This window comes from Melozone crissalis, unplaced genomic scaffold, assembly GCF_028551555.1.
Source record: "Melozone crissalis strain CALT ecotype California unplaced genomic scaffold, PUWL_Pcris_2 ptg000063l_1, whole genome shotgun sequence".
NCBI lineage: Eukaryota > Metazoa > Chordata > Aves > Passeriformes > Passerellidae > Melozone > Melozone crissalis.
The window spans coordinates 7,560,020-7,767,307 of NW_026535841.1; the positions used below are offsets into that span (position 1 = coordinate 7,560,020).

The 207,288-nt window shown below is 42.2% G+C and overlaps 8 protein-coding genes across 14 annotated transcripts; 3 read left to right on the forward strand and 5 right to left on the reverse strand.

The window, feature by feature from the left end:
* The first annotated feature begins 20,783 nt into the window (after window positions 1-20,783).
* YPEL1 (yippee like 1) lies at window positions 20,784-40,126 on the forward strand. Of its 3 annotated transcripts, none has more exons than XM_054288989.1 (5): window positions 20,784-21,155; window positions 24,793-25,075; window positions 36,064-36,107; window positions 37,518-37,626; window positions 38,626-40,126. In XM_054288989.1, exons 2-5 carry the CDS (start codon window positions 24,959-24,961, stop codon window positions 38,713-38,715), a joined length of 360 nt encoding a protein of 119 aa, XP_054144964.1. In that variant the 5' UTR covers window positions 20,784-21,155; window positions 24,793-24,958; the 3' UTR covers window positions 38,716-40,126. The 3 variants fall into 3 exon arrangements, with proteins under 3 accessions (XP_054144964.1, XP_054144966.1, XP_054144965.1); XM_054288991.1 differs by lacking the exon at window positions 20,784-21,155 and adding an exon at window positions 21,793-21,811; XM_054288990.1 differs by lacking the exon at window positions 20,784-21,155 and adding an exon at window positions 22,309-22,371.
* Window positions 40,127-59,129: 19,003 nt separating this feature from the next.
* On the reverse strand, window positions 59,130-127,431 carry PPIL2 (peptidylprolyl isomerase like 2). 2 transcript variants are annotated; one of them, XM_054288975.1, is made up of 20 exons: window positions 127,349-127,431; window positions 127,211-127,260; window positions 126,753-126,798; window positions 126,063-126,125; window positions 125,862-125,913; window positions 112,786-112,837; window positions 110,518-110,609; window positions 108,964-109,053; window positions 100,420-100,495; window positions 99,471-99,631; window positions 97,874-97,949; window positions 96,586-96,692; window positions 84,803-84,892; window positions 83,371-83,404; window positions 75,231-75,348; window positions 72,597-72,653; window positions 62,952-63,024; window positions 62,751-62,813; window positions 62,131-62,270; window positions 59,130-60,012 (listed from the first exon to the last, which is right to left on the reverse strand). In XM_054288975.1, the coding sequence occupies exons 1-20, from the start codon at window positions 127,378-127,380 to the stop codon at window positions 60,009-60,011; spliced, it is 1,476 nt and encodes a 491-aa protein (XP_054144950.1). In that variant the 5' UTR covers window positions 127,381-127,431; the 3' UTR covers window positions 59,130-60,008. The 2 variants fall into 2 exon arrangements, with proteins under 2 accessions (XP_054144950.1, XP_054144949.1); XM_054288974.1 differs by having other exon boundaries at window positions 59,130-60,475.
* A 1,430-nt stretch (window positions 127,432-128,861) lies between these two features.
* On the reverse strand, window positions 128,862-160,997 carry LOC128945262 (protein HIRA). Of its 3 annotated transcripts, none has more exons than XM_054288973.1 (25): window positions 160,929-160,997; window positions 154,222-154,284; window positions 153,291-153,401; window positions 152,370-152,460; window positions 151,793-151,887; window positions 150,864-150,959; window positions 149,894-150,054; window positions 148,823-148,990; window positions 148,187-148,300; window positions 146,603-146,673; window positions 144,577-144,682; window positions 143,808-144,026; window positions 143,121-143,206; window positions 142,479-142,673; window positions 141,084-141,254; window positions 138,902-139,106; window positions 138,040-138,144; window positions 137,095-137,243; window positions 136,206-136,367; window positions 135,485-135,543; window positions 134,382-134,487; window positions 133,106-133,228; window positions 132,020-132,183; window positions 130,250-130,338; window positions 128,862-129,745 (listed from the first exon to the last, which is right to left on the reverse strand). In XM_054288973.1, the coding sequence occupies exons 1-25, from the start codon at window positions 160,963-160,965 to the stop codon at window positions 129,629-129,631; spliced, it is 3,063 nt and encodes a 1,020-aa protein (XP_054144948.1). In that variant the 5' UTR covers window positions 160,966-160,997; the 3' UTR covers window positions 128,862-129,628. The 3 variants fall into 3 exon arrangements, with proteins under 3 accessions (XP_054144948.1, XP_054144946.1, XP_054144947.1); XM_054288971.1 differs by having other exon boundaries at window positions 160,860-160,965; XM_054288972.1 differs by lacking the exon at window positions 160,929-160,997 and having other exon boundaries at window positions 154,222-157,259.
* Window positions 160,998-161,456: 459 nt separating this feature from the next.
* Window positions 161,457-164,128, forward strand: MRPL40 (mitochondrial ribosomal protein L40). Its single transcript, XM_054288988.1, has 4 exons — window positions 161,457-161,506; window positions 162,059-162,142; window positions 163,124-163,279; window positions 163,635-164,128. Exons 1-4 carry the CDS (start codon window positions 161,457-161,459, stop codon window positions 163,942-163,944), a joined length of 600 nt encoding a protein of 199 aa, XP_054144963.1. The 3' UTR covers window positions 163,945-164,128.
* Window positions 164,129-164,607: 479 nt separating this feature from the next.
* CUNH22orf39 (chromosome unknown C22orf39 homolog) lies at window positions 164,608-165,823 on the reverse strand. Its single transcript, XM_054288993.1, has 3 exons — window positions 165,766-165,823; window positions 165,498-165,665; window positions 164,608-164,903 (listed from the first exon to the last, which is right to left on the reverse strand). Exons 1-3 carry the CDS (start codon window positions 165,790-165,792, stop codon window positions 164,778-164,780), a joined length of 321 nt encoding a protein of 106 aa, XP_054144968.1. The 5' UTR covers window positions 165,793-165,823; the 3' UTR covers window positions 164,608-164,777.
* Window positions 165,824-166,110: 287 nt separating this feature from the next.
* Window positions 166,111-172,152, reverse strand: UFD1 (ubiquitin recognition factor in ER associated degradation 1). 2 transcript variants are annotated; one of them, XM_054288985.1, is made up of 12 exons: window positions 172,101-172,152; window positions 171,843-171,975; window positions 171,103-171,135; window positions 170,585-170,706; window positions 170,152-170,282; window positions 169,677-169,749; window positions 169,114-169,182; window positions 168,517-168,582; window positions 168,188-168,235; window positions 167,739-167,827; window positions 167,305-167,386; window positions 166,111-166,895 (listed from the first exon to the last, which is right to left on the reverse strand). In XM_054288985.1, the coding sequence occupies exons 1-12, from the start codon at window positions 172,101-172,103 to the stop codon at window positions 166,821-166,823; spliced, it is 924 nt and encodes a 307-aa protein (XP_054144960.1). In that variant the 5' UTR covers window positions 172,104-172,152; the 3' UTR covers window positions 166,111-166,820. The 2 variants fall into 2 exon arrangements, with proteins under 2 accessions (XP_054144960.1, XP_054144961.1); XM_054288986.1 differs by lacking the exon at window positions 172,101-172,152 and having other exon boundaries at window positions 171,869-171,948.
* Window positions 172,153-172,704: 552 nt separating this feature from the next.
* CDC45 (cell division cycle 45) lies at window positions 172,705-184,681 on the forward strand. Its single transcript, XM_054288976.1, has 19 exons — window positions 172,705-172,755; window positions 174,001-174,060; window positions 174,364-174,456; window positions 174,924-175,061; window positions 175,633-175,785; window positions 176,720-176,775; window positions 177,383-177,431; window positions 178,049-178,110; window positions 178,503-178,553; window positions 179,557-179,676; window positions 180,009-180,140; window positions 180,526-180,624; window positions 180,873-181,034; window positions 181,239-181,377; window positions 181,743-181,826; window positions 182,286-182,404; window positions 182,834-182,910; window positions 183,917-183,983; window positions 184,632-184,681. Exons 1-18 carry the CDS (start codon window positions 172,705-172,707, stop codon window positions 183,979-183,981), a joined length of 1,710 nt encoding a protein of 569 aa, XP_054144951.1. The 3' UTR covers window positions 183,982-183,983; window positions 184,632-184,681.
* A 16,699-nt stretch (window positions 184,682-201,380) lies between these two features.
* On the reverse strand, window positions 201,381-202,455 carry CLDN5 (claudin 5). Its single transcript, XM_054288987.1, has one exon. It carries the CDS (start codon window positions 202,381-202,383, stop codon window positions 201,733-201,735), a length of 651 nt encoding a protein of 216 aa, XP_054144962.1. The 5' UTR covers window positions 202,384-202,455; the 3' UTR covers window positions 201,381-201,732.
* Between the last annotated feature and the right edge of the window lie 4,833 nt (window positions 202,456-207,288).

Consider the following 207,288-nt stretch of genomic DNA (forward strand, 5'->3'; position numbering starts at 1 on the left):
TTCTCATTTTATTTTGGCAGCAGTGAAGAATGGATTGTATAAAGACTGCTTGCTAATATGAACAAAATGCACTTGTAATTCCTGGAAATAAATTTAAATCTTATATCTTCACATTAACATTAAGAATTAGTTTTTGGTTTCCTCTTGGGTAATGTCTTTGAATGGAAATCAGGTTCCATTGCTACTGTAGTACATAAGGATGCTGGCTGGTTAATAACTCCAGGCTTCCTCATACCATTTAGTCTGCTCTTCAGAGAAATCTAGAAAGCCATTAACTTAGACTCCACTAGATAAGGGTGCTTACAAGATTCCATTTCAATTTTTTTTTTCCTATAGTTTAAGTGTTAATCTGCCAAAACTAATTTTTAGTAAGCAAGGGTTCATCATTAAAGGGCATTTTCTATTAGGAAGTTCCTGTGGTACATAAATCTCTGACGTGGGGAACAAATTCGGAGCATTGTCAGGACACTGCACAAGTGATCATGGAATCGTGGTATGGAACCTATGCTAAAAACATTTCTGTAGAAGAAATATGCACTTGACTGTTGATACCAGTGTAGAAATTTCTCTTGACCTTTCTACACATCTTTACCAAAATGCTTTTCTCACTCAGTTTCGAAAAGTTGAAATAGTTCTAGAATCTCTGCTACTTGCATGATCATCATTACAACAGGAATCATTTTTGGCACGGTTGGAAAGATGACTGTTACTGAAATTAGTTTGTAACACCTCGGTTTTAATTTATTAAGGAAGAACTTTGGCAGCTTAATTCACCCTTCTCTTTCCCAATTTTTTTTTTAATACTGTCTTTAATTTGGGATGTTTGGGGAGGTGTAGACTTACCCTTGCATCCTCTCTGAGTGAGAAGCCGAGGATTTGCTTCACCTGATGTCTGGTGCTTTTGGGCTTTCTTCCTTAGCTACTTTTGCTGAATCCAATTGGCATCCATCAGGATCCATAACCACATTCATCAATCTTTTACTGAATTCAGTAAACATTGTTGGGTTGAATTTGTTGATGCATCAAATGCTGAAGCACGAGGTTTTTTTTGGTCAGATTTTAAAAATAGTTTAAAGAAGGTGCCTCTAACAACACTGTGTTAGGTCAGTTATTTCATCATTTTACATTGGGTTCTTTTCTTTATGCAGTTTTTATATTTTAGAGCGGAGAACAGCAACTCTTAATCGAAGTAGCATGCATATTTCATGGTAAAGATGCTTTGGGAATAAGGAATGTAACAGTTCACTGTCAAAAACATTCCAACCTTACAGCTGAAGAAAAATATGCAAACACAAAATTCTCATGGATACTTTGGCAAACAAGCCTCTGACTCTGCTGTCCTGCCTGTGGCCAGACTCTTCCTCACCCCTGTGACACCAGAGCTGGGCCGGGAGCTTCCGGGAGTGGCAGTGGGGACAGACAAAACCTGAGGAGCTGAGCAGGGCTTTCCTTGCAGAATGAGAGAATGAAAAACCTGTTGTTGCTGCCCACTGTAATATGCTACAGTATATTTATACCATGTCAAAGTTGTTTGCTGAGCAACTGTACTATAGATTTAAACTTTATTAATATATATTTGCTTATGTTAGTGTAGTTTATATAGTCCTTGGTTATTGATAAATTTATTGTGTTGTTACAGCACAGTGATATGGTATAAATATAGGTCTATACATACACACCATATACTTATGAATTTGGTCCCTTGCATAGTACTTTTATATTTGTACAGCAATGTCTTCAAGCAATCCCAGATTTTAGGGGAAATATTTTTGTAAATGCAGTGGTTTAAACAAAAAAGTCCAAACAATCCTTTTACTAAGTTTTAAATACATTTGTGGTTCAAAATGGTTTAGTTAACAATTGAAATCAAGACACTAAATTAGTGAAAAGTGCACATTAGTAAAGTGAAGCTTACAGTGGTTTTTGTAGCATGTGCTGTGATCAAACCAAGTGACACATCGGCAGAAATGTAAAAGTTGGACTACATGTGTGAATCTAGAACAAATTTCTAAAGGTTGCAGCTGGTTTACTTACTATTGTTGCCTTTTCTCGTGTTGTATCAGTGTAGAGCACTCTTAAAATACTCAAACTGCTTTGTCTTTGCTTTGTACTGTTGGTGCCTTCTTAGTCATGTACCCCACAAGTCCTGCATAGCTAATTTAGTTAATGGTAAGTTTAAAATAAAAAAGCAAAGGAAGATTTTATAAAAAATAAATAAATCATTTTCTGTATGTTCTTATTCATTGTAACAATTAAACATTTATATTGTGACAGATTTGTGATTTGGTTAATCTGTATAGATCAATTGTAAGTAGCAAAGGTTTATATTTCGTCTTATTCTTTTGATGTTGTAAACGTTTGTGATTTTCTTTTTTAAATCAGGTAACTTAATGTTCTGTTTTGTTTTTGGCATCTGAATCTTGTAAAAACAAATGCAAAGAAAATCATTAAATTGTGTCCCTGTATTACCAAACCAGCATAGTTCCGTGCATATCTAGAATGACTGGGACTTTGCTTTGGCCTGAGCTGGTCCATTGGCTGACCCAAAACTGCCCCTCCTTGGCCTGCAGGCAGGAGCTGTAACTGCTCAAGGTGTGTCCCCCTGTGTAACTGTACCAGCTTGGAATTCAATTAGGGAAGCCATCCCAAAAAAAAACCCCCACAGATGAGCTTTCTCTATAGACAGGCAGAATGTTTTATCTCTGGTGTGAGAAAATGATGAAATCTTGACCTGCTGAATGATGCAAATCAGTGTCAGTGTTACCTGGTGGTTCATGGGCTTTCCTGACACTCCTTCTATGAACATTGCACTGTTCCCATGAAATCTTGAACGTTCTTACTTGCATAATCCTTAAAAACCAAATGTTTTCATTTCAGTACAAAAAGGTTTTTCTCCGAGCAGGGATTTGAAATGTGGGACTTCTGGGAGCAGTGCAAGTACGTTCATATCACTGTCATGGACTTTTAACTCTTCTTCAAAGAACTGAACTCTTAAAAGGTGTAGCTGGATAATGGCAGCTAAAAACTTCTCTAGTTAATATGAAAAGGCAAAAAATGTGAGCTGAAACTAAAGAAAGCTTAACCATATCTGGCAGGTGTATAATAACTCTGAGATTGGCTTGTAAAAATTCATCTCTCATCCCCCTCCTTGGCTTTCACTGCAGAGTATAGATTTTTTTCCCCCAAGAATAATACAGAATTTTATTTTTGCCGTGTTTCTGTGTGTTCTTAGCATTTTTGTTGGCTGTGGCTGTTGCCCTGGCAGAAGGTGTGTTCACTGTAGCATGCACTTCAGGAAGGGACTTCAAGGTACAACTGCACAGCTGCTGGGCTCCAGGAAAGTTTTGACAAATAACTGATTTGACTTAGTGTTGTTGTGATCCTTGTTTCAGTGGGATTAGTTTGAAATACCACACAAATTTCCTGTGTTTGAGCAGAAGTGCCTGTAAGCTCTCCATCTGTAAGCTTCAGTAGTGGGCACTCCTGAGCTGTTGGGATGTGGGTTGGGGTGGTGGTTCCAGTGAGCACCCCCAGGTGTTGGGGAGATGCTGCACTCAGTACCAGGGAGGCTGCCAAGGAGCTGCTTTTGAGGAGAAGCTGTGTTTATTGGAAGAGATTAATGTAGGTCTGATGGCATCAAGCTGTGTAGAACTCTGACCCAGGACTCTGCAGACCAAAGATGATAATTCTGTGTTGTGCATGTTTCATCTTTAGTTATTCTTTCTATTAAATTGCATATATGTAACACGGAAAAGTTTAAAAAATAAAAACCACTTGAGGAATGTAGAAGAGTCACAACAGTCATCGCATCAGCGCATGCTGGGTCTGTTGGTGGTTACCTTGCTCTTCTCAGCACACAAGTCCAGGTAGCTTCAAAGGAGTTCCAGAGCCTCAACTCTGCTTCCAAAGGCAACTTTAGTGTCTGCTGAACTCCACCCTGGTGTCAGGGGTGTTCACATCCCTGTCAGGAAGGCAGCCCTGCTCACCTGCTGTTTGTGTGAAGCCTGATCTTGGGAGTTGGGTGTGAGAACTGTTCTGTAACCCCTCTGTCTTGTAATTTATAAATTACACTGACAACTTTCCTTCAAATGTTTTCTAAAACTCTGCCCTGTTTTCAGTACATCTTGCTATTGGCAATTTACTTTTCTCCGTGTAACTGAGTCTAAACAAGTTCTACTTGTTAAAAAAAAATCTTTATTCTATAGGATTTGTAAGTGTTCTGATGATAAACAGCAGATTATTGATCCTGTTAAAGTGATGTACCTTGTGAATACTGAAAACTTGCTGCAAGTTCCCTAAAGCTGCCTCTTGTTTTTCTCTCAACATGCACACACACAGAGCCCATTTTTCCTGAAGTTCCTTCTCTTTCCAGCTGATTAATTGGTGTGGTAGAGAAATGTGTGCTCCTTCTAGCTTAGTACAGAGGTAGCTTGTGTTGTATGTGAAGGCTGAAGAGACTTGAAGTCCTCCATTCCTCATTTCCCTGAAAAGAGCAAGAAATGCCTTGCCAGGGTCTTGGGTTTGCAGTGTTTCTCACCTAAAAAGACAGTAATAAAAATACTTTCATGTCTCTTGCCAGTCTGTTTGTGTGCACTCAGCTGCTGCCTGCAGCACTGCTCCTCTCTCTCCTTGCCTTGCTGCTAGCACTGGGCTGACCTTTGATCTGAGCTTCTCTTCAGTGACACTGCTCTTCCCCAGGGGTTTGCACTTTCCATGTTGGGATCTTTCTCCAAAGTCCCTTGTGTGCTCTGGCTTGATGACTTCACTCCTTTGTTCTTGCTTTTCCTTACCTCGCACGCTTGTAGATTCCTGCAGTCTCACAGCTCTGCTTTTATTTGCTCCTTTTATTTTTTGCCTCTGTAGAGCTGAGCTGAGGATACAGTTGTGCCTCACGGGGCTGGGCCTGGGCACAGCAGCTGGCCTGGAGCCCTGGCTCAGCCCTGGCTCTGGGGAGAAAGCCGAGGTGGGGCAGGGCAGCTCCAGTCCTGGGCCAGCCCTGCCATGGCAGCGGTGCAGGGATCTCTTATTCCACCTTGCGAGTTTCGTTCTGGCCTTGAATGCACAACTTAGAAATCATGGAAGATGTTAATCTCTATCTGTGGTGTGTGATCTGTGTCTGAAAATTCAGGCTTTTCTAGAAAAATAAAACCAACAAAAAAACCCAAAGCTGTAAGAGAATGCCATAGAATTTTTAAAATTTTGCTATCACTAAAAGACTTGAGATGCACCTTTTAGGAGGGTAGTTTGTTTATTTGTTTGTTTTTGTTGGTTTGTTGTTTGTGGGGTTTTTTTGTAACATCCAAGACTAAATGGCTTGCTGTGAACATCTTTTTCTGCCTTAAAATTGCAAATGCAAAAATGCTGAATATTCAAAATTTTGGCTTGAGACTCACTGAACTGATACTGCAAGAGAGCTGGAAGGTTTTATAGTTGAGCTTTTTTCTCCTAGGTCACCTTTAATTTTGATAGCTAGTACTGAAAAAGGAAATATGGACTAAAAATCCTTTGTTCCTGGAAGTGTTAAAACTCACAGATATTCTAACTTATAGTTGAGGCACCACAGACTCAAGAGTTCAAACTTTAGACTTTCTAATGCATTCTGTGTTTTAAAAACCTTTTTGTTGGTGTTGTACACATACATACCTTTGCAGGCTTTCTGAGTAGGTTTGCACAGGTGTGGAGGGGACACAAACTTGCAGGCCAGTTTTCCCACTCAGAAATATTTCAGTGGGTGTTGTGGCTGTCACTGTAGCTCCGTGTTTTGGTTCTGTTTGCCTCCATGCAGTATAAGCACAGCACTCCAGACAAAAGTGGGGATTGAAAACAAAACCATTTCTTAATCATTCTGTTGTAGCTGAGTGTAATATAAACTTGGATTTGAGGATATGCTTGGTATTTTGGAGGAACTGTGTTAAGCTGTTTTTACAGCTGACTTGGTGACATTTCTGTAAGTAAAATATGCTGTTGTTCCAGCATGGCAAAGGTCTGCATAATTCATGTGCTCAACTTAATCACTGGTTTTCTTCTTGTGACAATAAATGGCATTGTACCAAAAGCAATATATCCTGTGTGTAACTAGTGGAAATCATTATTACTGTGCAGCTTGTATTTTCATTGTCTTTGCAGCCCCTAGCATGGATTGTGTGCACTGACAGTCGCTCCAGGCTATTAAAGATGTCTGGGGCAGAAGCAGGTCCTGGATAACACTTGTTTGCTTTCTGGAAGCTGTTGCTGTACTTTGAAGCAGAAAAGGGTTGCACCTGATGCTGCATTAAGCTTATTTTCTTCTGAGTCTTGTCATCAGAATACATCTAAGTCTAGAGTGTTTCTCCAGATTTGCTCCTCCACATTGTTTCTCTTGAGAAAGGCCCAGGCTCAACACCAGCATCATTAGAGCCAATGATGATAAGAGAGCAGAAGGGCTTTTTTCTCCGGGATTCTGCTCAACTGTCCTCAGCTTTAGAGCACAGCACTGTAAAAAGACTTGTGGAATGCTGCAACTGGCTTTGCTCACCAACTGCTTAAGACCAGATAAGACCTCACAGGCAATATGCAATGCTTGGGAACTCTCTAGTCATGAGTTCTGTTCCCTCCTGCCCCCCAGTAGTAATTCTGCACTACTGGCTCTGCAAGGAAACTCCATCCAAAGGGAAGCTTTGGGTTTAATTTCTGGATGCTCAAAAGGGCAAGATATTAAGACAGTTTTCTCCCTGTCACTTGCATTTGACTGCTAGTGTAGTACTCATTATACTAAATTGTCACTGTACAAAAAATGTCATACTGTAGAAATAAGAGGGCTGAAGAGCTTGTTCTTCTCAACATATATTCCTTCTTACTTTCTAAGTCTGTAGAAAAATACTTTCAGTTCCAGCTAAATATAACTTCTGCATTCTCTTGTGCACATTTTTCTCTGCTGCCTCCTTCTTAGATGTGACTTACTTTACTGCTAATGGTGTTATACAAACTGTAGTACTACAGGTGTCATGGTAACTTGTAAATAAAATTACTGTAAACCCACAGTCAAGTGATTTGTGGTGCTGCTCTGTACACGTGTGACACTGCCTTAGCTGTCAGTCCTCACTGCACTTCTGGAGGATCACCTGGGGATTAGAAAGGCTGTGCCTGTGCTTTTATGAGGAACCTTTTGCTGACCAGCCTCCACAGCAATCTGGTCCTGTTAACAAGTTCCAGGTAACTCTAGCATTGACAGCAATTATTCCTAGGCAGGAACATTGCCCCATTATTTGCCAGCTGACAGCAAATCAGCCCTTCTGTCAGACTGATTGTCTGTGCAGCAATAATGCCATTTTATGTAAATACCTCCAACCATTTGAATAACAAGTAGAGAGCACAGGATTATTTGCAGTGGGAGCTGATGAGGAAGCTGTTGCTGTTTCCCATCCAAGGAGAGAGGGTCAGAAGAGAGAAGAGGTCAGACCTGTGTGGAGAACACCAAGCGCTGCCCTTCAGTTCACAATGCAGCTGTGCTGCTCTCTGCAGGTGTGGAGCAGCACAGGGACAGCAGGAATGCTGGGAGATGTGCTCAGGGCTCCCCCTCCTAGAAATCGGTCCCGGGGGGGTGGAATGAAGGCCAGGTGTGTGTGAAGCCCTTCAGAACAATCTGCCCTCATGAATGCCCATGTGCTGTGGAAGGCACGTCATGGGGCAGTGCAGCAGCAGGTAACGTTTAAGGGGTTTCATGTCTTTGGGGGATGAATATGAAATACTTTTAGGAAATATTCAAATGGCTGGATTTTCTGCAGTGCTGAAGAGAGAAGCAGCTTGTAATTCCCAACTACCTGAGGCTCCAGTCAGCTGTCTTTTGTGTATGCAGGGAAAAATTCACTTTTTGGAGATGACAATATTCCTGCTTCCCAACTTTTAGCTGCTTCTGTAATTCTTCACTGTTTTCCTCCCTTTAAACCTCCTTCCCTGCAACTGTTACATAAGGTCCTTGGGAGCCTGAGTCTTTCAGAGGTATTTAAGTGAATGAAGAGGCAAATACCACATGGAAACATTTATCTGGAAACAGTTTCACTTAACAGTTTCTCAAGGCAGGAACTTGTGGCCTTTTACCATAAGGGGTAATATTAAACAAAACACTTGCTTGAAGAATAAATTCAAAGACAATCCTTCTCAGAATAAAATGCCATGTCTGTAATACTGAATTAAATCTTGGGGGGAAAAAAGGAACTAGGAAGCAAAAATATCTCCAAGTCAATGCACTTGAATGAATGAAATCTGTGTGTGCAACAGTGGTTGTCTGAAGGTGCTGATTATAATCCAGGTGGCTTTGGTGGGTAGAGAGGTGGGCAGCAACAATGAAGCCCGTGGCATTTCTTGTATAAATATTGCTGTCTGCAAATTGCCACACTCCTCACCAAACAAAGGTAGCAATTAATTAAGCAGGTGAGTCTATTTCAGCTCTTAAGGTGCTCATTTCAGGATATTCAGGAATTGTCTTGGCATTCAGTGGCACTGAGAATGGATTCATGATGACATGTTTGTGTTCAATTACTGAAATTTTGCATGTGCATATTTTGGTTTTATTTGAATGTATGAATCATTGGAATATTTGGTAATTTCCACCGTGAAAAGAAGTGTGATTGCCTTTCAGTGATCTGTCTTACTCCTGCTTGCTAACTGTGCTAGATTTTGGAGCAGGGGGCGTGAAGCCTTTCATGCCTGGGAATAAAATAATCTTCAGGTAAACGAGTAAAAATTAAAAACTCTTTGTATGGCCTGTTTAGGGATAATAAATACATCTGTACACCCTTTGCACCTACTGAGGCAGTGAAGAGCTAACTAATTTCTGACAAGCTTGAGGGAAACAGCTCTTCCTATGAGCACAATTCCTGCACCCTGCTGGAAATGACACCACGGGCTGCCACCTTCCAGGGCCTGCTAATCAGCAGCTGCTGCAATGCTGCTGGGTGGGTTTTCCAGTGCCATGTTGATTTTCTTAAACCAGCCCCAAAACTGGATCCACCCAGTACCCAGTACTCCCTCAGGAAGTGATGGGCACTGCCAGAGGTGTCCTGCCTGGTACCTTCTTGCAATGATTTTGTTTCCATTTGTGGTCTCGTGCAATAATTTATTTTCTTGTTGTTTTACTCTTCTCTTTAGTCCTCTTACACTTTAAAGGCTGTGCTGAGGTGAGATGAATGCCTGGCCCTCCTGGATAACAGGCAATCCATCTCAAGAGCTTTCTGTCATTCAGTGCCATGAGATGTAGCTGCTGTCAAGTGTAGCCAAGCTCCTGAAGGCAGCCATGGAAAAATCCTGCTGGAAGGAACCTGAGAAGGTCACCCAGCCCAACACCCATGACAGTGCAGATGTGGTGACCTGGACACTCTGGGCTGCATGGAGCTGAAGAGGACCCTCAAGGGAGGGGAGAAGTGAATCTTTGGTTCATACTTGCTAATACCTTATACAGCTAAACTTTGCTGTTTTTAATACAGTGGTCAAGACAGATTTAGGCATGGAATTTATCCTTTAATCTCTTCCACCCCTACTTCAGTCACGTTGGTGTAGGGTATAAAGGGGGATACCCCTCACATCCTTTTTTCTGTTTTGCCTGGAGGACATGGGCAGCGAAGGATGATCCCCGTTTGTCCAGGGCAGATGCAAAGGCTGAGCCCCTCTCTGCTGCACAGGCTGCCCTTCCTGGCACCGCCACAGTTTGTGCTGTTCCTGCTCCAGGCTGAGCCTTCGATCTTGTACCGCCTTGCACGTTTTGGATTTTACACATACCTTCTACAAATCAAACCCCATTTTGTGTAATGTTTGCTATTCATTCTGTCTGTGGGTCAAATTTTTCAGCAATGGTGATGTAGTGTCCAGAAAGCAAAAATAACAGAGACAAACCCGGCCCTAGAAATGACGTAATGACACTTTCATTCAGCCTCGCAGTAGAAACCTTGCCTCCGTTAAAAGCAGTGAAGGAAATGAGAAAGCGCAGCCGTAGCTCGGAGCTCTGCAAAGCTCCTGCCCAGCCGGGTCCTGCAGAGCTGGGCCAGGGCTGTGCTCGTGCCATCTGCTGGGGGAAAGCTGCCATGGACGGCGTTACACACACAAAAACCCCGCTGACAGCAGTCAACTGCCATCGTTCAACAGCAGAATGTATAATGATACCCAGACTGTCTAGAAAAATATCTCCAAGTCTTCTAGATTTAGAGCTTCAGTGTGTCAAAGGCTAACTTATGACAGGGTACAACACAAACATAGCTCTGAAACTGGAAATGAATAATTTCTATTTTTATGTGGTAGGTTTGGGGGTTCTTTTTGTTTTGGGTGTGGTTGTTTAGTTGTATTATTTTAAAGCAGTCTGAGTCTCACAGTGGGTGTACAGTGTGACTGGTCAAGGCAGTAGAAAGGAGGAATTAAAGACAATTTTTTTGTGTGGGACCGATTTGATCATTCTTCCCTTTTTCTCCCAGTTTCTGGTGTGGGTCCAAGCAATTCCAACCACCTACAAAAAAAGCACACCACCGTGCTAGGGAATGAAGCACAGAAGCAAGGTGAAGCATTGGGAACTTAATATGAATATTAATGCTTATGATTATGCTAGTTATGATTGTCAAACTTTGTACAATCTGTTCTTCTCATCTCTGTTCCCATCCACCCATTCCATACATACTAGCAGAAGTATCAAAAGAACAATTCAAGATAGAGGACTGAGACAACAGTATTACAGCTTGTAACATAAAAAGTAACTTCACCAGCCTGTGGGTGTGCTCTATACCCCCAGCTGACACATTTCTCTCTTGTAACAATATCCAAGGGGTTACAGAATCTTGTTTGTAGCAGCAGCCAAGTGTCTTACAGGAAGTTTCTGGATGCTCAGGGGATTTTACTGGTTCCAATAGCTTTTCTGGCAGTTTCCATGCCCTGTTTTGCACCCTGCTCACACAGTTAATGCTCTCTGCTCTGCTCTATCATTCTTTAGCTCACACAAGAGCAAGTATCAGTTTCCTGATCAAATGTGAGTTATGTTGGCTTGTGCTTGTGCACTCCTGCCGAAGCAGCTGGTTTGGTTGTGTCCTGTGCCCCCTGAGCCATCCAGAGGTCTCAGGTGACTTTGTTTTACAACCTAAAAGTTTAAGATACCCCAGAAAGGCACTGCAATGTGGATATCTCTGGCAGAGCAGGGTCTTCTCAAGGATACCGGGGAATACAAAACCAAAACCTAGGATGCAAAGTGGGTTTCAGAAAAGCACAGGACAAAGGCACCTGTGACAGTTCCTTTGCATGGCACAACAACATCAGCACTACTTCTCTGGAACAGCTGGATGCAGAGAAGGATGTTGAAGATGTAACCCCCAGCTGGTGTGGGTAAGATCCACCTGAGCCCTGCCCTCTCTAGAGCTGAGATACCAGCTGAGATGGCATTGCAGTACTTGCATTTCACCCCTCTGTCACAGACAACAACCTCCTAACCTGGCACACTGCAGGACATGGAGCAGCAGCGTTACCTCTGCCTTTATTTGAAGTAACTGTTGTTACATTCTGTGACACACACCTGGTAACTTTCATGTGCAGTGCTGGATGCTGCTGTCCCAAGCAGATGTAAGAGAGCCTTTTATGGCTTCCTCCCACCCTTGTGCAGTCATTTCAAACACTGATTGTGCTGTGGCTGCAGCAGCCTGGCCACCCCATTCCTGTGCTGCCTCCCTGGGCCACAAGCTCAGCAGTGCCTGTGCCAGGCTCAGCAAACACCCTGCCAGACATGTGAGTACAGGGCACAACAGAGAGAGCATTCAGCAGCTGTGTGGCACAGCAGAGCACAGCAGCTCTGTCCTGTGTGCAAAGGCCATCCTCACCAAGTGACACACTTAATGCAAAGATTTTTTTCTTGGTACAAAATCTAGCAAGGAATCCTTCACATAAAACTGTGGTGCAGCTCTGAGTGGATTTGCTTTATGCAACGGGGATGATGTGCAGCAGAGAGAGTGAGACTTTGACACTATTAACTCACTGTGGCAGTCTTGCAGATCTGTACTTATTTTCAGATTTCTGAGCATGTCTGCAGAGGATACAAAATGGAATTTTAGATACAGAATGTTTTCCAGATTGGCAGCTACATTATGTGCCAGCAGCTCTCTGGCCACAGAAAGCAATGCACAACTTTCCCAGGCATTGTCCTGGGAAAGGCTGTGAGAAGCTCAGAGAAAAGAATGATAAACAATTCTTATCTTCACTTGCTGCACCTGTTGTTGTGAACATGTGGAATGTGTTATGGATATTTGTTTACCAAAGAGTTTCCTTAATTGGCCAGTGGTGATGGTGTTTAGATTGAAGGACCAATTGGGTCCACCTGTATTGTGACTGTAAGGGGGATGGGTTTCTTTATAAGTACAGTGTAACAAAGAGATGGATCAGCCTTCAGAATCATGGGGTCAATGCTAGCTATTACCTGGCTGGGGGCCTGCAGTGACAGCATTACAAGGTAAAGCTGCTTTGTCACTCAAGCTTGGATATGGTGGAGGCTCTGGATGATACAGCAAGAGAGACTTTTCTTGCCATGCATGTTTTGCTGGGGCTTGTGACTCCTTGGAAAGAGGGATTTCCTTTGTTTTCACATCGTGTGGATCAGGGGATGTGTCTTTCCTGTTAACACTGCCAAAATATGGGTGCAGCCAGTCTTATCCTGCCTTGTACCCAGTAACCAGCCCTCCACCAGGCTCTGCAATTGTAATTTGTATTCTCTTGATCTCTGCAATCTTGCAGCTGTGGCAATATCTTTAGAGATGAATGCCATTTCTAGTGTGCCTGTTAGAAGCTCTGTCCTGTAACACACAAGCTGATACACAACAGAACATCCAGCATGCCCTGGCAGCTCACTGCCCTCCTGCTGCCAGCACTGAAGCTGCTAAAAGTGAACTATTTACTTTTCTGCAGTCTGAAGAAAACACCTAGTTGTGCTGTACACCAAAACATGAACTTACAGAACTGGGACATGAAGCAGGCACTGGCTGAGCCATGGGGTCAGTGAGCCAGGCTGTTGGCAGCCTCCTGTAATTCCTGCTGGGAGTTTTGTCCTTCAATAAAAACTGCTCAGCTCATGGTTTGGGTGGCTGAGCAGTCAAACTGAGGCATCTACTGAACACAGTTCAGGGATGGCAGGAAAAGGTTAATTGAAAGGTATCTGCTTTTTTCTTCCATTCAAATGCTAACATTTTGTTTAATGACAACCTCTTGAAAAAATATTTGTTTTAGAAAAAAAGAATGCTGCCAAAATAAACTACACTGATGTGTGTTTATGTTTTGGTAGAAACTCGAGGCCACTCTTGAAGGTAAATGGCAAATTGCTTACTGGCCACAGCAAGCTAATCATGAACAACAACAACATTAGTGCAGGTTGGAATCAAAAAGTGAAGCTGGAATTTGTTCTCCCTCTGCCTGGCTGAGGCTCCTGGCAGTAAGCAGAGACTGTAACCAAACTCTGTGACTGACATTGCCACACAGGGAACTCGGCAATGCCTGCTTGGGCCAATCTTGTCTTCAACCTGTCTCCCCAGTTCTCTATTACCAGAAAACTTTGAGCCATTTGTCCTAAAAGTTATAAAGGAAGTTCGCACACTTATTTATCAATATTTGTATAAGAATGATGACAAGAAGGGTCAGCCTGGTATAAAGAATCAGAGCAGGTTCAGCCACAAGATGGAGCCACTACAGTACCAGGCACACCTTGCCAGTGGGACAAAGTGTGAGGCTGTTTTTTCTCTAAATCCTTCAGCAGTTTTAATAGGATTGTTCACTTCTCAGTTACTGAGATAGCCTTGGAGAAAATAAAAATCCATTGGAGAAAACAAAAATCAGAAATATCTATTTATGTACAGAAATCACATAGCTTGTTCCACCCTACAAATGAAATGTACAGGTAATCTGATCACAAAACATAAAAATCAGTGATGCTTTTTCTTGAGTCTAAATAAAACCAGTCTTTAGACTCGGTTGCATTCTCCAGAGGCTTATGGAATTAAATGACCTAAGGGGGAAAAAGAAGGGAAGATTAAGAGGAGGGAAAAATTACAGGGTGGCAAATAAGGCCTTTGAGTTAATCTTACAGAATGTGGTGTATCAATACAAGTAATAAATCAGCAGAGGCAGCTCTAGCAATTGCCACAGTGAATTAAAAAACCCCAGTGTGGAGAGCAGGAAGACAGGGATTGCTTTGTATGTTCTCTTTCCAGCAATCTTTGTAGACACTGTTTAGATAAGTTTCTAAAAAGAATATGAGTCATGTCAAGTTACAGTGTATAATCCTGTGCTCTGATAGTCACAGAACATCTATTTTTTTCTTGTTTTTACTGTTCTTCTCTTCAGTCTCCTTCTCATTCAGTTTCAAAGTTGCACTAGACATATTAATTACAATAAAACCTTTTCTTTTTGTCCTTCTCACAAAACTTCCATGGCCAAGCTTACTCTTTACTTTGTATATTTATCTCAACATTGCAAAAAGAATCAGCTCTTTATTATCTGTCTTCATATAATTCCAGAGAATAATTTGATGTCCTGTTGCATTTTGCCTGTAAACAATAGGCTGGCTACCACAGGAAGTCAATCCTAATCAAAATTGGTTCCAATTTAATTTTTCCCAGAGTATTGCTTTGCTATGGAAATCTGTAATTCACCTCTGAAATGAAATGAAATTCACCTTCTGTGACAAACTCCAGGTGACCTGCTGGTCATTCCTGATAGCAGATGCCTTCTGAATGTGGCCAAGCTTTTAATTTGCATTGTATGTCTAGTCAGACTCATGAGAAAACACAAGTTGAAAAGATTTTTACCATCAATTATGGTAAAAACTTTGGGTTTGCTTGTCCTTACAATAAGATATTCCTGTTTTTGAAGTGGAAAGAGCAATTCTGAAATGCCTTTGGCATTTCCCAAAAGAATCAGTTGAATTAATTGCACAGATAGATATGATCATCTGTCTGAACAGGAAAAGGACAGTCCCATGCTTGAATCCACAATTGGAATCCACAGCTCAAGAAATCATTTGATACCTTGGAAAAGGATCTGATAAGAGATACAGAAACAACTTAGAAATTGAAAAATGTGTTTTATCAAATGCTATTACTTTAAAGGATGCTCTCATGTCTATAGTGAGTCCTAAGTCTCCATCTTACAGAGACAGAGGAAACAGCAGCTGAAAGGTGAAATTAAATACATTCAAGGGAGAAATAAGATATATATATCTGTCAATGAGAGTAATTAATGACTGGAACAAGGAATTAACAATTTGTGGAGACAGGATGTTCTAAGGCATGTTTTCCTCAGGGATGTTCTGCTTTAAATGACAAGTAATAACCAGTCACATGGCTTCTGTCCCACAGTGAGTTGTAGCACATGATTACAATAATCCTCTGGCTCTATTTATCTGTGAAATGACAGAATATGCTTGTGCTGGATGCCCTAATCTGGGCAGGATAGAAAATGAGGATGGAAATATAAATCTGGGTTTTAAGATGAGAAATACATCTCTTAGAAGAAAGGGGAAAAAAAGGAAACTGAACAATCCCAACACAGAAAAAGCTTGAATCCCTGCCTCGAGCCAACTGTTTTGCATATATAGGCAAGCATATGCAGAATGTGTTTCTACAAAACACATATCAACAGAAATTTAATCTCTGCTTTTCTATGGCTCACAAAACACAAATTTAACATCCCAGATAAGCAACAGCTGGCCAGGGAGCTGAGAGCTGCATGGAATATATGACAATCCTACATTAGAGTGGAGTTTTTAACATGTATGTATACATTGAAAGCTTACATAGTTCTCTTCATTCTACTACCTTTTCCTTTTCACTCACAAAAACACATCTGCTTTCTCTCCTGCTAAATACAGACAATCCCTGCTAGCATCTGATTTTGTAATTAAATGCTATGGTACTCATCAAGTGCAATTAGTTTCTATGTGTTGTTTTGCTGGTTACTGTGCTGCCACTCCTGTTTGCATGCTAAATATTCCACTGTGCTGTGTAATTTACTTACCAGGAGTGAACAGCTGCACAGCTGATGATGCTGTTTCCAGTCTCCTGGTTAAATGCAGTCTGCTCCTTGTCTACAGTCTCAATGTTTCATGCTGGAGGCACAGCCTGCAGCCCTTTCTGCATTCACAATCACACAGACACTGTCAGGGAGGGGTTGGAACACTTCTGTCTTTTCAGGCTCTGGAGGTGATCTAGACATCTCCCCTTGCAAAGGAGCCTGAGATAGCTTAAAAGAACTTCTGCTTCTTTTCCAGAGATGAGGGGAAGTTACAGAACTAACAGACATGGTCTGTGAATCCTGCTGTTCCACAGGTTGTAATTGATTGGGACAGATATAAACACAAATGGAACAGTTACAAATTCTCCCATTAGAAAGACAGTGTTGTAAGTTTTAGAGACACACACAGGTATTCACACACTGCAATTGTCTGTTCTGCTCTTGAGACTCCTGACAGACTTTCACAAAGCCAACAAGCAAAGCCATAAGGAAAAGGAGATACAACCAGGTTTCCTCACTTACACAGCCTGGTCACAGTCTCTGAAGTTGCCTCTGCTTTTGAGGACAGACAAAACTTCATCTCTCCACAGCTTGGTTAGTACAAAAAACATTTCAACAATAAATACAGCTGTCACTTGTTCTTATGATCACCCTTTTCATTACTGTGCTCATAGCATGATGATTCTTTTGTGGGCCTAATATTTTTGTTTAAAGACTAAAAGAAGTATAAAACAGAACTTACTGTTATTGTGTAGAGAAAGGTCAAGATATTCTACTGAAACTTGATGTTAAATAATTTAAAAACAAATTCAGGGGGAAAGGATCATAAAATTTAACCTAGCTACTAAAGCATGCTGGTGCTTGAAGGGCATGTGGCTGGCTAATTCCCTGATGAACCTCTCTACTCCAGGTAGGACACTTGTATATCTGCCAGTCTGAATATTACAGAAGTTTAATTAACATCTGGTTTTGCTATTTCAAAAGTCACACAAGAGATAAAGTAGACCTTCCACAGTGATGGTGGGCATTAACAGGGCAATGCAGATTTTGCAGATGACAAATTGCCCTCCAGTGGTGGTGTGTATTTCAGCCCTCTGACAGAGAGAACATATATTCTCCTAAATTAGGGATCTGGAGCTCTGGGTGATTCTGACTTTTTTACACACCACATCCATTTATATGGATATGAGCAGATGTCTACATCACATAAAAATCATGACACAGATTTGTTTGATTCATAGCCCCCAAACAGATTCCTTTGCCTGTTCTCCACTTGATGAAAGCTTGAGACATCAAAGTGTTTCAGGACAGCTGATCCCACTGCTTTGGATTCCCTGATCCACTGGAGATGCAGCTTCTCTGCCTCTTTTTGGGACTTGCAGATTTTGTGTTGGCCTAAGTGGTACAATTTAATAGTTGTACTGATTTCAGAAAGCATCCCAAATGAGAGGAATGTATTTGTTCACCTAAAATACCTCTCCACACAGGCAGTTCCAGACAAGTAACTAAAATACACTGTGACAAATGCCAGTGTAACTCATGTCCTAGCAACAAGCTGGTTTACAATTCATGCATAATGTTGTAATTTCATATTATATAATAAGAAGTTTGATATGAATTTTGTCAGTTATTTCTACATTACACTACTTAGACCAGCTGCTGCCATGTCCCAAGAAAAATTATGCATTTTTCTTTTCCTTGGAGAACTTTGGAGAACACAATGTTACAAACCTGAGTAACTGAGAACACAAGATCAGATTTTTTGGTTTTCATTACTAAGCTTGCATTTATGGCAAACATATAGGAAAGTAGTTAAATTACCTTTTTAAAAAAAGTCCTTAATTCTTTCAGTGGTTTTCTTTCAGCCTAACACAGAGAGTCTAGTGTTTGAAATTGTAAGACCAATTGATTTTTAAATTTGGTTAAAGTCTCCAAACTTTTGAAACTTAACATATCCTAAAGAAGCAAAGGAAGTAATGATGCAACCATTGAGATGCATCACTACTTCCATCATTTCCTCCATGTCTTTCAAGTTATTTCACTGTCTCAGCCACTGACTACACGCAGTGACCTCAAGTGCATTGTGCTGCATTGGAGGATCATTCATACAAGCAACCTTAACCTGCTACCACTGACTACATCCTTGACATGTCTTTATCTTCAAAAAAAAAAAAAAAGAAAGAGAAAAGGATGAAAGGACGGTATCTAACAGTGCAGCTTGTGTATTTGTTACTAGGGAAACAAACAGCGAAGAGAAAGAAACCCTCAGTGTCCTTGTCATTTGGATCTTTCAGCAGAGAAGCGGAGCTTGTGTTAAAACAATGGAAACACTGTTCAGCTTTCAGGATCCTTTGCTGTCCTTGCTGAATGACAGACACTTCTTTCTCCCCCTTGTCCATCTTGTCATCTCTGAAAAGGAGAGTCATTTCTACATTCTGCACTGGATTGCTGCTTGTTTTTATTCATCATGTAAACTTTAATCCTCAATTCTGTATAACCTGGTCAGTTCCTATCACCTAAACCAAGATTGCAGCAGGTCTCTTGAGGGAAGTGGAAGTGAGAACCCTGATGTTGTGTTCATGGCTGTAGAAAAGCAGAGACAGCAGCACCACCAGTGCCAGGTTTGTGCTACTTTGAGTTTGTAGTGAATCAGAGTTCAAACTCACTCAGGACTCCAGAGAGCGTGCGGGGCACGGCAGCATTTGCTGCACTCCAGCACGAGGAGCTGTGCGGCCATGAAGGTCAGTGCAGGTGTGACATTGTGACATCCCTGTCCCTAGGCCCGAGGCTGAGAGCTGTGACATTGTGACATCACTGTCCCTAGGCTGTGGGCTGTGCAGGTGTGACATTGTGACATCACTGTCCCTAGGCTGTGGGCTGTGTGGAGCTTTGCCAGCAGCCCAGGGAAGCAGGGAGATGCCAGGCCATGTAAGTCATGACTGCCACTGCTGGTTTCAGCCAGTCCAGACATGTCAGTCACAGCTCAGCTGGAGTGACACCTCCCTGTGTGGGTTGGCAGGACGATTCAGAGATCAGCACTGCCTGTACCGTGACTTTCTGCTCACTGTTAAATGGGCACTGTATCAGATTCCATGTAGTTTCTCTATCAAACTATGCTGCATTCTGGCTTCTTTTTCTGTTCCAATTATTATCTTGTTCATCTTTAGCTTTTGCCTCATATAACTCATCTTGTGGGAAACTGGATTAGGAAACCGGATTTGGTGTACTCTGAAGTGTAGCTAAGTAAATCCAAAGGATTATCACCTTTCTCCTGTTTTTACAAGACTACAGCTACCAGCACCAGAGCTAGAAAGACGATGGGAAAATTGCAATAAAAGCCCTACTGGAAATACTCTCATAGATTTTTGTGCCCTGCTGTTTCAACAAAGCATATTTCTTCTTTACTCTGTAAGTGTGGCTTTTTTGTTCCAGACTGGCTGTTAATTCGCCATTAAGAAGGAAATGACAAAACACCTGAATTACATTATAATAAAATATCGACATTTGAATTACATTTAAAAATAGATAGGCAGAATAAAATCAACTAGCACATGGTTTATTTATCATAGCCATGCCACTAACTGAACTGTAATGGATTCCCTCTCTCTAGTATTCCACAAAGTACCAAAGGCTCTTGGGTAAAGAAAACAAATCACTTGGTAAAGATTATGGAAAAAAGAAAAATATGTCAGGACTGACAGGAAAAGGAAGTGGCAAACATGTTATTAATGATGTGTGCTCATAGCAGGACAGCAGAGCCCTGCCTGTGGGTACGGTGTAAATGACAACTTGGTCACAGGCTCCAGCAGTTTGTGTCCCCACACTCTTTGTCCGTGGAATTAAGAAGGGTACAGCCAAAATAAACCAGGGGGTGGCTTTTATTGACTTTTTAAAGAAAAACACGATCATTGCCAACAGAACTCAAATACTTGGGAAACTACTTGTATGTGAGTTGTTTTGGCTCCCTAGTGTTGAAAATTGTTGTTTTACACCATAAAACCTATGTATTTTTTCTCTATAAGCAATGAGCTTTCTCCAAACTCTCTGTCTGGAAACAAGTGCTCCAACCGATCCTCTTTGTCTTTCAGCCTCTAAGTGGCCTTTATTTCCTTAATGTTTTCTCTATAGCCCTTTAGTTTTACCAGACCAGTGCCACCTCCCAGGGTTTTATTAACTCCTGCAGAGACGCGGAGGACAAATGCTTTTTGGTGTGAAAACGCACACTGAGCAATCCGACAGAGCCGACTGCAGTGCTTTCACGAGGAAACCGCACCCGGCGATGGAACCGTAAACCGAGGCGGCTGCTCCGTCAGGGGCTTTGTTACCTGGCCTTCGCTCCGTTCCCGCTCCCGTTCCTGTCCCGCCGCTGCTCCCCTCAGGGCCGGGCCCGCCTCAGCCCTCAGCGAGCGCGCGCCGCCCGTTTCCCGCGGCGCGCGGGGCTGAAGGGGAGGGGGGCGCTCGCGGCACGCGCCCAGGGGCACGCGCGCTCCCTCACAGCCCCCCCCGCCCCGCCCCGCCGCGCCAACAACGGCCGGTGGGGGCGGGGCCAACGCCCCAAACACGCCCCCTCGCCCGCGCTCGGGCCCCGCCCCCCGCCCCGAGGAGGTTCCCTCCTCCACAAAGCCCGGGGCAAAGGAGGGGAGGGGCGCGCGCCACTTCTGCCCGCCCCCCCCTCGAGAGGGGCGGGGCCGGGCGCGGGGGGCGCGCGCGCGCGGGCGCGAGGGCGCGCGGCGATTGGCTGGCGGCAGGGGGGGGAGCGCGTTTAACGGCCGCTGCGCCCCCGGGCCGGGGCAAAGCAAAACAAAGGCGGCGGCGGCGGGAGCGGGAGCCCGGGCGGAGCGCACGGCGCGGGCACGGCACGATGCCTCGGCCGCCCCTCGGCCCTCAGCGCGGCACACGCGCGCCCGGCCCCCGTCTATGACCCCCTCCGGTGGCCGTCGCCGAGACGGTACCTTCGAGGCGAGGGAAGCCGTCGTGTCCCAACCCCCTCCCTTGATCCCCGCTCTTTGTTTTTCGGTGAAGGCCCGGCGCGGAGCTCTCGCTGCCCGCCGCGCAAGGACCGGGGGTCCCGCCTTCCCTCCTACCCGTGGCCCCTAAGGGAGAGGGGCCCGGGGGCTGCTCGGAACCCGAGCTGGGAGCGGAGTCGGCGCGGCGCAGCGGTGAGTACCGAGCGGGTGAGAAGCGGCCCCTCTTCCCTGTACTAGGATTTATTTTTTTGGAGCGGGGGAGGAAGAGGGTGGGGGGGTATGGGCGGAAGGCGGCTGCGAGAGGAGCCCCGTGCTGCGCCCCGGCCGGGGGGGCCGCCGTCTCCCGTGTGCGCGGGGCCGCCGAGGCAACTTTGCTGGCGGGAGGAGGCTCGGGCGCTATTTATAGCGCCTGGAAATGACGGCAGCGCTGTCTGCCCGCAGCCTTCTCGGTGCGGGGAGGGTAAGGGCGGTTTACATAATTGAGGGGGGGCGAAGCTGAGCTCGGCGCGCCGGGAGCCGGTGGGGTCCCCCCGCGCTGTCGCCCGCGCCGCGCGGGGCCGGGAGCCGCGGGGTTCTGCACGGAGCTGGCGGCCGGAGCAGCGCGGGGCCGCGCTCGAGTGGCCGCGCGGCCGTGCCGGTGGCCAGAGGAGCGAACGAGCCGCTGTCCTGCTGGAATCGCTGCAGGGGGGGACAGAAAAGGCGACGGCGTCACCCGCAGCGGCGGCTTCGTGCTCCGGCGTGAGAGAGCAAACGGCTTTAAAGGCGCACGGCCAGCGGCTCCCTCCCGCCGGGGAGAGAGCTGTCAGCCGGTAACTTTCTCCGCGCTTATTTTCTCCTGTTATTTCCTGGTATGTAAAGGTGCAAGTGAGGCTCCTGTGGCTCAGTCTTTAACTTGGAGGTTTTTCCGTGCTGGAGTAAGCTCACCGCAGGTTACTGACACTGCGTGCACAGGCTGTGTCCGGCTTGTGCAGCCGCTCAAAGACTCTTTGAGCGTACTTCACGTCGCTCGTTCCTTAAAACCCCGCAGGAGCGACGGAGAGGCCGGTTCCTGACCCAGCTCCTCCCGTGCCAGGCGCGGGGTCCCCGCGCGCGGCAGCAGCCGCTGTTTCCCCGGCGGCGCGGGGCCCGCGCGGGGCCGCCCCCCCCGCCACGCTCATCGGGGTGTTTGTTTACACATCCGGGACCTGCGGGGGCGGGGCCGCCCCGCCCCATTGGCCGCCCCGCTCCCCGCCCCGGTGACGTCACGGGCAGCGGGACGGGGCCGCTCTTCGCCCCCAGCCCGGGGATTGCGGGGTTTGGGGCGGCCCCGGGAGGAGGGCGGAGATCGTCGTGCCGGGCCTACCCCGGGAGGGGGGCGGAGATCGCCGGGCCAACTCCTGCGGCCGGGACAGCCCCTGGCGCTGCGCTGGTAGGTGCGAACACAAGCAGAGCTTGAGGAGCGGCACCTGCCCATACGCAGGACCAAAGCACGGAGCGTGTCGCGGCCAAAGAACGAGAGGGGAATGGTTGGTTTGGGGTTTTGCTCTGTTTGTGCGGAATAATGAGCAGCAGCCCGAGGAACTGCTCGGAGCCGTGAGAGGGAAGTGATACTGTGTTTATTCACCATTGTTAGAGCGAGCTAGGAAATGGTTTGTTTTGAATTGTGCCCCTAAAGGCACAACAAATCTGTGGTTCCTATGGTGCGTATCAGAGTCGTCTTTTTGAAGAGAGCAATATCAAATACAGTTTTGTTAAATCAGCCTTGGAATTATTTTAATTTCTGTAGTTGAAGAACCTGGTACATGGAATCTGGAAGAGTCCAGATTTCCTTTAGAAGTGTTTAAAAACACTTCTAGGAATGCATTGAAGAAATTTTTTTTTCCTTTTACATTCTGCCTCACAGAATTGCTAAGGTTAGAAAAGATCTCTGAGATCATTGAGTTCAACTATTAACCCAGGACTGCCAAGGGCACCCCTAAGCCACATCCCCCAATGCCACATTGACACCTACTGAACTTCTGCAAGGATTGAACTCGTGTTCCAATTACCGATGGAAAGGGTTTGATTTAAACATCTTAGCATGTGGTACCTTTCATTCTGAAACCCTGTTTTGTTCTGGTTTGCCTATTTGTGTTAACCTAAATAGGATCTGTATCTAACGTTGAGTTCAAACAAGGAATTTAACAGGAACCTCATGTTCTTAGATCACTTTTTTCATATATCTTCTAAATAAGTGTGGTTTCATATCAAACTGTTTTCTGCAAATAATGTAATTATTCTTCCCTGTGCAGTTGTAATAAGTTGTCTTGGGACACAAAGCATATAATACTTGTTTAAATTGCTATTAATATTTGAGTCCTGCTCTTCATGCCAAGGAGTTAATATTTTGAATGTATAAATGTCAGATGTTTTCCGAATCATTCTCATGTGTAGATCCATGCTTTGGATGGCACCTTGTTCCCATTGCTGCTTTATTTTTTTGATTGCATGTGGTGTGTTACATGTCTTGTTTGTGGCTTATATCTGCCTTTGCAATTCTTTGTGTAAGAAATTTTCTTCTACCAAGTCCTTCAGTAGTTTGAGTTTTGTCCTGCTTAGGATTTAAAAAAATCTAAACTGAAACTCCTTTAAGTGTTGCTGTGGTTGTGTCATGTGCTAGGCCTGCTGTACAGATTACTTTCCCAAGGCTTCTTTTGAAGCAGTGACTGCTTCCTATAAACACACTTTAATTTATGTGGCTTTCACTATCTGCTCTAGCTGTGTTACCAGTATCCTGCTGCTAGAAGAGTGGTTAGTGCTGCCTGCACACAGTTTACAACTGTGATAAGTCATTTGCGTGCTCTTAGCTGGATCAGCAGACTGTAAACTCTGTATATTGTCTCTCGTTTCTGTTTGTGTTATTGACCTACTCAGGCAGTCACCTGACAGCTGACAGAAGTTGCCCGTGCAGTGTTTTGGGCACTCATTAGCGTGGTGCATGCACAGCCTGGGAGCTGCTGGCCTCTCACAGACCAGGAGATGTTATCAGTGTTCAGCATCTGTTTCGTTTTCAGGCAAACTACAAAGGTTTGCTCTCCAGCACAGCAGAAGGCTGTGGCGTGCTCTGACATGTAACAGCTCTGAAGTGCACTCTGAGGATGTTGGGTGTTCTCTGTGCAGGATTTAGCTTCAGTATCAGATTGTGGGTTTGGTAGTTTCCATTAAGGCTATTCTGGTACAGTGAGGAAGTACCTAATTAGCTTTGATCAGGACACCAGTCAAGAAGGCCTTTGCCTTAAGGCATAATTCTGCAGGGCTTGAAAGAGCAGACAGGGATCTCTGAACAGGGTGGCAGCACAGGGTGGTATTTGACTTAGAGCCAGATGTGATCCTGCAAGATCTTTGCTGAAAACCAAAGTGCAAATATATGAAATACATTGACTATTGGACAGAACAAGTGTTTTCCAAGATTGCTTTCCTTGTTGCTTGCTGTATTGGAACTGACCACTAGAACCTCAAAGACAATTAGCTTCCTCTCATTCCCTACCTTTTTAGTGTGACTTTCTGCATGGATGTCTAGAAGAGTACACCTGGTACAGCGTAGAAAGTGCTTGTGATTCATGGAGAACTGTTTCAATCTCGTCCCTCATTAGAAGTGTGATGGAGTAGAAGCCATTAGTGGAACAGAACTGCTTTTTGCTGTGTTGAATGGAACTTGAACTGTGCAGTTCCTTAGAAAAAGGGGCCTGTAGTGCAGCCAGGCTCCAGTTATTTGCTCCAAATAATGCTTTGCTTTATGGCTGGACTTGTTGAATAACAAGTTAACTCTGGTCTTGTAAGCTGCTAATTGTTCTGCTCTTTTCACCTACAGGTTGTGACTGTTTCTCTTCTGTCATTTGTGTGGAAAGTGCCACACACACTCCAGAACAACAACGGCTTTTGCTTGCATATTCCAGTGTTTCTTTTGTCAGCGAGTTCAGCAAAGTTGTAATTCTTCAAGTGCCAGCCCTGAGCTGAGTGAGGAGCCACCAGCAGAGATGGTAAAAATGACAAAATCAAAAACGTTCCAGGCTTACCTGCCAAACTGTCACCGAACCTACAGCTGCATCCACTGCAGAGCCCATCTCGCCAATCACGATGAATTGATCTCCAAGGCAAGTGGTTTCTTTAGAGACCTCGTGAATTATTTGTTAACCAAAATGGTTGTCACTGTGACACCACTGCCAGTAGATAAGGGATGCAAATTGATGCATACTTCAAAGTATCTTCCCTGGGTTCACTCTTGGGTCATACATGTTGTGTGCTAAGAACTGGATATGTTCTGGAAACTTCTGAATGTGACATAAAGGTTGATCTGATATATTGCCCGTGTTAATAACCTGTGTCTGCTGTCAGGTGGGTACTGTGTGTGAGCTGTTGTAGCTGAAAAGTCTGCTAAGGAAAACTGTCAGAAGAAAGCATGGATCTCTGGGTAGGGAAGTTATTCAGGTTATGGTTATTCCAGATAGCGATTTCTTTTGACTCTGTTGGACTGAAGGTCACCAAACAGTCTGTGTCCAGGGTGTCCCACTTGTGTTATGGAATCTGTAAACACACTTTTGCTGTCTACCAGCTCCTAAGGAACATGATTATCCAGAGATGTTCAAAATAGTTGGACTGTCTGAGCTTAGAGAATAGGTGGAACCTTGAAACAGGCTAGGCCTGCCCTTTTTCCCTGTTATTAGAAGAAACCAAGACTTGTAATGTATGAAGTATGTAGGAAAGCTTGAAGTTTGGGATAAATACTTGACACACTGGTTCATTCTTTGCTTCAAACAAACTCCTGATTAAATTATTTTTTATGCTGTCATGGAGAAAACACTTCAGTTGCTTTTCAAACTTTTTAATACAAAATGTTCTCTATATGACTGTTTTGTCAAATAAAGTTAGTTATAAAGGGTTTGACACTAAAAGTTCTTTCTGTTGCTCCTGCCTGTTTGTGTGTTCAGCAGCACTCAGGTGATGCTGCTCTTCAGTGCTGAGGGCTTGAAAATGCTGCTACTTCTGAATTTAGGTTTTCTTTGGGTGAGGAGAAAGCATACCTGCTTGCTTATCCCAGAGCTGTCAGGCAATAAGGGGTTTTCCACATACAATTTTTTCCTTTTACTTTTTTTTTTTTTTTCTATGTTGATTTCAGAATTTGAGTATGAGGCCTTTTTGGCACCACTGGATTCTAAATTACAGGCACTCAGAGTTTCATTATTCACTTCATGTTCTGGGCCAGAAAATACTGGGAGGGGTTAATCTTTCCTGAACTTCAGGTTGTAGATACTTACAAGAAAAAAGAAACTTTTTTGTTTTGTCTCTTAACATGTATTAATTCATTGAGAAAATGCAGTCCAAGCACATACTTAATAGGAAGCTCTTTTTGTGGACTTAGATTTTTGTATGCCAGCTAAGCTGCCACAGTTGCTACATGAACCAGTTTTCTCTAAGGGCTTGGGAATTTTGAGCAGCAGAATACTTCAAATATGTTAAGCAAATCTGTGTTCATTTTACAGCTTCATAAAATAATTTCAAATGTTAAGAATCAGATTTTCAATTCAAAGAAAACACAGGACTCTTCAAAAATCTGTAGTAAATACAAAGACTTACTTTTAAGTTGTTTCTAATGGTGTTGGGAAGGGTGTTAGAGGTGGTTTCTACTTTCTGCCTTCCTTAATTTTTGATACAGACACTTCACAAAAATATTTGTACTTGCAGGTTGACCATATGCTTATTTGACAGCTGATTCATATTTTGTCAATTTAAGATTTCTTAACCATATTTTATTGTCTAAATCTGTATGGTAAAAGAGAAATGCATTTAAATGTGTGGTATATTTTTGTATGCTTTTAAAATAAAAAGAACATTTGTCATCTATTTTACTTGTATTTGGGACATAGCTTTGGAAAACCTATCTTTCTTAGTCTGAAGCTTTACATAATCCAACATGGGAGGAGTTCTTCTGAGGGGAACAACTGCAAAGCAATAGATAGCCTTGGATCATTAAAAACAAGTACAGCTGGCCCTGAAGAGGGTGGGGAGTGCAAATAAAATTTGATTTTTTTTTTTTTCTGAACTTCTCTTGAAGTGCCTTCATTGAGGCACATTATATGCAATGAACTTAGGTTAGTGAGAGCAATGGTTTTTTGACATATCTAGAATCCTAGTTAATGTAACTTTTCAGATGCAGGAAAAAAATCCCAAACAAACTTAAACCAACCTGAAGTGTAGGAAGTTGATTCTACATCATCTGAAGTTAACAAAGAACAGTGTGATTCCTGGGCTGGTTTGGATTTATTGATGGAGTAGAGACAGACTGTTCAACCTGACTTCCCTCCCTTTGCCTTTCCTTGAAGCCCTAGTTCAAAGCCAAAGCTCTGTTTTACGTCCTCTAAATACAATTTTTGGTTGTAGATTCTCACTTTGTTCCAAATGCTTCCAGTACCATCTCGTGTCAGAACTCTCAGGTTCTGTAACAGTATTTACTCAAGGCCTGGCTGGAGCTGCTTCTCTGGGGGCTGTCCCTCACCCCATCTTTTCTGGGGCCATGGTGGTTGTTTCTTCCTCATGTGTGGTCAGGGAAAATGAACAAAATGCACGGTGCACTTCTAATTTAAAGCAGCTCCAGCTGGCTTTCTAATGTGCTTTGAGGTATAAGAATTTATTGTACCTGGCACTGTAGTGGTTTTTGACTTGAAGATGAAAAGATAAAGCTATGCTGTGAACCGAGTGGTGTTTCTCTTAAACGTTGGTCTGTCATGGAAGAGCAAAAAGTGCTGCATATTTCTGTCAATCATCCCTTTGATTCTGAACCTAAGAGTCCCTGACTTCAATACAGATTTGCAATTCTTCTGCTTTTGAGAACTATTGATGCCAATTGTCTGACAAGGATGGCAGCATACACGAATCACCTTTTCATTTTATTTCTGTTCTGTTTGAGCAGCAGGATCTCTTTCTTGCCCTGGAATGAATCACAAAGCTCTTTTTCTTGTGTCCTTACTGGTGATAAAATGGCAACCAAGAGTCTTGGCAATGGCTTAGGAATAAGAACACAGATTAATGAGACAGGACAAAAATGTGTTACCTGCTCATGTGAATTCAGTTGTGGTTTTAATTTTCTCTGCAGCTGTGAAAGGACTCTGTGTGCTGCCCAGTATTGAAATCAACATGATGTTAGTGGTTAGGACATACATTTCTAGAGATTTTTGCTCTGTAATAACCTTGTTTTCTGCAGCTGGGGAGGAGCTTGGGGAAGGGGAAGGCATGGGAAGAGGACTGGTTGAGATGAGGAGCCCCAAACTGGGAGATCACTGCCAGTAGAGATAATGACAAACATTTTCCTGTACAGCTGGACATGTGCACACGTGTATGAACAGTTACCATAATAGTTTTAACTCCCAGGTTATCTTAGGGTAACCATTGATTTGAAGGATACCCAGTAAGAGAACTAATAAACTGTAGGTGACTTTTAACTGAAGTAAGTGTAAGTTTGAGGTGGTGTCAGGTGCACCTCAGAGGTGACTGGTTTGTGTTGCTCACAGGGCTGTGAGTGCTGGATGTTCTCTTTCTTTGGTGAAGACTTCAGAGACTGTCAGGATATTAAAGTATTTTTTAAATGCTATGAGAAGGAATAAACCAATCAGCACTACACTGGAGTATATTCACAAGATGGGGAAGAACTTATGGCTTTTAAAATTTTCTTTAAAGAGGCAAATATTTTTAGAATCATATCCTACCATGATTGTAGGCACAGAAGAGAAGTAAAGTATGAGGAGACAACCCACAGGTCTTATTGAAGAGTAAGGCAAGGAGCTGATGTCAATAGGAAGCACTTAGTGGATATAAAATTGATGCTTCATGGATTTAAGATGTTCAAACAGTATGTAAAAAGTGACCAAACAATATATGTTAGTAATAATAATTTTTTAAATCCAAACATAATTTTGAGAGAACTTCTACAAGACTTCTTGAAGTCTCCCTACAGGGGGAGGTTGCCACTTGTGTGGCCTAAATAAAATGTTAATATATTTGCTGCTCTTGGAACAATTCTAGAATAAGTTTTGTGGAAGGCCTGACTGAAGGAGCTTTCTTTTTTTGGGATAAATACTTGACACACTAGTTCATTCTTTGCTTCAAACAAACTCTTTTAATTTGTTATGTAATAGTAGGAACTGTGCAGTTATTATTAAGAGTAGTTAATTTTATAGGAGACAAATGTTACTTGAAGAGCATAAGTTCCAAAGCACTTGAGAGTGGCTTGTTCCTGCTAAGTTCCAGTAATTATTTAGAAATTCAGATCATCATTCAGGTATGATCCAACAAATTACGAAAAAATACAAATACTTAATAGAATCTTGGAATCTGTTGGATATGCTGCAAAGGATAATGTTTTGTTACTCAAGGTTGACCTGCTTGAAAGACTGTTAAAGCATCTTACAGTGTGCCTGAATTCTGGGAATGGAGAGAATTTGGATTACTTTGTATAGATATCTGTATAAATGCTGTCATGTCACTTTCTTCTGTCTCATTCATTGCTAAGCATATCTGACCAGAGGGGAAAAAAGTCATGTGAAGTCACAGACAAGACTAGATGTGTCAATATTTTCAAGAATGAGTTCTTCATAAAGGTATATACATATATATATATATATATGTAACTGTCATTGATTGCATTGGGAAATCCTTGCACCTTGTGAGTGAAAGAATTATCTTGGTGGTTGACTTTAGTTCTCCAAGGCATTCAGTATGAATGCTCTTCTATTATTGATGAGAAGGAAGAGTCTTAGGCCTAAATAGATACTAAAACATTTTTAGCCTTGTTTAGCAATCTGTGGTTTTGTCCTCCACTGTGTAACTGATGAGATCAGGAGGAATTTTTTTAAGGGTTTATTGTCTTGAAGTAAATATGCTGTGCTTAACTTGGTTCAATTTGTAATCCTCCTTTGCTTATGATATATTGAGTATTTAGAAAGATAAATGGGCCTGTTTTATGTATGTTTGAGGGCTCTTTTTGTTCCCTCACTAGTTTTATAAATATTCTGGTGATAATTTTTTTCTCCAAGAGGCTTCTAGTTTTTTGGGTTCATTTTTTTTCTTCTGGGGGAAGAACCTAGTTTTTGAAAGAAGAAATCTTTGGAAGACATCCAAGAAGAGATTTGAAGGCTTAAAGGAGCTGGAAAGTGCAAGGGAACTGTTCTACTCTGTGTATTTTGACATAATTATTTCTGAAATTCATTCAAGAAGCTGCATAGGTCAAGATAACTTGTCCTGCATGACAAAGTCTTCACTTTGGGGAAATATAATTTGCCAAGTTTGCAGGCATGCAGTTTTTTGGGTAGAATTTTTTAAGGCTATTCTCTACATATTGAACTTTGTAACTTGCTTTATCAAATTCAGTAAATACTTGAATGGAAATGAACTTAAAAAAAATTAGTATTTATCATGGAGTCTTCTAGAAGCTGCCTGGGCAGCAGCACCTTTGGTGGTCTGCATTATCAGGGAGTTGGATCTGAGGGAAACACCAGCTGGAAGAAATGTGGGGGTTTTCCCCTGATAATTTTTTTTCTCTGTACCTTATGTTGAATTCAGTTTTCTGAATTTATGTTGCAAGTGTTGAAGTGAGAGGATATCCTTACACTCTCTGATGCATCTTGCTGAGGAGATAATTTCACAGATCAGGGCACTTGTGTTTCTGGTTTACTTTAAGAATGCTGCCCCTAACAAGTACAGTTTTCTGTATTTCCCAAATTTGTTTATTTTGTCAGAGAACTGATTCAGTTTAATCTATCTTAGCTTGTAAAGGGAACTCCAGCAAATGAAAGGAAATGAAACCAGATGAAAACCTATGGACTTCTTTCATTTTCCTTCTTTAATATTTGATTTCTGTGTTTGAAGTAGCTTGCAGACACTGGTGATGCCCCTGTGGAACAATGCCTGCCTTGCCCCCAGTCCATGCTAAGAGGGAGTTTCCCTGGGTATTTGCTGCAGAGCATGAGCTCTAGCCATGCAATCTAATCCCATCTCTGGGGAATAATTGATGGCATAAGCTTTTCAGCAGCATCCCTTCCCCCACCCCTGCCTTCAGCTGTGCCTCAGGGCAGTAAATACATGTTCTGCTTGACTGGTATTTCCTTTCCTCCTGGGTAAAACAGCTACTCCTGGTGTTAGAGGTGAGGGTGGGTTTCACTTACAAGCATAGATCATACCTCATTCTGCATGTGTGCACAAGTGGAACATGTATAAAGCTGCTTTCCTACATCATGTATCAGTGGCATAGGTCTGTCAGATGACTTGAAAAGATCCTAGTTCCAAACAGGTGACTTCACTGTAGTTTGTAAGCACAGCTGGACATTATTGCTGATACTATTGGATGTTCTGGATACTTTCAGCTGTGCTGAAACAAGGAAACATGATGGATCTTACACATCCTTCTGTATAAATAGCTAGCTGGTCAAAGATACGGGTTTTCTGAGGAATAATTTAACTCATAAATCAATACAGCATTATTAATTGAGGACCATGAAAAAGCAGCCTTATAGCAAGTGTAAAGTTCAACTGCAGTTATTAGTGGAACTGATAAATTGCCCAGCTTCTAAGTGAAAATCCTTGTTGCTGTGAGTCATTATTGATGAGAGTTGGTCACACTTGCCACTCTCTTCTAATTTCTCCCTACTGGGTAAGACATATTTAGGACTCGGTTTGAATAGAATGTTCTGCTTTGGTTTTGATTCATGTACAGTGCTCGTGATCTTGGGAGTGCTGAACAAATGTTGCCCAGTTAAAGTTTGTGTTTGCATAGGTGATGTTTATTCTATTGAAAAGTGGTTTGTCTGCAGACTGGTTTGAACAGTTGTGCCTGTTAGTCCTTGACACTGCCATTTAAAGTACTTTCTTTCATTTTCTTGGAGGAGTTGACACACAAGGTGTTCAGCCTGTCAGTCCCTTAAAATTCATATCAGTATAACTGAATTATACAGTGCAGAGTGTGAGAAACCTAGTGCTGGTAAAAGCAAATATTCAGTATTAATTTTTTTCTGATTGTGCAGAATATTCTGTTTATAGCCAAGTTACAAGCTTAGCAAGCAGCTCAGGCACCAAACTGAGTTGTCTTCTTCTCATTTCCAGTAGTAGGATGCATCCAAAAGTAGAACTCTGATAATAAATCTTTCTTACACCATTTAGAGAATGCATCTGTGACAGATGTATACCTTTCTGTGGGGTTTAAATACAATTTTGGGAAAAAATCTCAGCTGCTCATGTAAATAAGAAACTGACTGCCAAGTGCTGACAAGAGATTGATAACAATAATTAAAAGGCACAGGAATTTAAAGATGGATGTCCTTGCAGTGGTTTTATTGCAGTCAGTGTATGGGAGTTCTGCCTGGCTGGACTGCACACCCTGCAGTGCTCAGTGAAACACAGATGATGTGGTTGGGCACTGGTTTTTAAGGGAAGTCTGAGCTGCCTGGACCCACGTTCTGTGTTCCAGAATGCAGTTCCACAAGTTGCTGCAGGTTCCTGTTGAGTTACCTGAGTGATGTAAACATGGAGGAACTTGCTCTTTGCAGCTGGGCAAGGAAAGAAGTGTTCTGTGGCATGTAAATACAATCCTTAGCCTCTAAACACGAGTGGAGGTAAGAAAAGATGGAATCAAAGGCATCAGTCATTCTCTGGGAACAGGAAGCAAGGCTGGAATGGAGGAGCTTTTCACAGTGAGATGTTTGTGAACACACTTTCTTTCTAAAATCACTGTCACAGGAAAAGATTCTGTGTTGCTTCTCCCTCCACTCTACCTTGATAATCCTGAAAATTAAAAGGTAATGGCCATTTCTGAGGGAAAATAAGCCTAGAAGAGTACAGTATTATCTAGGGCAACAAAGCAAAGGGTGCAGGAAAAGTCAAGTCATCTTTAAAAATATATTAGGAAAAGAAAAACAACTAAAGCAGTGCTTTCCAACCAGTGGTTTATATTTCATTTGGCTTGAATTTTTTTTTCAGCTTATGAAACAAGAGAGGGGAATAGCTGCTTTTTGTGCTATTCCTGGCGTCCTGTTACTGCCCTCTGCTTAATTTTGAAAAACGCAGGGTCAAAGGAGAGCTTTTAGTAGGTGATACTAAGTCAAGACTAAACATAAACTTGGCAGAAATATTTGCATAAGATTGCTCAGAAGATCTCCTGACACTTGTTTTTTTCTGGAGTCTTTTTTTTCTTCCCCAGCCTGCTGGGGAACCTCAGGTATGGCATATAAGTAGTTTAAAAATGATTGTATGGAACCAGACAAAAAAAACACCCAACCCACCACATTAATTTATATGTGATTGATGTGTGTAATTACATATAAATAGAGACACTAGCACATGATAATAGAGAGTATTTCTTGGTGCTGTTTGAAAAAGGATTTGTTAATTCTAATTTACAACATGGAATTTTTAAAGCAAGGGGAAATGCCTGCAACTTTTTTAATTTAAAGAGTTTTTACAGTAGTTTAACCAAATATCATGGCCATCATGGCTTTGGAAGTTCTTTTTAATAGTTTCAGGTGTGAAACGTGGAAGTTCTAGTTTTACATTTACTTCTTACTGAATAAGAGGATTTTGGGAAGTATTTCCTTTACCTTTTCTTAAATTTTGCAGTTGCACATGTGTCATTTTCTCTAAATTAATGTGTTGTTTACCCAGGCCAGTTACTCATTTGTTAATGGGCATTTTTTAAGAGTCTGTATCTGAAGAGATTTTGTTTTCACCTGCAGTAAGCATTCTCTGTTACTGGCTGGAGTCTGGAGAGTCCTGGTTATTCTGTAGGAACTGCAGAGTGCAGGTCTGCACTGCTCTGCCAGTTTGTGATGTGTGGTTAGGTATCTCAGGAGAACTGAACTAGTGTGGGGTTTTTGTTTGTTTGTCTTAAGTCAGCTGTAAGGATAAATTACTTTCTGACAGAACTGTGCAGACTCTGTTCTCAACTAAGTCTCCCCTTTTCAGGGTCAGTCCTGCCTGAAGTTTCAGCTTTCACTGTCCTGCACAGCCTATCTGGTTTTCCTTGCCTGGTGAAAAATAAGACTTGTACTTCTGGCTGGTGGAGACAGTGCTTTTTCTTTTGTCTTTGCTGAGGGTGGAACCTCCTTAGAATCACTGAGGTTGGAAAGACCTCAGTGTCTGTAAGGTCATCAAGTCCAACCACAAACCCAACATGACAAGCCTGCCACTAAGCCGTGTCCCCAAGTGCCACATCTGTGTCTGTGGTGACTTCACCTCTGTCCTGGGGAGCCTGTTCAATGCTTGCCAACCCTTCTGGTAAAGAAATGTTTCCTGGTACCCAACCCAAACCTCTCCTGGTGTGACCTGAGGCCATTTCCTCTGGTCTTGTCACTTGTTAGGTGGGAGAGGAGACTGACCCCACCTTGCTACAACCTCCCTTCAAGTATTTGTGGAGAAAATTAATATGTTCTCTCAATACTTCTTCTAAATGATTGCTAAAATAATAAAATATTAGTGCTCTTAGCTGTTAGGTAGAATTTTTCATGTTAAAGATTTTACAAGTATGTAAAGGCTGTATCTAACTACTCTGGCATTATTGTACCTGGAGTAGTCCAGAGTCAGGGATTTCTTTAAACATTTTTATTGCAGTATATAATCTGGTTAGTGTTGATCAAAAAGGGTTAATTTAGATGCATTTTCCTTTTACAAGGTGAGGGGATTTTTTTTGCACACTATTCTGAGTAATTAAAAGACAACAATTACTGCTGTTGTGTTGCTAGTTGGTAGAGTGGCAAAATACCTATTTTAGTGTCAAATGACTTGTAATGTTATAACTAAATATGTGTCAGGAGAAGAATCCATTGCAGAAAGGAGCTTCTGCCTTTGATTTCATGCCTGATGTTACTAAAACCATACACAAGTATTCAGGTTGAGATTTTCCTTCCAAAAACCTTCCATGCTGATCTATTGCAGGCTTCTGAAAAGTTGGTCGGTGATGTTCAACACTAGAACCACAGGGATTCTTAAAAACAATTGTACTTTCTCTGCATCATGGATAAAGTAGTTCATTTTCTTTGAAAGTAGGTTAGAGAATGGAAAGGCTCAAAGAAAAAAGAAATTAAGACAGTTTACAGATTTTTTTTTTAATGGAATTCAGTATGGGAGAGAGAAGAAAGGAAAACTCAGTTCCAGTGTGATCCTGTTTGGATGGGAAAGAATGGCTGTGTCTAAATTACCAAGTAGTTCAATGCAGAAGGAGTCAGATGAAAGCAGTGCTGTGTCTGACACAGGTTTGGAATGTTTTACCTGTGGCTGTGTCTGCATTGCATGGCTGAGTGCAGGAAGAACTGCTGGGTTGGTTGGTTCAGAAGGATCAAGGGTGCAGATCAAGGCACTGAAACTGCTCCACAAGCCAAACCAGCCCTCAGTGAGTGTGGCTGATGAGGAGTTTTAATTCAAAACTCTGCTACTGCTCTGAACTAAAACATTATTTAGATCCTGGCAAGAAAGCCCAAGTGCCATTGTTTGTCCATCATTTATCAGGAATGGGAGAGATTGGAAAGCAAATGCCTGTGGTCAGGCTTTTGATGACAACAGTTGTCTTACTAAAATGAAGCTGAGCTTATCTGTGAATTTTAAACTGATGAGATGCATTTCATGAGTACAGTATGCTGGTTTTGTGCTTGGTTCAGAATTTAACTGCTTTTATATCAAATGATGCAATGAAATTGAAATAAATAATCTTTTGGCTGCAGCAGGGGATGACAGAGGACATGGGAGTAATTCCCTTTGAGTTAAAAGAAGATTATTTCAATTAGCATGAAGAATGTCTAGGAAAATGAGAATTGATATCTTGCAGAGGGGCAGGAAAAAACTATGTTTTGCTTGCATTATGGATGTTGAATTTTGAGCAATAGCACTTGACAAAGTAAAAAAAAAATCATTATTAAAAATCTAATGTAGATGAAAACTTGTCTGACAAGACTTTCCTATAAAGAACTAGTATAAAGTAATTAATCTGAAATAGTTTATATCTGTTTTATCATTATATGTTTATTTACATACCCTTCTGGAACTATTTTCTTGTTTGGTTGGGCTTGTGTTTTTTAACATGTGCAATATTTTTTTTTTTTTTCTAATGCAGTCCTTCCAGGGAAGCCAGGGACGAGCCTACCTCTTCAATTCTGTGTAAGTATGTGGTTATGGTTCTGCACACCCTGCAGAGTGTAACTCTGTGCTGCCCAAAGGGAAAGCAGTAGGAATTAACATAGCTGTACTTTGCCCTGTTCTTTTTAATGCTGGCTTTACTCACCAGCAGTAGTTATTAAAGAGCCACTGGGCTGATTCTGAAGCATTCCTTTGCACATACACGAGTTTATCTTCTATTTTAAGGAATTCTGCTAAGAGCTGAAAGATTAGGGGAGTGTGTTAATGTGAAATTGCTTTTGTCTATGTAATGGTAGCTGTCTCGAGAGGAGCTGCCATTCTGAGATACTCCAGAAGTCACAAGATATTGAGTGACTGTAAATTTTCTTTAGACAACTCTACTGTGGTCTAAAGAATTTCCCAGCCTGACAGTTGGATACATTTACAGGTTAATGTTTCAGTAAACTTGGTACATCTTTAATGACCTTGAATATTGCAAATGTGCTAGAGGCAAAAGGTCTCTGTGATCTTATCAAGCCTAATATTTGCAATCTTAGTCATGTCCTTCCCTTGATAGGCTCTTTGCATTTGTTAATGGGTGTATTTTAAGTTTTTTACATGCAGGATTGAATTTTTGTCTTTATTTTTCAGCAGTTTTTTGTGTTGCAGCATTTTGAAAAAGTTGCAGTTGAGTGTCCTGGTCTATTTTTGACCAGGATAATGGAACTGTAACTGCAAAGGATTTGATTGCAGATCCTTGAGATTCTTTTAGTATGTAGTCCTTCACTGATAACTTAGGATTTCTGCTATAATTCTAATAGGAAGAATCTGGTACTACAGCAGCAAAACTGGCAAAATTTTGCTCATATCTAAAACTGTCTAAAAACTTGGTTTAGTCTTGCTTCATGTTTTCTGCATAGACTCATTTGTGGAAAAACTGGCTTGATGCAGTACTTAAAGGGATGTTTTGTTTTGAAATTGCTGTTTGTTCATCAGAGCTTAGTCTGCTGATCTGTAGCAAAGAAATATTTATGAGGCTTTTCTCTTGCTGCTATTTTGGAGCTGGTTCTAAATTCAGCTGTTAGTGCTGATTCACTGGTACAGCCTTCCATTAGAGAGGTCTCAAATAGTTTTTGAAGTAAAGCCTGAAACTGTAGAAGTGTCCAGTTACTGTGCAGTGTTCTGTTCTCTGGAAGTTTAACTATTTAGCTTATCTTTGTTGCTGGCAGTAAGTGACTGTCACCAACAGTGACACCACAGCCACTTAAAAACAAAAAACAAACCCCTTTTTTCTTCCTGTTCTTCTGCTCAGTGTAACAGAGGAAGTTACTTCTGCAGCATTGAATAACTTAGGCTTTTTTTTAACTACTTTTCATCTGCAGGAGAAAAGCTGGGGAACAGTAAGAAAAGAAACACACTCATCTGTTAACATAATTTCTCCCCTTTTTTCAGGGTAAATGTGGGCTGTGGTCCAGCAGAGGAGAGAGTTCTTCTGACAGGTTTACATGCTGTAGCAGATATCTATTGTGAAAACTGTAAAACCACTCTTGGATGGAAATATGTAAGTAATATACTTAAATCTTCAATAAAGGTTTGCATGTTGAAGCACAGATGTTTGAGTAGCCACTGAGTAACATCTTTGCTGATAGTTTATGTGAGTTAGCTCTGGTGCTTTTGTGTACATCAGGCTCTAATGTAGTCTTGCTTCCTTGCATCTGCAGAAATGTTTTAGCAGATAATAATTTTATTCTGAGCTGCAAATCAAGCATAAGGCATGAGCTATAGGTGTTATTACAGCTGTCTAATATTTCTGTATTTGATAATCTTTTTGCAAGACTCTCAAGCACATGTGCACTAAACCAGGTGGGAGAAGTTGTCAAAGTGAGTCTGTAGTGTCATGGACTGCAAAAGTTGGTGATACAGCAAAAATATTAATTCCAATAAACAGTACTGAGCATATTACTCTGTTTACAAATAATGTGGAATTGATTCTGTTGTTTGAAAATAAACCTATGCACTTGCAGCTGTGTTGCAAGTTTGTGGCTTTGAAAATCTGAGATTCTGGGTAGGATTTTCAATTTTCAATGATTCAGTGTAGTTTCAGATCTTAGGAATTTTCCTAATGCCTTTCCTGTGATGATGAATATAATGGAGAGCTTTTGAAGAGGTTTGCATTCCCTATTTTCATTACTTCTGGGAATAAATAAATAACATGTATAACATGCCATTTCATAACTTTCACTTTAAAAAGCATTAAAATTCCCTAAGCAGAGAGAGAACATAATCAGTTCTACAGCAAGATATATGCAGTAGATCTGCTGATTCCACTTAGGAATCTGCTGATTCCACTCAGGAGAAGTTTGCTTCTGTTTCCTTCTCAGGGCTTTTCAACCTTTCTTTTTTCCCCTCCCTCCCCTTACTTGGTATAACCAATATGGGTTGTTAACTGTAATGGCTCCTCATTTGTATTTTTACTGAAAGTTTGATGTTTAAAACACTTAATTTCCTGAACTTAATTCCGTGTTGTTTTGATTTTTTTCAATTTTTTTTTCCTTTCCAGGAACATGCTTTTGAGAGCAGTCAGAAATACAAAGAAGGAAAATTTATCATTGAACTTGCCCACATGATAAAAGACAATGGCTGGGAGTGAACCACAACCTTTTTCCTTCTGTTTGGACTATATTCTGTGGGACAGGCTTTACAAAGACTAATGCAAAGTAAAGGAAGAGCTTGGCTAGAGTGGCCCTGAGAATATCACTGAACTCTGAAACCTCACAAATGAGTAGTGTAGTGTAAGTGGCTATTTCAGGCCATGTTTGCCTTTTCTCCTTGTGTAAGTTCCCTCTTTTTGTACGTGTATTATTGTGTGAACAGTTGTTTTGGAACATTTTGGATGACCTTTTTCTAAACTCTCTCAGACTAGAGAAACAGTTCACTAATTGAAAACAGATTTTACTGGTTAGCATCTCTCTCTGACCTATGCCTTTAATGCTACTTCTGCTGTGCATGCTTCTTGCCTAAACACCTACACTCCAGTCCTGTAGAAGTGCTGTCCCTGAGCAGTCTGAAAGAATGTATGGGATGGGGTGCTTTTTTATATGTAGCAATTTCTGATGTGTTTGGCAGTGAAGAGGATGCAGTATTGTAGTTATTAATTTCTTTTTTCAAATTGAGTGTACCACAACCTACGTACATCTTGTAGGTGAATTGGTTAAAGGTACAGTGCTCACTTCAAAAAAAGATTTCAATTGCACTGACTGAAGTTAGCAGGTCTCAAGTTGTTAGGAAAGGTTATGCCAGAGACTTGGTATCTTAATGAAAAACATAGAAAGATTTTAAATCAATAATGCTATAGAATATGTTCTTTTAAGACCAACATATTCCCTAAGGAGTTTGCTGGATAAAAAATTTATAAAACTATAGCTTGCAAGATTAAAAAGACAGAAAAATATATGCATTTTCTATTTTGAAAAAAAAAATTAGTTGGTATATTAGGAAAAAAACAAAGTTTTGGTACTGTACCTTTGCCAGTAACAGGGACTTGTGCATCAGTGAAGTTTTATGGCTGGTTCCATGTAACTGTATAGTCCTAATGCACTGGACAAAGAGGTTGATGTCAAGGAAACTTGTTGAAGTCTTCTGCTTCTGCTACATTTGAACAAAAATATTTATTTTTGTGAGAAATGGCCAGAGCCTATGACATGAAAATTAATATAGTACCTGTAGGAAAAGGAGTAATAAGAGGGAAGGGAAGTTGGACTTGTTTTTTCATAAAATAAAATAGTAAGATAGTTTTTAAAATTTGGGGGTGGGGAAAGGGTTTCCCGGTTTGCTGGCTAAATCATCCCCAGGTATCTTTTTATAATAAAAGTTTATATGAAACTCACCTTCTCTTTTGTTCTCATGCTGTTTCTTTAATAGAATCAGTTAATGAGAGAAACTTCTGGAAAGTATATGCACAATATGAGCTGTTGGTATCTGTGTATGCAAACTGAGCAACTGTGAAAGAAACGCTCTACATAAATTTGCTAACTTAATTTTCAAATTAAACAGTCTCTACAGACTTTTTGTATGTTAATCCTTTTACTGTTTGAGGACAAACTGTTTGATAAAACCCCTTTAACACTACATAAGTCCTATAACTGAACAATACAGAAGCCTTGCAATATGAAATCCCTTTCTCTCAATAACAATTCTAATATGGCACCTGTGAAATGAATCACAGGGGCTGCTGCTGCTGTTCTGTTTTTGGGAATCTCTCATAGGCTTTCTGAACTCTGCTGCACTTTAGAAATTGTCAGACATGAAAAATTATGCCAATGGGTAGGGGCAATACGAATCTTTACAACCAGCTTTCCAGTGTTTTTGTGGGGAGGAGTGAGAGGAGCATTCTCCCAGGTGTACACATTCTCTGTGATGCAGGCTGGCTAAACTGCCTGCCACATGTTGTCGTGATTGATACCCATGAACTAAAACTGTAAGAATTAGAGAAGTAGTTGAAGCTGTTGGGTTTCAGTCCAGAGGCCTGAGGTGGTACAGTTACATTCAACCTGGACTTTGTGGCTCACACATTGCTACTTTGTGTTCACATCAGGTCTCATTTTAACAATGCCATTGATGCAAGATGGGCTTGGCTGTTGCCTGTCTCGTGCTCTTTTTGACCTGGAGTTCTTTGGGATTTTGTTTTCCACTTTGTTGCCAACAAGGAAGGCATTAAAACTTCTATCAGCAAAAAGTTTGTGTTGGCTTCTAAGTCCTGTTGCAATGTTGATACTTGTGAACAGCTTGTGTGAGGTTTGTGTATCTTTGGGCTTTTCTTATTTCCTGGCTGCAGACTTGCTGAGGCAGTGCACTGGACTGAAGGCAAAAGTAATGGCTGCTTTTCCAGAGAGAGTTGAAATTACAGAAAATATATAAAGTATTAAAGATTTTTCTCTCCAAAATTGGGGGTTTGGCTAGCTCTTGTTAGTAAGCTAATGCTGTCTCTAACACAATCTTATTCTTAGAAATTCAACCTCTTTCTTCAGTGCATTATTTATATTTCAAACTGGACATTTTCACCAAAACCTTAATTAACTTTGATGCCAAAGGTTGAGACTTCAAGTGCTTAGCACATAGAGCTTCAGACTGCTGGCATAAAGAGTTAATGACCTATATGTGATGTTTATGGCTTTTAAGAGAACCAAACAAAGCAATATTCGTTTTGGTCTTTTATTAAGAGTGGATACTTAGAAGGAATAAAGAGTAGAACTAGTACAGAATCACTATTTTATGCTGCCATGTAACAATTCTTGAGGCTTATTCTTTTGAGGGAATATGTGAATTTTCTTCCCACGTTGTTTGGCAGCATCAGTAATTATTTTCTCCCCTCATAAAGATATAAAGAATTCTTGTTATTGGTTTTGGTGAAAGTTGAATCCAGATAGCAATGACTGCTGGCTGATGTGAAGAGGTCAGTCTGGTCACTGAACCCTCCAGCAGTCATTTGAAAGAAAAATAAACTTACTTGAAAAAAAAAATTTTACTAAAGCATTTTCCCTCTAACCAATTTTTGTAATATATTAAAGATTATATTTAAAGTTTGTATGTGTTTGCTCTGGGCAAGTTTACTTCCCCTCCAACTTGAGAGCACTTTTGTTACTTGTACTGGTTATTTTTGGTCTTAACATTTATTTTATATTTTGTTTTTTATAAATTGTAACAAAAAGCTTTTGTGAACCTTTGTTTCTTGCTGGCTCTTTCTTGGACCAAATGAACTGACTATGAGCTGGCTTAGAAGAAATGTTCATTGGGATGCATAGGAATTTGCTAGCAAAAATGTACATGTATTGAAAGTTTTTTCCACTGAACCTCTAAAGCGCCATGCCTGTCCCAAAGTAATTAATCATAATTTGGTGTGACTTTAGTCATCTGACCACACATTCTCTGTCTAGGTCCAAAATAATGGTTGTAACAATGGTTTTCCAGGACTGAGTCTGCCTCCAAACCCTAGAGTTTTTCTTTGGCTGGTTGCTTTAAGTACCTTTTTGATTACTAAAAGGCAATGCTGCCATGTATAAAAATCCTGTCACGTTGCAAACTTGCTGTGAAAAATCAGCTGCAAAATTTGGTGAGGGATGGCTCAGCCTAACCACTCCTGCTGTATGCTTTTAGCAGCCTGGTAATCTTAATTTTAACTGCCAGTTAAAAGGGCCAGGATCTGAGTTTCCCTTGTTGGCTGTAAGCTGTACAATGGCAAACTGTGTGAAGGAAGATTGTTATGGCTCCATCTTAACGGCCCAGCAGAGTGACCAGTGTGGGTGGTGTGCCTTTGTGCTTGCAGTCCTTGGCAGAGGAGAGACATTTCTTTGAGTTAAAAACTGGCCTCAGAGGTTCTGACCAGGTCCTCACTGCACCCATAACCAAAGGTTATCTGTATTTCCCACTGGTGGATCAGTGAAGGGTTCCCCAGGCTGGGTGCCAGGGTTGGTGGCCATGCACTTCCCTCCAAGGGCTCCTCCTGCCCGCTCATCTCAGCAGCCAGGTTGCAGCAGCAGTGACCTCCAGACTCACAGACCAAACTTCACTCATCTCCAGCCTTGGATATTGGCCATGAGAGGAAGAAGCTGTCAAATTATTGTTAAACTTCTTGGACACTTTATTGGACTTCACTGAGACTCATGTTAAGCCAACCGGCAGTATAAACACTTACTGGAAAAGGAACAGATGCTTCAGAGGTTTCTTTTAAAAGGACTGTTACAAGTGGTTTAAGGTCTAAAGCATGAGTCATAAATGGCAGTTGAGTTGTGCCTCATTGTTTCTTAAACTCTTTAAAATGCTTTCTTTTACAGGTGACATGGCTGTGTTGCTGTTTTGTCCTTGCAATACTGTACATCATTTGTTGTTTCACTATACTGTATCTATTCAAGGTATCACAATAAAAGCTTTCAATTGTTTTGTTGGGTTACATGTTGGTTTTGTGCTATCTTTTCTTGCTAATTGAGTTCTCAGGCTTTATCCTCTGGTAGGGCCAGAGAGAGAAGGCAATGTTCTTAGCTGCTCTTAAAAACTCATAATTGGGTTGAATCTGATTTTTATGTGGTTTTAGGACTGCCACAAAAAATTTGGGGTTTTTCCTTTCAGAAATCTTTCCAAAATACAGAAATTTGTGTTGCTACTCTTAGTGCTTTTGCTTATTTTGAGCCAATTGTGGAACCTCTGCATAATGAGGGTTAGTCTAGACAACCCCCAGAATGAATCCTGAGAGGAACTGAAGTGTGGGTGAGCTTTTTGTTGTGTCAGCTTCATCAGCTGTAGACCTGAGGAGCACCCTGAGCACAGCACTTCCTCTGTTCATTCTGCTTTGGCTGGGAGGAACTCCTGCAGCTTCTCCTGCAGATCAGATTATTGGTCTTGTCAGTGATATGATCCCTCTGGACTGCCTGAGGCTCAGAGTGAAGTCATTCAATAATCCATCACTGCATCTCACAAAGAGACAGGGATGCTCTTCATGCAAATCACACACAGTATTTCCATCTTGAGAAAATGGAAGATAGCCAGCCACCCTTTTTCTTATTCAAGTGCTGTCTTAGGGGCATGAAATAAGGATCCTTCCAGATCTGAAAAAACCCCAAATCCTAGGGATAAAATGGCATTTTATGTGAGAGGTATGGTCTTCCTTGTACAAAAACTTATGTTTTGACAGGATATAATTGTAGTAATAAAGATCCAAATAGCAAGTATCTTTGGGATATGAGATGTTCATAGTAACATCCCACTATATTTTAGTGTATCAGAGGGACTATAAGAACACCAAATGTCAGCAGCTGGGTTACCAGAACAATTTTGGTAATGTGAACTCCAGTGTTCTGTCTTACCAGCTGGAAAACACCAGGATATCTGACTTCCAGATAGACAAGGATGGGCAGATGCCTCATCCAAAGCTTGAGAAGCTTCTATGAGATGTCTTTTATACCTGTAAAATTTCAGTAATTGGGCAGTGGTGTAGTTTGGGGTTCTCCCCCATGCCCCAAGTGCTGCAGCTGTGCCTGGGGACAGCAGTAGGTCTGTACTGCCGGAGTCCAGGTAGCCTGAACTGGAAAACAGCCACAACTGGAGCTGAGCTTATCCTCTGCACAGGACTCCAGCTGGGTCACTGCCCATGTGAGATTCTTTCCACTTTTGTCTCTTCCTCTGCTCCCTGCCCTTGGCTCTGCCCCAGATGGGTCCAAGCAGGGAGTGAGCACCTGTGCTGCTGCTGGCACTCACCTCCAGCAGGCACAGCAGCTGTGCATTAACTGAGGCTGGACAAAGTAGTTCCTGGCTGTGAAGCAGCTCTGCTGAGCCATGATGAGCATTAACTGTTTCTCCTCTAGCAGAGGCTGAGCTGTTCTCAGGGTTTGGCTCAGTCATTTCTACAGTATTGCTGAGTAAGATTTGAGCTGAGGTGCTCTGTGATCCTGGTAGCAGTTTAATCTATGCTAACCTGATTGCCTGAAGATTTTACCAAGTAAAGATCACTCTAGAAAGCAGACAATACAGGTTTTTCAGTGTTTAATGAATTAATGAGTAGATTTTTCATGGTCTTGATTTCTGTATTTTAATAATAAGCATAGCTTAACTTACTTTATTGCCCAAATAGACTTTAGTGATTTCTTGTTAAGGCAAAAACAATGGCAGAGCCAAACTAGCTCTTTATTCAAAATGGAGTTTGCATTCTGACATTAAAACCATGTACATGTATGCAAAGTCCACTCTGGCATGGAATATCATGGCTTGCCCTGTACCTGTAGGAAGGGTTGTGAAGGTTATTTAATCTTCAGAACATCTTTTTGACATGATTAGCTATGATCATCTGCTTTCTTTTACACCTGATAGAAGTTAAATTAGTTTTACAACCTGAGCAAAACCTTCCAGTTTGGGACCCAGCACTGATGACAGAGCAGCAAGGCTGTATTGGGTGTCTGAAATGTTTTTCTTATGTTTCAAATGTTGTTGAGTTAAAACTCCAGTAGATTAAACTGCCTGATTAGGGTAAAGGTTTTGAGATGTTTTTAGCTGTTGGTTGAGTGGCACTAATAGCTGTGTTTGAATTGTGAGTTACTTGTCCATTTAAAGGTGAAATTATAGGCTTTATTCTGCAGAAAAGATTACTCTAAATGTTTCAGTATGGGATAATATAAAATCACTCCCACAGAGGTGTAACACTAAAAGGAAAAACCCCAACTGCAGGAACTCTGTGCAATGCCTGTACAAACAAACTTTTTTTCCAAAACTTTCTTTAAAAGTCCACTAGAAGTCCAGAATCTTGTGACAGGGAGCAGGGCTGCCAAGGGCCAGAGCAGCTTGTTTTGCAATTGGGCCCTGGGGAAATTGCTACATCTGGGGGCTGGGTTGGAGCTGTAAAGCACGTGCTTCTGAGGACTGGGGGGGCTTTCCTAAACAAACATATTTCCTAAACAAATATTAATAGATTCTCTGCCATGCACAGGGGAAACCTGCTGATGTTATCACAGTAAACCTTTATTCTATTAAACTGGAACTGCTGAACACTGTGCAACCACTTAGAGGGGCACGTGCTGAGTGCCATAACGCCCTTGTGTGAAAGGTATGTGGGGCACTGGGACAGGAGGGTGAGGACCAACTGCTGAGTGCTGTGAGGGTGGCTCTGCCCAGGAAAGAGCTGGGGCAGTACAGCTCTGACCGCCTGCAGAACAAGAACAAGTGCAAATCCATGGGAAAATGTGACATTTTGTGACACTTCAGGCCTCTCCCAAAACTATCCCTCTCCATGCCTTGTGTGAAATGGCCAATGTCACTGCTTTTTGTGTGCCCTGCAGGAAGGATGTGCCCCTGCCTGAACAGCCTGTGCTGGGCACTCAGCAGAGCCTCCTGTGCACTGCCCGAGGCCAGCCTGGGCTGGCAACCCACAGCTCCCAGCAGCTGCTCCTTGGGGAAGAGGCTGTTCCTGGCCATAAGCTCCTTACAGATGAATTCATCATCTGTTTCCCACTGGTGCTCAAACAAGCACTATTGACTGGCTGGCATGCTCCACTTTCTTACCAACTATAACTGATAAGATTGAAAATCTGCTTCTGCTTGTCCACTTAAATTATCTTCCCTTTCTTTCTTCCTCTTTTATCTCCTGTTTCCTCAATTCCCTACTTTTTTATGATACCCATAACAGTCCAAAGTCTGCAGAATTTTGCTTTTTTGTTGTTCCTCTTCTTTCCCCCCACAGAATGTGTTACCCAAGGGGCAGCAATAACGATTTGTGGTCAGGCATGAGACAGATATTTCAGGGTGTTTGATCTGGTGCCGAACCAACCCGAGGGAGCCACTGTGCTCCCACCCTGCCTGGCTGGGTGTGCAGCCCTGAGCTGGGAGCCAGCAGGGCCCTGAACCTCAAGGGCAGAGGACAAGCTGCTGCTCTTTGCTCCTAAACTATCGCTGCTTTACTGATTAAGCTCCTGCAGCAAGTTTTAGGTTTAAATACAATTTCTTTGGCATGATAATCAACAGCAAATGAGCATGTATGACCTGCAGACTCACAGCCTCCCTGCAATGCTGTGCTTTACTGCCCCTGCTCCTCCCTGCTCCCAAGCTGATGAAGCCAATGGATTTTTTTTAAAACAGTGCTTGTTTGCCCCCTTTATCCCTCTCTTCTGCAATGAAAAGTTTCTCACAGCATCGAACCTGGAGACACAAATTAATGCCCTTTAATTACCTACTCATAATACACAAAAACAAAAGCTTTCTCACATCATTCTTTCAATGTTTACTAAAATAGAGACCTTGCTCTGGCAGATCTCTCCTTCACTGGCCAAAACCCACGCTGAAGGTTAACAGTTCCCGAAGTTAATGATTATCTTGCCCTGTTTGCTCAGTGTTTCAGAGTTAAAACATGTAAATATGCCTCCCCCGTGTAATTGCTGTGGTCAGCCAGCGATGAGCTCTGCAGCAAACATAAACACAGCTATTAGCAGAGACAAATGCTTCTCCCTGGCCTGGCCTCCCAGGGCTCCCAGCAGTGTCAGCTCCCCCAGAAAACAGCCAGGATAAGGCTGTCCCGCTGGCGCTGGCGATTACACAGAGGCTGCTATGAAAACCCCCTCTCAAAATAGCAATTTCTAATCTCCCCTGAGGCCATTAATCAGGTTTCTAATCCAGCAAAGCTGTCCATACTGTACAGGCTGTGATCCCCAGGCCTTTATTAGAAACCCCTCTTGGTCACAGCATTTACTGGGTCAGGGGACTGATTTGTCTGGCAGGAATAGCTGCCTGTGTATTCTGTGAGACAGATCTGTGATAGTGGTCAATGCCAAGACCTGGCTGCACTTACCTGTGAGTGCTCCCCTTACCAAAGGCTCATCTGCATAGAAACACATCCCAACGTCAACTCAAATTCGGTAATTCCTGACGGCTTAGAGTAATCTCTGCTTTTCTGGAGACAAATGCAATACCAGTTCTATCTGATTCGTTTCAGATCAGAAAGGAATGTCCTGAAAATGTGTGACAGTCAAAACTTTCTGGGCAGCTTCACAAAAGCAGAGGAGGTTTTACCCAGGTCTTGCCTAAATCCCGGCTGGGTAATTGCAACTGCCTCTTCTCCACCATTCCCCGGGTGATTCCATCTCGGAGGACCTGATGTGTTGTGGAGGTGGGGGCATGTGACTGATGCGTGTAGCCTCCACACAAAAATGTGACATTTGCAGCATTAACGGAGATCCCCCTGGCAAAAGGCACTGTATAAATGCAAACCCATTGCTCACGAAGTGCTGCAGCACCCTCGGGCAGGGGGTGTTACCGAGGCAATGGGCTGCTAAATCTCCTCCTGCCACGGGAGCTCCTAAGGATCCCTGCAACCCACAATGATATTTAGACACTGAGGCGGTGCTGCAGAGACCCAGCTCCCACAGGGGCTCGGCTGGAGGATGCTCTGGGGTGGGTGGGGGCCTGTCCTGGTGCTCAGCAGTGTCGTGACTGCCCATGGAGGGGATGCTGCAGCTGAGCTCCACCTGACGATTTGCTTTGGTGGTTCCTGGTCCATAGGGCTGTGCCATGCCGCTCAGTGTCCCTGCCAAGGTGAAGAGGATGCCAAGGGGCAGGCAGGCAATGGGGAGCTCAGGCTGGTGGGCAGTGCTTTCTGTGCCCAGGGCTTGTTATCCAAAGGCTAATGCAAGTGAGCAGGGCAGACATGGGACTGGCATCATAATTCACCCCACAGCATGGGTCCTGCTGGCTGAAATCCTGAGCACTGTGGCCAAGAGAAGAGTCCCCACCTTGCTCAGCCGCCCATCCTGTCCTGAGCAGACCCACGGGGGTGTGGAGCCAGCGTGCCCTGGGCTCGGTGCTGTCAGCACAGGGCAGTGACTCATTCTGCCACTGGGGACTCTGGGTGTGGATGTCTCACTCACGTCTCCTCTTGGCAGCAGCAGCTTCTCCTGCTCAAGGGCTTTTGCTGCTGCCCAGCATGGCACAGGGTGGTGGCCAAGCACTCATGGTCCTGGTCTGCTGCTCTGCATCTGATCACATCAGGCCACAAACCTGCACTAAAGGTACCTGCCTCATCCCTTGGTTTCCTAGGAGTGCAGCAGCTGGCCTGGCAAGCCCACAGGGCCAGTTAAATCAGCAAGCAGTGACCATTACACAGAGGTTTGCATGACGAAGCATTTGCAGCTATGCCAGAGGGTGGGGGGAGTGTTTTCAATCTTTGCTTTTCCCATTTGCACTGTGGATGCAAAAGAACAGCGAGGTGGGACACGGCCTGCACACACAGGTGGGGTGTTGGAGCTGTGTCCAGCTGCTGGAGCCCAGGGGCTGCCTTGCCTGTGACCAGTAGTGCCTGGGCACAGCTCCCCGGCTGCAGGGCACTACCCAGAGCAGCAGGTGATGGTGTTGGGAGCTCCTCCTGGAAACCAGCCCCAACGCAGGGACAGGCACTGCTGAGCACTGCGCTGGGCCTGTTCAATGCTCAGGCTCCTGGTGTTGAAAGGAAAACTTATTTCAGTGCAATGAACATAATGTGAGATGCAGCTGCAGCAATGGGACATGGGCAGCATGCCCAGCTGTCATTCTCAGGGGATGGGAGCCCCCCAAGACTTTTTCCAACCTTTCCTTTGCATCTTTTGGCTTTTCTCTTTGTCATTTTTTCCTTCCTCTTCTCTCTCTTTTCTTTTTCTCTTTTTTCCTCCTTTACTCTATTCTCCTTGTCTCTTCATTTCTGCTGTGCCACAATCAGACAAAGCCTGACAGCCAGGAGCAGTTACTGGCTTTGTGAGCTGCTCATGTCCAGCAATGCCATGGCCTGACTATGCTGGCTGGGACAGAATTCCTTCCTGAGGGCAGGATTGGTGCTGGTGCCCAGGAGGGAGCCGAGCTGGTTCCAGATGGAACATCCAATCCCTGTGCCCACACGAGCTGCTGTTCTGGCGCCTGTTTGTGAGCATTAACACACCATGGTTTTGCCACTCCAAAGCCCCAGGAGTTGTAACAAGAGCCAGGGCTTCACCCAACACTGGCAGTGTGAAGGGCTTCATGGAAACTTCTCTGGTTTCTGCACGTCAGCTCTGAAAACCAAGCTCATCTCCTCCAAGCCAGGCAGCAGGTCCCACACTTGAATTCTGTCCAAGAGGCAAGGGCAGCAGCCAGGCTGTGCAAGGATCTCCAGCCTCACATCATGGGTCACTGAGATCTGCCCTGGGCAGCAGCAGCAGCAATATCAGTAACAAGATCTCCTCCCCACTTCTTTCTCCATTTTCCTCTCTTTTTTCCACGTTTGCATGAAGCTAAGCTACACAAATACACAAATACCAATACAGTGACCCTTCAGACACTGGATAGAGAAGTGAAGATTGTTGCCACTCTTCCAGGGAAGTTTCCCCGTGGTCAGCACCGTATGCTGGACTTACCAGATGGGCACAGACAGAGACCTCAGGACCGTCCCCCTGCTCCCCATTCCTCAGCACTCTGCCACCACCTCCAACTGTGTCCCTTTGGTACAAGCTCTGAGTGGCTCTGGTTTGGCTCTGCTGTTGCTCCCAGTGGCCTTGTTGCTCTGTGGGATGGATTTTAAGGGAAGGTGAAAGTGTGGGAGGGGTGTGGAGGTGACAGAGCTGGGCCCTGGGCTGAACAAAGCTGAGGCTGGCACCGATTCCTTGACAGAGCAGCTGTGCTCTGTGAGCAGGGTGTGTGCCAGCCCCCTCCCTTGGAAAAACACATGGATGCTAAAAAAACCCAACAGGCCAAGCTCTAGCAACACGCAACTTGTTTTGTTAGAGATTAATTGCTCCAACAGACTCCAGGCACTGTGCTGAGCTGGATATTTAACCTACTCAATATTAAGTTATTTTAGTTATTTTTTTAAGACAGGAACATTACAAATTTCATCTGTGCTTTGACAGGGAGGTCACAAATCTGCCAAGATGTTCACCTTGCCTCTGTGCAGCTCCAGGAAGGGGGTCAGGAGCAGAGGGTTCCACTTCCAAGAGTCCAACCCCAGAGTTGTGGGATGCAGCCTGGTGTGGGTCTGGGGAGCACCCTACCCCCAAGACATGGGTGATGGCAGAATGTGAGACCCTTTATCTCAATGCTGGGCAGAAATGCCACGTATTGACTGATTAATTCACCCCTGAGCATCTGCCACCTCCTGGCAGGGCTGCTGAGGGCCCCCTGCCCCCCACCAAAGGCCCTTTGCCAGGCCCAGCAGTGCTCCGGGTGGTTTCCTTTCTGGAAAGGGTTCAGGTGCCGCCCAGAGCACGGGAGGGTTTTGCTGACCCCGCAGCCTGTAATCTTACTCCTGGACTTGAGACACCTCTTGGCCCCGTTCCCTGCTCCTCTGTCCCCAGGACGGGCTGTAATCATCTCTTGGCAGGACAGCCCTGACCTGAGCAGTCCAGCTCCCAGCAGATTTCCCCAGCCTCGCCAAGTGTTTGCAAAAATACCCGGTGATTTATTCTCGACAGCTCAGCCGAACGAAGAAAAAAGCACATTGCTCTTTACATCTATTCTTAATTTTGTTGTTTTTCCTTATAACGGAGGTTGCCAATAATAATACAGCAGGAACAGCTCCTGGCCCCAATCCTGACAGCTCTCTACCCTTTTTTGTGGCAAGTGCCAGCCTGGTTTCTTGCCAGCCCAGTGTCTGCTGACAGTGTCCGGCAGCGATGTGGGCGTGACAGTGAGGGCAACCCGTGCTCCCTCAGCCCTGGCCTGCCATGGGAATGGCAGGTGACACCCAGCCCTTTGCTGCCACTTACAGTCACTGCGAGGTGACAGCTGAGACCCCTCCCCTCACCCCCACCCTCCCCAAACGGCTGGTTATGGAAATAGGGTCGGATGAAATGGAAAACCAACAGAGACAGACAAGGCAGGGAGCACTGACTACGCCCTTGCAAGACCGGACCTGGGAAAAGCCTCACCGTGACTGGCAAAAGAGAAACCACGAACATCAGCCCTGGCAAGGTGGGGTGGGTGGTGTTACTGAACATCAGCCCTGGCAAGGTGGGGTGGGTGGTGTCACTGTTTCCTTGTCTGCACTGGGAGTGGGGCTGGCAAGGGAACCGAGCTCTGCGTCCCACCCCACAGAGCCGGTGGGGATAAGCACGCTGTTTGCCTGGGAGGGGGAAATACATCAATGTCTTAAAATGTGACCCTCCAGGTTATTCACTATGTAAATACATGCTCTTAACTAATCAAAGCTGTAAAACTCAGTTGACGTCTTCCTTGTGTCCCTGCCTGCCTCCTCCCAGAGCTCCACAAGGTCTGCAGCCACAAAAAGAGTGAAAAATGTGCTTATTCAGCTGAGACCCTGGGAGTACTGAGGACATGGAGGCAGCCCACAACTGACAGATATGGAGCAGGATGGAGAAAGCAGGACTATTGCCTGGGATGAGGCTGGCATTGGCAAATAGGACAGGGAAGGTCCAGCCATGCTCCCACTAGCTGGGATGCTGCAGGACCTGGACACAATGCCTCCATTGCTGGACAAAGAAAAGCTGCTTCCCCGTGACTGTTGAAGACTGGGAATCCTGTTCACAATCAGCCCCTTTCCCAAGCATTCCCACCTCCCACCCACCTTTCCCAGGGGTAGCCATGGGGCTTGACCCCCATTTCCATGTATCCTGGGGAGAGGCAAGAGGGCTGGGCCCTGCATCCCATCTCTGGGACGGCCGAGCCCTCCTCCCCCCGCCAGGCCTGGGCTCCCCTCCCTGCCGCCTCCTGCCGCGGCCTGGCACACAAACCCAGCTGCAGAGCCGGGCTGAGCAACAGCTCGATACTGGGAATCTGGGCAGCTGCCAGGGACTTTGATCCCCAGCCACAAAACCTCCTCCACGAACTGCCTTCTCTTGCGAAATAACCTCCTGGGGGGGCTGAGCTGGCGTGTGCTGCCCCTGAGACCTCTGCAGCCCCAAAAAGGGAGCTTGTCTGGTCAGCAGCCTCACCCTGCAGTGATGCAGTTCCATTCCAGTGCCAGTGCCTGTGCCAGTGATGGAACTGGGCAGACGCGTGTGGCACCAAATGCATTTACCTTGGACTGCTCCCAAGCACTGCTGTGCTTCTCCCTGGTACATCTGCACATTCCAGCCCCAGCAAGGCCAGCTGAAAACCCTCCCAGCTGGGAAACCCCAGGCAGAGGGTATGTGCCTACTTCGGCGCTCAGCCTCTTCTTCCAGAGGTGCCCAGTGGGGCAGGACAGGCAGCACCGTGGGGCACTGGAATCCTGATCCTGCACTGCAGGCTGGGTGGCTGGTACAGAATTATCAGAGGTGGATGATAGTGACTGCCTTAAAACATTCTTAAAAGTTGTTTAAAATATTTTTCCCATTTTTTTTTTCTTCCCAGGGGTGGCCAGCAGCCACAAGCCCACCCTGGCTCATGGTGGACAATGCTGAGCATCTGGGCTGTGCAACATCAGCCTGGCCAGGTGTGACAGAGCCACAGGTGCCCTCTGCTAAAGGGCTGACTGAGCCACTGATAAACAACTTGTTTTTCCCATTTTTGCTGTCTTTCTTCCAATGCCAGCATCATCCACCTTTTACATTATTTAAAGGCAAGGATGAGAAATTGGGAGATTTTTAGTGAATGACAGACTGCAGCTTGATCAAATCAAGGCGAAACAGGGTCTGCACAAATAGGGATGTTGAAAAAGATGGCAGAAGAACATCTGGGGCTTCTCATAGCAGAAAGCCCCCTATGCAGCAGATAAATCCTATCCCATGGTCCAAAATGCTGCCAGATGGACACTGGCATTGCAGTCACACCCAGCCCTGCTGTGAGCTGCTTTTATTTCACTGTTCTGAAGTTAAACCCAGATTTTCCCCATCCTTGTTTGTCACTTTTATGAGCATTTGTGCTCCTTTACTTCTAGTTAGCCACAGTCTTATCTTTCACACCCATGGACACAATGTGTGAGTGAGACACTTCTGCTTTTTGTCCTGGGACTGCCTCAACCTGCCCCCACATCCTGACCATCCTGTGGGCCTCAGAAGGGCAGGGTATCTGCATTTAACAGCACTCCAGTGTCACCAGCTGTGGCTCCCCAAGCCCACCAATAACTTGGAGTGTTTTCCTGCTCTGCCAAGAAACCTGAGGGACTCCCAGTGCCCTCCTCCTGGTCTCCCTGCAGCTGGACTCCAGCACACACACTCTTGGTCACGCCTGGATTTATGATTTTGCAGGCCTGGGCTGACACCCTCCAGGTCCAGCGCTTCACCTGCAGCACCCTCCTGGCTCTCTGATTTCCAGGAACTGCTGCAGCTCCTGGAGCTGGCTGGGACCAAGGGCAGCTCAGTGTGCTGGTCCTGAGCAGTGCAGATCACTGCTGGGGCTGCTGCTGCTCAGCAGCGTGGGAGAATTTCCTTTCTTTATGAGCCAGAGTGCTGTACTTTCCTGCCCCCCACAAGGTTCCCATGGACTGGGGTGAAATCAGGGATTGGCTCCATGTCAGCCCCCACACAGGGAGTGAGACAAGCCTAGTTCTGGTCCCAGTGGAGGGATGGAGGCAGCAGCAGCAGTTCACCCTCCTGCCAGACCAACCTGGGCCATGGCATGCAACAGCTCCACAGAGCTGGGCATGGACATGGCACCCAACACTTTCTCCAGAGAACAGAACTTTTTTTGACCTCTCAAAATTAAAAAAAGAAAAAAAAAAAAAGAAAGTCCTAACCCCAAACAGTTTTTTTAAGGAAAACCAAAGATTAGAAACACTGTAAGCAGTGGAGACAAAGCACCAAAAATAGCATCCGAAGTTTCCTCGGCGCACTCTCCCTGCAGGCAGCCTGCACTATATTTGTCTTCACTTGCCATTTCTGCTGCAATCAATTTGCAATGGCCGCTGGCGAGGAACCCATCTATTAAAAGCCCGGCTGAGATCTGTGGTGAAGATGTCTCCAATAAAAAAATGTGGCCATTCACTAAGAAAAACAAACAAAACAGTGTCCCTCTCTGCAGACCTTCCTGCTCCCAACAAAATCCACTAAAACCATCCCTGGCCATGCTGTCCAGGCTTGGGAGCAGCTGTGGGAGCCCGGTGCGGGTTTCCTTCCACCAGGGAGGGATTTGCTCTGCAGCTGCTCCGAGGCTTGGAAGCACTCTGTGTTTGCTGCCTGTTGTGCTTTATCTCCCCGATTTGCTGCAGGCCACCCTGGGGAGGCAGATTCCCCCCGGGTCAATTGCTTTTATCACAAAACAAATGTTTTCTATCATCCCTTTCATCCCGGGATGAAAGTGCAGCAAGGAATCACACGCTGTCTGCTTTCTGCGCTGCCTTGGTGGGCTGTGCTGCCGGGCTCCTCTCCCCCCACAGAAATGAGGAAGGAGGGACAGGGAAGGCGAACAGGAGCCTGGAGTCATTCCTGCCTTTGCCTAAAAAATAACCCCATGGGGCTGCCTAAAAAAATAACCCCACAGGACTCCCTAGGGACACACAGCTCTGCCCCCAGGTTCCTGTCCCAAAAGCATCGTGGCCAGTGCTGACACCAAACTGGTTTCTCCCAGAGCCAGGCACTGGCTGGGGCCTGTCTGACCCCTCCACTCATGAACAGGACACTGAGAGAGGCAGGAGAGCTGTTTGAGGAGGCCAGAGCCCATGCAGCCAAACACAACAGTGGCTGCAGGGGGATACAATTGCTGCCTATAAATAGTGCTGGGAAGCAAACATTAGGGAGGCAAAAAAGCTATTCAAGCTAGAGGACAATGTTGGCACTAAAGCAAATAGATATAATTAGCCATTAATAAATGAAGGCCAAAGATTAGGGAAAGTATCTAATATCAGAAAAGTGAGAGCTGGAAAGGCTTTCCAGAGGGAAGGGCAGAGGAGACCTTGACCAGCTTTTATAACAGGCTGTGGCTATTTTTTAAAAGCCATTAAGTTATGAGTTGTCAAACCCAGCTGTGATTGCTGATGAGCCTTTTTTTCTGTATAAAAGGGAAAATTTGGCATCTTTGTGATGTCAGGAATGGTAGAGAGGCCTAGGAAGCTGCCCTGATCCCCACTCTGCTTCCTCTTCCCTCAGTCAGATCAATCAATCCCAGCCTCTTCTGGAGCCCTCTGTGCCTTCTCTGCCCCTCACAATGCAGTGAAGTCCAGCCCCTCTCCAAACCTGCCTGGAGAGATGCTTTAACCTCTGAAAGCTCCACAACAATGCTGGAGTGGGCAGGTGCTGGCCCTGTGCCATGGGCTTGCCCCAGCTTGGGGATGTGGGGCTGGGGAGGGTTTTTCTCACCACAGTTGAGGCATTGTGCTGGCAGCAGCTCCTGCCAGCCTGTCCTGCAGTAGCCAGCAAAGGGCTGCCATGGCTGCAAGGCAGGTGGATGTAGGGGCTGGTGCCTGTGGGACACCTGCCTTGTGCCCACACCAGCCCTTCACACTGGCCCCAGTGCCACTGTCCCTGCACTGTTCCCCTGGAAAAACCAGACTGGACACCCCTGGGGTGCCTTCACAGGAACTCCAACACCCCTGGCCGTTGTGGCAGGGCCATAGTTTGGATGATCAGGGGTTGCTCTGTGCTGCCTCAGCAGAAAACTGAGGAAGACTCAACTCACGGGTGATAAGAGGGCCCCTGTTACCTGAGACAGGCAGCTGCTGCCATGGCTTTGCTTTACTTTGCAACCAGGGGAACTGCAGAAGTAATTTTCCCTTGAAGCTCTCGCAGGGAATCAGGTGCCTTTTCTGGAACATACATTTTAGCCAAGGAGCCATTATTGGCTGAGTGTCTGTACGGGTACGGTAGTGACAGAGATGGTTCCTCCTCGGTTGCTATTTCCAGAGAATGAAGTCACCAGGCTGCAGCGCCTGAGCTCCCTGGAGGCTGAGTCAGTGCCGGCCCTGCCGAGGCTCCGTGCGCGGCCCCCTCTCCTCAGCAGCCCCGCAGGGTCGCTGCCCCGGGGCTGAGGGCTTCAGGCACTGAATCAAAATGGCGTCAAGCGAGCCCCACACGGCTTCACCGCGGGGGTCCGCTGGCCTCAGCTCTCCCGCCATCGTCCCGCCACCACCAGCTCTGTCCCGAACAGCTGCGTGCCCCTTCTCTGGGAATGTCCCTCGCGGGCCACGGCTCTGGCCCCTTCCTCACAGTCCCAGCACAGGCTGGTTAAATCCTCCACAGGGCTGTGGTAACAAATGCACTCCCCAAAGAAAGAGAGGAAGTGAAGCTGCCCGGCCGCGCCGCCAGGCTGTAACCCGGCCGGGCCCGGCGCTGCCGCCTCTTCCTGTGCCGTCTGAGGGGATTGTTTGCCTCCTCCAAAGCAAACAGTGTGGAAACTCGGGGGGTGTTTTGGCAAATTCCCTCCTCTTGCTTATAAAAGATGCTTCCTGTGCCAGCTTTCCGACATCCTGTTCCTTCCAAACGTTGCTGGCCATCGGTGGCAGGGGGATCCCAGAAGTATTTGACACTTAGAACCCAGGTTTATCCGCCAGCTGCTCCCTCCACCTGCAGGGCGGCCATGGCCATGCCTGGGACCCTGCCAACAGCTGAGGGGACTCAGCCTGTGCTGGGCTCAGCTGTGTCTTAAAAGGGATAGAGGGAAAAGCAGGATTTCCTTGGAGACCTTCAAACACAGTTTGACTTCTCACAGTTTGTGGCCCCACATGAGATGGGAACCACCATGATCAACCATGTAAAGCTGAAGCAGAGCAACTGGTAGTCTGAACTCCTGGGCTGCAGCCATTCAAACCAGCAGGGAACAGGCAAAATTAAACCAAACAATAATATTTTTGGCTTTTTCTCTTGGTAAATACGGAACCAGAATTGCAGCTACTTGGCTTGAAAAACTGTTCAATCTGTGCTGTTTCCCACGCAGACAATACTTTGCTCCTTGAGGGGCCAGGTTGAATTCATGCCAGAAAAAGCAGAGGTGAAGAGCTGAGTCCCCCGTGAGCCCCCTTTGTGTATGGAAACAATCAGCCCCAGCTGCCAGCCCCACCACACACCACAGCCCTCTCAAGAGTGGTTTGATCTCTGCCATGGTGCCAGATCTCAGGAAACAATGAATTCACTGGTCACCCAGTGCCTTTCAGCAGAACAACTCAGGTATGGAGCAGTGCAAAGTACGAGAGGGCTGGTGTTATTCTAGTCAAGGCCAGACAAAAGCTTCTTCAGCCCCTGGTTAAAATCCTACTTTTTCTCTCTAAGCACATTTACTGGAAAAGTGTCAAAGAATGTAAAAATGTGCTTACAAACAGCACAGTGGTTCCCAGGAGTGAGTTCCTATAGTCAGGCTGCACAATTCTTGCTGATCCCTCTGGCCATAGCAGGAGCTGGCTGGGTATTCCCTTAACGCACCATTTTTGCTGGAGAACCAAGTGATGAAAGGGAAAAAAAGGTTTCAGTACAGTCTCCTTCCTCCCCCTTTCCTGGCTCAGGTAGTGGAAATTGCAGATCACCCTGCAAAGAGCCAGGTTTTGGAAAAATGAGGGATACAGCCCACTGCCTTGCTCTCTGTGCCCTTGCCATCTTTCAGAGAAGAGCTTGTGTCACACTGGCCCTGTGGATTCCAACAACTGGAAGGGAAGTTGAAATTAAAAAGAAATTTACTTGAATACACAAAATTAGGCGTGTGGGAGGGATCAGAGGTAGGGCTCTGCAGTTCAAAACTTCACTGCAGGGTCTGGCTGTGGTGGAACTGTGCTGGCCCCACAGAGCTCTGATGAGTGTCTGGCTGCTGACTCAACACTGGGCACTGGCCAAACCCTTGGGCCACAGCAGCACCCTGGGGATGGGCCAGAGCCGGTGTCCCCCAACCAGCTGCAGCTGGGAGTACCAGCAGACCAGAGAGCTGGATCCAGGTCCAGAGGTGAACCACGGCTGGAAACCTTCACCCCTGCTTGGAGCAAAACTGAAAGGGTCACGCTCAGCTCTTCCTAGAAGCCAGGAAATTGTTCTTTCATGTCCGATGTTATGGTGGGAAATGGTGAGCACAGGGGCAGTGCCTGGAAGGGCAGCAGTCCCTCTGCCCTGTGAACAGCAGTGCTCCTTCAGGGACTGCAGTGAGCTCTGCCAAAAAGCTGGAACAGAGCAGGAAAGTGGGCAGTTATCTCTACAGCCTGCTGCCCCTTGGATCAATCTGAAATGGGAGCCCTTGCCACACCTCTGCTGCCTTCCTTGTAATCAAAATCTCCTTCCTTTCATAATAATCTCCATTTTAATCTAGTACAAAACCGGCATTTTATCCTCATGGATTAATAAAATTGCCTATCCCAGCTCTAGCAATGCTGTGAACTTGACTACTCAAAAGTGTGTTGAAGTATGCTAAGTTAGGTAAAGGGGATCAATAACAGTTTGTCATGAAAGGGCTCCAATAAGAAGAAACTCAGCTTTAGGAAAGTACCATCAAATCCCCTGTTGCAGTAATCAAACATGTTTTTCAAATTTAGACTTTTGCAAAACAAACTCCCCCTATTATTCTTTCAAATTAGTTTGAACTTCCTATAATTTAACAAAGATGTGATCATATCCGCAGAGATCCCAGAATTCCTTATGAGCCTCTTAAAAAGCAGGAATTAATCATTTCCTTGTAAAACAATCAAGTTTGCAATGCTGTGATCTTGGAAATAACAGTTAAACAGTCAAAGTCAATCACTCAAAAGAAAATAAAAGTATTTAATGCAAAATATTTCCAAAAGTTTTTACAGCAATTTCCTATAAATGGAGTCTTTTCTTAAAGAATGAAACCACTGATACAAATGTATTGTTCCAAAGGGGATTACAAAACTTTCTCCTCAGCCACACAGAGGTAGAGAGGGCATTTCTCTTATCTGAAAACACCTAAGATGAACTGAAAAGTTTCAGAATCTAGCCTGCTATGTCTAAGTTATGGTAACACATAGATTCTTTGGGATTAAAACTTCACAGGCTGATATATCTTTACCCCATAAGGCCTTTATTAAGATTCCTAATAATTTGTGGTTATGTAATGCAAATATCTGAGATGCCTGTCAGCTATATTATGTGTTTTTTCCTAATGATGGGAAGCCTGACATTGGAGCAGACTATGGGGTGTTCTACCCTGCAAGGACCAGGCTTTAGGGATGGGTGTTAAACAAAACAAACAAAAGAGTTGTTTCCATTCCTGCTCAGTTGCTCAAGGCTGTAGTTTCTGGCACCTGAGGGCAGGTGTGAACTGGTGCATCCTGGCACCTCTGGCTGTCCAGTGGCTCAGAGGAGGGCAGCCACTGGGAGGATTAAGTGGTGCAGCTGCCCCGGGCTCCCCATGTAGATTTTCAGCTTCCCAGGCTGCTGTTGGAGGCTTTAATGGGTACAGAGAGAGCTCACTTGGAGTGAGCAAGGCCCTTCAGATGACAGCAGTCAGTCCAGACAAAATTGGTCCTTGTTGAGAAGCAGCAGGAGGCAGCTGGAAGGTAAGGGCAGGACAGGCTGGAGCCCTTCCACAGAGCTCTCCAGCAGCACAGGAGCTTCCCAGCACATTAATTCATTCCTTTGCTTGGCACACTTGGCTGTCTGGGAACGATTACCTGTAAAAGGAGCTCTTTCACCACTGTAGCTGTTCACTGCAGTAGTGCCCTGCAAGGCTGGGCTCTGCCTGGGCTGCTGCCAGCCAAGCAGAGAAAGGCTCCAGCTGATCCCTGGGGAGCTGGGCTGCCTGCTCCCTGCTTTGCAAAACAACAACAAAACAGCCTTCGAGGAAGATGCAGTGGGGGAATGTGCTCTCTAGAAAACAAAGCCACATTAACCAGCCTCAACAAAGCAGCAGTTTTCTCTGCCAGTGGAAGGGCAGGCTGGTGCCTTCCCTCCCCAGGACAGCCTGGCCTTTGGGCTCTCTGGGGCCACGTGGGAGGCTCCTGTTTGCTCTGTGCTGCCCCGGTGCTGGGCTCCCCACGCTGCTACCAGGAGCTGAAGTCCCCGAAGCCTGTGCTCTTCTTCTCTTTCTTCACAGCTGTGCTGGTTGAAGGTCCATCATCCTCCACACTGCGCTTCCTGCAGCCAGAACGAAAACAACTCTGAGGGAGCCTTTACTGCCAGTGGGACCAGGGCAGCCTGGATGCCTGTTCTGCCTGTTCTCTCCCAGCACCAGCTATACTGCAGCCAGCCCATCCCTTGTCAACTAGACAGGAGTGCAAGCTCCATGCCAGCATGGCTCGGGGGTCTTTGGCAGGCCCAAAAAGAGGGAGCGTGAGTCCATTGGGATGGTTTGGATCAGCCGTTGAACACTCCCAGGAATGTGTTCAAAGCACAGAAAGTTCTCCAGGACAAAGCTGAAGATTTAACAGCTGTACCTTTTTAGCATGGTCAGGAGAACATGAGCCATGAGTTTTCCCACACCTTCTCACCTGCACTTGTGGCAGCAAAAGGATTTATGGGGAATTAGGCATAAAGCAGCTGGGAGAACTCTTCCAATCTTTCCTGTTTCTTGAGCCCAGCCTGTTGCAGTTGCTGCTGTTATCATCAGCCTCTCTTGAGCAGAGCTTGCAACCACAGGGAACGCTGTGCCACCAGCTCATGTGCTGTAGTTTTATTGTCAGATATCAGTAGCTGATAGGGAGAACACCAAACCCTAAATCTGCCAGAGCAGGCTGCAATGACTGAAGGTCCTTTCTATACTACCTAGTCCTTTCCATAGAGCCACAACTGCTGGATTTCCTCTGTAAATAAGAGTGCAGTGTGTCAGCAGTTTTAAGCTGGACACAGTATTTTAGTGGACACACAATATTCTGCAACTGAAAAATTTCACTGACACACTAAACTGACCTACCTGAGCTAACATATCTCTGTTCTCACAGTTATGCAAATGCCTGTAAGTCACAGAGGCACACACAGGCTGATGAAATGGCTGCCCAGATCTGTGTATGCATAAATACAGGCCTTCATGTACCAGACAGACAACAGCATTTTTGCAAATGCTTTTAGAGAAGTCTGCTAAAAATCAAGTGGAAGGCATTTATTTTAATTTTTCCAAAACACATGCTAAGCTGCTGCTCAGCCAGGATTCTGTGCTGTCCTTATGAAAGAAAGCAGTGCTGCCAATCCTGACAGGGGTACAAAGGGTGCCTGGGAGAGGATACTTTAGGATAAGCCTGTCCAACCAGCCAGGTACCCTGGAGCTGCTCAGCTGCCCTGTGCTCCCACAGCAAGCCTGGGAGCCTGCTCTCCTTTGCAGCCATTTCAGCTGGTACAGCTGCTTGTGTGGCTGAACAGAGAACCAGAGCAGCAAACTGACAGGGGCCTGGGGCAGCTACTTTGTGCAGGGCAGAAGTTGCTAAAAGAGAAACATCTGTGGGACCATGGCCTTCAGAAATAGTTTCAGAAAAGGAAGAGGATAAAAGATGGTGTAGAAGTGACACAGTACAGTTCCTCAAAGACTTCTGAGTTCTGGAAATGTTTCTACAGTTCTGAAGTCAGCAAATGCTTTTAAAGACCAGCTTGGTCATGTTCAAGGGCTAAAAGAGAAGCTCAGCTAATGTGTGACCTTGAAAAACAACAGAAGTGAAGTAAACTCTTGACTGTTAGGACTATGTGAGGGTGTCTTTGCTGGCCTAAAACAAACATCTGAACAATGGCACAGGACAGGGCCAGCATCCAGCAGGAAAGGCAGCTAAAATATTCAGCAAAAATCAGAAGGACAGGGAACTCACGCTGCAGCCATGTTGATGTATTTTCCAATCCCCTGCCGGTAAGTTTTAGGAGTCTGAACCTCTTTCTTTGGTGGGACCACTTCAGCTTTTATTTTGGCTGCTTCTTCTTCCTGCTGGAACTTCTCTCTTTCAGCAGTGACCTGTGGGAAGCAAAGGGTGCAATCTGTTGCAAGAGATAGTGCAGAATAAGGAGAAAATGTCTACAATTCTTTGAAGCTTTAAAGCACTCAAAACCAGCAATCAGCACCGCTGAGATTACAGGGCAGGCTTTAGGAGACAGCCCTCAAGGGCCACTACAAACAGGCTCTCTGCAGCCATTCTAGCAAAACTCTTTCTCACCTGCAGGCACCCACGGCTACTGGGGGCATTTGAAAGGAACCCATCTGAAGCCTGATGGACTGGGAGCTGTGCCAGACTCAGTTACCAGAGTAACTCTCCACTGAAGGAGCAACTGGGATCCTGGCAAAAAGGCAATGTTGAATGGCAGCTGCTTAATCTTAGCTGGCAACCAGATGGACCAGGGAGCTGCCCATGTGCAAAGAAAAGGCATTAAGTTGTAAAATCCTCTCCAGAAAAGCTTTGGCCTTTCAAAAAAACCTCAACCAACCAAGCAACCTCACCTGTGCATCTGCCTCTTCATAGGGATCAACAAAAACAGTTGTTGTCTCAATTCTTATTTCTTCCTGGAAGCAGAAGAGAAGAGCAATTATTCCATCTGCTGATTAAGTTGTGCCATCTCCCCCTATTTTGGTTTCAAGAAGTGTCAGCAGAGTGATCAGCACTGCCATGTGAGGCCACTGCCCCCAGTGGCTCACACACACCTTGGGACGGTCTGTTTTTGGGTCACTTTCCACATTCTCCATAGCAGTCAGAGTTTCAAAGCCACCAACCACCCTAAAAGAGGAAAGACATGTTATTCAATTGTCACAACATACTCAAAACATTCCTACACCCTTACCTTTAATATATCTCATTTATGTCCATTACTCTAGCAGGTTTTTAAATCATCATGTTTGAGGGGAGAGCAGTCAGCAACTGTGTTTGGAAGACCTAAGATAATGTCATTCAGTGTGGAAGATAAGAATTTTTTCCTCAAATATGGGATTTGAATTTAAAATTTAACAGAACATGGAACAGCCCAACACTCAGAGGCAAAGCAAAGCCCAAAACCTGTAAGCCACTTAAACCAGCCAGATGAAGAACAAGTCTTTTCTTCTTCTTTGTTTTCAAATATGAAGACCTAGGAGTGTTATATGAGACCTAGGAGTGTTATCAGGAAGAGACTGGTAACTACAGCACAGGAGAGCAGTGGCAGAGCTGTCTGCACTAATGCCACCAACACTGAGAGAACAGGATTCTTCCAGAAGAAAGCAGAAGAAACTCTGCTTTCATATCAAAGAAATAAGCAATGCCTTAACGAAAAACATGACTGTGAGCTCATGAGGGCTCTGGGAAGGCAGCAGAGCATCAAGTCACTGCCATAGGGTAAGGCCAGGGCACTTCTCAAAGCAGTTTTCACCTAGCAGGGCCTTAGATCCCTGGCTTCTCACTTTTCAAGTCAACATATCCAAACACTTGCTTGAAAATGTTTAAGGCTGAAGGCTTTCTGGACTGTTACATGTTTATTTTCAAAAAAAAGTGTGGAACAATGGGAACATTCTAGAAAAGCATATTTAGAAAGGATAAATGGGGAAACCCAGATAATTATAATCCTGTCATCCTGTCATTTATCCCAGCAAAATAATGGAATAGCGGAGACAGGACATGATTAAGAAAGAAAGGAAATAAGTAACAGCAATCAACAAGGTTTTGTGGAAAACAGTGTCTGTCAAACAACCTTCTATCTTTGAGACAACAGATGTGGCTAACAGGGATAACAGTGTCCACAGAACAGACTTCTGGAAGGCGGCTGATATTTTGACTGAGGAACCAGAATGCCATGAAGTGAATACAGTACACATGAAATAAAAAATTGGCTGACAGGTGTCAAAATCTAATTTTAAACAGGAACCACTGAGTCAGTATGTTTTCAGAGGGGTCCTGCTGGGATCAGCTCTTGGTCCCAGGGTATTTAACACTTTTATCCACCTCATCATCCACAATTAAATTTGAAAACAGCTATTCTTAGAAGAGCAGTAAATAAAGAGGAAGACAGGCTGTTGATGCTGAGTGATCCAGATCCATTAGCAAAGCAGGCTGTAGCTGGACAACATCTGTTTTAATAGAGCCAAGCCACATGGCCAAGAACCAAAAATACAGCCCATACTAACAGCTGTGGGACAATGAGAAGCAGCTGTAATTCTCAAAAACACTGCTCCAGGAGCCAGGGGAGTCTGGGGCCAGGAGATCAGCAGCAGGGGCAGGAATTGGCCACTGAGGAGTCCAGGGCTGCCCATGGGCCAGGGCAAGCCAAGAGCCAGCAATCCCCCAGCTTCCACAGGGGGTAACTGTTTTGAAGCCTGATTGTTGCTGGGACTACAGCAGCAGCACAGGTAGGCTGGCAAGGGATGGGCAGATGAGATGGGGGAAAACCAAATTAAATGAAGCTGGTGGGGAAAAAGGATACCAAAGTGGTGGAATATACAGAGCATTTTATCACCTGTTTTCATATCAAAGAAATAAGTAATTCCTTGACCAAAACCCACGTGAAATTCACAATTGCCTTTATACACTTTATACACTCATACCAGGGTATTTCCCTCTCAAAGACACCTGTCCAGTCCCAGCATGGCAGAGTCTGCCCAACCAGCACCAGGAGAGGCCTCTGACTCTCACCTGCCCTGGTCTCAGCTGATCCAATGGAGAAATCACTTCCTACAGCACTCCTGGGTGCCCTCAGTGCCACCCTGTGGGCTGGGCCTGGCTGTAACCCCAACCAACGGGACAGACCCAGCACAGAGAGGGAACTGAGACAGAGAGGGTGTGCTCACCCTGCCCCAGCACAGCTGTGCTTGCTCATGGTTTGCTGCTCCAAACTCCATTCCCCAGGGGCCTGCTGATATTCTGTAATGAGGCTGTGACTTTTAGGTGCAATTAAAAGCCAAGGATGCAGCCTAGAACAGCCTCAGTCATTTGTGACTGCAGGGAGCAACTGAGGGAGGCTGCACAGGGCTTGAGGACCCCGTGTGAACTTTGGAAAGTTCATAGCAAAAACTCAATTTTAAAATCTCTCTCCAGGCCAATATCAGATTGACTTATAATACTGGTGATTAACACCCAGCCCAAGATATATCCACTGTATTTTAACTGCCCCAAAGGAAACTTCTGATTTAATATCGGAGGATTTTCTAGCCACAAGCTCAATCATTATCTGCTTGTATGTTTTCATTTAATTAGGTTTCTGATAATTTGAAATGGCCAGATCAGCTGTGCACTGGCAATCTCAGCTGAGTAATCCCTTAGCCTGTAGCTAGACCTCCCACAATATTAGCCCTAATGCATTTTACTGATGCTTCCAGATCTTCAGTTGCTCTGCTAATTAAACTTTATGGGTAATATTTTGTCACTTGTACATTTTGAAAGGCTGCCATAGACATGGCATTCACAGGTCATCAGTAAATGACCTAAATAGTCTATTTTGACATGACTGTTAAGGGCTAAGGGGGAAGAAGACAAAGTTGTTATGCCTGCAGAGCATGTCATTCTCTTTTCTCCTTCACTTCTTGTCTCTCAAATGGAAAATTGCTTCCTTTTCTCTCCCTTGCATTCTCCAGCATTTTGCACAGAGAATCTCTGTGTACTACACTGTCAGCACAGTCAGCTTTCAATATATGTTTTTGTCTTTATAAAGACACTGCTGTAATACTGATAAAAAATAAAAACTAATTTGAATACAAACCACCTGCTCAGAGGAGAGAGCTCTGAGCAGAGGGACAGGAAATAATCTACAAGTCACTTTTGTTCAGGGAGCACTTGGGAGCTTTGTCAGGGTCAGGCCCAGCTGAGGCTGGTATCTGACCACTAAAAATGAACATACAAAAGGACAAGGTCTGATTGCAAAATTACCCATCCAGTAAAAACTGAACTACACACTAACGTGGCACTCAGAGCTGGATGCAAAAGAAATTGAATATTCCAAACTGTGAAGGCTTTTGCAAGCTTTCCTCTGATCTAAGAGACAAGGTATACACAGGCCCTTGAAATATTACATGTTGTTATTGTCAAATCTCAGGATGTTATTGCAGCACTAAAATCAGTTTGATGAGATATAATGTGTCAAAGCCCATGCACTGGCATCCCTCACAGCAACTGCTCCTCAGTGAATGAGGAAACCAACACACCAGAGAAGTTTTTGGGATTCTTTGCCTGCCCAACAACACATATTTTGGGCCAAGAAAAAAGCCCATACAAATTATAAGAGAAAAGACAATCAGATCAGTACATAAAAACATTTTTAAAATCCTCTAAAGAGTGAGTCACTACTTAATATTATTCTAATATTCAAGGAAATCTGTACATAATTTTCAGTAAAAGAAAATGCAGATTCCAGAAATTCAGGCTCACATCCCTTTATAGTCTTTACACTGGCTAAATGTGGGGCACAGCCAGTGACTGCTCACACTGTGGTGTCTGGTCTCGTGCAATGGCACTTCTGCCAAGATGGGAGCCAGCATGGCAGGGAAGGGAGAAGGGCATAAACAAGTTTAACCTTTTCCACTGCTTCTGGCTCTACTCCTTTTATAAGGTGTCATACATGCTTTGTCCTAAACTGGCTGAGGTTTAAGAAGGTGTTCAGATGACACCCTGCAGTGAAAAGGGTGACACTTTCAAGACACCATTCACATCAGAACACCCAGTGGAACTGAGAGTTTGCTGTGTGCTTCCAGTAGATGTTGAACAGAGAAATCATGATCTCAGCTATATATTTAGCTCAGCAACCCTGAGACAGCTTGTATTTTTAGAGGAGCTTGATAAATGTTGCATTACATTTAAGCATGAACGACAAGGCAGGTACATTTATGGTATTTTTTTTCTGTTAGCATAGGAATGAAAACAAAAATGTGCCCTCACTCATGCAATTCTGTTTTCTTGAAAGCTGGCTAAGTTAGCACTGGAAATCTTTGCATTTCACATTTAGATGTGTTATTAAAATCTTACTTCCTGTTAAGGCTCCTTTATGTAAAGGAGTAACCTTGCTTCAAAACCACTGCCGATGCCTTTGCACGATGAAGTGAAATATCCAGAGCAGGCTCTATCCATTTGCAAAATGCCAATGAAGGTCTCACTGCACTTTAGTGAGTGCTGCCCAAAGAAAAAATGCATCTCCCCTGCAGGCCTAGAGACATTCACATGTGAATCTATTTCTCATACTTTTGTTTGGAAGAATTATTGGAATTAAGCCTTCTGCAATGCTGGGGATGGCAGTGAGCCAACATAATAAGAGCTTCCTGGTCAGAAGACGATACAAGAACAATGTCTGGACTTTTTTTTAAAACAAGCTTTAAACTACAAACAGAAAACAGAAAGAAAAATTGCTCTTTTGTAAACACATTCTGCCCCAAAGGTTATTTTTATAAAAAGGAGAACACACATTTATATACACACACAGAGGGAACAACACATATGTGCACAAACACGTACACTCAGGACAAAATGTTTTCTATGCATACACCCAATCTGCAGTGGAGTGAGCAATTCAAATGTGCAACAAGAATGCAGCCAAAACATCTCCATCTCTCTGCTAGATAAGGGCTTCATCTAGCAGGCGAGACACGGTAATAAAGGGTGATGAAAATAAAACAACTTGGAAAAAAGCTTATTGAAACTAGACTCAACAGATGAACCTGGCACGAAAGGACTTCCCTGCCTTGGCACAGGTCCCTGTTCAGAGATCATACAACTGTTTTGGAAACGACAGCAGCCCTCATGCAGCTCCAACAGCCCACTGCTCATGTGCAGCCATGGCTTCCACAGGAGGCCTGGCTCATTTCCCCACCTTGCTCTTTGCTCCTGTCCTGGTGTCTGGGGATAGCAGACTCTGCAGTGCAAAATTAGGTCAGTCTCCCTACACACAATCAGCTCTTCTGCTGTCACACAGTTTCTCCAATCTTCAGATGTACTAAAGCAGAAGAGCCAAAAGAACATGAGTTTTCCAGCTTAGAAGCAACTGGGATTCACTGATTCAAATCATAGAGGGAATGTTGCAAGTGGAAAAAGACAATGTGTTATGTAACAGCACCTGGGTAACTGAATAATGCCTGCTAGTTGCTTTATGTAGCTAATTACTTTAGAGGACAAGAGTTACCTTCATTGCCCCAGTCTACAGAATTGCACTAGAAAGCAATTAACAGGTTAAGGAATACTCAATACAGAGTGATACTGATCCAAGGGAAAAACTCTCTTCCACAAAAGCATCTGGCAAGGAGAGAAGGGAAGGAAAGAGAAGAATAAGCTGAATGCATGTCAGCTATTGACTCATGTCTTCAGTCTGACCAAGCCTGAGGTTTCCCAAACCACCTTGTTCATTATTTCTGGGAGCAAGAGAGCTGAAGAATGAGCAGCAGAAACCTCGAGAGACAGTGCAAGTTATGCACAGAGGCAGATATGTACAGCCTCACAGCAAAGAGAAAACTGTCCTCCACATACTCATCTCCTGTCTCAGTTGCCACTTTCTTTTCTCAGCTCTTGTCAAACACAAGTGATGCTCTAATAAACACAAACACACAGAACTGCTGTACGGATAATTTCCAGCTTTGCCACAACACTTTTCTCTCTGCTCCCTTTATTGCCCTTTGTTTTATCCCATTACATCACATATCTGCAACATGTCCTCATTTTCAAGCCCACCATGCTCTGCTTGTCCTAAATCTCACCCAAAATTCTGAAAGAATTTTTCTTCTGTTGATCACTTTCCACTACTATTTTAAATATGCACATTTTTATGTGTGCCTTTAGCTTTGGAACAGGCTCCCAAAAAACAACCATGGGCCAATTTTGTTTTTTCCTGAGGCTTTCTTTTTCCAAAGGTGGTGGAAGGTAGGTTGAAATGGGTCACTGTCACAACTTCCCTGTATCTATATGCAATCTCTTTCCTACTTACACAGCTCTCAGGGACAGAGATTATATTTCTATTTCTGCTAATAAAAGGCAAATGTACCAGGTCTCTGATCCATGAGAGCTGTGAACCATTGCAACAGGAAACATAACAACATGGATGGGATATGCTTGCACCTAAATTTCATAAAGAACACCTAACAGGGGCCTGATCTTATCTGCTGGTTTGGCTGTAGTGTTCCTGTAGCCCCTGCAGGTCACAGCACAGCCAAGGCCCAGCTTGGAGCACAGGTAGGAAGGAGACTCAGGCACAGAGCCCAGGGCAGCAGCAGGCAGGACCCTCCCCAGGCAGCAGCCCCCTGCAAATGCTTCTCATGCCCTCTGTGCAGAGCAAAGGCATGTCAGTTGGTTGATATTAGCTCAGTTTCTAAATTAAACCTCTTACCAGCAAGCTAAAAGCCCACAAAAACCACCAGTTGGTTTTCATGTTAATTACATCATTCTCTAAGTCAGAAGAAATAGTAATTACTAGAAATGGTAATTACTAATTTAATCTAGGCAGCTCTGTTGAAGCAGGAAATCCATGCAGCCTGCAATACACCTCCAAGGGAAGGCATTCTGCTCTCTCACTCTGTTTTGGCTCCCCAGCCATGCCAGATTATCTCCTTTCTTTTCAGAACCAGCATCCTCATCACTGCCACCATGAGCAGCATGATCATGACGAGCCCTTCCCTGTCCCCCAGCCACACCTTTCTCCTGAGGCAGGAAAATTCCAGAGCACCAAGGCAGACACACGTCTCCTCTTCACTGTCCCACTGCCCAGGTGTGGGCATTTACAGTCTCTCCTACATAAAAATTGTGTTTCAGACCAGTGGGGACATGATTATTCATTTCCAGAAAAGGCACTTTTCAATGCTGCATCCACAAAGGACCAAAGAAACAAAGAAAGGAGTAGGGAATGGTTGCCCTTTTACTCTTTTTTGTTCTCCTAAGTATGGGAAGCCTGCTGAAAAGCTGTATACAAATTACAAACATGTCAAACTCTGCTCTCCAAGATACCTGTGTGACACTAACATGGACCAGAGTCACACAGGAGTAGCTGAGAGTACAGGTCAGAGTATTTAGGTTTTTATATTAACTGAAATAAGTAATCCTCAAATCTATATGAAAGTCACAACAGGCCAGTAAGCATCCAGTTAACAATACAATAAACACTGATGGAAACAAAGAATCCTGTTATCATGGGTTCATTCTGCTCTTAAACCTAGATATTATTCCTAGATATGCTTCCCAGACATTATTGTGCTACAATCAGCTCAGATATAGTCACCAAATCCTGGAATCACCCAGGATCTATAATATCAAACTGAAGTTGGAGTTTTACTAAGGTACAGTCCCTGGCCTCTTCTGGCTTTTATGACTTTTAAAAACAATGCAGGTAAAAACAACTGATGGATTTTGATGAAAAAATACAGATCTTAAGAGCTACACACAACCTTTTATTATTAAATTTGTATGTAAATTAAATTTCAATAATTCAACTTATAGATTAATACAAAGTGACTGGGATACATATATCCCAGCATCTTAATTTTACCTTATTTGAATTGATCTTCATTTACATGCAAGACAGATCAGAGTAAAATATCCCTGCTCTGTGTTCATATGAAGACGTTGCTCAGTTTTCATGCAGGAAACCAAATAAGACCCTAAACCAACACTTTTTATAAACTTTTTCCATTGTATTTCAGCTAAAAATATAAGCAGCACCACTTCTTCACTGTGGGACCTAAACTCGGATTTTTGTTACAGCAAAGACAATTCACAAATGAAGACAGTCTTTGCTAAAACTGCAAAAATCTCTGCTATATATGCTTAAGCAGATTTACCTGGACTAAGTAATTCCTCTCTAAAGGGCAACATCCAGTGTGAAACAGCATCTGAGCTATTTTGCTCACTTGAGACATTCAGCACAGTGTGAAGGCTTTGGGGAGCACACTCCCTGCACCACAGAAAGCTCAGCTTCTCTCCAATCCTGTCCTGGTGAATTCTGGTAAAACTGGAGCACACTGAGGAAACTCAGCAAAGGCACTGGAGGACTACACAGTGCTCACTGAGGCCAGGCTGCACCCAGAACTGCAGACCAGGCACATTTTCAGCTGAGCTGTCCTAACACAGACATTACTTGATGAGGTGGCCAGCTCAGGTTAACAGCATTACTGGAGGGGATTTGAAGGGGTTTTTGCAAGGTGGACTCAAATTGTTGCTGAAGTGAAGTAGTCCTAAGATCTGGATAAGGTAACTCCTCCAAGAATTACTGACTCTCAGCTTTTAGTATTAGAATTTGCTTTATTTGTCTGCTTTCACACAAGGACAAGGGAACTTTGAATTTTTCTAGGACAAACCCGAGAAAGAAAAAAGAAATACATTTCCAAGAGTGTAATTATTGAAGACTCACTATTGGAACTAACAGCACTGAAATAAAGTGCCATTAAAATGAAGCCTCAAAAGTTGCAGGGAAGATGGATTAAATATATGACTTTCACTGTACAGCACAATTGTATGACATTCAATCAAAGTAAACAGCACATGGTTCTGTTTTCCATTACTGACTTCCAAATGAATAGAACCATGAAAGGAATAAAACCCCAAATCTACAAGTAAAAAAGATTGTAAGATTCTCAGGAGCTCCCAGTGCAGCAGGCTAGCAACATTCCCACTCCTGCCATGTGTGAGAGATGGCTGAGAACAGCTCTGCTTTACTTGTAAATACCAAGTTCCTGCAGCAGAGGAAGCAAAGAGCAAACCATAAGAAAGAGTTTGTATCTTCTTCAATAAATATCTTAATCTTTATCACGTGAAAACTTCACTGGAAAAGACTTTCAGAAGAGATTTCTTTATAAGGAATGAAGTTCTCTCACTGTCTGGGCATTACTAGTATCTTTATATATGCGTGCATAAATATACAGATTTATACCAGTGATAATTGTCAGGAATAAAAGAAAATAAGAATAAAAAAAAAAGAATAAGAAGGGCCAAAAGACCTCATCTCTGCAGAAGCTCTATTCCATGATGAAGAACAGTCCTGTCATGACTAATTTTTCAGTTGATGGCTCATAAGAGGATGAAAGCAGTATTGAAGAGCTAATCTCTTGTGTCCCAGCAATTAACATGCACAAATATTAACATGGTTCATTACATGACTAGGATTACTTTCCTCCTGACTCCTGGAGGGCCACCCACAGAAGGGAAGTGAGGCAACTTACACAGATGAAAGGAGGGAAAAAAGGCAGGGTCTGCTGACTGGCATTGGTGCAATGTTGCCCTTCTCCTCATGACCAGGAGAACTGGATTGTGAGCTGGAATTTTGCTCCAGTTCAATTACAAGAGTCACTAGATTCTGCTTTTTAGGCTTCAGACACACAAGGGAGAATGTCTGCTCTATGTTGCTGCCCAAAATAGCCTTCACTTACCTTCCAAAAACTGTGTGCTTCCTGTCCAGATACGCACAGGAGCGGAATGTGATGAAGCTAGAAGGAAAAAAGATATAACAGTTACCACATTGTCCCACTGACCCTCAGCAACAGCCAGTAATGCTTAAAAATGCTTAAAAATACAAAGTGTCTGCAAAAGCTTTCACAGAGAATCCAAGCCCCTCTCCCTCTCTGGCTCCTCTCTGGAAGGCCTGTGGACCAAACATCCTTTCATGCCTCAGTATTGTGGGTTCCACCTGGATTTCTGGAGTTTTGGCTTCTCACTTTTCATCACACTAACATGTTTAAACAGTACTCCAAGAGTAGGGCCTTGCAGCAAGTCCAAAATTAATCTGAGCATCTGCCTCCTTGGCCATGCAGGCCCTGGGAGGCTCAGGCAGGGCAGGCAGACGTGCATGGGAGGAATGCTTCCTGCTTGGGAAGAACATTTCTGGTGCATGCTGGGCAGCTTGTATCCAGCAAATCAAGTTACATGACACAACAGCCTCTGCCAGTGTAAACTTCTATTTTCTGGATATTTACTTTTTGCATTTCTCTTCCCTTAAACTGGTCTGTTGGTGATCTATTTCTCCTCTGGACAGAGCACACTCGTGCTCCAGATACAAACATCCCAGAAGAATACTTTGAAGTGTCAAAAGTAATTAATTGGACTTTTAATTTTGGGGGCTGTACTTTTAAACTTAAACATGGGAACTAAAACACTAATCCAAAGCAACCTTTACTACTAAAGCATTACTCTAAAGCTTGATGCTTCTTTGGAAGTCCTGGACTACAAATGTATGAGACAAAGGTTTCCACAGTGTGGTCTGCAGACCACGATGGCCTGTCTTGGCTGGACATGCAGTGCTGGCTCTCCTCCCTGTCTCCATCTGTTACACTACATAGGAGACAGCTAAAAATATATAAGCATTCCAAAAGCACTTTTCCATATAAGCAACTGCCTCAGGAAGTTATATGATTGGAAATAGGAGCAGCTGTAATGTTCCAGACAGTCTATTAAGATGTAGCTTGCCCTAGGAAAGCAATGGCATGCTGTGCAGAATGCAAACTCCTACATGGGATACACTTTACTGCTGGATATCCAATACTTAAAATCATCACATTGTCAGTTATGTAGCATTGTAATAAAAACCCCTGAAAAATAGCAAATATACAGGGAAAGCTTCTCATCTGTCACTACAGACAAAATAAATTAGAGACAACAGAATTAACATAACTCAGGATGGTCCCAGAGAAGTCCTGAGCATTATTCAAGCACCACCTTGCAGGGGGACCCAGCTCTCTCTGCCCTGTAGTGCCTGTCACCAATGGGGAGAGCAATTCACAGAGTCTCCAAGGCTACAGGAGATGTATTTAAGTGCTGCCTAGGAACCTTTATAAATATGGACAGCTGGACTCTCTTAAGGACTTTCATATAAAGGAATTTTTTATTTCATTTGCAAATTTTAGGAGAACATACAATCACATTTACAGCAGCAGATGACGTGACTCAAAATGGCACATCACTTATGGTCTCTGTAACCTCTGTTATTAGAACCCTCTTTAAAAAAAAAAAAAAAAAGAAGAAGAAAGAAGCCTCCACTCTCCCCTAGTTTAGCACGTGAGAGCTGGCAGTAACATCCAAATCCAAAATAAGCTGTACAGCAACTTGATCCAGCAAACTGCCCCACAAGTGCTTAGGCTTAAGAATCCAAGTAAGCCTAAGAATGTGAGGCCCTGAGACAAGGCCTTGTGTTTAATTAAAGCAAAGCACACTGCTGCAGAGTTTACAAGCCATCCTAACACTCAGCATCACGAACACCAAGACCCACTCCCTCTCTCCCTCCCTCCTCAGTGCCAAGTGACAGTTCTACACACACACACACACACACACACTCCCTCTCTCTCTCTCTCTCTCTCTCTCTCTTTCCTGGGGCTCCCAATAAAAGGCCAATTTTTTATACCACAGTACTTACAGAGCAACCAATAAATAGTTGGCTCAAAGTGACACAGAACATTTTTAAAGGACTGCAGGCAAACACCCATATTAATGTTACACATGAACAAGGCCACTACAACTTCAGTATCTTTAAGTTTTCCCTCATTTTAGTCCTGATTCTGCTTTTGTACATTGGAAACCAAGTTATTCTCAATGCCAGATTGTACACTCTATGTCTGGGTCTACACATTTCAACAGAACATTTATTTAAAATCGGGTGACTAAAAAGAAGTTATATTCCCATAGAGTTTATGTTTCATCCAATTCCTTCAAGAAGTTCAATATGGAGCTGAATTTAAACAGAATGAAGAGGTGTGATGAATGATGATAACTATAGAGGAAATAATGGGGAGGGACACTGACAAAAACAAAAACTTCAAATCATTACAACAAAAAAGACGAGTTATTGCTGATATAATGAACCCACAGGTCTTCTTGCCATGCTTCACTTTTCTTTTAGATGGGCTAAGAGCAGCTCTAGCCCTGATTGCAACATGCACCACTCAACAGAATATTTCCCTTTACTAAACTTTACATTCAGAGTAGCTCATAAAATGTCATTTTTCTTCTTAACAGAGTGAGACACAATGTCCAGAGACAACCAATAAAGCACAAAAAAGCAAATGACTACTTACAACTGTGATTTGTTTGTGTTGGGTCCTGAATTTGCCATACTAAGAACACCACGTCCCGTGTGGGACAAATTGGGCTTGAATTCATCTTTGAAAGGTTTTCCCCAGTAAGATTCTCCTCCTTAAAAATAAAAAAAAAAAAAAAAAGAAGAAGAATGTTTGTTTTCATTAATTTCCCACTGTATGTTGCAACAGGCACTGGCATTAAATTCAAGGTTCCCAGCACTTGCAGTCACCATGTGTTAATACATTGTTACCTCACCCCTATCTCTAGGCCAGTATTTGAGCACGACCTTGAAATCTGGTGTTTGCAACTGGCAACATATTTCTGTGCCCTCACACTATCAGCTGCAACAGACCACACTTTATCAACAGCTTTATGTATCCTGTGCTGAAGAACAGTCAAGGATTTAATTTTTTCCTCCTGGTCCACCATAAATTTTCTCTTTTGAGACATTAAATCTCTAAAATTGGCTTCATGACAAAACACAGAGCAAAGAGTTACCAGTTTAATTGCACTCTGGATGTAGCACTGCTTCTGGAAATAAAATATCAGGGAGATGAAACACATTCATAGAATCAACTAAGAATAGGAGCTATAAGCTCAAATGCTTAATCCCAGACTAAACAATGAAGAATGACGATATATGGTGCTCCAAATTAAAAGGCAAAAATTAGATACTTGGAGTAGATAACTGGATGATATGAACACTTATGTGCAGTGAAGGTAAAAGAATGATAAAACAGCACGAACTCCAGCCCCAGCCCTCCAAAACCTGATTTCTTTTCTGTGACTGTGGACAGAGAGAGGGTCCGTGAGAGGTCTTCTCCTGACTGTCAATTTTACATTATTTATGACAGATCTGACATTTTCATTTGCACTTTCCTCCAGGATCATTCTTAATAAGAAAATGAAGGCTGAGATGAGTCACAGTTTTACAGTCAAATCCATAATCTTGTTTGACAAACCATGAAAAAATATTTCACCTTAGGACAGTATTAAAAATAAAACAAACAAAACTATCCAAACAGGCAGCAAGGCTGCAGAACTGGCTCAAGAGCCCTCCAGAGTAAATGTATCACTGGAGAAGCAGCAGGTCAGGGAGGGATCTGTAGTGCTCCACAGCCATGTAAACACATAGCACAGAAAGTAATTTGGTGATATGGCTGCACACAGAAACAGTAAATAAAAACAAGGAATGAATCAGGCTCCCACTGAAAACCTTACCCAAAAAATCATAAGAGTGCATTAAATGAGGAAAGAGTTTCAGATGATACCATGAAAACAAAGCATCTCATATGGACAGCTGCAAGTGGAACTAAGTGAGAAATTCTGGAAAAAGTTGACCCATTAAAAAACCCAATTAATCATATTCAAAAGACCTATTAATAGAGTTGAGTGTTGCCTGCTCTGCAGTCTGACAAGAGGTGACAAAAGGGACAAAGCCTGTGGGGATTTTCTGTAATCAGGAGTACAGCAGTGGTTCAGCAATCTCTGGCTATTGAATATTTTAAGATCAGCTAAATTACATCAGCTTGATCCCATATGCCAATATTTTCCAGAGGTGGGTGACAGGGATATGGTACAGTTGCAGGCAGCTCTAGAGGAGTTTGTGCTGTCTGAAGTTTTCAGAGGATATAAAACATGAGCACAGTCTGTTGAGATGGGACACAGCAGCAAGTGGCCAAACCTGTGAGCCTGCTACAGCCTTCATGTGCTTCCAGCTGATGCTGGAATTACAGCCAAGCTGCTGAAAGACAGTGGAATCAAGCCTGAAGCCTTCACTGGTCAGAAAAATAATTCAAAAGGAAAGAGAAAAATTGTGAATGACAGAGAGACTCTCGCTTTCTGGCACTGCAAACAACCAGACCCAAGAGCTTGCAGACAGGAGCAATGAGCCATGATCTTTAGGCTTTGGAATATTTATTTTTGTATGATTTCATTTCGGATCATGCACTGCAGGTCAGAATTCATCTCATATGTATGAAAGCTAAGTTTGGTTCATTCTGCCTCCCTGGAAATAAGCACTAATATTTCAGCAGATAGCTACAGCCCCTGCTCTGTCTGCCATACAGCTGTTTCCAAGGCTAATTCTGTCTGCCTGGGAGCTGCAGCAGGAGCAGGGAATGGCCTGTGCAGCATTTGCCTCAAAGGCCAGACGTCCTGTGAAGGACAGAACTGAAGAGTCTGTGGAGACCTGGCAGCACAGACTGGCAAAGGGCAGAGGAGACACTGCAAAGGCACTCTGCAGACCAGGCACAGCTTGGGGGTTTTGTTGTTGATTTGGTGTTTAAAAATAATTTAAAGGGAATACTTTTTTTCTTTTTCAAGGAAAACCCCAGAGTATTCTCCTTAAATTAAAAATAGCCTGAATGTGCTTTTCATCAAACTCCAGCTAACCTCTGGAATTGTTCCAGGCTTCAAGTATCTGCTTGAAGCAGGACTAGACAGAACAAGTCAGAAGATGGCAAGTTACATCTATACATTTTTTTAATTACTGAAACCCAGCAGGACTTTCTCTGTGAAGATTAAGTACAGACCCCTCAACAGTCTAGGGCCATGGCAGCATAGTGCCTAATGCTCAGCTGGAACAGGGATTTTACATTCTTACCTTTTACTCTCCATGTTAGAACTCAAGATAAACTTGGGAAGACCACTCAGGATCCAAACCTGCTAATAATTATGAGGTGTTTGTAAGTATCTAGCAGATTTTACTGCGTTTATTCTCAACACAGTTGGGAGGTGTGGTTGTATATTTTCTGAAAGCAGAATGGATGCAGACAGAGGAGGTGGGAGCACGGCAGTGTCTGGCTTCAGTCTTTTTATGTTACCCTTCCAGCAAATCTATGTGCCACAAAGAGAAGAGGCTCCTCCTGACACTCCCCAAATCTTCCTCAGGGTGCACACAGATCTCTGCTGGCCATGTTTGGAGCCACAATGATGCAAAGCTCTCACCCCAGTGCTGATGTACCAGCCTACAAGCAAAGCCCACGGAAAACAAGAACTGACTCTGGGTGTTGCATTCACAGCTGGCAGCACTGCCTGTCACTTCACCTCCCTCTCAGCTTATCTTCTGTCCAAGTGGAGCTGTGCGCCTACTGGACTTGTAAATGTTCCTGAGATCCTATTACAAAAGTGCTAGAAAAGAATTCTGTGGGCTTCTGTGCTAAAAATCAGTTCACATGGCAGCAGCCATGGCCCCAGCACGTACTGCCACTGGCTGGATTGGTGCTGGGAATAATTACAGCCTGCACATGGGAATGTCCTGCTTGCACAAAGATGGGAATGTATTTGGGATCAGCCACAGAAATACAGTGCCATTAAACAGCATTTTACCTGCACAGTGTCTAATGCCTTCAGAGTTTTTGTACAATTCTGTAAAATAAAAATCACATGCCTACTCGGATGCACATGATTCAAAGCTGCAGGAAGCTGGGAGACAATTCCATGCATTCTCCTTTTTAAAATAAATTTTCTTAAATTAAAGATGTGTTTAACTCATTCTCGCACAGAGATGAAATGAAACAGACCACACAGCTCTTAGAAAAGAACATTAATAATTTCTGTGGCTATCCAGAGTGGCAAGATATATTTAGCTTGTACTGAAGCATGGTTAGTTATTCAGTCTTGTATCTGCATTCTGTGCTGATAGTAAACAGGTGAACAGATTTAAACTGACATCTGAAGCAGTCACACATCAGCAACTACACAGAAAAAAAGCCACATTTTCAGATTGCCTTTTGATCTCAACCAGGTTACTCTTTGGTAGTCTTTGTTCCTACTAAAAGCATGTAAGTTTTCTTGAGGTACAATCACAGATTTTGTGCAACTTTCTTGCAAAGAGCTGAGAGATGCATCTAAAGCTTCAGAAATGTAGCATTCCAAAAGCCAGGTGTGGGCTGGGAATCATCATTCATGGCAGTTGTGATTTTAAATAAATCCTTCCTTTTTCTGGCTTAAAAATTGCTAAGCAGTGGTAAGGAAGTAGGAGGGTTCTGATTCACAAAAATGATGGCTTACTTTCTGTAATTTTCTTCTTGTCATTTGGAACAACGAGGCACATAATAACATCTGACACTTCTGTAGAGCTTTCCAAGTGAGATTCTGGAATCATTTTGCAAATATGAAAGCCTTAGCTCAGGCAGTAAGTGCTTCTCTCCTCTCAGATAAGAGGACATGGAACTCAACCCCACAAACCTGAGAGTGGATGTGCACAGGGACTGCAGATTAAAAGGAGAATATTTGAGATAAAAAGGTCTTGCTCCTGCTTTTGCTGCACTTCAATCATGCAAGAAAAGGGGCTCTAAAACTGGCACAGTTAAGGAACTTGCCATCTTAGGAAATCACATTGCATTGATCAAGTTTGTCCAGAGTCCTTTGCTATTGACATTTCAGAGGAGCTCTTCTTGCTGCCAAACAAAATGCAATTCCCATCTACCAGTAGTATTTCACCCTGGACTTTTACAGCTATAATGTGCCTCCTTTGTGCCCTCCTGGATTCATAAATCACAGGCTGATTCATGAGACCTTCCAACAGGTTGCAAGAAAGAGTAGCTGAAAAAAGCCTGTGCTGCTTTGAAAATGTGATGCTTTGCATATATTTTCCCTTTTTCATACAAAAGGGTTAGGATATTAAACCTATTTTTTCTACATGCAAATTTTCTTCTATTATTTGGAACACTGAAAATACAGAGCAGCTGCTCCACTTGCACGACCGTGAGTTAGAATTACTCACAGTGTTCAACCACTTACTTGTTATGAACAGCAGGAAAAGAGATACATCACAAATCTAAAATTCATTTTCAAATAATTAATCATTACAAAGAATGACCATGACTCAGCTTATTGCTCTGAATACTGCCTCTATGGGGGGTTATTTTGTTCGAGAAGAAATAAGCTGCTGTACCACAATAAAATTTCTCCCAGTAGTCTTATGAAACAGAAAGGTGAAGGCTCTAGGAAAATGAGTCTGGTCCTCCAAATCAGTGTCATCCTTGCAGCACTGTGTATCTGACTGCTCTGGCAGTGCAGGTCTGACAGCTGAGCTAAGGTAAAACTCTGTTCCCCACTCTTTTCTCAGGGTGGTATCTCAGCTCCCAGATGCCACAATGCTAATTTCCACCCTTCTCCATTCCAAGCTAACTGCTGAGTACCAGAATTAGCTGTCCTTCACGTGTCTGCTGGGTCACATTTGCTTTTATGACAGTCCAGAAGAGACTCAAGAAGGACATACAGGGGGGCTGAATAACAAACAACAAAGCAAGGCTCAGGGTGCTTCCAGAGAGAACAGTTCAGCTGGAGCAGCCTTGGGAGAGGATGGTCAGTGACAACCAGCCTGGCATTTACCTCTGTGAGCTGTTTCCAAAACACAAGCTGAGTTAATCCGGGTGAGCCAAAGCACAGCTACAGTCTGTGTATGTATGACAAGTCACCTTCTGGCATGTTGTACTAATTGTGCCCAAATCCACCCAGAAGATGAACAGTCCTGGACTTAGTTAGCAATGGAGTGGGTGATCATCTCAGCATCTGGGGGCTGCAACCATAAACCTGACACCCTGACACATGGCATGAATGTCAGATGACAGAAACCAAATGGTGGGAAGATATTTGAACAAGTCTGTTCAAGTTCCTGATTAACAGGAATAATTAAATAAATAGAGGAAGAATATATAGAGGCTCAATGCATGTTCCATGTATCAGTTTAGAAAAGGGGTTTTTTTTCCAAAAAAAAAAAAGAAAAAGAAAAAGGCCAAATCTCTTAGCTATAAATCATCAGTTCAAGCAGAAGGTTCTGTGTAAATGAGGAAACAAAGCATGTTCTTTTTGCTCTGAAGTATTCCTACAAAAAGCTCTAATAGAAACAGTTTATAATATTGACATTTAAAGGGTAACCTCCAAATAGTCCTCCCTATTGCCAATTGAAATATCTGGGAAGAAAGCCCTGTTCTGTTCTCATATGGTTCTCTGATATTACAGAAGTCAAGTTATTTATTCTAAAGCTCATTTAATCTTACAGACTTTTTTTAGCTTTCAAAGGTGCATCTTTTTTTTCCCCTTCTAAGAAGCAGTGAGTCAAAAAAATATTGAAATCCTTTCCAGCAGAAGACATAAATAAAGGGAATTTATCCTGCAAATAACAAACAAGCCACAGGCAAAAATGGTACAAAGTACTGAATCCCAGTGCTTTGCTCCAAAGCTTTCCTAAAGTGAATGCCTGTGATCACATGAATAATGCACAAATGAATGGACCAACATTTTTACAGCATGGGAGCCCAGGAGAGCATCAGTCCATTTGCCCTGCCAGAGCAGTGCTGCTGAGCTGAACCCTCCTCTGGCTGCCCTGCTGCCAAGGGAACATCCAGCCTCAGGTCTGGCCACCTTCTTACAGCTCCAGACACACAACTGGAATTTCTGCCTCACAGTCAAGTGCCCTGGATCTATTCAGTAGTCAGGAACAAATCCTGACAGACTACTTGCACTCTGTGAACTGTCTAAGCAGCTTCACTGAAGTATTAAACACAAAGGCATGACAGTTCAAGAGCAATCTACAGCCCACCAGCTCCCCATTTAGATTTCCTTGTGATATTATAATATTCAATAAGCAATTAGGTAAAGACATATAAAATTCAACTGTCTTAAAAATATAAAAGCCATTCAGGTGCAAAGAAGACATTTGCACCATTTGGACTCCACAATAATTGCAGCCAGTCTCTAAAAATCTGCAAGACTCATGTCTATTTGAGTGCACACTGTTCATTTCATTAGAACTTTAATAGTCCTGACAGATGTTTGCAAGACATCTCGCCTGCAATATCCTCATCTTTAATTAAGAATGACAAGGAGGAAAACAAGATGGAAAATACCAGAGGTCATTAGACTCCTTTTTTTAAGTGAAAGAATATATGTAGGAGGATTTTCATCCTATGTGCTTGTTAGCATTTCACTTCCTACTGGCAGAGGCAGTGGAGCTGAGCCTTGCCCTTCAGTGCAGCAGTGATGCCAGTCCTCTGCCTCTCTTAACTCTCCTGTCTTACAGCACTTCTGCATTTGCACAAATAGAAGCAGGGATGACACCAGCAAGTTAATTTTCATTCCACAGCAGGATCTGAACTCCACCCTGCAAGGGTGAGAGGTGTTTGAGTCAACCTATTAAATCTCTCCCGTCTCCTGACACCTCTTTAATTTCTCATTTCAAAAGATGTTCCTAATTATGTCTTTTGGGATTTGAACCAAAACTTTCCGTATAAAAAAATAAAATCACATCTGACAGTCCAAGCATAGATGGTAACAGTTCTTGTTAATGGGTTTTTGCCATCAAAACACTGAACCTTTAACTAGTCTCAAATCCTGCAATTGTTGATTATCACATACACTTCAAGAAAAGTAGGCAACTTCCAGTAACATAATTAACACAGTAAATAGAGCTAAAGTATTTAAGCAGGGGAGGAGCTGGGGATGCTGGTGACAGACACAAGTGGGCAAATAGAAGGTGCATGAGGAAAATGAGCAAATTTACAGCAGTGACCAGAGGTATTTCATGACCTATCTCCTGTGGTGGGCAATGCTGTGACACCCTTCAGCTGCTCTGCCCCCTGACCATTCCTGCTATGACTGTTCCCAGATCTTCAACCAAGGGAGAAAGAAGAGGAGGAAGAATTTGTAGCCGTGATCCCCAAAAGTAAGAAAAAGAGCAGCTTGGGCATTACAAGGCAACTAGCTGGGAGAACAGATGGTGTCTGGCCAATCACCAATTTTAAGGCAGGTCTCAAGTATATCATTAACACTGAATTTGAAAGCAACTTTGCATGAATGTGTTTCTTCCTTTATTCTTTGCCCTGGAAGACCAGCTGTAAAATCATTATAATTTTCATTTATTTATTTTCTGAAGGAAAAAGGAAGCAAAACCCACAAGAATTCTGCATGGAAGAGTGCCCAAGCTTTAGACTGAGAATATATCAGATGAAATTTTGAACAGAGTCAACATGGTCATAAAAATATATCAAGAAAACCTCTGTTTTAAAGTAAACACAATGTCCCACTTACCATCATTTAGAGAATTTTAATTTTAAATTGTCTGGAAGTAAATGTAACAACACAGCCCATGAAGTGAGAACAACTTACTTGATTCAAACTCAATCTTACCCGTTCCTGTTCCAGTCGGATCACCTCCCTGGATCTGCAGAATTAAAATTAAATCAGTGTTACATATGCATCTATGTGAAAGACATTAAATACTAACCATAAAAGCCAATGGTGCTCAATTTTCTGCCTTCTATATTGTGTCATGTTGACAAGTCAGCAACAAGGAAACCATTACTTCTTATTTGGAGCTTACTATCAGGTGGCTGTCATCCCTGACATTGCTTATCCATAAGCAGAATGACAGTTTAATAAAAATAATAGGTCTTTTATAGGTAAATAGGGAAAATAACTAATCTCAAATGGGTTAACCAGATCATCCTTTTTATTATGTGCTGAATCAGAACCTGCTTTTTAACTGATGATGCACTGCTTTTGGAACTGGAAAGGCTTTACATTTTGCTACCAACCCTCCACATGATGGGAAGGCAAGAAAAGGGGGAATATGGAATATTTTTTGTATCTGAATCTGTATCCACTCACTACCTCCAGCAGGAAAAATCCTCATGTGAAACCAATCTTTCAGTAACAAAACAGTGTACTAATTACTGTACATGCAGGATCTACAGAAATAATATTCAATGCCTTAATGCCAGTGGAGGGAGCGTGACATGATCAGTTTCAAAGTAACAGCACACAAGCACAATTGTAGTTGTGAGCTTAACTATGAACTGAGATACACAGTGTTGTCAAAAGAAAAAAAGCTTTTTGTAGGATGACAGGACAGAATGTAACATCCAGTAATGTTCCCTGTGAGATGTGCTCTGCCTTCAGGATCAGGTTGTTCATTCTTCTGAAAGGAAGTTACAGGGCAGCTACAATATCCTAAGCTGCCTGGACTGTAACTCTGTAAATAAAGATCTTTGACTACCAAAGACACAGTTCAGGAACACAAGGTGCTCTTTAACTCCTTTACAAGAAACCTGGGCACCCAGTGCTGGAGCACACTAGGAAAGGATAACCTGATAATATCCAAGTACCACAACCTGAAACAGAAATTCAGATGCTTGCTAAAGTTTCATCTGAATGGGATTTCAACAGGCCCCAGTATTACTTATCCAAATTAGCATTTCCCTCTCTCTCCTTCTGTTCATTAACGACCCACCCACATCTTTACAGCAGTAAAGAAGATAAAGAAGAAGATAACAAGAAGCCAAGGCAATGACTCTTCAAGGCTTTGTCTGGAATGGCAGCAAATGCAGTGCTGAATGCAGTGATGTTCTGAGTGACAATGTCAGTCAGAGACAATGGTCAGTAACACCCATAAATACATAAGGCATTGGTAAGGACAACCCTCATTCTGATGGTGTATTTAATACACTTCTATTGCAAGTTGTCATGTATGGAACCACCTAAACCTGAGGTAAGTTAAATATATGGGATATTCTGAGTACATCATATATTGTGCATTACACAGGAGTTTTTTAATACTCACCACAAAATTCCGAATTGATCGGTGAAAAATTGTTCCATCGTAATAGTTCTTCTTGCACAGCTTGATGAAGTTTTCACATGTTCGGGGTGTCTGAAAGACAACAGCAAGTTTTAATTAAGCACAACCTTTAAACAATCATTACAGTGGTTACAAGAATCACTTCTCACTTGTGCCTCACAAAGGAACAAACATGCAGGACTCGAAGAGGACGGAGGCTCTGTCTACAGGAAAAAGTCTGTAATAAAGCTTCTTTTAAGGTACACTGGAGAGACACACACTGTGTTAAATAAATTAAACCCAGACCTTCCAATTAGCACTAAGAAGTGCTGAACATTAGCTCAGATAACAGGAGTTCCCAGTTGACATCTAGATGGTGAACACAGGTAAGCTCAGAGACTTGCAAGTCACTGAGTTCCAGCAGTGCATCACAACCCTGCTCCAAAGAGGGTTTCTAGCACGGAAAAATGGTAATTTACCAGAGTCAGAATGAACCTGACCTCTCTGCTCCACTATTTCAAAGTGAGCACATTGAAACTAACTGGGAGAGAAGCATTTGGTCCTCTTTACCACTTGGAAGTAACAATGGGACTGACCCAAGTCACTGGAACACAGGAAAAATAAAAAAAACCCAAACTGTTTTCAAAGCTCTAAATAAAAATTAAAGATGCTAAATATATTCCCAACTTCTAATTCACTTTTACAGTGCAAATTAAAGTCATTTAGTGTATTTATGAGTCATGATATTCAAACAGTACCTTCTGAAAAACTTTACTTTCCACCTCATCATCCTTCCACTGTAATTACATGGATTCTCTTCTCTGCAATACTATAATACCTTCAGACATACAAACACAAGTACAGAAACAGCTGTTTTCTATACTTGGACAAGTTTTCCAACTCCACTGTGGATTATGTGCATAAATCTATTTCAGTTTTACAAAAGAATACATCTAACTGAGTTCTTAAAGGCCTTAAAAACATCCTTATTGCTGGATGTGGTGGCAAGTAAAGCCCAGCATGAGCTGCAGGGGCTGTAGGTGAGGACACCCAAGACCTGTCTTTGTGAAAGGCACCAATTCACTTTGCACTGCTGTGACTTCACTCCTGGTCTAGGAGCTGCTGAGGGACAGAGACTGAGCCATGCAACCTGAACTGACTTAAAAGCAAAAAAAAAAAAAAAAAAAAACCCACAAAAAAACCCCCAAACAAACAAACAAACAAACACACACCAACAAAAAACCCCAAAAATCAACAAAACAACCAACAAAAAAATCCACCAAAAAACCAAGGCCAGCCTGATTACAATAATTTAAGGATTAAATAATCTGTATCTCTTGAAAAGCCAGTCCATACAAGTATTCATCCACAACCCTACAGAGCTTCAGTTTTCTGTATTTTCTCATCTGAAACACAATCCCTCTCACTCCTCCTTATTTACACTGAAATGTCTCTTAATTTTCCAAACAAACTTTACTTGTCATTGTAAATTCTCTGTATTGATTCCTCCTTAATTACTCTACTCAGATGACAGTTGTCAGCTGGGCCACAAGTGAAAAACTTAGCAAATTCTAATCTTACACCAGCCACTATTTCAGATTTCCTACAGAATTCATGACTGAGTTAAATGGTAATGGTACCATAATGGCTTTATGGTAGAATGCCACCAAGACATGTACTTTGGTGGCATCTTGAGGGTAACTCATAAGTATATAACTATATTCCATAAAATTACACCAAGCAACAGGAGGTTCTCCTACAGTTTCAATGTTTATAGTAAATGTGATTTTTTTCCCTTCGAATTCAATGTGTATGCTATAAAATAATCTTTGTACCTAATCTTTCTAGTAAAATTCAACCCCTGAGGAATCACTTGTGAAGCAGAAGTGTCCTTTATAAGACAATATCATAACAGCATTGATCCTAGCATTTTGCTATTAGTTATTACTTGTGGCAAATGTCAGTAAGGATAAAAATAAATTTAAAATTTCTTTATGAATCAGAAATGGAATCAGCAGCTTTTAGCCCAAGGCACTTTATGTCATGAGAGCCAAGCATTCTTTGGAGAGAGAGACATAGTTAATAAGTTCTCAAGGGGGAATACAGCAACCTGTAATTAATTTTTCACAAAAAATGAAACCAGGCAAAAGCCTGAGTCCCCTAGGAATGGACACCAAATAATCTTAAATTTGCACAAAGCTGATAACCCAAACCAGATTTCCTATTTATTTTCAAAACACGATTTGTAAAATATACATCAAAAAAACTGTCTCTAGTAATGTATTTTTTATGCAGGACCTGTGCTGACCCTTCTCTCTAAATGGATTTTTAGCTATTATACCCTTTCCCAGAAATAAGCTTTGTAAATGCAACTTCAGAAATATTTAGTATACATGCAATAGTCATTTCACCGCATGGTTTTCTTTAAATAATTGCCACCAAATTGGTTCCCATGGTCACCTCATGCATCACAGAGATACATTTGGCAGGTAAACAGTTCCTTAGCAACATTACCACTACCTTTTATAGTGCTTTTTAGCAGACACAAATAAGGAGGTTTGCATTCAATCAGTAATAAACCCCAGTTTCAGTCATGCAGTAAATCTAGAATATCTGGCTCAGATTATCTGATTTATTCAAAGCAGTTAAAGTTCTTGCCAAATCTCACACTGCCAAGCATATTTCAGGGATTTTTTAAAGCAGCATCCTGTCCAAAGCAGGAGAAAAAGGCTCGAGGTTGATGGGGAAGGTGCAGATCCTCAGTAATGAAGTTGTGTCCTGCACTGACCACACAAACAAGGCCAGTCTTTGAAGTCTTTGTTCCAACTACAAAGACTGATGACTTTTAAATACACATAAACAAACCTGACTTAGTTATTTGATATAAGATCTTGTGGCAGATGTCAGACTCCCATTCCCTGAATGCAAAGCTGTCTCCTTCTTCAGGAATTTCCTGCACAGCACTTTTCTCACACCATTTCTGAAGGAGGAGGGGATGGTCAAGGCACCTGGAAATGCAGGAGGTGACCCTGGTGTCTTGTTCTCTCATCCCTGACTGTGTGCTCCAGGCTCTCTTTTTAGTTCTGGCTGGTTTTGTTTTAAACTGGCCACAACAGCAACAGCTAATTTTTCCCTCTTTATCCCTTTTACATTATGCAGGAAATGACTTAAATTATTTTATTCTACTGACTATGACTTAGACCTATATGCAAGGAAGTCTAGGGAAAAATGCAACCATGTTGACCTGATCTGAAATCCACTGACAGAAAACATGGTTTCAAATCTACTGCAATATCTTCTCAGAATGATGCAGTGACAATCCTAAAGAGGAAAATTTAAAAATTGTGAAAGGCTTTTCTGACCAAAGAGTGTGGTAGGAGAGCCTGAGAAATCCTCCTTTTCTTAGGTCAAGTTGGGACCACGTAAGTGACTGCAGTGTCTCTATGATGTCCTTCAGCTAAAGACACTTCTCTTTCCAAATGACAAATAGTAAGAAGAAAAATTTTATTTATACCAAAAATGAGTCACCTGCTCCAACTGTGCTCCCTATTTATTTTGTAGATGCCAGATAACTGTCTTTCAACTGCTGAAAATTCACACCCAAGACAAGCAGTAAAAATTTAATAAATGCTTTGAGACAGGAATCCAGAAGAGTACTTATCTCAGAAGATGCCACAAATGCTTTGCTTGGCTCACAGATATACATATTTAATGAGGCTACAGCCCAATGGTTTTCTAAGTAGGTTTAAGTCTCCATGTAGCTAACACACTTAGTAGTGTGGAAACACCAGCACCCTACCAGTTACTATGCCCAGACAAATTTCAGAGTTAATGAGAGATTGCTACAAAGAATGACCCTGCAAAAATAGCAGTGACAGGAGACTGTAAAATAATTATACTCAGAAAACACTGAAGAAAGGAATATACAATTTAGAAAACCAAAGCAAAACAGAAAAAAACCCTGAGTGCTTACTACAAAGTCCTAGGATAAATGCAGATTTTATTCGAGCCAATTTCAGTTTCCATTTTGCAAGCAAGGGTGGCTCCATGCCAGGTAAAATTCATCTCTCCTGCTGCATCCCGAGACCTGAAGGGTGGGACCAACCAAGCCAGGTCCCTATCTGATTTCCCAGTCTGCAGCTGTCCTTTCTCATTAGTCACAATGGTTCATTACATTTGTAAAAGTTACCTTAACTCAGAATCTCTACTGGGCAGCGAAGAGCCAAACAGGAGGAGATGAAAACCTGCAGCACTCCTGTTGCCAAGGTGCGGGAGATGGGAAAAGAGGGAAGAGCTCCTGAGTTGTTGCCATGACTGCAAGGAAAAAGGCTTTACTATGTGAAGAGCTAATCATTTCAAAATGCTCCATCCCTTGAGGATGTGCATGAACCTTGAAGGGAAATTTCACACTAAGCATTCAGAAGCTGTCATTCGCACATCTGTATAATTTTCTTGTGCTAATTTCACTTCCCTTTTATTTCTTTTTTTCTCTCTAAATTGGATGAACTGTAGTAGTGGCACTAAACTACAGAGCCTTGCTATATGCTCATTAACCCTATGTTTCAAAGGAAAAAATAATGAAAAGCTCACTCCTCTCAAATTAAAATTGCATTCTACAGCCTTCATCTTATCACACAAATGCCAGAACTCTGCTACTAAGAGGCATGAACTAGTGACAGAAATTTCTAAAGCTTCAAACGAAGCTTTCCATTTTTTTAACATAGATCTCCTTTAAAATGCAAGGTGGATTTTGTTTTGCTTTAATCCATTTATGTACTTTTACACAGAGCATTTTTTATCTTGTAATTGTTCATTCAGCAACTCTTCTAATGCATGAGCCCATAACAAGGTGATTTGGTAAGGTTTAAACTCAGTTTCCCCCCTACCTTTCAATCTGTAGTACTCAGCCTACCAGAAGAGAATTCAGCAATAAAAGCTTGGCTTTATTTGGGGCTTAGTCAGAGCTAAATGTAATAGTACAATTTCAGGAATCACCACCTGGTGATTCGGGTGCAAATGTCTGTTCCCTCCTCCAAGCCATGGAAAGAAATATGTAAACGTTTCAGTGTCCAATACTGTTCTGGAAGGCCATTTAAACCACCACGTTTCACTTTGCACCAATGAACTATGAGCACATTCCCTTTGTTTAACAGGAACAGGGACAAGAAAACCCAAAACTCCACAAAGCCTGGTGCAAGAGCATGGGAAGAATTTCACAGTGGGAAGCCCATGACATTTCCCACAGGAGAAACATTTACTCCAGACCTAAACACCACTCCCTGCCAGCTCCACTTTCCTGCTAACAGTTCCCCAGTGTGAGAGAGGGACTGAGCCAGTGACAGGTGATGGCGGCAAACAACAGCTGCCTGTGGTGGTTCAGTTCAAGAAAGCCACAGTTCATCTAAGGGACACAATTCTCAACTGGTTATACCACAAGCAAACGTGTTCAGGCAATTTGTGATCCGTGATCAGAAGAGCACAGTTCCAGAGAGTGAGCACTGGGAGACATGAAAGCACTGGGGCACTGTGGGGTAAAACACTCAGCCAGACTCCTACTGATAATAAAAAAGAATCAGAACAAGTTAACTATGCCTTGGGAAATAGATTGCTGACTTGATAGCAAACATTTGCCTATTTTGCTACCTCAAAGCCTCCAAGTTTGCTTAGAACAAAGAGCAGAATTAATGCAGTCTCATTATGCAGAAACTCACTGTAATTTAATCAGCTATTTAGTAAAGACTTCAGCAGATAGCTAAATCTCACTTTTAAAAGGCATTTCTTCCACAACACTGACGTTCACGATGTTACTGAAAACTTTTCTGAAGTCTAAGCAAGATGCTCAGCTTAGACAAGACGCCAGTAAAAAGATGACACACTTCAGTTTTAGTTCTCACATTCTTGCAAACACAGGGACAATCAATCAGTTTAGCTGAGCACAACTCAAATTAAACAAGGCATCTAATTCACTCATCTAATTTGTCAATGTTAACTACTAGTTCTCCAGAGGCAGAGTCAGCCACAGCTACTACTTTTCCTCCAACTTACATTTACTGCAGTGGTAGAAAAGAAAACAATCCTCTCCCCACCTCACTGCCCCCTCCAAATTTATCATCACACAAGGGTTAAGGAGCTTGTCAGAGAGCACAGTGCAGGGCTTGGTGCTGATGAGGATGGACTGTAAACAGGACAGCACAAGTGGGTACAGTCTAAATGAGGATGCAACTTTAATTGCTCAAGCAACCTCCAGCAGCTTAAAACTTGGAGTAAAACAGTTCCCACAGTGGCTCCCTGGCATTTCATCCATCTGCAGCTGCCTGCACATAAATTCCACTTTTTCAGAAGATGCAACCTGTAACAATTTCCAAACTAGACAGAGAAGCTCTGGTGGCTGTCAACCTCCCAAGGTCATCCTGCTCTCATCAGAGCAGCCAAGGTACAAACAAGAAACATGTCAGAGAAAGATGAAGAGCAGCAGCTGTGTAACTCCAGAACACCTACCTCATCCTCGGGTTTGGGATCACTCATGGCAGGCACAGCTGCCATGGGATGGCTGCACCTCATGTGTGCAAATGTCAGAAATAAGGGGCACGATCCAATAACACCAATTTCCTTCCCAGATCCACCTTGCCAGGGCAGCTGGGAAGGCAGAAAGGGTCCAAATGTGCAAAATGCCCTCCCACCAATTACTCAGTGCCAAAGGCTGCCAGGAAAACACACAGACAGCCCAGGGCAGCAGGGACAGCTTCAGGGAGAGGTGGCTCAGCATATAAAGCTGTGGGAATAAGGAGGAAGGGGGGACACTCAAAAGGATGATGTTTGTCTTCCCAAGTAAACATTATGGTGATGGAGCTCAGCTTTCCTGGGGATGGCTGAACACCTGCTTGCCCTTGGGAAGTGCTGAATTAATTCCTTATTTTGCTCTGCTCGTGTGTGCAGCTCTTGCTTTACCTGTTAAACTGCCTTTACCTCAGCCCACAAGTTTTCCCCTTTTCTGATCCTCTCCCCCACCCCAGGGGTCAGGGAGTGAGTGAGTGGCTGTGTGGGGATTAGTCACTGACTGGAGTTAAACCAGGACAGGGTGTTATGCCCCCAAAGTTAAAACTATTACAATATCAGCTTCCAATCACTCAGAACAACCTAGAAGTGACCAGTTCATCAAGATGGCTGTGCAGAGCCATCCTCCTCTCAGCCCCAAAGAGCAATAGATCTGTCTGCTATTGTACCACTTGGAGGAAAAAACACACCAAGCAGTAACAACATCCTCTCTAACAAACATATTTTAAAAACACATCCAGCTCTTCTACTGGAAAAACACAGCTTTGTTTGTTCTTAGTTTCTGTTGACAAGAACTCTCAAAGTTGAGAGTTGCAGCTCTTCCTATAATGGCCTATTTTGAAGAAAAAATAATAAATAAGCCATTACAACCATGCCAAGACCACTGTATTTCATACCTCCAATCCTATTACCAAATGAACAGATACTGGTAAAACATCAGCCAGTTATTTCCCAGACAGTACCATGTTGACAGAAAGCAAATAGAATGAAGGTTTAAATCAGAAAGAAAATGAGAGATTCAGGAAGACTGGAAAACCTCATCATGCCAGGAGGTCAAAGGATTTTTTCAGCAACTCACTTCTTTGCCAGTGGAAATGGATAAGAAGTTTACAGGCTTCTGATCTTCAGAACAGTCCCTCACACAAAAGGAGAGGTGATTTCAAAGAACAGGGGCTGGATTACACATTTATGGATCATAGGCATATTTAACAGGTCAGAGGGCCTAAAAAGATTAAAACATCAATGTTTGTAGAGTAACAGCCTCTTGGGAAAGCTATGCCAAGGCATCATCATTAAGCAGAGTTTGCCAGGCCCTAAAACCTCAAACAGCATTTGTGGAGTGTCAGATGGGGCTTTGAAATCCATCTCACATTCTTCTTTGTTTTGTCATCTTGCCCTTAAACCTTAAAGTACTAAACCTGAGAGAGAGAGGTGAATTTATAAAACCTGCCATGGCAGCTACAGATTAGTATTTGATTACAGCTCTTTGCATGTGCTGAACCACCAGATCATCATCCCAGTGACCACTTGTAGGCAGAAGACACACCCAGCAGAGAAGGGAGATAGAACATCAAACCATGTGTTCATCATTTTGACAGGGTCTTCTGGAGCATTGCATTTACATATTTATTTATGTGCATATATATATGTATTTAAAATGGCTGTTCCACCACCTACAAGGTAAAACTCCATCACTATAGTGACTAATGCAGCAGAATTCACATGGATAATATGCAGTTGTTCCCAGCAGCAACTTGATTAAAGCAACTGAAAGAACTTGAGGAGACCAGAAAAATCACAGTAAATAAAATACAAGAAATTCAGTGATATTCATTGCCTTTCATCAGTTATTTCTTTAAAATTTATGTGTTTGACATGCATGGGACTAGAACTGAAAGAATAACACTTGTTGGATGTCGTTAAATCTTCTGTACTTGCCAGAATTACTTCTGGCAAGTAGAATTTTTGTAAATTTTTATCCAATTAATGTATACAACAAATGTTTGTTATGTGCAGCTGAACTCAACTTCCTGGAAAGCATCCCTACAAATGGCCACCTGATTAGTCCCCATCAGGAGGAACATACTGTATCTGAATAGGAGGATTGGGAGAAAAACAAATGACCAAAAAATGCAGTAGGCACACTGCTTTTATCCCAAGAAAGAACAGCACCTTTGCTCGTCTGAGGCACAAATTCAAAAAGGTGGGAAAAAATCCAGCTTATCTTCCAAAGTCTTTTTATTGCCTTTTTTCAGGTCAATGATTGAAACCACACACCATCCTTCTGGAACCTGAGTGAAGTTTTCTGGTGCTCTGAACAAGTGATTTCAAACACTGAAATTATCTGGATTCTAGTCCTATTTCATGCTCTTTCTGAATCTTGTCACAAAGTAACTGATGACTTCAATCACATTGCAACACTGATTTCCTGCCCTGGATCAATACAAAACATTTCTTGATTAGGTTTTTGGTGCTAGGAAGAATTTCATCACTATCAATCTTATTGACTGGCACCTTAAAGTACCAGTATATGAAGAACCCTATATTTATTTTTAAACAAAGGTTTACACATTCACATATAGACTGAGCTACAAACAACCCATGCTGGAAAATAGATCAAAAAAAAGAGAAAGAAAGAGCTGTGAAGGGGCAGGGAGTGAGCACCCAAGGAAAGTGTTGAAGGCAATAGATACTGGGCAGATTTCAGAAGCAGTGCAGAGTGCTGACAGCAAAACTGCAAGAACATTTTGCTTAAATACAGACAAGAGGCATGAAAATCCAATTGAAGACCCAGTACACATATCATCTAAGGGAGCAAGTATGTCACTTGCTGCTCTCTATTTTAGTGAGGACATTTCACCTCAAAGTATGTATTGAAACCTAAACCACAAGGCTATTTTAAAATGTAATTTAAATGTTGCAAATCCTACCTCTGGACACAGGTATTTATCTGTCATATTTATATAGCAACTTTATCCTCAAGCTTCCTTAAACATTTCACAATCATATATTTGCACTACTGTGAAATTATGATCACTGTCAGGGTGGCTTCCATAATGGCATGCACAGGATATCCCTCAGCAATTAAAAAACCCTATGAGGTTTAATTTGAGAGAGCATTATGGTACAATCCTGTTCCCCCTTACTGCATTCAAGGACCTTACCCACACTATACACTTTGACAGGAAAACCAAATTCTGTATATAAACCAGCTCTAAATAGCTTCCAGGAATGGTCCAACCTATGTGCACTGGATAAGGCAGAAAAGCTGATAAAAACTTGGCATATGATTAATTGAGACTATTACCATGCCTATTCACAAGCATGGTGAACTGGAAGTGTTTAAAAATACTTAGATTTTTTTGATCTTTGCAGTCTCAATAGACTCATTGTAGCTGATTTGTGTATATGTTTGTGACCTATGTATGTGTTATAAGTTTGCAAGGTGTTTGCTCTGTCTGCACTGAGCTGACCTCAGTGTGATTCAGGAAAACCAAAGTTAGAAGCACAAACTCCTTATTTAGTAAAGGGAGAAAAACAAGAGCCTCCAGGAAAGCTGATTTCACAGACCTAGGATGATGACCTAAGGTGGATGTTGTGAAAACTTCCCTACAGCAGCAAGCTTTTCTTATTTATTCTAAATATCTATCTTTTTCCTCACTGCAGTGCCAAAGGTTTGCTAAATTCACACAGATTCAATCGACACAAGGAACAGATGGCTGGAGGCCAGCACTGGAGCATGTCTGCTTGTGTAAAACTGCACACACTTGCAGGGTGTACATAAAGAAGCTTTTGTGTCTGAAAGGTGGATGAATAGGAATTCATCTGGGAAAAAAGGAAACATAATGGATATCATCCAGGAAGTTTATAACGAGCAATTGAGCCTGGGTCCTCAGGACTGAGTGACACTGGTCACACATGTGGCCAAAAAGCCCACGCTGATAAGAATAGCTGCAGTCAGCCTGCTTTAGCCAGGAGCCAGTTTGAGAACATATGGCAAAACAAATGATTCAATGCAATCTGCTTGTTCTGCTTCCCCTAAATATTGCTGTACTCACATCCTCTGCTTTTTGCCTTATTACAGTGTTACTATTTCGTAGCATGAAAAACACCTGTAGGGATAACAGAGACCTACAGAGTTACTAACAGGATACACTGCTGTGGAGATTCTCATGCTGTTTGCATAGATCAGCTTGAGATGTTTACACATATCTTGCTTCTTACTCATGTGAGAGAAAGGAAGAGAAGGGAAAGCCAGAAGACTTATGCTGTTTGCTCCTTTTTCTTCCTTGCACATAAAAATGGATGCATTCTCCCAGTACATTTGGATTTCACACCAGGCACCCCAGCTCCTACCCAGCACCACTGCCTTTATGCTTTGTGAGGCTCAGAAGAAACACAAGTTTTACCATTTAAATCCCTATTCACATCCTTCAACTTTTTAAAATACCAATTTTCAGGCCTATAATATCCTGAGACAAAAATCTCAGTAAACCATCAAAGCTTTGAAAACCTTTTTCCTTTTATAGCAGTGGCTGTACAAATAAATAAGCAAACACACTACCCAAGCAGTGACGTCTGAGACATCACTGTAGCCACGACTCATTTATCTATCAGAAGTCTTGCCATGTTTATTATTTTAAGAGCCACTGATTTCCCCCAGAATCTGACTGTACAGACTATATAAAACTCCAGTCTGTTGTTTTTTAAAATCAACTTCTCTTAATGGGAAAAGGAAGGTGCTTGAAAACTTGAACTTTAAGAATTGGGACAACAGGAAGCAAAAATATATTCTAAGGTTTTCATTTAAGTTTGATCTATAAAGCTTAGGCTTTAGAAACAAATCTAACCATTTCTGGGAATCATGGGCTCAGACTGACAGACTGTTCCTGGTTTCAGTGAGGTTCTTTTCCTGGTTCTGTCAGTAAGCTGCTGTGTAACCTTGGATTATTCCCTTTTCACTGTGCTCTGCCTTCTCTTTGCTGTCTTCCTTCCTGATCATTTTTGGGTCATTAATCCTGACCCTTTGCAGTTCTAAACAGGCATCTTGGCATATTGTAAGTAGTCCACTAAAATGATGGGACTACTCACAGAGAACATTACACATACAGGGTAAATATATATAGTTAATTAATTTTTATATGTATATATATATAGATATATACACATTTCCACTGCCAGCTCCAATTCTGGTTGTTATCTACAGAAATTCATCTTATGAGGCACAGTACCATGTCACAGTGCAGCTCCAAGTTGAGGTCTCCTTTATTAGTGTGAAGTCGCACATATCCCTTCTTCTTCACATACTGGTATCTCACAACATCTTCTTCAATAGCAGCTACATCAGAGCAAAAGACAGTAATTAGCTCTCTGGAAGCTTGCTCATTGATCCTTAGAAATCATCAGTAAACAATTCATAGAACCAACTGTCTGACCTCTTCTCCTATGGCACTGGGTCCAGAGGGATCCTACTCTGCAATTCATCTATGATAACCTTGCATTAATCTCTGTGCAAAACACTTTCCATTATAGTAAACCACCAACTCTTTGAGAACCAACCAAATAATGTATATTTTAAATCCCAGAAGCATTCAGTATTACAAACTATAATTTTTAAGCAATGCCTACCAACCACAAACATTACTTTGAACCCAGATTGCTTCTTGTCAATCCTGGAAGCCAAGCAGGTAGTCATCAGTCAACCACAAAGTGCTGACATACAGAGACCTACCCAGCTCTGAAAACAACTGAGGCTGTTACTGGGGACATTACTGGTAAGTCAAACCAAAGGATCAATCTATGATGTTTCATTCCCATTTTGTCAAAATGTCCAGTTAGTCAGATATTTTCTGCACTCAGTCACCTTCAAATCACTGTAACTTACCAAGTGAAGGAACTGAATTTAGTAAGCATAGTTTTAGCAATGTGTTCAATCTTTGCCTAAGTATTTGCCATCTAAATTTTAGTGCTCAACTTTCTCAACTGGAAATACTAATGACTCAGTTATTTAATCAATATCCAAACTAAATAAATCTTATACATTTGTGTTTAGGCTGGAGAATAAAATAAAACTTTATTGTATTAAAATGTGTTTTTGTGCGAAAAGCAGTAAACTAAAAGTTACCATCACAAAATTTGCTGTTCTAACTAATACTGGGGTAGGCCAAAAAGGTGGGCAAGGTTTTGCATGGTATCTGAGGAGAGATTATATTTCATTCCTAACTTAGAAAAGGGGATTTTCAATTTATCATCCCTGGCCATAGAAAATATCTCATTAATTTTGGTTCAAAAGAAGTAACTGTCATTGAAATCTAAAGCTTGGTCATAATTGCTCCAGTATTTTCAGAACAACCTCACTGGAAAGTAAGGATATATCTGGTCAGGGAATACATTTCCATGGCATCAGCACTGACCAGTTACCAATGCATTCTTTCAGTCCTCATAAATGTGCATGTGCTAAGAAGCACACTTGGAAACTCAGAAATAAATCAATGGTTTGCAGGTAGGTAGTTCTGGTACCTGCTTCGTGGGTAGTTTCAGGCACCATTGCAGTGGAGGTGAAGGAAGCACTTACAGCTCCAGTGGAATAGTGAGCCTGTTTGCAGAGGAAAAAGCAAAAGAAAATGATATTAGATTTTAGAATTTATCTACCAAAGATACTATATAAGCATTAGAAACACACAAATGCCATCCTTCTGAAGCAGACTTTCTGCTCTAGCTCCTACTGAAGGAAACAAATCCCCAGTGCAGTGATAATTCTCCATCTGTTGCCCACATTTGCACTGATGAAACTGTAGTTAAGGCTGCTCATGCACTGAGCCAAAGGGGCTTAATGCTTCCAGTGCAGTTTAATTCATCACTCTGCAGAAATTCTATTATCACCATTTATTTGTACATCCATGGGTACAGACAGGCAAGGAGTACTGTTGCCAAGACATCTGTAGAAATCTCCAGTGCTGCTGAGAGGAAGGAAAATCCAGTGAACCACAGAGATACTGCAGGGGAGAGCAAACCAGCCCCTCCCACAGCTGGCCCTGCTGTGTGCAGAGGCACCATCCCATGGTTCCCAAGGTCTATTCTGAGCTCTGTAATTCTGCAGAAGGGAAATGTTAACGTCACACACGGATTTTGTAGTAAATTACAAAGATCTAATAAACCCAGAGACATGCTTAGCAGTTCCAGGGAAATGTCTGTAAAGAGTCCAGCCAGGTCACTGCTCATTCCCTAAGGTTTCACTGCATTCTAAGCAAGTTTGCAGCTATGTCCACCCACGTCATAAGCTGACAATCCAACTCCCCAACATGTGTAGAGCTCATCCTTATCTCTGCCCTCTTTTTTTTTCTCCTTACTTTTTAAAAAAAATTATTTGTTTTAACACTGTCCCAAAAAAGAGGCCATTTGTGATCTATTCCTTGGTCTAATCTGTCTCTAAGCCCTCTCATTAAAAGCACTGCTGTTTTCATGTAAGTGTAATCGAAGCAAATAGGCACACAAATCCCAGAATTATTAAAGCACAGAAGAATACTCTCTCTTGCCCATTTGAAAAAGCCTTTGATGTAGGAAATCTAGATGCAGATGAATTGTTTCTCTTGACAACCGTGAACATGCACCTGGAAGAACATCCTCTAAAATATTCCACTGAACCCTGCATTCCAGTGGAAAAAGAAAATGGAGGAGCAGCTGTGGATGATTTATGTATTTGTCCACACCAGAAATTATTCACTGGCACTCCCCTTAAGGTGTGCTCTCTCTGCCAATAATGCAGGAAACAATGATAAACAAACTCAAAGTGAGACATTATAACCTGGGAAAAAGTTTCTGCCAACACATACATAACCACATCATAAGGATTCTTCCTTCTCATTGTGATTCAGGTCTCAAATCTTTAGGTTCATTTGCAATGATTTAACAAATAGAAACTCACTGACACATACTATGCATGTCTAAGGAATCCTGATATGATTCTCATTTTCTCATCTATGACAAATTTCTGTGTGAGAGGAAACAGAAGGAGCAGTGTTTGTTTACACTGCAATACAGCCTCTAAGAAGAAAAACAACTATTACCATTCTTGAAGAAGTCAATCAGTACCAAACTAAAAATTAAGTCAACTTACTGCATTCAGCTTATCCACTTTCTTCTTTTCAGGAGCCTTCATAGTAGCTGCTAAAATATCATCACCTTTGAATTCCTTATAAAGCTCCAGTAAAGTCTCTCGGGTCTCTGTGTTTGTATTTTTCAAATAGTAAGATGGATCTAATTTTGCTTTTTCTTCATCTAGGTAAGAAAAGTTAAATCACTTAGAATTAAAAGAAACATTGTATTTTGTTCTCCCTCAGTTTATTACATAACTAATTACACAAAAATTTTCCAGCTATTAATGGTACTTTTTTAAAAATAAAAATGTCTAGCAATTATATATATTCCTCCAGACACAGTGACAAATAGCAATGCATAACACTATTGACAGTGTAACCCAAATTATAGCACAATAAATACCAATTTGATGTACAAGAAAAAAAAATCAAGCCAACTATCATGAAAATTTATTTGAAACCACTAGAGATCATCTAAGTCCATTTCAAGTCTTGTAAAATTTTTATAGAACAATAAAGACAAAATACAGTTGGGTACAATATAAACTTCTGTTCTTCATCTCCTCACTGAATGGCCAGGCCTGTGATATAAAAATCCCAGGATCAGGTATTTAATGTGCCAGTAGGGGAAGAAGGTTGCTGGACTGGACTGTGGAATTTGATTTAGTTAATATTTTAATTTAATATTTAATTTTTACAAGTTTCACTTGTCCTCTGTCTTGGTATGCTTATTATTTGCTGGATATTAGATGTTCCATATGTGAGATAATACTCACTTATTCTGACTGGGTAAATAGAAAAGGAAGCTTGATTGCACAACAACAGATTAAAAAAACCCAAAACCCAGATATGAGCATAATAAGCTAACCACTGAGAGATGTCCTTCCAGAAAACTGAGACAATTCCACAGAATCATCTTCAGATTTTCCATGTTTGTATTTTCTCAGCCTACCTTCAATTCATCCTTACCTGGATCAATTACTTTTATGTTGTTCTTAACATGAAAGAAGTTTGAGACATTGAACTTATCCAGGTTTGTTGGATCCTGAAAATAAAAATAATTTTAAAAACTAATATCAGAGACCTTGGTAAGCACATATTCCAAGCAACAGACTAGAACAAAGGGCAGACACCATAATAAATAAACAGGGAGACAGAATAACTTCCATACTCCCCAAACCACAGAAAGATGAAAAAAATATAAAGCAATCAACCCCAACCAACATCAGCAAAGAGTCAGTTCACAGCAGACTCCTTAGGGAGCTGGAATTCAGTTCCAAACATAATATTACACATATATCACCTACAGAAGTTACTACCAGAACTCAGCTGAGTCTCCCCTATCCTAGAGAAGCAGAACAATGCAATCCCCTGGTTCTTTCCTTTGTTCTGAGCTTTGGTCTAAGATCTGTGCAAAAGCACATCAGCTATCTCCTGCTATTTATAATCCTAGGCCTGATTTGCACATGCTCTGTGAACTTTTGCAATGCATCCCAAAATACAAATAAAGCCTCAGAGCAAGTCTCTGCAGTAGGAACTGTGCTGACTGTTGGTTTTTTTACTAGAGCTTACAGAACTATGTTTAAAAATGATGAAAAAAAAGAAAAAAACTGTTATGAAAATTCAATTTAGTGACCACTGGAGGAAAATTGCAAAAACACACAGTCCATTAACTGTGATCCTTTATGCTATCTCCAGGCAACTTTCTGCAGAACTCTGACCTTTTGTTAGAGAGAGTGGGACAAGGAATGCCTACTGGTGATCTAGGTTACTTCAAACTATTATTAAACAGTCTTTAATCCTCTCCTTACAATGACTTCAAAGCTTTCTCCTCAAGCTCCTCTGCAGCACAGAAAGGTCAAAACATCAGCCCAGGACACTCAGTACCTAATGGAAAGTCTATCTTACAGAAAACAATTCAAACTTCAAAATACCAAACTAACAAAATAATATGCAGTAGTTTCTAGTTCAGGATAAAAATAATGCAACATATTATGCAAAAAACTATGACCTAACATGAATACTATTAAATATATTATCCTAAAAATGTAACAAAGCTTCTCATACCACCATAGTTTATAAAAAGTTTGACAATTTCATCTCTGCCAGAAGTAATGTTTAATACAAGCAGAGCTGCCAGCTCCATAATTTATAAAACTATCTAATTATGCCTTTCATTCATCCCTGAAATGGTATGCTTCCACCAGAAAGTGCATTTTTAGTTTTATTGCTGGTAGTGAAACCAAAACACATTTATGAAATCAAGCTGTGTGATTCTGCACTTTAATGGGACCTCCTGGCTTTCTGCTGTCCCCCTTCCTAATCACCAGACAACAATTTTCTAATATTTCCTGTCCCACTATACCCCTCCAATAGATCTTCACTGAGACAAAAGAACTGCCCCAAAATATTACCTCTTTAGGATTTTGCTTTAGAAACAGAAACAGAAACTAAACTTTGAATAAAACTACTAAAAACCAGGAATTTGGGATCTGATTTTTAGCCACTTTTATCTCCTCTGACCCCAGCACTCAGCTGTATTTACTATTTACTGCCTTACATACATATTTATATATGTGAATAGAGATGATTTTGAGCCCTGCTTTCTGACAGTCAACAATATACACAGAGAAAGTCTGGAGAAAGAGCTTTGTGTGTTTTCACAAGATGTTTTCACTCTGAAATACTCTGCAGCAATCATGAGCTGCAGCTTTCCAAGACTGCAATCACTGCTCTGCACATAAATGTACTACCTCAAAAGGTGAAGGGAGGAAGGACTGCTTACCCTTTCAGGAAAGGGAAAAAATATCTGTGTATAAATATTAATAGAGATAACAGATTTATAGAAACCCATGTCTGCAGTTCATGGCAAAGCTGAAGGGCAAGACTGACTCCTGAAAACAATTTTTCACGGACAGGAGGGAAGGCAGCAGTAAAAATGAAACAGAAAACACCTTCATGATTTCCTCTAAATAAAGTCTTCATTTACTGACTTATTGATTGTTTAAAAATAAATAAAGGACATCACCACTGCCAGTGCCTTAGAAAACCCAGGGCCTTGTGCTCAGGGTACCACAAATCAGATTAGTTCACACTGTTTAACAGCCACAGTCCATTCAAACATCTGTGTGGCTTAACCAGCCTCACCACAGGCATTGAGCAACTCCAGCAAAATGTTTACAAGGAAACTTGCAGGCGATTCCTCAGGGCTCTCCAAACCACCAGCAGCCCCCTCTGTGGCAGTGCATCTATTATCATGTGCAGGACAGCAGAGGGCACAGGGCAGCTCCCTCTCCTTGCTGTCCACCTGCCCTCTGGGAGAGCTGAACTCCAAACCCCAGAAGTGTGACCCAGCTCCTCCTTCCATCACAGCCACATGGGCCATCTGTCCCAATGGAAACCTTGACAAAGGTTTGGTTCACAGTGCTGTCCCTTGTATTCCTGATTCTGCAAAGCAAGAGTCTCACCACACTTTGAGAAGGGGGACAACCAACACTCCTACCCCAAAAGAGATTTCCCTCTGTCAGTGGAATAGCCCCTCAAAAATAGCTCCTCAAATTGAAATTTGAGTGTCATCTTGTACAGGATACCTAGGACATGTTTATTCCTCCCTCTAAAATACAGCATCTTGATATACTAAGAGAAGTTCAATTAGAATTAATTTTATTAGAATTAGTGTGAATCAGAATTAGCATACTGTGGAAGTACTGCAGTGAATACTAAGTCAAACACAAGGTACCAGTTGCTTTCACCTGTCCCCAAGAGGAGAAACACAACTGACTTGTTCAACCTGTGCTGCAGAAGACACAAACCATTTCCTTACTGGTGGTACTGAGCCCTACAACATGAGATATACATTTTCTAAAGGTAAGGCTATGAAAATTTTGTAAGTTTCTAAGTTTTTAGACATATCACTTCAGGAAGAAAGCTGTCTAAACATTAATAATTAGCCTGCCAAGCTCCTCTCATTGCATCCATGACAGTTACTGGGCACAGAATCAGAGCAGTCCAAACAAGATGCCACAGAGATGGGCAGACAGACACACTCACATTGTCAAAGCCTCAAGCTCTAATGAGTTAATTGCCTCTCCTGGTCACAGAGAAAGTCTGGACTCATGGGCATGTTCCCAATCCTGTTAAGATTAAGGCCTGAAGCCCAAAGACCTAAGAAATAAGTTCTGTGTAAGTGCACAGAAACCAGAAAGGAAGATGAACAATGGCCTACTTTTGTTTGTCTTAGCATGCTTAAAAACACCTACACAAAACACCATGGCTGGCAGTCTCAGGGTTTTTCTTATTAAGGTTACAAACATAAGCTTAAGTTTAGAAAATTACTAGCACAGATACAGACTTCAAAGGGTTGCTAACTATCATTACTATTAAAAATCTCATATTTAGTGTTTTCCTGAAAGCTGAGCACTGAAAACAGGTAATCTCAAGTTTTATTCCACTTGGCTTTTTCCAGTCATTTTCTGATTTTACCTACTCAGGGAAACAGCTTGAACTCTGTTATCTTATGCACCACACAGAAGCCCCCAAAAAGCAGGTTAAAACCAGCAGGTTTAGACTGTGTGATTTCTTTGAGTCCTGATTTCTCTCACCATTTGGTTGGCCATGCTGCATCCTAATTATGCTCAGGACTGTCAGCCTCATATGCTGACCATGTCCCACTTCTTTACCCTCTACTCTGCACCTCCATTGGTGCAGGATTCTCCTTCAGAGACCTCACCCACAGTCATGAGGAAATCTGCTCTGACCTTCTGGCACACAAAGAGCAAATGAGGAATAGCTGAGGAGTGAAATATCAATTAACAGTGTGCAGCTCAGCTACCTCCAGCTCTGCTCATTAGCTGTGCTTCCTGCCACAAATGTCAGTGGTGTTGAACAGCTTGTAGGGAGCCATGTCTTGTCCACAGCTGATTAAGTTCTATAGGAACAAGAAAACTGACAGAAGGAAGCACACAACACTATGAGGCTTTTTTCCCTTTAACAGCAGCAAATCTGTTAGCATTTACACAGACTTGGTGTTTTCTTCTCTTCCCCTCTCCATTTCTGCAGTGCAAAGATGCATTTGTTAGCCTGCATCTGCCAAGGCAGGCTCTCTGCAGGCTGCCAGCAGAGCACTGTGCTTGCTACCCCTGGCACAGCAGGGCAGGGGTTTCACTGCAATTCCTCAGGCAAGGAGGAACCCCCACGTGTGCCTCTGCATCACCTGCAGCACTGCCACTGAGCACAGGCACATTTTCATTAAATCCCCTGCCAGCACACAGCTCAGACACAGCTTTGAAGAGTTTCCAGAGCAGGAGTAATTTCTGCTGTATCCTCACAAACTGAAGTTTGTCTCTTGTTTGTGAACAGAGCCACAGTGGAGGATGACAAGTTGACAGGGTGCTATCAAATGGGATGTGAAAGCTGGGTATTTCAGCACTCTTACTTTGCTCTCCTCAGGACTTCTGACACTTGCTGGGATGGGAAGTCCATCACTGTGTCCAGCAAAGCACTACCTGACCCTGCTCCTCTCTCCAGCTTGAGCTGGGGCAGACATTTGCTTCAGCCTGCCTGGTCTCATAAGGGGGAATTCAGATGACAGGTATTTATGTGCTTGCCATTGAATTCCACATCATTACACAAAGAATAATTTGCATAATACAGGATTGAAACACACATGGAATTTACATTCACACTAATTAATAATAATTTCCACCAGATTTTGTCATAAAGATTTGACAGTAGACATTGAGCTGCAAATCCCCCAAAATTTTACCTGGAAGATAAATCTCAAATTAGGTTAAACATTTAGACTGAATACTAGATGAAAATCTGCAAAACATAGGACTGGAAGAATTACCTAGATCTGAATTGAGGTCTAATGCACTATTATTTAAAAGCTGTGCTCAATTCTACCTTGAAACCAACTGCAAAATGGTGAAACCAATTGAAATGGTGAAACCAATTGAAATGGTGAGCAGCAATGTAGCAGAATGGCAAGCAGAAGAGGGATGTAAGAACACTGCCAACAAGTGTTAACAACATCAGCTTTTCCACAACAGACACCCTGTCCCCCAGATCTCCAAGTGCTTTACATCCTGCCTTACTCATTAAGAGTAACTAATTAATCTTACAGTATTTGAGTTGTCTGTCAGCTGGGAACACACTCATGACATTTTCAAGGGATGCTGAGTTAGGCTGAGCTGATCATCATCAAGAAAAAGAATATAAGTGAGTTTGAAGTTGAGAAACATAGACAACATACAACAGCAAATCCCATTTAAAGAGACATGAACCAGTACAGCTGGGAGAAAAATTATCTGAAATAATGATAAGGAGAGAGAAACTTGGAAAAATATAAGACCTGCACTGCAGAAGATGGAAAACTTGAGTTTGTAGCAAGATCACAAAGCTAAGACAAGAAAATTTAAACTTTAGTGTAAAGAGCTACAGTCTAAAAACCCAGTCATACCAGGAGTGCTAATCTAGGAAGGGTATCATATGGAACAATGTCATGTGCATTTCTGTCATCATCAGCAAAATCCTAAACTAGAATCCATGACATCTGCCACCTGAACAGCTCCATTCCAGTACTGCTAATGTATCTTGCTCACCAGGATATGTATTACTCTTTCCCTCCTGCCCGGACTGGCTGGATAATATGGCCATATGCTGATGAAAAACTGCCACGCTCCACCCCAGGACATTTGCACTTCAACAGGGGAAAAAGTAATTTCTGTGTATGGACTACATGTAGGAAACACTGCAGATTCCTTTACAAAGAGAAGCACATCATAGACCTTAACCCAGTATTATTAACAACTGAAGTTGTGATTCTGCTTTTTTTAGTTTTAAATTTAAAAAAAGAGTCCTTTTTAACAAGTAAATAGCACATAAATAACTGCTACTAAATTCAAAGCAACCAGATGAGATGGTGCTTAGCAGAAAAGATAACAGGGTGGATTATGACTTGCATTTGAATAATGTTTAGCACCAAGAACAGGAAAAGCATATTATGCAATTCTACCTCCTCTGAAAAGAGCAAATCTTTCTTGTTGTGTTTTTACTTATATATGTCAGGAGAGAGAAGCCAAGTTTGATGCCAATTACTATTCTGGTAAAATCCAAGCAGACGTAGGATGGTCCTTTATGTATCAATAAGGAAAAATGTGATCATACATAATCTGTAAACATACATCATTCATATTTTCCACTTAGTATGTTGTATTTCACTACCAAACACGGGTACCCCCTCTGTTTCCTAGGACATTCAGAGTCAGCCTCTGGAAATGCTATTTTCTATTGCTAAACACAGCTATTAGACAGCCCTATTCAGCTGTTATTTGCAAAGCAAAGAATGTTTTTTATAGCAACTTCCTTTATATCTACTTTTTTTGCCAAACAGCAGGGTCACTGATACCAACTCAGTCTCAATTTCAGCTCTCTTGGATACCACAGCACTCAATTTACATGGGGGAATGAGAAAACAACAAAGTGATAAATTTCAACACAGAAATTTAAGAGAAGGAGGAATTGGGGTAGAGCTCTGAAACACAACAGATTGCAGTCATGAACTCTGGCTAAGAAACAGAGCCACAGGTGGTGGAGCTTGGCAGTGTGAAGCCTGGAGCCACCACGCTGCCTGCAGTGTTGTCAACAAGAGAGCTTGGAGAGGAGACATCGGTCTGGCTTTCAATAATTTATATGAAGAAAACACTGTGAGAAAATAACAACTCATTTCTCTACCACATCTACTTAAGCAATTCTAAAACCCAGGCTAGTCATGCCACTTCAGGTTGAATCCTGGCCTCAACAAAGCATGTCAGGGTAGGGCAGAATTTGAATAGGAAAAATCAAGCTCTACGTGCAAGTTTGCAGTGGGTGTTGTGCAGTCAATGGCTCTGACTTCTCCTTCAACAGCCTGAAGCCATTTTAGACTGTTAAAAATAATTCTGCAAAAAAATATTTATAGACTCATCTGGTAAAAGGTCAAACCTTATCTGGTCAACAGCATTTAGATGGTCAAATCTCTTGCAGTCCAATCCCAAGATGGGGGTGTCTTTGTTATTTCTAAACTTATTTAAGAAGGGTATAGCACAGGACTGTACACTGCAGAAGATAGCACCAATCCACAATGAACTGTTTACTTAAGAGGATCAAATCTACTCACAGATTATGAATACCACCCTAAATGGAGGTGGGAGAGGTGCAGAGCATGTGTGGCTGTGACCTTGGACTGCACAACTATCAGAATCTACTTAGTTTCATATTAGACATATTCCTCCAAGCAAGACAGAAACCCGACATGTCAACAATGAAGATGAAAAATACTGATAAAAACTCACATAGGGAATGACAAAATTTTTAGATGTTGCACTTTGAGATTTAGAGGACTAGAGCAGCTGTGAAAAATCAAAGCTAGGCAAGAAACAAGAACACACTCTTTATATATACATCCATTTCCAACCCTACAAAACATACCAAAATATTTTTTAGTGACTGCACATTTCAATTGTTTGTTCAAAATAACTTGGTTTTCCATACGGGTGCACAGACACATTTTTAGACACTTGTCTTTTTTTACTTTTCCAAATCCATTAGCAACCATGCAGTTACACAGAAATAACATTCTGTTAGGAGCTTTCAATCAGAAAAAAAGCTGTATTTTTGCATCCATTGGAATAAAAACATTTTGCTTTGTTGCATTAGCTTGAACACCAACAAGCCCAAAGGAACAGAGGAAAATTATTTAAAAACATGCTGTTAAGCACTGAGGAGTAGGGAAGAAGGGTTACATTTTATTTAAATTTAGACATAAATGAAAAATATTCTTCTATTTGAATTAGACTGTATTGGTCTTGGCTAGTGGCAATTAAGTGTTCATGAGATGCATACTAACTCATGATTTCAATAATAATGATCCAGGAATCTTTTTTCCCCTCTTTTGAAATTATGCAAGCTTCAAAGCACCTACTTTTAAACTAAAGTTTTAGATCCTTTGATACTAAATTTCATCTGTCAATAGCTATCATTTACACTGTAAAATTCACAATGCTCTTTTAATTTAGGTTTTGATTTTCTTCAAATCAGCAAAGAACCAACATTGGTATCTACTAAGAAGCAAAACATTCCAAACAAGCAATTAGAGAAAGTCCTCCTGCTGCCTCACTCTACATTTAGAGAAACATTCTTTGGAAAATACTTTTGGAAATACTTTTCTGGACCTTTGACTCTTGTATACATCTTTGGAAGAGTAAGATGCACAATCCACTTCAGTCTTAATGTAACATGTCCAAAAGTTTAAATACTTTACATTCTAAACATTGTTTCTTTTGACACCACAGACCATGTTACTACTCATCCAGATTGTGTCACATGGAAACTTTGTGGTTCATCTGATAAAGAAAATACAACGAAGTTTCTCTGTTCAGCTGCTCTAGGTTCCTGCTAGAAGAGTGTACACAGCAGCATTTCTGCAAAATAAAACCCTGTATGGGACAAGGTGTGACAGAGAGAGAAGTTCACCTGCAGCGTGACGATGTCCTGCCGAGTGAAGGGCTCATCTGTCAGGAGATCCCTGTAGCTCTTTGGTTTGATGTTCAGCTGCTCAACTGCCTAACAGCCAGGCAAAAGACACAGATAGCAAAAATCTGATTCTTGTGTGTAAATATTACAAGTAAATAGGTGATATCAATAAAATGTTGAAGATCAAATAATAAAGAAAACAATTTCACCCTCATTCTCAACTGGCAGCTGCAATATTTTTAATGTGGGCTTTAACAAATTAGAAGCTTTTGTCTTTCATCTCTACAAAACTTGACAGTTTTGTGTGATTTGCTGGGTTGTTTTTTAAAGAAGAACCTTGCAGTCTCCATTCCATAGTTACGTCTATCATTCAAACCAAATTAATCACAAAAGTACTGCCAAAATTTTTAAAAATATCTTGCTTCATTTTCTAAGCTCTTACCTGCAGAAGACCCCTGAATCTATCTTATTTACCCAAATGTCCTCTGTGGTCCTCAGATGGAAGTGATCATGTCCCAGTACCTCCAGAAGTTCATAAATTAATTCCATGCTTATAAAACACCAGTAACTGCTATTACTTCACGTGGCACCACATGGGGCACAAACCCACTGGCACAGCCCATTCAGGAAGCCCAGTATTGCAAACTGCAGCAAAGAGAGCAAGAGCTCTGCACTACTGCCCAGGGTTTAACAAAGACCACTCTTAAACCCCTCCTTGCCTGTAAACCCCAGCAGCCAAAGAATCCTGCTTGCAGAGAGAACAGAAAATATTTTCTGTTTTAACCTGATCTAGACTGCTGTCACAGGTGAGGACACTTCTACTACTTCAGAGCAAGTTTTCAAAACCATGATGAATCCAGCCTTTTCCTTGATTGCAATGGTTCCAGCCTGTTCCTCCCTCAGTATCTGAATGTCCCACAGGAATTAAAAAAGATGTTCCAGTGTTCAGACATTTTACAACACTGGATATGGATTCATTAATTGAAGGATTTATTTGCTACTGAAAAATAAATAAATCTTGCTTTTACAGTAAGGACTATGCAAAGAAATCACGATTAAAATTCCACTTGGGTTTACATAGATGTTCACAAAACATGAATAAAAATGCAGTTTAAGTGTCCATTAAGGCATTCTTTCTCCTATTCCCCCAGCTCCAGCTAAAATGCTCTTTTTTATTCACTGATTCAAATAGAAATGAGGCAATTTGTGTTTTTGTGATGACACTGTATCAGAAAGAAGACAACAGAAAATTTGTCCATTAATTCAACTGAGAAGAATATAAAAGCTACTCATTTTGAAACACAAGATTCAGTACATGCAGATTAACTTAAGAAAAGGTTTTAGAAATACTATTTAACTAATATTCTAAAATTTTTCCTATTTTGAAGGCTAAAGTTGGACAACAATTTATGAAGTCAGTCTATCCCCTGTTCTTTAATTTCCCTGGCTGTAAAACAAGAACAAAATTTACTTGTTTTTCTAAAACATTTTGTGATTTTGACTGAAATGCATCAAGTACAAAATATTAATCATGAAATGCAACAGAGAACCTACCTCATAGGCAAACACATTTCCAGTAGTCTTGATGGCCACAATATGGGAGTTATTGGTAAATACAGTAAACAGCACTGGACAGTGGTACTTGCCTGATAGAGGGAAAAACCATACATTTCACATGAATACCTGCAACTGCTCTGAAATAGCTAATTTTTCTGATCTCTGTGGATGATATTTACATTAATTTTTAATATAAAGTGCAACTTCAGTGGGTATTCAATGGTGTTTTAATAACATTTTGATTCTCCAGTGACAGAAAAAGTGCTTGAAAAAGTAACAGTTAGGAGAGCTATAAAACAAGCAAGGAAAATGCAATTTTGAAATCTATTGCCTTTAATTTCCTAACACAGAACTTTGTCCAACTTGCTTGATATTTATGAAATACCACAATATAATTGTTACTATTGTAATCAAAGATCTATTGATAACATGAACCTTGTATCATGTCCATTGCTCTGTATCACTCTTGTTCACAGGAATAAAACTTTAGCTTAGAGCCCATAGAAAAGTACACAACAGCTGTTGTGCTTGAAGCAGAGGAGAGCATTTTGTATTCAAATGTGGCAGGCAGAATGCCATTAAATCTGAACACGTTACTCAGTAAGGAACCCAACTTCTGCTCTAATCAAGCTGTGAATTTTCCCAGGAGGGTCAGCATAAATATTAAGCAAGTCACAGCAAGCAAACTGATGGGAGGCAATGTAGGAGGAAAACGAAAAATGTCTGAATAATCTCAGCAGAAAGCAGTTAGAAGAAGATTATTAATACTTGATCGGTTTGCTAGACCTGGAGGTTTGGGTGATATTTGTGAAATAAATTGGGCCTATTTAGTTATTTTCTTCCTAATTACCATTTGAAAATCAAAACCAGCAGGGAGGCCAGAACAGGCTGCTCTCAGCACCTGAGGGGACAGAGGAGGCAAACACCTGCAGAGACTGAGCCCTCACTGTGCCACCAGAGGCAGCTCTGCCCCCTGCACAGCAAAGCTGAGGACACTTCTGTTAATGCCACTAGGGCTGAAGGAAAGCCACTGCCACAAGGGACTGAAACTCGAGAACTTTAGAAAGGAATTTTTGCAAGTGTCCAACTGATGGATACAGAAACAGACTGGTAAAATGTGAGGCCTCATTCCAGCTTTGTACGGAAGAACAAGTCACCCTATTCTCATTCCCAGGAAAAGCCAAACTGGCGAGGGCACACACATGTTGATCTGGATAGAAAGTACTCAACTCATAAGTGATCACTAAACGTGAGAAAGTGCAAGGCCCAAAGATCTTTTATATCACATTTATGTGTGAACAGAGAATTCTGATCCTACAACCATTTCAAGTTATGACTTGAGAAAAGTTTGCTGACAGACAGAAATGCAACATTTAATTTTTATTTTTTGTTGCATTTTCCCTTGACTGATTAATGTCACAGAATGAACCTTTTTAAGGAAAAGGCTTCTGAAACTCTATGGCTGTTGTCATTCCACCCCAGCAGTGTGAGCTGGACTTCTTTAGAGAAAGCACAATCTCATGGTATCTTTCAAAAGCCTTGGCCACTATTGATCAATTTTTAACACCCTGCTCTTGAGACAGATGGAACACACGGCATAGAAGAAATCCATCAGCTACAGTAAAGAACTTGTAATCTACAGATTTTGGTAAGATAAGGAGACAGACACTCCAGAATTTTATTCCCACCTAATCTTAGCCATTTTTATTTCAAAGAAATCATTATCTGCTTTGCAGAAGATGAATTCATCTCCACTCTTCTCTTTTGTTCCTACCATGCTCTCTTAGGAGGCTGATTTTATATCTTGCAAAAATAAGACTCGAGGCAGCTGTCTTGTGTGCTTCTATTCATAAAATCCCACGTGTTTATTTAAGTCTAATCCCTTTTATAAACAAAAAGCTGTTCAAAACCAAGTGAACAGCAAATATTGCCATAGGCAAGTTGGAAATAAGATAACATTACAGAAATTTTACTTTTTCTGATTCTTTCCTTAAAGTAAACAGTACCTTAGTGCAGTAGCAGATATAGTAAAGTGAAATTGCTGAATAATTTACAGCTCCCCAGTGTAAAGAAAAACAGAAATGGAACTTTGAAGGTAAACATATCACTCATAAGAAGCAATTATTCTACTCAAAAAAAAAAAACCATGATAGAGAACACAAACTATTTAAGTTCACCATGAGTAAGACAAACCAGAATTTATTAAAGCACTCATTAAGGAAAAAAACCCAACAAAACACCACCACAGAAAATGACTGCACTTACCTTCACTGTTTTTAGCAAAATTCAGCTTTATAAGTGATTTGGCATCTAGCTTCTAAAGAAAATAAAGCATTAAAAAGATTAATCACAACAGAAGGTAACCATGGAAATAAAAGGAAACTCTAACATAACTGTTATGACTTCAAGAGTATATAATTTATTGATAATCTATTGCAGGTTGTCTGAATTATCAGAACCCTGGCAATTCAAGTCACAGACCACAAAAACAAGGCTCAGGGAGCCTGAGAACTGGGATACATTTGTTTACAGGGCTCTATTTGACACAGGACAGTGCTAACCATGGGGAATCAGTTCAAGGAGTTGCACAACTCAGCACAGACTGAAAGGGGAGTTGGCATGAAAGGCTAAGAGGCAAAGATCATTGCTACTGATCAGAAGGGACAATTCAGCAGGGACCTCTGATGAAAGTCATAAAGCCAGCAAACCATTCTGGCAATCAAGCTCGGTGCCTTTTCTGAAATAACTGTAATTCTCCTTTTACTCAGGAAACGTGCAGCAGAGCTCACATGACAGCCAGAAACAATAAACAGAAACACAGGCACAAGTTCTCTGGAGAGGCACTTGGGGTAACAAAGGGAGTTCCAGGAGGGATTTTCAGCCACTTAACCCCCAGGTAACAATTCCACTGAGCAGGGAACTGAGGTGACAGCCAAGGCTGGGATAATGTTCTCCAGCTCTAGAGAGGACACTCCAAACTAAGCTACTCCTCTTCCACACTTCATCAGAAGCATCTATGGCATTTCTGCTGCCCTCTCTCTGGAAGGGTTTTCTGACATGGGAAGAGCAGAGCTGTGGGGCTGGCAAACATTTCTGGACAATCAGGCTGCTCCTGTCCCGCAGCCTTCCCTAGGACATGGAGGCTGCACACACACCCAAAATAACAGTGAGCCAGACCCCCAGTCATTCCATGGCACCAGTGTGTGATTTGGGTACATCACTGGCAAGACAGGACACATCACCACCTCGGTGACCTCACCAGCACAGCCCACCAGGACGGTCAGGTGGTGCTTGACTGTGGCACCCAGCTGGAGATGAAACAAGCTGCAAGGCTGAGTCAGGATTGGGACTTCTAAAAAACAGAGCCTTTGATTGTATCAGCTGTCAGAGACAGTTTCACAGCCAAATGGATCCTTAAAAGCACACACAGCACAGGCCTTTTAAAAGAAACAATCGGTTCTCTTCTCAAAACACGCACCTGAAGAGATTAGGGAGGTTTTTATAACCCAGACAGCTCCTTATAAACAGCTACAAGTGGAGATCTGCCAGCCCTGGTGCCAACACTGCTACTTCAATCATTATGGAAAAAAAAACCAACAAAGAAAAGTGTGAAACTAAGTTAGTGGGCTTTCTGTGCCTAATCAAAATTCATATTCTTGGTTTACAGAGTACATGTTATGACAGCTGGACTCATTCGTTTATAGGAAGGCGCTTCTCAAATTGCTCTCAACCAACTGGCAGGCTCATTTGCTGCCAGAAAGGTAACCAGCTCTCTAATTTATTAGCAGGAAGAGCAATGAGAGCTAGTAGGAGAAAAAAGAGGCCAGGTTTGGTTATATTTAGTTATGTGATAGAAGACCAGTACCGCTGCTTTTCCTTAAGTGGATTTCAAAAAAAAACCCAAACCACTCCAATATCTGCCCACTGCTGGGGTACAAAGAAGGACAGCAAAGGCAATGGCTGCAAAGGCAATGGCAGTCTGAAATGCCTAAGTGAATGCAAAGCTTTATTTATTTATCTTTTTACAAGAATAAATTTATCAAAGAAGTAGTAGGGGAACTGCAGCGTTGCCAAAATGAACATCTGATCCTGGACAGATCTGTTCAACCTAAACAACTATTAACACAAAGCAGCATCCATCTGTGCACATGTTGTGCAACAGTGCAAAAATTATGTTTCAGAAAAAGCTTCTTCACAAATACAGCCACTGGAAGCATTGATAATTTCAAGGTCCTTATATTATCCTCCTGGCAGATCTGAGCTATGCCCAAAACACATAAGCATCTTTAAAGAAAAATGGAAACAGTTCTGTTAGAAACAGTTTAGCATGATTGAAGATTCAGATTTATACCCTGACAGAAATTTCACAGAAAAGACAGACTAACTGCTGTGCAGACTTTAAAGGTAGCAAAAGCTGCAGTGCACTTTTCATCTGTCACCTTATGATGTATTGTTAGAAGTGCTGTCAAGTCCTTGGACTCTCACTCTGTGCCCAGGGAAACAGTATGGTATTTCAGGTCATATCTTTCCATAATATGGAAAAACGTTATTTTTTAGCCTCAGTTACTCATGGTGCATCAGCTCCTCGCGCTGGATCTGCTCCCCACAGAGAGCAGCAATTACACAGTCTTATGTCAACAGTAAATAAAAAACCAGTAATTGTCATACAGGAGTTGAAATACAGCCTGGAGTGAGAACTCTGTAGTGAAGTGCTGTATGAATATTACAAACTTTTATTGCCACAGGCTGGCCTTCTATCAGGCCCCTCTTGAAGAAGTGACCTGGGCTTGTCAACTCACACCCTTTGGAGCAGCTCCTTCAGCTTGCATGGCAAGGTAAGAGGGGGATTTAGTGTTTGTCAAAGGAAATTTTTGGAGCCTCAGAACAGCAAAACCAGATGATGATGTGCTACAAAGGATTGTTCAGAGCCCAAGACCAGGCTACAGGACCTGGCCACTGCACAAAGAGCAGTCACAAAGGAGGGAGTCCACAACCAGGACTGCCAGGAGGTTCAGTTTTGAAACACCTACACATTACCCAGGAAAGTGTAAAAGGACAGGATATAAGCAAACTGTGTAATATAATTTTTTTCTTCTCAAGTTCTCCATTTCACATGAAAACAGGATTATCTTGCATGTGGGTGAATCTCCTTTCATTTATTCTCCATCAAAAGTCAAAGCTTTCCAAGCACCATCACACAGTTTGTTGCCATGGCAATGACCGTTTTGCCACAAATGGGCACCGATCTTCACAGGAAGAGACAGCAGGAGTGAATGAATCCTAAAATGAGTTAAAGTACTTGTTTTCATGTATTTTTTATTATTAATAATCCTTAAGAGAGAACAAATACTGCATACATAGCTCAAGTTCATAGCTCAAAAACTATTTTCAACCTCAGTTTCCCTGACACACACCCACCATCCAGTTTCAGCCACGCTCCAGTTAAAAAAGCAAGAGGAAAAAAAGTGTTTATTAAAAACACTTGATCTAATTAAATTCTAAATTCCTAATAACAATGAAAAGGCCACAAGCATCTGCCACTTCCCTTAAGCAGAAATAAGAGCCGCATATTCCCTTCTAAAAATATTTTATGCAGAAATACTGGAAAGCAGACGCATTTCATGGCACGTAGTGCCAGCTGCTCCACAGCAAGGAAGGGCTAAAAAAAAAACAAACGCAAACCCGTGCAAGCTCTTTTCTCAGCTGACTCCTCTCTCACAGGCACACTTCCACAGAGGCAGCCAAGGCTACTTTTGGCCATGACCTACTTTCCTGCGGCAGCGAGCGGCCCCAGCGCCCGCGCGCTCCGGTGTCAGCTGACGGCGCTGGCTCTGCGGGATCCCAAAGGGCAGCAGCCTCTATTGCCAGCCAGGCTGGGTGATGGACGAGCCACGGGGGTCAGTGGGGCACTGTGGCAGCTCCGGATGGAACACGCCCATTGTTCCCAATTAAATCATTCTCTGCCATGGCCGCCTGTCTCATGCAGATATGACCTACAATCCCCACGCAGCAATTAGTTACACTCGCTGAATCCCTTTGGTCTGGGGCTGCACGTTCTTCTTGCTAGTAAGGTTCTGACCATGCTGGATATGCACCAGCCCAAAAAGCAATCAGAAAGGGCTCAACTGATTCTCTATCCACACATGGGCAGGGTTGGTGACACGAGCACAGGCTGTGTTTAGCAAAGACACACCTTCCCACCCTACCAACAGCAACTGAGTAAGTGTTCAAATGTTCAGCACTTGGGGATTGGACCCCCTGAGCAGACACACTGAACAGCCTCTCTCAGGAACACACAAAAATCCAGGGAAGCTGGTATTGGGGTTCTGTGGTCAGGTTTTGGTAGTGGGGGGCTACAGGGGTGGCTTCTGTGAGAAGCTGCTGGAAGGTTCCACTGTGTTCAGCCAGCTGTAGGATGGACAATCAGAAATGGTGCTAAGGCAGCTGGGATAACCTATCCAGGAAGAACATCTCTCCTGGCCCTTATCTCAACCCATGAACCCCCAGTGACATTTTCTCTCCTCTGTCCAGTTGTGGAGGGCAGTGAGAGAGGGGCTCTGATAGTGCCTGGGGTCCAGCCAAGACCAACACACTACACAGGGAAAAATTAATGTGCCACATCTGAACTGGCTGATAACATGAGGTCAAAAATCATTCAGAGCTGGCATGGCCATTTGATGGTTTTTCATCCCACCAAAACAAGAAACACAGAGTTACCTCAAGCAGAAGAGAAAGCCAGAACAAATACTAATATTGAAATGCAGTGCTGCCTACCAAGTACCAAACTTAGCTTAGCAACAGCAAATGAATTTTGTATTACATTCCTTGTTCCTTTAAAAATGAGACCTGTTACATATAACTTTATATACAGCTTCCCATTTTAAGAAGCCCCCTTACAATTTTCCTTGCTATAAAATCTCCCAAAAAAAGTGGGGCATGAGTTCAATGAATAGTACTGGAATAACTCCATGTATAATGTTACTTATTTCAGATTTTGTAAATGGATTTAACATGATAAACGGCATTAGAAATCCTCAAGCCTACACATTAGGGTTTGCAACTGGAAACAGCAGCACTGTTTTAACAAAATAAGCCATCTATATGTATTTTAACAATCCATGAAAAATTTGGGGTCAGCAGCCAAGAGGCCAGAACAGTCTCACAATTCCAGGTATCATTTCTATGTTTAATTCAACAACAAAAATGCTCAATATTTATCACAGCTGCCTACCTAATGCTAAAAAGATACCCTCAATTCACATTCTTGGATGAAGGTGCTCTTTAACTGCAGTCTTCATGTACTGCTGAGCTAGATTGGAAATGGACACAGAAGATCCTTCATTACACACTTCTAGACCACTGTATTTACATATTTAAAAGTTAATTAAACTGACACCATATGGTCACCAAAGCCTTGTCCAGAGAACCATAAAGATATGCTTGATAACACACATGGTTCACAGATACCAGCAATAATGCTGCTCTATCAAAGAGCACATTAACAGAAATTACCATGAGAAAAAGACATGTAGCTGCACTGCAAGTTCAAGCCTGCAGTCCTAATGCAGTCAAAAGTCTACCAATCCAGAGATCCACAGCCAAATACAGCACAGTTCAAGGAAAATAAAGCTTTGCAGAAGCACCAAAAATCTAGTCTCCAATTTTAGTGAAAAACAGGCAAGTAAAGATCTGTGGGAAACCTCATGCTGCATCTCATTTAAGGCTAGAGCGCTTCACAGCTGCTAGTTTTTCAAGTGTCACAGTCACAAAATCCCATCCAATGTGCACACTTACACCAAAACACAGAGAAGGAAAAGGAGAGACCATCTGTTTAGTCTGTAAAACCTAGATGTAAATACTTTTTTGCTGTAAGGGACATAATGCATTAGAAATAATGGTAGACACGTTTATCTGCCTGTGCCCAGAGGTGAGTTACTGGATCAAGCACTGCCCATCACCACCAGAGTCAGCAAGGTGTGAAGGAGGAACAGCAGCTTGGCCAGTGACTCATGACACTGGAGGGATTTAAATGTCTTTTTTTGATAAAGCACTTGAACAGTAAGTAGAAGCAAATCTCATCTTCTTTGCCCTCACTGTTTCCCAAAGATACAGGGAATTGAAAAATAAATCCCCTTTTTAGGACAGATAAAGGCTAACTCTTAGTAGCGCTGGGTGCACTACTGTAAAACACACAAACAACTCTGGAAAAGAAAGAACCAGCTATCCATGTTTGTCAGCCACAAAGGAGAGAGGGAAAGTTTCAGAAAACCCAACAAAAGAAGGAGTCATCTGTCAGAACATAACTCAGGGGGATTTTCATCCCCTTGATCACCCCTGTGTTTTATGACCATTTCATTATGCCACGTGACTCTGCGGTCATTCCTCAGGGCAGAAACCATGTCCTCATATGTTTCTATCCAGGGGCCTTGAAAATTTATGGTCACTAGTTAAATATTAACTCAGTTAGACTGTTGACTAAAAGCTAATAATTTCTGAGGCCAATGAGGTAAGACGACACGGCTCAGTTGCTGCATATTGAAGAGTTCAGCTCGTTCAAAGTGGATTCTGGGCATTTGAGCAGCAGCCTGTGTCTGCTGCCCCAGACAAAAATGCACCTGGAGAGAGATGCTTAATGACAACAGTAACCACCCGTGTCTGAAAGGAGTCTGCTGCTGCCCACAGAAATACAGGCAGCAACATTTAACTGGAAACAACAAAACAAAGAAAAAAGGAAGAGTTACTGCTCATCCTGGCTAACTCTAACTTGTACCTGCTTTTGAAATGACCCAGGCTACCAAAAGAAAATGCAACAAATTCTCATTTTCTCAAAGCACCCTTCCTGTCTCAACACATACACACTGAAATGTTTTTTGGTTTTACACTATCATGTGTAATATATCAGATATTATCAAAGTACTTCAGGAAGAGATTAGAAAATATTCCCACCACTGTACCAGACATTCACACAGCATTTACTGTGTATGATTAAGATTAACTCTGTTCAAAGAAGATATATTAAAATTTAACAGATGTGGAGAAGAACCATGACCATGTAGGGTATGGAGAACTTAAAGGCATGAAGAACATCTGAGAGGAAAATACAAGTCTCAACAACAGAATGTCAAGAAAGCATTAAATTCTGCCGTGCGAAACACACAGCTGTAAACACTAACAGACAGAAGCACAATTCTGGCACCAACACAAACGAGACTAAGCTGATCAAACCCAAAATTTACAGAAGATATGTATCAGATGAAAAACCATCAGCAAAAACTCTCAGCAGCCATAGCAGGCAAAAAGCAAACACGGGTTCAAGACAGAGCACGCAGTCTGCAGAGCAGACTGAGAGAGGCAAAGACCTCAGACAGTCTCCCAGTTTTCTGTTCCTGGTCATTTCACTCCTCTTTCTGCAGCACATGAAAACCAAGATGGATTTGTCTGAATCATTTTTCAACAACAAAGCTTCCCTTGGCTTTATTTCTGTGAGCTTTGTTCTCTGTTCTGTAATAAGCTATTACTCACCCAGAACAAAACTGTATTTCCACCCCACACTGAAACTTTTCTTACAAATAAACAAGGAAAAAAACCTCATTTCAAATATATAGGGAAAACATGCTAAGTTAAATAAAAGGCAAAAAAAGGGGGCAATTGACATTTAAACTTCTGCAATATCTGAAGACCTGAGTTGCATCAGACACATTAAGAAATATACTTTGAATTTCAAAGCTGAAGATGTGTCGACTTCTTCTGACATGTATATGAAAAGAGTTCTCTAGAGAAAAATTAAAATTCTCATTTATACATCACTCACTTACATCCAAATGAGACCTGAAGTTACCAATCCACCTAAATGATCACTCATTTCCAAAGCCCCAAGGAGAAAACACAGCAGACTACTTGGATTTCAGGTGCTGTGCTCTGCTGTTGAGGAAAAAACAATGTGAGAGGGATATGACTCACTCCTGAGCTCTACATAATGAAAATTACCTCAACTGGTCAAACTATTTAGCTCTTAATTAGACAGTCCCAGACTCTAGATATGGAAAACTGATGTGGACACAGCCTGCCTGTGGAAGTCTCCACAGCATTTTCCTGCTGGTATTTTGTACCCAGACAAAAGATGAAAACGCTCAAATAAGCACAATCTCTTTGGAAACAGTAAATGAAGAAAACTTCTCAAGACAAAAAGATGAGAAAGAACAAGGATAATCTGATTCCTGCCTCAATGTGCCATTTTTAGATGATCATCAGAATCATGGGGTAACATTACCAGCAGGTTACAGAAAGGTCTCAACAAACACTCTGAAAATGCATCCCACTGCACATTATCTATGGCTATTGCATTCTCCTGACAGTGTACACTGCTACACTGCCCTGAAAGAGGGCACCTTCAAACCACAGGGTTTTGGCTAATGACATCCATTATTTGCTGCTCATTATCTAGAAACACACCTGGAACAACACAATTAAAGCAGCAATCTGCAGTAAATTACCTCACAGACCATATGAACTGAGTTAAAAGCCACTGTCACTGTTGATTTAGCCATTAGGGTCACGTGAAATTGGAACTTCTCCTCCCAGTTGAGGCCTGAGATTGGTTCCACTTGACTCAGGGTTGGATGAGTTTTGTCTGTGACTGTGATCTCCACACCTCTGACTCAGTCATGTGTGAAGCTCATCCAACCCACTTTCAGGAATCCATTCCTAAAACACAGGGACCCTGCACTGGTTATGTGACAGAGTTGGAAACCAATTTGTAGTGAAACAAAGTCCTGGCTAGAACTTAAACTGTAGTTTAGTACCTGTTCCTGCTTGGTATTTCCCACATTGCTCACACATTACAGTTTCTTTATTCAGAATATTGCAAAAGTAGAAAAAAATACCTAAGCCCTGTTTCTCATTATGTTCACTCCCCAGGTGAGGAAACAATTATCAATGTTTTCTATTTCTATCTCTATGCTTTCAAAATACAAACATGGTAAAAACACTTCTATGTTTAAGGAATTTCATCTTTGCTCCAATTTCTGCATCCTTTTAGACAGGATTTCCCTTACTTAGATAGCCAAAGACTTTTTAGTGCATTTAAAAAAAAACATTGCAAGGTTGTTTGTTCATTTTTAAAGTTTACTGTTTTTAACAAATCAAGTTTACTGTTTTTAACAAAGCAACAGTAAAAGAAGTAATTTTTTCATATCCTCTTCATTAAACCAGGTCAGCAACCTTCACTGCAAAACTGATTTCTATGGGATCTATGAAACTCACTGAAATCTACTTGATCAAATCGAAAAGAAATAATGATTTCAACAACAAAATGAAGTAACAATAGCCATCAGCATTTGGAAGATAAATTTACTTAAGGAATGTATTTGAGAATGCTTTTCCAAGTTTTGAAATAACAGATGTAGTTGCAATTTTTTTCTTTTGTGAGTAAGAAGTAATAGGTTTTGAAAGTGCCTGTAATTATCATGGCAAGCATCATCTTACCGACCTTACTTCAAACAAATGATTAAAAAAGGGCACTGTTTACATTCCTAGTGAGCAGGGCTGGAGGGAGGAGGTGCCCACTGCAGGCTGTCACTGCTGCAGGGCATTGCAGGTACAAGCTCTCTGGTGCTCCCAAAGCCTGGATCAGACAGGCTTGCTGCAGGAGCCAGGCACCTGTACTGCCACTATTTGATCATGTTAGTCATAATTTCACCCCAAGTCAGCTTTATTTGGTAAATACAGGATTAAAGGGTGTGGGAGAAAAATAGCAAATATTTATATTGTACACAGAGCAAAGCTCTGTGTCCAGCTCTCTCTTTTTAAAAGGCAGATGCCTCACTGGGAAAAGTCAGGGATTTTTAGCCTTCTGACTCCAAAGCTGGTTCTCATTTTCCATGTCAGTGGCTCTGCCTTCTATTACTTCATCATATGCACCAGACTCCTCTTTATGGTTATCTTCAGAGGCAGACCAAGAAAAAGGCTTTTCTAACATGTAGAAAACACTAATAAAAAATTTCCTTCTTAGCATAGTGAGAAGCTAAAACCTTGTGATGCTTAAGAAAATGCCCTCTCTGGCCTGCAGGTCTGGATCCCAACCTTGCACAAGACAGGGCACAACACAAATTCTGCTCTGCCTCATTCAGACCACAAAAGGGACTCTCAGTTTCATAAATCCACCACACAGCATCTTCAGGTCTCCCTAGGCCAGGCTAAATTAACTGGACTGAATCAAATTAACTGGCTTTCCAGTGTCCAAAAGAGTTAAATTCCCAGAGAAAAGGAGGAACCAGGGACAAAGACAGTAACTACTTCTGAGCCAAGGGAACAGAGATATTTGCCCAAGGTTACAGGGGCTGAAAGTACAGCCACAACAATCTGGCCTGCCCACGCACAGTCAAAATGTCACTGAACCAGAGTGGAAAAAATAGGTATTGACATCAGACACATTACAATGAACAGGAGGAAAAATAGCTCAGCCCACATAGAACATATCCATGCAACAAAGAAAACCAATTTTCCTTGATATTCTTGTCAAAAGGCATGCTGATCTGTCATCTGTTCATGCTTGAGATTCCAAGCAAGCAGACATGCTCTGGCCAATCTCACTCCTTGAAACAGGTACCCTGAGCCCAGCTGGCTGCCTCGTGTGGCCATGCTGGTCAGGCTGTCAGAACGTCACTACATGAAACCTCCTGGCAAGCCTGCAACTCTCTGCAAGCCCAAGAAGCCAAAGTGCTGCTGTCAGTAAAAAGGAATGAGCTAACTATCACTTTCCACTTTCTTTTATGCAATTTTAGTGTAAGGATAAGCCAGGGCAGTGTCCTGACAAAGCTGACAGAAAAAGTAAGTGAGACAATGCCAACTGACGGACTCTAGTTCAGCTGTGAGAAATGCACTGCCTCTTCCAAAATTATTGGTGTAGCAGTAAAACAAGCATTTTTTACCACAATGCATTGTTAAAAAGGGAGGAGGGGAATAAATCTAAAGTTATTTTCTAGAATAGCTCATGGTAAATTCTAGACAAAGGTCAACAGTGATTTGCATTGCAGCATTTCTTGAAAAACAAAGGCTGGTCCAATAGCTTAGGATTCAGAAGAGTCCTTGTAGATCAGTTCACAGACATCCAATTAATAAAAGACTAGCACAGTCCTACCCCCTGGAGCACAGCAGAGATAAATATCTTAATGACTGCAGGGCTCTCCAGTTCTCCACTGAGGGCTCCACTTCAGAAACAAGGCAGCTAGACAGAGCTAGTGAGTGCCAGGAGTGCACCATTAACCCCCATTTCCAAGCATCTATTGACTTCTCTAAAGCATCTGTCCTACAGCAAACCACAATTAGAGAAGTACAAGCCACAAAGGGTTTCATGACTATTTTTTACTTCAAGAAAAATAAAATGCAAAATTTCTCCAGAGCCTCATCACCAACCTGTGCAAAGTAACTCCATAAGTTAGTGTACACAACATGGCATTGCAGCTCATCTGGCTCAATTCCTTTCTAAATAAACCCAGAGTCCTGAGTTTCTCCCAGTCACCAATTCATTACAGAAGATACTTTCTGGTTTCCATGAACAAGCTGCACAGGGAACAGAGGGTGCATACACAGTGACAGATTCAACAAAGGACAGAACAGTCCAGAGCTGCACAAGCTCAATTCACTGACTTCCTCTGCTCCTACCCAGCACTCCTATCCCACTTCTGCCCAATGCCATCCTACTCTTCCAAAAAACTGAGATACCCCTCTGGGAAACAAAGTCTAAATCACAATCCTTCTTTCAACCCCACTCTTCAGCTTAGAGCTCCACAGAGATGAATTCAGCAGGGCTAAGTGCTGTTCTGTAGAAGAAGTGTCCCCTTTTTCTTCCATCTCATCTGGAACACGTTGGTCCTGTGGAGGAGAGAGCTGTACAGCACCAGCCCACCACAGAACAAGAGGGGGGAAGAAAGGGCGCCCCAGACAGTGACACAGAGCAAAAGGAAGAAGCACAAGTCTGGTAAACTAACAGGCCTCAAGGCCTGACTTCATTTAAGTATTTATGGTTCACCAAGTTTATTGTGCACAGTCTCCCTCTCTCCCCATCACACAACACAGTCAGGCACATTACACTTATTGCTTAGCATCTACTTGAACAATTTTAAACCACATCATGGTTCACAGTCTGCAATGAGCTGCTCTGAGTGAAAGAAACTGATCTGGCAACACCCCAAAACTCCCAACCAATGCAGAGAGCAGCAAGATGGTGAGAGGCTGGCAAAAATAAATGAAATAGCTGTAATTTCATTCCTTCTCAACACACACTGGCCTCTACATGTGTGAAGAAAGACCTTTAATCACCTCACCATTGCACAAACACACCTGAAGGAAGATAATCAGGCTGTTCATGTTTAGAGTTTGGAATGTTACACCTGTATTTGGCTTTTCCTCGTATCTGTGTGACGGGAAAATCTTTAATCAAGCACAAGATCTCTCAGAAGGAATCTCAGCCCAGAGACAGCGGCAAACCTCCCCAACCCCGGGCAAGGGCTGCCACCCAGTGCCTACAAAGGTAACTGCACGCACTGAAAGAGAGGAAACTTCAGTTGCTCAAGCAACAGATCCTGCTTAAAATTTTCCTCTGTGGCCTCATAAACAATGTACTTTACACATCAGAAAAAAGATAATTCGAACAGGGAAATATTTCCTGTACTTCATGTTTATTCAGTGTTTTACAATTTCATGCTGCTACAGACAGTAATCCCTTCATAATTATCATTTATGCAGAAAAAGGGGGGAGGAACCCACAAAGTGGGTGAACCATCCTGACAGAAGCTTTCTGAAATACACTGTCAGGACAACTCAGAAGATTTTGTAGTGCAGGCTTACCATTCATAATATCATCTATTAATCTACTTAAACTGCATGATGCCAAATATCCTTTGGGTTAGGAAACATTGCTGTAAATCTAATCCCAGAGGGAGAGGTGTGAGCCCCTTTCCCTGCAGGAACCAGAATTGTGCTTATATGAGACAGCAGGAGAGTTTTCCATCATGATCAGTCAGGCTTTCTGGGCAGCACCAGCATTAACAACAGTTTGTATTTCCCTCTGTACAGATGTTCATTATGCCACAGCTGGAAGGCAGGCAAGACACCCTGAGAGTTCACACAAATGAACCACTCACCTCTGCCCCATTTACAATCAGATCACAAAAAATAAAGAGAGGTAATGCTCTCCTTTCTTCCACACATCTTCAAAACTGCACTCCCATTCAACTTCATTTTGCTTTCACTGAGGCATTTTTGTTTCTCTAACACAATAAATAAAAAACTGAGCATAAAGAAAGCAAAGGCATGATGTGAATCCACCCATCATTACTTACTTCTCCTGTGATTGGATTGGTTCCATATTTCTTTATCCAAGGTACAATGCTCCTGAAAAGAGAAGGGATAAAGTAACTCATGACAAGCACCATCAGAAACCTCTACTGATGGTCATGACTGTTTTTGCCAACTTGCTAAGTCTAAATGATGATTACACAGCTGTAACACAAAAATAAAGCTAAGTACAGACAGGAACTTACAGGATGTCAAAGACTGTCCCATCTGGTGTGCAAACTGGGTACTCAAATGGCTGCAGAGACAAACTAGAAAAAAGAGAACACAGCCTTGTTAGCAAAACCAGGTGGAAATCATGATGTAACTGGCAATCACAAACAGCATCCCTAACAGGATCCCTAACCTCTCCTCCCATAGTCCTGGCAGCTCTGAGCTTACAGGTGTGGAAGGCAACGGCCTGAACTACCCAATCTACAGGGATTTCCAACTCACTTCTACCAACTCTCCTCCTGCACTCCTGCACTTCAAGCAGTAAACTCTAAATGGAAAAAACCAGCAGAAATATTTTTCAATCTACCTTAATCTCTATCTTAGCAAGATGAGTGACTGACCAAACATATTCTGAGCAGGGACAAGCAGATTTGAGCCCTGAGGACACAGATTTGGAAGGCTGGGACATACACAGTAATTGTTCTGCATTATTTCATCACTTGTGCATCCTTTCAGCCATCAGCTCCAACCTCTGCAAACACTGATCACAGGTCATGCAGACTCTGTTTCAGTTCTTATTCAACTTTTTCTTGCCACACTACTGCCACAGCAGGCACAAGGCAATGAAAGTAACTGCCTCAGAAGAACATGGCTTTAGTTCAGAGTCAATAGACTGATAAACAGGTGTGTCATTAAATAATGATAATGTAAATTTGTTGTCTTACCTGCAGTGATCAAATGATAAACGTCTAAAATTGGTTCGTGGAAGGTCTGTTTATGGAAAAAGAAAACCCACTCAACAAATTTTAATAAATACATGGTTTTATAGGTAATCAAGAAACATTTGAAAGTTACGTATTGCTACGTAGCCGGCGGTAAGTTACTGATGACAAGGATAAATACCCTAAAGCTTGCGAAACTGTAACTAACATTTCCGAACTGACACTACACTGCCGGAAAACCTTCAAAACAGAGCTGTGACAGTCGGACAGGGCTGAGTTTAAATGTGGTAATTAAAGCTCAGGCCCTGCCCCAGCAGCGGGCACAGTCCCGGTGAGGGCTGGGACGCTGATCCGGCACAGACGCGGCCGTTCCGAGCACCAGAGGGCTGAGGGCTCGGGGCCCGGGCTCTGAGGGAGCGGCTCGGGGCTCTGAGGGAGCGGCCCGCCCCCCTTACCCTTACCCGCTTTCTTGCCGCCGTAGAACTGCGTGTACTCGGCGCACGTGATGTACCTGCGAGACAGGAGGGTCACTGAGCACAGCACAGCCACGGCCCCGCACAGCCCGGCCCCCCGCGCTCTCCCCCGCACCCCCCACTCACATTTTGTCCTTCTGGTGCTGTCGCTTCCCCATGGCGGCGGCTCGGCCTGCCCGGCCCGCGCTGCGCCTCAGACCCGGCCGCGCCTTCCGCCGGGTGCGCCGGGGAACGGCCGCGGTGCGGAAACAGCGGCGGCGGCAGGCGCGTTCCGGGCCGTGGGAACAGGCCGGGATGGCCGGGGATGCTCAGCCTGAGACCTCAGGGCAGCTTTCCAGGGCTGCCGCTTCACTAAAACATGTTTTCTGGCCTGGAATTTAAAATCTTTGTGTTCCTGGTCTGTTGGGCAGCGACAGAAACTCCCAAGAAAAAATGGGTAAAAAAACCTACTTGGTGTCTTAATATGGATACAGCTTTTCACAAAAAAAGTATTTCAGTGTCTCTTCAAAGACTTAATGACAAAGAATTTACTGTCCCTTACGAATGGCATGACCAAGGCTGAACAGAGGATGAGCACAGCCCTGATCCCTTGCCTTTAGCAGGAGGACACCACCAGTTGTCCTGGAGCTTTCACTTATCAAACAAATCCATTCATGCTCCTTTTTTTCTTTCCTTGTTAAACCATCATCCTGGCACTGCCCACACGGAGCCACTGGAATGACATCCATGGAAGTGCACAGCCAGACTCCACTGACTGCACCAGGCTCCCAGAAAATGGTGTTCAACTCCTGTTTCAATGCCATCAGCTGGTTCTTGGCTGCATCCCTGAGCACATCCTGCTCAGCTTGCAGGGGGTTATACTAAATGATTTCTGAGAGTCCAAGATTCCATGTTGTTATGGTTCTGTTCTGAGGAACAGAATACTTGCTCCCACCACTGTAGTCTAATTGGCAACAGCACACAAATGATTTACAACATTACAACTGGTTCCCTTTGGCCACGGCAGCACAACTATGCTTTGTCCTGGCTGAGGGGAAGGTTATTGCTTGTTAGATGTTTAGGGAAGAAACTGCCCTTTTACAAGGGTTTAAATACACTTAATCATTATGATTCTCTTACTCAAAAACATTTCAAAGCAAGGCACTGAGGCGCATCTAAACAGCAGGGCCTGCAAAGAACCAACACCTTCACTTGCTCCTGTCCCAGCACCAAGTACACTCTGGGAAAAGAAAACAACCTGATTTGTTTCCAGTGGAATTCCAAAAGCACTCCACAAGGAACATACAGCCATAACTGCAGAAAGCTCCCTCCTTGCTGCAGCGCAGGCACTCTGCTCAGTGTGAGGGAGCCTGCTGGCTCTGCCTGACAGGATGAGCACTCCCTGAGAGGATGAGCACTCCCACAGCTCCTGCTCCCTCAGTTGAGATGGGCTCCAGGGGCAAACACTGGAGCTGTCCACAGACATCATCAGCACTTGTCTGATCGTGCTTTCTGAGGAAAGATCATCCAGACAAAATTATTTATTTCCAGACACATTACTGTGATTCAGACTGTGTTGACATTTCTGGACATGCCTGTGCTCTTTGCAATAATTCAAGACCATGTTTTTGCTTTTTGTTTTTTTTTTAAACCAATGCAATGTTCTTTTATTTTGTACTTACAAAAAGAGCCACCCCATTGTATCCCTCCCCCTCCCCCCAAATGCCTTTTACAAACATTGAAAAATTAAAAACCTGATGATGACATGTTAATTTGGTAGAATTACTTTGAAACATAGCCTTTGTAATTAAACTCCTACAAGATGACTTTGTAGTGATAGCCTGATTATTGGCCAAATAAAATTCCATATTACAAGTTAGCAAATTCTAGTACAAAAATAGTCCATGTGTTAGAACAGCCTCTTATTATTATTATATTCACAGGAAAGAGTCTATTGGCTGCATAATACCTTAATATTTATGAAATTTCTTTTTACGTGGCTCATTCATCTAATTTAATATAGTGTTGAGCCTCAATAAATCCTCAGGCAAAAAACCCCAAACAGGGTTAAATATGCTGTTCAGTGTACTCTGAAGTACTGTGCTTTTCACAGGACATCCAAGAAACCGCACAAACAGTTCTCAGCTAGTTTTAATATTAAATGAGATCCAGATCCAAAAGGATCCCCCTGAAGTACATATCCATGACTTTCCATAGAAACAGAGGTCACAGCTTCAATGGTCAAGTTTCACTGGGGAAACTGTCGAGCTCCTGCACTCATCATTTCCAGGAATCCAGGGACCTCTGTGGCACAGCCCTTCTTCAGGACTGTCCCCGCTGGCCGGGCTCTCGCTCCTCTCTCGTCTCTGTAACGCTGTTCAGCAGTTTCACTGGGACCAGGCCCCGCAGGGAAAATCTGGGGACATACTACTTGTCTCTCAAGATGTCCAGCTGCTCTTGATACTCTGTGAAAAGCCTCTGGAAGCGGAGGTTCTGTCCAATAACAGGAAGAAGCTCTTTCAATAGTTCTCTCTTCCGTAAACCCTGCACAGAAAACACAAAAGCATCCTCAGAATCCATTATTTGTTATTATTAACATGTTCCATGGAGTTCTCTAAGATTCATGCCCTTTTTCCTGCCTAGAGAGAGCTGTGCATTTTATGTTCTCACTCTGCTTCCATGACTCCCAGAATAAAAATTGTCTTTACATTTACACACTCATGAAGCTGGAGGAGCCTCTGCAGCTCCAGACTCCAGGCTGTATTCTGAGAGGGAAGATGTCTTCAGCATGTGCCTGTTTCAAAGCTGCTGTCTCAACATGTGGAGAGTTGAACATGCAACTCTCCTTCATCTGTGTGACAGTGAAGACAGCACCAGAGCTGGCACTGGGGCAACAAGCATTTGCCTATGGTTTCACATGGAATAAATCTCAGTGCCATGGGAGAAAGCCTGCTTATGTGATCAGAGCAGAGTGTGGAAAGGATAATACTCTGTAATTTTTATGGGAAACTCTTCCTTGTTCTTCATTAAACTATTATCAGGACTTACCATAACTGTTGATTCCCACTGACTTCCAGCTGAGTAATGGACTGGACCCAGTAAATCCTTGCATAATTCTCGCAAACGATATTCAAACCCTGGAGATAGTCAGAAATAAAATGATATTTGACAGTGTTTCACTACATATAACCACTCCACAATGTAGCAGACAACATTCAGAAAAGAATTACAAGTATCTGGAATAAAATAAAGCTCAAAACATTGATTTCAGAAAGTTACACGATTATTCTTATAGCAACTCTTTGGACATATAATTTTTAGAGCTCTGAAGGGTCTTATTTAAGGTTCTCAAAACCAAACCCACTACTAAAGATGAATCTACAACAGGGAGAAAAACTGAAGTCTGAAGTAATTACTCCAGCTTGTTTTAAGAGCTGCCCTGATCTGAACCTCACTCTCCCCTCCCACACAAACATACCAGCTTTTTAAAAACCAAAACACCTTTAATAAAACCACACACAGTTTCTGGGCCTCCTTTATTTACCCAAAAATCAGAGGGGGGAATTCCCTTGCAGGAAACAAAGTCTATTCAAGTCTAGCTTGCCAATCAACATACACTAGATCAAGTATTTTACTGGATTAGAATTCGGTAGATGTTGAAATAATCATAAGAATAAAGGGTCAATAATAGGATGTGCAATTTTCAAAGTTCAGCAGCTCTAGAAAATTAGTGAAGCAGCAATACACTTCTGGCAAAGCACAGTTTTTGTGACATCCATCCATCCATCCATGGCAGCAACATCTGGAGGTGCCAGAGGAACCCAGTGCATGCAGCAGAGGTTCTCAGTGAAGGCTTTTAAAAGTACAACCATCTCTTTATTGTAGGACCCAAGAATAATATTTTAATTTCAACTGGGGAAGGACAGAGAGAACCACATGCAGTTCAACAAGCTCTCTTGTTAAATAAGGTAAAGGTGAAAAGGCAAGAATTAATGAGTTTGATTTTAATTCTGCCAACACCTATTAGGTGGTGTAACGTGAACCATTTCATTTCCCTCTGTGCAGAATGATTATGCAAGGTGAGGAGTAAGGCTGAATTAATACAAGGGGAACTACTAAATTATGAATGTAGACAGGCAGAGATACAACAGAGATCTTTAGAATCCAAAAAGTATAAAGTCAGTTAGTTAGCCTTATTTAACATAACAGCATAGAGATAAAGTATATTTAAATATAAAACAGACACAAGGAACTTTTCTTGTGTATTTCTTCTCTCAGAGAATTTAACACGTGGAACTCACCAGTACAGGCAGTTGAAATTTTAGATTGTGAAAAAAAAAATGAAGTGCAAACAACACAAGCAAATTCTCTGCAATTTTATGTGCTCAGGTACAAAGTCTCAGAGACTGAGCAACCCCTCCACCTCACATCAGGCAGCAATTGTTAGCTGGCTGAGGAGGGTTCTGCATTTTACAAAGTACTCCTCGTGGTTTCCCTGAAACATCTGTAGGTGCTGCCAGATAATACCTAGGATGTGCCTGCCAGACCACTGGGCTGTTTCACAATGCAACTGCCATTCCTGCAGTCTGCAGATGGCACTGCTTCCCCAGACAGTCTGTCCCCAGTCACTGTGTCCAAACAGGACTCCCGAGGACTCAGCACTGCAGCAGGAAATGCAATTTGTTTTGGTTTTAAGCAAACCCAAGTCCAGAAGCCAAGTGCTAAAAGGAGGATGTTAAGGGCAATCACACACATACATGACATGAACAGAGTGTTTCTCAGAGCTGCAGAGAAGCACCAGAGCCTGGCAGGTCTCACCTTCATTAACTAGGTACCGTGCATAGATAAGGAGCCAGTGGTGATATTCGTGACTGGATTGTAAAATAAGTGCTGCTGCTATCTGGTTCTCCAGGTATGCAAGTGTTGTTTCTTGTTGCACTAAATGAGGCATGGAGAACAATCTTGCAGCTTGCCTTCCTGAACTGCAAAAGCAAAAAGATTAATGTGCCATAAAATCAGATACAAGTTTAAGGATTATGTCTTTTTGCAGCACTAGCTATACTGCACCAATCTTCCAGAGGCACACAAGACATAAAAAATTTCTTGCATACAAACACGTTGTCATTAGAAATCTAATTTGAAATTCTAATTCTAGTTATTAGATATATAATTCTAGTTATTAGAATTTTTTTTCAAAAAGGGAATTTTTCATTCTGTTATTCTCTCTCTCTCTCTCAAAAACAGTATTGATTGTTTATATTTCAAATGCTTTTCACAATGAACTCCCCTTCCCTTCATGAGAACAGTAATAAAATCATACAACACTACACAGTTTCTCTCCAGAAAAAAATTAAACTTGAATGTGAAGGGCAGAAATAGCAAAGAAATCTGCCAGGGAAATTGAATTCAAATCCAAGGGAGGATGGGCTATAAAGCTACCTACAGGAATCTGCTCTGGCTCACACAATTCCTTGGTGATATTTTCACATGTTAAAAATACTCACTAGATGACTAATATCTCAACTTTCTCAAAGACTTCATTAAATAGATTCTTTGAGGCCAACTGAACTAACTCAAAAATTGCAGGCCTACTCCAGAAAGCTGGTAAACTAAAAATTAAAATGTAAAATGCAAAAAAGTGCAGCTTAGCTAATAAAAGTATAACAGAATTGTCCAATACCTTACTCATCCAATAAAGAGGAAACTTAAAATGATTATATTCAGAGCATGTTTTCCTGCCCCCCAAACAATCTCATAAGATTAAGATACAGACTATAAACACGCAAAGGATCACTGTGTGAATGACTGATCATTTCAGAGCCACTGGCATTTCAGAAATAACCCAGTGACCCAGGCAGATGAGTGAAGACCATGACAAAACCCAACCACGCTGGCACGACATACTTGGATGTGCGTCCCTGTATCACAGCCAAGGGCCCAGAACACTGCATGGCTTCTTGAGATGGCAAACTAGTCCTGAAGTCTGCACATTGTGCTAGAGAGTCCTGTTTGTCAGAAACAAGATTCCTGGAAAACAGCAAAAAACCAAAAAACAAGTCTGAGGAGTGCAAACAGCAAGGTCAGCAGACCCAGCTCTCTTATGCCTCAAAACTGGATTTGCGTTTTCACAGATAACCAAAAAAACATCACTGAAGTGGCTCAGGAATTCCAGGGACCCTGATTATTCCCACTACATCTCCAAATTCTGCTTGAAGTGTGTCCCTCCTACTCCCAAAGTAAAAAATACTAATTACATAATATAATTTACCATTAGTTTGGAAGGAATTTTCTCCTTGCCATTTTACAATCTAATAAGAAGTCATGACCCAGATTGATGGGTGGAATGAACACAGGTAATGACTTTCTCATTAAGAAATCGATTTTACCTTAGGTCAGGTCTCCCCCCCACCAGACACACAAACATTGACAATCTTTTCCATAATTACAGCTATCCCTTCATATGGAGGGAGCTGACATTACAGCTGCCATTTCCACACCTAATTAAGGATATCATCTTCACTGGCTTGAGATGCCAGGAGAAAGAGTGGCTCAAACCAATGCTAAGTTTAGATTTCATACAGCACAAGGGTAAAATGGTACAAATATTTAAAATACCCTTTGCTGTTTTATCATGTTTAAATTTTTAGGATGACTAAACACATTGCTCTTTTATATATTTTCCAAGCTGTGGTACAAACTAAGAAATAGCAGCAAATTCACAATTATGGCTGAGAGTCTGTCCCCTGCTTCTTACTCCCTTAATAAACAAATAGGGTATTTTTCCTTTTCCAGAGGATTCGCTTCAAGTAGTTGAATAACAACAATTATTCTAAGGAGGAGTTAAAACAATAAGCCCTTTCATCCAGCAGGCTCATTACACTAATTACAACAATTATATTAGGATTACAACATGGTTTTTTTTTTCTTCTTAGGAAACAACAAAGAACCTGTTTTGGAAAGTTCCTGTAAAAAATTTACCCAGGAAATTTTTCACAGGAACTTTTGCCTTTCCATGGGGAAAGCCCATCTGATCCCCAACAAGACACAGACTCTTGTGTAGCCTTTCCTTGAGTTTAGCAATGACTCTTCCATGACTCTGAGGTGGAATGATTTCTTCCCAGTAAACCAGAACACGTCAGCTCCTGTGAGTTGCAAAATGAGGAAGTAATCCCTGACTTACCATGTAGAAAGAGAAGGATTAAAGCAGTATGCCTTCCCATCAGACATGCTCATGACAGGAATTCCATGCTGAGTCAGCAAGATCTGAGAGACAGTTGCATCACTTCCTGCAAGTCAAAACAGACCAAAGTGTTTCTTTTAGAGCCTTGCCTAAGACTCATAATGGTAAAAAAAAGGGTATCTACCATTTCTTATCAATTACAGCAACTAACAGAAAAAGGTTCAATGTTGTTCTCAAGCACTGACAGGAAAGTCAAGACACAAGCTAATGATGGCAAGCACCAGGCTCAGTGCAGTAGCATTAACATCAATTTTGCAAAATACATTATCAATCTTGATGCTGCAATTTATAGAGAAAATGGGCTAAATTAGGAACATTCTCCTCATCTAGGGAAAATCTTCAGCAATTCTGCCATGTCTTTTGTAACCCAAAAAGCCTTTAGCTTTCTTTTCCCCATTAAATTAAAATTATAATCCCCAGCATATTTAGAAAAGTGTGCTCTCTAAGAGCACAGTGTAAGTGGGATAGCTGGAGTCTCATTTCCCAGCATACTCCAAGCTCAGGGCTTGTGCATGTAACTTCTAATGATGACATTTGCAAACTGCTAATACAACGGCTTTCTAGCTAGTTTGGATTAGTACTGGATGGATTAAAGCTAAAGCAGGAGCTAATGTACTCTGAGACACTGCTTTTCTGATGATTTGTGTTGTGCCAGATATTGCAGTGATTGAAACTGAAGATTTTTAAGTAATGAATCAGAAGATAATCAGTTGTTGTTCAGCACTGAGACAATAAACATGCAAATTACAGAGAAATTGCTGTAATAGTAGATTTACATTAAGTATTTATTTTGTGATCTTCACAACACTGAATTTCTACATTCAGAAGCGAGGCAGACTATAAGCTACAGAATCTCACACAAGTTTGCTACTCACTGATATTGTCATCACTGTTATTTCAAGAACTTCCCTTTACTACACAATAATGAAGGGAAATTATTTGTTTAGGTTTTTTAGGTTTCATAGAATTTCAGCATATTCATAAATGGCACTAAATAGTACAGGTGGGCTCAAAGGTTGGTAATTAAAGGACTTTTTTATTACCTGAAAAAATTGTTTGCAAAGACTCATCTCTGACAATGGCTGTCTGCTTGTGAACATCCCTGAAAAAGACAAAAGGACAAGTCTGCAGTCAACAAACAACTGAAAACTCCAAAATCTTTTAATAAATGCACTTTTTTTGTTTTGACATTTTCTTCATTGCTTTGACAAAATTATTTTGGCAAACTTAAACCCCTTGTGGCAAGACAGAAGTTAATAGCAGAGAACAATTTTTATGGCTCTTTATCAGGAAACCTCATTACAACAAAGCAAACAGGATCTAAATAACTCCTTTAGGAGCTCTGACTTGCTGAGACATTAGATTGAATCCAACAACTGCAAATGAGTTACCAGTGTTTTTATCTTGGCATCTTGAAAATGGCTGGAGAACTTTAACTCTGAAACTCATGTGCTTCATTGGTAAAGTGTGATGGAAGATGGAAGTATCCACACTTCTCTTCCCCACCCCCCTATTCCATTCCACATGCATCACAAGCATTTAAACTGATTAAATCCAGCTGATTCTTTATCTTCATTCTAGAATGAAGTTCAATATTTTGCACTGTCAGAACAGAACCAGGATTTTGCTGGAACAGAACCAGTCCTGCCCAGTTAACTCTGCAGATTCTATTCAAAAGTGGACTTGTGCTCAGAGCTGATGTGGTTTAAGCTCCTGTCTCAACAACTGAAGGTACCCATGAACATGAGGCACCGTGGCCCTTACCAAACAGAGAGCGTAGCAGCAGTGGTGAGAGCCATGATGCAGGAGCCTGTGCAGTGCAGGGTGGAAATGGGTGTGTTCAATATTATAGGAGGAAGAAGGCGACGACCACAAGCTGAGAATACTGACAGCGTTCGTTTTTCACAGGCCACAGTTACAATCTCACTGGGGGAAAAAAAAAACCCAAAACAAATAAACAAGAAACATTTGTGTGTTGTCAAATGCAAGTAGCATAAAAACAGGCTGAACTCTTAAGCTATCACACAACTCGGGTAAATTCCCTAAAAAATAACTATGGCAGCTTTAAGACAAAATTTTCAATACCAAGAGGAGAAGTCATAAACTAAACAGACCAAGGGGCATAGCTGGAAATATCAGTAAAGCTTTTGGTTATACACAAGCTCTCCCTCAAGGCTGTACTTGTATTTAGCTTTAAAATCTCCTGCTTCTTTTTCAGACCTAGATAGGGCTCAGAAATACACTTTCAGTTGAAACTCTGAAGTTGGAACTAGGCAAAATTGAGAAAAATTAAGAGAAAAAACAGCAAAAGACTCAGGAAAATACTTCGACATGTATTTCCATATGCCATTTCAAATTTTTCATTCTTTAGTAGTTAGCACTTGAAAACCTGTCACTTACTATTTAGTCAACTTTAATGAAGAAATTTAAAGGAGAAATGTAAAAACACAGGAAAATAGTTGTAACTGGCTAATGCAAATTGTGATGTTTTAGGACTGCATAGAGTTAATTCTTGAAGCAAAACCTGAGACTAAGAGCGGTGCACACGTTTACCCACAAATATTATGAAAAATAACTGTAAACTGTACTTTTGTACACCTAAAAATGTCTTCTGGCCTTCAGGACCTCCTTCCTCCAAAAGATACTCTCTTACCAGCTTCCTGCTGCAGCAAGGATTCGACTGGTGAGGACTGTCTCCCATTCCTTCCCTTCCCTATTACACTTTAACCTGCTCAGCTTTGAGCCCCCCACTGCGGTCATTTCATTCTCCACTTCAAGGTACATTGATGGATCTGAACATATCTGAAATACAAAAAATAAAATAATTTTTGGAAGAGGAAAAAATTACTCAAAAAAGCAGCAACTACTATTAGAACCAAAACAATGCTGTCTTTCAGAACACTTTTAAGTATGGCATTCTCTGTTTAATGTGGGTTCAAAATATACCATGGCACTTCAAAAGAAGCAGACCTCTGAAAATCAGCCTTGCCTTAAACACAAGTAATTTCTTTGTATTTGAAGCACAAACATAAGGAAAGGCTGTGCTAGTCTGTCTCTGCTTCCTAATTATGGGCACCAGATCAAGTCTGTATGTGCCCAGTCTCCCCACAGTCTTGCAATTGGAACCAGACTACCACAGCCTGAACACACCTAAAAACTGCTTCATAAATACCTAAAACATTACTATTTGCCAGCCTGTTCAGATGCAGAGCACCTCCAGAGAGCTCTCAGAAGAGCCCTGGTTTTATTCCTCAGTGGTGTACTACCAACCCCACAGCAGTAACAGTGCAGCAGCCACTCCTCCCAGACTCTTATCTCCACCTCACACTTTGGCTAACCAGGGGGAGGGACTGATGAACCAGAGGTACTCACTCCTCTCTGGAGTTTAGCTGGGTGACCCATTTTTAGCTGATTTGCCATTTTCTTTGCTCACACAGACATATTCTTAGAAGCTAAAGCATTATCATCTTGCTTGCTTGAACAAATACATGCATTCAAACGTTAACTCATCAAAGGATGTGAATAACCTGAGGATATTTAAAAGAAAGCAGGATTTTTTTGTTTGTTTTTAAAGTATTTTTCCTTATAGTCCACTTACTTGCAAAGTAAACGATTTCTGTGGGATTGGGGTTGGCAGTTTAAGTGCTAATGCTGGTGCAGAGATGCAAGCAGCATCCTTCTCAGAGGCCAGTGTAGCTGGGGACTGGAAAAAAATTGCAGAAATAGTTACATTTTTTTGTTTAAAAATTGAAAACCAAATATATTCTACCAAATAGACTGATTTGAAAAAGAATTTTCTTAAAATTCCAAATAATGCCAACTGCAAATGTTAGTCTTGTTCCGATCAGTTGTATGAATACAAGTTTTTAAATATAGCTTCTAAGAATCAAAGAAAAACAAAAAAACTTGAAGTGGTCTCTTTTTGTTTTTTGAAAACACCCCTATTTTCAGCTGCAACTAATTCTTGAAAATTCTGCTGTATTACATGGGAAATCTAAGCTCTGGATACAGAAAACACTGGTATCTATATGCCTGAAAATGAAGAAAGCTCTAATGCAACTACTTTAGAGTTCTGAGGAGATTTATAATCATTTAAATCACCATATCCAAGTCACTTTCTTGTTCTTGGACCACTCTCCATCATACACCACCAAAAACTGTTGGCATTTCATTTTATTCTAGACAGTCTTTGGCAGGCTAGCATTACTTAGCATGCTGGGACCTTTAGTAAGTAGCTACATAGTTATATAAAAGATAAACACATTTGCCACACTATGTGCACCTGCTTTTTCTAAGCTTAAATTCTAAAACCAGTAAATTTAAAGGCATGGAAGAGGGATGGCTAAAAATTCTGAGGGACTGATACTACTAGTGTTTCCCTGAGTCAATGGAACAAGTCAACAGGGGACTGACTTTATTAAATGAACTTTGAAAGCTACAATGAATTTTATATATTTCACCTGAACAGTTAAAGTTACTGGTACAAGTCTGGAGTCTTTCCTAGGCCTTCCTTTTTTCTTCTTTTCTACTGTTTCTCCCTCAAGTTCCAGTTTCCGTTTGGGTACACTGAGTGGTTTGACAGCTGGAATCTTCTCTTCACTGTCACTGCTGCTCTCCAGAATGTCCTTGGGCTTATTGTCTTTAATTAAATTCTGATCCTTCAGTCTGTAAAAAAAAAGTCTGTAAAAAAAAACTGATTCCAAAAGTTGCCATATATCCCACACATTGCCTTCTTGCAGATAAGATGACATTTCTGAGCCCTCTTTGAGTGTATTTCAAAGCACACAAAGGCAGGAGGAGGAAGCTGTAGAGGTATGGCAAACCCTTTCCAAAAGGACAATGTGCAATATAGATGTAAACCAAGCAGACATATTCTCCCCTTTAAAAAAAATTAATCAAACCAGCAGTTAGCCATGGGATAAAGCTGAAAATAGCAACTTTACTTAAGCATTCAGTTCCAATTACCATCAGATCTCTTTCCCTGAGCTGATACAAATAAATCAACACTCTAAGATGCAAGAGTAGTTCAACTTTTCCCCTTCAGTGGACATTTGACTTTCTGCTTATTCATGTAGAACTTTTGTCATTCTGTTGTCTACCCCCAGAAGTTGTTCTGTTCAGTTCTGACTGCTGCAAAATGTGTCTCTGCAAACCACACACATGACTTCACTGCCCCAGCTTCCATTCTAGGAAATATAACTATGGAATCACAGAATGGCTGGAGTGGAAGGGACCCTGAAGACCATCTGATTATAACAACATGCCATTGGCAGGGACACCTTCCACCAGGCCAGGTTGCTCCAAGCTCCATCCCACCTGGCCTTGAACACTTCCAGGGATGAGACATCAACATTTTCTCTGGGTAACCTGTTCCAGTGTATATCACCCTCCCAGTAAGGGATTTTTTACTAATATCTTATCCAAACCTGCCCTCTTTCAGTCTGAAGCCATTCTCCCTTGCCCTGTCACTATGTGTTTCACAACCTGTGAAAAGTCCCTGTCCAGGTCTGTTGCAGCCCCTTCAGGCACTGCAATAAGGTCACCCTGGAGCCTTCTCTTCCCCAGGTTATGCAGCCCCAGCTCTCTCAGTCTGTCTTCACAGCAGAGCTGCTCCATCCCTCTTATTACCTTTGTGGCCTCCTCTGGACTTGCTCCAACAGGTCCATGTCCCTAAATAACTGAATATAATACAACCAATACAAAGTACAATCCTTATGAACTCTCTTGTTAACCATTATATCCTAAAATAGGTCATTTAATCATACTCTTCCCTTTCCCTCCAATAGCTGGTTATTAACTCACACTGTTTTGCCATTTATTCCTTAACTACTTGGCTTCAGAGAAATACCTTGCATAATCCAAACCTTTTTTCTCTGGCACCTGAATTATGCCAAACAATACACTTTAATCCATTTTTCAATGACACATTAGAAGCATTTATGAGAGTATATTAATACATCTTGCTTATGCATCACATGGTTAAGCTCTTTAACATAAAAATATTGTTGTATAAAACCAAGTTTCACTGATAATTGGGGAACTACATTCTTTTTTCTTAAGATAGTTATTTTTTTATCATTTGTTTTGGTGAAACAGGAATATTTATGCCGTAACACTATGTCACAAACCAAAATGCTTTCCTTTTTTTTTTTTTAATCACATGGATTCAAAGCCAAAACCCTTTAAGCTCAGAGAATCTTCTATGCATGCCTTCAAGGCATAAAACTGAAACATAACTGCAGCTGTGGTGATGAGAGGTCATCTGCTGACATGTATGGTAATTTACCTTGAAGTAAATCTCTTTTGTACAGAGATGCAGGCTGGCTATTTTTGGCTGGGTTTGTCTTCTAAGGAGTCCACCTGCACTCAGTGACACAGGCCTGTGCACACACAGCCTCTTACAATAATAGTTTTAACTTGGACTATCTTGAAGATTCTGTGTGATATCAAAATGGCAGGGACAAATGTACAAAGGGTAACAGCAGGACAGAACTCACCTATTTGTAGCTGCCCCCTTCCTTCCAATAGTGAAAGAAACCCAAGACAACTTCTAGAGTGTCAGCAGTGTGACATCTACACCACACAGAATTCGTGTTTCAACTCTACCTGATTCCCTTCCTCCCTCCCCAGGCTATGTCCTACCTGTCCACAACAGTCTGGTTTGTGTTTGTTACAACAGCAGTCCCTGAGGTGGCTTTGGATCGTTCTGTGAATCGAGAATCAAATGCTTTCATGGGCTCAATCTTGGATGGAGTTGTCAACACAGAGGAAGACGATGCAGAAGGAGCAGCTGAGGCAGAGGTAGCATTTACACTGTCAAGAAAAGAGACAGCAAAATAAGGATTGAAAAATTTACTACTGGTAAGCTGCATTGTTCATAACAACCAGCACTCGTGATAGTGGCTAGAAACCATGTTGAAAATCTTGCACTCAAGTATATAATCAATTATAATATTCGTTTTCCACTCTTTCATGAAAGCTTTGCTTACTCTCAAAAGCTGTCTGTGGTACACCTCAGAGCTTTTACCCCTTGTTCAGGTTACCAAATATTTCCATTACAATATTATATTTCACTGTTTATCAAGCAAACAATTGGGGATGAAACAATTCATGCCAGGTTTAGATTTTGTTGTTGAAAAATCCAACCTGATTATTAGGCCTTTCCAAGCATAACTCTAGGGTAAAGGAATGTGTTTTCCCCACACTAAAGCATTCCAGGGATCTACTATTTCAATAGCTGTTTACTTTAGAGATTTTTCAATTCATTCAGAGAATTAATTCAGAGAATGAATGGCTCTAAAATAACTGATGCTTGTACTAAAAAGCTGCTAGAAGTACAATTTACAAAGAAAAGGATACTTAATAGTTTCATCTGTCAATCATTTCTCATAGTCCACCCGCTCATTTTTTAATCTGTGGCCAATTTCAACCAAATTTGGTGGAGAAGTAGAGGTTTCAATGACACTATGCTGCTACAAAAACTATAAAAACACACTGAGAAGTCAGGTCAGTGCTACCACTGAGGGAAAAGCAAGTAAAATTCAGTTGTTCTGTAATTAATTTGAAAGACACACTGGCCCATCAGCACATGTGCACTGACAAGCCAACGTCACTGTGCTCTGATGGGGCTGTTGGACAGGAAAAAAGGATCACCATGTCAAAAGAGAGGACTCAGGTCAGAATTTGATGTAAAGTAGGTTTCATTACTTACACTACTGCAACACCTTCTATTGTTTACTAATAGCAACTGACCAACCCATAAGCAAATCATTTTGCTAAAGCATTAGCAATCAGCTGTGCACTTCATTGCACTGAAGTTCACTGCCAGAACCATGCACATGGATTTATTCATTCCCAATTTATCAACATTTAAAGTAACCAAACACTAATAAAATCTCAATGTTTTCAGGAAGATTAGATTCTTGGGGTTTTGCAATAAGGAAACTACTTTAATAATTTCTTCATTATAAAACTATAAATAAGAATTAAAAACTAAACAGATTCATGTGAGTGCAAAACAAAACAGCAAATACTGACCCATCTTTATTGGCTGCATCATCTGTTGGTTTTATACTGGCTGCTGTTGGCTCTACAGAAGGCTTTGAAGTGTTAAGGGAATTTGCTGCGTTCGAATCTAGTGACATGAGCTGCTGGTTACTTTGAGAAGACATCATTGAGCCAGACAGAGTTCCAGATATTGGGATGCTATTGAAAAATGCTGTAGAAAAATCCCTAAACAAAAAGACAAACAACAAATACATTTCTCAAAATCACTTAAAGATAATTCAAAAATAGTAATTTTAGCTAAAATACTTATTCCATTCTTCCTTTTTCCACATGTGGACACTCATATACAACCTAAATAAATCCCCAGTACCTTTCCAGAATAATTTCTCATATCCAAAGGATATTAAAACTGGTACTAATACAGATATGAATCAACAATACATTAGAGCATTGTTCACCTATAACAGTAAATAATGAGAACTAGCCTGATCTATTAGAAGTGAGATCTTATGGCCAAAGAACACTGGTTGAAACTGTATTTTCTTAAGAATACACACTGATTTCCAGTAAGTGCTTTATGATGCCCTAAGATGGAATGCCAAGCCTGGAACAGGGAGAAAAACAAACAAAAAGAAGGCAAAGAAGGATTTTATGGATTACTTCCAAACATACCCAGTGTCCAGTTGAGCTATGCAGAGAGGTGTGATCCTTCTCCGGCCATCTGCCGTTCGTGTTTCCACTTGTTTTTTTAAGAGATTCTGTTGGGAAATACATTTTATCATAATTTCTGATAAACGGGAAATGCTATTTTAATTTTTTTTCAAACTGACAAAAATAGATATATTAGAAGAGGTGCCTCATTTAAAAATCTGTTAGCAAACACTTTCCCATAAACACAAACAATTTTCCAATTTTCAAGCTATCCATCTGTAGAAAGGGCATTTGTGGAGAATGCAATCTGCTCTCCACTTTAGAATCAAGTCTAAAACATTATGCATATCAAATCTTTAATTAAAAGTTGTGTTCTGTGTTTAGGACAGAACTAAATAATGTTTTCAACCTCTGTAATTAAGAAACTGAAACACAGTTCAACAGCTTCTCTGTCATTACTTACTCCTGGTTTCCTTTCTGTACACTAAGAATTTTGCACCCATCACAGAAATATCTACATTGCCTGCCTTCTGCTTAAAAGCATTTAACTTTTCAACAAGTCCCAGTAAACAACCCACTAAGTTGATCAGCTGGGCCATACCCAGGCTGAAAGGTGCCATTAACACAAATAAGGGCACAGAAACTGGTTCTCTCCTAACAGTTTGGTAATTAGTGACTCAGTATTTGCCAGTGCCCAAGAGCACCTACCTTTCTGATGTCCTCCAGACTCTCCCCATTAACCATGCTTGCCACTTTGGGAGCTGTGGAATTCCCAGAGCCTTCCCGAATTGAGGAATTCTTCTGATCCCCCTGCTGCTGCCTCTGCTGGTACTTGAGCATCTCTGGATTCTCAATAATGGTGGTGGACAACTGAGCTTCAGTCATGATAGCCAGGCTTTTGCCATAGGTGGACTGGTGAATGTTGCTCTGGGGGCATTAAAGATGTGAGTGACCATGACATCACTGTTTGTAACACAAGGGAATCACACAAATCTAATAGAATCTATAAAATGTCCCCTGTAGCATTTATACACCAGATTTTTTTTCTTTGTGTTTTCAACTAACACTAAATCAATATGTAAAATAAATGAAATTCAAAGCTCTAGTTGCTAATAGCAATGAGAGGAAAAACAGCCAAGAGCAATCAGTTTAAAAAGACTTGCATATATGCAAGTGAAAGAGTAATTTTATAGTGCTTTGAAGCACTCACTTCTTGCTTTCTTGGCCAAATAATTACTTCAGATGTATAATGATGTGTAAGCAAGTGGATGCTTTCCAAATTCTTTTTTCCAGAAGAGAAACTAATACCACACATTCTCGACTACTCTTTTTTAATGATTTGTAAAGTAGACAAGAGCAACATATTTTCTATAATATGGGAATCAGTTACTACATACTTCTATAAACAGGCCAGTATTTTAATTGAATCAATACATCCCTGAAATATGATCAAAGGTTCTCTGAGTGCTTGCTGTACCTTTTCCTCCTCGCTGAGTGGATCCCCAAGTTCATCCTGGGAAAAGTCCAAAAATGCCACTGATCCATCCATGGAACACACCAGGATACCAAGTCCATTAAGGGTCCTAAGGGAAATAAAGGTCCAACTTTGTTTTTAATCTGTTTCATTCAAGCAAAGATGATGGACTGCTCAATAAAATCAGATGGACTGTTCAATAAAAATCTCAGCTTAAGATTTATTATCACAGCAATAACTCATGGAACCAGAGAAGTGGGACAGTGAGGACACAGGATGACAGGCAGAAGAGTCCCTGTGCCAATGCTCCCTTGCAGACTGCACAAGGATGGTGGCACTGGGACAATAACCTGCTCATGGCAGAAGCAGCACCATGGAAACTTTCCTGAAGGGGTAAACCTGAAGAGTGTTCACAATGAACAGGGAGAGAAAATTATAAATGCATGTCCTTCAATAGATTAGCAACATTTTTGTGCTAATGGAAGTGGGTGAAGAAATGGGCCCTCAGCTGACAGGCAGGCCAAAAAATCTTGGTACTAGGCAAGAACACAGGTTTGATTTTGCTACTGTTCAGTTATTTGGATTTTTAAGCAAACTGCACATGTGTTTATTTGTGGGGACACATAGTAACTCTTTTCTGGAGGTCAGGTTTTCTTAGCAAAAAGAGAGAGGAGAAACTATCTATCATGACAGAATGATAACCTTGCATGTGTAACCTATTATTGCACATTTGAAAAAATACTTGGATTTTGACTTCTCCCTCAGACACTTTCAAGTACAGGGCTCACAGAGACAGTGACACAGTGGCTTACAGATGAATTGTTACACAGAAGGGAAGAGGAAAGGAAAGCTGGACCAACTCCAAAGTCCTAACCAAGTTACTAAAAATCCATTACAAGTACCACAGCTACAGGCATTTGGAAACCCCTGTTTTTGTGGCATGGGTGCCCTGATAGCATCACAGTCAGAGAAATCAGCCTCAGCACCATGAAACAAGGTACACCACCAGTACTCCAAATTAGAAAACAGTAAACTCATGTTGAAAGTTTTCTGTTTGCTTTGCAAAGAAAATTGCTGAGCTCCTATTGACCTCTGGATCCAAGCAATTGTTCTGTGAAAACATAATCCCTCACAGATATTATATTGATGGATCCAAGTCTAAAATTCTAAACCACAAATTATATAGCTATAACAATATAATAGTACCAGCTTTCTCAGAATTTACTATGTCTGTTTTCAGAATGGAGCACATTTCTGGGAACACTCCATATTATTGACATTTTATCCATCTGTTTCAATTTGTAAACAGGATATAAAATACCAAGCTGCCTGATGATCCTTTGTCTCTCAAATACCCCACAAAACCATTTCCTCACAAAACTACAAAATGTTAACCAGTTATTACTCCCAACGACTTCATGCCATGAAAAATGTGCAAATTGCAGATGGAGAAATAAAAAACACTACAGGAAAACCAAACTATTCAAAGCTATTGTACTATAACAATAGCAGCACTTCTCATGAAATATTCCACTTTCTGGCTTTCTAGCCTTAATCTCCTAAGGAAAGAAAAATGTTTTGGTTTTAAAGCTTGTTTTTTGTGGTTCATTGAACTTCAAGGCAAAATCCACATGGCATATAGAAACGAGGAAGCTTTAAAATTCCCAGTATAAACTCACCAAGAGATTGTAGTAACTATTAAGGGAGAATTTCAGAAGTGAGGAAGTGATAGAATTAAGACAACCTATGTCAGAGAATTGTAACAAGTAGAAACTCTTTACACAGATATTTTACTGTGTCTTGCTCTAAATACATTACTGTTTGTTCAGTTAATAATCTCAAGTGACCATGTGCTATTTGCTCATATTACTACCAAGATGCTGCAGCAGAAACAAAACCTACAGGAACCAATTACTTGTGTCCCAACAACCACAATCTGTACTGTTCTAAGGCATTTCCACCTAATAAGTACACCTAAAATTGATAACAATTGTTTGGCTTCCATAATGAACAGGAGAAATCAACTTACCATGAGATGTCCATGATTGACTTGTCAAACAGCTCATGGATGACAACTAAAGGTCGCTTCAGACACGTGAGCTTAAGAAAACGAGAAACAACACTCAGAAATGTAGAAGTTCCACACAACCACAGATAGTACCACATTCACATTCTCCCAGAGCCTCACAATATGCACCAAACAAGGTCTGCCCAGAAAACAGCTGCATGCCCGGTGCTGCATCTGAAGCACCAAGTCACCTGTTCCACTGCTGGGGCAGAAAATCCCTGCAGAAGAACAGTTGACATTCAATTCTCCTTTCTGAAACACAGACTGAATTTCTTAATCAACTTTACCTTCACACCACAGTCTTAAAAGACTCTCTGCCACCCCAAAAGCAATTCCACAGATGCAAAAGACAGCTTCTATTCTAAGCTGTACTGAGATAAGGATGCTGCAAACTGCCAGCACAAGAAGACAGAAAACAGATTAGGTTTCCATGTCCTCACTCAGACTACTTGTCTGAGAAAGTGAAACCTATCAAGAGCAAAGGGAATTTGACTCACAATAACTCTTAAAGAGGATTCCTATGCACTTAAGAATCAGCTTAGTAATAAAGGACTGAATATGAAAACTCCAATAACCTGCTCTAAATTAGACATTCTAAGCTCTTTAATGTCAAATCAATGGACTTATTATCTCTAAGTGTATAGTACAACTGAAATGAAGTAGAGGTTGATAAGGTCAAGGAAGTTTTATGCTCACAGGTTCACAGATGCAGTGTCACTGTCATCTTCAGTAGTTATTTATGCTTCCATAGGTCTGCACTCTATATATGTTTATTAAGCTCCTCAGGGCAAAGACAACCTATAACTGCATCTCTGTGCTACCTTCTGTAATTTCAACAGCCACTCCAAATGAAATCTTCATAATATAAATAGAAAGTAAAATATACCAAGTGATACTTTGATATGGGTACGCACTGGTAGCATTACCAGAAACAGATTTAGTTATGCATCTAGAGATTGATGGATAAATATCACACTGGAAGCTAAAAATAGTAGATTGCAGTTAGCAATTGGTGGGTTCTGGCACAAGTTCTCATCAGAAAGCTTTACAAATCAGTTAAATTGATTCCCTGCATTTTCCAGTTGCATTTAAAAATGTGAAAATAGCTACTCTTCTCCCAGCCAGAATAAAAATTTTAGTGTAGATTTTAAAGCAAAACCCAAACTAGATATCAAAAACTTGAAAGAATACTTAAAAAGCTCATTCACTTTCACATCCCTTTCCTTTACAAGAACAGAAGATAAGTAAAAGGATGAAAATAAGGTTGCATTTATTAACTGCAGTACAATGTTTTATCCATTAACAGCTTCTTCCCCTGACCAGGGCACACTCTGCCACTGGCTTCTAACTGCTCTTGCCTTTACAGAAATGAACTAACACAAATCCACCTCCTTACCACCCAGCTAAACCTGCAACAACAGAGACAAAAAAACCCTAAACATGACACTAAATATAAGACCTAATGCTGTACATGTGACCTTTGTGCTAAACCCCCAAGTTATCCAATGACCACGTTAGTTCAAAGGCAGCAAAGAAATCACTTACCCAGACAGACAGAGATCGATCTTTGCTACCAACAGCACAACAGCAGTAGGGACAACTTGACTTGGTGGAGCTCCCATTCTTTTGTTTCTTTTTGAAGATTTTTGGATTGAATTTCTGAACAAATGAGATGCCCAAATTTTATCACAGTAATTACATTTCAACAGAAGATCTGCTTTCTAAGCAAATTTTCCACTTAAGAGTGAAAAAACATTTCATAGAAATAAAGTCCTGAACCAGACTCTGTAAGAGCACTGACAAAAGCTGCAGAGGCTTTCTTAAGGGGTTTTCTGAATGCCTTCACAGAAAAGGCAAACAATATTAATTTTACTAGGGATCAGAAACCCACTGGAAACCTAAATCATTTTAATCAAGTCACTGAACAGCCAACAAAGCTGAAGTTTGACATTCCTAACATGCTCCTGTATTCCCCTTTGTCTCGTTCATCTACATCCAGTTGTCCTATCACAACAGCCACCTGATTGCTTCCAACATGTAAAGCTGACATTTTTTAATCACTACCATGCATTTGCTTTACTAATCTTGACACCCATCTTCACTTCTTGTCCCATTTATACCTAAAATTATCAAAAAGCAACGAGTTTTAACTTCAGGGATAAACTTCTACCACTCACTCACCACTACTGTAACTGCCTTCCGGTGCCCTACAAAATCCATGTTGGTTTTCCATCCATCCCTCTCAATGATCTGAGCAGTGGGTCCAGAATTATTCATGGCATGAGCAGAAACAAGATAGTGACCATCAGGTGACCAGCTAAGGCGCAGCACATGAGTTGTCCCTCCACACTGACAAAAAAAAACCAACATACCAGAGCTTTAAAAGTGTTTGGCAAACAAAGGGGTTGTAATATAAACTATTTAAATTTCAGATTTAGGGAATACAATTACAAAGTAAGTATCCTGAGAGTATAAAAGAGTGACCTCACATATAATTCTCAGCATTTGGCCATGTTTACACAGGTGATGTGGTATAACTTAAGAAACCCTATCAAAAGAGGGGGAAAGGAACTCGGAGAACTTTTCTAAAGGAAAGACAAATGTTACATCTTTTTGGATACTGTTTCCTCAGTATTTATCGCAGTCTTGGTTAGTAACAGGGCTGCAACACAGCAACCACTAATGATGAGACTTCAGGTTGCCACAGCAGCTCCCATGCGAGTGGAAGCAGACAAGGTCTACTACAAAGAGCAACTGCACTAATCACAATACCCTCAGATCACTGCAGAACACCAAGCAGCAGCTTCTGTCCCCAGGAACTTGATCTCTTCGTAAAAGTCACCATGTAAGAGCTCTATGATGCCAGGTCAAAGATCCCTCCAAGTACCTACCTCATTTCTGATAGTGGCCAACAGAAGATGCACAGGGAAGAATGTCAGACAATTGTGATCAGTGGGCAAACACTTCCCCAGAATAACCACTGTATTTTCAGAAGTTTACTTAATTGTTTACATAACCCATGTAAACTTTTGATATCCACAATAACAAATGACAATGACAGTCTCTAGTCAATCCTATTTTTATGAGAAAGTAATTCTTTTTTTGCCCTCTGTAGCTGTTATCTGAGAGTTTTATTTGATTCAGCACTGTTCAATTAATTCATGTTTGTGCAAAATCCGAGTTATTTTTATTTTGATTCATTCTTTTTGGATACTGGGAATTCACTTGGAACAATCACACATTGTGAAGTACCTCATCAAAGGGTTTTGTGATGCTGGTTTCCAGCTGCCAGTCCAGGGTCCGCCACACCTTCAAACTTCGATCATCAGCCTGAGAGGCAATGTATTTTCCAACAGGATCCCAGGTCAGCCCTTTCACCAAGCCAGAATGTCCCTTCAAAGTGGCAAGAATTTCTGTGCACACAAAAATTGAGAATAGAGAGTAGTTACTGCTAACTCCTTCCAGGCAGAGTGTTGAGAAAATTTACATATTTTTGAACAGCGTATTAAGTATAACCTCCTTTAGTGTAGAAACAACATATCAACCAAATTGGAGCCTGTACTTATTAAAAAAATGATATAAAAGAAGTGGTAAGAAGAGTTCTGGCCAGAGTAAGTGGTGCAAAACTCTTTAGAAGACAGGTCAGAGAGCAGAGTCCCCGTGCTTCAGAGTAGCACTTTGAAGCTGTGGAAAGCAGCACTTGAACTGGAATTTCAGTTAAACATTCACCCTTTCCTCCACACCCAAAGATTATCACAACTAATCCAGCTTTGTGCAGCAAGTGTGAACCAAGTCAAAGTTGTGACTCAACAGACACCCAAGGCTGGCAGACCTGGTAACCTACTTTCAGTCACACTCTTGCTTATCAGCCTATTGGGAGGAGAGGCTGAGAGGGTGCACAACTAGCTTCAAAGTCTAAAAACTCTGGTATCAGTATTAGAAGCCAGCTTGAAATAAATGGCATGTAAATAAACACAGGCAATCATGACTTTCATGTAAAATCAGCAGCACACCTGAATGCAGCTGTTGCCTGCAGCAGGGTGGAATCCCCTGCTCACTGCCATCCAAACCTGGAAGGACTGACCTGCCAGACTGCAGGTGTGTCACCCCAAAAGACAGACAACCAATCCCTCCTAGAGATCTGAAGAGTCAGAGAAATACACCGAGGAGGGAAGATTTAGTCACAAAGCTTTACATGCTGGCACCTCTTTAGAGCTCTCACCTGGGAATTTGACAGCGTTCCAGATGACAACAGTGTTATCAACACTACAGGATGCCAGCCAGGCATCGTGTGGAGACCATGCTACATCCATCACATCTGTTTGGGAAAAGGAAGTTTCCATTTAAGAGATTGATGGTAATCAGAAAATCAAAAAGTCTCTGTACAAAGAACTTGTGTTGTCTGTAGCAATATTTTGCTATCACTGAGAAAAGATTATGACCTCACTAAAATGGAAGGTAAGAAAGCAAAACTCACTGGGAGTGAATCTCCCCAACTTCCAATGTTCAGTAGGGGTCAAGAAAAAAAAAAGCAAAAGGGAAAGAATGCAATGTTTAGTGATTGTAGGAAGTATTAATGCCTGCATAAAGAACTTAGTCTTGTTTTGAATGAAGAAGTAACAGAAACTATTACAATGCACTCACTTTGCTCCATGTGGAGTGATCAAAGTGATTGCCATCTTGATTTTAATCACAGCTCATGTCAGCAGATGCAAAATGCATTTGAAATTATTTATTTATTCAAATTTTGCATTGCTTTTTAGAGATTTTTCTTCTAAATAAACACTGTTATTCTTTGGTTTACAAAAACATGGTCTTTTGCCAATCAGATTATTCACTGCTAGTGTGAACATTTAATTAAAGACACAATTTAGCTTCCTTTATTCAGATTCCCTTTTAAGTTAGAAAATAGCAAAATGTAAGTTTCTTAGTTGTTAATTTTTCTCCTGCATACCATACTTGCCAGAAGCTACTTGTATGAAAATTGCATTTCATTAAAATTTTTATATTTTAAATTTTCATTGTTGCTCTTGAAATTAATTACTGACTTGCCACCAAATATATATATTTCAAACAAGGAAATGTGATGCTGAAAAGCAATTTTTTTCCAAATACATGCAAATTATGTTCATGCAACACCTTGAAACTTACCCCCTGAATGGCTTCTGAGAATTGACACACACCTCCATTGCTCAACATTAGTAAGTTTGCTACTAGAACCAAACACAGTGCTAGGTCCAATGTACCTAAATAAAATAGAAACAGTTATAAGAAAAAAACACTTTTTAAAAAGAAAATCAGCTGCACAGTACACTTGTATTTTAGAGTCAGTTATTCCTACAATACAGAAGGGGAAAAAACCACATTTTTTTAGAGAGAGTAATTCCAGTTATTAAAAAATTAGCTTCAATAAAATGTAGAATTTCTATGGATAGCATAAAATGGTAACATTTAAGGTGACTCTTCAAATCTCACCAGGAAGTTGTCTTCAAGGAGAGAAGAAAATGTCTCAGCTCCTCCAGAGGAGAGAGACTGCCCAGGCAGACACCCTCCAGCCCAAAGGAAATCAGGTCACATCCCAACACCACTGTGGTGCCCCAGCTTTCAGCTCCTTCCACACCAGGTGGAGCACCGAGCTTAGCAAAGGGCAGGACAGGAAGGGAGCACCGAGGTGTCACAGAGAAACCTCCTTGAAATGAAATAGAGCTGCAGGAAGAAGGATGCTTACGCTGCTCGTTTCCACACCATAATCAGCTTGTCATCTCCCCCCGAGGCCAAGTAAACGCCATTGTTTGACCATCGCACACAGTTCACACAAGCTGGAAGGCACAAAAGAAAGTTTGCAAGATGAAATATGAGAATAAGTGGTTCTGGACTGCAGACAGGGTTTATATTACAAATAAGCAAAAGTTGTCAGGAGACATTTAGGATTTAAGTGGGTTTTCCCCACTCAAAGCAGCTACTCTGTCTGCTTTAGATAAATGAATTGGTACTTATCTTTCAGTAGCAGTGAGGAATTTCTTACTTAGAAAACTCTACTCCTTATCTAAAAAAGCTTCACCAAAAGAGGCTTGAAGGAAGGAAGATTAATATTCCTCTAATGAAGGAAACTTATTCTAGTAAATACAGTGGGATTAAGAGGGCAAAGAAGGAGAGGTATATTTTGAAGAAAAGAAAGGACAACTTGTCAAGTGACCCTACTAATTCCAAATGCAATGATATATAATGTAATAAATGTTATAATTTATAACTACAACCAAAATATTTCATATGATGTATCTTTTACACTTACTTCTTCTCCTGTCCTTTCCTTCAGAGCTCTACAGTTTCCCAGAATGTGCATAACCAAATACTTTATGGCCACAGCTGATAAAACCTTATAGGGAGGAGATTTCCAAAGGTATCTATAGTGTCCTGCACATTCCCTCACATTTTAACAGCATTTTCTGCTGAATATCTTGAAAAGTATACAGCCAAAGTATGAGACCACTGTGCTGTGTTTTATTGACTCTTCACCACTGGACAGGCACTATTTTTGCAAAGATTTTTATTTTTACACTATTTTTGCAATTGCGGACATGTAAGTCTTAAGCTTTGGCAAATTATCAATAGTCAGCAATGAAAAAACCCAACCAACCAACTTTGTTACCTAAGTGATTGTCCATCTGACAAAGCATCTTGGGGATATTTTCATTCTTTTCATCTTCCTCTTTCAGGACAGGAGCCATATTCCAGATCACAACTTTGCCAGAATCCTGACCTGTAAGAGACCAAAAAGCTCCCCCTTCTAAATACACCCAAAAAAGCTTTTCAAAATCAATCTCAGTTCCAGAACAGATGTGAAAATGTAGGCATTGCTGCAGTGGGGACTTTGGAAACATCTGAATACAGATGTCACTTTGATATAATTAGACCAAATCAGAAGTGCTTTATTTTTCTTGGAGCTATTTAAAATAAATTTATACAGCCTCATACAAAAGTCATACTGTACATAACTGGTACCAACTGTAAGGACAACTACTTGTAAAAAAATTGTATTTTAAAAGAGAAAATATACATATTCAAATACTAAATTGCAATTATTGTAGCCAACATAAAATTACTCACTATTGTGAACCAAATAATATTTTTGCATATATTTCTTAAGCTATTCTATTTATATAATTGGATTTTTCTGTTCCAATAGCTCTACTATTCAGCAACTGAAAAAGCTCAACAGCACATCCAGTTCCTCTCCAAATTAAAAGGAAATTTGGCCCATATGGCCACGACTCAATCACTGATAGCAGCCACTATCTCAATGACATCCAAGGGGATGAGGACATCAGAACATGCAACCCAGCCTTCTGCAGGAGCAGCAGTCCTTCCCAATACATTTTCATAGCTTACATAATTATCTGTTTCTTAGAGATAAAAGTGATGCCTTTTTAAAAGAGTGAAACCAATTCAAATGCTGTGAAGGCACAAGATTACTATTATTATTATTATTATTATTATTATTATTACTACGACTACTACTACTATGACTACTACTACTACAACTACCCAAAATTCTGCCTTCTACCAGTACACAGACTTACCTTGTCCTCCTGTTGCAAACTTGGTCCCATCTGGGTGAATGTCCACTGAAAATATTGGCTTTCCTGGAATTAGAGAACAGACAGCAACATAGTGAATTGTTTTACACTTAAGGGAATGCAGTAACACCAGAACCACCATAACTCTTCTGGTTGGCAAGTGACTTTCTTCTTCTAAAGGCTTGAGTTGTAAGAATTCCAGCTGACCACAGGAGCTGAGAGCAGCTTGCTGACAGAAATGGCAGCCTATTAAAAGCCTGTTTGGAAGTTATCATGCCACAAAAACCAGAGAAAACCAGGGACACTTAATCCAGCAGGATATGCCAAATACCTCAAAGCAAAGTAATACCACAAAGCAAGCGCCAACAAAGCAAAACTGTATTTGAGAATGGAATTTCTTCCAGGTTTCTACAGTTCATTAGCTGATGACCTGAAGCAAGTCTTCTTTTGGTTTCTGTTTTTTAAAAATCCTTCCCAATCTCAGGCTGCATCTGTTGGTCACACAATTACCTGTCTCAAATTTCAACTCTCTTAATGAAACTCTTCTACCCAAAGACCAGTTTTGATTTTATGGCTTCCATATAGAAAGAGGAGGACTAACCAACAATAGTATTACTCTTAAATCCTTCAATTCTCCAAATGCTACATCTTCCAGAAGAAAGCTAATAATTTTACTAGAATGTAAACTCTGTAACAGCATAGCTGGGGAACAGCTTTGGAAACCAGAAAGGCCTCACTTCCAACCTGCTCTGCTCCAACCATGGCTCATATTCACCCTCTGTATGTTCACATTTGTTTCAACCTTTGCAGAGGAAAAGGAAGAGGGGAGCAGCAGCTTCCTGCCTTCCAATGATGCTCAAAGAGCCACCACTAAGGGTTATGTGAAAGAACACACAGGCAATTTCCACGTCCAAAGAATTTCTGGCAGCACTTCCAACCCGTTCAAACTGGAAAGCCTCTGCAAGCAAGATCACAGACATGCCATTGCAAAATAAGGCAATTTATCAAACAGCCAAAAGTACCAGTACCCACACACCAAGATTACTTGATAAATTTCCCATGAGTGTCAATCTTGTGCTGTATCTTCATGAGCTGTTCAGACATAAATGATAAAACCTGGAGATCTTACCCAACAGCAACGGTAGCAACTGAAACCTTGACACTAAACTCCTAATAAAATCCAAATACCCACTATTTCTTACTTTTTGGGGGATACCTATTTGGCTTCATTTTGACTTTTGTGTCCTTTATGTTGACTTGTTTTAAGGTTTGTTTTATTTGGATTTATTATTTGGATACATTGCAACTCAGACATGTGACTTCCCTTAAAATTTTCACAGGCAGCCAAGCAAAGACCTTAAGCACAGAAAGATGGCACTCAACTTACATTCCTTCCAAGTCCTCCAGACCACATAGCACACATGAGCTGAGACACACATGAGCTGTGGTTTTTCTTTAGCTTGATTCTTGCTTTTATTCTATTAACTCAAATGCAGCATTCAGGGCTAAGATGAATACTTAGAGGAGCACAAACTAGAAGCAAACATTTATTTTACCTTTTCCAAAATGTGCAATTTCCTTTCTATTAAATCAGTGCATCATTTGAAATAGTTGAGCCCACCGAAAAGGCCACTCTGGAGACCTTAGCGGGGGAAGAGGTGACATTTTCAATTTGCATCAAATCTTGGGCAAGAAGAGCTCATCTACTCTGGTATTTGCCATTAGATGTATAGGGGAGAGTAGGAAACCAGCCATCAAAGACCTTTGAATTCTAATAACCTGGCTCATTTTGCCTCTGTATCATTAGCACCAAGAGAAAACTTTCCCAGCAAATCAGAACAGCAACCTAGGCACCTCCACCACTACTGTTCAGGCATATTCAGATATGCTACACATTCCAAAAAATTGCCATTGCACCCATTGCTTTGCAAAAATTACTGACATGATAGAATTTTCCTTTCCTTTTCTACATGTCTAAAACTACCACAGCCTCTCCAACTTCTGCCTTAAGAGCTCAACTCTACAGGAGCAGTAACATCAGCTCTCTCCCCTCTCTTGGGCAAAGATTTTTCACAGATCCACAAATGGGGTCGAAGAAACCCAGCAAATTACTTTGCTTAGAGAGCCAGAGGTAACTTAGCTACAAATTCTCCATAAATGCTTAAAATTAGCCACACCAGGGAAAATGTCCACCAAGCCCAGCACTCTGTGTTCAGAAGCCAGCATTGGATAAGTCCCTAAGGATCTGTGCAATGGTGAGCACACAATGCTTCTTCCTAAGATAATCTTCCAACTCCAAAGAAATTACAGTTCTGACTTCTTGAATCAGGGGCCCTCAATAGACTTTCTTCTATAAATCCAATGAGCCATTTCTGAAATTCATAATTCAACAACCCCTACACAGAGATCCACTGCTCAGCCATGCACTCTGTGAGGAACCTCCTACTCCATGGATCTGTACCAGTTATTTGTTCCTTTAACACAATTAATTCTTGTACAGAAGGGCAGTGAACAAAAATCACTCAACACTGATCCCTTTTCTGCCACTCACAACTGTGTTCATCAAGTCCCCAGCCCAATGACCCCACTCCTTGCCCAAAGAGTCCTGCTCTAGTCATCTGCTCCTTGTACAAAGGGTGTCACACTTCTGATCATTCTGGTCACTCCAAGCCACTTTCAGCTCTCCTCTATTTTATTACATGAATGAGAATTGACATTGACGACCACATGTTCAAACACAAACTATCCATGTATTTACATAGCAGGATAACATTTCATTTTTAGGTTTCTCCTAGCATAAATTTGAGGTTCAACCAAATAAACATGAAGTAGCTTTTCATAAATGGTTATAATCCTAAAAATACAGACCTCAGTGAAAGCTGTCAGTCACAGGGCATTATTTTATACATGAAGTTTAAAGAGGGTATGGACTTTGCACCCAGGAAAGGCAGCAGTAATAAATGGAGCCCTGGACAACAAAGTTTCCTACACAGATCAACTGTGATCCAGGAAGGGATCTTATTCCACAGGTAACTAATGATACACAATGATCTGCCCAGTACCTAAAGTTCAATTACCAATTTAAAAAAAATAAAATAAAAAAGTAAAGAACAGATGAAGTGGTCACAGGACAGAGAGCATTGCCAGGGTGCTCCTTTCCCCAGGGTAACACTGCCAAGAGAATGCCATCTACAGGGCTGGATAACTGTAACAGGTTAAAGCTGTAAGAATTGTTCCATACTCCTTGTGGTTTACAAATTGAGCACAGATACTGGGTTTTTCTTCCCTTCCTTCAATTTCTCAAAATAATGCAGAAGAAGCCATTATTTGATAGCAATCACCTTCTTCCCTGGGTCCATGTCTTTATCAGATTATGTTGTTAGTTCCTGCTGAAACAAGCCAAAAGGCACAAGGGCCCTGCTTCAAAGTGACTGAAGCTTTCCCATGCTCCTAATTGGAGATGTGCTGAGTTTCCCAACAGGAATGATGCACCAAAACAAAATGTGATATTTAAGCAGCAACACTAAAATCTAACACAGTGTGTTTTAAGACATTCTGACCTCTTGCAATAATTTCTAAAAAAAGATAAGCTTAAAATTATTGAAGCTCCCAATATCACATTGCAGGAGGAGGCAAATCAGGTTCATTAAAAACAGAACACCTTATGATATACCAGATGTCCTGTGGGCTTATTTGTTTAAAGAACCCAAATATGCATTATGTACTTAAAGAAATACTGATAATGAAACAAGCCTGGAACAAAAAGATCTAAGTAAGATAATTGAAACCCAAGGAGCAGGTCCCATAAAAAAAATACACCAGTGAAGAATAAAAGCAATTTTAAACATTGCATCATTTTTGTTTGTTGCTTAACTTTATACAATAATCAATTAAATATAAGAAGAGTCTTAGGTGAATTTCTACCTCAAAATGAATGAATTTCTATTCAATTTGCTTCCAGCCCATGTAATATAGAACATTCAACGTGACTCACAAATCAATTCAAATATTTACATTCCACCATTACAGCTTGGAGAGATAAACTCCATGCCTATATTTAAACAACAGCAGGCTCCAGTTTCCACAAGCTGTTATACATGAGCAGCACCTCGGGGCTTGCAAGGGTTTCTTGGAACAGCAAGGGACTTCCTTTCCCACAGGGATCAATGTTTGTGTGCCTGAGTTGTCTTTAAGCACCTGGGCTCTCAAACCCTGAGTGCTGAGTATGTTCAGGCAGCTGCTGGATGCATGATGCATCTCTACAGAGATACTGAATGCAACACTGGGAAAGAGAAGCCAATCCCAGCACTTGTACCTTACAGTCATCTGCCCTCACCCCCACCATTAGACTGCACTTCTGAATATTCCTCCTTGCTCTAAGTCAAAGACACATGGAAGAGAAGAACACAACAATAATGAGAATTTCATACAAAATCTAATAAATCTACATTAAGGGCGTGAAAAGCTTATGGAAAATGCATCTGAGCAAGAAATAATTCCAATAAGCACTCAGAAAAAGTGACATGAAGAACTCCAAGGCAAAAACCTGTAGAGCCAAAATGTGCTGAAGTGCTTTTACTGTAAGCATGCAGCATCTGGGCTGTGCAGCACACAATTCCCAGGTGTGCTGCATTTCCTGGCTACAACACTCACTTCTAGAGTCTATTATCTCCTGGAGAATGTATGCCTGGAAGCATCATTCTAGTCCATTCAGTAAAACAAAACTCCCAAAACTGAGTGGGAAGAGGCTGAACTACAGCAGCTGGAGCTGGAGTGTGGAAGAGGCAGCTCTGCTGTCAGGACTCACAAACAAGAACAGTGAGGCAGCCCCTGTGTCTGTGCAGAAATCAAAGGAACAGGAATCATCACAGAGTCTCCAGCACAGAGTGTGACTTCTGGAGAGGTTTCAGAGCCCAGAGGAAGGCCCAGGAGGGGTGATGGAGACTCCTGGCAGGCAGTGATGCCTGCAGGACCCGGAACCCGGGCTCGTCACAAGAGGCTGACTGAACTCACCGGTTTTTATCCTGCCCTCCCTGCCCCAAGGACAGAAATGCGTGACTGTCACACAGCCCTGCACACCTCTGCAGCCCTCAGAGCACCTCACAAATGGAGCTGGTGGCAAATGTCTGTTTTGTAGGTGGTGAAATGATGATGGAGTGCCTTGGCCAAACTCATCCCAAAAGGTCGGTGGCAGAAATGGGAGTAAAATTCAGGACCATCAAGGCCCTGTGTAGTGCATTATCCATCATCACAGGGCTCTGTAAATGAAGCCCTGCTTGGCTGAAGCCAGTGCTCTGCAATGGTTGGATGTTTTCTAAACTGCTACAGATTTCAAATACCCATAGCAAAAGCTGCACCCATTAAAAAGCTAAGGAAAGAAGTTACAGAGATGAAGATGTAAATGCCACATTTGTTTAGAGTAACCAAGCAGAAATGTAAAAAACATCTCAAATAAAGCACTTCCACATTTTTTTTCAGTTCTGTACAACCTTTGGTTACAAGGTTGAGTCCATCTGCTGCCTATAGAGTCCCTGGAGAGCAGGCCAAGTAAAGATGCACATGAATGACAACTCGAGGCTTAAACTGTTATCAACATTTGCAGCATGAACACAAAGCATGCAGAAAGGCAGCTGTAAAGTTCTACCTGGGGTTTTAACTCAAAGCACACTTTTCCAGCTTAAATAACCAGGTCTTAGTTTTACTCTAGATACCAATCAGCTACATGAGCCCACGTAATGACATTTATACACTGAGTATAAAATTTGCAGTTGAAATAATAGTTGCACCCATGAATCTGAGGGCAAAACTTGCATAAACAGAAGTGAGCTCTTTGTGTCAGGTTTCTTGTCACTGGAGGCTCATCCTAAGCAGTGTAAACATGACATAAACTCTGGTGCTGTCCTGCATTAGCCACACAAGGAAAGTACAAAGCCTTCTGTCAATATCAACACCTCACTCTGAGCTGTTTTAGCTCACATATCACTTCAACATCACCAGAGGACTGGCAGACAGGACACTACATAAATTCAGGGAGTTGTTTTGAAAGAACTGCTGGGAGAAACTTTTCCCTCCATGGAGAACGATAGCACAGCTCAGTGCATTGGAGGATTTTTAATGCTGTACTTGTGTCAGCAATGTGAGAGCCGGGCGGTCAGTGCAGGGCATGGATACCGACTCATCCTGCCGGGACACTCATCCCGAGGGGACTGCACGGGCTGTTCTCCATTCAAACTCTCCCCGCACTTCCACCAACACGGAGCGGCCCCGAATCAGCTCAGCGTTCCCTCAGAGCCCCGGAGCGGCGGTGCCGGGCTGTCCCCATCGCACACTCCGTGCCGGGCTGTCCCCAGCGCACACCGGGAGCCGTGCCGGGCGGGCCGGGTCCCCTCCAGCCCCCTCCCGGGGACCGAGCTGTCCCCACGCCGCCCTCGGGAACCTGCCCGGCTCCAGAGCCCGGGCTCCGCTCCCGCTCCCGTCCGCCGGCACGGACTTGTTGCTGCCGCTGCCCCCGCCTGCAGCGGCCGCTCCCGGGCCGGCGGAGCTCCGGCACCCGCGGCCGCCCCGGGAGCGCCGGCAGCGGCCCGAGGCTCCGCCCGCCCCGCGCCCCCCGCGTGTGCCGCCCGCCCGTTCCCCCGCCGCACCTGCCCGGCCGGCCCGCGGCACCTGCTGCCCCGCCGGCCCGCGGCACCTGCTGCCCGGCCGGCCCTCACCATTGTGGTTGACCCAGGTCGGCTTCAGCAGCTTCATTGTTCCCCGCCCGGGGCCCCCGCCGGCCTCCGCCCTCGGGACCCCAGGGCGGCTCCGCCCGGGCTGCCTCCGCGGCCGCGGCGCTCAGCGGCGGCCGGCCACCATGGGCCCGCGCCCGGCGCCGCAGTGCCCGCGCCCCCGGCCGGCCCGAGCCGCCTCAGCGCCGCTCCATGTCCCGGTGCCGCCGCCGCCCCGCCGCATCCCCCGCCCGGCGCCGCCGGCGATCCGGCACCGCCGGAACTCGGCGCCTGGCAACCGCCTAACCGGCCCGGCGGGAAACAGCGCCCCCGACCCCGCCGTTCCCCCGCCAGGCGCCGCCCGCCCTGCAGCGCGCGCGGGCGCCCCCTGCCGGGCGGAGCGGGGCGGAGCGGGGCGGGGCGGGGCGGGTGGGCCGGGCGCTCCGCCTAGGGCGCCCCTCGGAACGTTTGTGCTCCGGAACGGGGAACGCGGGCTCGGAGCGCGGCCGGCGGGGGCGCGGCGCACGCGGGGCCATGTGGGCGGTGGCGGCGGCGGCGCGGGGACTCCGCGGGGCCGGGCTCAGGTAGGGCTGGGACCGCGCTCCGGGACCGCGCTCCGGGACCTGCCCCTGCCCCGGGACCGCGGGGAGGGAGCCGGGGAAGCGGCCCTTAGCGGCAGGGCCTGCCCAGCCCATTCCTGGGGCTGGGCCCCCCCCCGCGCCTGGAGAAGTCGGTGCCTTGGTGCCTGGGCCGGTTCATCCTCCCGTGACAGCCGCAGAGATGCGACAGTCGGCATCGCCCTCCTGGTCTGAACGGCGATGGTCTGACCTCTCCCATACCAGCTCCTCTGAGGGGTCATTGTCAGGGCTTAAAACTGCTCTAACCTATGCAAAAACTGCATCTCTGTCACCCCTCGGTACCCTGGCGGGCTCACACCGACCTGTCCGTATGTGGGATCGGTTACCCAGCTCAAGAGTTTGAGGTCACCTCTAGGCAAACGCTGTGTCCTGCCATTTGAACCAAAGATGGTTCAAATCTTATCACTGTAAAATGTGAATAACAAGCAGCTCTTGTGCAGAATCAAGGACACCCGAGTCAGTTCCTCCTCATGCCTTATGTTGCTTTTCCTCCTGCAGCTCCTGGCTGCCCCAGAGCGTCCCGCTCCGAGGGAGTCACTGGCAGAGCTCATTGCTGGGGTTCAGGACATCCCTCCCTGTGAGGTGAGTGCAGCTTTCTTGGAGTCACACAGAAGTGTTCTCATCAACACAAATTTTCCCAAGTCCACATTTAACCTTTAACTGTACATATTTAAGTCTCTATATGCCAAAGCAGTTGGGAACTGTTGGCCTCTTGTGGAGAGTTCAGAGGTGATACAGTTACCACTTTGTGCTTGTAGGTAGCACAGCCACAGCTGGAAATGTTGGGATTTATGCAGTGCTCCAGAATTCCCTGCTGGGCAACACCAGGGAAAGCCTGGCTGAACCAGAAATGCTTGGCTGTGAAGGCAGAGGCAGCCCATGTGTCTTTCTGTGCCACATTTCAGTGCCTGTGTTTTGTTTTGATGCAGCTTGATTTAAAATACCCAGGTAACTCTTAGGAGAGGGACTGTTTCACACCATAAATGTTTGTTCAGTCTGCCAAGCAGGAATGAGAGTCAGTTTGTGTTTGTGGAGTGTGCAATGTCTTGGATCTGCATGGAGATGTAATATCTACAGCCTGAACTTGGCTCCAAATGCAGAAATTTCAGAAGCATGTATAAAACCACTTGAAGTCTTCTTTAATGTGAAATAAGAGGAATATTTGTTCAAGGCCAGGTGGGGCTTGGAGCAACCTGGTCTAGTGAAAGGTTTCCCTGCCCGTGGCAGGGGTTAGAACCACATGAGGTTTAAGGTCCTTTCTGGCATAAGCCATTTGTATGATAAACCTGCAATGCTGCACTCTGAGCCAGTTAAAACAACTCTAATTCAATTTTTTGTGGAACTTCCTCAGTTCATTCTGATGTTCAGCACAAAATTGCTTTCCCCAGGCAGTTACAGTTCTCTGCAGAAAATCTCAGCAGAAATGTCACTGGAAATTACATTACTTGAATAAAGCTAATGGCTGGAACTTGTGTCAGGGACAAAACAGTGGAAAAGAAAGTGAATGTTGCTGGTGTTGAATGAAAGGACAAAATCTCTTTTCATTTACTGTTTCCCTTGCAGAGCACAACCAAAGAAGAAAAAGAAAGTGGATGTGAAGAAAGAGCAAGCACAGAAGGAGCGTATGAAGAAAAAGCTTAAAAAGTTGGAAAAAGCTGCCCCAGAACTGATTCCAATTGAGGATTTTATAACCCCACTGAAGTACACAGAGAACAACAGGTCAGTGGGTCTGCCTTTCACCTGCACTCACAGTGAATTTCTCCTTCTGCACAACTGCAACACAGTGCCAGCCTTGGTACAAAACCTTACCCACCTCTATCAGGACAAAAATGTGCAAAGGAAATATTTGTTCTTGCTAAGAATAATGAAAAACAGTGCATTTCCTGTTAGAGTGACTGGAAGACCTCACAGACTGACTAAATTATTTGTGAATTCAGTGTATTCTCTGGGTTTGGTGAGGGTTTGTTGCCTGGTGGTGGGATTTTGGGATTTTTGGTTTTGGCATTTTGTTTTTCTTAGTCTGGTCTTTGGAGTCAAGCTATTTCTGTATTAGTGTTATCCTTCTCTTCATCAGGGTGCGAAGTCTTCCCGCTCTGTCTCCTGAAGAGTCTGAAAGAAGAGTTTTACTTCTGAAGAAGTGGTGTTTGTTTAAGCAGAAACAAGATGAGGCAGAAAAGAAAGCAATTCAAGCCCTGGTAGAATCTCAGCAGGAGGCTCTGAGGGAGCTGCAGCTGGAATCCGAGGAGCTGTACCAGGCAGCGATCCTGAGGGATGAGGGGCTCTTCCCCTTCGAGAGGGAGGGACCCAGTTACACCCCGCCCCTTCCTGGCTACGATCCCCCCGAGGGGAAGTGCGTGGACATCACCAAGGTGTACACACAGTGACAGGGGAGCTCCTGCTTCAGTGCCAGGAGGTGCTCAGTGACTGGAGGAAGAATGGAGTAATAAACAATTTTTCCTGCAGGTTACAACACTGCAGGATGTGACTGTAAAATAATAAATGAAGTATCTCTGTGTTTTAATGATGATCCACCTAGCAAAGCTACTCGACCTTACATAGTAATAAAACCAATTTATTTTCTCATATTGCATGTAACTGTTGTAACTAAGTTTCTGTGAGTTTGCCCCAATACAAACCAGATCTCTCTCTGCGTTCGTTTAAACCTTTATTTTTGAGTAGTTCTGAGTAGTCCCACAACACACAGCACCACTGGAGAGCAGTTCCAGGGTGTGCAGCCCACAGGTGAGAAGCTCTTCAACCACCACAACCCTGATTCTGGGAAATGTCCTTTAAATGCCAGTATTTGGGATTGTCCTGAGCCAGCAAGGAAGAGTGGAAGAGTCCTAGCTTGTTTTTTTCCCCCCCATTTGGCAGGCCTGCGGGGTGGGTGGGTACCTTGTTCCAGAAGTGCTCGGTGCCAGCTGGTAGGGCAAGAGGCCCTCAGAGCTAGAGCATGTATGCATTAATTTGAAAGGTGCCTGCTGAAATGAAATCCTGCTATGTAAATCAACAGTAAAAGACCACAACCAAATTAAGCACCTCAAATCTCATTTTAAAAATACCCAGTGTCTAAATAAAATTTCAGAAATTTTGAGTGAGTGCTAAAATATTGTAGGGCAGAGGTACAGCTGAATAACTTCAAGATGATGCAGAAGAAAAAAAAAAACCATAATTCTGAATTGTGTATTATGTTGCTGACCAAATGCAGAAAACAGTCTTAATTTGATTTGTCATGGTCAAGTGGTAGATACCAGTCAGATGGTGGGCTCTTCCTGAGCTTCCACACTGGAGCATATTTCTGTTTTTCCATAACTCGAGCTCTTTCACTCTTGCACAAAGATTCCTGAAATACAGGAAAAAAAAATATTTCAGTAATAGTGTTGCATGCTCCGGTCATACAGAGCTGATTTCCTGCCGTGAACATCTGAGATAACAGAATAAAAATTTATCATGCTTAAGCAGAAGTGCTAAATGTTATCTAAGTAAGCCAGAACACAAGTTTTGAACTAAATAATATTTATATTTTGCCTCTGGCTCCTAAGTTACAAAGGAAACTCGCCAGAAGCTGTCCTGGCTGGCGGGAGGGAGGAGCTGGGCTGGAGCCTGCGCTGCAGGGCTGGGGGTGTCCCGTGCCCGCGGGGCTGGAGCCGGGGGCATTCCCAGACACCCCAGCGATGCCTTTGCTCTGTAAGGTGGCTGATTTCCCTCTTAGGAAGGAAATGGCACAGTAACAAAAACCAAGAGCGTTTACAGCTGAAAACTGAAAATTCTCCCTGGGTCCTTCACTGGATTTTAAGACAACCCGACCCACCTCCGGCATTTCCAAACCCTCCCCAACCGCCGCGGCTGCGGGGCTTCAGTGCCAGCAGCCCCGGCCTAGAGAGCCCCGGGAGGCCGGGACCGGGACCAGGACCAGGAGCGGGGCCGGGGCCGGTACCTGCGCGGCGGGGGAGCGGTCCCTCTCCCAGGCTCGGCAGGCCTCGTAGTCCTCCCGCCAGCGGCCGCACTCCGGCAGCTCCCCGTGCGCGTAGTAGTGGTGGAAGGCGTGGCGCAGCCGGCGGCAATGCTTCCACTCCCCCCAGTAATCCTCGCACGAGCGCGGCGGCTGCGGACGGACATGGCCGGGCTGAACCGAGTCCCGCCGGGCTGAACCGAGTCCCGCCACCCGCCCGATCCCGGTGCTCCCCGGCCCCGCTCCCGCTCACCCTCCAGGAGCTGCCCGTGCCCTCCATGCTACCGCCTCCGCCAGTGGCCACCGCGCCTACGGCGGCACCCGCGGCCAATGGGGAGAAGCGGCATAGAACGGCCCCGGCCCGGCAGCCAATGGCATGGGGCGGCTCTGTCCCGGCAGCCAATGGCGAGGGGCGGCACAGAGCGGCCCCGGCCCGACAGCCAATGGCTGCGCGGCTCCCGCACGGGACCAGCGCAGGCCGCAAGCTCGGGCGCTGCCCGGGGAGGCGCTGGGGGTCGCCCCGCAGCCCCCGGCCCTCGGCCAGTCCGAAAATCCCCCGGTCCTCGGTCGGTCCCAAATCACCACACGGGCACGCAGCTGGGAACGAGGAACTTTACTCGGGCTCGCAGGAGAGCGCAGGGTTGCAACCCGGTACTCTCGCCGGCAGACGAGAGAGCGCACAGGACACGCTCGCACCATTCCAAAGCGGCACCGGGCAGTGCAGATGGGTCCCTCCTCTCCCTACATGTGCCAAGAGATTGCTACGCTACGTTATAGTATCTGAACTATTAAAAGGCATGTTATTAATTATAAATATAAAAAGCAGTTACAGGGGGTTTGCTTAGAATGATTAATAACCCAACACCTGAAGCTAAGCTCAAAGAGACTCCCTGCACTAAAATCCTAAACACCAAAGTCACCCTTCATTTGCACCACACCAAAAAGCTGATCTGAAATTGTGGCAAAATACATATAAAGGGAGGAAAATACCAAGCACAGAGCAACATGAGATCATCATCACTCAGGAGATGAAGGGAAGATGTAGTCTAAGAACCAGACCCTTAGTAGGGTAGAGCTTGTTAGCTTTGCTTCTTAGGTTTACCACAGATCTGCGTTCTCCTCTCTACAACACATACAAAAAGCTTCTTCCAAATTCCCAGAACTGACAGCTCCAGCTTTAAACATGAAGCCAAAACACCTATCAAGTGCTCCTGTGTTGCAAAATGATCTCTCAACGGCAATTATTAAGATCCAAGATGCTGCAACTGTTATTTTATTTTCCCCCTAACTAGCTGAAGGTACCACAGCTTAGGGCTTTCTTCCTTTCTTGCGCAGGGACTGCCCCTCTCCTGAAAAGGCAATAAAGCGGCTTCCAGACTCATCCTGGGAAAAGAAAGGGAAAAAAGGTTTTACCTCTTGGCTCACTGCTTGTGTGTGATGAAAGCTGAACAACTGTTAGCAAGAATACTCCATCAGAGCAGCCACTGACTGTAGACATTTCACATCCCTAATCTAGATAAAAATCACTTTCCTCCTGAAAATAAAGTAGCAGCATTTTGGTGACCTTTCAGCCAGCTGGCTGAATAAACTAACACCAGGCCAATCTCCTTCCATCAGTAACAAGGACATCAGAGGCTGCTTCATGTGACTCAAACCATTCTAAACAGCTACTTTTCAAAGGAAGCATGGTGTAAAAAAAACAAGGGGAAAGAGAGAAGGGCCACAAACTTGGATCTTAGTTCTAATGTTCTAATTCTGTGCAAAACTGGGGGGAGGATTCAACTTTATTTACCTCTTCCACCTTCTTAACCAGCGGACGTGAATTCCTAATGAACGTGATTCTACCGATCTTGAAGTCATAGTTGGGAATTCCTCTGCAAAAGAAGCACAAAAATATTATGTTTATAAACTGTTGAATCTGACACAGAGAGACCTCTTCTGTGTCTGTCAGTGTAATACCAACACTGACTGCACACTTTCATTTCTAAATAATTCCAGAGTTAAACCACTGAATTGTTTTCTGAAGAAGCAAATAATCAAATACTGGAGTTGTTGTGGATGGTTGGCCACAGGCATGTTTCCATTAGCCTGTGGCTAAGAAAGTCTATTTTCTAAGGCAAACTCATGACAAAATGAGTTTGTTTATATTGCAGGAGCAGAGAAAAAACCAAACTCTGCCCAAACACTGACCCTGCACTGGTTTACAAGTGAATGATGCAGACATACCTTCGGATGTCCCCTGGTTTAATTGGTGAGGGACTGGGCTCCACACCTTTCTTCTTGCCATCCAATCTGTTCCCAGATCCAGAGAATGCCTGTGGATACATAACCACTTTTAACTGAACTCCTGGCATTTGAAAGCCCACTGCACAAGGATGTTTTATCTGTAAAATGTTACAGCAATTTTGATTTAGTTTTTCAATTCAGCATGGTTCTTTTTGTTACATATAAGCTGATGAATCGTGGGTGTAGGGGTCTGTCTCAGTCTCCCATCTGCCCTTTGCAGAGAGCAAGTCATCCTGCTCCTGGCTGTGATCACACAGAACAGTCTCAGGCACTTGCCAGTTAAATAACAAGCATCTCTAAGAACAGGTACCAGTATTTTGCAGTTGTTCAGCAGAGCTTTCTCTCACCATTTTACAGCATTCAGAAACCAGCAGAAACAGGGCACTTACACGAAATCCTATATCGCTCACGTATCCACTGTGGTCTGTCTCCACATCCTGACAGAGAAAAAACAAATTCATTTTGTTTCTGCTCTGACATGCACATGACATGAAAACAGTTCCAAGTATTTCTGACCAAACAAAACTTCAGAACAATCACTCTCCCAAAACATCAGTTGGCAAACAGCAGTCCCCTAAATAACACATGCAAAAGCTTCTGGTAAGTAAAATTTCCCCCTAAGAACTTGTTTAAATAAAAATATGTATGTTGGTACTCCTCCCACAAACAATAGTGACTTCTAGGGAATGCATTTTGGAAGAACAAAAGTTTAACATACTGCAGACTCTTCATGTTGTGCACTTCTTTCTGGTTCTTTGTATCCCAAAGGAGCATCAAAATCCACCTATTTACACAAGAAGCATGAAAAAAACCTATGATTAATATTTTTCTTTAAATCATAAGCTTTATACTACTACTCTTCAAAACTCCATGAACAATTATCACTACATTTGATCTAAAAAGAACTAAGGTTTGGTTGTTAAAGATTTTAACTCAGAACTAAAAGAAGACCAAGCGTCCTAGGAATGAACCTTAGCATGTAATGGAAACAGAGCAGTAAAACAGCTCCACGTTATCACTGAAATATGAGTCAAGACAAGGCTATTAAATAAAACTCAGATGAAACATGCCAAAGCTAAACATTAAATTCTGGGCTCTGCAGTCACCTGATGTACATGAAGTGCCAATCAGGATCACAGATGGGGTTACAAAGGCACCTGAGCACTCCCAAGTGAGTCATTGTCCCTACCCCAGGGACTGCACCTTTCTTGCAGCACCAGCTGGGCTGGGTGTGCAGAGCTATCACTGCTCAGGTGCCCTCTCCTCTTGGGGGGAACACAGCTAGGGCAGATTTTCCCCATCAGCTTTGACTTACGTTCATGTCACACTCTATGATGGACACAGCCTTATCTGGTTTGGTCTCCATCACCCGAAGCTCATAGATCTGAAACAGACAGAGGCATTTGAAGATTGCATTGTGTGTAAGGAAAGCACATTTAAACCTTTCCCTCCAGACCTGAAGGAAGTGTTCTTTAGGTGGAGAACTAGATACTGCAGGGTCTCTAGAGAATTTAAAAGCAAAAGTTTTTAACTTAGAAGTCTCTCTGGCTTCTGTACACATTACTGAACCTTGCTGCACTCTTACTGTACTTTAATCTGCATTTTTGAAAACAAATTCTGAATTTAGGATAAATTCTTTCCTTTGACTTGTAAAACTTTCAACAGCACAAACATTTTTTTTCTTATGGGTCCAAAGAAACTTAAACAGCAGCTCATAAAAATACTTAGCTGACTCCATTTTCCCTTCAATAGAAAGCCAACTGTGAAATCTGCCATGTGGGATTACTTGTCCAAACACTGCACAGCTCTGGGTCGATTGTTTTAGTACCAACATCCAACAACTGAACTTAGTCTCCAGCCCTCAACCCTACACTGTACCTTTTCATTGTAGTTGATGGCAATCACATCCCCAGTAGTCAGACAGGCAAAGTTCCTCAATGCATTTTCCAGTCTTTGGAGTATGTTAAGATGAAATATTTGTTTTCAGTGAAACATCAAAGCCTTAAAGTCACCATACTGTACATCTCTAATCCTTAGTTTCTCAAACACGGTTTAAAAGTCAGCAGTACTGCAGACAGGATTTCAGGAAATGTTAGGATGTGTAAGTTCTTCAAAGGGACACTCAAAACTCATTGGATTTTAAGCCAACACTCCTTCTTCAGAGCACACTTTGTACCAGCAGTTGACCACATCTCTGTACATCAGCTCCCCATCCCTTTTGTTTGCAGAAGGAGCAGCAGTGGCCATGGACTACAGGCAGTGTATGAGCCACACATGAAAACTTGCTCTGTTTGATCATTCCAATTTGGAAGACATTTTTTCCCCTTATTCCATAATTGAATAGGAAGGATACACAGCTTTGGGATTGGTGATGTCAAGAAAATCTGGACTTTGTGGCTGGAATTTTGAGTAAGTAGCAACTTGCAGATTCACACTCTCCACTTGCACCAGGCCTCCTTCTTCCAGCAGCAAATTCTGCATCATCTGCAAGAATGGAAACAAACACACAAAGCCCCATCAATGTGTCTGGTGTTTTCAAATATTTCTCCTGTACATATCAGCTCTGGTGTATATTCAATTTCAGGAAGAACAGTCAGGTGCACATTAAAAGCAGTCTGCTTTGCTAAGTTAAACTTCTGCAGGAGGCAGCCTGAGCCAGAACTGAAGGCTGTTGTAGAACATGACCAGCAGACAGGCACAGGAAACATTCCACCTCCTTAATATTAACTTGGCAACTTGCTATTCCTACTTTTCAGGTTCTGACAGTCCAGCACAAGGCAGCTCACCCAGTGTGGAAGATAACAGATGCCCTCATCAGCTACAAACTCCAGCACCCCACAGTGAGTCATTCTGTCTGAGTTCTTGTTGGTCAGCTTGAACAGCATGGGGTAAGTAATATTAAGGCGGCCTAGTGAGAAAGGAGAGAAAAGTTTTCTTTGTTAAAAGCCCCTAGCACATTTCTGAAGCTTTCAGAGATCAAACATCACCAAGAGAATGGGCCAGACCAAAGGGAGGATTCCCCTCACCCCATTATCCCAACTGCTCAAAACTACAGAGAAAGCAAACACACAGATCCAGTGTGGCACTGCACTCAGAACTTTAAATGCTCAGGGAGCCCAACACTTCAGATGGCTGTACCTAAAGGTAAACAAGCCCCATGAATTCTGACAGAGAAAATACCTTTAAAATACATTTTTAAAACTGATTATTCTCAGAGTGTCTATTTAAGACTTAAATAGATAACTAAAATACACATTTGTTCCTATTTTTAATGTTGTTATTCCAGAATAAAGTATTCACTTACTGAGTTGATCCAAAGCTGATGGTGGCATAATTACTGCAGAAATGAATAAGAATGTAAAATCAGGAAAAGTACATCCATACAAGAGTACATAACACACAATTTTATCCTTCCTTTCTCTAAAATCTCTTTTTAAAAAAGGGCAGATCCTAAAATATAAAAATTCAGTTTTAGACAGTTCAGTAGAAGCAGTCATGACAAATATCTTGCTATGTGGAGATTATTATAATCAGGGAAAAATAAAAGAGAAGAAAAGGTTTTACAATGCTTTTACTAAAGAAAATTTTTCCCAAAGCTAATTTTATTTGTTAGGGCTCACAGGTGCTCTTCAATCAATACCAACTCAAAACAACATAGCATCATTCTGACAGCCTGAAAATTAAGTTGGCCAATCTTTTACTTTCTTTATACAAATTAAATGAAGTGCAACACGGCGGGGAGAAGAAACTCCTTAATCACAAACTTCCGTGGCTCACACTAGATATAAGATTGTAACAAGAAACTTTATGGAAGAAGTCTCTCTCCTTCTAATACTCATAAACCCCGACTCACTTGGTAAACACTTTTAATTACCGAGCAATGCAAGGGAACATGACCCCTCCTCCTTCCTCAGAGCCCGACCCAGGCTGCTCTGTCACCGTGTTTTCAATATTCCCGGTGCCTCGGCCAAAAGCTACGATACTCGACACTATTCACAAACACTCTGCCAACAGTTTATTAGTCAAAATAAAACATGCACATACTCTTCCCGCCTTTCTCCACATCTGACCTGTCATTAGGTCCGGCAAGCATGGATACCGAGAAGCAGCGGTACTGGGTTGAAAAACGGTTCTGGAACACCCGGGGGATGGGGTGGTCAAACATATTAAAGGAGAACTAGAGAGGAAAAACAACACAGAGAAGAACGCGACCATCAGTATCTACAGCACACCGAGTGCCACCGCACCCACTGAGGGCTCCTGAAGTGACCCGGCCCCTCCCCGGCGGCCCCCCGCTCTCACCATGGCTGCGGCGGCGGCGGGCGCTCGCTCGGGGCGGCCGGGCCGGGCCGGGCCGGGCCGGGCCAGCGCCGCTCCTTCGCCTCACGGGCTGGGCCGGGCCCCACCCACGGCCCCGCCCCTCCCAGCGTGCCGCGCGCGCCGCCCGCCCGCCCGGACATTGCGGGTGAGGGCGGAAGCCCGGCCCTCGCGCCCTCCGAGGCGGCCATCGCCGGGAGTCCCTTCTGCCCGCTCGGCTTCTCTTCGGTCACCGGGTGCTGACGCGACCCTGCCGCCTCTTCTTTGACCTCCGTTTATTGGCAAAACATGCAACTGGCCCTTAGTAAAGATGGCGGACGCGGCGACAATACCCAGCAGGGTGCTTCCGGCCGGAGCCCTCTCGGGATTGGCCAGCAGCGCGCATCGTCACCGCCTTCTCCGCATCCCATTGGCGAAGCCCCGGAAAGGATTGGGCAGATCGCCCTGCAGAGGCGGGGTGAGCGTGTTCCTATTGGCCAGCGCCTCATGAAACGCGGACCAATGAGACGCGGCGCTGCTTTGGCGCCCAGTTTGAGCGGGCGCGGCCTGCGGCTGCCGCCCGTTCCCGCCGCGCGCGCCCGTTCCCGCCATGTTCGTGTCCGACTGCCGCCGGGAGTTCTACGATGTAATCGTCACCCAGGTGCGGGCAGCGCGCCGTGACCGGCCGGGGCGGCCCCCGAGCAGCCTCCCCCGGGGCTCTCCCCGCTCTGGGCTGCCGCGGTACCCGCCGCCTCACGGCGTAGGGTCGGTGTGGGGCATCCCCGGTCGGCCCGCGGCGGCTGAGGCGAACCGGCCGAGGCCAACCGGCTGAAGGGCTGCGGTGCTCTGGGGCAGTGCCGGCCCCGCTCCGGGGGCTGCGGGGCGGGGGTCGGCGGCGGGGAGCGCCGGCCGGGCGGCCGCGCTGAGGGCGGGGGTCCGGCGGTCACCCGGGTGGTCAAAAATTCCTTTCCCGGGTGTTTTCCCCTTCCCTACCGTTGGGAACCGGGAAAAAGCAGCGTCAGCGCCGTGAGGTCTCGCCAGGGATTTCATTTACGGTTCGCCTCCTTCCGCATAAGTGTTTTTGTGTGTTCTGGATCTCATGCTTAACAATGGCATCTCTGAACTTTAGTTTAGTTTAGTTTAATATCTTTCTAACAGTTTTGGTGTTATTTGCCCAGACACTAAATACTGTTTTCTGCGATCTTTGGTGGTTTTCCTGCAATCTTGTAGCACATCTGTTTCCCACTTGTATTTTGAACCCAGTGTTTGCTTAACTCCGTTCCGTGTGGTAAGGTGGTGAAGCTTTTGTTGGACAGTCTTTGGGCATTTCTGCCAATGAAATGATATTATGGACTGTGCAAATGAAAGCATTTATCATAATATCTCCAGCTGTGAGCAAAATCTCAAAACACCCTTCCCCTAAAACAGCACTCACAAAACAAACAAAAACCGAACCAACCAACCTCTCCCTGTCCCCTCCCCACCAAAAAATACCAGCCAGCTTTGAATTATGTGCAGGAATTTATTTCTTGAGTTGCCTTGCTCTTGCTTTTGCTACAGTTTTTTTTTTTGTTAAAACTGGAGATCTGTACTGAAAACAAAAGCTATTCTAAACACAACGAAAATAATTGTAGGGCTTGACTCGGTGTGAAACTTCAAAAGTATGTGAGGTTCAGAGGAGTCTGTGTAATTACACAGGAGCTGAAACATTTTGGGTATGTGGAGTTCCTTGTTTTTAATATCGACAGATATCCAAACTGGTTAATTTTGGTTGCAGTGTCCATTCAGAAGCAATTGTTTTATGCTTATGATGATCTCTATGTGATGTCAGTGTTCTGTGCATTTCATGTACCAGCATGCTTTTTTTGGCACCTCTATTAATGCTATTATTTTGTTGTTTTTACAGCGTGTTCTTCTTCTTGTTGCTTCAGATGTTGATGCATTATGTGCTTGTAAAATACTCCAAGTAAGTCTGGGTTCATTGTCACTGCAGGCTGACAGCATGAGAAAATATGGATGCCCTGGGATGCTCTACATGGGTGTGAGCAGGGGAGAGGGGGAAGCTTTAATCTGCTTTTGTAGCCTTTGCTTCCATGAGTTATGGCACTGCAAACTGGTGATTGACAGTCTCAGAGCTCACATAGATTTGTCATTTGGGATGAGATGTTTTTATTTTAAGGGTGTGTGTGGAACAGAGTCACAGCCTGGTGTAGCATTGCAGAGAGGCTGTTTCCCCTCCCCTCTGCTCACAGCTGTTCCTTCCTTGCAGGCTTTGTTTCAGTGTGACCATGTGCAATACACACTCGTGCCAGTGGCTGGGTGGCAAGAGCTTGAAACTGCCTTTCTGGAGCATAAAGATCAGGTGAAAAATACTAGAAAATTTTTGAGCTGTAGCTCATCGTTCGTTAAGATAAACTGCTTCCCTTCCCCAGTTTAAAATATCAACACTTAAGCTCATTATTATTATTGGTTTCCTAAAACTGGGGTTACAACTTAACCCACCAGTAATAAACTTGTCAAGTTTTTAACAACACCTCCAAAAAATGTGCTATAATGTTGATAGAGTCAAATGAAGTTTGCACAAATTATTAGATATAAAGGTGCTGGTATTGAATGTCCAACATCCCTGAATTTTGGGATTTTTGAATTTTGTGTGCTTTGCCTTAAAAAAAAAAAATTCTGCCTCAGAGACATCAAATATCAGAAAGTAAACACAAGTTTTGGCAATGATGAGTGTTCTGTAGGTTTTGTAAATGTATTTTCAGTTTTCTATGTCTCCTGGCAATTTAAGTAACAAGCTTCTTCTGTTTTTTCTGCTTTTGATTGCAGTTCAAATACTTTGTTCTTATTAATTGTGGTGCCAATGTAGACCTCCTGGAAATCTTGCAGCCTGAAGAAGACACTTATTTTTTTGTATGTGACAGTCACAGACCCATCAATGTAGTGAATGTTTACAATGACACACAGGTAAAACTTTCCTTTCATAAAAACCTCCCCAGAGTGTGGTGGTGAGCAGTGTAGTGCTTTTCTGTGTTTGCAAAACTGGTTAGAACATTAGCTTGTAGGTCAGAAAGCAGCATTAATAAATAAATATTTGCAGTAGTAATGTACATGACCAGAAAAAATCCTTTTTCCAGCAGTGAAATCTCTAATGTCAGCAATGTGGTAGTTGTCAGTAGTAAGCACCTGTTAATCTTTTTGCTGTAAATCAAACTGCCATAAATCAGAGGATAAACATCCCTTCAGAATCTGACATGTATTATTTCTCAACATCTAGCAGCACCTAGAATTTAAAGTATCAAGAACTAATTATTTTATTTTAAAAAGCATTAAAAGGATAATATTTTCAATAATGCTCTAACAAAGGAACATGAATTTTTACTCTTATTTTCAATAAATCAGTGTGGTCTTTGTGTTAAAAACCAATGTTTTGTTATGCCAGGAGCTAATACAGCCTAAATTAATTTTTAGTTTCTAAGTAGGAGTGCATTTTGCTCACTAAATAAGATACTTTAAAGTACAGCTTTCTCCTTGCTAGATTAAGCTGTTGGTCAAGCAAGAGGATGATCTCGATGTTCCTGCTTACGATGACATCTTCAGAGATGAGGAGGAGGAGGAGGAGGAGGAAGAGGACTCAGAGAATGAAAGTGGTGGCTCAGAGCCCCTGGAGAAGCGCAGACGATTTGAGGAGGTTTGTTCACTGCTCTGTTCTGAAAGGAAGAAAAAAACCTCTGCTATTACATATATTTTACATCATAATTATATTTGAGTTTAAAAGTTGTGATCCATTAGGTCACAAATCCAAGTGCAAGATTTAAAAATAATCTACAACAACATGTAGTTTCACATTAGCAAAATATTTATTTATCTGAACTACACAGAAATATTTTCTCTAAATTTAAAAAAACCTGTTTGAACTTACTTATGCATAATTCTTTGTATAATCAGTGAACTGGAGAGATCCATCTCCTAACATGTGCTGTGGGCTTGGCAGTCTAGCATTAGAATTTGTTTAGATATCAACTCCTTTTACAAAACACCTGTTTGAGAAGATACAAACTCACAAATAGTTTAGCAATGCATTTTATCTGTGCTTGTAGCAGTAAACTCACAAAAGTTTGTGAAATGTGCACATGAAATTTAATTTGCCATGTTACTTGTAGCATATTTTCTATTTATATTACAAAAGCAAAAAAAGGCATGAGACCAGCAACATTAAGGGACAACTAAATATGAAGACAACCTTAGATTTAATAAATATTTCATGTTATCTTTGTTATCTTCCAATTAGCATTGTGCTTTTTTTTCCTAGTAATTTGAAAAGGCACTACCTTAGCCAAAGGAGCTATCCCATTCAAAAGAAAATTACAGATACACAAAAGCTTTTCTCAGATCTGTTAAATATTTCACAAAAATCTTGTGTGCTCCTTGGCAATATTTTTGGTAATGCTTTTCTCATTACATTACATATTATTAATGACAATTTTTTTAAAGGAGAAAAAATATTTTTAATGAAAATTTTAATTACATTTTTAAAATTAAAGTTTAATAATTGAGGTATCTAGATGCTAATCTATTAGAATATTTTTTCCTAGCTTTTTAACATCCTGGAAATTTATTTATAGGAGGTGATAGAGAGGACAATGAAAAGGAGACAAAGGAGAGAATGGGAAGCACGCAGGTGTGTAAATGGGTTTTTCTTATGTTGCTTCTTTTTCTTTCATTTTTAATAAAAATCGTGTTAAGAATACAAACACAAGATAACAAACTGTGATTTGCAAGATGCTTTGGTTATAATTTTGTTTAGAAAGTTGAGAGAGATATTTAGTATATAAAGATAAAGTCTTTAAATGGAGGAAATTGTAAATAGTAATTTAAAATTTGAGTACCAGTAGGTGCATTGGCTCACTTCAAACAGCTGTAATATTCTTATCTTGTCTGTCCTGGGGTGAAATTTGTCCTTCTGTTTTCTACTTTTACAATCCCACTGTAGTCAATAGGAATGAGCAGGAACAAATCAGATAAAATGGGATTTGAGGAATAGTGATGTAATTATTTTTCTTTTTTGCTTTATGAGTACATTTCTGTGTGGTTTCCACACTGTTACTAAAGTCTAATTGCCTTACAGATAAACAATTTCTAACCCAAGTGTAATATTTTTAGTTGCTTAAATGAAATAATGAAATTTAAATATTCATCCCTATTTCTGTTTTTTTTTTTTTTTAATTAATTTTCTGCAATGACCACTTCTCCACTCAGTCAAATCTGGCTTTTTTTCTCCATTTTAGACGAGAAATTCTTTTTGATTATGAGCAATATGAATACCATGGAACCTCAGTAAGTATAAACTCTGTTTGCCATAAAACTTTAAGGTGACAGTGTAAAAGTAATTGGGCAATATCCAATGTTATAATTATCTATTACAATTATATAATTGCCTAATAATACTATTCAATATAATAATATTATTGTACCTTGCATTTTTATATATTAGTGTTGTGTATATATGTAATGCAGTTTATATATTTTTATATATATATATATGTAGTTGAACTTAGTCTAATGTTTTATGGTTTCTTTTAAATCTTAGCAAGGGTATCTATTTACAAATTACTGTCACAAAAAGGCTTGAGCATGTAGGCAGGTTGTTTTTTTGTCTTTCAGAGTGTCAGGATATCCCAAACACAGCACTTAGGGTATCAAACTTTCTGTCATTTCACCTCTCTGATTATTTATATTTAATTGTTTGCTTTCTATATAATGCAGATTTACAGAGCTCTCTAGAATATTTTTCTTTCTACTTCATATCTTGGGAAGGAGCTGGCAGATTTTCAGACTGCAGGGTGATTTCTTGGGCTTTAGGAACGTGCTAGGACTTGGCAGATTGAGCTGTTCTGTTTGTTTACTGAACTGTGTCTTGTGTTCATTTGTCTTTTTGCTTCTCCCTCTTGCAGTCTGCAATGGTGATGTTTGATCTGGCATGGATCATGTCTAAGGATTTGAATGACATGTTGTGGTAGGTTTCCATCATCATTTTCTGTAGAGATTGGAAGCTTAAGCCTGCCACAAAGGCAGGCATGGTTTCCCAAAATTATTTTGTTTTTCTCTGAGATTCCAGTTTCTTTTGGGGGTGAATACTTGTCTTCAACTAGAGGATGCATCTGTGTACATTAATTAAAAGCAACAACAGATTTTGCATGGAAAAAAGGAGATTGGTACTATATGTGTATGTCTGCAAAAGAGGGAATAATAAAGTAGATAACTTTGTTATTAACTTCTCTGTACTGCTGGTAAACAATGCTTCTGATTTGTTCCATTACATAGTTAGAGGGTTAAATATAATATACTCTACTGGAATATTTGTATGTTTAACCTTTTTTTCTATTTCTTTTTTTCCAAAAAATTTAGGTGGGCTATTGTTGGCCTAACAGATCAGTGGGTCCAAGATAAAATCACTCAGTAAGAAAGTTTTTTTTTTTTTTAAGTTTATTCTTTTATTATTAATATTTCATATTTATTTGTCTGTCTTACAAAATTTTATTTTTGGGAGTAACTAGCAGCAATTAGTAGAGATCAGGAAACATAAGGGTATTATTATAACAGATATAAGTAATTAACAGTGATATTAAATATATAAATGCCTGAATGTGATCTGTTGCCTTCCAAAGATAGGAAGATATATATTTAAAAAATAATTTTCTATAATTTAGAATTTTTAAGTTAACTTTGTTTTTCACAAAATTATAAACCAATCACTTCTAATCTGGGAGGAAATTGTGTTTAATGGTAGTTTACCTGAGCATGAACTTGATACAGCTTTATTAAAGGTAGAAAATTTTGTGTGTGTTTTGTATCCTCAAGGTTCTTTTATGGTTTTAGATAACAAGTTTAAGATATTTTTTCCTCTTTTTTTATTTCCTACTAGATATGATCAGAATTCTAGTATTACATGTGCAGACTCAAATTCTCCTGTTATATTTTTACTAATACATGAACATTTTCAAATAGATAAGTGTAACAGTATATTACACTTTGTGTAATTTTGTAATATACTATTACACTTATCTTGTAATATGCTACACAATATTTCTGATTTCTTTGGTCTCTCTATTGTTTGGTTTATAGTGTTATTTTGTTTTGGGTATTTTGTGGGGGTTTTTTTTTTTTTTTGGTTGTGGCATTTTGGTGGGTTTTGGTTTTGTTTGGTTGGGAGTTTTGGTTTTTTAATTTTAATTGTCTGGGTAAAAATATGAATATTGAAAAATTAATCAATTATTCAATAATTGATGAATTATTGAAATTATGTTTCAATAATTTCAATAATTATTTAACGAGTCGGGAGGGTTTAAATATGTATCTACAGTCTTCATGCAGCAGACTTTAGGAAGCATTTTTATTTTCTTGTAATCAAAAAGAAAACTTCCCAGGCAGCAGGTGAAGTGGCAGACTGTTTGTGTTGCAGGATGAAGTACGTGACTGACATCGGGGTCCTGCAGCGCCACGTGTCGCGCCACAACCACCGCAACGAGGACGAGGAGAATTCCCTGTCCATTGACTGCATGAGAATTGCATTTGAGTATGAGTATCCTTAAAGAAGGTCTGGGCTGAGCTCCTCTGGAGTTTTTGTCTAGGGAAAAAAAATGCCAGCATTATTTCTGCTTAGAGTGGAAATAAAATAAAGGGAAATGTTTTATAGTGGATGAATCTCTGTTCCAGCTGCTCGTGGGGCTTCAATTCAGTTTCACCTTTCAGAACTGCTTACAAGTCACCATTGCTACTCTTGGGTTACATCACCTGAGCTTCTCACTGCATTTTATGCAATATGTAAGGGCAGCTGAATCTTTTCCTGCTCGTGGAGTTTGTAGGGTCAGAGGACATTGGTGTTTGCAGTTATTTGCCTTAACTCCTGCTCAGCCTGCGCCTGGCACTGTACCAGCACTGGTCTCTCTATGAAAGTCTCTGCAACACCTGCTACACCTCTGCCAGCCTCAAGCTTTGGTCTGTGCAAGGGCAGAAGAGGCTCCAGGAGTTTTTGGCTGACATGGGGTGAGTTATAAAAATATGGATTTTTTTTTTTTAATGACTTACAGGAAAATATTCAGAATATAGCTGGCAAGTACTCAAGCTGTCAGCTTTTAAATATGATTGTGGGGCTCTGAATAGGTGGCAGTGTCTGTCTCTGAGTTACACAACTTGTGTATTGGTTTACAAGGAACATTTGCTCTATGCTTTTATGGAATGGCAGCTCAGTAAAGTAACCTCTGCTTCCTTGTATTCACTTTTCAGTGACTGAAAAAACAAACGCATGCGAGTTTAGTCAGACTTAACCATGGTAAATGATCTAACAATTTTAAAAGTCTTATGAGAAAAAGGCAAAATACTTGTTTATCCTGGCATACCTGTCAATGAATTTTTTTCCTCCTGTTCTTAGTTTGCCCTTGAAACAAGTGAAACAGAAGTTTAATTCCATGGACATGTCTTTGAAAGAAAATCTTCGGGAGATGATTGAAGAATCTGCAAACAAATTTGGGTAAATTGTTTTAAATACAAATGTTTTATCTGAAAATACTTTTCAATTAAGTTCAAATATTTTTGTATGAAGATGATCTAATATGTTGTTTTTAAAAATATGATTCTTAGATTGACAAAGTAACACTGGATTTGTTGCAAATGTTAGTATAAAGTTTTTCATCATATACTTAAGATTAACAAACTGGGAAGACAGCTGGTCACTGTTGATAATGTTAATGAACTTTTCTGGTTTATTTCATTTTGCAGAATGAAAGATTTGCGAGTTCAGACTTTCAGCATTCACTTTGGCTTTAAGAACAAGTTCTCAGCAAGTGACATAGTTTATGCAACAACTTCTCTCATGGAGAACATAGAGAAAGAGGGGCCTGAAACAACTAATTTCATTAAGGCTTTGGACAGTCTCTCCAGGTACTGAAAAAATGCCTCTTCAGTATTTTGCAATTTTATTTAGGGAAATGTATTGGGATTATGGATCTAAAGTATGAATTTTTGCTTCATAAGCTATTGAAGAAAAATATCAAAATATCCCTGTGAATAGTATTTTGATATAATTTTTATGTCAAAAACTTTTTTGTACCAAGGAAGTGTCTATTTTTATTCTTTTTGTTGCAGGGGTAACCTGGACAAGCTGCACCAAGGACTGGACCTGGCCAAAAAGCAGCTACGTGCCATTCAGCAGACAGTGGCCAGCTGTATTTGCACCAACCTTGTCATTTCCCAGGGGCCATTTCTTTATTGCTCCCTCATGGAGGTCAGAATTGTGTGTTTGGCCTCTCATTTGAGACTCCTTTTTGGCTGTATCATCCTTGAATAACGGTTGCCCTAAGTGCTTGGCCCAGCAAGAATTACTCTGTAAGAAAGAACCAATATCTCTGTACAGTGCTGTCCTCTGATGGGTCAATATTGACATTGCTCTGAACTCCCAAAGGCAGAATCACCCCTCATAAAGGGGAGAGGGCTTTGCTGCAAAGCTGGGTGAGCTCAACCTGTATTGAAATGGTTCTTGTTAGTGTTCTTTGAGCCACACACAGCTTCTAGACTTGTTAGTAGACAATAAAACTAAGTAAGAGTAAGAATCATCTTGGGCTGTAATTAAAATAATTCTTCTTTTCCTAGGGCACACCAGATGTGAAACTGTTTTCCAAACCAGTGTCTCTATGTCTGCTTAGTAAATACTTACTGAAATCCTTCGTTTGCTCTGTAAGTAAATCAAAAGCATTTGACTCACAAACTGCTGGCTGGTGTAGTTCTAATTGTGCTGTCAGATACTTGCAGTTGATTATTAAAAGCATTAGAGGAAACTATTGACAATTTTCTGCTGATTGGATGATTTTAGCATATTTGTGAATACTGCTGTAGGGAAGGTACCTATCTGGAGACTTCATAGCATTGAGTTTTCATTACCAAGATAATAACAATCTAAACATTTGTGTAATTTTGTAAGTTTTGAGGGAGTACATCACTGAAATTTCTATTAGTCCTTAAAGTAACTTTTACTGTAAGGAACAGTGAATTAAGATATCCTGTAAAGAAACCACCTTCTTTGAACTGCAGAATATGTGTATCCTTAGGTGGCTATTTGTAATGCTATCTCACATGGAGAGCTGATATTAAATTGCTTTCTGACCTTGTGTAACACAGAGATTTTCTGACTTCCAGACAAAAAACAAGCGCTGCAAGCTGCTGCCCCTGGTCATGGCTGCACCCATGGATGTGGAACAGGGAACTGTGATCATGGTGGGGATTCCTCCAGAGACAGAAAGCTCAGACAAAAAGAAGTAAGAAAAGTGTTTACAAGTTCTAAATCTGTCTCTGAAGTAAATATACCTTTCCTGTACTATTTAATACTGATTATGTTTACTTGAATGGTATCCTTCTCAAAAACACACCTGCATACTGTGTGCATGGGGTACTTTGAGAGAGGATACAGATCTTCAAGCAGGATCTTGCAATCCTTGCAAGGTTTTTCTTTTCCTTCCCTCTTAAAAGAGGGAAATAGTTCCTTATATGGCCCATGACTTCATTTCTAAAAGCCTCCAATGTAAAAATTTTTGCAAACGAATAAGTGAGGTGTGTGTTGAATACACAGCACCTGTAAAAACATCTGGAATCCATTTCCACCTCTCAGCCAGAAAAAAGTTCCTTGCTTCTACCTCAGTAAACATCCTTTCCCGTGACACTCATCCGTATTTCTGCTCCTGCCTCAGCTTTTTTGGAAGAGCCTTCGAGAAGGCTGCGGAGAGCACGAGCTCCCGGACGCTGCACAACCACTTCCAGATGTCCAGTGAGTAGCGGGGCCCGCAGGGGGCGGTGCTGGCTCAGAGCCTGCCTCCCACTGCACGAACCACAGAGCACCCAGCCCGTGCACAAATCAGAGCACCCAGCCCAGGCACAAAGCGCAGAGCACCCAGCCTGGCTTTCTGGGACTGTCTGCATGTCAGTTCTGCATGCCCTGATGGTTTGCACATGTGCCCTTCACTTCACAGTCCTTGATGTTGTCTGTGAAGGCTTTAAATTTAGCAGCGTGATATTGATGGGATACTTCAGCAGTGAAATCAGCCTATCTTGCCCATGCTTAAAAAAAGAGGCTTTTTAAACAATATCTATCTATGCATGTTGAACATAATCAGAAATATTCTTAGATTTAAGAAGTGCCTGCTCTGTTGTGGAGTGAGCACCTGTGGTGGTTCTCATTCCCATGACGAGGGAAGAGATGAGAATCTTGACTCCATGTTTCAGAAGGCTGATTTATTATTTTATGATATATATTATATTAAAAGAAAATTATATACTAAAACTATACTAAAATAATAGGAGAAAGGATTTCATCAGAAGGCTGGCAAGGAATAGAAAGAAAGGAATGATAACAAAAGTTCGTGACACTCAGAGAGCCCGAGCCAGCTGACTGTGATTGGCCATTAATTAAAAACAAACAACATGGAACAATCAAAGATGCACCTGTTATATTCCACAGCAGCAGATAATTATTGGTTTTCTTTTCCTCTGAGGCTTCTCAGCTTCTTAGGAGAAAAATCCTGACAAAGGGATTTTTCAGAAAATATCATGCTGACAAGCACCTGCGAATTAGTTTGCTAATATTTAAGCACAAAATAAACGATGTCCTTTGCATTTTGCCCAAATTGCTTCTCCTTCTTAAAGATGGGTAAAAATAGAAATTGGTATACTCAGGCTTATTGTTCTTCAAGAGAAGATACCTGGTATATCTTCTGGTGATATCTGGTATATCTGTCAGTTATTTGCATCCTGTAATAAAATATTTCATATTTTAGTAATTGAATTGAAAACAGAAGATCGGAGCAAGTTTCTGGATGCACTCATTTCTCTCTTGTCTTAAAGGTAAGACACTGTAAGGATTACTTTAAAAATTATTATAAATCAAGTAACCTGCCACTATCTGTAGAGTATTTTTGTAAAATGTGGCAACTTTTAGTGAAAATATAAATTGAAGCTGAGAGTTTCTTACAAAGACAACTGTTTTCCTTTGGAGGAGGAGGCAGACAATGTGAAAGCAAAATTTTTTCATCCTTAAGAGATTTATTTAAGTTTCATCATCCCTGTGCTTCTCTGTCATTGTTCCTAACTTTTTGTGGCTTTTTAACTCATGGTGGAAAAGGAGTTTGTGTTGTGAGAGAAATATTAGTTAATTGTAGCTGATCCTCTGTTACTGACATTTAATTCTGATGGCTTCTTTGAGCTCAGGATGGAATTTTGGCCACAGCAATGCCACTGGCTTTGATGTTAATGAAGAATTTGCATTTTTCTTTCCCACTGTTAGGGTTGTAGCCTAGGTTGGTGTGCAGTTTCTACCTGGAACAGAGATGGGGATGTAATAATTTATTTGTGGTTGTCAAGTAGCTGCACACTGGTCCAAAGCTGCTTGTTAGACAGCAGAGGCATGCATGGCTCACAGGATTTCTACATCCATTTGTTCCTTTCTTTACCCTCTGACTACTGATTGTTTTGTCTTCTGTTCTTGTTGTGCAGTGGTGCCTTTTGGCTCCTTGTGCTGGAAGCTGAGGATGAGACCCTCTGAAATGATTTTGGATGTTCCAAAGTTCATGGTGCTGCAGTTTTGGTGTGTCTTAGGTACCGGTACAGGCCTGGACTGGTGTTTTTATGCCTTTTAGGAGGTCAAAGGGATTTTGATCTCAGCACAGAGGTATTGAACACATCTTTGTCTAAACATCCTACTCTGGTAATGGCAAAGGCTGTCACCTGGTATTTGTACATTGGATTTCTGTTTATCAAGCCTGCTTTTATTAGTAGATGTACTATTGCGATGTTCAGTTGTTGACTGACAACAAAAAATAGGTTTTGAAGTTCCATATTTATATTACTGTTCAATTGTACTTTTAAAGTTGTCTTGAATGCTTTTTATTTTTTAAATCAAACTATTTGAAACTCTCCTTGAAGTTCTAGAATGCTGAAAATGTTTTTTAGTTTTATCAGATTGAAGTCTTGTAGTTTAATTGAAAGACTTGTTTTGTGAGAGGAGTTTTTAGATTTCAAGGTTTTTAAAATCCAAATACTGAGCAACTGCCAAATACCAAATGAAAAATCCAGGGAATGCCAGCATCAATAAAGCCTTTTTAGTCATGCATTGTGATACTGTATTGTCACTTGTAGCTTGACTCTGGGAATAGTTTTCCTGGAAGGAGGCTGAAGCACTATGATAACTGTGTAGAGTTTAGCACTATAAATATTGACAGAGTAGCTTATCCTGTTCCATAGCAGATTTCATTTTACTTTGGTCATGAAATGGCTCCTTGACCTCACCCTGCTGTGTAAATGTGTACATGTGGAATGCTCCTGCTGGAATTGTTTGTCTGAATTCACTGTGACTTCGATGTTTTCATGTATTGTAACAAATACATAGAGGTTATGTATCATTACATCATTCTTTGTACATATTTTGATACAGATTAATTTAATATTAAATGTGATTTAAATGTAGCCAACAGCAACCTAATTAAACTATCTATTTTTATTCAAAGAAGAAGTTGGTTTGGGTTTTTAAGAACTTTTTTATATGTTGTCACCTTATCTGAATAAAACCCCTGTGCCAAGCTGGGATGGACAGAAAATTGTGCTTCCTAAGATAAAGCAAAGCTGCCTTTTGGTTTTGAATGCTTACTAGGTAGTATTGACAATAAATTGTATTGCCCCTTAGCAGCTCATTTTGGGTTTTGCAGCATACAGAAATTCTGTCACTTTTCTGAGCAACCTTGCTGGGCTTTAGGTCTCTGGAAATGGAAACACAGAAGTTTCTGCTGTCCTTTGAACAAGTAGTGCCAGGCCAATTAATATGTAAAAGGTACAAATGTCTGTGACAGTGAAGGGCACTTCTAAATGTTCTCACTTTATCTTTCAGCTGCAAACTGCTGGGTGAATTAAATTAGATAAATGTAGGAAATTCATTTATTTATCACAAAAGAATCACTGCCATTTCTGCAGTGATAAATGACCAACTAGTTTAGCCCTATCATATATTTAAGACTTCTTTTACTAGGTGATTGTCACGTTCTAAAAAATGGACAAATTTTCAGGCACAAGCACCCTTTAGCTTCAGCATGGTGTGTCATACTGGGAGGATGAGAAGTGGGAGTTAGTTTTTATGCTGGTATGTGTTGGTGATTGCTTCACTGCCAGGTTCTTCAACCAAACATGTGTAATATAAAACATAAACTTTACTTGTCCCTCCTTTATTGGTTTTGTTGGTTGGTTGGTTTTTGCTGGTTTTTAAGGTTCAATTTTTCCCAAGATCTGCTGGAAGTGCCCAGAATGCTTTTGCAAATTTTAGAATTGATCAGCTGTTGAATTGATTGCCAGGTCATCCAAATGTTGCCATAAGTCAGTCAGGAGTGTGGAATGCTGTGTAAAAAAGGAAGTTATTACATCTATGGGGACACCTGAAGGAGTTTCTGCCAAAAGATTAAAATTTTGCATGTCAGCATTTTACAATGTGGGCAATAGAATCTGAGGCTCCTTATGCAGTTATTTTAGGCTACAGAATTTGTTGATTAATATGTTAATGCTACCTGGAGAATAATTGTGTGAGGAGATTGTGGAGCAGTTTCATTCAGCAGCAATAACTTTGTGGTTTGAGTGGCCCATTGAAATTTGTGTAGATTGGATAACATGGTCACTTGACATCTCTGCCTGAAGAGATAATTATGCTTTTGATTGATTATCCCAAGCAAATTGTGGTTCTAATGACTGATTTTGAAATAGAGCACTGAGAAATCAGCTTAGCCTCTGAAATGTACAATCATATTCCACCTAGCCATGTCTGAATGCAAATAGAAACATTCCCTAAGGATTATACTGAAGCTGCAGTAACTCTTCCTGTGTTTGCTTGCTGTAATAGCAGCCTCCTAATCAGTTCTTTAAATATTTCTGCTGCTGCTAATCTGAGAACAATAGCAGTATAAAACAAATCCTTTAAAATGTTTTAGTTTTCCTTTAACAAAATAAAATGTTGAAAATCCTTAAATACCAAAGTACTGAAGCAGCTGAACAAGCTGATTTATGCCATTCCTGCTCAGTGATTCATGGCTGGGCTTTTTATGGGGTGATAGATTTAAACATAATTGAAATTGCATAGTAAAGATCTGATTTGATTTGAATTGAAGTGAATCCTCTTTTATGAAAGAATCCTGGTGACTTAATAGACTTGTACTTACCAGTGTCAAGGTTGCATGGTGGATAAGAATTCTTACCTCCTTTCATATTTCTCTTTAGAAAAAAAAAAGAAAAAATAAAATTAATGAATGTTACAGCTTCCTTGTGTGAAAAACCTGCAGAGTCTGTGCCAGTTTGACTGTGGCAGTAGCAGCCACAGGGGGAGGCCAGCGGGCTTTGCTCAGTTCTTGGCCTCTAACGTCAGAAGCAGGTGCTGGGGAAGGACAGAGAAACAAAGCACTGCATTTGATGCTTCCTTCCAGACACAAAGTGCTGTCCCAGTCCTTGTGCCCAAGGCCACCCTGAGCCAGGTGTGGTTTCTGTGTTTGGTCACTGTCAGTGTTTATCTGGGGTTCTGCATTCACTTCCTCCTGGGTCCTTGCATAATTCCAGCCTGTGCAGTGTTCTGTGGTGAGTAGATCTGCAGCACAGCTAAGTATTGTGTGAAAAGCTAAACACTATGGAACAGTGTAATAGTGCTGGTTGCTCTTATTAATGGAAGTTAAAATCCCTACAATGATTTCTAAGCAAATATTCATTATTTTTATTTGCTATTGTAAAACATTTTGTAATAAAGGACAGAAAATATTCCTGGCTTGAATATTGGAAGATATTAGGGGATTATGCCTTGATCTACAGAAGTATGTATGTTTATCATCAGACTTTTATGCTTTGGTACTTGGATGAAAATACAGTTGGTCCTACATCAATAGGAGCTCTAATTCATGAGCCACATAAATTTAGCTGCAGTATCTGCTCTTTCTTCCCACTCTTCCCTGTGACTGCTCCCTTAGAGCCTACTGCTCTGCTGCCATGGCAGAAGCAATAAATCAGAGCTATTTCAGAATCTGATGGTTTTAGCTGCTCTATCAGCAATTTGAGTTTATATTAGAAAGTAGCAATCATCACTTGTAAACCTGACAGGATCTGAGGGGCAGCCATTGCAGCCTTAAAATGCTGAATGGTTTGCAGAAGAGCTGTTTGACTGTTCAGTTAAATCCCATGTACTCTAGAGAACTCAGGCAGGAGAAGTACTTTAGAATTGTCATATTTGACTGTCTTTAATGCTTCAGTTTTCACTTTTTCCACTCCTGTTTTCAGGACAACATTTCCAGTGCTCACCTGTCCAGAAATACAAGAGAAATAAAACTTTACATCACTCCAATCACTAGTCTGGAGCACCCCAGTTGTAAAGTCCAGAAGAGGAAGTTTTAAAATCAGTCTCTTTTGTACAAGAGCTCTTTGAAGATGGTTTTGTTGTGTTGAATTGGCCTCTCAGGGAGTGCTGACTTGTAAAGAGGGGAGCAGTACAGAGCAGTATTTATTAAAAAGGAGATGTAGTAATCACAAGTGAGGAGGAATCAAAGCATAAAACACCAGGACTGTTCTCACGGCAATAAACAGCATCATTTCTTGGTTTTATGTGTACATCTGTCAATCAATGGTTTTGATTCCCTCATAGAAGGAATATTCTTGAAAACATTCCTCTGAAATTTCCTTTGTAAGTCTGGCTTGAGGGAAAGAAAGCAGTGAAATATTTGTTTCTTTAAATGGAAAAATTCAAATCCCTCTTGGCACTCGTGTTCCATTGTTGGCTTCAAGGTGGTACTAAAAGTTCCCTTGGAGCAGATTCAAGAGCTGAAAAATATGCTGCCCAGGGTGGAGCTCAAAAATGCCACCTTTATGTACAAGCATTTGGGTTATAAACACAGACTTAGCAGGAAATATTGCAGGACATTCACTAGGGAAAGAAAATTGTGGGAGCTTTTTATTTCAGACTGGATGCCATTCTTTTAAAGCGTTTGAGTTTTGATTTTTGGCATTCAGAAGGTGGCAGAATTAGAGAAGAAACACAAAGGTCAAACATGTTGAAAATAGGCAAGAAATCCCTAATTTCATGGTACCCAAGCTGATGCCATCCCTGGGTCTGACAGAGCAGAGAATGGGGGTTTCCCAATCACTGCTGCTGGGTGAGAGAATCATTTTGGCTTCCTCTGCCCCCTCAAGGCAGCTGTGGCTGCTGGTTCTTATCCTGGCATGTGTTACCTTGGCATCCTGTCTGCTCCATGGTGTGCATCTGGGCAATGCACTAAAATCTCAATATCCAGAGATAAAGACTTGTCTGGTAATTCGATATCACAACAAGCACTCAGCAGAGTTGCTGATGCAGGATATTCTCAATGAGCTGAAGGCTCACAAGTCATTCTGAAATTAGAATTAAGACCAATCCTGTAGGAATTTATGGGCAAGCCTAATCATATGTTATGAACTAAACTAAGGTAAAATGTATACACAAGCTGTATCACAACATAGTTCCTTCCAGTGCTGGATCTCAGGTTATTTTATTAAGAGAACAGGGGATTTTTTTAATCCTTGGTTCAACAGCATCCTTCTCTGAAGTCTTTGCCACTTGCTTAAGAACTGTAGATGACTTCTCTGGGTATTCCTTCTGTTAATGACTAGGTTGCCTGTGTTAGACAAGCACCATGACATTCTGAGTCCTTTGTTTTCTTCTCAAAACCAGTTTTAATTTAGATTATTCCTTTCTGGCCCTTGCAAAAGAGATAATACTCCCTTACAACAAAAGGGTGCTGTCTTTTATAGCACTTAGAGTCACCTCTTATTGCTGAAGCTTGTCTGTTTGCAGCCCCTTTGGTGTTGGTGTCTCTTTCCACTGTTTGGCTCAGTGGAATTTACTTTCATTTAATCATTCATTTGCAGCATGTCAGTGGAAAATTGGAGGTACCTGCCATTGAATTGGAAACAATTCACAGGGACAGTCAGCTCTTAGTATGTTTTTATTTGCTGAAAGGAGTCACTAAAGGGCTCTCAAAATAAATATGCCATTAATAATGGTCTACTGTCTGATCTGAAAGCCTAACTGGACCAGTAGCCTAGAAGGAAGAGGCACAAAAAATGGTGTTTTCTTTAAAAACTGCTGTGGTCAGTGAAGTAATTCAGGACTCAAATAGCAAGAATACAGCATTCCCTGGATCAAGCATGGTCTGAGCTCTGAGGTTACCTTCTTGGGCCTTGGCTAAGTTCCTCATCTGAGACCATGCACTGACCAAAATGTCCCCATGCCTATGTACAGGATGACATTCATCTTTTAAGAAATTAGCATTATTAATTTTTTTCCTGAGGCTGCTGTGCTTCCTTCAGGGAAGTTTCTTTTAACTGGAAAGGGCTTTGCTACATTGTATGGAAGCTGTTAAAATTAATAAATAAAAAAAATTAAAAAAAAACGTTCTCTCCAAACAGTTCTGAGCTTCTCCAGTGGTAACTGTTAAGTTCAGGGAAGCTCAAAAGAGTCTTTGGCCAAATCCCTTGTGAGGGGGCAGACTGTCTTGGGAGATTTTTTCCACAGGATCTCAAATTTGAAAAGCTGTTGCCCTACCAATGGAAATAAGATCTCAACAGCTGCAGAACTAGTGCTGTAATATAATTCTGCAACCTGATCCTTTAGCTGAGAACTGTGGTGTTTCATGGTACCATTTGGTTTATGTCACATTGCTCAAATAATTGCCTTCCAAACAGAGCCAGGGCTTGTTCAATGTTTCATTTATACTGTCTATGGCTGGCTCAATTACACAGTCATTGCTTACTAGGTTAAATCAATATCCAGTTTTCAGATACATCCAGATTTCTAGAAATCCTATTTTGTCTATAATTGAGAGTTCAGGCCTATCTTGTACCAGACCAGATTACCACCCAACACTGTGGGATTTTCCTTGGGAAGTTTATGATGTTGTCTGTAATCTCAAGCTTTACTTTCTCACTTGCCAAAATCCTCATGGCTGAAACCATTTTCTACTTTAAAAATATAAAACCTGGTATGCTCTTCATTATTTATAGCTCTTGTCAGTAACATGCATTATCCTCCAGGGTTAATGGCTCTGCAAGTGTGTGCTATCAGAGCAGCACCAGTTCTGCACTGTGTAAAAGTTACATTTTGAAAAATTGAGCACAATCCTAAAAACCTGTATGCACATATTGTAAAGCATTCATGGAATTTCCCAGTCATGTCTGTTCAAGGGGGGAAAATACTGTTCCCCTAAAACATTCTAAAGAAAAGCCAAACCACCCTGCAGTTTTTCCTCTCTGTCTGCCTGTTTTCTCCCCTTGTGAGATTTTTCTGCCTCTGTGTAATCTGCCTCTAACACTAAGCAAAACTGCCTCCCATTCTTCCTACCAAAGGACTGAATCTCCCTGCAGTGTTTAGGTTTCTTTATCCTGTTATTGGGCTGCAGTTTGTTCACACCCACAAAAACAGCATACATGGGTGCTGGATTTGGTTACCTGCTTTGCAAATCCAGTGTGTGCTGTTTCATGAACATGAAGAAGGGGAAGAGTATTGTTGTTTCAGCTGGTTCCACTTGCTGTGTAGCCATGTAAGTAGATTAGCTGATATCAGTGTTAAGGACAGAGTAGTTAAAACAATAACTCAGTGAACATATCCTTTTTATGAGACTTTTTCCTTGTAAAAGCTACTGAATTCTGACTCATTTATCTGACTCATACTGAATTGCTGGCTCCTGTTGTAGAATATCCTCTTAGAAAAGTCTCTGAGCATAGCATGCTGTGTCAAAGGGACAGAGCTTTCCAACTGCTGCATATAAAACTGAGAAGGGGACCTGAAACGGACTGAAAATGACAGGGTGAAGTACAAAAATAGAAAATAAAGAACTGAGAGGAAAAGAGAGACTGAGAAACAATAGAGGGTCAGCAGTAAATCCGGTTTGCCTTTCTAGCTCAGGAAGGTGTGCTGGAATCTGTGTTTCAGGGCACCCACTGGGTGGTCACCAGAGCTCTTTGAGTGTGTGAAATGAAATGGAAAACAATAGCTCAGCAGCAATTGCTTTTTTCCCTCTGATGAGGTGTTCCTTGAATTGCCAGCACGACTCCTGCTTGATTTAGCAGTGAATGCAGGCAGGCATTTCCTGAAGCGACAGCGCTGTTAGAAATGCAAAGGGAGAGGGAATAGGATACAGGAGAGTGTCCCACTAAACTGTCTGTGCAACAAAAGGGAGGATGAAATGTAGCACAGCTGCACAGGGGTCATCTACCCAGCCTGAAAACCCTCATCTCATTCTACAAATAGGTGATAGGAGCCAACAAGATCTGTTTGAAAGAGATAGACCTTTTTGGAATGGGTAGTAGTTAAAGCCAGCTTTGTTGTCCTCCTAACTTCTTTTTATTTAAACTCATATTATCTAATAAACTCTCAACTATCTCAATTCTCATGGGGAATTTTTGCCAGTAAATGTAGATGCTGTTTGTGTTCTGGGCCGATATCCCATTCTGACAGTCTCTGTGTATGTATATATCTGCTTACTCATCTGTTCCATTATCTCCAAATAACATATAAATTATTCCTTTCAGAAAGAGTATCTTCTCTGAGCCTTTCAAAGATACAAATACAGTGTATGGCTCCGAGATTACTGCACTGACTTGGCAGAAACTGTTCAAGAATCACTGCTGCCCCTCCTCCTCCCTGATTACAGCCCTTAGGAAAGAAATGTGATGACTCCTCATTTTTTTGTTATTCAGCACATATTTGTGATCTTTTCTTTCAATAAACTTTGTATTTCCTCTTTGCCTCACCTTCTTCCTTCATCAGGATGGATGTTAGAGAGCACCTCATGCAAATGGACAGGGAGACCCAAAAGGACATTACTGTGACAAATTAATTAGTTATTAGCTAAGCAGTATTTAGTCTCATCTCATGCCTTTATATTTAGTCACTTGTGCTGGTTTTTATCCAGTGTTCAGTCACTCCTTTTAGTTCTCTCATTTGTTTTTAGAACAAAAAAAATCTTGTACATTGCTGAGATCAGTTTTAAACCCTCCCTCCTGTCCAGGGCATTCACCACCTTACCTACACACATGTTATGTGCACTATTTTCTAGTCTGTTAAGAAAATCCTTTCCTATTGTACTTTCAGCTTGGGTACAGTATGAAACAAAGTTAATTATTGTTCTACATTCACGTTTTAAGTTAACTGAGCTCTTCAGTTTTTACTTCTGCTCTGGATATGTTCATTTCCATTTCCAGGCTCTCATTCCTGTTAGCTGTTTATCAGTGTGTGGTGTCTGTGCTTTCACTGTCACCTCAGACACTCAGTTTGGTGCCTACAGCAGAGTGAGCTCTTACCCCACTTTGCTCATTATGAAGCACTAACATCATGTCTTTCCTTTTTCTTCCTCTGAGTTAAGACCCTTCTGTTTGACTCAAACTTCCTTGCAAGGTCACAAAGTGAGGTTTCACAGCAGTTTAAGAGCTCCTGCATCCTGCCTGCCCATGTTGTGAGGCCAGACCAGACCTAAGACCTTTTGGTTCAGGAAAAGGATGGCAGTTTGCCCTTCCTTCACAATCTGAATTCCTGTGTAGCAGCAGGTGTTAAAACTGAAATTCTCAATTTCTTATTGTGACATGAGTCAGATTTCAGTAACTCTGTTAAGGGGAAAAACCTTGGTCTTAAAATTTAGCTCCCCCTCCCAGCCTATCTTTGAAGTGGGCTCATTTTCAACAAGCCAGTGTTGAGTGGAGCTTTTACCAGTGGAGTTCATTGCAATCTGCCAGAGGCCATTTCTGCAAGGCTGTGAATACATTTTGCAGAGAGAAAGAAGTCAAAAAATCTCCAACCTTGCGAGAGAGGCAGGAGAAAAGGGGGCTGCTTTTCCCACCACCAATGCTCAGGCTTTAGGACAGATGTCAGCAGTGGCTTCAGAGTGTGAAATGAGCCCACACACCATCCAGGTATGAAGTCAGGACTGCTGTAATGAACTAAAAGTGCAGGTTCTAAAGAATGTAATCAGCTCTTCAGGAATCTGGGCAGGATGCCATGGATAATAGCTTTTCTTTTAGGAGGGACACTGTAATGATGATATGGATGTCTTAAATAGTTGTGGTCATTAATAACCCCAGGTAGACAAGAAGTCTCTTTTAATATTATCCAAACAACATTTTACCCCTAAGTCTCAGTGTGATATTGGCTTCTGGGAATATCCACTATCTGTAGCTGCAGAATAACTGCTTTAATGATGTCTTTGTTTAATTTCTTCCTAATGGAATTCCCACCCAATGGAACTCTCTCCAAACTGCTGCCCAATCCACACTGTTACAGTAGACAAAGATTATCTTTATGGGGAAACTAATTCCATATGTCTGAAAAGGGACACTACCATGTCACTTTCTGAAAATCTGAAACTCGTCTTCCATGGCACAAGCTGTGGGAGTTAAGATTTTATAAAATTGACAAGTATTTAGATGCATGGACATTCGTAACTGGTCAGACAAGAAAATCAGGAGAAAACAGGACAGCCTAAAAATAATTTAGGGGTTCAAGAACATAGTGGAATTCAAGTAGATGTTAAATTTTTAAAACTTGCCTTGCATGTCAACATTTTGAAATGTCAACAGTATAACAAAAATAAAATAGATGTAAACAGTGAAATGTATTATGTTGTTTGAATCTTGGCAGTCACTTCCAATGAAATAATAGCAGGAAATTATAGAGGAAAAAAATGGTGAAATCATTCTGTAGTCATTGGGTATTCATGTGAGTCTTCTGTGTCGAGATAACACTTGGGTTTATTTGTATTATAGAATGAAAGATTGCTGTTATAATTGGAAACTGTTAAAGGTTTTGTAGCTCAGGCTAAAGGTTATCCAGGCTGCTGCAGCAGATATCCTAATTCTTACAAAAGATACACAGTAAGGACAGAACATTATAGCTGAAAGAGTAATCTAAAAATATACATAGTGCAAGAATTCTGCCGTGCTAGGCACTTGTTAGAGCTGATAAGAATTGGCGATTGTTGGTTTTTGTCCCAATTCTTCAAATATGTGAAGGTATATTGAAACTGAATCCTACCATTTTGAGATTACACATATGTTCTTGTCAGGCAGTGCCTATTTTTCTTTCCTGAGTGATCATTTATGCCCAAGCCTAAATTCTCTTAAGGTTTAACCTTCTGTGGAAGTGCTCTGGTAACAACAAACACAGTTGATGCTAATGAGTTATGTATGAGTGTAATAGAGGGGAATCAGTTCAGCTCAGAATGTGTTTGAGGGTGGGAACAGAGGCCAGAGGTACCCACATATGGTTAAATTAATGGTCAGAGTACCTGGCATGTGATCAGGAGGAATGTCACTCTGAGCTCTGTCAGCTAACCTGCTTTGTTGAAACTTTAGGAATATACACAGCTGAAACCCAATGCATTTAACATTGCAAACTATTTTAGCTACCAGATTGCAATTGTTGTTGTGGGATCTGGTTTTGTGCATCTCCTAGCTTTTAGTGCATTTGTTCAACCCATAAAAATCTTCTGCTTATCTTAAAAAAGCCCCAAATGTTCCACAGCTGGCACAGCTGGTGCTGAAGACCTAAAATGTGCACATGTGTAACTTACCTGCTTGCAGGACATAGCCAGCAATGAGAGATGCACAGGATGCTGGCACAGAGTTCACAGCTTGCTCACTGGATCAGAGTAATTTTGAGAGGGTTATCTGTTGTTTGCCTGGAAAAATCAGCTATTTTAAACATTTACTTTTGTTCTCCACTGTAAATAAACATGAGCAGGCTTAATCTCATCTGTTTTGTTTGTGTACACCACAGCACCTCCCTGGGCCAAGCAAACTCTGCCTGGCTGGTGCAGCCTGGAGGATCCACTTGAAGGGAACATCCCTGGGTTTGGAGCTGAGGTGTAGTAAGGAATGGATCCACTGCTATTGCTGTACATAAGAGCACTGAGGCACTTCATCATGCCTGAAGTAAGGCTATTTTTTCCCAAAAGAAGGAGAAACTTGTGTGGATGTCGTATCAACTGGGCCTCAGGAACACCTTGTACCTGCTCTGAATACCCTGCCAGGCTTTAGTCAATGTGAGTAGCTTTTGACATTCAAGATGCTTTAATGAGGATCAGAGTAAAGGATGCAGATTATTTTATTTTCTGCCTGATTTTCTAGATGGTCAAAGTCCTTCTGTACTGGGTATTGGAGGTGGTTTGTTGTTTACTCTCCATTATTAATGTAATGAGATTTGTGTGTCTTGTTGAAAAGGCTGTGGCTTGTGGAGTGAGGTGTTTCCCTTTTTAATTTCCTTTTGTAGCCTGAGACCAAACAGCTGGATAGTAGTCTCAAGGCTCATTCTTCTTTTGCTTTAATCAGTGCTGTATGTACAGTACCCCATGCTGGATGATTCTATTGTTCTCAAATCAAAAAGCTAAGGCCAGTAGTTCAGTTAATGCACCAGTTGATTCTTGTCAGGATGGCTGACATCCAGATCATTCTATATTCATTTTCCTCTACCACTTTTAAAACAGCCACTGATGCTGATGAGTATTTTCACATTTTAAGTGGTAAAATTTGTGTGATTTGATTCTCCCTAATTCTGAGCTTATTTGGCTACAACAACCAGCAACCCAAACCACAGGTGGAGTTTCTGAGAGGCAAAGCTCTCCCTCAGGGCAGTAGATGAATGGCTAGGGAGCAGCATGAGGAGAGGACTGGCAGGAGCCCTGGGAGATGCCTTCAGCACAACACTTGTGTTTCCATGCTGAGTCCCACTGCTCCTTACCTGTCTCTGTCTGATTTTGGGTTGAATCCACACGGTGAGCTTTGGAAGGAGGGGAAAGCTCAGTGTTGTAACAAAATCCCAAAATGGCACAGACAAAGGACACTGCTGAATTGATTCATGATGTCTCAATCTGTGCTTAAGAAAAAGGTGAAGCAAGTCTTGTGTATCCAAGCAACTGTAAAGCCTTCACTGTTGCCATGGGAGGTTTTATCAGTGGTTGAAGGTCTCCTTTTCTTCTAATTGAGGGTAGTAGTAGGTAGAAGGAGGTTTCTAGACAGACCCTATTGCTGCAGAGACAGCAAGGAACGGTCTGGAGCAGTGACACACACAGACACAAACTAAGGTCTGATCAAAATAAAAATGGTAGAAGTCAGTCATGTCCAAAATATAAATACAACAAACTCCTGAGGCTTTTTCAGAATGATTTGTCTTTTCACAATCAGGCTCCAAGTAAAACAAATGCAGTATTTGACCTGAAAAGAGAATTCACCTTCTCTCATCCAATTAATCTAATACAGCAGGAATATTTGTTATGTCTTACCAAGCAGCCTTACAAAAGAAAATCCTCAAACATGTGTGCTTAATTAATGATTTTCTTCTTCAGTGCACACACAAAAGGGATGCATTGTGGGTACCATCTGATGCTGAATGCTGCCTTAATATATTGTTCAATAAATGTATGAATATGACACTTATATGTGGCATATGGCTCCTGACAGGCAGGACTGTCTTTTAGCATTACAGATATATGGATGAGTTGGAGGAGACCTGCTTTTGGGGTTTGAAAGACAGCCAAGGAAAAAGAACAAATTCCTTGCATAATATTTGATCAAAGAATAGATTTTAAATAAAAATCTGAACTCTCTCACTTCAAGAGTAAAATGTTTTGTATGTTTCAAAGAGCAGATACCCAACAAACATCTTTGTACAGGAAAAGGAAATATTTCCTTAAACATCCTGCAGCAAACGTGACTGATTGAGCTTCCTTTTCCCCTTGCCTGGTGCATTTCCCTTCCTTGCACAGACAGGATCTAACCAGATTTGCAGGGTATGAACTGCAGGTTACTTTCAAATTCATAACTATGAAATGGTTCGTTTAGCAGGACAAAGGCCAAGCTGACAGACACCCTCTTTCCAGCTCAGCATGTGCATAGCAATGGGAGGGTGGCAAGGAGCTTTTGTTAATCTCAACCGAGCTGGCAAGTATGCTGCAAAATGAAGGCTTTGAAGATGTTTTTTCCTTCATTTTTAAAGCAACAGTTTGTTAGAACAAAGCTTGAAAATCTTGAAAGAAAAAAAATCTACAAAATATTGAATGTCCTCCCTGGCAGTCAAATAACTTAGATAAATTTCTCCTTTAGCAATTAGTCTGTATAGTTTACTTTAACAGTCTTTATTGCTTTTGGGTCTTTTTTTTTAGGTTCTGTTCTACTGCATCTGTGAAAATGTTTTTCCCCAGCTTGAATGAACTTTTGAAAAAAAAGGAATGGTTGGCAGAAACAATTAGGGTATCAGGTCAGATTGGGGCTGATCCAAGCAGCAGGATTTCTTTCCTTTTAGTTTAAATGTGTAAAAATTGAAAGCTTTAAAAGCTTCATGCTTAGAGCTGTTCCCAAAATAGCTGGGACTCACACTCCACTTCCTACTGTGCTCACATCACAAGACCAGCTGCTGCTCCTTGCTCTCTTTTGTCTGAGGCTTCAGTGGAGAGCTGAGGTGCTGCTCTGCAAGGGAGCAAACCTTCCTTCTTCCTCAGAGGTGACCCAGCTCTCCTCCCCAAAGCCAGCCCAGGTAAATTCCCTCTGGGCACCAATATCACACTCCACCTTCCTGAGCCCAAACAACCCAGTGCCTTTCACAAAACACAGTGACTCTGTTCAGGGATTGGTTTGCATGTTTTTATTTTTATGTGAAATCATAAATACAAAATAAAAATAGTAAACAAGTGCTATAGATTTATCTTTTCATTGGGACGAGGTTCAGGCCTGATCCTGAGCACTTCCAAGGTTGTAAATTCAGGACTAGATCTTTGTTCTTAGAAAACAAAATAGCAGAAACTGACTTAGACTTTTACCCTGAAGCCAGTGACATCAGTAACAGCATTCTCTCAGGTTATCTTTTAAAGCACAGCAAGAACTAAAGATACTGAAGGATGAGATTAAATATAAAAATATTTTTTTAAATGGGCTCCACTTCCTGCAAGTATTGTTGGGTGCTGCCCCTCTGATCTCAGGCACAAGTTACAGTTTTGGTAGGATGATGCTGTGTTTAGTAGCACATGCACAGTTAGCACTGGCTTCTTCCAAGAGATCTTTCTGTGTAAATTTTTCAGATTTTATTTATAAGAGGATCCAGCCCTGCCTCGATACAAGAAATTTGGCTTGGTAAAATTCCCTTCTAAGGCATTGGTTTCCCCTCCCTCTCCCAAAGACACCAGTTTTGATTTGAAATGCTAGTGATGGATTCTCCAGGAACATTTCATCTTTTGGTCAGACCCCAAATTCTGCAGCACTTCTGAAGGCTCTGCTGTTCAGAGACATGCAGACATTTTTGTCAGTGGGGTTTAGTTCTTTAACTTGAGACAAAAGAGGGCAAGGTCCAGGATTTGGGCTAATATCTGTGGGCTCATTTGCTAGACACCAGAGAGCTGAGTGACAAATACAGTTGGATGTTACAATTTGAAACAAAGTAGTCATGAAATAAAGGCACCAAACCATATAACAAGCCAACTTTGGTAGATTTCTTGCAAAATATATGCCTTTAAATACATTTACAGTTTACAAGGATACACTGTTTTCAAAAAGTTGCAATGATGAAATATAGAATGTTTCGCTCTTGTACCAAAACTATATATCACATCATAAAAACAATATTACAGCTTTATTTAAATGAAGGCAGTATTAGAGCTGCACCTCTATAGAGCAGAAGTAGTTGTAGATATATTGCTCTGCTTTTGTATTCTCTGATGAGCTCAGACCCTGCTATTTATGTGTTTAAAAAACAAAAGCAGTTATTTTCAAAAAGGCGCTCAATATTCAACAACAAAATTTGCAGGGGCGAGGCTTTAGTCTCTCATTCCAGTTTATGAATTGCTAATACCTCCAGGATTTTAAGTTTGCTAAGCAAGGCAAGAACAGGGTCAATGTAAATCTGTCAGACCCACACTTATGGTTTGTCAATGAGTTTGGTGTTACCAGAAAGCTGTAAGAGTTAATGCTCAGGTCAGGTGTGCACTGTATCGCTACATGATTGTGAGGACCTATGAGGTTGTAGGGTTGATCTCTGAGGAGTATAAACAGCACATTTCCTCCCTAACTCTTGGCAGAAATCTCCTTATGGCAATGCAGATGCTGCCACAGTCAGTAGCATAATCCTGTGTGGATTTACAAATAATTAGATTGAAGGAGTATCACACCATCCCCTTAAGCCCCTCCCTTAACGAAGTTTGTCTCTGCAGTGTAAAATGAAAAAGTGTAAGCTAATATTTCAGACTGTGATGAAGTTCAGGAGGTGTTGACCTGAGGAAAATTAGAGTTATGTTGCCCAAACCATCCTCCTTCCAGTCTGCAGAGTGTTACTAGGGCAATGCAGAGGAGCTGAGAGCTGTGAGAGTCATGACTTCACAACTGATCACCTGGTGTAAAGTCTCACTTGAGATATTTTTGGTAAAATTCTTCCAGCAATTTTTTGCTTGATTTGGTAAATGAAGGAAAGCACGTGTTAACAAAACCATGGTGGGGAGCCAACCAAGCTCACGTCCAGCTGAACACACATTTCAAAACTGGCAGCGAGCAGAGCTTGGCAGGAAGGCCACAAAGACATCATTCCCCCCAGCCATCAGTATCTGGGGTGATTTTTATGTTTCCAATCTCCTGTAGCGCAGATGAGAGGAGCAGAGGCCCTGCTGGAGCCAGGACATACAGTGATCTCCTAGATTTCTTAATCTAGTCCTTGAATAATTCTGGCAATGAGTTCATATTCAAGTAAAAACAGAGCATAAGCTGAAGAAGAGATGAAGAACCTCAAGAGACAACCTACAATCTGATTTGTACTCCACCAAAGGACAGCAACTACCTGAAATCTCTTTCGAGGTTTCAAATACACACAGACCAATACGCTTCACTGAGGGACTGAAACAACTGAAGAAAGTTAAATAACTTTCTCCAAAGAGTTACTGCCTGTGGGATTAAGGACCAAGGTTAGTGTCAGGCTTTGGACAGGATCCCTATTTTAACTGCCCGAATGGATCAAACGCCCCGTTATCAGTCCGAGCGGGACCTGCCGGATGCCGCCTTTGGGGAGAGAGGACGAAGATGCGAAGCTGCTCCTCGGCTCTGGCGCGCACCCGACGCCCGGTCCCGGCAGCAGGCGGTGCCCCGAGGCACCGGCAGCCACAACGGGGGCAGAGTACTCACAAGTGTCTCGGTAACACGGGGAACGGCCGGGGCCTGCGGCGGGAGCCGGCGGGCAGGCGGCGGCGGCGAAGCCCGGACGGGGCGTCCCGGCAAACGCCGCCGTGACTCGCCGGGGCTCCTCGGTTCCCGACGCTGGTTCGCGGAGGGCTTTGCTCGGCCGGCAGCGCGGTCGGTCAGTACCGGGAGCAGGCGGCGCCGAGCGCGGCGCTGCCCGCAGCGGAGCGGCCGGTCCCGCCGGGGAGCCGGGCTGGAGGGAAGCGGGGCGCTGCCCTGCCTAGGGCCGCCGCTTCACGGGGGTCCCCGCTAAGAAAAGCCTCCAGGCAGGGGAGCGCTGGAGCTCCCCGCAGACGCTCCCGCGCCGCAGCCGTCTGTCCGTGCCCCGCGGGGCCGCGGAGCGGGCCAGCCCCGCTCAGACGTAATTCTTCTTGTCGTACTCGCCGTTGGACGTGGGCCGCCGCGGCGCCGAGTACTTGACGGGGAAGGAGGTCTCGTCGCGCTGGGAGCAGGAGCAGCAGCAGATGAGGCAGCCCCCGAAGAGCAGCAGGGCCGTGGCCGCCCAGCCGATGTAGAGCGCGGCCCCCATCTCTCGCTTCTTGGACGACGGCACGCTGGGGTCGTAGAAGTCGCTGATGACGATGTTGGCGAACCAGCAGAGCGGGATGAGGACCAGGACCCCGCAGAGGATGTAGACGGCCCCGCCGGCGATCACGATGCGGGACTTCATCTTGCCGGGTCGGATGCAGTTGGTGCACTGCGCGCCCACCACGGTCACCAGCAGCGCCACCAGCCCCAGCAGCGCCACGATGACGGTGAGCGCCCGGCCCGCCTGCACCTCGGGCGGCAGCGCCAGGATGGAATCGTACACCTTGCACTGCATCTGCCCCGTGCTCTGCACCGCGCAGCTCATCCACAGCCCTTCCCAGATGGTCTGCGCCACCACGATGTTCCCGCCGATGAAGGCCGACACCTGCCACATGGGCAACCCGCAGGCCACGATCACCCCCACCCAGCCCAGGATGCCCAGTCCCAGCCCCAAAATTTCCACCGCCGCCGAAGTCATGCTGCTGCCAGCGCTGTCCCACGGGCTCAGCCGGAAGGAAGGCGCGGCGGGTCTGCTCCGCTGCCCCGGGCGGCTCCGAGCCGGCTCTGAGCGCCGCGGCCGCGGGCAGGGCTATTTGAGGAGCCGCGGGGCGCCCGCCCTCCGCCCCCGGCCCGGCCCGGCCCTGCCCGGCAGCAGCACCGCCCGCCGCGGGCCGGGGCCGGGGGCGGTGTCCGGCCCTCCCTCCCGCTCGAGGGTCCCCACCGGAGCCGGGAAACTTGGCTCTGCTCTCCCCGGCTCCCGGCTCCGAGAGGAGCTCGCAGGGACGCTGCCCGGTCCCAGTTAGGCGTGGGGCGGGAGGCATCTCGTCTCGGATTTCGGCTGCTCAAATTCCTTTTAGTGGTGTTATCTGTGAATTTCCTATTTACTGATAAAGTCCGCAGCCAGACCATCAGAGAGGTCTTGCCAATACAGGCACCCAGCAGTGTGAAAGTCCTGGTTATCGGAGTCTAATTGATCATTTTTTTGGGAGACTAAGCACTGATGGACAGGCACAGCTCTCTCCTGCACACTGGGTCAGGCAAACGTTAAAAAAAACCATCGCCAATCACTTAGAAACCACCCAGAAAATAAAAGAGCCTTGGATATGGGATCTGCATGTCACCTGTCAGTACCAGCAGACAGATTTTTAGATAGGTCCAGGAAAAATAACTGCTCTTAGCTCACACCAGGCATGAAACTGTTTGCTCTGATTCTGGAGCCAAGAGCAAGGTATACAATTTGAACATGTTTTCACAAAGATTTCAAACTTGACTTTATTGTTTTAATTGTTCCAGAACATTTTGAATCTTTATGGTAGGTTAAGGAGTTAAATGCCCATGTCAAAACCACTGTATTTGCAAGAGGTTTTATCATCAGGCTGGGCAAATGTAATTGCTACAGTCTCTTCACGGACCACTGGTGTCCTGGATTGTTCTTGCCAAGTAGCCTTGGTTCAGCCCCTGCAGGTCTCAGTAGCAGCAGGTCTCAGCCCCCCAAGGCTGGCAGATGCAGGGAGTGTTTGTGATGTGAATGCTGCAGTTACAGCAGCTGGAAAAAGAGAACAGAACTCATCACAAGGAGCTGTGCCCCAGTGGCTTTGCACTGGGTGTCTTGAGAAAGGCTTTTTGATTGCAATAGGTTTAAATGTTTTAGACAAAATTGAAAGTTATATTCACAGTGATTTTTGAATTAGTTTGACTAGATTTACTCTCAGTTAGCCCAAAGTGTCCTTCCAGTGCAGAGGAGACCACAGAGTTGAAAAGAACACATTTCCTGCCCCTGGATAAGCGGTTTTCTCTGTTGTACAAAAATGCACAGCACGTCTTGTGGCATGCAGATGTTTGTGATCCAAATCTCAAGACTGATATGAATGCAGCATGAATGGAAAAGTGCACATGTGAGGAAGCAGCAGCAGAAGAAAGATTAAGCAAAGGTTAAAGGAATCACATGGATTGACAGCTGAGGATGTGACTGCTGAACTAAGAAGCAGCAATGTCCTGCACACATCCTGATAGATGACTTCAGCAGAGGACCCCAGTGCAGTAACAGGAGGATGACAACAAGGTCACAGCACACTGAATAAGCCTTTCACTTCCTTTTTTTAATAACCAGAAGATGAAGTTTAGCCACAAAATACGCAAATAGCCATAGATACCCAAAAAAAAGAAATACAAAAATATCAGGATCTTGTGGACCATCATGGAGTTGGACATGCTGACACATGATGGCTGCAGCCTTTTGATTATCTCTGCCTGAGGAGCTGTAAACAATTCTAGCATGGAAAATGTCTTCCTAACAAAGACTGCCTGGTAAACAGAGCTCAGAGGATTTATCTCCTCTTCCAGTTGTATATAAAATACATACAGTTTACTTCAATTATTCAAAACTGCAAATTCCAGTGTGCAAGTCCAGGAGGAATGTGTGACTGGGGCTGTGCAGTTTGTCAAACTGGGGCTGCTTACAATCACTCAGAAGAGTCCCTGGTGTCAGGGGGAGGAGAATGTGCAAAAAACCCATCCACAGAGACAGAGATATCTCAGAGGTGAACAGGAAGAAACCCAGATCACAGGCTGAAACTGAATAACATCTGTATTTATGATGATAATAATGATTATATAGAAAACAGCACAGAAGAACAATTAAGAAAGGGGGGAGAAATGCCAGTTATCTTAGCCCATAAGCACAGGAAAGCCCCACCCTTGCCACTTGCCCGGGAGCACGGAACTCTGAGTTTCCTTCGATACATGGGCTGTGTGCACTCCTGTGCTGGCTGGGAAGCACTCATGGGGCCAGTGCAGCTGCCTGGATCTTTGGGCTGAGAAGAGAAACCAGCCCATGGCTTGTTTTACCTCTGCAAGCCTCACCCCACCTTCCTTTGCTACCTGTAACCCAGCAACAGATTCCTGCAAATCACTTAATCCAAGGCAATTATTTCTCTGGGGAAATACATGCTTCATAATCACAGGGCAACAGAACCTTTCTGCTTAGAGGCATTTCCATTCCTGGTATTTCACTTTTCTCTGTTTCTTTTCATTACCCCAGATATTAACTTTTATCCTGGTTATTGGCAACAACCTCCATTTTTAATTACTTTATTCCTTGACCCTAAAAGTTTGTTGCACAGACTACCTCTAATGAGATCACTGGTGCAAGGTGCTCTCAGGTTTGCTTACTTGACTTACTGCTACCTTGACAGACACAGCTGCTGGGGGGCCTGAGGACACCATCAATTCAGCATGTTGTGGTTTCTGATGGTGCTAATGTCAAAACACTGGAAATTAAACTCCCAGAAATGAAAAGGTTCTACTTTCTTACAAGGAAATACAAATCAGCATGATGTTTTATTTGGGGTGTTAAGTAAAGAAAATCCCTCTTTGTAAGTTGAACCCTTGCTGGAAAAGTCTGGATTCCTTTAAACTCCAAGGCATGATGCTCTCACAGCAAAGTAGCTCTTTAAGAAATGACCATTCTTGTCATTACATCTATTTCTGCTTCAGCTATGTATGAATGAAATGATTCTAAGGGGATACATAGGGGGGCTTTACAGCCTGTGAAAATGGGAGGAAGTGGTATTCAAGCTGAGAACAATTGCACAGGAGCCATACTATAGCAAGAGGGGCTCTGGGATTAGAGGTGATTGTGTTTTTGCTCCTTTCCTGACAATCAGGACAAACACCAGGCAGAGAGTTATGGCAGGGCTGCTAATGGGGGTCCAGGCTCTCACCAGCACTGCTTGTCCTGGTGCATGAGCCCTGTCCATGGCATAGACCTGCTGTGCCCAGCCCTCCAGCCTTGCCAGGGCTCTGCTCAGCCCCAAGGCCTCCCACCAGCAATGTTTGGATAGATTTGCCTTGGGGGACCTGAAATGTAGTGTGCAGAGCACACTTGGTTTATAATTTGCGGAGCGTCCCTTACCTAAGTGCTTCTGCTCTTTCTAATCCCTAAAATATTAAGGATCTGGAAGACAGGGGAAAATGACATTTGGGATCAATCTTATGCACAAACCTTGTATTGTTTGTGTGAATAAGATGGAGTATGAGTCAAAAGATTAATTGAAAGCTCAATGATCTTGAGACAGCTTACCATAACTTTTGGATCAGACATAAGCAAAGGTGAAGAATTAGGAATCCTATTAGAGATAGATTTTGTGCCATATTTTGCATTCTAATTAGTGCTGAAATGAAGGCAGGGAGATTTACAAACACAGAGGGGTTAGGCAAAGGTTGTTCTTTATTTAGAAAGCCTGAGGTTTCTCAGAGAAGATTATTTCTTTCTGAATTTTCCTTTAAAATGCAATTCTTTTCCCAACAGAAGAGATTCCATACTAGGATAGGGTTCCAGGAAGTTCTTGTGTGTCAGCAGTGCCAATGTGTCTTCAGTGTGACACATCAGAAGACTGGCACATAGGAAATGAGTTCTTGTCAAATGAGCAAGTTATTACAAAATGAAGGAGCTCAATTTCACCACTGGATTTGTTTAATTTCTTTTGAAAACAAGCTGAAGTGGTTAACACAAAATTCTCACTTCTTCTCTTTTGAGCAAAAAGAGAACCAAACCAGAATTTTGCAAGAACAGGTAGTATTCTCAGTAACTGGTGCTAATGATGTAGAATCCAACACTTTTTTTAGTTCAAGTGTTGCTGCTGCCCCTCAGGATTGAGAAATGGACTGTTCCCTCTCAGTGGTGATGTGACTAGAGTCAGGTAAAAGAAAGGAAGGAAATGGATATATGTAGCTGGAAAAACACTGAAAGAAGTTATAAATGTGCTTCCAGCCTTCGTATATTTGCTGCTGCAGATCCCTTTCCAGACACAGTGGCCCTAGCCCTGTGTCAGTCTCTACTCTTTACACACACACTCAGCCTGGGTGCAGCCAGGACTGCACATGGTGGGAATGCTGAGACAGGGTTACAGGTACTTTCCTTACTGAATGAGGAAAACAATAGTGGTAAACCATCATTAGAACTAAATTCAACATCCCCCTCTTGAATTTCTTTGCACATAAACTTCTGGAGCAGCATTTGAATCTCCCCAGTGTTGGAATTGCTCTTCATGTCTCTCTGTTAAAAATGCCCTGCAGAAAACATTTCCAGTCACCACAGTCAGGACCAGCTGGGCTGCACTGGTGAGCTGCTGTGCACCCAACCCTTCAGCACCTTGTTTTCTGCATTTAGCTCTGCAGAGAGCACTGTGGTGTCACTAGACAGCCATAACCCTGTGTTAATTGTGCTCCAGAGCAGTTAATATGAGCAATGAAGGCCCTTTCCCAAAGTTTAGAATGTCAGTAGATGAGTTTGATCATCCCACTCATCAGAAGATCACACTGAATATGTGCTTAGGCTATGTCACTTTAAATACTTCTCTTTAATGGTATGGACAGATCTTGA

What these genes read in the sequence shown, in the direction of transcription:
- YPEL1 (XM_054288989.1), top strand. Translation starts at nt 24,959, where the DNA reads ATGGTAAAAATGACAAAATCAAAAACGTTCCAGGCTTACCTGCCAAAC. An exon ending in ACGATGAATTGATCTCCAAG is followed by an intron (nt 25,076 to 36,063) that starts GCAAGTGGTTTC and finishes TTTCTAATGCAG; the next exon opens with TCCTTCCAGGGAAGCCAGGG. An exon ending in CCACTCTTGGATGGAAATAT is followed by an intron (nt 37,627 to 38,625) that starts GTAAGTAATATA and finishes TTTCCTTTCCAG; the next exon opens with GAACATGCTTTTGAGAGCAG.
- PPIL2 (XM_054288974.1), bottom strand. Translation starts at nt 127,380, where the DNA reads ATGGGGAAGCGACAGCACCAGAAGGACAAAAT. An exon ending in CAGCACCAGAAGGACAAAAT is followed by an intron (nt 127,261 to 127,348) that starts GTGAGTGGGGGG and finishes CCTGTCTCGCAG; the next exon opens with GTACATCACGTGCGCCGAGT. An exon ending in ATGAAGAGGCAGATGCACAG is followed by an intron (nt 62,271 to 62,750) that starts GTGAGGTTGCTT and finishes TGCTTCCCACAG; the next exon opens with GTCACTGCTGAAAGAGAGAA.
- LOC128945262 (XM_054288971.1), bottom strand. Translation starts at nt 160,965, where the DNA reads ATGAAGCTGCTGAAGCCGACCTGGGTCAACCACAATGGTGAGGGCCGG. An exon ending in CACTCAGCGAGGAGGAAAAG is followed by an intron (nt 144,027 to 144,576) that starts GTACAGCAAGCA and finishes TAATGCCCCCAG; the next exon opens with AGCAACATTCACCAGTCCAC. An exon ending in AGAAATCGTTTACTTTGCAA is followed by an intron (nt 137,244 to 138,039) that starts GTAAGTGGACTA and finishes TTTGTATTTCAG; the next exon opens with ATATGTTCAGATCCATCAAT.
- MRPL40 (XM_054288988.1), top strand. Translation starts at nt 161,457, where the DNA reads ATGTGGGCGGTGGCGGCGGCGGCGCGGGGACTCCGCGGGGCCGGGCTC. An exon ending in CTCCGCGGGGCCGGGCTCAG is followed by an intron (nt 161,507 to 162,058) that starts GTAGGGCTGGGA and finishes TTCCTCCTGCAG; the next exon opens with CTCCTGGCTGCCCCAGAGCG. An exon ending in AGGACATCCCTCCCTGTGAG is followed by an intron (nt 162,143 to 163,123) that starts GTGAGTGCAGCT and finishes TTTCCCTTGCAG; the next exon opens with AGCACAACCAAAGAAGAAAA.
- CUNH22orf39 (XM_054288993.1), bottom strand. Translation starts at nt 165,792, where the DNA reads ATGGAGGGCACGGGCAGCTCCTGGAGG. An exon ending in GCACGGGCAGCTCCTGGAGG is followed by an intron (nt 165,666 to 165,765) that starts GTGAGCGGGAGC and finishes GTCCGTCCGCAG; the next exon opens with CCGCCGCGCTCGTGCGAGGA. An exon ending in ACCGCTCCCCCGCCGCGCAG is followed by an intron (nt 164,904 to 165,497) that starts GTACCGGCCCCG and finishes CCTGTATTTCAG; the next exon opens with GAATCTTTGTGCAAGAGTGA.
- UFD1 (XM_054288985.1), bottom strand. An exon ending in TGTGGAGAAAGGCGGGAAGA is followed by an intron (nt 171,136 to 171,842) that starts GTATGTGCATGT and finishes TCATTTCTGCAG; the next exon opens with TAATTATGCCACCATCAGCT. An exon ending in TGGTTAAGAAGGTGGAAGAG is followed by an intron (nt 166,896 to 167,304) that starts GTAAATAAAGTT and finishes TTCTTTTCCCAG; the next exon opens with GATGAGTCTGGAAGCCGCTT.
- CDC45 (XM_054288976.1), top strand. Translation starts at nt 172,705, where the DNA reads ATGTTCGTGTCCGACTGCCGCCGGGAGTTCTACGATGTAATCGTCACC. An exon ending in ACGATGTAATCGTCACCCAG is followed by an intron (nt 172,756 to 174,000) that starts GTGCGGGCAGCG and finishes TTGTTTTTACAG; the next exon opens with CGTGTTCTTCTTCTTGTTGC. An exon ending in GCTTTGGACAGTCTCTCCAG is followed by an intron (nt 181,035 to 181,238) that starts GTACTGAAAAAA and finishes TTTTTGTTGCAG; the next exon opens with GGGTAACCTGGACAAGCTGC.
- CLDN5 (XM_054288987.1), bottom strand. Translation starts at nt 202,383, where the DNA reads ATGACTTCGGCGGCGGTGGAAATTTTGGGGCTGGGACTGGGCATCCTG.